This window comes from Oncorhynchus gorbuscha, linkage group LGY (genome assembly GCF_021184085.1).
Source record: "Oncorhynchus gorbuscha isolate QuinsamMale2020 ecotype Even-year linkage group LGY, OgorEven_v1.0, whole genome shotgun sequence".
NCBI lineage: Eukaryota > Metazoa > Chordata > Actinopteri > Salmoniformes > Salmonidae > Oncorhynchus > Oncorhynchus gorbuscha.
In genome coordinates this window covers 2,074,662-2,346,887 of record NC_060199.1, presented here as the reverse complement: position 1 = coordinate 2,346,887, position 272,226 = coordinate 2,074,662, and the positions used below count along the sequence as shown (strand labels likewise).

Here is a 272,226-nt window from a genome sequence, read left to right as displayed (position 1 = left end):
ACAGCAGGGAGGGGGCTGGAGAGTGGAAAGGTCAAGCTAATAGTTACTTCCAGGAGAGTGATATCAGAGCAGGGCCAAGAAGAATAAGTCTTTGTTGTCGCGCAACTCAATTTCCTTTTCAACATGACAGTGAGTGTCACTCCTGAGAAAAAAATCTAGACTATGTAAAAACATAGAAGAGAGAAATAATGGTGTAGAATAGAAAATAGAGAGCTCATGTTTTCATGTGAAACATGGCATATGTATTGATCAAACGTAAAAATGCTGAGTATAATCAACCACCCTTTGCCAAACAAAATATTGCCTCATTAGTCATTACTCATGTTCCCTTTGAGGTAACCACTTACTAAGTATCCCTAAATATAGCTTCATGGTCATTTTGCTGATTGTCAACAGGCACAGAACCTCCCGTGCCCTTTACTCCCTCTCACACACAATCATTTCTGCACACACAGCTGGGTGGCCTCTTTTCAAGAAAGACATGATTTACAGCACAGTAAGGGTGTGTACTGCACTCTGCTGGCTCATCACATTTTCACCTCAGGAGACACACAACATCGCAGAGCGGGACCTGCAACTTTTGCCCCTCAAGCCAGCAATCAGCACTGTTGTTCCCAGTCTGGTTCCACTCCTCTTCTCCCACAGTGGCTGGCTGTGGTGAGGAACAAGTCGAGCGACTGACTCCAGGGGGGTCATTACCAGGCCAGTGTTTTGCTGTCTTCTCTGTGTTGACTTTGTTGTAATAATAATGGACTGTAGCATTAGCAACACAGTGACTGTTCCATAGTAGTCTCTTACTCCTCCCAGAGCACAACTTTAAAGTGGAACTGACAGTGTTTTAATTACTTTGCAGATATGAAAAACACAATCATCATATCTTATCAGTCAAAATATCAAATTCCCAGTTTATGCTACAAAACCAAAACCAACCAATTCAACACTACATTTCTTGGTAGTCCCAAAAATATTGCAGGTTGTAAATCAAAGCTGGCCTGGTACATTGTTTGCTACCTCCACCCATTTGGAATGCACTGTTTCAGTTTCAATGACTCAATATTTTGAATAAACGGACGACTGTTACTAAGGCTGGGAATGTCAATACCAGTCCCAGCAAGCACTGACAATGAATGACCAAAAAACAAAATCTGCAACAAAACACCATGCACACGTCTTTCAGCAGTAGCCTATAGGCTGGCTGCTCAACTACAATACATTTTGAGTGCACCATACAGCAATGCAGCATTCATTATTTATTTAGCAAGCTAAAAAACACAGAGCCTAACATTAGCTATCTACTAGGAGGATGTCATGTCATTGGAGGAGTGGGTAAGTGAACGACTTGTCCCCCTCGTATCGTTTTTCAGTGGCTAAAGATACAGCTGTCATTTACTACTGACTGAAAAAACACACTCCAGTTCAAAGTGCAGGCCCATGTGGCAAATAGCTTATTTGCAAATAGGCCTAATGTAGCTCTGATTGGCTATGGCACATCGGTCTGTGTAGACTCCGGGCTTGTACAAGACAGATGTTTTATTTATGGCAGTGTCTATTAATTGTCCAAACCCACGGCATTCTTCCTACTCTATATTGGTATAGAATTTTCACAAATGCCTTACTATACAGTACCAGTCAGAAGTTTGGACACACCTACTCATTCCAGGGTTTTATTTTATTTTTACTATGTAGAATAATAGAGAAGACATTAAAACTATGAAATAACATATGGAATCATCTAGTAAGCAAAAAAGTGTTAAACAAATATATTTGAGATTCTTCAAAGTAACCACCCTTTGCCTTGATGACAACTTTGCACACTCTTGGCATTCTCTCAACCAGCTTCATGAGGTAGTCACCTGGAATGCATTTGAATTAATAGGTGTGCCTTGTTAAAAGTTAATTTGTGGAATGTCTTTCCTTCTAAATGCATTTGAGCCAGTCAGTTGTGTTCTGTATACCATGTTTGGTTAAAGATCAAGTCCATATTATGGCAAGAACAGCTCAAATAAGAAACGAGAAACAACAGTCCATCATTACTGTAAAACATGAAGGTCAGTCAATCCGGAAAATGTCAAGAACTTTGAAAGTTTCTTAAAGTGAAATCGCAAAAACCATCAAGCCCTTTGATGAAACTGGCTCTCATGAGTACTGCAACAGGAAAGGAAGTCTGAGTTACCTCTGCCACAGAGGATAAGTTCATTAGAGTTAACTGCCTCAGACATTTCAGTTCAAATAAATGCTTCACAGAGTTCATGCAACAGACACAGATCAACAGCAACAGAGAAGACTGCGTGAATCAGGCCTTCATGGTCGAATTGCTGCAAAGAAACCACTACTTAAGGACGCCAAAAATGTCAGGCTGGTATGAAGGGATCGGGAGACAGGCACAGGAATGCATAATAGGGGTTTTTATTTCCCAAATGACAGCTTGCCGTGTAAAGGCACGTGGAAGATGACCAAACAAACACGTATACAACACAGTGGAGAAACCCAAACAAAAGAGAGAGGAGTACCTTGAATAAATACACAATTGCACAATGATTATCACATGGGACGAGACCCGTAATCTGCACGATATACGTGGCACGAAAGCCAAAACAATATAGCACAGGTACTCACACGACCAATGGACATTGGACCAATAATCAACAGGACAATGGTGAACAAAGGACACACTTACACAATTACTAATCAAATGGGACCAGGTGTGCGTAATGACAGTTCCCGGAGGGATCTGTGAAAAATTCGAAGAGACTTGCCTGGGCCAAGAAACACGAGCAATGGACATTAGATCGGTGGAATTCTGTCCTTTGATCTGATGAGTCCAAATTCAAGATTTTTGGTTCCAACTGCCATGTCGATGTGAGACGCAGAGTAGGTGAATGGATGATCTCCGCATGTAAGGTTCCCATCGTGAAGCATGGAGAAGGAGGTGTTATGGTGTCGGGGTGCTTTGCTGGTGACAGTTGGTTATTTACAGTGCCTTGCGAAAGTATTCGGCCCCCTTGAACTTTGCGACCTTTTGCCACATTTCAGGCTTCAAACATAAAGATATAAAACTGTATTTTTTTGTGAAGAATCAACAACAAGTGGGACACAATCATGAAGTGGAATGACATTTTGTTATGCAGGTGAGTGAGGACCCAAAAGCGACTTAACAGAAACAGAGTTTATTCACGTCCAAACAGAAAACGACAAATCCTGAATCCTTAACAGGAAATGTCCAAACGGGGAATAACAGAAATCCTCTAGTCTGTAGAGGGGAATAACAGGAGAAGCGGCCACAGACTGCAGGTCGCTTCGGGTAGGCGCAGGCCGTAGCTGACAGAGACACCTGCTCACACGCAGCATCTGATGAAGGCAAAAACACGACAGGACGGAACAAGTACACAGGCGAACAGCAAACATCAAACAAGGATCCGACAAGGACAGAAGCAGAAACAGAGAGAGAAATAGGGACTTAATCAGAGGGCAAAATAGGGGACAGGTGTGAAAGAGTAAACGAGGTAGTTAGGAGAATGAGGAACAGCTGGGAGCAGGAACGAAACGATAGAGAGAGAGAGGGATAGAGAGAGAGGGATAGAGAGAGAGGGATAGAGAGAGAGGGATAGAGAGAGAGGGAAAGAAACCTAATAAGACCAGCAGGGGGAAACGAATAGAAGAGAAAGCACAGGGACAAGACATGACAATATATGACAAAACATGACACATTTATTGGATATTTCAAACTTTTTTAACAAATCAAAAACTGAAAAATTGGGCGTGCAAAATTATTCAGCCACTTTACTTAAGTTAATACTTTGTAGCGCCACCTTTTTCTGCGATTACAGCTGTAAGTCGCTTGGGGTATGTCTCTATCAGTTTTGCACATCGAGAGACTGACATTTTTTCCCATTCCTCCTTGCAAAACAGCTCGAGCTCAGTGAGGTTGGATGGAGAGCATTTGTGAACAGCAGTTTTCAGTTCTTTCCACAGATTCTCGATTGGATTCAGGTCTGGACTTTGACTAGGCCATTCTAACACCTGGATATATTTATTTTTGAACCATTCCATTGTAGATTTTGCTTTATGTTTTGGATCATTGTCTTGTTGGAAGACAAATCTCCGTCCCAGTCTCAGGTCTTTTGCAGACTCCATCAGGTTTTCTTCTAGAATGGTCCTGTATATGGCTCTATCCATCTTCCCATCAATTTTAACCATCTTCCCTGTCCCTGCTGAAGAAAAGCAGGCCCAAACCATGATGCTGCCACCACCATGTTTGACAGTGGGGATGGTGTGTTCAGGGTGATGGGCTGTGTTGCTTTTACGCCAAACATAACGTTTTGCATTGTTGCCAAAAGGTTCAATTTTGGTTTCATCTGACCAGAGCACCTTCTTCCACATGTTTGGTGTGTCTCCCAGGTGGCTTGTGGCAAACTTTAAACGACACTTTATGGATATCTTTAAGAAATGGCTTTCTTCTTGCCACTCTTCCATAAAGGCCAGATTTGTGCAATATACGACTGATTGTTGTCCTATGGACAGAGTCTCCCACCTCAGCTGTAGATCTCTGCAGTTCATCCAGAGTGATCATGGGCCTCTTGGCTGCATCTCTGATCAGTCTTCTCCTTGTATGAGCTGAAAGTTTAGAGGGACGGCCAGGTCTTTGTAGATTTGCAGTGGTCTGATACTCCTTCCATTTCAATATTATCACTTGCACAGTGCTCCTTGGGATGTTTAAAGCTTGGGAAATATTTTTGTATCCAAATCCGGCTTTAAACTTCTTCACAACAGTATCTCGGATCTGCCTGGTGTGTTCCTTGTTCTTCATGATGCTCTCTGCGCTTTTAACGTACCTCTGAGACTATCACAGTGCAGGTGCATTTATACGGAAACTTGATTACACACAGGTGGATTGTATTTATCATCATTAGTCATTTAGGTCAACATTGGATCATTCAGAGATCCTCACTGAACTTCTGGAGAGAGTTTGCTGCACTGAAAGTAAAGTGGCTGAATAATTTTGCATGCCCAATTTTTCAGTTTTTGATTTGTTAAAAAAGTTTGAAGTATCCAATAAATGTTGTTCCACTTAATGATTGTGTCCCACTTGTTGTTGATTCTTCACAAAAAAATACAGTTTTATATCTTTGTTTGAAGCCTGAAATGTGGCAAAAGGTCGCAAAGTTCAAGGGGGCCGAATACTTTCGCAAGGCACTGTATTTAGAATTCAAGGCACACTTAACCAGCAAGGCTACCACAGTATTCTGCAGCGATACGCCATCCCATCTGGTTTGCACTTAGTGGGACTATCATTTGTGTAAGGGCTGTGTAAGGGCTATCTGACCAAGAAGGAGTGTGATGGCGTGCTGCATCCGATGACCTGGCAATCACCCGACATCAATCAAGTTGAGATGGTTTGGGATGAGTTGGACCACAGAGTGGAGGAAAAGCAGCCAACTTGTGTTCAGCATACGTGGGAACTCCTTCAAGACTGTTGGAAAAGCATTCCAAGTGAAGCTGGTTGAGAGAATGCCAAGAGTGTGCAAAGCTGTCATCAAGGCAAAGGGGGGCTACTTTGTAGAAGCTAAAATGTAACATATATTTTGATTTGTTGAACACTTTTTTGTTTACTACATGATTCCATATGTGTTATTTCATAGTTTTGATGCATTCACTATTAGTCTACATTGTAGAACATAGTTCAAATAAAGAAAAACCCTTGAATGAGTATGTTTGTCCAAACCTTTGACTGGTACTGTACGTCATTCCCCAAAATGTCATACATTCATGAAAATGTGAAAAGCGACCATATCTAAGTGCTTGATTGTCATATATTTTTTTAAAGGTGGCATATTCTTTCTGAAGGTGTATATGATTTTAATAAGATTTCATGTTGTTAAAACGCTATCAGTTCCACTTTAATGCTCCAGGCGTCAGGTGCCGTCGGTGGAATCACGCCCCGGCATGCATCGCCCTCGTAGGGTTAGGGAGTTTTCATTTAGGTAGAGTGGGGTTGTAGAGTGACAGCACAACCTGGCCTCTCCTGTCTGGGCATGCAGGTAGGGCCTAAACACAATGAGACACAATCTTTTTCTCTAACGCACCCAACTACCCACACAACTACCTCATGAAATCTAAAATGAAGAATGAAAGTGATAGCCGCCATAGCTGGTGTCAAGGGAGGTAGAAGAGAAAATGTTGGCAGGGGGGCAACGGAAGAGGTGGTGGGTAATGGCACGAGATGGAGATTGAGACAAAACATGTCACGGTTGTTTAAATGCCCTCCATTTAAAACAAGTGATGCCCTTTCTGTCTGTCAACGCCTGTCATAATAATGCAGGTCTTAGTGTTTGGAAGCACAAACAACCACCGTCAACTCTCCCTTTAGCCTTCTCTGCTAATCCACATCAGCTGTGAACAAGTGAAGTTATGTTGCTATGCACGGCACATGACCTATGACCTATGCCTTGAATAACAAGTATGAATCCGAATACATGATTCTGAATAAAGAGTGAGGTTATGTTGCTATGCACGGCACATGACCTATGACCTATGACCTATGCCTTGAATAACAAGTATGAATCCGAATACATGATTCTGAATAAAGAGTGTTGGTTGGTTAGTTAGGTCAGTATGCAAGCACCTCTATCTCATAGTCTTTGTTCATGTTGCTGTATATGAACCATGCCATCATGGTGTCAGTTGATCTGCCATTGTGCAGACAGTTGAGCTAATCCATAGATCCCATTCAGCAACGTATGATATCAGATTCCTTTGTCAGCTCCAACCCACCAGTCAAGCTGGGCAGCATCAGACTGGGCTTTGCGCCCACTTTACTGCAGCCTCTCTCACAACAGCCAGATTATCCCGGGCCGAGGCCAGGGTCACCTCGTGCCCATAAAGCAACCAGAGAAATGCCCCCTGCAAAAGAGGATTATGGGTAGAACACAAAGATTCCAATCACACCGGTGGTCCCTGACACAAGTGTGTGTGTGTGTATGTGTGTCGCAGGATTATGCGCTTCCCTTGGCAACTGAGTAAGGAGAAAGTGCGTCGAATCCTACAGGAGGCGCTGCTTGTGTGGAGTGACGTCACGCCCCTGTGGTTCACCGAGGTCAGCAGTGGGAGAGCTGACATCATCATCGACTTCACCAGGTAATAATCATACTAGATGATAGATGTTCTAAGTTTGTATTTGTGCATTTTGGGCATTGTGGTCAGAGGCAAAAACAACTTGTAACTGCTAACACTATGAAATCCTGAGGCATCCAAAGTGCCAGGCTTGAGATCAAGATCAACTCTTTTTCAACTCACACATAGTGGTGTTTTTGCAGCAATTCGATCACAGTCTCCTCTGGACAGTTGATGTTGAGATGTGTCTGTTACTTGAACTCTGTGAAGCATTTATTTGGGCTGAAATTTCTGAGGCTGGTAACTCTAATGAACTTATCCTCTGTAGCAGAGCTATCTTTGGGTCTTCATTTCCTGGCTTATGAGAGCCAGTTTCATCCTTGTGCTTGATGGTTTTTGCGACTGCAAGTTCTTGACATTTTCCGGATTGACTGACCTTCATGTCTTACAGTAATGATGGACTATCGTTTGTCTTTGGTTATTTGAGCTGTTCTTGTCATATCTGAGCTGTATGAGCTGTTATTTTTTTCCAAATAGGGCTATCTTCTGTATACCACCCCTACCTTGTCACAACACTACTGATTGGCTCAAATGTATTAATACTGAAATATACTTTTACCAAGGCACACCTATTCATTGAAATGCATTCCAGGTGACTACCTCGTGAAGATGGTTGAGAGAATGTCAAGTGTGCAAAGCTGTCATCAAGGCAAAAGTTGGCTACTTTGAAGAATCTCAAATATAAAATATAATTTTATTTGTTTAACACTTTTTGGGTTACTACATGATTCTATATGTGTTCTCATAGTTACATTTACATTTACATTTAAGTCATTTAGCAGACGCTCTTAGTTGATGTCTTCACTATTATTCTACAATGTAGAAAATAGTCTAATTAAGATAAAGCCTGGAATGAGCCCAAACTTTTGACTGGTACTGTATGTACAGTTGAGGCCCGGATGTGTGCATACACCTTAGCCAAATACATTTAAACTCAGTTGAATTTTAGCCATTTCCTCCTGACAGCACTGGTGTAACTGAGTCAGATTTGTAGGCCTCCTTGCTCGCACACGCTTTTTCAGTTCTGCTCACAAATTTTCTATACGAATGAGGTCAGGACTTTGTGATGGCCACTCCAATACCTTGACTTTGTTGTCCTTAAACCATTTTTCCACAACTTTAGAAGTATGATTGGGGTCAATGTGCATTTGGAAGACCCAAACTTTAACTTCCTGACTGATGTCTTGAGATGTTGCTTCAATATATCCACAATTTCCTCCCTCGTGATGCCATTTATTTTGTGAAGTGCACCAGTCCCTAATGCAGCAAAGCACCCGCACATGATGCTGCCACCACCATGCTTCACGGTTGGGATGGTGTTCTTCGGCTTTGATGCATCCCCCTTTCTCCTCCAAACATAATGATGGTCATTATGGCCAAACAGTTACATTTTTGTTTCATCAGACAAGAGGACATTTCTCCAAATAGTACGATCTTTGTCCCCATGTGCAGTTGCAAACCGTAGTCTTTTTTTATGGCGGTTTTGGAGCAGTGGCTTCTTCCTTGCTGAGCGGCCTTTCAGGTTATGTCGATATAGGACACGTTTTACTGTGGATATGGAGACTTTTGTTTCCTCCAGCATCTTCACAAGGTCCTTTGCTGTTGTTCTTGGATTGATTTGCACTTTTCGCACCAAAGTACGTTAATCTCCAGGAGACTGCGTGGCCACTGCGTGGCTGTGTGGCCCCATGGTGTTTATACTTGTGTACTATTGTTTGTACAAATAAATGTGGTACCTTCAGGCATTTGGAAATTGCTCCCAAGGATGAACCAGACATGTGGAGGTCTACAATCTTTTTTTCTGAGGTCGTGACTTATTTATTTTGATTTTCCCATGACGTCAAGCAAAGAGGCACTGAGTTTGAAGGTAGGCCTTGAAATACATCCATAGGTACACCTCCAATTGACTCAAACAATGTCAATTAGCCTTATCAGAAGCTTCTAAACCATGACATAATTTTCTGGGATTTTCCAAGCTGTTTAAAAGCACAGTCAACTTAGTGTATGTGAACTTCTGACCCACTGGAATTGTGATACAGTGAATTCTAAGTGAAATAATCTGTCTGTAAACAATTGTTGGAAAAAAATACTTGTGTCATGCACAAAGTAGTTGTCCTAACCGACTTGCCAAAACTATAGTTTGTTAACAAGAAATTTGTGGATGGGTGAAAAATGAGTTTTAATGACTCCAACCTAAGTGTATATAAACTTCCTACTTCAACTGTACTTTTGTCTAGGCCTCTCTCTCTTGCAGACTGAGAATTACTGAAAAGTAGGTTTAAAATATATATAGCTAAAGTAGAGTGACTGGCTTGTCAATTTTTTAAATTTTTAATTAATTATTTTTCCGTCTCGAATGGGTCTATTTTGTTAATAACCTCTTTGATAGGGTCTAGTTTCCTGAATTTCATCCCTGCCCGTCACTCACCCATGTATACTATACAGATGTAGGATCTTAATATAATCACTGTTTTGTTCCTGAGAATTGTCCTGCACAGCCAGAAATGCAAACTTGTAGCATGTTCAATGTTTAAAAGGCTTCTAAAGTTTGTAATTTCAACTTCAAAATGTCCATTAATTATAGTCCACATATAAATTCACATATCTTGCTGTGGCAGGATTATTTTCCTGCTGTAGCAAACTGGCTCTAATTAACATCCTAGGTCTGTAAGCCATGCTTCAGGGTGGACCCCCCCCCCCCCCCACACACACACATACACACACACTCTCTTGAACCTGCACTTGAATTTTACAAAGCAGGACATGTTTGCTGCGGTTTATGTGAATGAACGTCCTCAGGGCAAACTTTTTCCACCCTCATCTGATTTTTTGATCTGGCACGAGCACGACAGAATTATATTCCCTTGCCTTAAATGACTGTAGTTTTACAGGATCCACCTACACATCAGACCTACAGTGCCTTCAGAGTATTCATGCCACTTCACCTATTCCACAGTTTGTTGTCAAATGGCAAAATGGTTTAAATAGATATTTTCTCACACCCATCTACACATAATACTCCATAATGACAACAAGGAAACAGGTTTTTAAACATTTTTGCAAATGTATTAAAAATACAAAAACTAAATACCTTATTTACATAAGTATTCAGACGCTTTGCTATGAGACTCGAAATTGAGCTCAGGTGGGTCCTGTTTCCATTTATCATCCTTGAGATGTTTCTACAACTTGGTTGGAGTCCACCTGTGGTAAATTCAATTGATTGGACATGATTTGGAAAGGCAGACACCTGTCTATATAAAGTCCCACAGTTGAAGACAAGAGTGCTTGTCAGAGCAAAAACCAAGCCATGAGGTTGACGGAATTGTCCGTAGAGCTCCGAGACAGGATTGTGTCGAGGCACAGATCTGGGAAGAGTACCAAAAAATATCTGCAGCATTGAAGGTCCCCAAGAACACAGTGGCCTCCATCATTCTGCAGCATTGAAGGTCCCCAAGAACACAGTGGCCTACATCATTCTGCAGCATTGAAGGTCCCCAAGAACACAGTGGCCTCCATCATTCTGCAGCATTGAAGGTCCCCAAGAACACAGTGGCCTCCATCATTCTGCAGCATTGAAGGTCCCCAAGAACACAGTGGCCTCCATCATTCTGCAGCATTGAAGGTCCCTAAGAACACAGTGACCTCCATCATTCTGCAGCATTGAAGGTCCCCAAGAACACAGTGGCCTCCATCATTCTTAAATGGAAAAAGTTTGGAACCATCAAGACTCTTCCTAGAGCTGGCCGCCTGAGGAAAACTGAAGGGCCTTGGTTAGGGAGGTGACCAAGAGCACGATAGTCACTCTGACAGAACTCATCTGTGGAGATGGGAGAAACTTCGAGAAGGACACCCATCTCTGCAGTACTCCACTAATCAGGCCTTTATAGTAGAGTGGCCAGACGGAAGCCACTCCTCAAGGCACATGACAGCCCGCTTGAAGTTTGCCAAGCATCACGTCTGGAGGAGACCCTCACTGCTCATCACCTGACCAATACCATCCCTACGGTAAAGCATGGTGGTGGCAGCATCATGCTGTGGGGATGTTTTTCAGCGGCAGGGACTGGGAGATTAGTCAGGATTGAGGGAAAGACGAACGGAGCAATGTACAGAGAGATCCTTGATGAAAACCTGCTCTAGAGCGCTTAGGACCTCTGGGCCGAAGGATCATATTCCAACAGGACAACAACCCTAATCACACAGCCAAGACAACGCACGAATGGCTTCAGGACAAGTCTCTGAATGTCCTTGAGTGGTCCAGCCAGAGCCCGGACTTGAACCTGATCGAACATTACTGGAGAGACCTGCAGCAACGCTCCCCGATCCAACCTGACTGAGCTTGAGAGCATCTGAAGAGAAGAATGGGAGAAACTCCCAAAATACAGGTGTGCCAAGCTTCTAGCATCACACTCAAGAAGTTCCGAGGCTGTAATCGCTGCCAAAAGTGCTTCAACAAAGTACTGAGTAAAGAGTCTGAATACTTATGTAAATGTGATATTTCAGTTTTTTATTTGTAATAAATTTGCGCACATTTCTATAACCTGTTTTTGCTTTGTCATTATGGCGTATTGTGTGTGTTTTTTTTAAATAAGGCTGTAACTTCCAAGTGAAGGGGTTTGAATACTTTTCCAAATCAACTGTAATTATTCACAATAATTATAAGTTCTAAAAATAAAAATACGTCAATACATGTTAAAATCATATTTGGCAGTGATTACAGCTGTGACTCTTTCAGTTTTTTTTCTATAAGATCTTTTCACACCTGAATTTTACAATATTTGTACATTAGTCTTTTAAAAATCCTTTGTTCCCTGTCAAGCTTGTTGTTGATCATTGCTCCACAGCCATTCTCAAGTTTTGCCATAGATTTTCAATCTGATTTAATTAAGGCAAAACTATAACTAGGCCTCTCAATGTCATCTTGTTAAGCAACTTGTGTTTCAGGTTATTGTTCTGCTGAAAGGTGATTTTGTCTCCCAGTGTCTGACTGAACCAGGTTTTCCTCTAGGATTTTGCCTGTGCTTAGCTTTATTCCATTTATTTAACCCCAAAAACTCCATAGTCCTTGCCGATGACAGGCATACCCACCACCATGCTTAAAAATATGAAGAGTGGGACTGTGATATGATATGTGATATGTTGTGTTGTGTTGGATTTTTTTTTTTACAGTTTTACTTTAGTGCCTTAATGGAAACAGGATGCATGTTTTGGAATAATTTTATTCTGTACAGTCTTACTTCTTTTCGCTCTGTCATTTAGGTTAGTATTGCGGAGTAACTACAATGTTGTTGATCCATCCTCAGTTTTCTCCTATCACAGCCAGTAAACTCTGTAACTGTTTTAAAGTCACCATTGGCCTCATGGTGAAATCCCTGAGCGGTTTCCTTCCTCTACGGCAACTGGGTTAGGAAGGACGCCTGTATCTTTGTTGTGACTGGGTATATTGATACACCATCCAAAGTGTAATTAGTAATTTCACCATGCTTAAAGGAATATTCAATTTAGTCTTTTTTTTATTTTGACCCATCTACTAATAGGTGCCCTTCTTTGTGAGACATAGGAAAACGTCCCTGGTCTTTGTGTTTGAATCTGTGTTTTAAATTAACTGCTCAACTGAGGGACCTTACAGATAATTGAATATGTGGGGTACAGAGATGGGGTAGTCTTTTAAAAATCATGTTATACACTACTATTAAGTGAGTCCATGCAACATATTATGTGACTTGTAAAGCACATTTTTATTCCTATTTAGGCTTGCCACAATAAAGAGGTTGAGTACTTATTGACTCAAGACATTTGAGATTTTCATTTTTAATTAATTTATAAACATTTCTAAAATCATAATTCTACTTTGGCATTATGAGGTATTGTGTGTAGGCCAGGGACACATTCTAAATTGAATCTATTTTAAATACTGACTGCGATGACAGCATTACTTTGATCAGTTACTGTACAAAAGGTCCATGGAGCCTACTTGAATATCTGAGCCGAGAACCCAGCAAATAGTCAATTTCCACTTCCAGTGAATCTTAATTCATCTCAAAATGGATACATCCCTGGTACGTACAGTACAAACTTAATAACAAACACGTGAATCAGATTTGTTACGGAGCCCCTAAAGTGATGTTATGACTTTTGAAGTGGTCATGAGGTGAACTTTGCTTAAACAAATGGGTGACCACCTTGCCTCGTGCCTCTGTTTGTTGTGTAGGTACTGGCATGGTGACAACCTGCCCTTTGATGGTCCTGGAGGCATTCTGGCTCATGCCTTTTTTCCCAGAACCCACCGGGCAGGCGACATCCACTTTGACTATGACGAGAGTTGGACTGTGGGCAACAGCATGGGTGAGTGAATAGCATAAATAAGCGATTTACGAGCCTATAGGTACAGATGTAGGATCTTATTTTGATCACCCTGTTGCAGGATACATTTCCTGCAATGCAGGACATTTAAAACGTGTAGTTTATTTGAGGTTTAAAAAGGCTTCTGAAGTTTGTAATTTCCACTTAGAAATATTTGACTTGATTTTACATTATGACAACACCTACAAAAATGTCCATAGTGGTTAGAGCGTTGGACTAGTAACTGGAAGGTTGCAAGTTCAAACCACCGAGCTGACAAGGTACAAATCTGTCGTTCTGCCCCTGAACAGGCAGTTAACCCACTGTTCCTAGGCCGTCATTGAAAATAAGAATTTGTTCTTAACTGACTTGCCTAGTTAAATAAAAGTAAAATAAAATAAAAAAATTATCCAAATAATAATTAACATTTCTTGTTGCTGCAGGATTATCTTCTTTCCGTTGCAAAATTGATCAAATTAGGATCTTACATCTGTAGTAGTTTATACGGGAAGATACTGAATAAACATTGCCAAAGATACTGTAAAGTTACTGCCTAAATCTTGCTCAGGAAAGTTTGGTTAAATCCCTCTGTCTCACAGTCACTGTCCCTTGTCCTATGTCCCATGGTGGTCTCTCAGGCACGGACCTCTTGCAGGTGGCGGCCCATGAGTTTGGCCATGTTCTTGGCCTCCAGCACTCCCTGGTCGACAGAGCCATCATGTCCCCCTTCTACAGCTTCTCATACCCTTTGGAGCTGAGTGACGATGACAAGCAGGGCATCCAATACCTGTACGGCCCACCGCGGAAAGCCACGCCTGTCATCACAGAGACCAATGAGATCGAGACCACTGTGGTGAGGAAAAAACATGAATAGAAGTTCAACTTATTAGTGATCACATCCACTGTTGGGAGCATATACAGAGCCTTCAGAAAGTATTCGCACCCCTTGACTTTTACCACATTTTGTTGTGTTACAAAGTGGGATTACATTTTTATTTGTATTTTTTTTATTGTCAATGATCTACACAATATACTCTGTAATGTCAAAGTGGAAGTAACATGTGAACAAAATGAAAGTCAAGGGGTGTGAATACTTTCTCAAGATACTGTAGTTAGACACTGAAACATTATTAAGCTTATACGCCCAATTCAATCTCTTGACAAAAGTTAAGATTCAAGAAAGTGTCTTGCCTTCCAATATTGCTTTTGCATGACAACCTGTGCTCACTGTGGGTCTCTCTCGCCATGACTTGGCCACAGCCAGACCCCTGCAGGACTAACTTTGATGCAGTGTCCATGATCAGAGGTGAGTTGTTCTTCTTCAAGTCCTGCTATGTGTGGCGTATCCGCGACGGCCGACTGCAGGCTGGGTACCCGGCGCTAGCAACGCGCCACTGGAGGGGGATCCCCGACAACATCGATGCGGCCTACGAAGACAAGACGGGAAACAGCTGGTTCTTCCAAGGTGGGTTCCACCATAAAAACAGAATAACCGCCATGCTCTGGGGGTCTTCACCCATTTGAGTAAGTCTATGTCTATGGACGCCACTGCTCTGGGGGTCTTCACCCATTCGAGTAAGTCTATGTCTATGGACGCCACTGCTCTGTTGGTAGTGGTTGCTTTTAAGCTCTGATATTTGGAAGGCATGGTAAGGAGTACAGAAGTAGCTCGTCCAAAAGGGCAATAAGTCCAAGTTGTCCTGATGGTGGCACTGAACTGCCATTGGGTTTGAAACAAGGCTGCTTGCAGCTATATATATATTTTTATTTTATGACCGGACCGCTTGTAGCAAATATGGTAGGGGTAAAGAAAAGAAGGGCACAGACCGGAGAGGCCCAAGGCAAGGCTTGCCCCTTTGCCAGGTGGTATGTATGGTCCAGAGTCGGGAGTTTAGACTGCTATACCAGACTCTGGCACGTTGGTAGCAGTTCTGAGTAGAACCGAAAGTGTGCACTTTGAGAGCCATTTGTATGAAATTTTAGTTAGGTCAAACTTCTAAAATGAAAGTATTGGACAGCAGATCACCAGGGGGGAAATATGCAGAAGAGCTAAGACAGTGTTAGCGTGGGTAAAAACACAGCAGTAGGTCCATTCACCAGGTGAAGGTTTCAGCCTGGTTCATGTGACCCACCATCTGCTTAGCACAAAAGTTGCCCCTACAAACTGATACAGGGTCAGATATTATTCCATCCCACAAAAAGTTGACATTACAATTGGGAGTGGACTAATTGGTTCCTAGATCTGTTTCTTAAAAGACATGGGCAATGTTTGGTGTGTTCTCATTTGTGTCCCCTGTGTGTGACATCATTAACAGGTGACAGTTACTGGGTGTTTGACGCAGAGAGGAAGATAACAGGGCCGGACTCGTTGAGTCGGCTGGGCCTCCACGTGTCGGACATCCAGGCAGCCCTCATGTGGGGCGAGGACAAGGCCCAGAATACTTACCTCTTCAAGTCGGGAACCTACTGGCGCTTCAGCCCCCTGGAGAACCGGGTGGAGACAGCCCACCCACGCAGCATGCAGGACTGGGGGGGCATCCCCATGGACATCGACGCTGCCTTCCAGGACCAATATGGTGAGAGTCGTCCATTACTGTAAGAAGAAAAGAAAAGTTAATAATGTTTTTTCAGCAAACTTAACATGTGTAAATATTTGTATGAACATGACAAGATTCAACAACTGAGACATAAACTGAATGAGTTCCACAGACATGTGACTAACAGAAGTGGAATAATGTGTCCCTGAACAAAGGGGGGGGTCAAAATCAAAAGTAAGAGTCAGTATCTGGTGTGGCCACCAGCTGCATTAAGTACTGCAGTGCATCTCCTCCTCATGGACTACACCAGATTTGCCAGTTCTTGCTGTGAGATGTTACCCCACTCTTCCACCAAGGCACCTGCACGTTCCTGGACATTTCTGGGGGGAATGGCTCTAGCACTCACCCTCCGATGAAAAAGGTCCCAGACGTGCTCAATGGGATTGAGATCTTCGCTGGCCATGGCAGAACACAGAACACTGATTTCTTGCAGGAAATTACACACAAAATGAGCAGTATGGCTGGTGGCTCTGTCATGTTGGAGGGTCACGTCAGGATGAGCCTGCAGGAAGGGTACCGCATGAGGGAGGAGGATGTCTTCCCTGTAACGCACAGCGTTGAGATTACCTGCAATGACAACATGCTCAGTCCGATGATGCTGTGACACACCGCCCCAGACCATGACGGGCCCTCCACTTCCAAATCGATCCCGCTCCAGAGTTCAGGCCTCGGTGTAAAGCTCATTCCTTTGACCATAAACACGAATCCGACCATCAACCCTGGTGAGACAAAACTACGACTCACCCCCCCCCCCTTAAGATTTAGATGCACTATTGTAAAGTGACTGTTCCACTGGATGTCATAAGGTGAATGCACCAATTTGTAAGTCGCTCTGGATAAGAGCGTCTGCTAAATGACTTAAATGATGTAAATGTAAATGAAGAGCAATTTTTCAAATCAAATCAAATTAATTTATATAGCCCTTCTAACATAATCTGATATCTCAAAGTGCTGTACAGAAACCCAGCCTAAAACCCTAAACAGCAAGCAATGCAGGTGTAGAAGCACGGTGGCTAGGAAAAACTCCCTAGAAAGGCCAGAACCTACTAAGAAACCTAGAGAGGAACCAGGCTCTGAGGTGTGGCCAGTCCTCTTCTGGCTGTGCCGGGTGGAGATTATAACAGAACATGGCCAAGATGTTCAAATGTTCATAAATGACCAGCATGGTCAAATAATAATAATCACAGTAGTTGTCGAGGGTGCAACAAGTCTGCACCTCAGGAGTAAATGTCAGTTGGCTTTTCATAGCCGATCATTAAGAGTATCTCTACCGCTCCTGCTGTCTCTAGAGAGTTGAAAACAGCAGGTCTGAGACAGGTAGCACGTCTGGTGAACAGGTCAGTGTTCCATAGCCGCAGGCAGAACAGTTGAAACTGGAGCAGCAGCACGGCCAGGTGGACTGGGGACAGCAAGGAGTCATCATGCCAGGTAGTCCTTAGGCATGGTCCTATGGCTCAGGTCCTCCGAGAGATAGAAAGAACAAAAGAGAGAAAGAGAGAATTAGAGAGAGCATACTTAAATTCACACAGGACACCGGATAAGACAGGAGAAGTACTCCAGATATAACAGACTGACCCTAGCCCCCCGACACATAAACTACTGCAGCATAAATACTGGAGGCTGAGACAGGAGGTGTCAGAAGACACTGTGCCCCCATCCGATGATACCCCTGGACAGGGCCAAACAGGCAGGATATAACCCCACCCACTTTGCCGAAGCACAGCCCCCACACCACTAGAGGGATATCTTCAACCACCAACTTACCATCCTGAGACAAGGCCAAGTATAGCCCACAAAGATCTCCTCCACGGCACAACCCAAGGGGGGGCGCCAACCCAGACAGGAAGATCACGTCAGTGACTCAACACACTCAAGTGACGCACCCCTCCTAGGGACTGCATGGAAGAGCAACAGTAAGCCAGTGACTCAGCCCATGTAATAGGATTAGAGGCAGAGAATCCCAGTGGAGAGAGAGGAACAGGCAGAGACAGCAAGGGCGGTTTGTTGCTCCAAAGCCTTTCCGTTCACCTTCACACTCCTGGGCCAGACTACACTCAATCATAGGACCTACTGAAGAGATGAGTCTTCAGTGAAGACTTAAATGCTGAGACAGAGTCTACGTCTCTCACATGGATAGGCAGACCATTCCATAAAAATGTATCTATATAGGAGAAAGCCCTGCCTCCAGCTGTTTGCTTAGAAATTCTAGGGACAATTAGGAGGCCTGAGTCTTGTGACCGTAGCGTACGTGTAGGTATGTACGGTAGGACCAAATCACAAGGATTGGTAGGCTCAAGCCCATGTAATGCTTTGTAGGTTAGCAGTAAAACCTTGAAATCAGGGAGGTAGGCTAGCACTGGAGAAATATTATCATATTTTTTGGTTCTAGTCAGGATTCTAATAGCCGTATTTAGCACTAACTGAAGTTTATTTAGTGCATTAGCCGGAAAGTAGAGCATTGCAGTAGTCTAACCTAGCAGTAACAAAAGCATGGATTCATTTTTCTGCATCATTTTGGGACAGAAAGTTTCTGATTTTTGCAATGTTATGTAGGTGGAAAAAAGCTGTCCTTGAAACAGTCTTGATATGTTCATCAAAAGAGAGATCAGGGTCCAGAGTAATGCCGAGGTCTTTCACAGTTTTATTTGAGACGACTGTACAACCATCAAGATTAATTGTCAGATTGAACAGAAGATCTCTTTGTTTCTTAGGACCTAGAACAAGCATCTCTGTTTTGTCCGAATTTAAAAGTAGAATGTTTGCAGCCATCCACTTCCTTATGTCTGAAACACAGGCTAACTAGCGAGGGCAATTTTGGACCTTCATCCCAAAAGCAGTGAAAGTTAACATTATGTTTTCGAATGACATCCCCAAGAGGTAAAATATATAGTGAAAACAATAGTGGTCCTAAAACGGAACCTTGAGGAACACCAAAATTTACAGTTGATTTGTCAGATGACAAACCATTCACAGAGAGAAACTGATATCTTTCCGACAGATAAAATCTAAACCAGGCCAGAACTTGTCCGTATAGACCAATTTGGGTTTCCAATCTCTCCAAAAGAATGTGGTGATCAATGGTATCAAAAGCAGCACTAAGGTCTAGGAGCAGGAGGACAGATGCAGAGCCTCGGTCTGAAGCCATTAAAAGGTCATTTACCACCTTCACAAGTGCAGTCTCAGTGCTATGATGGGGTCTAAAACCAGATTGAAGCATTTCATATACATTGTTTGTCTTCAGGAATGTCATGTTTTGTCATTTATTATCATGTCTTGTCCCTGTGCTTCCCATTCTATTCGTTTCCCTCTGCTGGTCTTATTAGGTTCTTTCCCTCTTTCTAGCCCTCTCTCTCCCCCTCCCTCTCTCACTCTCTCGCTCTCTCTTCTCTCTATCGTTCCGTTCCTGCTCCCAGCTGTTCCTATTCCCCTAATCATCATTTAGTCTTCCCACACCTGTTCCCGATCCTTTTCCCTGATTAGAGTCCCTATTTCTCTCCTTGTTTCCCGTACCTGCCCTGTCGGATCCTCATTTATAATTCACCGTGCTGTGTCTATGTTTTGCCCTGTCGTGTCGTGTTTCCCTCAGATGCTGCGTGGTGAGCAGGTGTCTGAGTCTGCTAGGTTCAAGTGCCTTCCCGAGGCAACCTGCAGTTCTCGATCAAGTCTCCAGTCTGTTCTCGTCTTTACGTGTAGTATTATGCTTTGTGTTTTGTAAAGTTTATTCTGGATTAAATACTCTGTTTTCGCCAAGTCGCTTTTGGGTCCTCATTCACCAGCATGACAGAAGGATCCGACCGAGGAATGGACCCAGCGACTACAGACGCTCGTTACACTGCCGTCGAGATCCAAGGAGCCATGCTCGGCAGACACGAGCAGGAATTGTCTGCTGCTCGCCATGCCGTGGAGAACCTGGCCGCTCAGGTTTCCGACCTCTCTGGACAGTTCCAGAGTCTTCGTCTCGTGCCACCTGTTACTTCCTGGCCTGCCGAGCCTCCAGAACCTAGGGTTAATAACCCACCTTGCTACTCCGGGCAGCCCACTGAGTGCCGCTCCTTTCTCACCCAGTGTGAGATTGTGTTCTCTCTCCAACCCAACACATACTCTAGAGAGAGAGCTCGGGTTGCTTACGTCATTTCACTCCTTACTGGCCGGGCCCGAGAGTGGGGCACAGCTATCTGGGAGGCAAGGGCTGATTGTTCTAACAATTACCAGAACTTTAAAGAGGAGATGATTCGGGTTTTTGACCGTTCAGTTTTTGGTGGGGAGGCTTCTAGGGTCCTGGCTTCCCTATGCCAAGGTGATCGATCCATAACGGATTACTCTATAGAGTTTCGTACTCTTGCTGCCTCTAGTGACTGGAACGAGCCGGCGCTGCTCGCTCGTTTTCTGGAGGGACTCCACACAGTGGTCAAAGATGAGATTCTCTCTCGGGAGGTTCCTTCCAGTGTGGACTCTTTGATTGCTCTCGCCATCCGCATAGAACGACGGGTAGATCTTCGTCACCAGGCTCGTGGAAGAGAGCTCGCATCAACGGTGTTTCCCTGCTCCGCATCGCAACCATCTCCCTCCTCTGGCTCTGAGACTGAGCCCATGCAGCTGGGAGGGATTCGCATCTCGACTAAGGAGAGGGAACGGAGGATCACCAACCGCCTGTGCCTCTATTGCGGATTTGATGGACATTTTGTTAATTCATGTCCAGTAAGAGGCCAGAGCCCATCAGTAAGCGGAGGGCTACTGGTGAGCGCTACTACTCAGGTCTCTTCATCTAGATCTTGTACTACTATGTCGGTCCATCTACGCTGGACCGGTTCGGGTGCTACATGCAGTGCCTTGATTGACTCTGGGGCTGAGGGTTGTTTCATGGACGAAGCATGGGTTCGGAAACATAACATTCCTTTCAGACAGTTAGACAAGCCTACGCCCATGTTTGCCTTAGATGGTAGTCATCTTCCCAGTATCAGATTTGAGACACTACCTTTAACTCTCACAGTATCTGGTAACCACAGTGAGACTATTTCTTTTTTGATTTTTCGTTCACCTTTCACACCTGTTGTTTTGGGTCATCCCTGGCTAGTATGTCATAATCCTTCTATTAATTGGTCTTGTAATTCTATCCTATCCTGGAACGTATCTTGTCATGTGAAGTGCTTAATGTCTGCCATCCCTCCCATTTCTTCTGTCCCCACTTCTCAGGAGGAACCTGGCGATTTGACAGGAGTGCCGGAGGAATATCATGATCTGCGCACGGTCTTCAGTCGGTCCCGAGCCAACTCCCTTCCTCCTCACCGGTCGTATGATTGTAGTATTGATCTCCTTCCGGGGACCACTCCTCCTCGGGGTAGACTATACTCTCTGTCGGCTCCCGAACGTAAGGCACTCGAGGATTATTTATCTGTGTCTCTTGACGCCGGTACCATAGTGCCTTCTTCCTCCCGGCCGGGGCGGGGTTCTTTTTTGTTAAGAAGAAGGACGGTACTCTGCGCCCCTGCGTGGATTATCGAGGGCTGAATGACATAACGGTTAAGAATCGTTATCCGCTTCCCCTTATGTCATCAGCCTTCGAGATTCTGCAGGGAGCCAGGTGCTTTACTAAGTTGGACCTTCGTAACGCTTACCATCTCGTGCGCATCAGAGAGGGGGACGAGTGGAAAACGGCGTTTAACACTCCGTTAGGGCATTTTGAGTACCGGGTTCTGCCGTTTGGTCTCGCCAATGCACCAGCTGTTTTTCAGGCATTAGTTAATGATGTTCTGAGAGACATGCTGAACATCTTTGTTTTTGTCTATCTTGACGATATCCTGATTTTTTCACCGTCACTCGAGATTCATGTTCAGCACGTTCGACGTGTTCTACAGCGCCTTTTAGAGAATTGTCTCTACGTAAAGGCTGAGAAGTGTTCTTTTCATGTCTCCTCCGTTACTTTTCTCGGTTCCGTTATTTCCGCTGAAGGCATTCAGATGGATTCCGCTAAGGTCCAAGCTGTCAGTGATTGGCCCGTTCCAAGGTCACGTGTCGAGTTGCAGCGCTTTTTAGGTTTCGCTAATTTCTATCGGCGTTTCATTCGTAATTTCGGTCAAGTTGCTGCCCCTCTCACAGCTCTTACTTCTGTCAAGACGTGTTTTAAGTGGTCCGGTTCCGCCCAGGGAGCTTTTGATCTTCTAAAAGAACGTTTTACGTCCGCTCCTATCCTCGTTACTCCTGATGTCACTAGACAATTCATTGTCGAGGTTGACGCTTCAGAGGTAGGCGTGGGAGCCATTCTATCCCAGCGCTTCCAGTCTGACGATAAGGTTCATCCTTGCGCTTATTTTTCTCATCGCCTGTCGCCATCTGAGCGCAACTATGATGTGGGTAACCGTGAACTGCTCGCCATCCGCTTAGCCCTAGGCGAATGGCGACAGTGGTTGGAGGGGGCGACCGTTCCTTTGTCGTTTGGACAGACCATAAGAACCTTGAGTACATCCGTTCTGCCAAACGACTTAATGCCCGTCAAGCTCGTTGGGCGTTGTTTTTCGCTCGTTTCGAGTTTGTGATTTCTTACCGTCCGGGTAGCAAGAACACCAAGCCTGATGCCTTATCCCGTCTGTTTAGTTCTTCTGTGGCTTCTACTGATCCCGAGGGGATTCTTCCTTATGGGCGTGTTGTCGGGTTGACAGTCTGGGGAATTGAAAGACAGGTTAAGCAAGCACTCACGCACACTGCGTCGCCGCGCGCTTGTCCTAGTAACCTCCTTTTCGTTCCTGTTTCCACTCGTCTGGCTGTTCTTCAGTGGGCTCACTCTGCCAAGTTAGCTGGTCATCCCGGTGTTCGAGGCACTCTTGCGTCTATTCGCCAGCGATTTTGGTGGCCGACTCAGGAGCGTGACACGCGCCGTTTCGTGGCTGCTTGTTCGGACTGCGCGCAGACTAAGTCGGGTAACTCTCCTCCTGCCGGTCGTCTCAGACCGCTCCCCATTCCTTCTCGACCATGGTCTCACATCGCCCTAGACTTCATTACCGGTCTGCCTTTGTCTGCGGGGAAGACTGTGATTCTTACGGTTGTCGATAGGTTCTCTAAGGCGGCACATTTCATTCCCCTCGCTAAACTTCCTTCCGCTAAGGAGACGGCACAAATCATTATCGAGAATGTGTTCAGAATTCATGGCCTCCCGTTAGACGCCGTTTCAGACAGAGGCCCGCAATTCACGTCACAATTTTGGAGGGAGTTCTGTCGTTTGATTGGTGCGTCCGTCAGTCTCTCTTCCGGGTTTCATCCCCAGTCTAACGGTCAAGCAGAGAGGGCCAATCAGACGATTGGTCGCATACTACGCAGCCTTTCTTTCAGAAACCCTGCGTCTTGGGCAGAACAGCTCCCCTGGGCAGAATACGCTCACAACTCGCTTCCTTCGTCTGCTACCGGGTTATCTCCGTTTCAGAGTAGTCTGGGTTACCAGCCTCCTCTATTCTCTTCCCAGCTTGCCGAGTCCAGCGTTCCCTCCGCTCAAGCGTTTGTCCAACGTTGTGAGCGCACCTGGAGGAGGGTGAGGTCTGCACTTTGCCGCTACAGGGCACAGACTGTGAGAGCCGCCAATAAACGCAGGATTAAGAGTCCTAGGTATTGTTGCGGCCAGAGAGTGTGGCTTTCCACTCGCAGATTTAATGCGGAGTTCGTAATTTGCTTTCTTATGATCATGTTCTTTTCCTCAAAGAAGTTCATGAATTTATTACTGCTGAAGTGAAAGCCATCCTCTCTTGGGGAATGTTGCTTTTTAGATAGCTTTGCGACAGTATCAAAAATACATTTTGGATTGTTTTTATTTTCCTCAATTAAGTTGGAAAAATAGGATGATCGAGCAGCAGTGAGGGCTCTTCGATACTGCACGGTACTGTCTTTCCAAGCTAGTTGGAAGACTTCCAGTTTGGTGTGGCGCCATTTCCATTCCATTTTTTTGCTGGTCCTGTCTGGTCCAGCAAATGTGGGTTTGTGCCCATAGGCGATGTTGTTCCGGTGATGTCTAGTGAGGACCTGCATTACAATAGGCCTTACATGCCCTCAGTCCAGCCTCTCTCAGCTTATTGCGGACAGTCTGAGCACTGATGGCAGTTGTTGTTGCCATCCTGTATCTGTCCCGCAGGTGTGATGTTCGGATGTACCGATCCTGTGCAAGTGTTGTTACATGTGGTCTGCCACTGCGAGGACGATCAGCTGTCCGTCCTGTCTCCCTGTAGCGCTGTCTTAGGCATCTCACAAGGTCCGTACGGACCTTGCAATTTATTGCCTTGGCCACATCTGCAGTCCTCATTTCTCCTTGCAGCATGCCTAAGGCACGTTCACGCAGATGAGCAGGGACCCGGGGCATCTTTCTTTTTTTTTTTTTTTCAGAGTCAGTAGAAAGGCCTCTTTAGTGTCCAAAGTGTTAATCCAGCCGCCATGTCAGATTTCAATTTCAGATTTTATGGCGAAACCATACCATGTGATTATCTGAGGATAGAGCCCCACGTACAAAACCATACAAACATTTTCCAGCCAAGTAGAGGAGTCAAAAAAGTCAGAAATAGCGAAAAAATGAATCACTTACCTTTGATGAGCTTCATTTGGTTGCATTCACAAGACTCCATGTTACACAATAAATGTTTGTTTTGTTCGATAAAGTCCCTCTTTATGTCCAAAAACCTCAGTTTTTTTGGCTTGTTTCGTTCAGAAAATCCATTGGCTCAAAGGCAGTCACAACAGGCAGATGAAAAATCCAAACAGGTCTGGGACTTTCCACAGTCCACTCATTCAAAGTGGTCATTCTCCTTAGTTTTTCAGAATTAAAACCTGAAACAATGTCTAAAGACTGTTCACATCTAGTGGAGGCCATAGGGAACGCAATCGGGGGCATATCCGTTTATATGGTGGATAGGCTTACAATGTAAAAACTTCCTGGATGGATTTTCCTCAGGTTTTCGCCTACCATATCAGTTCTGTTATACTCACAGACATTATTTTAACAGTTTTGGAAACGTTAGTGTTTTCTATCCAAATCTACCAATTATATGCATATCCTAGCTTCTGGGCCTGAGTAACAGGCAGTTTACTTTAGGCACGCTTTTCATCCGGGTGCCCCCTTCCCCAAACAGGTTTAATGACCGTTCCACAGGTGCATGTTCATTGATTGTTTATGGTTCATTGAACAAGCATGGGAAACAGTGTTTACACCATTTACAATGAAGATCTGTGAAGTTATTTGGATTTTTACGATTTATCTTTGAAAGACAGGGTTCTGAAACAGGGACGTTTAGTTTTTTGCTGAGTTGAGTAGTATGTACAGGATACACATGGTAGACACCGCCCAATGAAACACTTACTTGCAAGGTCTCGACAATGCAACAACAATAATATAAAATATAAGTATATGAACATAAAGGAAATGGCTCAGTAAAATATAATAAACATTTTAGCACAAGTGTAATACACGAAGGCACAATTTATAGTTAAATATTTACATGTGTTTTGGGGAAGTGTGGTTGGGGCAGGTGTGTAAATTGTACAGTATTTAGCAATAATAATAGGAGTCTGGTCGCAGCAGTTGTGATGTGTGTGTGGAATGAATGTGTGTGGATGAGTGTATGTCTCTGTGCATGAGTGAGTGAGGAGAGTCAGTGCAGGTGTTGAGTCCAGTTCAAGTGTTCAGCAGTCTGATAGCTTGTATATGGAAACCCAGTTAGCACATTTGGTTCCTTGGAAGTTGTGGAAATGTCTGTTTTTGGTTTCCCATTGGTTCTGGGAAAGAAGCCATACGTTTCCTGACTGGTAAAACGGAACGTTTTTTAAATGTTCCGAGAACGAAAGTGAAAATATCACCGGTTTTGGGAAATTACATTTTTAAGTTGCATGGAGGTTCTGAGAACATTTTATCGTGGTTCCTTGAGAGTTTTCCTGGGAGGTTTTATTAACACTCTGAGAATGGAAATTATAGGCTATTTAGATTTTTGTTTATAATTTACTTAACATGTTCACTGAATGTTCAATACGACTTTTAATAACACTGCTAGCTTATTTTGAGTTAACTTTTTTGAACTCCAAGCACAAGTCAATTAATTTCATTAGGCATTTATTATCATGCAAACCCATTTTTTTTATTGTAACAGATTTAAAACTATTATCTTCTGTTCTCTAGCCATGGAATTAGTCCACTGCACCACCAGTTGTTCATTTTAGTCTATTGAAACAGACCCCATTTAAAAGGAAACAAGCACTCACTAAGACACTGAACAAGATTGAGGACAGATAATATTTTGTTGATGTTGAGAAAGGAATGTATATGTTTTTAAAATCCCATTCTTAGAATGTTCTCTAAACGTTACTTAAGTTTTCTCAATGGTTTAAATAGAACCAAGAGGAAACATTATGCTGAAGTACTGAAATTCCTACTGAAGAACGTTGTTTCTTAATGTTCTCTGAACTATTTGAGAACATTCCCAATGTCAAACCCATTGGAAAATGTTCCCAGAACATTACCAAAATTGAAATGAATGAAAACGTTCTGTTAAAGAAATGAAATACCCCAAAAATAAAGTTGTTTGGTCAAGTTCCTTAAATGTGTTGAGAATGTTCCAAAGCGAAGCAACTATCCTGCACCATCCTCAGAAAGTTGTTGGAAGGTTTTGTAATTGAAATTACCACTATTAAATTAATAATTCTTTATTATCAGCAAGCTGGAGATGTTCCAAAAAACATAATGCACCATAGTACATGTCGGTCTGGAGCTCCCGGGGCAGTCCCGTTAGTTCTCTTATATACAACTATACAAAAAAAGCATGATTTACATTATTCATCATTAACTTTAGCTCCTTAGTGACTAACCAATACCTCACAAGGCTTCTTCTCTTCAAGCTGAGACCTTGAAACTGTCACGACTTCCACCGAAAGTGGTCCCTCTCCCTGTTCGGGCGGTGCTCGGTGGCCGGTGTCGCCGGCCTACTAGCCATCACCGATCCATGTTTCCTGTTTGTTTTGTCTTTGGTTCATTCACACCTGGTTTTCACTTGCTTTAATTTCTGTGTTTATATTTACCCCTGTTTCCCCCACTTAGGTTTGTGCGGGATTATTTGTCTCGTTGCTTGTGGAGGCTTTCCTCAGTGTATTTCGCGTGTGGTTATTATAGTAAAATGCATTGTGTCTTTGTGCCTTCCGGGAGTACTGTTAGTTCCCATTGCCTTGGATGTTGTTTTGGGGAATTGTACTGTACCGTGTTTTTTGGACTTGCCCTGATTAAATATACGCTACAATGACATTTCTGCTCTCCTGCGTTTGACTCCTCACCTACGTAAACGCAACAGAAACTGAGATGCAGTATTTCTTCATCCGCCTTAGAAAGTAGAGACGCTATTGCACCCTTTACTTTGTTTCAACATAATTTGTCAATGTATTGTGACAGAATCAACATGGAAAATACATTGGATTTGAAAAAGTAATTAACCAGCACTGATTTTATTTCATTTCAACCTACTGTAGTGAACATTGGAATTAGGGTACAACTTGAATACATTGATGTCACGCTCTGACCATAGTTCTGTTATTTTATTCTTTGTTTTTTTATAGTCAGGGCGTGAGTTTAGGTGGGCAGTCTGTTTGTTTTTCTATGTTGGTTTTTGTGTTCAGCCTAGTATGGTTCTCAATCAGAGGCAGGTGTCGTTAGTGGTCTCTGATTGAGAATCATACTCAGGTAGCCTCGGTTTCACTTTTGGTTTGTGGGTGTTTGTTTCCGTGTGAGTATTTCGGTTTTGTATATTTCAAGTTTATTATTTTGTTCCAGTGTTCAGTTGTTTTTTAAATAAATCAATATGGATACTTACTATGCCGCACTTTGGTCCTCCTCTCCTTCCCCAGACGACAAGCGTTACAATTGACTTAAACTGACTAAAAGGTTGCTACATCAATCTAATTTCAACATAATCATCAAACCAATGTATACCTTGAAATTGCATTGAAAATTCCACATAGAAGCGTACAAAATCATTGATTCAACCGGTGTGTGCCCGAAGAAGAGAAGAAGAGAAGAAGAAGAGTGGTGGTGTTGTTGGTCCACGTCAAGTCCTCTGTGATGTGGATTCCAAGGAATTTAATACTGCTGATTCTCTACTCCCAATGATGTGGATCTCGGCATGTCAATGAACAGCATTCTTACATAGGTGTTATTCTTGTCCAGATGTTGTTGGGCTGTGTGAGTAGCGATGTAAAGTGGATCCAGTGTGCCCGGCATGCTGGTCTTGATGTGGGCCATGACCAGCCTCTCTCTCGAAGCACTTCATGATGACCAGGGTGAGTGCGACGGGGCAATTAGTAATTTGGGCGTCACCTTGTTTTTATTGGGCACTGGGACGATGGTGGTCTCCTTGAAGCAGGAGGGGACTACAGCCTGGGACAGGGACAGGTTGATTATGTGCTAAAAGACGCCAACCAGCTGGTCAGCACACTGAGGATGCGGCCAGGGATGCCATCCGAGCTGGCTGCTTTGTGTGTATTCACTCTTTTCAGAGTTTTCCTCAGAGAGCGAAACCACTTGGTTGCCCGTTGCAGCAGGAGCATTACTGGATGCCTCGACGCGAGCATAGAATGTGTTAAGCTTGTCTAGGACGGAGGCTTCGGTGGGCACCACACAGCTGGATTTGCATTTGGTCCGTGATCGTCTGCATCTCGAGCCTGTGTTGCCTTCAAGTTTGAGACTGAATTGTCTTTTTTGCTTCCCTCGTGGATTTGCAGAGCTTGTACCTGCTTGCCTTGTACGTGTCGCGAGCCACCGAGTCATCAGGGTTCATTTAGCTGACATTGAATGCATTTAAAGTGACAATGACATTGAAAATGTGTGTGTGTGTGTACAAACCATGATAATTCTGTTGAACTGCAGTGGACTAAATGTTGACCCTTTGTCCTCTTGACAGGATATGCTCATTTCCTGAGTGGGATGCAGTATTGGAAGTTTGACCCGGTGGAGGTGACAGTTCTGGAAGGATACCCACGCTATATCGGCATGGACTTCTTTGGCTGCCCGCTTTCTATTATCGATAAAGCCCATGAAGAGTCCATATCTCCCGAAGAGGTGAATGGAATATCACGACCAAATTAATTAGTTTTCTCTTAAGAATGATGTCATTACAATGGGACTTTAGACTGATATAATTACATCATTGTGTAACATCAGCAGGTTGACTGTAGCTGTTGGTCTAATAGAGGTGAGGACTTGGTTGAAACTTTCATTATGAACCCAGTCTGAGGTCCGTGGCTGTCTGAAGACCACTAGAAATTGAGGTCATATTTCATTCTATCATCATCCTCAATATGATATTTTCTGGTGTAAATTCAATGCACAGGCTTTCAGAGATAATTTAAAGAGCACACGGACAGCTCTGCTGAATATATATATATATTTTTACTTGATGTATAGCCTTGATTCTTATTTATTATCAAATGTTTTTTATCCAGAGTCTCAATAATGTTTCTGTGCAGTCCCTCTTTCTTTCATGCCATTGTTTATCAGGTGTAGCCGTGTAAACCTATTTGACAGGGACCCACATTTTCTCTCCAGCCTCATTGAGCTTTCTATTTCACACACAGGTGCTCAAACAGACTCAACGAGGAAGGTGCATTTGTACCTCTAATAAAGTGCTTTGCCTTTATTACCTTAAAGATACCTTAAAAGTAGTTTCCTAGGTCGTTGATTTCAACAGAACATCTGTTTTGTACATTGATATGATGATTTTACAGTGTTGGAAGCCAAGCATCGCCTATCAGTTTTCACAGTCACACTCATCAGGTAAAACGTCCTTCATGTTCTTCTCTGACTACTCCAAGATGGTGCTGTAAACTTTACTCATGTTGTAGCGTGTAGCCATTTGTCATGCAGCTACCGTCAATGAAAAAGCCATTAGTGTTTCAGTGTATCAGTGCAGGCCACTGATACCATTTCCTCACTTTTTTATACATTGTGATCAATCAATCAATCATATTTATTTACAAATCCCTTCTTACATCAGCTGATGTCAGAAAGTGCTGTACAGAAACCCAGCCTAAAACCCCAAGCAGCAAGCAATGCAGGTGTAGAAGCATTGCGGCTAGGAAAAACTCCCTAGAAAGGCCAGAACCTAGGAAGAAACCTAGAGAGGAACCAGGCTATGAGGGTGGCCAGACCTCTTCTGGCTGTGCCGGGTGGAGGTTATAACAGAACATGGCCAAGATGTTCAAATGTTCATAGATGACCAGCAGGGTCAAATAATAATAATCACAGTGGTTATAGAGGGTGCAACAGGTCAGCACCTCAGGAGGAAATGTCAGTTGGCTTTTCATAGCCGATCATTCAGAGTATCTCTACCTCTCCTGCTGTCTCTAATAGAGGTCGACCGATTAATCGGAATGGCCGATTAATTAGGGCCGATTTCAAGTTTTCATAACAATCAGAAATTGTTATCTTTGGACGACGATTTTGATGATTTTTTAAAAATATATTTTTTTACTACTTTATTTAACGAGGCAAGTCAGTTAAGAACACATTCTTATTTTCAATGACGGCCTAGGAACGGTGGGTTAACTGCCTTGTCAGCTCAGACAGATTTTTTACCTTGTCAGCTCAGGGATTCAATCTTGCAACCTTATGGTTAACTAGTCCAACGCTCTAACCACCTGCCTCACGAGGAGCCTGCCTGTTACGCGAATGCAGTAAGAAGCAAAGGTAAGTTGCTAGCTAGCATTAAACATATCTTATAAAAAACAATCAATCAATCATAATCAGTATTTACACATGGTTGATGATATTTCTAGTTTATCTAGCGTGTCCTGCGTTGCATATAATTGATGCGGTGCGCAATCGCGAAAAAGGACTGCCGTTTCTCCAACGTGTACCTAACCATAAACATCAATGCCTTTCTTAAAATCAATGCACAGAAGTATATATTGTTAAACCTGCATATTTACCTAAAAGAAAGGTTAGCAGGCAATATTAACCAGGTGAAATAGTCACTTCTCTTTCATTCATTGAGCGCAGGGTCAGGGTAAATGCAACAGTTTGGGCCGACTCGCTCATTGCTAATTTGCCAGAATTTTACGTAATTATGACAGAACACTGAAGGTTGTGCAATGTAACAGCAATATTTAGACTCATGGATGTCACCCGTTAGATAAAAATACTTCACTGAAAGAATAAACCTTTTGTTTTCGAAATGATCGTTTCCGGATTCTACCATATTAATGACCTAAGGCTCGTATTTCTGTGTGTTATTATGTTATAATTAAGTCTATGATTTGATAGAGCAGTCTGACTGAGCGATGGTAGGCACCAGCAGGCTCGTAAGCATTCATTCAAACAGCACTTTCTTGTGTTTTGCCAGCAGCTCTTCGCAATGCTTCAAGAATTGCGCTGTTTATGACTTCAAGTCTATCAACCCCCCGAGATTAGGCTGGTGTAACCGATGTGAAGTGGCTGGTTAGCGGAGTGCGCGCTATTAACGTTTCAAACGTCACTCGCTCTGAGACATAGTTGTTCCCCTTGCTCTGCATGGGTAACGCTGCTTCCAGAGTGGCTGTTGTCGATGTGTTCCTAGTTCGAGCCCAGGTAGTGAGGGGAGAGGGATGGAAGCTATACTGTTATACTGGCAGTACTAAAGTGCCTATAAGAACATCCAATAGTCAAAGGTATATGAAATACAAATGGTATAGAGGAATAGTCCTATAATAATTACAACCTAAAACTTCCTACCTGGGAGTCTTGAAGACTCATGTTAAAAGGAAAAAACAGCTTTCATATGTTCTGAGCAATATGGCACATATTGCACTTTTACTTTCTTCTCCAACACTTTGTTTTTGCATTATTTAAAGGAAATTGAACATGTTTCATTATTTTTTAAATTTTATTTAACCAGGTAGGCTAGTTGAGAACAAGTTCTCAATTGCAACTGCTACCTGGCCAAGATAAAGCAAAGCAGTGTGACCCAGACAACAACACAGAGTTGCACATTGAGTAAACAATAAACAAGCCAATAACACAATAAACAAATCAATGACACAGTAGAAAAAAGAAAGTCTATATACAGTGTGTGCAAAAGGCATGAGGAGGTAGGCAATAAATAGGCCTTCGGAGCGAATAGTTACAATTTCGCAGATTAATACTGGAGTGATAAATGAGCAGATGATGATGTGCAAGTAGAGATACTGGTCTGCAAAAGAGCAGAAAAGTAAATCAAATATAAAAAGTATGGGGGATGAGGTAGGTAGATTGGGTGGGCTATTTACAGATGGACTATGTACAGCTGCAGCGATCGGTTAGCTGCTCAGATAGCTGATGTTTGAAGTTGGTGAGGGAAATAAAAGTCTCCAACTTCAGCGATTTTTGCAATTCCTTCCAGTCACAGGCAGCAGAGAACTGGAAGGAAAGGCGGGCAAATTAGGTGTTGGCTTTGGGGATGATCAGTGAGATATACCTGCTGGAACGTGTGCTATGGGTGGGTGTTGTTATCGTGACCGTTGAACTGAGATAAGGCGGAGCTTTACCTAGCAAAGACTTATAGATGACCTGGAGCCAATGGGTCTGGCAACGAATATGTAGCGAGGGCCAGCCGACTAGAGCATATAGGTCGTAGTGGTGGGTGGTATAAGGTGATTTTTAACTAAACGGATGGCACTGTGATAGACTGCATCCAGTTTGCTGAGTAGAGCGTTGGAAGCTATTTTGTAGATGACATCGCCGAAGTCGATGATTGGTAGGATAGTCAGTTTTACTAGGGTAAGTTTGGCGGCGTGAGTGAAGGAGACTTTGTTGCGGAATAGAAAGCCGATTCTAGATTTGATTTTTGATGGGAGATGTTTAATATGAGTCTGGAAGGAGAATTTAACGCTAAATTGATTTTATTGATGTATTATATTAAGTTAAAATAAGTGTTCATTCAGTATTGCTGTAATTGTCATTATTACAAATAAATAAATAACGGCCGATTAATCGTTATCGGCTTTTTTTGGTCCTACAATGATCGGTATCGGTGTTGAAATATCATAATTGGTCGACCTCTAGTCTCTAGAGAGTTGAAAACAGCAGGTCTGGGACAGGTAGCAAGTCCGGTGAACAGGTCAGAGTTCCATAGCCGCAGGCAGAACAGTTGAAACTGGAGCAGCAGCACGATCAGGCCAGGTTGTCCTGAGGCATGGTCCAAGGGCTCAGGTCCTCCGAGAGAGACAGAAAGAGAGAGAGACAATTCAGGACACTGGATAAGACAGGAGAAATACTCCAAATATATTAGACTGACCCAAGCCCCCAGACACAAACTATTGCAGTATAAATACTGGAGGCTGAGACAGGAGGGGTCGGGAGACACTGTGGCCCTGCAAAACAGGCAGGATATAACCCCCCCTACTTTGCCAACGCACACCCCCCATACCACTAGAGGGATATCTTCAACCACCAACTTACTATCCTGAGACAAGGCCGAGTATAGCCCACGAAGATCTCCCCACGGCACGAACCCAAGGGGTGTGCCAACCCAGAAAGGAAGATCATGTCAGTGACTCAACCCCCTCAAGTGGTGCACCCCTCCTAGGGATGGCATGGAAGAGCACCAGTAAGCCAGTAACTCAGCCCCTGTAATAGGGTTTGAGGCAGAGATTCCCAGTGGAGCGAGGGTTACCAGCCAGGCAGACACAGCAAGGGCGGTTCGTTGCTCCAGTGCCTTTCCATTCACCTTCACACTCCTGGGCCAGACTACACTCAATCATAGGACCTACTGAAGAGATGAGTCTTCAATAAAGACTTAAAGGTTGAGACCGAGTCTGCATCTCTCACATTCCACCATTCCATAAAAATGGAGCTCTATAGGAGAAAGCCCTGCCTCCAAATTCTAGGGACAGTAGGGAGGCCTGCATATTGTGATCGTAGCGTATGTGTAGGTATGTATGGTAGGCGCAAGCCCATGTAATGCTTTGTACGTTAGCAGTCACACCTTGAAATCAGCTCTAGGCTTAACAGGAAGCCAGTGTAGAGAGGCTAGCACTGGAGTAATAGTCAGGATTCTAGTAGCCGTGCTCAGCACTAACTGAAGTTTATTTAGTTCTTTATCCGGGTAGCCGGAATGGAGAGCATTGTAGTAGTCTAACCTAGAAGTGACAACAGCATGGATTCATTTTTCTGCATCCTTTTTGGACAGAAAGTTTCTGATTTCTGCAATGTTATGTAGATGGAAAAAAGCTGTCCTTGAAACAGTTATGATATTTTAATTAAAAGAGAGATCAGGGTCTAGAGTAACGCCAAGGTCCTTCAGAGTTTTAATTGATACAACAGTACAACCATCAAGATTAATTGTCAGATTCAACAGAAGATCTCTATGTTTCTTGGGACCCAGAACTAGCATCTCTGTTTTGACCGAGTTTAAAAGTAGAACATTTGCCGCCATCCACTTCCTTATGTCTGAAACACAGGCTTCCAGGGAGGGCAATTTTGGGGCTTCACCATGTTTCTTCGAAATGTACAGCTGTGTGTCGTCCTCATAGCAGTGACAATTAACATTATGTTTCCGAATGACATCACCAAGAGGTAAAATATATAGTGAAAACTATAGTGTTCCTAAAACGGAGCCTAGAGGAACACCGACATTTACAGTTGATTTGTCAGAGGATAAACCATCCACAGAGACAAACTGATATCTTTCCGACAGATAAGATCTATACCAGGCCAGAACTTGTCCGTGTAGACCAATTTGGGTTTCCAAACTCTGCAAAAGACTGTGGTGATCAAATGATGGTATCAAAAGCAGCACTAAGGTCTAGAAGCACGAGGACAGATGCAGCCTCGGTCTGACACCATTAAAAGGTAATTTACCACCTTCACAAGTGCAGTCTCAGTGCAATGATGGGGTCTAATACCAGACTGAAGGCAGTGAGTTGCTGAGCAACTTTTTCAAAAAAAATTGAGAGGAATGGGAGATTCAATACAGGCCGATTCGTTTTAATATTTTCTGGGTCAAGGTTTGTCTTTTTCAAGAGAGGCTTTATTATTGCCACTCTTAGTGAGTTTGGTACACATCCGGTGGATAGAGAGCCATTTATTATGTTCAACAAAGGAGTGCCAATCACAGGAAGCAGCTCTTTCAGTAGTTTAGTTGGAATAAAGTCCAGTATGCAACTTGAAGGTTTAGAGGCCATGATTATTTTCAGCAATGTTTCAAGAGATACAGTATTAAAACAACTTGAGTGTCTCTCTTGTTCCTAGGTCCTGGTAGTGTTGTGCAGACTCAGATTTAGAGGGGAGTCCGTAATTTGCTTTCTAATGATCATGATCTTTTCGTTAAATAAGTTCATGAGTTTATCACTGCTGAAGTGAAAGCCATCCTCTCTTGGGGAATGCTGCTTTTTAGTTCGCTTTGCAACAGTATCAAAAATAAATGTTGGATTGTTCTTATTTTCCTAAATTAAGTTGAAAAAATAGGATGATCAAGCAGCAGTGAGGGCTCTTCGATACTGCGCGGTACATTCCAAGCTAATCGGAAGACTTCCAGTTTGGTGGAGCGCCATTTCCTTTCCAATTTTCTGGAAGCTTGCTTCAGAGCTCAGGTATTTTCTGTATACCAGGGAGCTAGTTTCTTATGAGAAATGTTTTTAGGGGTGCAACTGCATCTACGGTATTACGCAAGCTTAAATTGAGTTCCTCAGTAAGGTGGTTAACTGATTTTTGTACTCTGACGCCCTTGGGTAGGTGGAGAGAGTCTGGAAGGGCATCTAGGAATCTTTGGGTTGTCCGAGATTTGGGTTGTCCGAGATTTTTTGATGGTCCTTGGTTGGGGTCTGAGCAGATTATTTGTTGCAGTTGCAAACGTAATAAAATGGTGGTCCGATAGTCCAGGATTATGAGGAAAAACATTAAGATCCATAACATTGATTCCACGGGACAAAACTAGGTTCAGAGTATGACTGTGGCACTGAGTAGGTCCAGAGACAAAACCCACTGAGTCGATGATGGCTCTGAAAGCCTTTTGGAGTGAGTTTCTGGACTTTTCCACACAGTAAATTCATCAGGCTTTAGCCATGTTTCAGTCGGGCCAATCACATCAAGATTATGATCAGTGAATTAGTTCATTGACTAACTGCCTTGGAAGTGAGGGATCTAACATTAAGTAGCCCTATTTTGAGATGTGAGATAACACAATGTCTTTCAACAATGACAGGAATGGAGGAGGTCTTTATTCCAGTGAGATTGCTAAAACAAACACTGCCATGTTTTGTTTTGCCCAACCTAGATCGAGGCACAGACACGGTCTCAATGGGGATAGCTGAGCTGACTACACTGACTGTGCTAGTGGCAGACTCCACTAAGCTGGTAGGCTGGCTAACAGCCTGCTGCCTGGCCTGCACCCTATCTCATTGTGGAGCTAGAGGAGTTAGAGCCCTGTCTATGTTTGTAAATATGATGAGAGCGCCCTTCAGGCTAGGATGGATTCCGTCACTCCTCAACAGACCAGGCTTGGTCCTGTTTTGTGGTTGAGTCCCAGAAAGAGGGCCAATTATCTACAAATTATTTTGGGAGGGGCAGAAAACAGTTTTCAACCAGCGATTGAGTTGTGAGACTCTGCTGTAGAGCTCATCACTCCCCCTAACTGGGAGGGGGCCAGAGACAATTACTCGATGCCGACACATCTTTCTAGCTGATTTACACGCAGAAGCTATGTTGCGCTTGGTGACCTCTGACTGTTTCATCCTAATATCACTGGTGCCGACGTGGACAATAATATCCCTCTACTCTCTACACTCGCCAGTTTTATCTTTAGCCAGCACCATCTTCAGATTAGCCTTAACGTCGGTAGCCCTGCCCCCTGGTAAACAGTGTATGATCGCTGGATGATTCGTTTCAAGTCTAATACTGCGGGTAATGGAGTCACCAATGACTATGGTTTTCAATTTGTCAGAGCTAATGGTGGGAGGCTTCGGTGTCTCAGACCCCGTAACGGGAGGAGTAGATCAGAGAAGGCTTGGCCTCAGACTCCAACTCGCTGCTTAATGGGGAAAACCGGTTGAACGTTTCTGTTGGCTGAATGAGCGACACCGGTTGAGCATTCCTACAGCATTTTCCTCCAGAAGCCATGAAAAAGTTGTCCGGCTACGGGGACTGTGCGAGGGGATTTATACTACTATCTGTACTTATTTGTGGCACAGACGCTGTTTCATCCTTTCCTACACTGAAATTACCCTTGCCTAACGATTGTGTCTGAAGCTGGGCTTGCAGCACAGCTATCCTCGCCGTAAGGCGATTGTTCTCCTGTATATTACGAGTACGGTGACTGCAATTAGAAGGCATCATGTTAATGTTACGACTTAGCTTTGGCTGGTGGAGGTCCTGACAAACCATGTCCAGATAAAGCTGAATGAAAAATGTAGAGCGAGGAAAAAAATGTAACTATAAAACGGTAATTAAAAAGTAAAAACCGTAAAGTTGGCAGGTAGCAACAAACCGCACAGCAGCACATAAACAAGTCTACAAGCTGTGACCGGATTTGTCACTGATTGCAAGATAACTATTTCACATAGCTGAGGTGAAAGAGCCCTCACTTGCACTGGTTGTTTTTGGCTGCAGAGCATTGTCTGTTGAAATGTCTCCCAAACATTATTTGTTATGATTATTATTTATTATTTTTCATAACACGTATTTTAACCATGTGTATGTACGTATCCCGGATATCAATCTAACAATCCACCTTTCCTTTTTTTTTACTTGAATATATTTTTACTTATGTAAATCATTTTGTATAAATGCTGTATAATACTTTGGTACCAATAAAAAATATCTTGGTTTGAATAACATTTTGAATACATTTTGGTTTTCAAATGAAATGTTTCACTAAATTCACTTAGTATTTAGTGTTTCATTGGGATCCCCAATTAGCCGCTGCCAAGGCAGCCAAGGCAGCCCAGCTCTTCCTGGGGTCCAAACCGGAAACAATACAACAAATAAAATACATGATATACACTGAATGCACAAAACATTAGGAACACCTGCTCTTTCCATGACAGACTGACCAGGTGAAAACTATGATCCCTTATTGATGTCACCTGTTAAATCCAATCAGTGTAGAGGAAGGGCAGGAGACAAGTTAAAGAAGGATTTTTAACCCTTGAGAGAATTGAGAAATGGATTGTGTATGTGTGCCACTCAGAGGGTGAATAGGCAAGACAAAATATTTAAATGCCTTTGAATGGGTTTGTAGGTGCAAGGCTCAACAGTTTCCCATGTGTATCAGGAATGGTCCACCACCCAAAGGACATCCAGCCAACTTGATACAACTGTGGGAAGCGTTGAAATCAACATGGGCCAGCGTCCCTGTGGAACACTTTCGACACCTTGTAAAGTCCATGCCTCGATGAATTAAGGCTGTTCTGAGAGCAGTGTACATAATACTACATAATCTCCTGCCTCTGCCTCATGCTTTATAAACAGGAGATGGCTCTTCACAGTCCACATTGTGCCTTAAGGTTATTTTCTGTTATTTTAAATATAGTTTTATTGCTAGCTTCAATTACCTGGGGTAGCAGAGAGTTCCATGTAGTCATGGCTTTATTTAATACTTTGTTTTCCAGCCTCTGTTCTGTACCTGGGGACTGTGAAGAGACGTCTGATTACATGTCTTATGTTGTACTGATGAGTCTCCGAACTGTGTGCAAACTGCTTGAACAGACAGTGCAGTACCTTCAACACCCCGCACAAAACCAATAGTTATGCAGTCAATCTCTCCTCGACTTTGAGCCAGGAGAGATTGACATGCATTTTACTGACATTCGCCCTCCGTGTATATCTAAGTGCGATATGTGCTGCTCTGTTCTGGACCAACTGCAATTTACCTAGGTCCCTCTTTGCCGCACATGACCACACAACTGCGCAGTAGTCCAGGTGTGACAAAACTAGGACCTGTAGAACCTGTCTGTTCGACTGAGATGTTAAGAAAGGAGAGCAACGCTTAATCATGGACAGACCTCTTCCCATTTAAGCATCCATTGAATATATGTTTTGACCATGGCAGCTTGTTACCTAGGGTTACACCTAGCAGTTTAATCTCCTCAACATGCTCAATCACCACATTATTCAATGAGTGGGTGATTTGTCCCAAAAACGATGCCTTTGGGTTTTGAGCTATTTAGCACCATGCCTGTTGCTAGTTAGCCATTCTAAACTGTCTGGAGCTGTTATGCAGGTGAATGAGGACCCAAAAGCGACTTAACAGAAACAGAGTTTATTCCAGTCTTTAACAAAAACGATAATCCTGGATACTATCACAGGTAATGTCCAAACAGGAAAACTGAAACCCTCTAGTCAGTAGAGGGGAACAACAGCAGATGCGACCACAGACTGCAGGTCGCTTCGGGAAGGCGCAGGCCGTAGCTGATAAAGACACCTGCTCACACGCAGCATCTGAAGAAGGCAAAAACACGACAGGACGGAACAAGGACACAGTACAGCAAACATCAAACAAGGATCCGACAAGGACAGACGCAGAAAGCAGAGAGAGAAATAGGGACTTAATCAGAGGGCAAAATAGGGGACAGGTGTGAAAGAGTAAACGAGGTAGTTAGGAGAATGAGGAACAGCTGGGAGCAGGAACGAAACGATAGAGAGAGAGAGGTATAGAGAGAGAGAGGGATAGAGAGAGGGATAGAGAGAGAGGGAAAGAAACCTAATAAGACCAGCAGGGGGAAACGAATAAAAGAGAAAGCACAGGGACAAGACATGACAATATATGCCAAAACATGACAGGAGCTCTATGTTAAGGGTGTCAGTTATTTATTTTACTGGCCGACGTCAGTGGAAGATCATTAGTAAAAACAAAATCGCGTATCTGACACACGATAAAGAATTACTTCTATTGAAATATTCTGACTAACATTATGGGACCCGGAGGCGTTACATCCGCCTTCACTAACATTGAATCTCTCAAAGTTGTAGAATGATTATTAGCAGAAAGACGGCATACGGGGGCCGTTTATAACATGCCATATAACATGAATACCATGCAACAAATTGCAAACATCTAAAACTGTTATCACAGTGCTGTATCAGTAATGTTATTAAATCATTGCAACATAATACATTTGGATTGCGTCAACTGCATCCTATTGAAGTGCAGGCATTATTGTAAGGATTGTTCCTATTGGACAATGTGGACTGTGCTCATGTTTTTGTTCATGAGCTGAGGGCCCAAAGCAGATCTGGTACCAATCTATCCTTCTCACTGAGGTCCAATTGTGTTGAAATAGAACCCAGGTTCTATTGTGAAAGAGGAGGAAGGGAAGCGCTACTAAGGTACACAATAGTACATTTTGGTAGACAGAAGGTGCTCTTTGGAAAAAGGGGTAAATTGGTCATCAAAAAGAAAGGAGGACCAAGGACCAATTAATTAAAATGCCTTTATTTGTATGGCATGTTCAATAGAAACAACATTTGAAAAATCCGACGCGTTTCGGCTGCATATTATTCTGCATATCATTAGCCCTAATTTGAAGAGGGAGTGGTTACAAAACACCTAGGCGTGTCCAATTAATTGTGTAACCACTCCCTCTTCCAATTAGGGCTAATTGGAAAAGCTGTGAAAAAAAGATGACATTGTATTCTTTTTTTGTACTCCCTGACAAAGGATATTCAGCCGAAACGCGTCAGATTCCTCCCGAGAGGAATTGTTATGAAAGTCAACAAGAAAGGATGGATGATGGAAGGCCTAATGCATAAATGGCATACGGAGTGTTACGGCAAGCGACCGGGAGGATTCTTTCACAAGAACAAGGCATTTCTCGTGTTGGACAGCATGAGGGCCCACATGACAGATTCTGTGAAAGAAGCCATCAAGAGGACAAACTCAATTCCAGCTGTGATTCCTGGGGGCACAACAAAGTATTTGCAGCCACTGGACATCAGTGTAAATCGTGCATTTAAGGTGTTCAGTGGGAGGCTTGGATGACAAGTGGGGAGAAATCCTTCACTAAAACGGGCCGCATGCGAAGAGCCACTTGTGGTCAAGTCTGCCAGTGGGTCCTGACAGCGTGGAGCATTGTCAAAAAATCCACTATCATCAACGGGTTTCGAAAGGCTGGACTGCTGCGTGTTGTTGAGGGCAGTTCAGCGGGGAATGAAAACGATCCAACATCGGATGAAGCAATTCTGAGGCTATTCAACTCCGACACCGAAGGAGATGACTTCAGTGGTTTCAGTGCACAGGAGGAGGAAGATAATGACCAATGACTTTATTGGTAGGCCACTGTTTAATTTTTGTAACAAGCCGTGTTTCGTTAAAGCCTATTTATTTTTGTTACAAGCCGTGTTTCGTTTAAAGGCTGTGTAAAGTTAATTTATTTCAATGTACCGGTAGGCACCTGCGGCTTATAGACATGCGTGGCTTATTTATGTACAAAATACATATTTTTTAAAAAATCCGTTGGTGCTGTTTATATTCAGGTGCGCTTAATAGTCCAGAAATTACGGTAATTCTTTATCGCCTCTCGGCTCTCCTCCTCTTACCTTTTCCAAGCCAAACCTTCATACCATATCCGCTTTTTAAATGGTTAAGAAAACATAAAGCTTACCTTGACTTGGAAAAGTTCCAGTGTTGGATGGTCATAGCTAGTTAGCTAACATAGCATCCCTCTCTGTTTGAGCCAGGTGTTTGAGTAGGCTAAACTAGCTAGCTAGCTAGGTAAGTGAAAGTAAAAGTGGAAAAAAATACAACAAAATAAAAGCTCTCTCTCTTGCTTCTTTAATTTTTAAAGAAATGAATTAGTTTAAAACTGCTCAACCATTGTCTTTCTCTCTCTTTGAGTCAACTACTCACCACATGTTATGCACTGCAGTGCTAGCTAGATGTAGCTAATGCTTTCAGTACTAGATACATTCTCTGATCCATTGATTGGGTCGACAACATGTCAGTTCATACTGCAAGGGCTCTGATAGGTTGAAGAATGACCTCCGGAAGTTGTCATAATTACTGTGTAAGTATATGGAAGGGGGTGAGAACCATGAGCCACCTAGGTTTTGTAATGAAGTCAATGGACCTAGAAGAGCAGTCACCATGGTGCTACCTCAGAGAGTGATGTTGAGGCCACTGTAGACCTTGATTGCAAAACAGTGTGTTTTATTTAATTATTTGGAGACATTAATATATTTAGTATAGTTTTATCTAAAAAGGATAACTTTCTTACTTTTTCACTTTTTATTTTTATAAAGTTCACTGAGGAGGATGCCCCTCCCCTCCCTCCTCGGAGGAGCCTCCATTGCTTTGGAAGTATTGGAATTAGGCCAAGACAGTAAAGGAAATAGCCTAATGATGGCGAATTTGATCAAATGTCTTTGGAGGTGCTGGCAGAATGTTTCATTTTGCAGTTAGATTTGCTGTATCTTACCATTTCTGAAAGAAAAACACAAATTGTTGTGGACCTCTAAACAGATCGTCTGAATGCAGTGACGTATTGCATTGACTTTTTGCAGTGCCCCCGAATTCTGAAACATTGTCTACTCTGAAAAAAAAGAAAACTACAGTTTGTCTACAGTACTTACAGTGGTAGCCAACTTACAACAATGCTAAATATCAACTGTCCATTTTTACGTGCTACGCACTTCAACACTCGGGGGTCCCGTTCTGTGAACTTATGTGGCCTACCACTTCGTGGCTGAGCCGTTCCTGCTCCTAGATGTTTTCACTTCACAATAACAAGACTTACAGTTGACCGGGGCAGCTCCAGCAGGGCAGAAATTTGACGAACTGAATTGTTGGAAAGGTGGCATCCTATGACAGTCACTGAGCTATTCAGTAAGGCCATTCTACTGCCAATGTTTGTCTATGGAGATTGCATGGCAGTGTGCTCAATTTTATACACCTGTCAGCAATGGGTATGGTTGAAATAGCCGAATCAACTAATTTGAAGGGGTGTCCACGTCATTTTGTATAATGAAAGAGTTTATTTGTCAGTGTCAGCGTGGTAGGCTACCCGTAATTTATCGTATTAAAAAAGATTCTGCTGCCTCAAGTCATATAAAGTGTAGCATAATTGCATGAAATGTGTTAATGAAAAGCCACATTTTTTCCTGTGCAAAGAAAGAAGAAAGGTAGGCTATCTCATATAGCCCGTAGCCTAGGCTCTACGCTATATGTGCTCAGCCATGCATTGCACGGTCTTCTTAGTAAACAGTGATTGAGTTATATTATTAGCCTTAAATATGACTATCCAATCTACTCATCACATTACCAATAAATAGTATGCTCTTACATAAGTCTGCAAATGCGATGATGCATGGAATGCTTTATAATAAAGGTGCATTTTTCTAGTGAAAATTTGCTTTCCTAAACTTGAAACTCACACGCTTTATCAGTCAACAACACACATATATTTTATAGTAAGAATAGGTATATAACAGAATGAAAGAGAACATATATTTTCCCCAACTAAGCTTTCTGACTGTTGCAGGTAGAACAAAGTCATATTCTGGGCTTATAAAACAAGTTTTATGAGCAAGAGCAGTGTGCAGTTCTCTCTTTTATTGACCTTATATCACAGAGGCATATTCTACGAATGCATTTCTATAGACCAGACAAAACAATTATCATAACTGGTCTGGTTGTATTATGTTAGTATTTCCACCAGTAGATTTACCCACACACCACTACTGACGTTAATGTGCTGATTTGTTTACAGAACAGAGGGGGCAGGGTCAGAGGGGGCAGGGTCTAACAACAAACAAAGCCCCTGGGCCTAAGATTTCTCAATCCGGCTCATGCGCTGTTTGTCATGGATCATCATTCTCCCAAGTCATCCTATAATTAATGTGGCCACAAATATGCTCACACATGCCCAGTTATTCAGGCAAGTTTTCCATGCACTCTGCCTTTCTCCTGAGCAGCTTCGCGCACCTAGAACCAAGAACGCAGCAATAGAACACTTTTTTACCAAATAGGGCTATCTTCTGTATACCACCCCTACCTTTTCACAACACAATTGATTGACTCAAACGCATTGAGGAAAGAAATTCGACAAATTAACTTTTAACAAGGCACACCTGTAAATTGAGAGAATGTGACGAGTGTTCAAAGCTGTCATCAAATTCTTTGAAGAATTTGAAATATAAAACATTTTGATTTATTATAATATACTTTTGGGTTATTCAGTACATGATTTCATATGTTTTATTTCATAGTTTTTGTCTTCACTATTATTATACAATGTAGAAAATAGCAAAAATTTATAAAAACCCTTGAATGAGTAGGTGTGTCCAAACTTTTGACTGGTACTGTATATGTGTATACTGTATATCACTGTGTATGTGTATACATAATTTAAAATGTCCTTGTTTTTGAAAGAAAAGCTATTTTGTTTGCTCATTAAAATAACATCAAATTGATCAGAAATATAGTGTAGACATGTTGGAAATGACTATTGTAGATGGAAATGGCAGATTTTTGATGGAATATCTACATCTACGCGTTTAGAGGCCCATTATCAGCAACCATCACTCCTGTGTTCCAATGGCATGTTGTGTTAGCTAATCCAAGCTTTTAATTTTAAAAGGCTAATTGATCATTAGAAAACCATTCTGCAATTATGTTAGCACAGCTGAAAACTTTGGTCTTGATTAAAGAAGCAATAAAACTGTCCTTCTTTAGACTAGTTGAATATGTGGAGCATCAGCATTTGTGGTTTTGATTACAGGCTCAAAATGGCCAGAAACAAAGAGCTTTCTTCTGAAACTTGCCAGTCTATTCTTGTTCTGATATAGGAACTCTATTCCATGCTAGAAATTACCAAGAAACTGAAGAAGTCGTACAACGCAGTGTACTACTCCCTTTACAAAACAGGGCAAACTGGACCTAACCAGAATAGAAAGAGGAGTGGGAGTCCCCAGTGCACAACTGAACAAGAGGACAAGTACATTAGAGTGTCTAGTTTGAGAAACAGATGCCTCACAAGTCCTCAACTGGCAGCTTTATAAAAAAGTACCCACAAAACGCCAGTCTCAATGGTTAACAGTGAAGAGTCGACTCCGGGATGCTGGCCTTCTTGGCAAGGACAGTTTTATTGCTTTTTGAATCAGGGCAACAGTTTTCAGCTGTGCTAACATAATTGCAAAAGGGTTTTCTAATGATCAATTAGCCTTTCAAAATTATTAACATGGATTAGCTAACACAACGTGCCATTGGAACACAGCAGTGTCAGTTGCTGATAATGGGCCTATGAAGATATTCCATAAAAAAAAGCAGCCGTTTCCAGCTACATTAGTCATTTACAACATTAACAATGTCTACACTGTATATCTGATCAATTTGATGTTATTTTAATGGACAAAAAAATTGATTTTCTTTCAAAAACAAGGACATTTCTAAGTAAGCCCAAACTTTTGAACGGTAGTGTATAAATATTTGTTTTTTTAATCATTGTAGTTATCGTGTTATCGTCCTTGGTGTGGACGGCCTTTAAATATATTTTTGCTCTTCTCACTAACGGTTAAGGGTTCCATCTTGTTATTCTATTGAGCCCTTTTTTATGTGAATAAAAGTGTCATCATATATTCCCCATTTGCACTAGGCTACTACTAGGCTACTTTTGCTTTCTTCCAATGTAATGCTTCAACCACTAAAAACTGCTCATACACATGGTCTAAAGTTTGGGGGAGGATGAGCATATTCTCACGCCGAGTTCAGTTTTTGAGTTTGAGTTTATTTTATTTTTACAGGGACAGTGCACATTAATTAACGTTTCAGTAAAAGTGCCGGTTTTAGCCAGCCGGCTAATTTTCAACCGCAGTCCCTGGGCATGTTATTTTCAAACTTTTGTGTGGGAACTGGCGCACGCATGTTTCTGGGCATATTTTGTCCATATGCAATGTTTATAAATGAGGCCCCTGCACTTGTCCTGATGGTGACACTGAAGAATGAGAATCATATTGGCATGTCGAGGGGGGGAACAGGCCTGTACAGGCTCAGACACAGGCATGCACATATACATATTTCATACATGCATTATTCAGGTGGCAAGAGGATGTTGCCAAGTTCAAAAAAGTTCAGCTATGTACAGTTTCAGATTTTCCAGAGTTTAATTGATACAACAGTGTTGCATTATGTGGACCAAGGCTGAAATAAGGGGGCAAAGTTATTTGTTGGCTACTTTAAGGAATAGGGAGGCCTTTCAAGCTGACATTTCTTTCAGTGGATCACTGTGTTGTCACAATCATGCCCCCTCCAAGATGTAGACTCCCCTACAATATTTGTTGTATTACTTTTATTGTAAATAACAACAGAATATGTTTCTGAACACTTCTACATTCATGTGGGTACTACCATGATTATAGATAATCATGAATGAATCGTGAATGATGATTAGCTACAGATGCCCAATAACAGGCGAGGTAAGCATTTGCGGGCCACTAGAGATCCTGGTTCGAGTCCAGGCTCTGTCACAGCGGGCCGCGACCGGGAGACCCGTGGGGCACACAATTGGCCCAGAGTCGTCCGGGTTAGGGGAGGGTTTGGCACGCAGGAATGTCCTTGTCCCATCGCGTTCTAAAGACTCCTGTGGCGGGCCGGGTGCATGCACGCTGACAAGGTCGCCAGGTGCATGGTGTTTCCTCCGACACATTGGTGAAGCTGGCTTCCGGGTGGGTTAAGTGGGCATTGTTTTAAGAAGCAGTGCGGCTTGGTTGGGTCGTGTTTCAGGGGACGCATGGCTCTCATGGCTTTGGGCAACGAGGAGACAATTGGATACCACAAAAAACGGGTAAAAGTTTTTTTTAAATGTAAAAATAAAGAAGTGCCCATTCAAGAAGGCTCAAGGTCATTGGCCACAGATAAAATGACTTCATTTAAAAAAAATATATATATTTCACCTTTATTTAACCAGGTAGGCTAGTTGAGAACAAGTTCTCATTTGCAACTGCAACCTGGCCAAGATAAAGCATAGCAGTGTGAACAGACAACATAGAATTACACATGGACATCAGAGACTGCAACGTTCTCTGCTTTACGGAGACATGGCTTACTGGGAAAACGCTATCCAGGGCGGTACAGCCAACGGGTTTCTCCACGCATCGCGCCGACAGAAACAAACATCTATCTGGTAAGAAGAGTGGAGGGGGCGTATGCCTCATGACTAACGGGACATGGTGTGATGAAGGAAACATACAGGAACTCAAATCCTTCTGTTCACCTGATTTAGAATTCCTCACAATCAAATGTAGACCGCATTATCTTCCAAGAGAATTCTCTTCGATTATAATCACAGCCGTATATATCCCCCCCCAAGCAGACACATCGATGGCTCTGAACGAACTTTATTTAACTCTTTGCAAACTGGAAAACATTTATCCGGAGGCTGCATTCATTGTAGCTGGGGATTTTAACAAAGCCAATCTGAAAACAAGACTCCCTAAATTTTATCAGCATATCGATTGCGCAACCAGGGGTGGTAAAACCTTGGATCATTGTTACTCTAACTTCCGCGACGCATATAAGGCCCTGCCCCGCCCCCCCTTTCGGAAAAGCTGACCACGACTCCATTTTGCTGATCCCTGCCTACAGACAGAAATTAAAACAAGAGGCTCCCACGCTGAGGTCTGTCCAACGCTGGTCAGACCAAGCTGACTCTACACTCCAAGACTGCTTCCATCACGTGGACTGGGACATGTTTCGTATTGCGTCAGATGGGAATATTGACGAATACGCTGATTCGGTGTGCGAGTTCATTAGAACGTGCGTCGAAGATGTCGTTCCCATAGCAACGATAAAAACATTCCCTAACCAGAAACCGTGGATTGATGGCAGCATTCGCGTGAAACTGAAAGCGCGAACCACTGCTTTTAATCAGGGCAAGGTGTCTGGCAACATGACTGAATACAAACAGTGCAGCTATTCCCTCCGTAAGGCTATCAAACAAGCTAAGCGTCAGTACAGAGACAAAGTGGAATCTCAATTCAATGGCTCAGACACAAGAGGCATGTGGCAGGGTCTACAGTCAATCACGGACTACAAGATGAAATCCAGCCCAGTCACGGACCAGGATGTCTTGCTCCCAGGCAGACTAAATAACTTTTTTGCCCGCTTTGAGGACAATACAGTGCCACTGACACGGCCTGCAACGGAAACATGCAGTCTCTCCTTCACTGCAGCCGAGGTGATTAAGACATTTAAACGTGTTAACCCTCGCAAGGCTGCAGGCCCAGACGGCATCCCCAGCCGCGCCCTCCGAGCATGCGCAGACCAGCTGGCCGGTGTGTTTACGGACATATTCAATCAATCCCTATACCAGTCTGCTGTTCCCACATGCTTCAAGAGGGCCACCATTGTTCCTGTTCCCAAGAAAGCTAAGGTAACTGAGCTAAACGACTACCGCCCCGTAGCACTCACTTCCGTCATCATGAAGTGCTTTGAGAGACTAGTCAAGGACCATATCACCTCCACCCTACCTGACACCCTAGACCCACTCCAATTTGCTTACCGCCCAAATAGGTCCACAGAAGATGCAATCTCAACCACACTGCACACTGCCCTAACCCACCTGGACAAGAGGAATACCTATGTGAGAATGCTGTTCATCGACTACAGCTCGGCATTCAACACCATAGTACCCTCCAAGCTCGTCATCAAGCTCGAGACCCTGGGTCTCGACCCCGCCCTGTGCAACTGGGTACTGGACTTCCTGACGGGCCGCCCCAGGTGGTGAGGGTAGGCAACAACATCTCCTCCCCGCTGATCCTCAACACGGGGCCCCACAAGGGTGCGTTCTGAGCCCTCTCCTGTACTCCCTGTTCACCCACGACTGCGTGGCCACGCACGCCTCCAACTCAATCATCAAGTTTGCGGACGACACAACAGTGGTAGGCTTGATTACCAACAACGACGAGACGGCCTACAGGGAGGAGGTGAGGGCCCTTGGAGTGTGGTGTCAGGAAAATAACCTCACACTCAACGTCAACAAAACTAAGGAGATGATTGTGGACTTCAGGAAACAGCAGAGGGAACACCCCTATCCACATCGATGGAACAGTAGTGGAGAGGGTAGCTAGTTTTAAGTTCCTCGGCATACACATCACAGACAAACTGAATTGGTCCACTCACACTGACAGCGTCGTGAAGAAGGCGCAGCAGCGCCTATTCAACCTCAGGAGGCTGAAGAAATTCGGCTTGTCACCAAAAGCACTCACAAACTTCTACAGATGCACAATCGAGAGCATCCTGGCGGGCTGTATCACCGCCTGGTACGGCAACTGCTCCGCCCTCAACCGTAAGGCTCTCCAGAGGGTAGTGAGGACTGCACAACGCATCACCGGGGCAAACTACCTGCCCTCCAGGACACCTACACCACCCGTTGTTACAGGAAGGCCATAAAGATCATCAAGGACATCAACCACCCGAACCACTGCCTGTTCACCCCGCTATCATCCAGAAGGCGAGGTCAGTACAGGTGCATCAAAGCTGGGACCGAGAGACTGAAAAACAGCTTCTATCTCAAGGCCATCAGACAGTTAAATAGCCACCACTAACATTGAGTGGCTGCTGCCAACACACTGTCATTGACACTGACCCAACTCCAGCCATTTTAATAATGGGAATTGATGGGAAATGATGTAAATATATCACTAGCCACTTTAAACAATGCTACCTTATATAATGTTACTTACCCTATATTATTCATCTCATATGCATATGTATATACTGTACTCTACAACATCGACTGCATCCTTATGTAACACATGTATCACTAGCCACTTTAACTATGCCACTTTGTTTACTTTGTCTACACACTCATCTCATATGTATATACTGTACTCGATACCATCTACTGTATGCTGCTCTGTACCATCACTCATTCATATATCCTTATGTACATGTTCCTTATCCCCTTACACTGTGTATAAGACAGTAGTTTTGGAATTGTTAGTTAGATTACTTGTTGGTTATCACTGCATTGTCGGAACTAGAAGCACAAGCATTTCGCTACACTCGCATTAACATCTGCTAACCATGTGTATGTGACAAATAAAATTTGATTTGATTTGATTTGATTTGAGTAAACAATTAACAAGTCAATAACACAGTAGAAAAAAAGAGAGTCTATATACATTGTGTGCAAAAGGCATGAGGAGGTAGGCAAATCATTTAAATTTTGCAGATTAACACTGGAGTGATAAATGATCAGATGGTCATGTACAGGTAGAGATATTGGTGTGCAAAAGAGCAGAAAAGTAAATAAATAAAAACAGTATGGGGATCAGGTAGGTAAAATTGGGTGGGCTATTTACCGGTAGACTATGTACAGCTGCAGCGATCGGTTAGCTGCTCAGATAGCAGATGTTTGAAGTTGGTGAGGGAGATAAAAGTCTCCAACTTCAGCGATTTTTGCAATTCGTTCCAGCCACAGGCAGCAGAGAACTGGAACGAAAGGCAGCCAATGAGGTGTTGGCTTTAGGGATGATCAGTGAGATACACCTGCTGGAGCGCGTGCTACGGATGGGTCTTGCCATCGTGACCAGTGAACTGAGATAAGGCGGAGCTTTACCTAGCATGGACTTGTAGATGACCTGGAGCCAGTGGGTCTGGCGACGAATATGTAGCGAGGGCCAACCGACTAGAGCATACAGGTCGCAGTGGTGGGTGGTATAATGATGTCCACATATTCAAGGTCAGAACCATCCAGGGTGGTGATGCTGGTCAGGCGTGCGGGTGCAGGCAGCGAACGGTTGAAAAGCATGCATTTGGTTTTACTAGCGTTTTAGGGCAGTTGGAGGCCACGGAAGGAGTGTTGTATGGCATTGAAGCTCGTTTGGAGGTTAGATAGCACAGTGTCCAAGGACGGGCCGGAAGTATATAGAATGGTGTCATCTGCGTAGAGGTGGATCAGGGAATCACCCGCAGCAAGAGCAACATCATTGATATATACAGAGAAAAGAGTCGGCCCGAGGATTGAACCCTGTGGCATGCCCTCCGATTTGACACACTGAACTCTGTCTGCAAAGTAGTTGGTGAACCAAGCAAGGCAGTCATCCGAAAAACCGAGGCTACTGAGTCTACAGATGGTGATTGACAGAGTCGAAAGCCTTGGCAAGGTCGATGAAGACGGCTGCACAGTACTGTCTTTTATCGATGGCAGTTATGATATCGTTTAGTACCTTGAGCGTGGCTGAGGTGCACCCGTGACCGGCTCGGAAACCAGATTGCACAGCGGAGAAGGTACGGTGGGATTCGAGATGGTCAGTGACCTGTTTGCTGACTTGGCTTTCGAAGACCTTAGATAGGCAGGGCAGGATGGATATAGGTCTGTAACAGTTTGGGTCCAGGGTGTCTCCCCCTTTGAAGAGGGGGATGACTGCGGCAGCTTTCCAATCCTTGGGGATCTCAGACGATATGAAAGAGAGGTTGAACAGGCTGGTAATAGGGGTTGCGACAATGGCGGCGGATAGTTTCAGAAATAGAGGGTCCAGATTGTCAAGCCCAGCTGATTTGTACGGGTCCAGGTTTTGCAGCTCTTTCAGAACATCTGCTATCTGGATTTGGGTAAAGGAGAACCTGGAGAGGCTTGGGCGGAGCTGTTGGCCAAGGTTGGAGTAGCCAGGAGGAAGGCATGGCCAGCCATTGAGAAATGCTTGTTGAAGTTTTCGATAATCATGGATTTATCGGTGGTGACCGTGTTACCTAGCCTCAGTAGCTGTGATTGCACTGATCATGTCAACATCATACTTTCAAAATCTTATCTAACAAGCTAGCAGTCATCATCATGAATCAAGTTGACAATCTACTGGCAAATCCTTTTCAATTGTTGTCATATGCAGAGAAAGCAATTATAGGTAAAACGTATCAGTGCTCATCGGCCATTGAACAAGTTGAAAATCGCAATGAGTGTTTTGGAAGGAATCCGTGGCTAACTGCAAGCATTGCAAAGCAATCACTAGCCTGCTATTCAGTGGAGAGTATGTATGGTCCAAGTCTGGCTTTAAGGTTCTCCTTTCCAAGCTCACAAGGATAACCATTCAACATTGGGCATGCTGTCAATCCAGCATGACTTCTGCCGCTTTCAAAATAACTGGAAACTCAGAGAACTCTGACTTCAGCAAGTTCAAGAACTAAAAAAATGTATGTGTTTTGAACGGCCTCTTTCTAGGGCTCCGACCTGAAGATCACTAACGACATGATTCTACCTTATTTTTTTCCAGAGTTCCCAGTTGTCACGAAAGCACCATAAATCCAGAGAATGCCAGACTTTGATGAAAGTTTGATGACAAAATCTGACCACGAAGGACCAAGTGAGCACAGCACAAGGTGAGTCCAAAAATGTATTGTATACTGCTGCATACATTTTGTAATATGCCAGGGAGATATGTATACTGTAGCTAAGAGAGTAATACTAAATGTATGTTGTATTGTAAGCTGTTAGTAGCCCATGTGCCTCACCCTAATAATTTGGTCCCTTTTCCCCTCATAATCTAGCCTACTGTTCTGACTCGGTGGTGCATATGTAGTCTATAGCCTGTTTTAGAGAAATGTCATTATCGAATATTGTAAGAGCTTTCATTGTCGGCTTATTGTCCCCTTTATTTATCCTACCTGACTTGGTGTACAGGGAGAATACTGTACGAACAGACCGTGTTTTTATGGCGCCGGAGAGGGTGGCTGCCGTTTTATTAGCAAACAGCTGGAGGCAGGGCTTTCTCCTATAGAGCTCCATTTTTATGGAATGGTCTGTCTACCCATGTGAGAGACGCCAGACTCGGTCTCAACCTTTAAGTCTTTACTGAAGACTCATCTCTTCAGTGGGTCATATGATTGAGTGTAGTCTGGCCCAGGAGTGTGAATGTGAACGGAAAGGCTCTGGAGCGACGAACCACACTTGGTGTCTCTGCCTGGCCGGTTCCCCTCTCTCTACTTGGATTCTCTGCCTCTAACCATATTACAGGGGCTGAGTCACTGGCTTACTGGTGCTCTTTCATGCCGTCCCTAGGAGGGGTGCGTCACTTGAGTGGGTTGAGTCACTGACGTGATCTTCCTGTCTGGGTTGGCGCCCCCCCTTGGGTTGTGCCGTGACGGAGATCTTTGTGGGCAATACTCGGCCTTGTCTCAGGATGGTAAATTGGTGGTTGAAGATATCCCTCTAGTGGTGTGGGGGCTGTGCGTTGGCAAAGTGGGTGGGGTTATATCCTTCCTGTTTGGCCCTGTCCTGGGGTATCATCAGATACCACAGTGTCTCCTGACCCCTCCTGTCTCAGCCTCCAGTATTTATGCTGCAGTAGTTTGTGTCGGGGGGGGCTAGGGTCAGTTTGCTATATCTGGAGTACTTCTCCTGTCTTATCCAGTGTCCTGTGTGAATTTAAGTATGCTCTCTCTAATTCTCTCTTTCTCTCTGAGGACCTGAGCCCTAGGACCATGCCTCAGGACTACCTGGCATGATGACTCCTTGCTGTCCCCAGTCCACCTGGCCGTGCTGCTGCTCCAGTTTCAACTGTTCTGCCTGCGGCTATGAAATCCTGACCTGTTCACCGGACGTTCTACCTGTCCCAGACCTGCTCTCTAGAGACAGCAGGAGTGGTAGAGATACTCTTAATGATCGGCTATGAATAGTCAACTGACATTTACTCCTGAGGTGCTGACTTGCTGCACCCTCGACAACTACTGTTATTATTATTATTTGACCATGCTGGTCATTTATGAACATTTGAACATCTTGGCCATGTTCTGTTATAATCTCCACCCGGCACAGCCAGAAGAGGACTGGCCACCCCTCATAGCCTGGTTCCTCTCTAGGTTTCTTAGTAGGTTTTGGCCTTTCTATGGAGTTTTTACTAGCCACCGTGCTTCTACACCTGCATTGCTTGCTGTTTGGGGTTTTAGGCTGGGTTTCTGTACAGCACTTTGAGATATCAGCTGATGTACGAAGGGCTATATAAATACATTTGATTTGATTGGTTCTTAACCAACCATGCTATTTTAGTAGTTTTTTTCCGCATTGTTTCTAACTTATTTTGTACATAATGTTGCTGCCGGACATCAGAACCGCGATTACTCACCTTGAATTGGAGACAGAAATGTTTTTTAATGAGTTAGACGAGAGGGATTTACTCCAGACATCCAAACTGGCCCTCAACCCCGACACGCGTAAGAGATTTCACAGAAGGAGATCTGGGTGCCGTGTGAGGATCCGGCAACGATTGGATAATCTGCCTTTGCCATCCATACTATTAGCCAACGTACAATCGCTGGAAAATAAATGGGACGAACTAAAAGCACGTATATCCTACAGACGGGACATAAAAAACTGTAATATCTTATGTTTCAACGAGTTGTAGCTGAACGACGACATGAATAACATACAGCTGGTGGGTTATATACTATCAGCAGGATAGAACAGCAGCCTCTGGTAAGACAAGGGTTGGTAGTCTATGTATATTTGTACACAACAGCTGGTACATGATATTTAAGGAAGTCTCAAGGTTCTGCTCGCCTGAGGTAGAGTATCTCATGATAAGCATTAGACCACACTATCTACCTAAAGAGTTTTCATCTGTATTTTTCGTAGCTGTCTACATATCATCACAGACTGATTCTGGTACTAAGACCACACTCAATGAGTTGGAAAATGCTCATCCGGAGGCGGTGCTCCTTATGGCTGGGGACATTAATGCAGGAAAACTTGCAACCAGAGGGAAAATAACTCTGGACCACCAATACTCCACACACAGAGATGCATACAAAGCTCTCCCTCACCCTCCATTTGGCAAATCTGACCATAATTCTATCCTCCTGATTCCTGCTTACAAGCCAAAATTAAAGCAGGAAGCACCAGTGACTCGGTCAATAAAAAAGTGGTCAGATGAAGCAGATGCTAAACTACAGGACTGTGTTGCTATCACAGACTGGAACATGTTCCGGGATTCTTCCGATGACATTGAGGAGTACACCACATCAGTCACTGGTTTCATCAATAAGTGCATCGATGATGTCATTCCCACAGTGACTGTACGTATATACCCCAACCAGAATGTCATGTTTTGTCATTGATTATCATGTCTTGTCCCTGTGCTTCCCCTTCTATTAGTTTCCCTCTGCTGGTCTTATTAGGTTCTTTCCCTCTTTCTATCCCTCTCTCTCCCCCTCCCTCTCTCACTCTCTCGCTCTCTCTTCTCTCTATCGTTCCGTTCCTGCTCCCAGCTGTTCCTATTCCCCTAATCAATCATTTAGTCTTCCCACACCTGTTCCCGATCCTTTTCCCTGATTAGAGTCCCTATTTCTCTCCTTGTTTTCCGTTCCTGCCCTGTCGGATCCTTGTCTATAATTCACCGTGCTGTGTCTATGTATTGCCCTGTCGTGTCGTGTTTCCCTCAGATGCTGCGTGGTGAGCAGGTGTCTGAGTCTGCTAGGTTCAAGTGCCTTCCCGAGGCAACCTGCAGTTCTTGATCAAGTCTCCAGTCTGTTCTCGTCTTTACGAGTAGTAATATGCCTTTTGTTTTGTAAAGTATCTTTACTGGATTAAAAACTCTGTTTTCGCCAAGTCGCTTTTGGGTCCTCATTCACCTGCATAACAGAAGGATCCGACCAAGGAATGGACCCAGCGACTACAGATGCTCGTAACACTGCCGTCGAGATCCAAGGAGCCATGCTCGGCAGACACGAGCAGGAATTGTCTGCTGCTCGCCATGCCGTGGAGAACCTGGCCGCTCAGGTTTCCGACCTCTCTGGACAGTTCCAGAGTCTTCGTCTCGTGCCACCTGTTACTTCCTGGCCTGCCGAGCCTCCGGAACCTAGGGTTAATAACCCACCTTGCTACTCCGGGCAGCCCACGGAGTGCCGCTCCTTTCTCACCCAGTGTGATATTGTGTTCTCTCTCAACCCAACACATACTCTAGCGAGAGAGCTCGGGTTGCTTACGTCATTTCACTCCTTACTGGCCGGGCTCGAGAGTGGGGCACAGCTATCTGGGAGGCAAGGGCTGATTGTTCTAACAATTACCAGAACTTTAAAGAGGAGATGATTCGGGTTTTTGACCGTTCAGTTTTTGGTGGGGAGGCTTCTAGGGCCCTGGCTTCCCTATGCCAAGGTGATCGATCCATAACGGATTACTCTATAGAGTTTCGCACTCTTGCTGCCTCTAGTGACTGGAACGAGCCGGCGCTGCTCGCTCGTTTTCTGGAGGGACTCCACGCAGTGGTCAAAGATGAGATTCTCTCTCGGGAGGTTCCTTCCAGTGTGGACTCTTTGATTGCTCTCGCCATCCGCATAGAACGACGGGTAGATCTTCGTCACCAAGCTCGTGGAAGAGAGCTCGCGTCAACGGTGTTTCCCTGCTCCGCATCGCAACCATCTCCCTCCTCTGGCTCAGAGACTGAGCCCATGCAGCTGGGAGGTATTCGCATCTCGACCAAGGAGAGGGAACGGAGGATCACCAACCGCCTGTGCCTCTATTGCGGATTTGATGGACATTTTGTCAATTCATGTCCAGTAAAGGCCAGAGCTCATCAGTAAGCGGAGGGCTACTGGTGAGCGCTACTACTCAGGTCTCTTCATCTAGATCCTGTACTACTATGTCGGTCCATCTACGCTGGACCGGTTCGGGTGCTACATGCAGTGCCTTGATTGACTCTGGGGCTGAGGGTTGTTTCATGGACGAAGCATGGGCTCGGAAACATGACATTCCTTTCAGACAGTTAGACAAGCCTACGCCCATGTTTGCCTTAGATGGTAGTCATCTTCCCAGTATCAGATTTGAGACACTACCTTTAACTCTCACAGTATCTGGTAACCACAGTGAGACTATTTCTTTTTTTTTTTCGTTCACCTTTTACACCTGTTGTTTTGGGTCATCCCTGGCTAGTATGTCATAATCCTTCTATTAATTGGTCTAGTAATTCTATCCTATCCTGGAACGTTTCTTGTCATGTGAAGTGTTTAATGTCTGCCATCCCTCCCATTTCTTCTGTCCCCACTTCTCAGGAGGAACCTGGCGATTTGACAGGAGTGCCGGAGGAATATCATGATCTGCGCACGGTCTTCAGTCGGTCCCGAGCCAACTCCCTTCCTCCTCACCGGTCGTATGATTGTAGTATTGATCTCCTTCCGGGGACCACTCCTCCTCGGGGTAGACTATACTCTCTGTCGGCTCCCGAACGTAAGGCTCTCGAGGATTATTTATCTGTGTCTCTTGACGCCGGTACCATAGTGCCTTCTTCCTCTCCGGCCGGGGCGGGGTTCTTTTTTGTTAAGAAGAAGGACGGTACTCTGCGCCCCTGCGTGGATTATCGAGGGCTGAATGACATAACGGTTAAGAATCGTTATCCGCTTCCCCTTATGTCATCAGCCTTCGAGATTCTGCAGGGAGCCAGGTGCTTTACTAAGTTGGACCTTCGTAACGCTTACCATCTCGTGCGCATCAGAGAGGGGGACGAGTGGAAAACGGCGTTTAACACTCCGTTAGGGCATTTTGAGTACCGGGTTCTGCCGTTTGGTCTCGCCAATGCGCCAGCTGTTTTTCAGGCATTAGTTAATGATGTTCTGAGAGACATGCTGAACATCTTTGTTTTTGTCTATCTTGACGATATCCTGATTTTTTCACCGTCACTCGAGATTCATGTTCAGCACGTTCGACGTGTTCTACAGCGCCTTTTAGAGAATTGTCTCTACGTAAAGGCTGAGAAGTGCTCTTTTCATGTCTCCTCCGTTACTTTTCTCGGTTCCGTTATTTCCGCTGAAGGCATTCAGATGGATTCCGCTAAGGTCCAAGCTGTCAGTGATTGGCCCGTTCCAAGGTCACGTGTCGAGTTGCAGCGCTTTTTAGGTTTCGCTAATTTCTATCGGCGTTTCATTCGTAATTTCGGTCAAGTTGCTGCCCCTCTCACAGCTCTTACTTCTGTCAAGACGTGTTTTAAGTGGTCCGGTTCCGCCCAGGGAGCTTTTGATCTTCTAAAAGAACGTTTTACGTCCGCTCCTATCCTCGTTACTCCTGACGTCACTAGACAATTCATTGTCGAGGTTGACGCTTCAGAGGTAGGCGTGGGAGCCATTCTATCCCAGCGCTTCCAGTCTGACGATAAGGTTCATCCTTGCGCTTATTTTTCTCATCGCCTGTCGCCATCTGAGCGCAACTATGATGTGGGTAACCGTGAACTGCTCGCCATCCGCTTAGCCCTAGGCGAATGGCGACAGTGGTTGGAGGGGGCGACCGTTCCTTTTGTCGTTTGGACAGACCATAAGAACCTTGAGTACATCCGTTCTGCCAAACGACTTAATGCCCGTCAAGCTCGTTGGGCGTTGTTTTTCGCTCGTTTCGAGTTTGTGATTTCTTACCGTCCGGGTAGCAAAAACACCAAGCCTGATGCCTTATCCCGTCTGTTTAGTTCTTCTGTGGCTTCTACTGATCCCGAGGGGATTCTTCCTTATGGGCGTGTTGTCGGGTTAACAGTCTGGGGAATTGAAAGACAGGTTAAGCAAGCACTCACGCACACTGCGTCGCCGCGCTTGTCCTAGTAACCTCCTTTTCGTTCCTGTTTCCACTCGTCTGGCTGTTCTTCAGTGGGCTCACTCTGCCAAGTTAGCTGGTCATCCCGGTGTTCGAGGCACTCTTGCGTCTATTCGCCAGCGCTTTGGTGGCCGACTCAGGAGCGTGACACGCGCCGTTTCGTGGCTGCTTGTTCGGACTGCGCGCAGACTAAGTCGGGTAACTCTCCTCCTGCCGGTCGTCTCAGACCGCTCCCCATTCCTTCTCGACCATGGTCTCACATCGCCCTAGACTTCATTACCGGTCTGCCTTTGTCTGCGGGGAAGACTGTGATTCTTACGGTTGTCGATAGGTTCTCTAAGGCGGCACATTTCATTCCCCTTGCTAAACTTCCTTCCGCTAAGGAGACGGCACAAATCATCATCGAGAATGTGTTCAGAATTCATGGCCTCCCGTTAGACGCCGTTTCAGACAGAGGCCCGCAATTCACGTCACAGTTTTGGAGGGAGTTCTGTCGTTTGATTGGTGCGTCCGTCAGTCTCTCTTCCGGGTTTCATCCCCAGTCTAACGGTCAAGCAGAGAGGGCCAATCAGACGATTGGTCGCATACTACGCAGCCTTTCTTTCAGAAACCCTGCGTCTTGGGCAGAACAGCTCCCCTGGGCAGAATACGCTCACAACTCGCTTCCTTCGTCTGCTACCGGGTTATCTCCGTTTCAGAGTAGTCTGGGTTACCAGCCTCCTCTGTTCTCATCCCAGCTTGCCGAGTCCAGCGTTCCCTCCGCTCAAGCGTTTGTCCAACGTTGTGAGCGCACCTGGAGGAGGGTGAGGTCTGCACTTTGCCGTTACAGGGCACAGACTGTGAGAGCCGCCAATAAACGCAGGATTAAGAGTCCAAGGTATTGTTGCGGCCAGAGAGTGTGGCTTTCCACTCGCAACCTTCCTCTTACGACAGCTTCTCGTAAGTTGACTCCGCGGTTCATTGGTCCGTTCCGTGTCTCCCAGGTCGTCAATCCTGTCGCTGTGCGACTGCTTCTTCCGCGACATCTTCGTCGCGTCCATCCTGTCTTCCATGTCTCCTGTGTCAAGCCCTTTCTTCGCACCCCGTTCGTCTTCCCTCCCCCCTCCCGTCCTTGTCGAGAGCGCACCTATTTACAAGGTACGTAAGATCATGGACATGCGTTCTCGGGGACGGGGTCACCAATACTTAGTGGATTGGGAGGGTTACGGTCCTGAGGAGAGGAGTTGGGTTCCGTCTCGGGACGTGCTGGACCGTTCGCTTATTGATGATTTCCTCCGTTGCCGCCAGGGTTCCTCCTCGAGTGCGCCAGGAGGCGCTCGGTGAGTGGGGGGTACTGTCATGTTTTGTCATTGATTATCATGTCTTGTCCCTGTGCTTCCCCTTCTATTCGTTTCCCTCTGCTGGTCTTATTAGGTTCTTTCCCTCTTTCTATCCCTCTCTCTCCCCTCCCTCTCTCACTCTCTCGCTCTCTCTTCTCTCTATCGTTCCGTTCCTGCTCCCAGCTGTTCCTATTCCCCTAATCAATCATTTAGTCTTCCCACACCTGTTCCCGATCCTTTTCCCTGATTAGAGTCCCTATTTCTCTCCTTGTTTTCCGTTCCTGCCCTGTCGGATCCTTGTCTATAATTCACCGTGCTGTGTCTATGTATTGCCCTGTCGTGTCGTGTTTCCCTCAGATGCTGCGTGGTGAGCAGGTGTCTGAGTCTGCTAGGTTCAAGTGCCTTCCCGAGGCAACCTGCAGTTCTTGATCAAGTCTCCAGTCTGTTCTCGTCTTTACGAGTAGTAATATGCCTTTTGTTTTGTAAAGTATCTTTACTGGATTAAAAACTCTGTTTTCGCCAAGTCGCTTTTGGGTCCTCATTCACCTGCATAACACAGAAGCCATGGATTACAGGCAACAGCCGCACTGAGCTAAAGGGTTGAGCTGGGACTTCAACCCGGATCCTTATAATAAATCCTGCTATGCCCTCCGACAAACCATCAAACAAGCAAAGCATTAATACAGGACTAAGATCGAATTGTACTACACCGGCTCCGACACTCATTGGATGTGGCAGTGGCAGGGCCCTGTTCACTCATGACTGTACGGCCAGGCACGACTCCTAAACCATCACTAAGTTTGCAGATGACACAACAGTGGTAGGCCTGATCACCGACAATGACGAGACAGCCTATAGTTAGGTCAGAGACCTGACCGTGTGGTGCCAGGACAACAACCTCTCCCTCAACGTGATCAAGACAAAGGAGATGATTGTGGACTACGGGAAAAGAGGACCGAGTACTCCCCCATTCTCATCGACGGGGCTGTAGTGGAGCAGGTTGAGAGATTCAAGTTCCTTGGTATCGACATCACCAACAAACTAGAATGATCCAAGCACACCAAGACAGTTGTGAATAAGGCATGACAAAACCTTTTCCCCTTCAGGAGACTGAAAAGATTTGGGTCCTCAGATCCTCAAAAGGCTCTACAGCTGCATCATCAAGAGCATCCTGACGGGTTGCATCACTGCCTGGTATGGCAACTGCTCGGCCTCCGACCGCAAGACACTACAGAGGGTAGTGCGTACGGCCCAGTACATCACCGGGGCCAAGCTTCCTGCCATCCAGGACCTACATACCAGGCGGTGTCAGAGGAAGGCCCTAAAAATTGTCAAAGACTCCAGATACCCTAGTCATAGACTGTTCTCTCTGCTACTACACGGCAAGAGGTGCCGGAGCACCAAGTCTAGATCCAAGAGGCTTCTAAACAGCTTCTACCCTCAAGCCATAAGACTCCTGAACATCTAGTCAAATTGTTACCCAGACTATTTGCATTGCCCCCTCCCCTCTCCCAGTCTTTTACACTGCTGCCACTCTCTGTTATTATCTATGCACAGTCACTTTAATATCTCTAAATTAATGTACATATTATCTCAATTACCTCGACTAACCGGTGCCCATGCACATTGACTCTATACCGGCACCCCCTGTATATAGCCTCGCTATTGTTATTTTACTGCTGCTCTTTAATTATTTGCTACTTTCAGGGGGGGGGGGGTATTTTCTTAAAACTACATTGTTTAGGGCTTGTAAGTAAGCATTTCACTGTACGGTTTAAACTTGTTGTATTCAGGGCATGTGACACATCAAATTTGATTTGATGTTCTGAATTCTGTCGCTGTACAAGTGTTGAACAAATCGGTATTTTGACTTCGTCTTTTATTCGAAATGACGGATCGCCTCTCAGCCGCTAGTCGTCCCCTTATCCAATAGTTTGTCAGTTGTCAGTAGAAACCACATTTATTTAAGCAAGTCAGTCATATCAAATATGTTTTTTTTAAAGGCAGTAAATGGCTGAATGAACTGTTTTGCTGCCAGACAAGGCTCTGCTGATAGCCAGGTGTAACAGTGTTGGCCCTAACATGCTGACCACACCGCTCGCATCGCGTTGCAAAATCAATTTACACTTAGGTTGGAGTCATTAGAACTCGTTTACATACACTTAGGTTGGAGTCATTAAACTCATTTACATACACTTAGGTTGGAGTCATTAAAACTAGTTTACATACACTTAGGTTGGAGTCATTAAACTCATTTACATACACTTAGGTTGGAGTCATTAGAACTCGTTTACATACACTTAGGTTGGAGTCATTAGAACTCATTTACATACACTTAGGTTGGAGTCATTAGAACTCGTTTACATACACTTAGGTTGGAGTCATTAGAACTCGTTTACATACACTTAGGTTGGAGTCATTAAACTCGTTTACATACACTTAGGTTGGAGTCATTAAAACTAGTTTACATACACTTAGGTTGGAGTCATTAAAACTAGTTTACATACACTTAGGTTGGAGTCATTAAACTCGTTTACATACACTTAGGTTGGAGTCATTAAAACTAGTTTACATACACTTAGGTTGGAGTCATTAAAACTAGTTTACATACACTTAGGTTGGAGTCATTAAACTCATTTACATACACTTAGGTTGGAGTCATTAGAACTCGTTTACATACACTTAGGTTGGAGTCATTAAAACTAGTTTACATACACTTAGGTTGGAGTCATTAAAACTCATTTACATACACTTAGGTTGGAGTCATTAAAACTAGTTTTCAACCACTCCACACATTTCTTGTTAACAAACTATAGTTTTGGCAAGTCTGTTAGGGCATCTACTTTCTGCATGACAAGTAATTTTTTCCAACAATTGTTTATAGACAGATTATTTCACTATATCACAATTCCAGTGGGTCAGAAATTCACATACACTAAGTTGACTGTGCCTTTAAACAGCTTGGAAAATTCCAGAAAATGATGTCATGGCTTTAGAAGCTTCTGATAGGCTAATTGACATCATTTGAGTCAATTGGAGGTGTACCTGTGGATGTATTTCAAGGCCTACCTTCAAACCCAATTGCTCGGACGACGTTTCTTATTTCTCTATGATCTTTGTCCCCATGTACAAGAATTTGTAGAGCAACATATAATATTCATTTCAAATGTCTGGTTTATGTTATTTTATTAAAAAAGGAAACTAAAAACAAAAAAATTTACTGAAAGTATCAGCATAAATACATAACTTTACATTATTCCCAAGAGTTGAGTGTGTCTATTAACAGACAGATCAAGTCCGTCAGCATTGTCTATCATGAGAGATATAAGTGCATCAAAGCAGTATTACAGGTAGAGCTCACTTAGATGGTGAGTCCGTACGATCGACAATGGCTACATTTCATACGGACAAATACACTCTACCCATGGCACCTTTTATATACCACGTCGCCTCATCTCATCAGAAATGAGTACCGGTTGAACCACTAGAGGGGCTAGAAATGGATAAGGCTCCTTGAACAGTCTCTGATCTGGGATCAGATGTATTTTTTATTTATTAATGGGAGTAGAGATGTGACATTGGTACTGGATTAGTATGACAATCAAGCATAGAGCTAGTTTAATATTATGGGGGCTGTAAGAAGGGACCAGTTGACTGTCTTTTGTCACGTTTGTTTGTGTGTGTCTCTACAGAGGGCCCATAGGAGTTGACTGTTTTGCTGACTAGAAGCAGTGGTGTGCCACAAAACCTTTCCTAATCTTGATAAAAATGTTTGAACACTCTGGAATTTTGATTTGGGAGCACCTGTGCCAGTCAGATAATAAATTAAATGGTACATTGTTACATCTGTATCGTTGTTCCAAGTCCAGTGCACTCGCATCACGAGCAAAGTCATTTTTATTATTTTACTTAGTCTGTGATAACCATTATCACTTGTAAGTTTGATTAGGCTTAGCGAGAGTAATTTATTAGCTATACCACAGCCTCTTGCCATAAAAACAAACGGAGCTTGGCTCTGTGTACGTGGTTGTACCTCTAACACAGACCGTTCAAAACTAAATTGGCGTGATACTCTTAAAGGGGTATACACAAATGAGTAAGGAACTATGAAAATACTTAAAACAAACCCTATTTAATAAACATTTGTCACAGAAAATAGATGATATGCAATATAGATCAGATGGATGTCATCACCACTAAATGAATGAATTTGGTGTGCAGGGCATAATTGTATATCCCATCAAGGTGTGCCACGGTTCAAAAAGAGGTTGGGAACCACTGGACTAGAGGCTCTGTAGTAGCTTATTGGTGCTTCTCTCTACCAGGTGGGGGCAGTGTTGGCAAGTCGTCTCATGCGCCTGAAAGGAACACACATTAAATAGGTTACTATGTGAAAGGGGGATACCTAGTCAGTTGTACAACTGAATGCATTCAACCCAACACCTCATGTGGCAGATGGGCTGGCATAAATACAACACAGTAGAAAACATTCTTAGATGGGAAATATGATGTAGGATAGAAGTTTTCATACTTTTCTGACCAAATACCCTATTCCAAAATATAACTGGTTTTATACGGATCCGTTTTCAATTGTCTGAGTGGTGCAGACTAAAATAAATGTCTGATTTTGAGGAAAAACCTGAATCTTGTTGTTTCTTCCTGGATATTTAATTAGTACAACAATCCCCCCAAAATGGTGCATGTCAGCAGTCAAGTGTTCAAGTTAGAGAACAATGCAGAGCAAAGTACTTTCTGTCCAGAGCAAAAAACTGTCATGATGACGCGTGTTCCATCTTAAAATTTGACTGATGACATGCACAATTATTTGGGATTGTATTAACAGCGGAATAATGAACAAAATACTAAAAACAGTTTGAATGTGGTATTCCTTTTCTACAACAGTGGACATAGAGATGAGGAGGAGACGAGGGCGCTAGTTGGAAAGTAAGGCTATCTCAATTGGTCTTTCTGTGATTCCATGCATCCCATCTCCTCGAGGGAAGATGGAGGAAAAACGGAAAGATGAATTGAGAAAGAACTAGGTTTTACCTGGGTCCCTGATCTTCTTCTCCATCTCTGCATCTGTCAGGGTCTCCAGCAGAGGGCACCGTGTGTCAGCGTCGCCTGTGTTGCAATCTCCACCTTTGGCAGGGGGTTCTCACTGCAGAAAATGACAGAGCGACAGGAAATGAGACGGCAAAACTAGGAAGAGAGCGCCCAGGATGAGACATGCTGCAGTCATGCTGCAGTCATGGTGTGTTAAAGAAGTGGGAGAGGAAATAAGAGGCATCTTGGAGGTGAAAAACAAAATGACCACCCTTGTCACTCTTGTGCTAGTGCCATTTTGATGAGGAATAGACATACCCTTGATCCAAACGGATAAAATCATGACTTATTCAAACTTTAAAAAAAGGTTTTGTGAAATTTCGTATTCAAATTGTGTGACGATCATGTTTTTTTTAAACGAAGATGCCATCTTGATAAGTAAAGCACAGATTCACCACTAGCACACTCAGCCAAAGCAATCAAAACAGTCATACAGCATCCATCAATCAAACCCTGCTCGGCCCACTACGGCATTTGACATACCTGTAGTCGTAATGCCTCCATTTCTGTTTGTTTTTATCCCCATGGTTTAAGGGATTCTAAACTAACACATGCCTTTTCAGTTTGACAAATGAAGAACTGGGAGAATAGATAAAGGCAACAGTGGGACCGTTTTGTCTCGTAACATCTGGATTTCTGATCCTCTCTTTACAACAATAAGCCACACAGTTTTCTGTGTTCTACTGAGCCATTTACTTTATGTTTGTATTCTTACATTATTTCTTGTTGTTGCATTGTCGAGAAAGAACCTGCAAGTAAGCATTTGGTTGGACGGTGTATTCCATGTGTACCCTGTACATACAACTAATACAACTTCAAACTTGTGTGTAGTTCAGTTTGTAGACCAACCGACAGTGAGAACTACATAGTTTCCCTGACTTGGCAGAAACAGAATATCATACAACTTCATAGGCTTTTTTTATTCATAATACAAGTAAAAATGGTTTCCTTGGGGTGGACAAGCCCTGCAAAGTCAAGTCAACATGAGATGAGAGAGAGAGATAAAGTGTAAATGTACTCAGCTTCCCAAGGCAGATCATGTCAAGAGAACGTGGGTGGTGAGGGTTTAGCTTGGGGGGAGAGGGGTAGTAAGTTCAAGTAATTCAAAAGAATATTGACCTGAAATCAGCCCTATAAAAAGACAGACAAGTGGGGGAAGAGAGTATTAAAGATCATTAATGTGCAATGCAAAACAAAAAGGCATGATAGAAAAACTCTCCAGTCCTCATTTACACACAATCAATGACTTGAAATGACTCAAAAGCATTGGCATTAGGGTTGGCAATCGATTACTAATTTCTCCATTTGCTATTTCAGTTAATTTCATGAAATGTCCATTGGTGAAATGGAATCGACCACCACTGTTTGATAAGCAGGTGACACACAATGGAACAGCCCATGTGAACAAAACATCCCAAATTAACAGAGCCAAGCTAATGCGATGAGAAACTATGCAAGGCAGAGTGGGGGAGGAACAACACACAAACAAACAGGCTGTACTTTACAGTGGTTCTGTTATGCAGGTGAATGAGGACCCAAAAGCGACTTGGCGAAAACAGAGTCTTTATTCCAGTAAAGGAAATAGGCAATACTCCTAGACAAATCGGAGCAGAAAACAAAACATAAAAAACTAATTCCACTCGTAGTGACGAGGACAGACTGGAGACTCGACCATAAACTGTAGGTTGCCTCGGGAAGGCACCGACCGTAGCAGACTCAGACACCTGCTCACACGCAGCATCTGAGGGAAACAAGACACGACAGGGCGAGACAAAGACACAGCACGGTGAACAATATACAAGGATCCGACAGGACAGAAACGGAAGACAAGGGGAGAAATAGGGACTCTAATCAGAGGGCAAGATACGGAACAGGTGTGAAAAGATTAGATGATTGATTAGGGGAATAGGAACAGCTGGGAGCAGGAACGGAACGATAGAGAGAAGAGAGAGAGGGAGGGAGAGAGAAAAAAGGGAACGAACCTAATAAGACCAGCAGGGGGAAAACAAACAGAAGGGAAAGCAAAATGACAAGACAATATAAGACAAAACATGACAGGTTCCTCCTTTAAAAGTTTCATCATACTGCGGCACATCTTGCGTGCTGCCGCAGCATTCAATGGCATGTCATTTAAATTGTCAGCCATTTTTTTTGTTACTGCAAGTTATTTCTAGTTTGACCACCAGGGGGCATATTTGAGAAGCATTTGATAGTATTCCGTGTTGGCATTACCAGAAAATTTTAAACCTTTTTTGTAATAAGATAGTATGTGGTATTTATTTTAAGAAATGTTGATTCATTAATTTGATTAATATTATGGTGTTTCTATTCAGAGAAAAACAAAAAAACGAAATCCTCAGTGTTTCCGTTAGGATGGAATGGAAAATATGGCGATGTACAACATGATGGTTGGAAGTAGGCTACAGGATTGGAGGATTCTAAATGTTTTGCCTTCATTAGACAACTTTTTTCCAATATTTCTGTAAATCATTGATATTTATTCCCATAGTAATTCATTGTGGATCCATAACTAAAAATCAACATCTACATTTTGAAAGAGTATTTTTTATCATTATTTATTAACTAAATGTGCTTATTTGTTTATTAGGCTACGGTGCAGTCTACAATACGTACTGTAGTAAACATGGGAAAGTGCCTAATTCCTTACATAAGGGAGAGCAGGTCATGTCTGTACTACAGAATACAGGGCATGCGGGGGACCGGTGTTATTTCATAGTTGTGATGTCTTCACTATTATTCTACAATGTAAAAAATAGTAAAAATAAAGACAAATCCTGGAATGAGTAGGTGTGTCCAAACCTTTGACTGGTACTTGCTTAATTAATTGATTAATATTCTATTCTATTCTATTCCATGAAATTTTAAAACCCTCAGAGTATCTGTTAGAATGGAAAGGAAAATATGGCGCTGTATAACGTGACGGTCGGCAGCACAGTACTGGGCTATTTAGCTAAAGAAGTGATGCTGGGTACCTCGCAACTTTTAAAGGAGAAACCACTGTATGTCTGTCTGGGAGAAAATCTGTACAACGTTAAGACATTTCAACATGTAAAGCGCTATTAGACGCTAAAGGGACCGTTTTAGTGTTTAGTTGGCTGGAAACTCCCTATGGATGAAGCTTTTGTTTTGGTAGAAAAACACATGGTACCCGTGCTTGTGAATAATGGATGAAGGCTAAAGGGTGTGTGTGTGTGTGTGTGTGTGTGTGTGTGTGTGTGTGTGTGTGTGTGTGTGTGTGTGTGTGTGTGTGTGTGTGTGTGTGTGTGTGTGTGTGTGTGTGTGTGTGTGTGTGTGTGTGTGTGTGTGTGTGTGTGTGTGTGTGTGTGTGTACACTCTGTGGTGTAAACAAGATGCAGGCTATCTGTGTGTTTGAAATTAAAATCCTTAACAGACCCCAACTTGGGAGTCATAGGCAGGCAGCCAACTTTTAAACCCCTCCCCACACACTCTTAAAACACCACACAACACATGCAAATGTCTCAACCTGACCTCATGTTTATGTCACTGAGATATAGTTCATCTTACAGAACACATACAGTTGAAGTCGGAGGTTTACATACACTTAGGCTGGAGTCATTAAAACTAGTTTACATACACTTAGGCTGGAGTCATTAAAACTAGTTTTTCAACCACTCCACACATTTCTTGTTAACAAACTCTAGTTTTGGCAAGTCAGTTAGGATATCTACTTTGTGCATGACACAAGTAATTTTTCCAACAATTGTTTACAGACCGATTATTTCACTTATCATTCACTGTGTCACAATTCCAGTGGGTCAGAAGTTTACAAACACTAAGTTGACTGTGCCTTTAAACAGCTTGGAAATTCCAGAAAATGATGTCATGGCATTAAAAGCTTCTGATAGGCTAATTGACATAATTTGAGTCAATTGGAGGTGTACCTGTGGATGTATTTCTAAAAACATGTCTTCACTTTGTCATTATGGGATATTGTGTGTAGATGAGTGAGAACAAAATATATTTAATCTATTTTGAATTCAGACTGTGACAACTAAATGTGGAATAAGTGAAGAGGCATATTAAAATAAATATACTGGGGGAACTAAATGTGTTCTGGCCTTATTCCAGCAAGTATCCATGATACTGACAATGTTACATCTTGAGTATTTAAAATATCTATTCTACAAAACAGTGTATGGGGAATGCTGCATTTAGGCTGAAAAATGTGTCGAGACAAAGACCTTCCGATCAAAGAGTTGCAAAATATGTGTGCGGGAATTTCTAACTCTCCAACTCTCCATTTTGTCATTACACTGGGCAATGCATAGGATGTTAAAATGCCTGACCGAGCATGTGTGTGAACTGGGAAGGTTCTGTCTGGATCCATCAGTGTCGTTAGGTGTGCTCTGTGTGTCCATACATGTGTATTCAGTGTTGTTTTTGTTTAGTGTGTGTGCGTTTGTGTCTATGTTTGTGCAAATGCATATATTGCATTTATATGTATGTTTTGAGCATCTGTGGTAGCTGAAGGCGTACGTCCTCTGGTGCCAGCTGAGCTGGCCGCGGATGCTGTGGGCAATGGTAGTAACAAACTCTCCTCCCAGGCCCAGCTCGGAGCACAGCATCAGGGCAAACGTCTCCGAAGAGTTCTCCCTCTCCGACATGTCCCACTCAAACTGGTCCACCAGGGAGAAGTTCCCCACGTGGATGTTCAGCTGAGACACACACGTTTAAGAAATACAGTATGTATAGGACTGATGTTATGACAACCCATTCATGTTATTACTGAGATGCAGCCGTTGGCCTGTGCTCCCATTGCAGCAGTGAATTGATTGTGTGTGACTGTGTATGTGCCCATCTTGATGATGACCCTCTGGTCGGTCTGTTCATCCAGGATGCTGTCTGTGGGGTAGGACTCTATCTATCTGCTGGCGGATAGCTGAGGCGATGGCCGGGACAAAGGCCAGGGGGTTCAGGTCCAGGTCGTCACACAGGATCTCAGCAAACATCTCCGGGGTCATCAGCTTCTCTGGAGGGTCAGGATAGGACGGTGAGTGGAGACAAAGAGAGAATGAACAGGGGTGAATGTCAATAGTTTGAGTGGCTTCCTATCCTCATGTTCTTTCCTATAATCACCCTGATGTGAAAGAACAAGGCTGATGAGAGCAGGATTTTTCCTTAGTAGGCATCCATCACTTTGCTTCCATCTAACCAGTGTATTTTCAGATCAGTGCAGGTGAAGCAGATGAGACTAGAATAGGAAGGAAGCCACTGTAGACTATTGAGATGTGGCTCAAAGTGCGGCTGTTGCTGGGCTATTACCTTTATAAGTAATTTTCAGAATAACATCCCAAACTAGAGTTTGTAACTCCAAAGCGGTCTTCCAGCCAAGGGGAATGGATAATGGAGCCGTACCATTCATGTTTCCTTTCTTTTCTCTCCAAAACCCTTGAACGTGCCGTCCTTGGCCAGCTCTCCCGCTATTTCTCTCTGAATGACCTTCTTGATCCAAATCAGTCAGGTTTCAAGACTAGTCATTCAACTGAGACTGCTCTCCTCTGTATCACGGAGGCGCTCCGCACTGCTAAAGCTAACTCTCTCTCCTCTGCTCTCATCCTTCTAGACCTATCGGCTGCCTTCGATACTGTGAACCATCAGATCCTCCTCTCCACCCTCTCCGAGTTGGGCATTTCCGGCGCGGCCCACGCTTGGATTGCGTCCTACCTGACAGGCCGCTCCTACCAGGTGGCGTGGCGAGAATCTGTCTCCTCACCACGCGCTCTCACCACTGGTGTCCCCCAGGGCTCTGTTCTAGGCCCTCTCCTATTCTCGCTATACACCAAGTCACTTGGCTCTGTCATAACCTCACATGGTCTCTCCTATCATTGCTATGCAGACGACACACAATTAATCTTCTCCTTTCCCCCTTCTGATGACCAGGTGGCGAATCGCATCTCTGCATGTCTGGCAGACATATCAGTGTGGATGACGGATCACCACCTCAAGCTGAACCTCGGCAAGACGGAGCTGCTCTTCCTCCCGGGGAAGGACTGCCCGTTCCATGATCTCGCCATCACGGTTGACAACTCCATTGTGTCCTCCTCCCAGACCGCTAAGAACCTTGGCGTGATCCTGGACAACACCCTGTCGTTCTCAACCAACATCAAGGCGGTGGCCCGTTCCTGTAGGTTCATACTCTACAACATCCGCAGAGTACGACCCTGCCTCACACAGGAAGCGGTGCAGGTCCTAATCCAGGCACTTGTCATCTCCCGTCTGGATTACTGCAACTCGCTGTTGGCTGGGCTCCCTGCCTGTGCCATTAAACCCCTTCAACTCATCCAGAACGCCGCAGCCCGTCTGGTGTTCAACCTTCCCAAGTTCTCTCACGTCACCCCGCTCCTCCGTTCTCTCCACTGGCTTCCAGTTGAAGCTCGCATCCACTACAAGACCATGGTGCTTGCCTACGGAGCTGTGAGGGGAACGGCACCTCAGTACCTCCAGGCTCTGATCAGGCCCTACACCCAAACAAGGGCACTGCGTTCATCCACCTCTGGCCTGCTCGCCTCCCTACCACTGAGGAAGTACAGCTCCCGCTCAGCCCAGTCAAAACTGTTCGCTGCTCTGGCCCCCAATGGTGGAACAAACTCCCTCACGACGCCAGGACAGCGGAGTCAATCACCACCTTCCGGAGACACCTGAAACCCCACCTCTTTAAGGAATACCTAGGATAGGATAAGTAATCCCTCTCACCCCCCTTTAAGATCTAGATGCACTATTGTAAAGTGACTGTTCCACTCGATGTCATAAGGTGAATGCACCAATTTGTAAGTCGCTCTGGATAAGAGCGTCTGCTAAATGACTTAAATGTAAATGTAAAGGTAATGTTCCAGGTGAAGGCATCTCAGAGCTTCTGCCCGTCAATCTCCATGTCCAGACCAATGGGAACCAACACCTTGGCCTGAGACTCATTCTCGTGGATCACCGCCGGGTCGTGGTCGCCAAAGCTTCACAGAGGGAAAAGGAGGAGAAGGTATTAGATCACGCTACAACCTACGAAAAGTAGTCAAATCATTTGTTTTGTCTCCCCATCATTGTTGCAGACATTTTAAGACACTTATCGTGAATACCAGGTGGTAACATCTACCCCTAATTTAGCTTCTACTCGTCTTCAGCTGGTCGTGAATTGATGTTTATCACATGGGAATTATGTGTCTCTCTCTCTCTCATCATTCTACTAGCCTGGTGGTCCAGGCTGTTTTTACTTTAGCCAACTGCTTTCCGTGTTCATTCATTTGTTATCTCAACATGTGTTTGGCATGACAACGGTAGAAGAGTTGGCTCCGCACATACAGAATGGGACCAGGTTGGTATCCTACACATTCTTAGTAAAGTATTTTTAGTTCTGTGTTAGACCCCAGGAAGATTGGCTGATGGCGTGACCTCCGCTAATGGGCATCCTAATAGAATTCAAATTCAACAATGGTCAATTCTATTGTCCTGCAAAATTGGGTGCACAGTGAAAGATTCAGTCATCTGTCGCTCTATAGGGTATTTTCTGGACTAAATGTCCATCAACACTAGCATTCAGAGAGCAGCATACACAACATGCACTGTTCAACAGATCACATCTGCACCAGAAAAAAGGAGAGATGTTCACGAGCGAGGCCACACAATGGATCCTCTGCTAAAACCACAGGAAAAGAGCAATGCTGTGAGCCAGACATGCTGACGTATGTGTTTTCTACAATTGGATGGGCCTTTTGGAGACAATTGCATCACAACTGTTGACTGCCTAGCAGGGAAAATGATAGAATAACATTTGTTTTGGACCTGGTGAGGAGGATTCCAACAAACAGAACAGTAGTAGACCTCAGAGGTAAACAAGTGTTGTGTATTATCCCACCCTGGTGCATTCCATCCAAGCCCTAACAAAGCCAGCATCTCGGGAACACTACACTAGTGCTGTTTCCAACAACCTGTGTTCTCTATCATTCAATCATCCTCACTAGCATGATAGCATCATAGGCTATACAAGGTGAAAAGGCATCACGGTGCATTCACCCACAGTTTGCGTCACTCTTTGTTCCTTCAAATAATTAAGTTATTTAGGCCTCCATTTTTCACAAGTCAAGGGTGTCTTATTCCTAAACGAACTAAATGATGTTAGGATCTTGTTTATGTACTTTACTTTATTATCTCAACCGTAAACCATCTAGAGAGCTTAGTTACAAACACAATCAGCAACTAAACAAAGATGCCATGAAAACAAGAGGTATGGTCAGAGACCGTGACTGTTGAAAACATGGCAACGGAGCTTAAGAGCCTCCATCTTTCAAGGTCAGCAAAAAGTGCTTGAGTAGGCGGATCTGTTTTGATATGTTCCAGCGACACAATTAAATGCTTTTGTTATCTAGACAAGTGGGCTGTGGGAAGGGGGAGAGAGGGAAGGGAGGAGAGAGGGAAGGGAGGAGAGAGGGAAGGAAGGAGAGAGGGAAGGGGGGAGAGAGGGGGAAGGAAGGAGAGAGGGAAGGGGAGAGAGGGAAGGGAGGAGAGAGGGAAGGGAGGAGAGAGGGAAGGGAGGAGAGAGGGGAAGGAAGGAGAGAGGAAGGAAGGAGAGAGGGAAGGAAGGAGAGAGGGAAGGGGAGAGAGGGAAGGGAGGAGAGAGGGAAGGGGGAGAGAGGGAAGGGAGGAGAGAGGGAAGGGAGGGAGAGAGGGAAGGAAGGAGAGAGGGAAGGGAGGAGAGAGGGAAGGAAGGAGAGAGGGAAGGAAGGAGAGAGGGAAGGGAGGAGAGAGGGAAGGAAGGAGAGAGGGAAGGAAGGAGAGAGGGAAGGGGGAGAGAGGGAAGGGAGGAGAGAGGGAAGGGGGAGAGAGGGAAGGGAGGAGAGAGGGAAGGGAGGAGAGAGGGAAGGAAGGAGAGAGGGAAGGGAGGAGAGAGGGAAGGAAGGAGAGAGGGAAGGAAGGAGAGAGGGAAGGGAGGAGAGAGGGAAGGGAGGAGAGAGGGAAGGAAGGAGAGAGGGAGGGGGAGAGAGGGAAGGGAGGAGAGAGGGAAGGAAGGAGAGAGGGAAGGGAGGGAGGAGAGAGGGAAGGAAGGAGAGAGGGAAGGAAGGAGAGAGGGAAGGGAGGAGAGAGGGAAGGGAGGAGAGAGGGGAAGGGAGGAGAGAGGGAAGGGAGGAGAGAGGGAAGGAAGGAAGGAGAGAGGGAAGGAAGGAGAGAGGGAAGGGAGGAGAGAGGGAAGGGAGAGAGGGAAGGGGGAGAGAGGGAAGGAGAGAGGGAAGGGAGGAGAGAGGGAAGGGAGGAGAGAGGGAAGGATGTTCTCATAGACGGTCATGTCAGGGGACAGTGCTTGCTTTCTGGAAGACCACAAGAAAAACACTTGATGAATGAGCAACTCTACCTCATTTAAAAACCAGAGGGAGTCTCTGTCTCAAGTTGTATCTCCTGACCCTCAAATAGCTTGAAGGGTGATACAGACTGCGACTGAACCATTCCTTCATTTTCCCCACACTAAGGATCGCCGTCATGCAGTCACTGATGAGCGACGTTATGACGAGCAGAGCTGAGACTCATCCGCTCATGTGGACATCTCAGGACTTTTCCAAAAGCTCATTTTCAACGAGAGAAATGGAGCAAGTACCTCGACGCTGTCAATGAGAAAAATAGTACAAAGACACTTTTGCACAAGTCATCAAAAGGGCCCTTCTAACCCAGCCTGAAAAGTGCAGAGATTATTCTCAATGTAGGTCTTTCTATAAATAATGGGGCCAATGTGTCACATTGCGATCAACATTTCAAAATGGTTTGAAATGAAACATATATTTTTATGCATTTCCAAATGTGAACTTATGGGCCAATTTGCATATATTCCTCTAAGTCCACTTACAACATCATAAGCCTAGGACTATACATCCTTAAACAGGGTTGATACAGACATTGGCAAGTCAAATTGAAGGACTTTCAGGGAGGAACTTTTTCCAAGTACGTAATTGTCATTTTCAAGGACCTCGATGTTCTAAAATTGTACAGCAGCGGTTAAGAGCATTGGGCCAGTAACCAAAAGGTTGCTGGTCAGAATCCTAGAGTCGACTGGGTGAAAAGTCTGTTGATGTGCCCTTGAACAAGGCACTTCAACCTAATTGCTCCTGTAAGTCGCTCTGGATAAGAGCGTCTGCCGAACGTCTAAAATGTATGGCTTAATATAGAACCCCTCCCTCCCCAAAAATATGCCAAGGGTAAAATTTAAAAAAGGGCAATTACCACTAAGAATAAATGACTTTTTTTAGGCTTTGCCAATGCACTGATTTTCAAATTATTATTATATTAAAAATATGAGCATAATATAGACTTGCCTGACTAAATAAATTGGATGCGTGGTGATTTCTCTGTAACCTGTGGCAAATTCAGGCTCACATAATAAAGCCATGAATAATAGTAGAATTAACCTCAACATCTGTTTTGATAATGAGAAAGCGAAACAAAAAAACAGATGAAAACATGAACTCATTACCTTGATGCTTTCTCTGTTAAATCTAACAAGACCCTGCTGTAAATCAAGCAGACCAAAACAGATGATCGACATCAATTCACCAGGGACATTAGATCCCACGTGGATCCAGTCACAACGGTCTTCACCGATGTACTGTAACATATGAGACACCAACATATTCTGGACAATCCTCAATAACACCTTTTTTTCAGCACTTGTTTTATGAAATCTAGTAACATGTCATAAAAAAACAATTATGTCCAATACAGAAAGTAAAAACCACTAAATAAAATACCATGCCTACCGTCATCCAATGACATCTAGGCAGTTTCTACAGCGATTTGTCTGGGAATAAAAGACAACACAAACACTTCCCTTTAGGACCCAGACACAAATTACAAACGTATTCCCTTGATAAGACCAGCATGAATACAAACATAATCCATGATTTTAAAATAATTACATTTAAAAAAGGTATCATCACAAGAGCTGTTTCTCACTTTCATTCAGAAAATCCCTTCCTGGATCAGATAACGTGTTGAATTATCACAGTGTAATTAAACAGCTCGACACCAAATGTTGGATGCAAAAGTATTACAAAATTGAAGAACCACGTTAACGAAGTAGCTATTTACAGTACCAGTCAAAAGTTTGGACACACCTACTCATTCAAGTTTTGATTTTTTTTTCTACATTGTATAATAATAGTGGAGACTTCAAAACAACACATATGTAATCATACATTCTACATTCTCTATATCTTGAAAAAATGATGCTAATATTCAAACAAATTTGGGACTGGATCAACAGTGGACGAATGAAACAAATAGCAAAAGATTGTTTTAGTGGACTTTCTGTTTTGGCAGCCATACTCCCGAAATTCGGTATGAATCATATTGTCATGCACTAGCAGCACTCGGTTCTTTCCTAACACAAAAGACTATATGGTGAGATAAGAGGGAGGCATTACCTGAGGTACGCTGGTGGCTCTGTGCTTACGGAAACCGCTTTGTACTTATCATTCCCCTCAAATATCTCTTCACATTCGGACGCCTTCAGCAGAGACACCCTTCTGGCTAAAAGTTGAGTTAATAATATCCTAGAATTCTACTTGCGGTCTGGACTTGTAGGCTAAGTGGCTGTGTGAAAAACAATAAAAAGACAGTTTTCATAAGATAATGTGTGTCTGACAAGAGTGTGTTACTCACCGTGTGATGATGCTACAATCTTCTTCCTTTCCTCTACTGAGGCTAACCTCCTCCATAGAGATGGGTACCTTTTATACAGAGAGCCCCTGAACATACGGAGGTAGTTTCCAACCTGAGGGCAAGGAAGAGATTATTTTTTTTTTGCGTTAAGAGTATAGGGCCCAGACAGTCCAGAAAAAAACCCAAGACCCTACACTTCATGTAGCTCCCTGTTCACCTACCACTGCGTGGTCGTGCACGACTCCAACACCACCATCACGTTTTCTGACGACACGACGGTGGTAGGACTGATCACCGGTGATGATGAGACAGCCCACAGCAGGGTTTCCCAAACTAGGAGTCGCAACCCCATGAGGGGGTCACCTGACGTGAAAACATGGTGAGGAGATCACGTCAGAAACCTCCGATAGCCTGGTTGTAATAAACAGACCGGTTTCTGTTTTCTTCCTACAAATGTGGCTCTGTCTTTTCAAAGGTTTAAGCTACAAAGTATTATGACCCCATCACCGAGAGACTCTCAGGAACACGTACAGAGGGGCAAAAAAAGTATTTAGTCAGCCACCAATTGTGCAAGTTCTCCTACTTAAAAAGATGAGAGGCCTGTAATGTACCACATGGCCAGGTGTCTGACCTTCTCCCTATATGCTGTCTCATCGATGTCGGTGATCAGACCTAACATTGTTGTGTCATCAACAAACTTGATGATGGTGTTGGAGTCGTGCCTGGCCATGCAGTCATGAGTGAACAGGGAGTACAGGAAGGGACTGAGCACGCACTCCTGAGGGGCCCCAGTGTTGAGGATCAGTGTGGCGGATGTGTTGTTACCTGCCCTTACCATCTGGGGGCGGCCCATCAGGAAGTCCAGGATCCAGTTGCAGAGGGAGGTGTTTAGTCCCAGGGTCCTTAGCTTAGTGATTAGCTTTGAGGACACTATGGTGTTGAACACTGAGCTGTAGTCAATTAATTGCATTCTCACGTAGGTGTTCCTTTTGTCCAGGTGGGAAAGGTTAGTGTTGAGTGCAATAGAGATTGCATCATCTGTGGATCTGTTGGGGCGGTATGCAAATTGGAGTGAGTCTAGGGTTTCTGGGATAATGGTGTTAATGTGAGCCATGACCAGCTTTTCAAAGCATGTCAATTAATACATAAATACCACTTGAATGTTGATGATGAGTTGATCATTTGAGTGAGCTGTGTAGTGCTAAGGCAAAAACAAAAATGTGCACGCCTTTGAGTCTCCAGGACCAGATCTGCGAACCACTGCTCTTCATTGGCAGACAGGCTTTCACAGCTCTCAGTATCTAAGGACAGACAACATCACATGAAAAATACCTAATTATACACAAATTAGACAGCACTGAATATTATGTTACTATTATCTCTGTCATCACTTCTAGGGACTGGAACTACACAAAAGTACCTGCCCAATCCAGAATAGCCTACTCTCTCACCTTGAGAGTTGGGGCTGCTATCCTTTCACCCTCCTCCATGGCTGTTTGCTAGCTACCTACAAATGCATTTGGAGTTAGTTTTTTACAATCATAAATACATCAAGATAGCTAGCTAATATGAAGTTAGGTAGCTGGTGATATTTAATTATCTTAGCTAGATAGCCATACAGTATGTAAAGTTGGCTATATGGGTAGCTAGCTATGTTAGCAGCACATTTGAGTTAGCCTGCACTTTAGCTAGTTAGCTGATAATATATTTTAAATGTATTTACTTACAGTACTTGAATAGCTTCTACCAGCCATGACATTTGGAAACAGGGCAGCACAGATTGTTTGTCACAGAAAGGTTTAGAGCATATTACTATTTACCTGTAAATAAATTCATGAAATGGAGAATGGATTAAACTATTTATCCATTTAATAACCAGACATTCATAAAAACTTACGTTTTCACCAACAACGAATTCAGCAGAAGTTCCGCCCTCATTCATTTTTAAGGACGCAGAGAAATGTGTGGAGGTTTGTTGGAAGGTGAGTGACGAGAACCCTGCGTTGGTGTGAAACATTGTCAAGCTGAGGCGCCACCTCTGGTCAAAACCCTACGTAATTGGGCCCGTAACTGGGCTCCAGCAGGTGGTGTTTTTCATTGATTTATTTTTGCTCACCAAGCAAGGAGTTTTTGTATAGAGGTCAATGAGAGACTATCGAATTTGGTGGTTAATAACATTTTTTATGGCCTATTTTTTACAAGTGGCTTATTTGATCGAATACAAGTTTCGTAATGCTTAGGAATACTGGTAATAAATACGTGAGAGTGAGAGGTTGTTTTCCTGACACCACACTCCTTGAGCCCTCACCTCCTCCCTGTAGGCTGTGTCGTCGTTGTTGGTAATCAAGCCTACTGCTGTTGTGTCGTCCGCAAACTTGATGATTGAGTTGGAGGCATGCATGGCCGCGCAGTCATAGGTTAACAGGGAGTACAGGAGGGGGCTGAGCACACACCCTTGTGGGGCCCCAGTATTGAGGATCAGCGAAGCGGAGATGTTGTTTCCTACCTTCACCACCTGGGGGCAGCCCGTCAGGAAGTCCAGGGCGGGGTTGCACAGGGCGGGGTTGACTCCCAGGGCCTCAAGCTTAATGATGAGCTTGGAGGGTACTATGATGTTGAATGCTGAGCTCTAGTCAATGAAAAGCATTCTTACATAGGTATTCCGCTTGTCCAGGTGGGGTATGGCAATGTGCAATGTGATGAAGATTGCATCGTCTGTGGACCTATTGGGGGGGTGAGAAAATTGAAGTAGGTCTAGGGTGACAGGTAAGGTGGAGGTGTTATGATCCTTGACTAGCCTCTCAATGCACTTCATGATGACAGAAGTGTTACAGGGCAATAGTCATTTAGTTCAGTTACCTTTGCTTTCTTGGGTACAGGAACAATGCTGGCCATCTTGAAGTTTGTGGGGACTGCAGACTGGGATAGGGAGACATTGAATATGTCCGTAAACACACCAGCCAACTGGTCGGCCACAGAGAAGTAGAGCCCACAGTCCTTGGTAGCAGGCCGCGTCTGTGTATTATCCTCAAAGCAGGAAAAGAAGGTGTTTCGTTTGTCTGAAAGCAAGACGTCGGTATCCATGACGCGGCTGGTTTTCCTTTTGTAGTCCGTGATTGACTGTAGACCTCATGTCTGAGTTGTTGAATTGCGACTCCACTTTGTCTCTATACTGACATGTTCCTTGTTAGATTGCCTTGCGGAGGGAATAACTACCCTGTTTATATTCAGCCATATTCCCAGTCACCTTTCCATGGTTAAATGTGGTGATTCGCGGTTTCAGTTTTGCGTGAATGCCGCCATCTATCCACGGTTTCTGGTTAGAGTAGGTTTTAATAGTCACAGTGGTTACAACATCTCCTATACACTTCCTTTTAAACTCAGTCACTGAATCAGCGTATACGTTGAACTTTTATCAATGTTTATTATGAGTATTTCTGCAAAATCACTGGATGTTTTGGAATCAAAACATTACTGCACGTAAGGCGCCAATGTAAACTGAGATTCTTGGATATAAATATGCACATTATCGAACAAAACATACATGTATGTCCATTCATTGTGTAATATGATGTCAACATTCAGTTAATCTATATTTCTGCTTTTTGTGACTCCTATCTTACAGTACAGTCCGACTCCCACCCTTACCAACTGGCTTACAGTACGGTCCGACTCCCACCCTTACCAACTGGCTTACAGTACGGTCCGACTCCCACCCTTACCAACTGGCTTACAGTACGGTCCGACTCCCACCCTTACAGTACGGTTCCAGCAATTTTGCACCATGTAGTCAATATTAAATGCAAAAACAATATTTAAGAAATAGGTTAAATTACCAGAGATTCTCACATGGCCATTATATTGTATTACTATAGCAGCCAATATGTGAGATAGTTTGAAGAGAGCAGAGTTGACTTGCACTTTCTCTTAAGCTATTTTTATAGCCTAACCTTTTTAGGAGTGGGAAGATTTTCAGACAGAGAAATATGTCTGATCAATATTTCTAGACAATGTAGTAAATTATAGCCTATTTAGGAAGTACATTTCATTGGAAAGATAACTGCCCCATGCTTCTCCACCAATGCCTAGGCTATAGCCTACTCTATTTAATAGAGACCATACGCACACCTGATCTCATAGGCATGGCTAATGAACTTAAAGCAGCAAGGATGACACTTATTACGCTCTGCATAGGCCTATACGATATAGCCTACCTTTTATGAGGACGATTTGCAGACAGAGACAAATGAATGGGTAATCAATACTTATTGAAAATTGAAAGGCTCAACGCTCTCTCACCAAAGTAGCCTAACCTATGTGCCTTTTCGTTTTCAATGATAACTTTTTTTGATTGCATTTCGACTCACGTTGGCTGGACACCCTCCACTTTTTTCTATTATGTATATTTATTTACAGACGCTGTAGTAAACTACAGTCTAATCATATTTAAGTTAATTTAATATTCAAGTTAACTGCCACGCCGGGCCTCCCGGTCTAAGGCGGTCTAAGGCACCTGTCTGACATGTAGCACGCTTCTGTCTATGTGTAGGTAATCCTTTCTAACGTGACTTTTTTGAAAGATATCACGTAGTAGAACTGCTTAAGTGTTGCTCTCCGCTTTCTGGAGGGCTTTCTGGAGAGTTTTGAAATCAGTGGAATTAGAGTATGATAGCTAAGGAGATGGAGACATTTCTGGCGTTTGATTGCAAATATGCAGACAGAGTCAAAAAGAGAACACACAAAAGGCTGTTGTATAAAACAGCTGTCTCCGGATTACATCTTCAAACTAAGAGCAACCATGGCATCCGTGACAGAGAGGGAGAAGAGTCCAGTCTATCCGGGTAAAAGAGTCTAGCTAGCTACGTCTTCAGATATTACACGTTTCTAATTTAGTCAAAGGACCTGCATCAGTGCTAATAGGGGTAGGAAATACATGGAGTTGTCCCATTTGAAATACTCTAGTTGTGTAAGTAAAAGTCCTGCTGCTCCGCCTCTTCATTGGTGTAAGATGTGTGGAAAGCATTTCATCTCCATGATTTCTTTAGTTAGTCACATCAAAATGCATAGTGAAAGTGACTCATTGTACTTCACTATGAGTACTAAGTTAATAATGCACATGGGAATTCACAAAGGGGAGAAATGATTAAAATGGCCAAATTTTGGGAAATGTTTCAGCAACAGCTTTAATATGATCCAACACATTAGGAGCCACACAAGGGAGAAAACCTATCAATGTCCTCATTGTGGCAAAGGTTTCAGCAATAACTCTCATCTGAAAGTTTACATCAGGAGCCACACAAGGGAGAAATCGTATCACTTTTTGTGGCAAAGGTTTCAGCAATAGCTCTCATCTGAAAGTTTACATCAGGAGCCACACAAGGGAGAAATCGTATCACTTTTGTGGCAAAGGATTAATTCAGAAAGCATACATGTTGCATATAAGGATTCACACATGTAAGAAACTTCATACTACATATTAGTAGTTTTTGTGGTAAATGTTTCCGCTTTGGCACAGATATGAAAGTGCACATGACGAGACACACAGGGGAGAAATCGACACTGGAGAAATCGCTTAAATGCAGTTTGTGTTTCACCGCTCACATTTCTCTGACAATTTACATGAGGATTCATACAGGGGAGAGATCATACTCAGTAGCCAATTTGTTAGGTACACCTCCCCGTTCAGAAAAATGGTTTGCTCCTACAGACATTGAGTCATGTGGCCATGGCATGCTATATAAAGGCAGACAGGTATTGAGACATTCAGTTGCTGTTTGATTGAACGTTAAAATGGGGAAAACGAGTGACGTAAACGACTTTGAGTGTTGTATGATTGTTGGTGCCAGGCGCGCCGGTTCCCGTATCTCCAAAACGGCCAGCCTCCTGGGCTTTTCATGCATGACCGTGTCTAAGGTTTACCGAGAAGGGTGCCACAAACAAAGAACCTCAGTCAGCGGCGGTCCTGTGGGCGAAAACAGCTCGTTGATGAGGGAGGTCAAAGGAGAACGGCAAGAATCAGGCAAGCTAAGAGACGGGCCCACAAATAGGCAAATAACGGTGCAGTACAACAATGAAGTGTAGAATGGAATTTGAGAATGACCACACCGGGTCCCACTCCTGTTAACTAAAAACAAGAAGAAGTGGCTCCAGTGGGCACACGATCACCAACAGCAGAACACACTTATTGAGGATTGGCGAGACATCGCCTGGTCTGACGAATCCCGGTTCCTGTTGCGTCATGCTGACGGCGGAACCAGGATTTGCCATAAGCGACAAGACTTCATGGCCACCATCCTATCTGGTGTCGACGGTACCGGCTGGTGGTGGTGGTGTATGTTTTTAACGCCACAGTGTACCTGAACATTGTTGCTTGTACCTGATGCATCCCTTCATGGCTACAGGGGGTTCTGACCCGGTAATAGATGGATGTACCTAATAAACTGGCTTGTTTATGTGTTCTGTATGTGGAAAAGCTTTATTTCATCAAGTGCAATAGGTGCACATAAAAAAAAAACATATTACCACATCACAATGGTCATCCAATGAAACAAGAGATAGCAGAGAAAAAAAACAGGACTTTACAACAGGTGTATTGTATTTAAAAGGAGCCCAACTCAGAGGGAATAGCCTGTGTGCCTTATGTGGGGAGAGGGTGTCATGTCTGCTCCTGCTCTTCCATTCTGGCGTACGATGTCGCCAGAATACCAACCCGCCAGCTTGATTCAATCTGTATCAAGGAATTTACATTCAATCTGTATCACAATTTACATTTAAAGGCAATGTTCTAGGGATCGCGTGACAGCATTCACGGTAAACGCTCAATCGTAATTTACCTCTACATTTCAATTGCACTATACCACAGATCTTCTGCGATAGTGATTGAATCGAGCCCTAACAAAGAGCACTAAGTAGTTTCCGAGCAACAGTAGTCACTGCTAATCTAATCTGATGTATCTGTACACAGAGCATTTGATTTGATGTTTAATTATATTTCACATCTTTTGATATCCCAGTTTTTTAAAACTATTTTGTTCCACTGTATTGAAAGCAACTTATTTTGAAAACGTCACTCCATGGGATGTTAATAAATAAAGATTTTATAAAGATTAAATAAAGATTTTATGAACCATACCGCAACTCTCCATGGTGTTATGACTGCCTATGTATACCCATTAAAGTGTTTTTCAGTGGGGTATTCTTATGTACAGTGTAGTACAGCAGAGACAAATGCAGATGATTTGACACATGGTAAGTGTTTATTAGGTGGGTTTTTCTCCATTACAAACAGCGCAATAAGGGGGAAAGCAATATCAAAACTGACCATTATCCAAAAGACAGGGTTGATGTAAAGCAACCAAAGTCAAAGGGATATGGAGACAAGTGGCAAATACAGTGGTATAACCATCGCATATATATTTACATATTCATTTGTAATTGCATGGGGAAAAGAAACAAAATGTAAAATGCTACAAAAGTATTTACAAGTTAATAAATAAAGCAAAACACACGCAAAAAATCTAAAGTACAAAGGACTTTGAGTCTTTTATAATACAAAAAGAACATAGAAAAAACATTGAACAGGTAATCGTTAGAGTTCTGAGTCTCAGACAGCGACGGAGAGCGACGGTACAAAGGTTTTAAGGAGGATCATTGTGAGAGGGCGAGGCATGAGGACATATTCCTGATCAGGCAGTGTTTCTGAGAGGGACTAACTTAGTTTGATCGGCGCAGTCGTTGGCCCTTACTTTTACCAACGACAATGCAGACACAGAAGAGAGTCTCTTTCACACACACAAACATTTGTGAAACCTGAAATGTTGACATCTTTATGACAGATCCCCCCCCCTCTGATATATAGATATTTTTTTTGCACCTGGGGAGGCACACATTCACAAAGAAAAAGAGAAACAATAAGCCCACATTCCAGGATGAACTCTCACTTACACAAAGAGTTTGAGATGTGCACAAAGGAGCCATCCCTCATTCATCGACGCATTACAGAAGTTGTCTTTAACCACAGATCTAGGTTTAGCGTTCCCAACCTCAATCCTAACCTTGGTCATAGGACGTAGGAATATAAACTGACCTTGAATCAGGGCTTAGGGGCAACTTCCATCAACACCACCGATATGAAGTCCAATGAATGACATATGGGCAGTAGACTCCCAGACCCCAATATTCACAAACATACAGCAACCATCACTGTCACCAACCAGCACAGTTGAATGCATTCATAGCGCAGTACATACATAATGTGACTAGGGAGAGGCTATACGGACACACCGGAGCTCAAGTGGATGACATTGTCATGCCCTGATCTGTTTCACCTATCCTTGTGGTTGTCTCCTCCCCCCTCCAGGTGTCGCCCATCCTCCCCATTATCCCCTGGGTACTTATACCTGTGTTTTCTGTCTGTCTGTGCCAATTCGTTTTGTTCGTTCAAACCTACCAGCGGTTTCCCTTGCTACTGTCTTCGTTATAGTCCCTGTTTTGTAGTTTCACAGTTTTGACCTTTTCTGCCTGCCCTGAGCCTGCCTGCCAGCCCTGAGCCTGCCTGCCAGCCCTGAGCCTGCCTGCCTGCCCTGAGCCGGCCTGCCCTGAGCCGGCCTGCCCTGAGCCGGCCTGCCCTGAGCCGGCCTGCCCTGAGCCTGCCTGCCCTGAGCCGGCCTGCCCTGAGCCTGCCTGCCCTGAGCCGGCCTGCCCTGAGCCTGCCTGCCCTGAGCCGGCCTGCCCTGAGCCTGCCTGCCAGCCCTGAGCCTGCCTGCCAGCCCTGAGCCGGCCTGCCCTGAGCCGGCCTGCCCTGAGCCGGCCTGCCCTGAGCCGGCCTGCCCTGAGCCGGCTTGCCGTCCTGTACCTTTGCCTCTACTCTGGATTATTGACCTCTGCCTGACCTGACCATGAGCCCGTCTGCTGCTCCGGTGCCTTACACTCTACTCTGGATTATTGACCTCTGCCTGCCTTGACCTGTCGTTTGCCTGCCTCTGTTTAAATAATACACTTTTGTTTCTTCAACACTGTCTGCACCTGGGTCATACCTTAAAAGGTGATAGACATATGTCGCGCAGCTGAGAGTTCAGTCAGCCGTCCTGATAGGCCCTTCCCAGCTGGTTTATGTTGGCTAGCTGGCAACAGCAGCGTGGTGCTAGTTAAAACTGGCAATAGAAAGGGAGAAATAACTTGTAGTATTGGTCATCTGGATTTGGTCACCATCTCCAATTTGTTCCATCCCACTTGATTTTTATTTTGAGTAGGATAGCAGCCTACATGAAAAATAACTTGTAATGTTGGTAGTCATCTAGATGGATGTCACCGTTATGCTACACAGCTCAATGGGGAGAGTCAAGCCAACGCAACACAGGGCGCCGTGTCCTTCTCTCCCGCTTGACGCAGTAAGGATAGGGAAGTAGATAGTGTAGTAATTAGTGATTTTCACCGAAAATGTACTACTACGACATAAACCTCTAACGTTACATTTTGTACAATTATTAATTAGACAAAAACTAAAGGATTCTGAACACTCCCAAGTCCCAACTTCGACCGACAAGTTTCAAGTTCTCGCTGAAGTTTTTAGCCACAAGCATTAAACGAGCTTGCTGGGAACGGCACATCAGGAAGACTGTCTGAAATGACTGAACTGGATCCGTTCGTCACCACTCGACTCTCACTGCACAAAAAACGTCAGCAATTTGGGCACCAGGAGTGTCCATATAGCCACTCCCCTATGACCACCCATCCTTATGATAATTGACATATGAAAAACTATCATTATAGCACCTGAAAACATACCCTTTCTTCACTACTGTACTGAGCTGAGCCAAGCTGTACTGCGCTGGCCTAGTTATGCATCAACCATAGTGGCTGGAACTGTGCTGGAAAGGACCATGTTAAAATACAATATCAGAGCCAGCCAGCACACTATGGTTCAGATTAGCACAATATGTAAAAAGGCTATAGAAGTAAAGTATATCCAGCCTACATATAGCCTGCCCTCTGATAGAGACCCAATCCTGAGTCCCTTTTAGAATGTTTACTGTCATGCACAGGACACAGTGTGACACGGTCACAGTCAAAAAGTCAATCATTTCAGAAATCCCTTTGAGCACGAACACAGGCTTTAACACTGTAAATCCACAATACCACTGACCTGGCTGCTGATAATTAGGGACGTTAGGTTTGATCAGAAGTGCTGTAATACTGTAAGAAATGGATAGACATGGGCTACTACAAACCAAGGACTCGTCATATCAGATTATCTTCCATCAGAGTCATAGACAAAGAATCACACATCTGTGCAAGGAATCTCTCAACAGCAAGCAAACTCACTCCCCCACTTCAATCTCTATGCTCCCCAAAAACGGTCTATGATCATATCTCATAGTCCACTCTTCTCTGCTCTTTGGCACACGCGGAGTGGACCAGTATGTTTTAATTAGAGTTCTTTATTTTCCTCTCCTTCATTTATCTCCTGAATTAACTGACACAAGGAAAACAGGCCTTAATGAAAGAGAGAACTAAAGGAGGGAGCAGACCAGAACAGTCCAGTTTCATTCTTCTTTTTTTCCTTTACACTACATAGAACAAAAAGACTAGACATTTAAAGACCACATTTCATTTCACAACATCCATCTCTGTCCATCTCTCTCTGAGTGCTTGAATACTTTACACACACACACACACACACACACACACACACACACACACACACACACACACACACACACACACACACACACACACACACACACACACACACACACACACACACACACACACACACACACACACACACACACACACACACACACACACACACACACACACACACACACACACACTGCATCGGCTGAGGGAGAGTTCTGTAGAAATGACAGGGAGTGTAACTCCTTTAGAGGGAAGGCATTTTCAGACGCACCTGGATAAAATACAGTTACCATTTTCCCTCAGTTTTCCTTCTTGAGTGCTCACTATCGATTAGGACGTCCACAGAGAGCTGAAGCTAACAGGAAGTGATTTGTGCAAGTTCATTGGCTTTCCATCCCACTCAGCTGTATTAGTCCTCTGAGGCTTTGACACTCAGACGCCGAACACAAGACCGAGCTGGCGGCTGGCCCCTCTACCATGGTACATCAAGGGTGGTACTAAAAGGTGGCACCCAGAGAGCCCAGCAGGAAGCGGGAGGTGGGCGAGGACATGGTGTAGCCCCTCAGAAGATGCCCTTGCCGATTTTCAGGCCGTTCTGCTTCATGCGCGGCAGTGTGGAGCTGGCCACATGCTTGGTCCGGCCCACCTTGGGGAAGCCACGTTTCTTCAGGACAAAGTCGTAGTTGGCCGAGGAGTTCATGGCATAGAAAACGTTGGCATTGTCTGGAATCTTCAGCTCTGTGGGGTGCAAAAGAAACACAGGTATGGTTAAAAGACACATTGAACCAACAGACAAAATGGAATGTTAAAATATGGTTGAGAAGATGGGACGGAGAGATAGTTAGACAAGGCTTATAGTGTACAGATATTTTTTTAAAGTACAGTAGGACCAGAGATAGGAACAAATTGGAAATGGGTTAGGAACACGGAAATGTTTGTAACTTTAGAATGTAGTTCAAAATGCATCAACTCTGAGGTTTGTATCTTTCAGATTCCAGTCTCGAGGTGAGCATGACAGACAGCTGACTGACCTTTCTCCTCAGAGATCTTCTGCAGCAGTTCGTAGTCCTCCGCTCTCTCCCGGTCCAGGTTGTGTTTCACCATGGCCTTCCTGATCACCGCCGGCGTCTTGTCCTGACTGGTCACCTGGAGATCACATTATGACCACATTAAGATATTGGGATTGGCTCAACCAGACGCCACAACCACCAAACACATTGGTAGGGAATTTCTCTTTCCAATCTACCATAATCATCACGAACGCAGCAGCTCACCAAGATGCTCTTGTACATGTTGCCGTTGTCCACGTCCAGGCTGACCCGGATGATGCAGCAATCGTCCACCTGCTGGTTGTAGAGGGGCAGTGACAGCGACGAGTAGTTGGACACACCCGACACGGAGCGCTTGTGCGAGCGGGAGCCGGCCCCTACCACGGGCGTGGAGGACATGGAGGAGGAGGAGGCGCTGCTGGAGCCCGAGCCAGATCCCACACCAGAGGCGTCCAAGGAGGACAGAGAAGTGGACTCCCAGAACTGGAGAGAGACCAAGAGAGAAGGGGGACTATTGAAATGCAATCAAGGAAAGCAATGCATCTTAAACAGGTACATTTCACATGTTTGGAAACTGTTGAATGAATTCCAGTGTATTTTGACAAACATTTGGGAACACTGGAATTGAGACTGGTGTTTTACATTATGAGTAATGGGATAGTATGACTTGAACATGCCACTAACATGACATGAAGAAAACACAATGAAAAATACGGAGTGATGAATGTGCGACCGGGTGAAACCCACAAATGCTACTTCTATTGAGTTGTTATGAGCAGTATGGATACAAGGTGAACTCTTCATCCCCAATTAAAGACACAACAAAAGGAAACCAGTCAAAACAAACAGGTCAAAGTGCGGTGATGATCAACGTGAGCAGACGCATAAATCAAAACTACTCAACATGCACACGCCATTCTACAGGGATGATGTAATGGTGACGTCACACAGATAGATAGAAACAGTGCAAACAGCACAGTCCTTTGATGGTAGTGTGAAATGGCCACAAGCTAGTGTAGGTGAAACATGGTACAGGAAGTAGTAAATAGTACCGTGGGTGCCAGGTCAGGCAAGGGGCCGCACTTCCCTAACGTGGAATTGGCATGTTTTACGGAAGGCGTGGAGCTCTACGGAAAAGGAATTAAGAGCTACAGTCACCAGTGGGCTTCACATGGGCTGTTTCTTGTGGGCTGGAAGAGTTATAATATGCTATGACACTGCTATAGTGATCATACTGGTATCATGGTCTTTAAAGGTAGACTCAATGGTATGACATCAACATATTACACAGTGGAGCAACTTCCTGCTTACAGACATCAACACTGACAGAATTCAATAGCACACTGTCCTCTGACATGTCTTCGTTGTAAATAGGAGTGTATTCTTAACTTACCTTCCAGTGTAAATTGATAAATAAAACATCTCTCTCACCTTTCGCTCGTGGGCATCAGGCGAGTCGGAGATGAAGCTGATATTTATCTCCTCGACGTCGGAGCTGCCGGAGCCAGCTGAGGTGACACTCAGGGAGTCTGCTCCGTCACCCCTTCCACCTCCACTTGAGCCCCCCAAGCAGGGGGCGTAGCGCAGCTGCTCAAAGGACTTGGAGTGAGAGCTGCCCGCACTGCAGTAGCCTGGCTCCAAGCTGGCCGGCTGGCGACTGAAAGAGGGTGTGAAGGAATGGGAGGGAGAGGGAGGAGGGAGAGATGGGAAAGAAAATGCAGAATGGGAGGAAGAGTAAGAGAAAGAAGAATGAGTAAAATAAATGAAACATTGACACAAATCGAGTGCACATCATTAGAAGGGAATTCCGACCCGAGTTAAGCGTAATTGGAATGTAATTCCCTTTTTATGCACTTTTCTCGATATACGTATTCTGACCTTGAATTGAACCTGTTGAAGCTATGGGGGCGCTATTTCATTATTGGATAAAAAAACGTGCCCGTTTTAAGCGCAATATTTTGTCACAAGAAGATGCTCGACTATGCATATAATTGACAGCTTTGGAAAGAAAACTCTGACGTTTCCAAAACTGCAAAGATATTATCTGTGAGTGCCCCAGAACTGATGCTACAGGCGAAACCAAGATGAAACTTCAAACAGGAAATGAGCAGAATTTTTGAGGCGCTGTTTTCCATTGTCTCCTTATATGGCTGTGAATGCGCCCTGAACGAGCCTACGCTTTCTGCGGTTTGCCCAAGGTGTCTGCAGCATTGTGACGTATTTGTAGGCATATCATTGGAAGATTGGCCATAAGAGACTACATTTACCAGGTGTCCGCCCGGTGTCCTTTGTCGAAATTGCTGCGTAATCTACAAGCTGCACGCATTCATCCATGTGATTCAGGGGAGAGAGGAGACTTATGTCATGCAATAAAATGCAAATGAATTACTTAAAAATCATACAATGTGATTTTCTGGATTTTTGTTTTAGATTCCGTCTCTCACAGTTGAAGTGTACCTATGATAAAAATTACAGACCTCAACATGCTTTGTAAATAGGAAAACCTGCAAAATCAGCAGTGTATCAAATACTTGTTCTCCCCACTGTATACTTGTGGTGGTGGAAACATGTTTCTGTCTGAATGCAGCTGTATCGATCCTTTGGTAGTAATTAAACTTGGTTAAGCTTCTCTGGTGTCCGTGAGTTATTTACTCTGCAAATTAGAACTGAAAACACTTACTTACTTTCATTTTTCTTATTTTTTTTCTTGTGGGGTTTTTCTAGTAATACATTGTTATTGATTATTGCATTTATGGGTTTTGAGTTTGCAAGAAAGGTATTTCAGTGTATTTGTGCATGTGACATTAAAACTTGGAAACTTGAAGGTGTGGCAGATGTCCACAGATACACCATATTCTGACCTTGACTAATTCCCTAATAACTCCACCACCTTTACGCGTGATGGAACCATGAATAAGGTCGAGAGAACACACTGGTGGGAAAAGCACCTCCTTCATTTTTTCAATAGAAATAACAGCATTCTCCATGCACTGCAATTTAGAAATTTATAAGAGCTATTGATCAGAGGTAAGTAAATGAGTTAACCATTTGGATAAGGGGATTGTAAATATAAATTACACTTGTTTTAGATCTGTATTATCTTATTATGATCGCTGGAGACAAATGGGAAACCAGTCATGGCAGCAAACTGAAGCATATCAGCATATCAACTTTCCCACAGTAAAGTGGGCCTCGAATGTCTTAATTATAGGCTACTCCGACCTACTCTTTTCCCTATTTCTATCATGTTAAATATTAGCCACTATAAGTATTGTACCTCACTAGGCCTAATAACCACACATATTCAACTGAAAACGTACTGTTAGTTCCCTTCAGTTGGTATAGCCTACATTATCATTGAATTACATTTCCTTTACCTTCATCTGCCTCCTCTGTAAATACATGCAGGCTAATTAAATCCATATGGAGCTCAGACCGTTGGAACCCAACGCATGGCACAATACTTGGCTGTGTCATCACACAGTTCCATGGTTAGTGCAGGCAATAGAGGAGGGTATAGTCTACTATTGTACACTATTCTCCCTATTATAATTCTTTGTACACTAATCTTCCAATATTACAATCGGTTGAAGAAATTCATGTGGCAATTTTCAGAATTAATCTTTCTTTTGTGCGTAGAGGCTCTCCAAATCTGTTTTCTATGATTCATAAATACTTTACTAAACATTTACTAAACTATATAATATGCATATATTTAGAAGGCTTTCTTTCATTGATCCCTTATATTCTGAACCCGTTCTCTCAGTATATTCTAGTAATTGTGTTGACAAAATTCTAACTAAAACGGTACAGTGTATTTAAAGGGATGGCTTAAGATACTGAAAACCCTACTGTATGAAAACTCCACGAGAAAATATTTTGGCCAACAAGTGTGAGGGTTTTCAGTTGTTTAATAAAGTATTTCAGAGAAGGATGCAGAGCACGTTACACGAATGAATACGGTAAATCTAAAAGATGTACATTTCCTAAGACTGAATCGGACCCACATTGCACCCATTGAGCGGAAATACTTTCTGCAATCATTTTGGGAGGATTTCCTTCTTTACTCACTCGCTCCAGCGTTTGATGATTCCTGTGTTCTTCTTCTTCAGAGTATTTGAGGCCGACGCCGACAGCGGCTCGATCTCACACGACTGACTGTAGCTGTGGAAAGCACACGAAGAAGAGTATGTGTGTGTTCCTGTCTTTTCAAGTGTCTGGTCCTCCCCTTCCCTCTATCCCACCCTTCCATTCTAATACATACTGTTTGTCACACCCACCATAATATATTTCTAGTGTTTATGAACATATTATTTAATGCATTTCTAACAGAATAGTCTCGGTTCCTTCTCTTACCTCTCGGCCTCAGTGAGTTTGTCCACACCGGAGAACCACTGTCGGAAACGCTTGTTGCGGGTGAAGTTATAATTGTTGCAGGCCAGCTGCAGAAGCTTGATCTGGGCAATCACCTCAAACTCCTACGAGACCAGAGGAAATATAAGGGTAAGTATGCGGTGTTCATCTTCATCATCATCACTCATTAAATACATGTTGCATTCCTTACCTTCCTCCTCTTCTCAAAATGTATCAGCCCTCCCTGTAAGCAAGTACATATGTTCTTTAGAAACAGAAATGGTTTAAGAAGGTGTGTGTTCATGCGTGCGTGCGTGTGTGTGACTCTCACGTCCAGGTAGTCCTTCATGGCAGTATCCATCATGACTAGGTCTGTCAGGAAAGTACCCAGGTAGGGAATGGTCCCCTGCATCACACTCTGAAATACACACACACAGACAGACAGAGACTGGGGTTAGTGTGTGTGTGTGTGTGTGTGTGTGTGTGTGTGTGTGTGTGTGTGTGTGTGTGTGTGTGTGTGTGTGTGTGTGTGTGTGTGTGTGTGTGTGTGTGTGTGTGTGTGTGTGTGTGTGTGTGTGTGTGTGTGTGTGTGTGTGTGTGTGTGTGTGTGTGTGTGTGTGTATATGCATGACTTTGCTAGTGATGAAATAATGCATTACAGACTTTTCCCCCGCTGAGGACACATGTAGATGAAAATAAATACAAATATTTATTAATCTCCCTCTGCGTACAATGATTAGGTTAAAGAACTATCTCCAGTTGGCTATTGTTCTCCGTTTTAATAATTGCACAACTGACCATATGACTACACTGTAATTACAGTCAAATGAAACTGTAAAGTTGCATATCACTGCTACAGTCGTGGTCAAAAGTTGAGAGGCACAAATATAAATTTCCACAAAGTCTGCTGCCTCAGTTTGTATGATGGCAATTTGCATATACTCCAGAGTGATCAGATAAATTGCAATTAATTGCAAAGTCCCTCTTAACATGCAAAATGACCAGCTGACATTGTGTCAGTGATTCTCTCGTTAACACAGGTGTGAGTGTTGACGAGGACAAGGCTGGAGATCACTCTGTCATACTGATTGAGTTCGAATAACAGACTGGAAGCTTCAAAAGGAGGGTGGTGCTTGGAATCATTGTTCTTCCTCTGTCAACCATGGTTAACTGCAAGGAAACACATGCCGTCATCATTGCTTTGCACAAAAAGAGCTTCACAGGCAAGGATATTGCTGTCAGTAAGATTGCACATAAATCAACCATTTATCGGATCATCAAGAACTTCAAGGAGAGCGGTTCAATTGTTGTGAAGAAGGCTTCAGGGCGCCCAAGAAAGTCCAGCAAGTGCCAGGACCGTTTCCTAAAGTTGATTCAGCTGCGGGATCGGGGCACCAACAGTACAGAGCTTGCTCAGGAATGACAGCAGGCAGGTGTGAGTGCATCTGCACGCACAGGGAGGCGAAGACATTTGGAGGATGGCCTGGTGTCAAGAAGGGCAGCAAAGAAGCCACTTCTCTCCAGGAAAAACATCAGGGACAGACTGATATTCTGCAAAAGGTACAGGGATTGGACTGCTGAGGACTGGGGTAAAGTAATTTTCTCTGAATGCCCTTTCTGATTGTATGGGGCATCTGGAAAAAAGCTTGTCCGGAGAAGACATGGTGAGCGCTACCATCAGTCTTGTGTCATGCCAACAGTAGAGCATCCTGAGACCATTCATGTGTGGGGTTGCTTCTCAGCCAAGGGAGTGGGTTCACTCAATTTTACCTAAGAACACATCCATGAATAAAGAATGGTACCAACACAACCTCCGAGAGCAACTTCTCCCAACCATCCAGGAACAGTTTGGTGAGGAACAATGCCAAAAGTGATAGCTAAGTGGCTCGGGGAACAAAACATCAATATTTTGGGTCCATGGCCAGGAAACTCCCCAGACCTTAATCCCATTGAGAACTTGTGGTCAATCTGTCTCTTGAAACAGGCAGTTGAAGTCGGAAGTTGACATACACCTTATCCAAATACATTTAAACTAAGTTTTTCACAATTCCTGTCATTTAATCCAAGTAAAAAGCCATAACATAATTTTCTGGAATTTTCCAAGCTGTTTAAAGACACAGTCAACTTAGTGTATGACCCACTGGAATTGTGATACAGTGAATAATAAGTTGTTAGAAAATGACTTGTGTCTTGCAAAGTAGATGTCCTAACCCGACTTGCCAAAACTATAGTTTGTTAACAAGAAATTTGTGGAGTGGTTTAAAAACAAATTTTAATGACTCCAACCTAAGTGTGTGTAAACTTCAGACTTCAACTGTATATTTCCATCTCTTTCCCTGTCTTCTCTCTCTTTTCCCTCCCCTCTATATCCCTCTCTCTCTTTTCCCTCCCCTCTATATCCCTCTCTCTTTTTTCCCTCCCCTCTATATCCCTCTCTCTCTTTTCCCTCCCCTCTATATCCCTCTCTCTTTTTCCCTCCCTCTATATCCCTCTCTCTTTTTTCCCTCCCCTCTATATCCCTCTCTCTCTTTTCCCTCCCCTCTATATCCCTCTCTCTCTTTTTCTCTCTTTTTCTCTCTTTCACTTTCATTTTTTGAGGTCCCCTTTACTCTCTTCTCCTGCCCTCTTCTCTCTTTAAATATGTCTGCCAGGTCATTTCATTTCTCTCTTCACTCCCTCCCTGCTTTTCATGTCATCCTCCATTTCCCTAAAGCCACTTTTTCTATCTTTTTAGTCCTTTATCTCTCTCTCTCTGTCCAGTCAATCTCCCCCTCCTTTGTTGCATTCCTTCTATCTTAATGTCCTTACCAGGTCTCGGGGCTGCTGCTGTCTCTTCTGGGCTCGTTTGGGGTTTATTTCCAGGGTGGCAAATTTGGACGTGCCCTCCTAGACAGAGAGAAGAACAGACAACAAAAACCCCAGTGAGATCAAATGCCTAAGCCCCTATTTCAGCGATCAAATAACACGGGTTTTTGTTTGGTTAAACATGGTTAATTAAATGGAAGAATACACACTTTTTCCTGGAATGCATCATGTCCTTTATCAATCTATGAAATGGTGAACAAACAGACTCCCACATTCTACTTCAGAGGAACAGGCAGAGTAGGCATATGCTCAACTGGGACAGCCTACCACCATGCTATGATGTCACTGGGGGATTCCCCACCCCCCCAATAACACACCTACCCATCCTTAATACACACATAATGGCTACCTCTAGATGCGCTGACATCTGTGTGTGTGTGTGCTATGGAATTTGGGGAATGTTAGGGTTTGAGGTCCACGTGTGCGTAAGTGGGCTTAGTTACTATCACTCCAAACAAACACACCCCCACGTCCAAGTGAAGACCAACCACCCATGACCTGCCCTTTATATCGTTCTGTCCTATTCTGTTACATAACCGTTGATAATGGATTAGCTAAATTAATCATGTTCCCAAGTGCAGAAAGCGCCATACATTGTTAGGTAAGAACTCTACTCATAGGGAAGATGACCAGACATTTCGCCAAGATATTACATTAAGATGGGAAACTCCTGACGACAGAATTCCATACTTTGTTTTTCAATTTCATGGTGGAGAAATTGTATTGCTGTCCATTCAACTACCTGAATAAAGTCTTGTTTTTATGTGTCACAAATTTAATTTCAGAATGCCCTTTTTGGGCACCAAGCGCGACACACGTCACACGTTAGTTACCCTATTATGCTACCTCCTGCAGGGGGTAGTGTGTCAGCCACACCCTGTCATCTGATCCTGAGTGATGATACCATCAGTGTGTGTGTAGGGGTAGTCCTAGAGGGGTGTGACCCCACACAAAGGAAATCATATCACTCAACTGTGTGTAAGTATATATCATATTTATTAATGCTTTACTGATTCTGCCCCCCAAATACATAATACACACACACACACACACATATAGGTGTGCCAGGGTTTCTGTTAGGAAAATGTGGCACCGGACAATATGACCGGGAAGATTTTAATTTACCGGCCATTTGCAAAATACACATGACCCATATGCATTGGGGTGCATAACCCACGGTGCTCAGAATGACAGAGATCACATTTAGATTATGGTAATGCATCTTAACAGGATGTTAAGGTAATGCATCTCAACAACTCGTGTAATGAAGCAGCCAATAAAAGGTAATTTTCAAACTTTTTTTCCAGAAGGCGATTCGCGGTAAAACACCATTCTAAACAGAACACCTGGGAAATACCATTCTAAACAGAACACCTGGTAAAACACCATTCATAGCTGTCTTTGCTGTCTTCGTATCTTCGTTCCAAGATAATTGTGTTGTTTAGGTTTAGAGTGTGTAGTCTTAGAGTGATTATCTTAATTTACCGAGGTTAGCTAGCCAGCTATTTGTCGTCCTTAACGTAGGAGACTCTGCTAGCTAGCCAACAGCTAGCCAACGCTAGCCAACGTCTACTGAATAGAACTCAACAACCCGGTCGCATTCACAGGTAGTATCACATTTTCATTTAATTTCATTACAGTACAACGGTTTGATTTGTTTGATCGTAGCTAGCTACATAGCTAGCTACATAGCCGTCTTTGTATCAAAGATAATTGTGTAGTCTAGAGTGATTTTCTAGGTTAGCTAGCCAGCTATTGTCGTTCTTTTAACGCAACGTAACGTAAACAACACTACTAGCTAGCCAGCTAGCCCCCCGAATAGCAGCACTGCAGAAACTATTACACTCAACGGAACGACTTGATTAGTGTAGTGTCAACAACGCACCCACTGCCAGCTAGCCTACTTCAGCAGTACTGTATCATTTTAATCATTTTAGTCAATAAGATTCTTGCTACGTAGCTTAACTTTCTGAACATTCGAGACGTGTAGTCCACTTGTCATTCCAATCTCCTTTGCATTAGCGTAGCCTCTTCTGTAGCCTGTCAACTATGTGTCTGTTTATCCCTGTTCTCTCCTCTCTGCACAGACCATACAAACGCTCCACACCGCGTGGCCGCGGCCACCCTAATCTGGTGGTCCCAGCGCGCACGACCCACGTGGAGTTCCAGGTCTCCGGTAGCCTCTGGAACTGCCGATCTGCGGTCAACAAGGCAGAGTTCATCTCAGCCTATGCCTCCCTCCAGTCCTCGACTTCTTGGCACTAACGGAAACATGGATCACCACAGACAACACTGCTACTCCTACTGCTCTCTCTTCGTCCACCCACGTGTTCTCGCACACCCCGAGAGCTTCTGGTCAGCGGGGTGGTGGCACCGGGATCCTCATCTCTCCCAAGTGGTCATTCTCTCTTTCTCCCCTTACCCATCTGTCTATCGCCTCCTTTGAATTCCATGCTGTCACAGTTACCAGCCCTTTCAAGCTTAACATCCTTATCATTTATCGCCCTCCAGGTTCCCTCGGAGAGTTCATCAATGAGCTTGATGCCTTGATAAGCTCCTTTCCTGAGGACGGCTCACCTCTCACAGTTCTGGGCGACTTTAACCTCCCCACGTCTACCTTTGACTCATTCCTCTCTGCCTCCTTCTTTCCACTCCTCTCCTCTTCTGACCTCACCCTCTCACCTTCCCCCCCTACTCACAAGGCAGGCAATACGCTCGACCTCATCTTTACTAGATGCTGTTCTTCCACTAACCTTATTGCAAATCCCCTCCAAGTCTCCGACCACTACCTTGTATCCTTTTCCCTCTTGCTCTCATCCAACACCTCCCACACTGCCCCTACTCGGATGGTATCGCGCCGTCCCAACCTTCGCTCTCTCTCCCCCGCTACTCTCTCCTCTTCCATCCTATCATCTCTTCCCTCCGCTCAAACCTTCTCCAACCTATCTCCTGATTCTGCCTCCTCAACCCTCCTCTCCACCCTCTCTGCATCCTTTGACTCTCTATGTCCCCTGTCCTCCAGGCCGGCTCGGTCCTCCCCTCTCGCTCCATGGCTCGATGACTCATTGCGAGCTCACAGAACAGGGCTCCGGGCAGCCGAGCGGAAATGGAGGAAAACTCGCCTCCCTGCGGACCTGGCATCCTTTCACTCCCTCCTCTCTACATTTTCCTCCTCTGTCTCTGCTGCTAAAGCCACTTTCTACCACGCTAAATTCCAAGCATCTGCCTCTAACCCTAGGAAGCTCTTTGCCACCTTCTCCTCCCTCCTGAATCCTCCTCCCCCTCCCCCCCCTCCTCCCTCTCTGCAGACGACTTCGTCAACCATTTTGAAAAGAAGGTCGACGACATCCGATCCTCGTTTGCTAAGTCAAACGACACCGCTGGTTCTGCTCACACTGCCCTACCCTGTGCTCTGACCTCTTTCTCCCCTCTCTCTCCAGATGAAATCTCGCGTCTTGTGACGGCCGGCCGCCCAACAACCTGCCCGCTTGACCCTATCTCCTCCCCTCTTCTCCAGACCATTTCCGGAGACCTTCTCCCTTACCTCACCTCGCTCATCAACTCATCCCTGACCGCTGGCTACGTCCCTTCCGTCTTCAAGAGAGCGAGAGTTGCACCCCTTCTAAAAAAACCTACAATCGATCCCTCCGATGTCAACAATTACAGACCAGTATCCCTTCTTTCTTTTCTCTCCAAAACTCTTGAACGTGCCGTCCTTGGCCAGCTCTCCCGCTATCTCTCTCTGAATGACCTTCTTGATCCAAATCAGTCAGGTTTCAAGACTAGTCATTCAACTGAGACTGCTCTCCTCTGTATCACGGAGGCGCTCCGCACTGCTAAAGCTAACTCTCTCTCCTCTGCTCTCATCCTTCTAGATCTATCGGCTGCCTTCGATACTGTGAACCATCAGATCCTCCTCTCCACCCTCTCCGAGTTGGGCATCTCCGGCGCGGCCCACGCTTGGATTGCGTCCTACCTGACAGGTCGCTCCTACCAGGTGGCGTGGCGAGAATCTGTCTCCTCACCACGCGCTCTCACCACTGGTGTCCCCCAGGGCTCTGTTCTAGGCCCTCTCCTATTCTCGCTATACACCAAGTCACTTGGCTCTGTCATAACCTCACATGGTCACTCCTATCATTGCTATGCAGATGACACACAATTAATCTTCTCCTTTCCCCCTTCTGATGACCAGGTGGCGAATCGCATCTCTGCATGTCTGGCAGACATATCAGTGTGGATGACGGATCACCACCTCAAGCTGAACCTCGGCAAGACGGAGCTGCTCTTCCTCCCGGGGAAGGACTGCCCGTTCCATGATCTCGCCATCACGGTTGACAACTCCATTGTGTCCTCCTCCCAGAGCGCTAAGAACCTTGGCGTGATCCTGGACAACACCCTGTCGTTCTCAACCAACATCAAGGCGGTGGCCCGTTCCTGTAGGTTCATGCTCTACAACATCCGCAGAGTACGACCCTGCCTCACACAGGAAGCGGCGCAGGTCCTAATCCAGGCACTTGTCATCTCCCGTCTGGATTACTGCAACTCGCTGTTGGCTGGGCTCCCTGCCTGTGCCATTAAACCCCTTCAACTCATCCAGAACGCCGCAGCCCGTCTGGTGTTCAACCTTCCCAAGTTCTCTCACGTCACCCTGCTCCTCCGTTCTCTCCACTGGCTTCCAGTTGAAGCTCGCATCCGCTACAAGACCATGGTGCTTGCCTACGGAGCTGTGAGGGGAACGGCACCTCAGTACCTCCAGGCTCTGATCAGGCCCTACACCCAAACAAGGGCACTGCGTTCATCCACCTCTGGCCTGCTCGCCTCCCTACCACTGAGGAAGTACAGATCCCGCTCAGCCCAGTCTAAACTGTTCGCTGCTCTGGCCCCCCAATGGTGGAACAAACTCCCTCACGACGCCAGGACAGCGGAGTCAATCACCACCTTCCGGAGACACCTGAAACCCCACCTCTTTAAGGAATACCTAGGATAGGATAAGTATTCCCTCTTAACCCCCCCTTTAAGATTTAGATGCACTATTGTAAAGTGACTGTTCCACTGGATGTCATAAGGTGAATGCACCAATTTGTACGTCGCTCTGGATAAGAGCGTCTGCTAAATGACTTAAATGTAAAATGTAAATGTAAACAGACCACCTGGGAAATACCATTCTAAACAGACCACCTGGGAAACACCATTCTAAATAGAACACCTGGGAAATACCATTCTAAATAGAACGCCTGGGAAAACACCATTCTAAACAGAACACCTGGGAAAACACCATTCTAAACAGACCACCTGGGAAAACACCATTCTAAACAGACCACCTGGGAAACACCATTCTAAACAGACCACCTGGGAAAACACCATTCTAAACAGACCACCTGGGAAAACACCATTCTAAACAGCACACCTGATAGCGGTTCCATAAGTGAAAGAGATAAAAATCTCTGTCAGAATCTTAGAAAGGGATAATATGACTGGGATTGTTCCTTTGGCTTCTGGACAACAAAATAAATATGAAAACCAATAGAACAGGAGAGAAATGTCATAGCGGTGGGTCCAATAAGGAAGTAAATGGAAATAAATGAGCCAAAATGATATAATTACTCCTGTCTATACACAGAATCGTGTCTATAAATAAAATCATTCAAAAAACTTCACCAGAAAGCATTACTTAGCCACAGAAGAATAGAGGATCAATCGCTTCTTTAAAAAAATTGCTGTGGATTGTTTCAAATCACAAGCTCGTAGGCCTGTTCGGGAAGCCCACCATTTGGGCAGCGTGTGTGACAATAGCCATAGCTGATTATTGAGTTTCGGCTATCAGTGAAAAGCATCTTTAAAATATGTGTGAAGATAAAGTGTCTTGAGTGTAATTTAAAATGTTGAGACAAGAAGAGGGGGTTGGGGGGGGGGGGGTGGCGATATAGGCGAGTCGCTCTCCAGAATGGCTCAGCTGTCTCCCTCCAATTCTTGCGCATTCATTGTTTCATTTTGTGAATTGTTTGCCCTTTGATTTAAAAAAAACTATTCCCCATTACACATGTCACCAGTAGTAAATGTACCGTTTATCCTGATCATTTGGTTACATTAATTTATGTTAATGCATGTATTAATTACAGTCTACCATTCTCATTCTTGGAGTGGAAATGTTTTTTGGAGAGTTCACAAGCTGCTACACTTGTGAGAAGTTTTGGTTTAATTTTATAACAATAATTTTCTAGATTTGAAATGAGTTAATTTGCCTTTTGTTTGGAGTGCTCCATGTGAGCAATGAGCATGTGTCTGGTTTCTCTGTTCTGATAATGTTGAGGAAGTGCGTGCCTGAGTACATATAGAAACAGTTTTTAACAGGCGATTGCATTTGAAATTGTTGGGCAATGAATGGATTGAGTTTAGTGGGACTATCATTTATTTTTCAACAGGACAATGGCTACTAGGCTATGTAAGGGCTATTTGACCAATAAGGAGAGTGATGGAGTGCTGCATCAGATGACCTGGCCTCCACAATCACTGACCTCAACCCAATTGAGATTGCTTGAGATGAGTTGGACCCCAGAGTAAAGGAAAAACAGCCAACAAGTGCTCAGCATATGTGGAAACTGCATCAAGACGGTTGGAAAAGCATTCCAGGTGAAGCTGGTTGAGAGAATGCCAAGAGTGTGCTGTCATCAAGGCAAAGGGTGGCTACTAAGAATCTCAAATATCAAATATATTTGGATTTGTTGAAAACACTTTTTTTGTCACTACATGATTCCATGTGTGCTATTTCATAGTTTTTAATTCTACAATGTGGAAAATAGTCAAAATAAAGTAAAAACCCTTGAATGAGTAGGTGTGTCCAAACTTTTTACTGGCACTGTAGACACACGCACACATCCTACCTTGATGAGCAGCTCTCTGCTGAGCGAATGGTTATTTTCGTCTGAGAAGATTTCTGACAACTCGTGGAAGATGCGAAAGTTTTCCCTGGACACCTCATCCCACGTCCTCTTCAGCCGGTGGACCGGGTTGCACTGCAGAGCCGAAAGGATGGCCCGTAGCGAAGAAAAATTCTTCAGGATTCGACACTCCTGAAGGGAAAAAAAGACTATGAATATCAAGGAGATATCAATGAACCCAACTAAGCACCGGTGGCATATCAATACAATGTATTATTAAGGAAAGGGAAGCATCAGAACTTTTTTTACTAAAAATAAATATTTTGAACATAGCATTATGGGTACTGTAGTCATCATGCTACACAACACACACTGTGCCTCTGCAGGAACTGAAGCCAAGGACACCTCAGAATCTCATGCCAACAACAACAAGAACAACCACAACAACAACAACAACTCCTGCTAACAACAGCTCCTCACCCTGGCCACTTCGATCCAGCGCTCCACCAGTTTGGCCCGCTGTGTAGGTTTGAGCAAACGCTCGCTCAAGCAGGTGGCGATGACACAGTTGGTGACGCAGTTGAACTGTGTGACAGTGGCACGGATGGTGGGTGCCAGATGCTCCTTGCCCTTCTTGTCCCGGTGCGACCAGATACTCCCCAGACAGTGGTAGGGGACCACCTTCTTAAAGAGCTCCTATGAGGAAAAAGGGGAGTAAGAACCATAAAACAAAATGGTCGCAACCAGTAATGTATTTTAGATGAGTTTAACATGCTGTCACTTTCATGGACAGAAGAGAGAGAAAAGAGAGGCAGGCAGATCCTTTAGAAGGCTTCGAGGAGGAATGATAAAAGTGTGTGCTGCACTCCAGTCTCCTAACAAAAGTCCGTAGGAAAGCCTTTGGAGTGACATTTGTTTATGATTGGTAACTCAGCAGCAGAGTGGACATAAAGCCCTCGGTGTCTTCTGTCTCTCTTCACTTCCTAAGATAACTAACACGGATTATAGTCCTGCATCAGGTCACATACCCACGGTTCCCTGCCGTTGACCCGCGGAACAATCAACTGGTGGGTGGAATGAAAACATTCTCGAAAACATTTTTAAATCAAGATAATATATTTTTTACAAACACAGGAGCTTGTTGAGATGAATTGTGTTGTCCATTAGGCTAAGTGAGCGGTGAGGCAGACAGCCACGCAGCGAGAGAGTGGAGCAGGGAACTATCCATTATTTGTGTGGTGCTGAAACATTCCTAATTTCTCCACGTGCAGGGCTCATATATTCCCTTCCACCACGCCACAATAACTATTTGTTCATTATTATGTTAATTCAGGCTTTAGGTCATTTAGACCATACACAGGCCATATAAAGTTTAAACCTGTGAGGCTGGTAAAAGTTTTGAGTAGCAAATAGCCTACTAAATAAATGTAGCCTAGGCAATTAAAAAAAATAATCTAGTTGATTCTTGGAACTGTTCGTTTAAGTTTAAATTAAACTATTTGATTATCTAAACCATATTGAATGTAAACATGTCGTTTTGTTATGTCGGCTATTAGTGTAACGGCGTTCGTTTGTCGAAGGAGAGTCGGACTAAAATGCGGCCTGGTAGTTACTCATGTTCTTTAATGAAAAAACAACGATACATGAAATAACTAAATAAATACAAAAACAACAAAACGGAACGTGAAAACCTAATACAGCCTGTCTGGTGAACACTAACACAGAGACAGGAACAATCACCCACGAAATACACAGTGAAACCCCGGCTACCTAAATACGGTTCCCAATCAGAGACAACGAGAATCACCTGACTCTGATTGAGAACCGCCTCAGGCAGCCAAACCTATGCTACACCCCTACTCAGCCGCAATCCCAATGCCTACAAAACCCCAATACGAAACACAACATTTTAAACACATGTCACACCCTGGCCTGACCAAATATATAACGAAAACACAAAATACTATGACCAAGGCGTGACAATTAGGCTTTCATTACGTAAGAAGAAGGCTAATTAGAAGGCTTTTCCCAAAGGGTTTTAAGTTGTCAATGTGGCTGCATCGCATTGTGAAAATAGGAAGACGGGCCTATTGTTCTTAATTCATGGCATGTTTTCCTTGTATCCAAATATTGACATGCAGACAAATGAATTAATGTGGGGAATGGCAATAGCCTAAAAGCCTACTACTCTGGAGTCATAAAAACAATCAAATATATTGATGTTATTTGGCGGATCAGCTCTGAACAACTCCATGCGGGTTGGAGAAAAATCTGTCCTGATGTTTATTATCCGGTGGGGCTTGGAATGTGGGGCAGGTGTGGGGCTTGGAATGTGGGGCGGGTGTGGGGCTTGGAATGTGGGGCGGGTGTGGGGCTTGGAATGTGGGGCGGGTGTGGGGCTTGGAATGTGGGGCGGGTGTGGGGCTTGGAATGTGGGGCGGGTGTGGGGCTTGGAATGTGGGGCGGGTGTGGGGCTTGGAATGTGGGGCGGGTGTGGGGCTTGGAATGTGGGGCGGGTGTGGGGCAGGTGCGGCTCCAAAAAACTGACCCGTGCAGGACTCTATCTGGGCTCCAATGCTCACAAGGACAAGGCGTTTAATTTTTCATTTTGTTTCAAATCTGGCGTGGAAAAAATACAAACTTTTTGAAAACAATGAGAAAGTAACTAAACACTATAAAGTGCAATGGTGGAAAATTATAATGTAAAATAATAGACTAAATGTAATTTAAAAATCGAACAAAGACCGAGTTAATACTGTATAAGGATATGTTGTTAGTACAAGGACATGTGCTGCTGGGAATCTGAGTTTTTGTAATGTTTTGTCATCTTACCGCGTCCATGAGGGTGAACTGCTCGGCCACCACTGCCGGGTCAAAGTTCAGAAAGTCCAGTCGGTCATCCTCGTAGCCATTCTCCTCCAATAAGGTGAAGGGATAGCTGCCATGATCCAGCACTGAGGGGTGACATCACAATTCATTAGCTTAATTTACGTCAAACACACTTTCACCACTTTTTATGAGCGGCTGGGGTTTGTAAAGTCCTTAATGTAAGTGAAGTGAGGGCGACCACCCTCAGATATAACTTTCGCTGAAGATGTAGCACGAAATGTCGTAAGCTAATACAGGTGTGTGTCATAGAGCATCTGACTGTGCTGGTCCTACTTTTACTGCATGACGATCACGTCACACAGTTTTGTCTGTAACACAAAAAAGGATTCACAAACAGCAGTGTTCTCTTATTTGGAGTACCACCCAAAACATCTCCGGCCTTCCACTAATACAAATTATATGGACTCTACATGACCAGCTGGGGTCAGGGGGTCATGGGCTGGGGTCAGGGTTCAAAGTACATACAGTAAGTTTAGTCGGGGGTTAGGTGAGTGTCTTACACTCACTCTCGGGCTCTTGGAGCTGCCGGCGGTGGAAGTGGGCCAGGAGGTTGCAGGCGCGGCGTTCCAGGTCCGATCCCGGGAAGTTGAGGTGTAGGTAGGAGATGAGACGTCGCAGGCAGCTGTACTCCGGAGGATTCCAGAAGTCCTCAGAGTACTGGTCAAGCCATGCCCCCAAGATGGAGGATATTGTGCTGTGGAGAGAGAGAGAGAGCGAGAGAGAGCGAGAGAGAGAGAGAGAGAAAGAGAGAGAAAGAGAGAGAGAGAGTGAGAGAGAGAGAGAGAGAGAGAGAGAGAGTGAGAGAGAGAGAGAGAGAGAGAGAGAGAGAGAGAGAGAGAGAGAGAGAGAGAGAGAGAGAGAGAGAAAGAGACAGAGAGAGAGAGAGAGAGAGAGAGAGAGAGAGAGAGAGAGAGAGAGAGAGAGAGAGAGTTTAATATATGTGTTTGGATGGCAAATTTCTCTACCTTTAATAAAAAATTTCAAAAGAGGAAAATGGAGTTGAGAGATAGGAAAGATAAAGTAGATAAACAGAGGGGTGTATCAAGTACAGGAAAATGATAGGAGAGTGAAAATAAAGGAGACTAGCATACATTCAATTCTGAGAAGGACAGGCAAGATATATACAGTGGGGCAAAAAAGTATTTAGTCAGCCACCAATTGTGCAAGTTCTCCCACTTAAAAAGATGAGAGAGGCCTGTCATTTTCATCATAGGTTCACTTCAACTATGACAGAAAAAATGAGGAAAAAAAATCCAGAAAATCACATTGTAGGATTTTTAAGGAATTTATTTGCAAATGATGGTGGGAAATAAGTATTCGGTCAATAACAAAAGTTTATCTCAATACTTTGTTATATATCCTTTGTTGGCAATGACAGAGGTCAAACATTTTCTGTAAGTCTTCACAAGGTTTTCACACACTGTTGCTGGTATTTTGGCCCATTCCTTCATGCAGAGCTCCTCTAGAGCAGTGATGTTTTGGAGCTGTTGCTGGGCAACACGGACTTTCAACTCCCTCCAAAGATTTTCTATGGGGTTGAGTTCTGGAGACTGGCTAGGCCACTCCAGGACCTTGAAATGCTTCTTATGAAGCCACTCCTTCGTTGCCCGGGCGGTGTGTTTGGGATCATTGTCATACTGAAAGACCTAGCCACATTTCATCTTCAATTCCCTTGCTGATGGAAAGAGGTTTTCACTCAAAATCTCACGATACATGGCCCCATTCATTCTTTCCCTTACACGAATCAGTTGTCCTGGTCCCTTTGCAGAAAAACAGCCCCAAAGCATGTTTCCACCCCCATGCTTCACAGTAGGTATGGTGTTCTTTGGATGCAACTCAGCATTCTTTGTGCTCCAAACACGACGAGTTGAGTTTTTACCAAAAAGTTATATTTTGGTTTCATCTGACCATATGATATTCTCACAATCTTCTTCTGGATCATCCAAATGCTCTCTAGAAAACTTCAGACGGGCCTGGACATGTACTGGCTTAAGCAGGGGGACACATCTGGCACTGCAGGATTTGAGTCCCTGGCGGAGTAGTGTGTTACTGATGGTAGGCTTTGTTACTTTGGTCCCAGCTCTCTGCAGGTCATTCACTAGATCCCCCCGTGTGGTTCTGGGATTTATGCTCACCGTTCTTGTTCAAACAGGTGCTATTAATACAGGTAACAAGTGGAGGACAGAGGAGCCTCTTAAAGAAGAAGTTACAGGTCTGTGAGAGCCAGAAATCTGTGACCAAATACTTATTTTCCACCATAATTTGCAAATAAATTCATTAAAAATCTTACAATGTGATTTTCTGGATTTTTTAAAATCTCATTTTGTCTGTTATATTTGAAGTGTACCTATGATGAAAATTACAGGCCTCTCTCATCTTTTTAAGTGGGAGAACTTGCACAATTGGTGGCTGACTAAATACTTTTTTGCCCCACTGTATATGAACACAATAGAAACACATCCAATGTCCATAATGGCACAACTGCTTACGTCAGCAGAATAGTGCTGGTGGAGAAAAAAAGAGGTACACAGATGTAGGATTTTAATTTGACCTGTGTTTAGTCCATAATGTTTCTTGATCAGTGGGTAGGATATTAGCTGGTCAAAATGAGGCTACATTAAAAGTGCAATACTGTTACTATAACAGTGTGTTAGTGCAGGTTTTCAGTGAATCTATGTAAATCATGAAGTTCATCGGCATTTCCTGCGGCGAAATAAAATTCTCAGCAACAAAAGAGTGATCAAATTAAGATCCTACAACTATACTAGCTTGTAGGACAGATTAAGTGGCTTCCTTTCTTATGTCTTAGAATAATGCCTTGTACGTGTAAATATTACACATTCCTGGCAACAAAATGTGAAAATTATGTAAGTTTCTCTGTTTTCTGTCACTGTACAGTATGTGTTGAAAAGGAGGCTATTTGAGAGAAGTATTGTCCACAATGTGTTTCTGAGTCAGACAGAGACTTACTTCCTCAGATCTGTGCGATCATCATGAGTCAGTCTGTGGCCCTCTGAGCCAGGCAGGTGCTGGAGCTTGGCATACCTGAACAAGGTGGGGTTGGTATACAGAAGACAGCCCTATTTGGTAAAAGACCAAGTCCATATTATGGCAAGAACAGCTCAAAGAAGCAATGAGAAATGACAGTCCATCATTACTTTAAGACATGAAGGTCAGTCAATGAGGAACATTTCAAGAACTTTGAATGCTTTTTCAAGTGCAGTCGCAAAAACCATCAAGCGCTATGATGAAACTGTCTCTCATGAGGACCGCCACAGGAAAGGAAAACCCAGAGTTACCTCTGCTGCAGAGGATAAGTTCATTAGAGTTACCAGCCTCAGAAATTGGCAATTAACTGCACCTCAGATTGCAGCCCAAATACATGCTTCACAGAGTTCAAGTAACAGACACATCTCAACATCAACTGTTCAGAGGAGATTAATCAGGCATTCATGGTCGAATTGCTGCAAAGAAACCACTACTAAAGGACACCAATAAGAAGAAGAGACTTGCTTGGGCCTTGAAACACGAGCAATGGACATTAGACCGGTGGAAATCAGTTTGTTAGTCATCTATCTATCTATCTATCTATCTATCTATCTATCTATCTATCTATCTATCTATCTATCTATCTATCTATCTATCTATCTATCTATCTATCTATCTATCTATCTATCTATCTATCTATCTATCTATCTATCTATCTATCCATTCATATATCCATCCCTGTATCAAGACAGTCATTCCTCCACCCTCTCATCCACACCCTCCATTCATCATGTCATTCATGCATCACTCCATCCACCCACCTTTTCCACCCATCTATAATTCTTCCTGCAATCAACTATTGGATCCACCCATGCATTCATCCGTAAATTCATCCATCTATCCATCCATTAATGCACCAATGTATCCCTCCCTCTCTCCCCCTCTACTCACCTGTTGAGCAGCAGGTCCAGGACCTGCTTGGTGGAGGCGAAGGAGCGGTAGGTGCAGAGGAAGATGGTAACGTAGGTGGAGTCGTTGCCCCGGAACGCCGCCACCATGTACTCCACCAGCTTCTCCAGCGTGCCTGCCTTGATGGTGCGCACCTTGCACGTCTCATACAGGCTGAGCGATGCGTCCACACCTAGCCAGCGTTGGCCCTTAACGGCCCCGCTGCCACCAACGTGGTGGCGGTGGTGGAGCATCTGCACCTTCCGCAGGGTGATGGTGTATACCACCCCGTCCTCCACCTCCTCACCAATCTCATGGGTCGCATTCTGAAAGACAGAAGGAAAAGTGAGAGACAGAGAGAGAGGTTTAGATACTCTTTCTTACTTTTTTCCGCACACGTGAAAGCAAAATGAAGCCTGGTCCATACAAATTCTGGAATTTCTCCAAATGGTAAGGGCTGGCTTTTCTTTAGTTACACATCGAACTACGCATTACATATAACCATTGATTAATAGACTACATGTTAGAGGTCGACCGATTAATCGGAATGGCCGATTAATTAGGGCCGATTTCAGGTTTTCATAACAATTGGAAATCGGTATTTTTGGACACCGATTTAAAAAAACAATTTTTACACCTTTTTTTAACGGGGCAAGTCAGTTAAGAAGTCAGTTAAACCTGCATATTTAGTTAATATTGCCTGCTAACAGGGAAATTGTGTCACTTTGTGTCACTTTTATTGCTTTCCGTGCAAGCAGTCAGGGTATATGCAACAGTTTGGGCCGCCTGGCTCGTTGCGAACTGTGTGAAGACCATTTATTCCTAACAAAGACCGTAATTAATTTGCCAGAATTGTACATAATTATGACATAACATTGAAGGTTGTACAATGTAACAGCAATATTTAGACTTAGAGATGCCACCCGTTAGATAAAATACGGAACGGTTCCGTATTGGTTGTTCCCCTTGCTCTGCAAGGGCCGCACCTTTTGTGGAGCAATGGGTAACGATGCTTCGAGGGTGGCTGTTGTCGATGTGTTCCTCATTCGAGCCCAGGCAGGGGCGAGGAGAGGGACGGAAGCTATACTGTTACACTGGCAATACTAAAGTGCCTATAAGAACATCCAATAGTCAAAGGTATATGAAATACAAATGGTATAGAGAGAGAAATAGTCCTATAATTCCTATAATAACTACAACCTAAAACTTATTACCTGGGAATATTGAAGACTCATGTTAAAAGGAACCACCAGCTTTCATATGTTCTCATGTTCTGAGCAAGGAACTGAAACGTTAGCTTTCTTACATGGCACATATTGCACTTTTACTTTCTTCTCCAACACTTTATGTTTGCATCATGTAAACCAAATTGAACATGTTTCATTATTTATTTGAGGCTAAATAGTTTTATTGATGTATTATATTAAGTTAAAATAAGTGTTCATTCAGTATTGTTGTAATTGTCATTATTACAAATAAATAATCAAAATCAGCCTATTAATCGGTATCGGAGTCGGCGTTGTAAAATCACCTCTACTACATGTATATTGCTGTGAAATACAGTATTGGAGTATTCCCCTTCACATATGATTTGTATTTTTGTGTGACAGGTTTTAGAAGGAAGGGATTTTATTTGCCTCTGGTCTAGGCTATAGTCCCATTATCCAGTGACAGACATAGCAAGCTTTTGGCCTCTCTCCTTCTGTTGATTTCAAATCAAATCAAATCAAATTGTATTTGTCACATACACATGGTTAGCAGATGTTAGTGTGAGTGTAGCTAACACCCATATCACTCTGGCCAAACAATATTCACTCCACCATCCTGTGACCCATTTGTTCTTTTATGGATGATTTTTCTCTCAGAGTCCAACTCAATACCTCCCAATTTAACTAACACCTAGCCTCGGGCCAAAACCAATTATGGCTCGACTCAATGTTTTGCCACAATCTGTTCCCTGTAGTTTTTGGTTCCCCAGCCAGCTGTTCGCCAGCACGAAACAGCACAGGGAACGACACAGCACAGGGCACAGGGCACAGCACAGGGCACAGGGCACAGCACAGGGCACAGCACAGGGCACAGCACAGGGCACAGAACAGGGCACAGAACAGGGCACAGCACAGGGAACAGCACAGGGAACAGCACAGGCCACACCACAAGGCACAGCCCAGGACACAGCACAGGCCACAGCACAGGGCATAGCACAGGCCACAGCACAGGGCACAGCACAGGGCACAGCACAAGGCACAGCACAGGGCATGCCTTCTTATAGGTTGGCATACAGGATGTGGATAAGGGCTGATAGCAGAAGTGGATGTTCTAAAACAGAGTTAGGACTGAACAGCTGTGGTGGTAGAGAATGGACATTATGGGCTCAGGTTTGCTTGCAGACACATTGGAGGATATTTTGACGGTATAAAATACATTCTTTTTTAAAAAGCCCAGTTTTTAAAGTAGCTGCTATTGCTTTTGGCTTTTTAGCATTGCACTGCATCTATCTGGGATTTGCACTGAATGATTCACAATGCAAAGTTTTGATCACAATGTCGAATGCCACTGCCAAGACTCTATTCAACTATCCAGTTAAGTTTAACCGTAGATAGGGGACACCCATGCATCAGATGGGTAAACAGTCTGACGTTGAAGGCAGACGGCGTTTCTGTGACGTGTTGAGAAAGTTTTGAGCTGGACTGAATATCGCCGGGCAAATATTTGATAATATAAAACATGTGGTATAAATATTTACTGAAGTGAGCATGTGCAGTGTATTCAGTATCAGTGTCAGTCTGTGCCAAGAAAGCTGATCTGAGAACAGTTACGCTGTGATGTCTACGACTATATAAACACTCAGTTTCACGACTGATACGTTCATTGAGCTATTATAGTTCAGGATATAATGTACATCCTACAGCAATGTTTTGTTCTGGCCAACCAGTAACGTGGTGGGTTCTACTAATAAATTAATCATAGTCTTTATTCAAGACTTTCAGTAGGAGAATCGGATGTGTTAGCGCTTGGTTGGAACAAAAGCCTGCACCTACACCCAGAACACACCTACACCCAGAACACGGATACAGTATACGAACAGTATGTTTTAGTTCACTTCAAGGAAGTAAAAGAGAGAGAGCCTCTTCCATATCAGGGGGATGAGAAGAAAACATAGAAGGGTTTGGCAGGGTTAGGGAATGTAATCGCTCAAGGAGAGCGGACACAGATACTGCATTGTTGTTGGCCTGCCTGCCTGCCTGCCTGCCTGCCTGCCTGCCTGCCTGCCTGCCTGCCTGCCTGCCTGCCTGCCTGCCTGCCTGCCTGCCTGCCTGCCTGCCTGCCTGCCTGCCTGCCTGCCTGCCTGCCTGCCTGCCTGCCTGCCTGCCTGCCTGCCTGCCTGCCTGCCTGCCTGCCTGCCTGCCTGCCTGCCTGCCTGCCTGCCTGCCTGCCTGCCTGCCTGCCTGCCTGCCTGCCTGCCTGCCTGCCTGCCTGCCTGCCTGCCTGCCTGCCTGCCTGCCTGCCTGCCTGCCTGCCTGCCTGCCTGCCTGCCTGCCTGCCTGCCTGCCTGCCTGCCTGCCTGCCTGCCTGCCTGCCTGCCTGCCTGCCTGCCTGCCTGCCTGCCTGCCTGCCTGCCTGCCTGCCTGCCTGCCTGCCTGCCTGCCTGCCTGCCTGCCTGCCTGCCTGCCTGCCTGCCTGCCTGCCTGCCTGCCTGCCTGCCTGCCTGCCTGCCTGCCTGCCTATCCACCCTTTAGTATGGCTCTGGCCCTGGCCTTGTCAGGCTGTTCTGGTATGTCATCCAACACACTCCAGATACATTTACATTACATTTACATTTAAGTCATTTAGCAGACACTCTTATCCAGAGCGACTTACAAAGCCGTGGCTCCACAGAGAGTAATGTCAGTTCCAGTTTGTTTGTACTGTGTGTGTGTGTGTGTGTGTGTGTGTGTGTGTGTGTGTGTGTGTGTGTGTGTGTGTGTGTGTGTGTGTGTGTGTGTGTGTGTGTGTGTGTGTGTGTGTGTGTGTGTGTGTGTGTGTGTACTGTGTGTGTGTGTGTGTGTGTGTGTGTGTGTGTGTGTGTGTGTGTGTGTGTGTGTGTGTGTGTGTGTGTGTGTGTGTGTGTGTGTGTGTGTGTGTGTGTGTGTGTGTGTGTGTGTGTGTGTGTGCAGTAAATCAGATCTGACCCTGTGTGTGAGTATTTGGAGAGTGTGTATGTCAACTGCTATAGAACTCTCCAAAATGTCTGCTTTTAATAATATAGTAGGATTTACTATTTGTAGTGACGATATACCTACAGCTAGGTACAGTTACGCTAAAATAGACACATGTATGGTCTGTTTATGGTTTTGCTTTGACAACGGGAGGGAGATTACACACACACACACACACACACTAGATGTGCTGAAAGGCACATTAGGAAGGGGTTGTCAATCAACAGGCTCCAATTGGTGAGTCACCAGATAGCTTGGACCACACAGTTGGCTTGGGATTGGCTTACACACACACATACTCACACACAGAACCCAGCACCCTTCACTACGACCTACTGACTTTTCTAAGTATGAATAACAAAGTGAGACCACTGAAAGCCTTTGGATTACTTTGACAATCTTAAAGTGTCAGTCCAGCCAGGTCTGGTTCAGTTTCCCCTCGAAGTGACTCAGGGTCTTAAAATCCTGTCACACACCACACACGCACAACACACACTCCTCCCTGCCCCCCCTTTCTGGCAGTCGCTATGACTACCACTAGCGTGGATTCCTTGACTTCCCCTCATCTCTTTCTTTCTCCATCTCTCCCTCTGTCACTTTTGTGTGGTTCCTCTCAATATTATAATTATTACAGACATTCCACCGGCACTCTCACCCTGCCGCCAACAATCGAGAGGGGGAAGGGGGAGGTGCAGATAGACATAGAAGATGAAAAGGAAAGAGGGGTGACAGAAAGACAGAAAGGGAGAGAGAAAAGGAGAGAAACAAAGTGAGAGGGAGAAGTAAGAAGGAGAGGGACTTTGTGCATATATGTGTTCATGTGTGTGTTTGGGTGGTACTAAGGCAAAGCTGTGCTGCATTGAGAGGGGTTATTGTGGCGCAGTGATCTAAGGCACTGCATCTCAGTGCAAGAGGCTTCACTACAGTCCCTGGTTCGATTCCAGGCTGTATTACATCCGGCTGTCATTGGGAGTCTGTTACATTCCCCAGTTTCTGTGTTGGGTTTGTATTTGTTTATGTGTATATTTCAAGAAATGGCTTCCTGAAGTCCTAAGCAGCCAATTGGTTGGCCCCATTGATGATTGATTGGAGCTCTGACCCCGCCCTTTCAGCTGTATTACCGACTCATTCTGCAGCTTTAAAAGCCAGTGTTCTTTTGTTAGGAGGAGAGCGCTTCTGGGTATGTCCTGTATTGGTTGTTGCTCAGAGAGAGCGTCTTGGTATGTCCCGGTTTAGCTGGAGTAGGCTGTCATTGTAAATAAGTATTTGTTCTTAACTGACTTGCCTAGTTAGATAAAAGTCAAATAAATAAAAATGGCAGCCTATCCTTGAAGTTCAGGCACTTCTCTGCTCTCTGTGGAGCGTAGGAAGACAAGAAGGGACCTCACACATACCCACTGCACGTACACTCCTGGCTCTAGTTATGAGGAGCACTTACATTTGCCTGCATTTGTCTACTTTGTCTGACATACACAAGGTGTAGCACTGCCAAGTGGTGTGTGTGTGGGACATTGAACGAACTACTGGTTATTCCTGGGGAGAAAAAGATAGTTTAAAGGAAAAGTACATCCTGGCAGACACATCCAAGACAACTTTGTGGGTGTGTCCCCTGTACTAGGACAAGAGAAAGGAATGACTGGATGGGTTGAGGATGGACCTGCGGTCTAAGCCAATTTCCCATATCTATGTGTGCCCTATTATTTACAAAGAGGTGGTTACGTTGATGCTAAGTAGTGCCACAATGTGCTATGGAATGAACAAGCCCACTCACATAAGCAAACCTTTTAACTCTGTGAGCTAAATTAGATATACATAAGTATGTGGACACCCCTTCAAATTAGTGGATTTGGCTATTTCAGCCACACTGGTTGCTGACAGGTGCATAAAATCAAACAAACAGCCTTGCAATCTCCATAGACAAACATTAGCAGTAGAATGGCCCGTGTCGAAAAGCTCAGTAACTTTCAATGTGGCCCCGTCATAGGATGCCACCTTTTCAACAAGTCAGTCCATCAAATAGAAACTTTGTACAGTGGTATGTAGACCTAATGTACTTTCATTCTCCAACCGATGCAGGCCTGCTTAGCGAATTTAGCTAACATCCCCTATAAAACATTGATTTGAAGTGTTTAATCCTGCTTGCTGCTTACAGACATGACAGCGTACATTGATTGATGGACCACTTCAAATTGGCTAGCTGGCTAATAGGAGATCACCTCAATATGGTAAGCTAACTTTCAGGGGATAAACTAGATGGCTTTATCCAAATATATGGCCATCTATAGTGGTGATGACAGTAGTCTGACTGACAACTTTACCAGGACTTGCCGATGTCAAGCTCTTTCCAAAAGGCTAATCTCTGATGAAGCAAGCTAAATTACAAGTTGTTTTCTTAGCTAGTAAGCTACATGCTAAATGGATAGAGTACCCTCAAGAATCTGAAATTACATGATCAACTGATGTTTCATGATCATGAAAAGCTGTCACTCCTGCTCACTCGACATTGACAGTATATTAACCACCGGCCCTGGCAACTATATTACGCACACCTGTTCCATCGTTACCCACACCTGGTCATAATTTTCTCCTTGATTACTTCCCCTTTATTTAGCCCTCAGTTGACATCAGTCATTAGGTTGTATTGGTTTCTCTCACATTCAGTACGTGGCTCTTGATTAAACTCACCTTCTGCACCTGACTCCCAGCGTATATGTTACAAAAGCGTGCAGTTACTTGCTGTGTAACTCTGATGATAGAATGTGGAATAATCTGACATTTGTTTTTCCTGCCGATGGGGTCTTTCATTGATAACGACCTATAGAATTAGAATACCGGAATGCCAGTTTGGTCAGGCAGTTGGTCAACCATGGTTTGCCAGGGCTGTGATAAGGTATTGTGTAAAATAATGAATTTGAAGATTTTATCTACACCGTATGTTTGTTAGCTAGCTAGCCATCCAGTTTCAGAGGAATGACACACACGGATCACATACCTGAGGCCATGGTATAAGGATTAGAATGGTGGCCATATGCAACTGGGTGAAATCAGCCCATGTTGAAATAAAGCAAACTTTGTTCAACTGCCAATACAAACCACGACTGTATGTTTTGTTGAGGTTTCGACTGTGATACAATCCACAGAAAGTAAATAAGGAAATGCTGTTGGAGTATTACTGGGTTAAGAATGCTATAAGGACTTGCTTTGTTGTCAAGTTCCTGTAAGGAAGTGTTTCTATAAGGATTTGTCTTGTTGCAGTTCCTGTAATTCAGGGTTAGGCAACTCCAGTCCTCAGGGCCTGATTGGTGTCACACTTCTCCATCCCAAGCAAACACAGCTGATTAATCAAATTGCATTCTAAACTGAAGATCCTGATTAGGTGATTATTGGAGTCAGGTGTGTTAGCTGGGGCTAGGGAAAATTGTGACACCAATCAGGCCCTGGAGGACTGGAATTGCCTACGCCTGCTGTAAGTCTAGAAGGCCAGACTGCTGTGTTTTGACCACCAAGCACACTCCCTCCCGCCCTATCTCTTTTCTCCTACCCTTCTCTTCCCCTCCCTACTCATTCCTTCTCTCCCTCTGTATGACACATTTGAATATAGTCTCTCTCTACTCCTCTTTCTCTACCTCCCTCCCTTTCAAGTTTTCTATTCACTCCAAGCTTGACCTGGTTCTTTTCCCTCATTGCAATTTGGAAGCATAACCACAATGGGGCTCGTGCACGTAACATGAACACTAACAGAACACACAAGTATGCGCACACAACACACACACAAAGACTGACATTAGTCTGTCTGTCTGTCTGTCTGTCTGTCTGTCTGTCTGTCTGTCTGTCTGTCTGTCTGTCTGTCTGTCTGTCTGTCTGTCTGTCTGTCTGTGTGTGCAAATGTTTGTGTGTTTCTCAAGAGTGTGTATCAGTTCAAGTACCAGTTTTCTACACACAGCCACAGTGGCACACACACCACGCACACACTCAGACCCCCTCACACACACACACCGAGAGCATTCAACACTCTGTTCGTTTATCTGACTCTTGATAAGACTACATTGGCACTGGAAAGAAAAACCCCATAAACTTCCCAAACTATACACAAAACAAAGAGCAACAATGGCCATGTGAATACTATTTGGTATTTATTAGGATCCACATAAACATCAGCTAATCCTCCTGGGGACCATATGATAAATGACATAATACATACAGTACCAGTCAAAGGTTTGGACACACCTACTCATTCAACGGTTATTCTTCTACATTATAGAATAATAGTGAAGACATCAAAACTATGAAATAACACATATGTAATCATGTATTAACCAGATTTTGGGGTAAATTGGACGCAGAGTGAAGGAAAAGCAGCCTACAAGTGCTCAGCATACGTGGGAAATTCTTCAAGACTGTTGGAAAAACATTCTTCATGGAGCTGGTTGAGAGAATGCCAAGAGTGTGCAAAGATGTCATCAAGGCAAAGGGCGGCTACTTTGAAGAATCTCAAATCTCAAATATATTTTGATATGTTTCACACTTTTTTGGTTACTTTATGATTTCCTAAGTGTTATTTCATAGTGTTGATGTCTTCACTATTATTCTACAATGTAGAAAATAGTAAATAAATAAAAACCCTTTAATGAGTAGGTGTGTTCAAACTTTTGACTGGTACTGTACGTGTTAACGACCATACTAGATTGCGTAAAGCATGGGTTGGACAGGTTTTTCATTCTAATTTTAACGGCAAAGCGTAACATCAATAGTGAGTCACAAACTTGTACGGTTTTCACCCTGACAGATCATTTCAGATCATGGAGGACGTTATACAATAGTTAGTGGCAACCTCTTCCAGATCCCTGTAGTACTTGCAAATGTTTATGCCCCCAACTGGGATGACTCTAGATTTATGACACTAGATTTGATCTCTTCTAGCCTCTCTACCTAATCTTGACACCCACTGCCTCATCTTAGGCAGGGACATAAACTGTATTATTGAACAAAGACTCGCATAGACCACTTTTTTTAGATAGAGCCCTTCTCCCTTCAGTTAAGACTACAGACATTCTGCTATAGTAATTTCAGACCATTCCTTCAACATTCTGGACGTAGCTCTTACTCCAAATGCAAACAAATCTGTTGATTTGGAGGTTTAACACGGTCCTATTGTCTAACAAAGATATTTCTGACTTTATTTCAACCAACATAGATGTATTCATTCAAACAAATAAAAAAGGATGACACCTCTCCCTCTCTTCTTTGGGAGACTTTCAAAGCTGTATTACAGGGGAAGATAATTTCTTACAATGCTCATTATGTCAAACAAAGAAAACTGAAACATCAAGGACTGGTGGACTCAATCCTGGCAATAGAAAACGCAATATTCAACTTCACCATCCCCTGAATTATACACAGAGGCTGAAACTGCAAACTCAATTTAATCTGATTTCCACTGATAAAGCAGTTTCTGTTGCAATGAACAAAGGGGACGTACTACAAATATTGTAACAAGGCCAGCTGCCTTTTGGCACACCAACTTAAACGCCAGTCAGCATCTCATCTTAACTCTACACTGTGTAGGACCTCGGCATAACACTGGACCCTGATCTCTCTTTTGACAAACATATCAAGACTGTTTCAAGGACAGCTTTTTCCCATCTACGTAACATTGCAAAAATGTGACATTTCCTGTCCAAAAATGATGCAGAAAAATTAATCCATGCTTTTGTCACTTCTAGGTTAGAATACTGCAATGCTCTACTTTCCGGAAAAAGCATTAATGCTAAATACAGCTGTTAGAATCCTGACTAGAACCACAAAATTTGATTATATTACTGCAGTAGTGCTAGCCTCCCTACACTGGCTTCCTGTTAAGGCAAGTGCTGATTTCAAGGTTTTACTGCTAACCTACAAAGCATTACATGGGCTTCCTGCCTATCTTTGCTGAAGCCTTCATCTCTCAAGAAAAATAAAGGCAGAATGTGGTAGATATCGGCCGTTTCATCAAATGGCGACAACTGTTTTCCAATATACGCCGTCTTTTGAACATTATACTCTTCTTTTGTCTTTCCAGACCCCAAAATTGTTGTTTCTCTTGATGCAGCTTTCGCCCGGGTGGAGTGGGATTATTTATTTAAGATTTTGGGAAGATTTGGTTTTGGGTCCAATTTCATCTCATGGATACGTCTGCTCTATTCTGCTCTGATGGCTAGCATAAACACCAACTCTCAACATTCAAAATACTTCCCCCTATCCAGAGGGATCCCGTCAAGGGTGCCCTATATCCCCACTCCTTTTTGCACTTGGGATAGAACCATTTTCCTTGTCCTTAAAATTATCACCATCATTCACTAGAATCCACTGAAATGGTGAAGAACACAAAGTGTCACTGTATGCAGATGATCTACTATTATGTATCACTAACCCTGTGAACTCTGTCGATAACATACTGCATATTTTAAGCACATTTGGATCATTCTCAGGTTTCAAATTGAACATTCAGAAAAGGGAATGTTTTCCGATCAACCCTGCTGCCAAGCAAATTCCCCAAAAACCCTGCCTTTCCGTCTGTCGCTTTCTGGTTATTCCTATTTAGATGTGAAAATAACCAATTCTCTGGCTACCTTCCACAAAACTAACTTTGCAAGTCCAGTCACACAAGCTAAATCAGACTTACAGCGCTGGGATAGTCTGCCTCTCTCCTTAGCTGGCAGAATCAAATCTGTTAACTTCTTATGGTATAGGGGGGACGGTTGCATCCCACTTGGGCAAAAAAACAGGGAAAATGCAGCGCGGCAAATTTTAAAAAATGATATAAAAATCAAACTTTCATTAAATCACACATGTAAGATCCTCAATTAAAGCTACACTCGTTGTGAATCCAGCCAACATGTCAGATTTTTTAAAGGCTTTTTGGCGAAAGCATAAGAAGCTATTATCTGATGATAGCACAATAGTAAACAAATAGGGTAGCATATTTCAACCCTGCAGGCACTACACAAAACGCAGAAATAAAATATAAATCATGCATTACCTTTGACGAGCTTCTTTTGTTGGCACTCCAATATGTCCCATAAACATCACAATTGGTCCTTTTGTTCGATTAATTCCGTCCATATATATCCATTTTGATCCACCAAAAAACGCAATGTCACTACAAAATATTTCAAAGGTTGCCTATAAACTTTGCCAAAATATTTCAAACGACATTTGTAATAAAACTTTAGGTATTCTTAAACGTTAATAATTGATCAAATTGTAGACGGGTCTATCTGTGTTCAATACAGGAAGACACCAAACCAACGCTACTTTTCACGTCTTGCGCACTCTCAACATTGTTACCCAGTTCCCAGATGGCCTACTTCTTCATTGCACAAATGAATAACCTCAACCAAATTCCAAAGACTGGTGACATCCAGTGGAAGCGGTAGGAACTGAAAACAGGTTCCTAAGAAATATCATTTGCTAATGAGACTCGGTGAACAGACAGAGACAAAAAAACATTCTGAACGGTTCTGCGTTTTGCCTGCTCCATAAGTTCTGTTATACTCACAGACATGATTCAAACAGTTTTAGAAACTTCAGAGTTCTTTCTATCCACATCTACTACTTATATGCATATCTTATATTCCTGGCATGAGTAGCAGGAAGGTGAAATTGGGCACGCTTTATTTATCCAAAAGTGAAAATGCTGCCCCCTATACCTTAAGAAATGAAAATGAAAATTTTCTATACTTTTTTCAATGTCTTCTGATCTTTCTGCCTAAATACATTTTTACCAAGTTGGATAGGCCCATCAGTCATTTTATTTTGGCAGGCAAATCACCTAGGATACATAGAACAATACTTTAAAAAAGGAGACAAGATGGAGGATTGGCACTTCCAAATTTACTGCTTTACTATTGTGCAGCCAATATTGAAAAGATGATGGTCTGGTGTAATGCTCTAAGTACCAACTGGAGCTCAATAGAAGCACACTCCTGCCAATCATCTTCCCTTTCTGCTCTTACCACACTGCTCTACGTACCAACTGGAGCTCAATAGAAGCACACTCCTGCCAATCATCTTCCCTTTCTGCTCTTACCTCACTGCCCTAAGTACCAACTGGAGCTCAATAGAAGCACACTCCTGCCAATCATCTTCCCTTTCTGCTCTTACTTGTGCCTCACTGCCCTTGTGTCCTTCAAAGTATACTGGAAACCTCATTGTGCTCTCTACTTTTGAAAGTAGAGAGCACATCAACATTTTCATCAACATTTTAGACTTTCTGCCCCTTCTCTTTTAAGCCCCATCTGTAACAACCACCTATTTTAACCCTCCAAACTCCACCAGGCTTTTGTTTTGTGGCGAAAGAGAGGTTTAGTATGTTTCAAATATGTATTTTTAGATGAGAAGTTTGCCTTTGATGATTTAAGTTTTAATGATCTTGCAGTTAAATGTAATCTGACTATTTCTAATATTTTCTGCTATTTTCCATCCCGTAATTTTGTTCGCTCTCATTTTCCCAACTACCTCCCAAGATGTTGCTAGAAGAGATTTTGTCCCTGCCATTCTAGATTATATGACATGCTTTCCTCTGAACTCTCTCCAATAAACAAAATCAAGTCCGCTGGGGTAGTGAACTTGAACGTGACCTTGACTGGTGGGAGGAGGCCTTTCTTAGGATTAACTCCACATCCTCATATGCTCTGTTGAGTTTAATTCACTTCAAGGTCTTGCACAGAATTCACTACACCAAAGACAAACTTAGTAAATTCCTCCCAGACACAAATGACACGTGATAGATGTTTAATCACAGCGAGGGCACAGCGAGGGCACATCGAGGGCACAGCGAGGGCACAGCGAGGGCACAGCGAGGGCACAGCGAGGGCACTGGCAGACCCCACCCATATGTTTTATTCATGTTCTAAGCTGACTGAGTATTGGTCATCCTTTTTTAATACTCTCCTTAAAGCCGACGTTGTAGCGTTTGCTTCCCTCATAGCCTGTCGGCAGATCTTGCTTAATCGGAAATACTCCAAACTTCCCACTGTATCAGCCTGGTTGAAAGATGTAATGTATTTTCTTCCGATTTTTTTAATACACTTTGAAAGGTTGTACTTTTTCTTGAGATGGCACACTTTAATTTCCTTTTTTGAACAGTAGCCTTCTGTTGTTCAGGAGTAAGAATTATGGCCAACAGTGGATATGAGAGGGTGTGCGAGGGAAGGGATAGCATGTTGTGATGTCTTTTTTTTTTTTTGTATGTACAGTACCAGCCAAAAGTTTGGTCACCTGCTCATTCAAGGTTTTCTCATTATTCTACATTGTAGAATAAGAGTGAAGACATCAAAACTATGAAATAACACATGGAATCATGTAGGAACCAAAAAAGTGTTTGTTTAGTGTGTTCCAAATCAAAATATATTTTATATTTGAGATTATTCAAAGTAGCCACCCTTTGCCTTGATGACAGCTTTGCACACTCTTGGAATTCTCTCAACCAGCTTCATGAGTTAGTCACCTGGAATGGCAGCTCCTGACTGACGGACGGCTCTGGCAGCTCCTGGCTGACGGGCGGCTCTGGCAGCTCCTGACTGACGGGCGGCTCTGGCAGCTCCTGACTGACGGGCGGCTCTGGCAGCTCCTGACTGACGGGCGGCTCTGGCAGCTCCTGACTGACGGGCGGCTCTGGCAGCTCCTGACTGACGGGCGGCTCTGGCAGCTCCTGACTGACGGGAGGCTCTGGCAGCTCCTGACTGACGGGTGGCTCTGGCAGCTCCTGACTGACGGGCGGCTCTCGCGCCAACCAAATGGAGGTTTTTGGATATAAAATGAATCTTTATGGAACAAAAGGAACATTTATTGTGTAACTGGGAGTCTCGTGAGTGTAAACATCCGAAGATCATCAAAGGTAAGCGATTTAATTTATTGCTTTTCTGACTTTCGTGACCAATCTACTTGGCTGCTAGCTGTTTGTAATATTTTGTCTACTGAGAGAGATGTCCTTACATAAACGCTTGGTAAGCTTTCGCCGAAAAGCTTTACTGAAATCTGACACGCCGGTGGATTAACAACAAGCTAAGCTGTGTTTTGCTATATTGCACTTGTGATTTCATGAAAATGTAATATTTTTTGTAATTTAATTTGAATTTGGCGCTCTGAATTCAGCGGATGTTGACGAAAATGATCTCGCTAACGGGATGGGCACGCCAAGAAGTTAACATCTCTGGCATTTTCTCACGCCTTCTTTCTCTCGCTTGCTAACTATCATGGATTAAAAAGAGAAACCAGCCGCGAGCTGCCCAGTGACGCGAGCATACAAGACAAGCTAAATGCCTTCTATGCTCAGTTTGAGGCAAGCAACACTGAACCATGCATGAAAGCACCAGCTGTTCTGGACGACTGTGTGATCACGCTCTCTGTAGCTGACGTGAGTAAGACCTTTAAACAGGTTAAAATACACAAATCCGCTGAGCAGCCGGATTACCAGGACGCATACTCAGAGCATACCCTAACCAGCCGGCAACTATCTTCACTGACATTTTCAACCTTTCCCTGACCCAGTCTCTAATACCTACATGTTTCCAGTAGACAAGGGCATGACAATGGCTCTTCCCCCTCAAGAGGCTGAAAAGATTTGGCATGGGCCCTCCGATCTTCAAAAAGGTCTACAGCACCATTGAGAGCATCCAGCAGACTGGCTGCATCACCGCTTGGTATGGCAACTTCTTGGCATCTGACCATAAGACGCTACAGAGGGTAGTGCGTATGGCCCAGTACATCACTGGTGCCAAGTTCCCTGCCATCCAGGACCTCTATACCAAACGGTGTCAAAGAAAGGCCCTAAAAATTGTCAAAGACTCCAGCCACCCAAGTCATAGACTGTTCTCTCTGCTAACGGCAAGCGGTACCAACAGGACTCTCAACAGCTTCTACCCCCAGGCCATAAGACTGCTAAATAGTTTACCAAATACCTACTCGGGCAATCTGCACTGACCTTTTTTGCTCTAACATTTTTGACTCATCACATGTGCTGCTGGTACTCTTATTTATCCTGTTGCCTTGTACCCCTGTACATCTAGTCGGTACTGGTACCTCCTGTATAAAGTTATCGTTGTGCATGTATTATTGCTTTTATTTTTAAAAATTATTTCTCTATTTTATCTCTCTCTGCATTGTTGGGAAGGGCCCGTAAGTAAGCATTTTTTCACAACGCCGCAGGGCAGCCGGATGGTTGCTATAATATGCGTCTATAATAAGGAAACTCCTTGCACTATCCATCCAGGTAGGTGTAGCATGTACAGTATTGTGTGCCCAAAGTATCATTGTTTTGGGCTGGATGTGTAAATGTGTAGTTAATTCATGCACACACAGCAGAGTGAGAGAGACAGCAATGACATGGTGCCCAATATCTGCACATCTGTGACATAGGTGCACCATTTTTGGGGACCACCTTTGGCTCGTGAGCACTACTTTCTGAACTACTAGCCAAAAGGTATACAACAGTGTCAGAGGACCTCTAAAACCAATACATTACTGGCTTTAGAGTAAGCTACAGAGGATAAACATACAGAAACATTTGGAGGAGAAGGTCAGAGACAGAGAGTAAAGACAATTGGAGGGGAAGGGCGAATGCTGGTGACGTCTACTGTGATATTCTCTAAAGTGGTCTGAACTGCCGTGAGGACGCTAGGCTAATAGCTTTAACGTCCCCCCCCCCCCCTCCTGTACTCCCTCGCGGGCAAGTGAGTCAGTCATCGATCCCCGGCTCCGTGTGCATACTCTCTAAAGGGGCTCCGTGTGCATACTCTCTGAAGGCGCTCCGTGTGCATACTCTCTGAAGGGGCTCCGTGTGCATACTCTCTAAAGGGGCTCCATGTGCATACTCTCTAAAGGGGCTCCGTGTGCATACTCTCTAAAGGGGCTCCGTGTGCATACTCTCTAAAGGGGCTCCGTGTGCATACTCTCTAAAGGGGCTCCGTGTGCATACTCTCTAAAGGGGCTCCGTGTGCATACTCTCTAAAGGGGCTCCGTGTGCATACTCTCTAAAGGGGCTCCGTGTGCATACTCTCTAAAGGGGCTCCGTGTGCATACTCTCTAAAGGGGCTCCGTGTGCATACTCTCTAAAGCGGCTCCGTGTGCATACTCTCTAAAGGGGTTCCGTGTGCATACTCTCTAAAGGGGCTCCGTGTGCATACTCTCTAAAGGGGCTCCGTGTGCCACAACCACCATGGCAGGCTGCTACTGGCTGACAGAAGCCCCACTGCCCTCTCTGGGCTGTCCCCAGGGACAAGCGTAACAGTCAGGGGCCAAGGGGAGGGAGAGGAAGGTCGCCTGGTGCCCCAGCTAAGCAGCTGGATCAGTTTCACCATGGAGTGTTATGGGTTGATTTAGCTTTCAAATATACACACACACACACACACACACACACACACACACACACACACACACACACACACACACACACACACACACACACACACACACACACACACACACACACACACACACACACACACACACACACACACACACACACACACACACACACACACACACACACACACACACACACACATCCAAATGAGACACACACATGGACACCCTGGTGTATCCTTTTGAAATGAAAGATCCCCAAATCCCATTTCCTTTTGTCCTTCAATACCACATTAAGCCTCCTGTCCTGTAAGCTTTCTACTTCCCCTAACACAATTATAAATTGTTATTTTGTGAGAGAACATACTGAGCCCCTGTGTCCTGTACTACAGTAAACAAAGGATCACAAGGTTTTCATTTTCGATCTCACACACTAGCCCTTCATCTCCTTTAGAAATGAATACCCTCCGATTAAATAAATGTGTGCTTTGGTCTGGGTTGGAGCAGGATATCTGGCACCATGCTGCGGGTTTTAACAGAGGAGCGAGAGTCAGCACATGAAACATCAGGCGGACACTTACGCAAATCAAAAGTGTGTGTGTGTGTGTGTGTGGGAGGGGGGTGCAAGCGGACTGACCACCTGGGCTTCTTCGGGTTGAGTGTGGTGTGTTGCCTTCATTTATGTCCAGCTGTGTGGTGTAGGCTACTTTAAAAGATTTGGCACCCAATACTCCAAACCAACACTTTGGCTGTCTAAATGACAGAGGGTGTTAGGTGCCCATGTGCTTACAGAGCAATGAAAAGTTGGGCTGTCTGAAGATATACTCTCAATATTTAATTCATGCCATAAAGCATTATCAGTCTTTTAGAGGTGGGAGTTAGGATTAAAAGGATTGACACTGTCAATCTGTAGCTGACCAAAGAAGTGAGTCTGTCTGAAAGACAGTTTATTAACCCTGTGTAAGCATGGAGGAGTAATGCTATCACCAGTAGTGAACTCCCTACGAAGCAACATGGATTGGTCGTAGAATATCTACCGAAGCCCAAGGTTTTGTGTTTAAACCCTCCATTGTTTGGTTCTAGTGAAGAAGGTCAAGATCTTTCATTGTTGTGGCTATGACTAGGAACGTGTAAGATACTAGGATAATACTGGTGACAACACTGGCCTTAGTCAGTGTTGTTTTGGGTCACACACAGCAAGGGGGAGAGGGGAGGGGCTGCTTTCATGCTTCTCTTACTTGTTAATTCACTGCAGACTGTTTGGTCTGTTTCTCTCAATCTGCCTCCTGTGTGCAGGAATCCGAAAGAATAACACCCTCGCGCTTTGCCATGAAAACATGGAGAGACATGAGGACTGGAAGCAACTGATTTGATCACATGGGTGAATTGAGAGACCAATCTTTATTTTAATGTTCATATTGCCAGCAAATTGTTCGTCTCTGTTCTGTAAATTCCCCCCAGACTTAACTGTTATCTTTTGCCGTCCGATAATCAGATTGAACGTAACTAAAGTAAACTAGTTTTTAAAACGATTATCTTCTCTCAGTGGCCGTATATCAATACCTAGCTCTGGCTGCCAGAGCTTTGCGGGGGTGGAAGTTTAAAATAGGGAAGATAAAGAGCTAGGCGTGATGGGGTCCAGGTGTGTAGCTGTAGTACTGTACTAATGGAAGACTGGAAGGCCCCTGTCTTCCATTAGAGAGGCATGTCGCCACAATATGGCCTCTATCCACCCCTTGGCTATTCTATGCCTCTTTCAAGCCTCCTCTCTTCTACCACAGCTCTCATTTTCACTGCCCCCCCCCCCCTCAACTCCAAATCATTGTCCCTTCTATTGTCCACCCACTTTTGTCATCCTCTGCTGTTCAGTGTTCTCTCAATCGACAATAACAACAATGGATGTGTGGGCAACAATAGGAGCTCTATCTCTGCCTCTGTGCCTTTGCTTTGGTTTATCATGACTGAACTCTTGGCTTCTGACCGGAGACTTCAACAATGAACACACACAAAGCCACATTAATGAGCCAGAGATGAGCCCACCATTTTGTAACAGAGAAAGATAGGAAGAAGGAAAAACAGAAAAAGTCATCCTTGGAGAAATGTTAGGTAGAAATGAAAGACACCCCTCTCTGTTTTCCTTCCTTTATATGACCTAGAACAATATGTAATCCTGTCAACATGTGTTGTGTTTTGTTATTTATTTATTTGTTATTGAACCTTTTTGTAACTAAGTCGGTTAAGAACAAATTCTTATTTACAATAACAGCCTACAATGATGGGCTATTTAAGGCTTAAGTATAAGGTATCAACTACCTTCAGCTGTTTGGGTTCTTATATTGTAGCATGACCTATAGAACATACTAGAACAGCATAACAACAGTGTTATTTAACACATCTGCAAGAGCAGGAGCTTCAAATGAAAAAGACCAAAACAAGACAGAAGTGACAACAAGCAGACCTGACCATAAACAAATACTATGTCAATCGAAAGCAGAACCTTGAAAGCCATTCAAAAACAATTTGAATATTTCTGAAGCTAAAGCCTTATCCTAAACTACTTCGAGGTATTCAAAACCTTTTTGAACCGTTCTAACCCAACAGCAGACTAATCTCAACCTGTGTTTGTTTTGAACAGTTAAAGGGATACTTTGGTATTTTGGCAATGAAGCCCTTTATCTACTACCCCAGAGTCAGATGAACTCCTGGATACCATTTTAATGTCTCCGCGTGCAGTTTGAAGGAAGTTGCTAAGTAGTGTTAGCACAAATGCTTGCTGCTACCATAGACTTCTAGTCATTGTGCTAAAGCTAGCATTGGCTTGCTAACTACCTCTAACTTCCTTCATACTGGATGCAGAACATAAACATGATATCCATTAGTTCATCTAACTCTGGGGAAGTAGATACAGGGTTTCATTGATCAAATTGGAGACACTCTTTTCACGCTATTTCTATTCGTCATGATGGGCGTGAGTACAATGGCTGTCCGATGCGCATCCACATTCAACCGAGAACCCTCCACCTGGGACCTCATTCACAACTTCTTCATCGAAATCACTCTGGTGGGTTTATACTTTATAGTTTACAATTGCATTTTCATAGTAGTACATAATTTGTCTTTATTTGAAATAATGACAGCTAGCTACCAGTTTTCCCAAAAGTGAACTATGTGCAATGTCAACATTTTGCTTGCTAGCCAACCAACAACGTCAATGCCGCTATTAAGCCAATCTACTAAACTTACCTGAATGAAATATATGAAACTGATCATGACAAGATTGAATCAAATTTCACTGAGATTGGTTAGTCATGCAATAATACCTGTATACTGTCAATCACTGAGATTGGTTAGTCATGCAATAATACCTGTATACTGTCAATCACTGAGATTGGTTAGTCATGCAATAATACCTGTATACTGTCAATCACTGAGATTGGTTAGTCAACATGCAATAATACCTGTATACTGTCAATCACTGAGATTGGTTAGTCATGCAATAATACCTGTATACTGACAATCACTGAGATTGGTTAGTCATGCAATAATACCTGTATACTGTCAATCACTGAGATTGGTTAGTCATGCAATAATACCTGTATACTGTCAATCACTGAGATTGGTTAGTCATGCAATAATACCTGTATACTGTCAATCACTGAGATTGGTTAGTCATGCAATAATACCTGTATACTGACAATCACTGAGATTGGTTAGTCATGCAATAATACCTGTATACTGTCAATCACTGAGATTGGTTAGTCATGCAATAATACCTGTATACTGTCAATCACTGAGATTGGTTAGTCATGCAATAATACCTGTATACTGTCAATCACTGAGATTGGTTAGTCATGCAATAATACCTGTATACTGTCAATCACTGAGATTGGTTAGTCATGCAATAATACCTGTATACTGTCAATCACTGAGATTGGTTAGTCATGCAATAATACCTGTATACTGTCAATCACTGAGATTGGTTAGTCATGCAATAATACCTGTATACTGTCAATCACTGAGATTGGTTAGTCATGCAATAATACCTGTATACTGTCAATCACTGAGATTGGTTAGTCATGCAATAATACCTGTATACTGTCAATCACTGAGATTGGTTAGTCATGCAATAATACCTGTATACTGTCAATCACTGAGATTGGTTAGTCATGCAATAATACCTGTATACTGTCAATCACTGAGATTGGTTAGTCATGCAATAATACCTGTATACTGTCAATCACTGAGATTGGTTAGTCATGCAATAATACCTGTATACTGTCAATCACTGAGATTGGTTAGTCATGCAATAATACCTGTATACTGTCAATCACTGAGATTGGTTAGTCATGCAATAATACCTGTATACTGTCAATCACTGAGATTGGTTAGTCATGCAATAATACCTGTATACTGTCAATCACTGAGATTGGTTAGTCATGCAATAATACCTGTATACTGTCAATCACTGAGATTGGTTAGTCATGCAATAATACCTGTATACTGTCAATCACTGAGATTGGTTAGTCATGCAATAATACCTGTATACTGTCAATCACTGAGATTGGTTAGTCATGCAATAATACCTGTATACTGTCAATCACTGAGATTGGTTAGTCATGCAATAATACCTGTATACTGTCAATCACTGAGATTGGTTAGTCATGCAATAATACCTGTATACTGTCAATCACTGAGATTGGTTAGTCATGCAATAATACCTGTATACTGTCAATCACTGAGATTGGTTTAGTCAACAAGCAAAAAAAAAAAATGCTAACAAATACTTCAGATCAGTATGATCAATGATCATGCCGAAATATATTGATATGCATGAGATGTGTGTGAGTTGTACAGTAGTGTGACGTTCGTCGTCCTCGTCTGAGGAGTATGAAGGAACGGAGGACCAATGCGCAGCGTGGTACGTGTTCATGATGAATTTATTCAACTCAGAACACTAAAACAAGAATAACAAAGAGAATGACACGAAACGAAACAGTCCTGTCTGGTGACAAACACACAGACAGAAAACAATCACCCATGAAACACAGGTGGGAAAAGGCTACCTAAGTATGATTCTCAATCGGAGATAACTAACGACACCTGCCTCTGATTGAGAACCATACCAGGCCAAACGCAAAACACAACATAGAAAAACGAACATAGACTACCCACCCAACACCATGCCAACCTAAAACAGAGACATAACAAAATAACTAAGATCAGAACGTGACAAGTAGTAGACCTAGCTGCGTAAACTGTATGTGTGAGCATCTCTCCCAACCCTAAACACGATATGTAGACTTCTTCAACTACCAAAGACATACTTTTATCCAGCTGAAGTAATCTATGATGTGTATTATCTGGTGTCAGTTTTACAGAAAACCTAGCTGCATAAGCTGTATGTGTGTGAGCATCTCTCTCGCGCTCTCTCTCTCTCTCTCCCAATAAGGTAACTTTTTCTTCAAAAAAATGAATTTAGTATCAGCCTTACGAGCTTCGCTTAATTGTTCGAGGGCCTATACATGAGACCAACTTTACCATATTATCCTGGAAGCATACTTACACACCCAGTCTAATTACTTTCTATGAATGATATCTTTGAACTTAACCAATGCGAAATTTGAATACAAAATAATTTGTTTAGCTGCATTACATAGCAAACATAATGTGAGTTCAGTGATGACATCACTTCATCATCGTTACTCCCTGATGAAATAGTAACATCCATACTGTATGTAGTTAGGAAGTGTGTTGAAAATAGATTCCACACTGAAATCTTCGCCAACCAGGTGAAGCAGTGTGAAAAGTATCCCTTGTCAAAATCCCAAAATGATCCCTTTAAGTTGGGCTAATGCATTCCCTGAGTCTGTTAACGACCTGGACTCTTTGGCGTCTAATAGCGTAAATGCGTTTCTCTTAGAGCTTTGACCTAGAAGAAGATGACCGTACTGTTTATGGCCCGAGGAAAACAAAGAGGTAGTGCTGGATGCATTAAGAGGTAGTGCTGGATGCATTAAGAGGTAGTGCTGGATGCATTAAGAGGTAGTGCTGGATGCATTAAGAGGTAGTGCTGGATACATTAAGAGGTAGTGCTGGATGAATTAAGAGGTAGTGCTGGATGCATTAAGAGGTAGTGCTACTGCATTAAGAGGTAGTGCTACTGCATTAAGAGGTAGTGCTGGATACATTAAGAGGTAGTTCTGGATGCATTAAGAGGTAGTGCTACTGCATTAAGAGGTAGTGCTGGATGCATTAAGAGGTAGTGCTGGATGCATTAAGAGGTAGTGCTGGATACATTAAGAGGTAGTTCTGGATGCATTAAGAGGTAGTGCTGGATGCATTAAGAGGTAGTGCTGGATGCATTAAGAGGTAGTGCTGGATGCATTAAGAGGTAGTGCTGGATGCATTAAGAGGTAGTGCTGGATGCATTAAGAGGTAGTGCTACTGCATTAAGAGGTAGTGCTACTGCATTAAGAGGTAGTGCTGGATACATTAAGAGGTAGTGCTGGATGCATTAAGAGGTAGTGCTGGATACATTAAGAGGTAGTTCTGGATGCATTAAGAGGTAGTGCTACTGCATTAAGAGGTTGTGCTGGATGCATTAAGAGGTAGTGCTGGATGCATTAAGAGGTAGTGCTGGATGCATTAAGAGGTAGTGCTGGATGCATTAAGAGGTAGTGCTGGATGCATTAAGAGGTAGTGCTGGATGCATTAAGAGGTAGTGCTGGATGCATTAAGAGGTAGTGCTGGATGCATTAAGAGGTAGTGCTGGATGCATTAAGAGGTAGTGCTGGATGCATTAAGAGGTAGTGCTGGATGCATTAAGAGGTAGTGCTACTGCATTAAGAGGTAGTGCTGGATACATTAAGAGGTAGTGCTGGATGCATTAAGAGGTAGTGCTGGATGCATTAAGAGGTAGTGCTGGATGCATTAAGAGGTAGTGCTGGATGCATTAAGAGGTAGTGCTACTGCATTAAGAGGTAGTGCTGGATACATTAAGAGGTAGTGCTGGGTACATTAAGAGGTAGTGCTACTGCATTAAGAGGTAGTGCTGGGTGCATTAAGAGGTAGTGCTGGATACATTAAGAGGTAGTGCTGGATACATTAAGAGGTAGTGCTGGATGCATTAAGAGGTAGTGCTGGATGCATTAAGAGGTAGTGCTGGATGCATTAAGAGGTAGTGCTGGATGCATTAAGAGGTAGTGCTGGATGCATTAAGAGGTAGTGCTGGATGCATTAAGAGGTAGTGCTACTGCATTAAGAGGTAGTGCTACTGCATTAAGAGGTAGTGCTGGGTGCATTAAGAGGTAGTGCTACTGCATTAAGAGGTAGTGCTACTGCATTAAGAGGTAGTGCTGGATGCATTAAGAGGTAGTGCTGGATGCATTAAGAGGTAGTGCTGGATGCATTAAGAGGTAGTGCTGGATGCATTAAGAGGTAGTGCTACTGCATTAAGAGGTAGTGCTGGATGCATTAAGAGGTAGTGCTGGATGCATTAAGAGGTAGTGTTGGATGCATTAAGAGGTAGTGCTACTGCATTAAGAGGTAGTGCTGGATACATTAAGAGGTAGTGCTACTGCATTAAGAGGTAGTGCTGGATACATTAAGAGGTAGTGCTGGGTACATTAAGAGGTAGTGCTACTGCATTAAGAGGTAGTGCTGGGTACATTAAGAGGTAGTGCTACTGCATTAAGAGGTAGTGCTGGGTGCATTAAGAGGTAGTGCTGGATACATTAAGAGGTAGTGCTGGATACATTAAGAGGTAGTGTTACTGCATTAAGAGGTAGTGCTGGATACATTAAGAGGTAGTGTTACTGCATTAAGAGGTAGTGCTGGATACATTAAGAGGTAGTGTTACTGCATTAAGAGGTAGTGCTGGATACATTAAGAGGTAGTGCTGGGTACATTAAGAGGTAGTGCTACTGCATTAAGAGGTAGTGCTGGGTGCATTAAGAGGTAGTGCTGGATACATTAAGAGGTAGTGCTGGATACATTAAGAGGTAGTGCTGGATACATTAAGAGGTAGTGCTACTGCATTAAGAGGTAGTGCTGGGTACATTAAGAGGTAGTGCTACTGCATTAAGAGGTAGTGCTGGGTGCATTAAGAGGTAGTGCTGGATACATTAAGAGGTAGTGCTGGATGCATTAAGAGGTAGTGCTGGATGCATTAAGAGGTAGTGCTGGGTGCATTAAGAGGTAGTGCTGGGTGCATTAAGAGGTAGTGCTGGATGCATTAAGAGGTAGTGCTACTGCATTAAGAGGTAGTGCTGGATGCATTACGAGGTAGTGCTACTGCATTAAGAGGTAGTGCTACTGCATTAAGAGGTAGTGCTGGATGCATTAAGAGGTAGTGCTACTTCATTAAGAGGTAGTGCTGGATGCATTAAGAGGTAGTGCTGGATACATTAAGAGGTAGTGCTGGATGCATTAAGAGGTAGTGCTGGATGCATTAAGAGGTAGTGCTGGATGCATTAAGAGGTACTGCTGGATACATTAAGAGGTACTGCTGGATGCATTAAGAGGTACTGCTGGATACATTAAGAGGTACTGCTGGATGCATTAAGAGGTAGTGCTGGATGCATTAAGAGGTAGTGCTGGATGCATTAAGAGGTAGTGCTGGATGCATTAAGAGGTAGTGCTGGATGCATTAAGAGGTAGTGCTGGATACATTAAGAGGTAGTGCTGGATGCATTAAGAGGTAGTGCTGGATGCATTAAGAGGTAGTGCTGGATGCATTAAGAGGTACTGCTGGATACATTAAGAGGTACTGCTGGATGCATTAAGAGGTACTGCTGGATACATTAAGAGGTACTGCTGGATGCATTAAGAGGTAGTGCTGGATGCATTAAGAGGTAGTGCTGGATGCATTAAGAGGTAGTGCTACTGCATTAAGAGGTAGTGCTACTGCATTAAGAGGTAGTGCTGGATGCATTAAGAGGTACTGCTGGATACATTAAGAGGTAGTGCTGGATACATTAAGAGGTAGTGCTGGATACATTAAGAGGTAGTGCTGGGTGCATTAAGAGGTAGTGCTGGGTGCATTAAGAGGTAGTGCTGGGTGCATTAAGAGGTAGTGCTGGGTGCATTAAGAGGTAGTGCTGGATGCATTAAGAGGTAGTGCTGGATGCATTAAGAGGTAGTGCTGGGTGCATTAAGAGGTAGTGCTACTGCATTAAGAGGTAGTGCTGGATGCATTAAGAGGTAGTGCTGGATGCATTAAGAGGTAGTGCTGGATGCATTAAGAGGTAGTGCTGGATGCATTAAGAGGTAGTGCTGGATGCATTAAGAGGTAGTGCTGGATACATTAAGAGGTAGTGCTGGATACATTAAGAGGTAGTGCTGGATACATTAAGAGGTAGTGCTGGATGCATTAAGAGGTAGTGCTACTGCATTAAGAGGTAGTGCTGGATACATTAAGAGGTAGTGCTGGATGCATTAAGAGGTAGTGCTGGATACATTAAGAGGTAGTGCTGGATACATTAAGAGGTAGTGCTGGATACATTAAGATGTAGTGCTGGATGCATTAAGAGGTAGTGCTACTGCATTAAGAGGTAGTGCTGGATACATTAAGAGGTAGTGCTGGATGCATTAAGAGGTAGTGCTACTGCATTAAGAGGTAGTGCTGGATGCATTAAGAGGTAGTGCTGGATGCATTAAGAGGTAGTGCTGGATGCATTAAGAGGTAGTGCTGGATGCATTAAGAGGTAGTGCTGGATGCATTAAGAGGTAGTGCTGGATGCATTAAGAGGTAGTGCTGGATGCATTAAGAGGTAGTGCTGGATGCATTAAGAGGTAGTGCTGGATGCATTAAGAGGTAGTGCTGGATGCATTAAGAGGTAGTGCTGGATGCATTAAGAGGTAGTGCTGGGTGCATTAAGAGGTAGTGCTACTGCATTAAGAGGTAGTGCTGGATGCATTAAGAGGTAGTGCTGGGTGCATTAAGAGGTAGTGCTGGGTGCATTAAGAGGTAGTGCTGGATGCATTAAGAGGTAGTGCTGGATGCATTAAGAGGTAGTGCTGGATGCATTAAGAGGTAGTGCTGGATGCATTAAGAGGTAGTGCTGGATGCATTAAGAGGTAGTGCTACTGCATTAAGAGGTAGTGCTGGATACATTAAGAGGTAGTGCTACTGCATTAAGAGGTAGTGCTGGATACATTAAGAGGTAGTGCTGGATACATTAAGAGGTAGTGCTGGATACATTAAGAGGTAGTGCTGGATGCATTAAGAGGTAGTGCTGGATGCATTAAGAGGTAGTGCTGGATGCATTAAGAGGTAGTGCTGGATACATTAAGAGGTAGTGCTGGATGCATTAAGAGGTAGTGCTACTGCATTAAGAGGTAGTGCTACTGCATTAAGAGGTAGTGCTGGATGCATTAAGAGGTAGTGCTGGATGCATTAAGAGGTAGTGCTGGATGCATTAAGAGGTAGTGCTGGATGCATTAAGAGGTAGTGCTGGATGCATTAAGAGGTAGTGCTGGGTGCATTAAGAGGTAGTGCTGGGTGCATTAAGAGGTAGTGCTGGGTGCATTAAGAGGTAGTGCTGGGTGCATTAAGAGGTAGTGCTGGATGCATTAAGAGGTAGTGCTGGATGCATTAAGAGGTAGTGCTGGATGCATTAAGAGGTAGTGCTGGATGCATTAAGAGGTAGTGCTGGATGCATTAAGAGGTAGTGCTGGATGCATTAAGAGGTAGTGCTGGATGCATTAAGAGGTAGTGCTGGATGCATTAAGAGGTAGTGCTGGATGCATTAAGAGGTAGTGCTGGATGCATTAAGAGGTAGTGCTGGATGCATTAAGAGGTAGTGCTGGATGCATTAAGAGGTAGTGTTACTGCATTAAGAGGTAGTGCTGGATGCATTAAGAGGTAGTGCTGGATGCATTAAGAGGTAGTGCTGGGTGCATTAAGAGGTAGTGCTACTGCATTAAGAGGTAGTGCTGGATGCATTAAGAGGTAGTGCTGGATGCATTAAGAGGTAGTGCTGGATGCATTAAGAGGTAGTGCTGGATGCATTAAGAGGTAGTGCTGGATGCATTAAGAGGTAGTGCTGGATGCATTAAGAGGTAGTGCTGGGTGCATTAAGAGGTAGTGCTGGATACATTAAGAGGTAGTGCTGGATACATTAAAAGGTAGTGCTGGATACATTAAGAGGTAGTGCTGGATACATTAAGAGGTAGTGCTGGATACATTAAGAGGTAGTGCTGGATACATTAAGAGGTAGTGCTACTGCATTAAGAGGTAGTGCTGGATACATTAAGAGGTAGTGCTACTGCATTAAGAGGTAGTGCTACTGCATTAAGAGGTAGTGCTGGATGCATTAAGAGGTACTGCTGGATGCATGACATCATCAACTGTAAACAAGTGGAATATATATGATAGCCTTCACTGGAAGCATTTAATGTAATTTCATAGTGGAAAGCTAAAGGAAGGGCAGAGAGAGGGAGGGAGATGGGGAAAGAGAGGAAAGAAGAGAAAGAACAGAGATAGAAGGTGAATGTTGTAAGAACGAAACTGGCTCATGGAGACAGTGTGTTTACAGGATTTTGGGGAAGCCTCTTTCAAACCCAGACCAGCTCGATATCCAACCATTACACAACCCCCCCACACACTATCAGATGGGAGAAGCCAGGTATTGAGTTTCCAGGAGACACTGGATACAGAGTCGAGGATCAATTTGTCTCCAGGGGAACTAGTTGGTCCGAATTTAAACACCATCTGCTTCTATGGCCTCAGGATAGGCATAGAGAGAGAGTGTGTGTGTGTCTGCATTTGGTAGGAAGGAACAGGAGGTCCTTCATTTTCACTGCAGGTCAAAGGTCACAGAATGGATTGATACGTCCAGTGAAAAGGCAGAGTAGGGTCTATAAAGTGGGTGTAGGGAGACATTAAATATGACAGAAATGCCATAATGTAACATTTGACACATTTTAGGGACCAAACGAAACCAAAAACAGGCATGCGTTAAGGGGAAATATATTTAAAATGTCTGCTCTATTTTACAGAAATTAGATAAACTGCCTGCAATTCTGGCCTCAAGCTCACAGTCAATTCGCATGACCAAAAAATGTAATAAAATACTAACATCAAAAAGCCACCCAGAAGAACCTGGCTCTCTTAATGGAAACTGATGGAGTTGGTTTGCAAGGGTGTGTGTATGCGGAGAGAGCCCTGGAGTGAGAAGACCGATAGCCTAACCGACAGGATTAAGTGTGAGGATTAGACAGAGACCGTACCGCCACTCTCTAGGCTCGTGAGCAGCATTGGCGATATCCACGTAGATTCACAAAACTGAGCTTTTTGGGGGAAAACGTGCCGCTCCGTGCTGTGATTAACTGGAACCATGAGACAAAAGCCATGCTTGTTCGACAGTCTCGTGGCATCCAGTGAATGTATATCAATATGTAAAGTGCATTCGGAGAGTATTCAGACCTCTTGACATTTGTTGTTGTTACGTTACAGTCTAATTCTAAAATTGATTACATTGTTTTTTCCCCCTCATCAATCTACACACAATATCCCATAATGCATTTTTTCCAAATGTATTGAAAATAAAACAACTGAAATATTACATTAACATAAGTATTCAGACCCTTTACTCAGTACTTTGTTGAAGCACCTTTGGCAGCGATTTACAGCCTTGAGTCTTCTTGGGTATGACGCAACAAGCTTGGCACACATGTATTTGGGGAGTTTCTCACATTCTTCTCTGCAAATCCTCTCAAGCTCTGTCAGGTTGGATGGGGAGCGTTGCTTCACAGCTATTTTCAGGTCTCTCCAGAGTTGTTCGATCGGGTTCAAGACCGAGCTCTAGCTGGGCCACTCAAAGACATTCAGAGACTTCTCTTGTCCTGAAGCCACTCCTGTGTTGTTTTAGCTGTGTGCTTTGGGTCGTTGTCCTGTTGGAAGGTGAATCTTCGCCCCCCAGTCTGATGTTCTGGGCGCTCTGGAGCAGGTTTTAATCAAGGATATCTCTGCATTTTACTCTGTTCATCTTAGCATCGATCCTGACTAGTCTCCCAGTCCCTGCCACTGAAAAACATCCTCACAGCATGATGCTGCCACCACCGTGCTTCACCGTAGGGATGGTACCAGGTTTCCTCCAGATGTGACGCTTGGCATTCAGGCCAAAGAAATCAATCTTGGTTTTATCAGACCAGAGAATCTTGTTACTCATGATCTCAGAGTCCTTAAGGTGCCTTTTGGCAAACTCCAAGTGGGCTGCCATGTGCCTTTTACTGAGGAGTGGTGGAGTGCTGCAGAGATGGTTGTCCTTCTGGAAGGGTCTCTCATCTCCACAGAGGAACTCTGGTGCTCTGCCAGAGCGACCAACGGGTTCTTGGTCACCACCCTGACCAAGGCCATTCTCCTCCCATTGCTCAGTTTGGCCGGGTGGACAGCTTTAGGAAGAGTCTTAGTGGTTCCAAATGTCTTCCATTTAAGAATGATGGAGGTCACTATGTTCTTGGGGACCTTCAATGCTGCAGAAATGTTTTGGTACGCTTCCCCAGATCTGTGCCTCGACACGATCCTGTCTCGGAACACTACAGATAATTCATTCGACCACACGGCATGGTTTTTGCTCTGAAATGCACTGCCAACTGTGGGACCTTATATAAACAGGTGTGTGCCTTTCCAAGTCATGTCCAATCAATTGAATTTACCACAGGTGGACTCCAATCAAGCTGTAAAACATCCCAAGGGTGATAAATGGAAACAGGATACACCTGAGCTCAATTTCGAGTCTCATAGCAAAATGTCTGAATACATGTGTAAATAAGGTATTTCTTTTTTTCGCTTTGTCATTATGGGGTATTGTGTGTGGATTGCTAAGGAAATGCTTTATTTAATCAATTTTAGAATAAGGCTGCAACGTAATAAAATGTGAAAAAGTCGAGGGGTCTGAATACTTTAATACTTTGTTAATACGTTGTTTACTGTAAGGGGGGTATGTCAGGAGCAAAGGAACCAGCTAAAATTATATTATATTTTCTCAAAATAATGTAGGCCTATTGAATACTGATGGTTATCGAGACATCAAGGGCTCAAGGACCTCTTCTATGTGTGATACAGTTGACAATGGGCAGTCCCTATACGAAGAGACCCTCAAATAATTGGAGCATTACGACTTGCGTGTTCAAAACAAGTTTAGGCAAGTTGCCACATGACACGTAATTAGCTGTTACATGGTCTTATGCAGGAACTCCAGTGAAACCAGCATCCTGCAGCAGCAGTGCTCAGTTAATGACAGGGGCAGTCAGTGCTGTTTAAGATGAGGGAGGACAACATGTTTTTAATGAGCAATGCCTTATTTCTATTACACCATATTGGATGACTGTCATTCATATTCCATTCACCCAGTTCAATGTAACATCGATAGTTTTAGGCTACTAACATGATACTCAAATTTTCCCTATAAAAATCACGAGGTTGCGACAACCTATGAATAAAAGTTTACAATGTCGATCGAGAGGTCGAGAGAAAAATGAGGGTGTAATCATTAGTCAAACAGTTGCAAACTTGTTTTTATTGGACACATTCAGGTATGTTAATCCTCGTTTTGTTATGTTTAAGAAACGTTTTTTTCAACAGAATGGGCGGAATGAATACGTTCACAACAGCCATGTTGTAGTCCTTCACGCATGTATTTCCCTTCCTTGCTTGTGGACATCAATCCAAACCACATCAGCTCTATGTGACCAGGTGAAAAATCCTTTCCAAGCCAAACCGCTACACACAGTCTACATCGTTGTCCCCATATTAGCTAAAGTAACGTCCTAGTCAACATAGCTAATAGACCTAATGCATAATGCATTAGTAAACCCGCTACAATCATGCAGTAAAGTTACAGTGTATAGTCAGTAAACAGTTAGACTGGCAGGCCCCGGTGGAAATAAATTAGTAATACCAAAAGCTTACATTGACATGGTTCCAGTGTTGTGTTGGAAAGTCATAGCCAGCTAGCTAACATAGCATCCTTCTGTTTGAGTGTTTCAGAAGGTTAAACTAGCGAGCTGCATTTGCTACTTAAGTAAGTAAAACTGAAAAAATATGATATCTATCTCTTGCCTCCTATCTCTCTTTGAGTCAACAAAAAATCCTATTTAGTCAACTACTCACCACTACTACACTTCAACTATGACAGACAAAATGAGAAAAAAAATCCAGAAAATCACATTGTAGGATTTTTAAGGAATTTATTTGCAAATTATGGTGGAAAATAAGTATTTGGTCAATAACAAAAGTTTATCTCAGTACTTTGTTATATACCCTTTGTTGGCATTGACAAACGTTTTCTATAAGTCTTCACAAGGTTTTCACACACTGTTGCTGGTATTTTGGCCCATTCCTCCATGCAGATCTCCTCTAGAGCAGTGATGTTTTGGGGCTGTTGCTGGGCAACATGGAGTTTCAACTCCCTCCAAAGATTTTCTATGGGGTTGAGATCTGGAGACTGGCTAGGCCACTCCAGGACCTTGAAATGCTTCTTACGAAGCCACTCCTTCGTTGCCCGGGCGGTGTGTTTGGGATCATTGTCATGCTGAAAGACACAGCCACGTTTCATCTTCAATGCCCTTGCTGATGGAAGGAGGTTTTCACTCAAAATCTCACGATACATGGCCCCATTCATTCTTTCCTTTACACGGATCAGTCGTCCGGGTCCCTTTTCTAGAAAAACAGCCCCAAAGCATGATGTTTCCACCCCCATGCTTCACAGTAGGTATGGTGTTCTTTGGATGCAACTCAGCATTCTTTGTCCTCCAAACATGACGAGTTGAGTTTTTACCAAAAAGTTATATTTTGGTTTCATCTGACCATATGACATTCTCCCAATCTTCTTCTGGATCATCCAAATGCTCTCTAGCAAACTTCAGACGGGCCTGGACATGTACTGGCTTAAGCAGGGGGACACGTCTGGCACTGCAGGATTTGAGTCCCTGGCGGCGTAGTGTGTTACTGATGGTAGGCTTTGTTACTTTGGTCCCAGCTCTCTGCAGGTCATTCTGCTTACCTATTGCAGATTCAGTCTTCCCAGCCTGGTGCAGGTCTACAATTTTGTTTCTGGTGTCCTTTGACAGCTCTATGGTCTTGGCCATAGTGGAGTTTGGAGTGTGACTGTTTGAGGTTGTGGACAGGTGTCTTTTATACTGATAACAAGTTCAAACAGGTGCCATTAATACAGGTAATGAGTGGAGGACAGAGGATTCATTAAAAATCCTGCAATGTGATTTTCTGGATTTTTTTTCTCTCATTTTGACTGCTATAGTTGAAGTGTACCTATGATGAAAATTACAGGCCTCTCTCATATTTTTAAGTGGGAGAACTTGCACAATTGGTGGCTGACTAAATACTTTTTTGCCCCACTGTATTTGGTGACATGTGATTTATATTAATATAGTTTTACCTAAAAAGGATAACTTTTTAAATGTTTTACAATTTCTTTTTCTGATAATCACTGAGGAGCATGGTCCTCCCCTTCCTCATCTGAGTAGTCTCCACTGATTAATGAGTAACAGAACCATGGCCATCAAGAGGTATCTTGTCAAATTCTGGCAACATGCATCTTTAACTATCTGATAATCCGCAGGGGAGCTCAATCGCTCCCTTGTTTTGGCCAAAGGGCCTAATGCAAGAGAAGTTCAGTCCCCCTCCTTCCCACAGCCTTCTAAAAAAATGAATCTTCTATGATTCTGCTGTGGAAAAACGGGAAGCAGCCTTCAAAGGATCCACCTGATCAGAGCAGATTTCCATGCTTCAGAACCTGGCTAAATAGAGTTTTCTGCAAATCTCTCTTTATTGGATGGGCTTTAAACAGCTATGCTTGTCCCGAGATTCACAAAGGGAGGCCTTGTTGGTCAGATGTTTCCACCTTGGTGTCAGGTTGGATGAGTCTGTTGGAAGTTGAGTTGGAGTCAATTCAATTTCACTGCCATTTCACTCGCCAATCCTCACAGCAAAATGTTCTTCGGCTTGTAAGCCTCCCCCTTAATCCTCCAAACATAACAATGGTTATTATGGCCAAACAGTTCTATTTTTGTTTCATCAGACCAGAGGACATTTCTCCAAAAAGTACAATCTTTGTCCCCATGTGCAGTTGCAAACTTAAGTCTTGCTTTTTATGGCGGTTTTGGAGCCATGGCTTCTTCCTTGCTGAGTGGCCTTTCAGGTTATGTCGATATAGGACTCTTTTTACTCTGGATATTGATACTTTTGTACCTGTTTCCTCCAGCATCTTCACAAGGTCCTTTGCTGTTGTTCTGGGATTGATTTGCACTTTTCGCACCAAAGTATGTTCATCGCCAGGAGACAGATGTTTATACTTGCATACGATTGTTTATACAAATGAACGTGGTACCTTTGGGCAGTTGGAAATTGCTCCCAAGGATGAACCAGACTTGTGGAGGTTTACAATTCTTTTTCTGAGGACTTGCCTGATTTATTTTGATTTTCCCATAATGTCAAGTAAAGAAGCACTGAGTTTGAAGGTAGGCCTTGAAACACATCCACAGGTACACCTCCAATTGACTCAAATGATGTCAATTAGCCTATCAGAAGCTTCTAAAGCCTTGACATCATTTTCTGGAATTTTCCAAGCTGTTTAAAGGCACAGTCAACTTAGTGTTTGTAAACTTCTGACCCACTGGAATTGTGATACAGTGAATTCTAAGTGAAATAATCTGTCTGTAAACAATTGTTGGAAAAAAATTACTTGTGTCATGCACAAAGTAGATATCCTAACTGACTTGCCAAAACTATAGTTTGTTCACAAATTTGTGGAGTGGTTGAAAAACTAGTTTTAATGACTCCAACCTAAGTGTATGTAAACTTCCGACTTCAACTGTACTTTTGTCTAGGCTTCTCTCTCTTGCAGACTGAGAGTTACTGAAAAGTAGGTTTAAAATATATATAGCTAAAGTAGAGTGACTGGCTTGTCAATTTTTGTAATTTTTAATTAATTATTTTTCCGTCTCGAATGGGTCTATTTCCGTTTATTGGAGGGAAAGTTGGCCATTGAAAGAATGTGTCAGCTGGCTGAGAGGCATATGTTCCACTAGCCAAGGTGGAAAATGTAGTTCTACCATGAAGATCTCTGTGATCTGTAATAATAATATTATACTATTATTATTTTATAGTGGAAACTACAATCAAATCCAATACAATCTCCATTAGCAATGTGTATTTAGTATCTTTGTTTACAACAGCCGCAGCACAAACACACCTGTTGTATTCTTGAGCAATTCTGAAAGGTTTGTTAGGGGAGTCCATGTCCTCAAAACCATTCTCTGAGTGTATCTGACCATGGAACTTGATGTTCATATCTACTGCTCACTCCTGCATAATTACTAATGAGTAAATACTGTACGCAAGTTACAATTGAACTCAGCCCCTTCTAGGCTTGTCCCTATCATTAAGGTCTTCGCAATGCGCATACTAATTGCAGAGCATAGTCAGCACAAGTTGCTTTAAATTCTCCTCTTTGACCAAGTTTTGCTAGTGATTTATGGCCATAAGATTTGGATAGTGTGTCAATTACCACAATACAACCTGTTTCCTTATGCCTGCACGCTATATCTATGTGCCTGGGTAGAAATGGACACCAGTTGCTCTCGCTCAAGCCTCCTCTGCTTTTGTACAGTACAGTATGGGTGAGAGAAAGCAGAGTTGCTTAATGAAACAGCAGATGTGAAATGCAGCTGAGGCCATTATTTCCACAAAGGACAAGCAGCAGTTTTGAGTTAGCCAGTAAGCCAACCCATCTCCTCCCTCCTGAACTACATGATGGAGAAGATTCAAAGATTCATGGATGGATGAAACGCTTCACAGTCACACACCACTCACAAAGGTCTTTAGTGTACGGGGGGGTTCAAAGCTGACATACGGAATTGTTTTAAGAAGGCCATGGATCATTTATCTATTTGATTTAGAACTTTAGGACCCCTTTAGGTATCGCCAAAAAATATTTAATTTGAACTTCACTATTATAGAAACACAATGAATAACAAATCCATAAATGGCAAAATAGACAATCAAAAAATAAATCATAAGGAATAAAGTTTTGAAGTGTCTGTTCTATATCTAGGAGATATAAGAAAGCTCAGGAAATATATACACTGAACAAAAATATAAACTCCACATGTAAAGTGTTGGTCCCATGTTTCATGAGCAGAAATAAAAGATCCCAGAAATGTTGCATATGCACAAATGTGTTTACATCCCTGTTAGTGAGAATTTCTCCTTTGGCAAGGTAATCCATTCACCTGACAGGTGTGGCCTACCAAGAAGCTGACTAAAAAGCTTGATCATTACACTCATGCACCCTGTGCTGGAGACAATAAAAGGCCACTCTAAAATGTGCAGTTTTGTCACAAAACACTAAGCCACAGATGGCTCAAGTTTTGAGGGAGCGTACAATTGGCATGCTGACTGCAGGAATGTCCACTAGAGCTGTTGCTCATTTTTCTACCATAAGACGCCTCAAATTGGTAGTGCATCCAACAAACCTCACAATGCAGACCATGTGTATTGTGTTATGTGGGCAAGCAGTTTGCTGATGTCTATGTTGTGAACCGAGTGCCCCATGGTGGTGGTGGTGGTGGTGGTGGGGTTATTGTACGGGCATAAGCTAAGGACAACGAAAACAATTGCATTTTATCGATGGCAATTTGAATGCACAGAAATACCGTGACAAGATCCCGAGGATTATTGATGCCTTTTTTTTAAGGTATCTGTGTTACGCCCTGGCCATAGAGAGGCTTTTATGTCTCTATTTTGGTTAGGCACGGGTGTGACTAGGGTGGGCATTCTATGTTCCTTTTTCTATGTTTTTGTATTTCTTTGTTTTTGGCCGGGTATGGTTCTCAATCAGGGACAGCTGTCTATCGTTGTCTCTGATTGAGAACGATTGACAGCTGCCTCTGATTGAGAACCATACTAGGCCGAACACAGAAATCCCAAATTATAGAAAAAACGAACATCGACAACCCACCCTACTCACGCCCTGACTATACTAAAACAAAGACATAACAAAGGAACTAAGGTCAGAACGTGACACACCCCTCACTAACTTTAAGCACCAGCTGTCAGAGCAGCTCACAGATCACTGCATCTGTACATAGCCCATCTGTAAATAGCCCATCCAACTACCTCATCCCCCATACTGTTATTTATTTGTCTCCTTTGCACCCCAGTATCTCTACTTGCACACTCATCTTCTGCACATCTATCACCCCAGTGTTTATTTGCTACATTGTAATTATCTCGCCAGTATGGCCTATTTAGTGCCTTTACCTCCCTTATCCTACCTCATTTGCAAACACTGTATATTGACCTTTTCTATTGTATTATTGACTGCATGTTTGTTTATTCCACATGTTAACTCTGTGTTGTTGTTTGTGTCTGTGCTTTGCTTTATCTAGACCAGGTCGCAGTTGTAAATGAGAACTTGTTCTCAACTAGCCTACCTGGTTAAATAAAGGTGAAATAAAATGTGATTATTATTATTATTATTTTTAAATCATGTACATAATTAAAATGTTGTACTGTAAATATGTAGCCATTGAAAAAGTCTGATGTTTCATGGTGGAAAGTTTGAAATCATGCCATGAATAAGATAATTTTATACATGGAATGAATCATTACATTTACATTTGAGTAATTTAGCAGACACTCTTATCCAGAGCGACTTACAGTTCGTGCATTCATCTTAATATGGCTAGGTGGGACAACCACATTATCACTGTCACACCTTGATCTGTTTCACCTGTCTTTGTGCTTGTCTCCACCCCCCTCCACCCCCCTCCAGGTGTCGCCCTTCTTCCCCATTATCCCCAGTGTATTTATGTTCTCTGTTTGTCTGTTGCCAGTTCGATTTGTTTCGTCAAGCCTAACAGAGTTTTTCCTGTGCTTCTGTCTTTCTCTACCTTGTCACACCACCCTGGATTACTGACCATTCTGCCTGCCCTGACCCGGAGCCTGCCGTTCTCTACCTTGTCACACCACCCTGGATTACTGACCATTCTGCCTGCCCTGACCCGGAGCCTGCCGTTCTCTACCTTGTCACACCACCCTGGATTACTGACCATTCTGCCTGCCCTGACCCGGAGCCTGCCGTTCTCTACCTTGTCACACCACCCTGGATTACTGTGAGGTGGGGTGCTGTGAGATTATTTGAATATACTCTTTGTCCTAGCTTCAGGGGAAAGCTGGTTCCACCATTGGGTTGCCAGGACACAGAAGAGCTTGGACTGGGCTGAGCGGGTGCTGCCCTCCTGTAGAGGTGGGAGGGCCAAGAGACCAGAGGTGGCACCCATGAGTGAAAAGCAGTGAAAAGCAGAAACGACAAGTATAGAACATATAAAGTATTGTCTACCCTACAGGTTATCTCTGTTACTTCACTTACTACAGTCTATCGAACAGGGGAGGAGCTCTGATATCCGGTCAGACCCCAGGCCCACCCACTTACAGTTTACAGAACATGTGCTGTTTTAATATTTCTTCAGTAGGTTTCCTCGAGGAGAAAGTCCCCACTTATATGTCAAAGATAATAAAACAAAAACACTATAGTAAATGCTACAGTCATTTCTGCAAAAACACTATAGTAAATGCTACAGTCATTTCTGCAAAAACACTACAATAAATACTATAGTATACTCCAATGTGTGCTATAACACTATTATAAATACTATAGTATACTCCAATGTGTGCTATAACACTACAATAAATACTATAGTATACTCCAATAATGTTTGCTATAACACTACAATAAATACTATAGTATACTCCAATAATGTTTGCTATAACACTACAATAAATACTATAGTATACTCCAATAATGTTTGCTATAACACTACAATAAATACTATAGTATACTCCAATAATGTTTGCTATAACACTACAATAAATACTACAGTATGCTACAGTCATGACCACAACAATACTACAGTGAATACTTTAATATATAAATATAGTAATACTACAGTATTTGTAACATATCAAACCAAATCAAATTTTATTGGTCACATACACATGGTTAGCAGATGTTAATACGAGTGTAGCGAAATGCTTGTGCTTCTAGTTCCGACCGTGCAGTAATATCTAACAAGTAATCTAACAATTTCACAACTATCTTATACACACAAGTGTAAAGGAATGAATAAGAATATGTACATATAAATATATGGATGAGCGATGGCCAAACAGCATAGGCAAGATGCAGTGGATGGTATAGAGTGCAGTATATACATATGAGATGAGTATTGTAGGGTATGTAAATATTATATAAATTGGCATTGTTTTAAGTGACTAGTGATACATTTATTACATCAAATGTTTAATTGTTAAAGTGGCTAGAGATGGGTCAGTATGTTGGCAGCAGCCACTCAATGTTAGTGATGGCTGTTTAACAGTCTGATGGCCTTGGCCCATAGCTTACTATAGTATTTTTTCATGTGGTTACCCATGGCATTCACAAACGTTCACATGCACACTACAATACACACAAGCCTAACACACTTAAACTCACACAAAATGTGTCACACACTAAAACTCTTATGCCCACACATGGCAGCAACAAACATAAATAAAAGATGAGTTGACAATGACCCAAATGTAAAAGCCAACCTGAAAATAAAGCTTGTGTCTACTAGCTGTACTAGACGAGACGGAATAAACCCTTGTCACCTTCACAAACAGAAACACAGAATCTCAGGACCAAAGAGACCCTATGACATAGCCTATGGCATCTCCAATGAGGTAGTGTGTTATTTGGTAAGTAGAACACACACTGCTTGGACAGCAATCAACACGGTGACCCATTGGAATCCAATTGAATCAATGACTTCTACTGGTTCACTGGCACAGTTTTAAAAGCTGCCTCGTGCCATTTGGATGGGAAAGTAACTAGTGACTGGTGTTTGTTCCATATAAAAATAATTGTTTTATTCAAATCAAATTGATGATGAAAATAAGAATTTGTTCTTAACTGACTTGCCAAGTTAAATAAAGGTAAAAAAATGTTGTTGTTTTTTTAAACGCATGCCACCTTGTCCTCCAATCATGGATGATTAATATGACTGATTAATGCCATTTATTAATCACAGCATTTTTTAAAAGTAATGTTGGGTAATTTGCAGAGATTATAACAGTTACAGTTGAGTGTCTATACATTATGGACTATTGTAGTTTCATCACATGACTTGTACAGCAAGTTGTTTGCAGGGTTCACTTGCAAAAGAGACCTGTGTCTCATTGTTGACTCCCTGCAAAAGTTATAAAGTAAAATACAATAATAAAAACTGCCTATATTATGAAACTGGTTTCATGTTTATTCTTCATCAATAAAGCATGTATATTTCACAAAGTGCGTTGAAACATTTCAGAAAACAAATGGGCTACTAAAACAATGTTGCGGAATATCAAAAGGACATCCGCACTTAAATGTATTGAACTTGAGTAACTGGTTCATTAACACTAAGGCAGAAAGAAACAACAAAACACAACAGAACATACCGTTTCTCCTCTAAAAACCATAAGCCATTCTTGCTTATCGATCAGATGTCGCAGATTCGACAGCAGACCCGTCACCAGACGCATGAATGAACCATGAATGCGCCCAGCGCGCAGTGAACAAATTACTGGTGATTTCCTTACCTCCAACAGCGGAAGGTCGGGGTCCAATTGGGTGAAGCTATGCAGGACAACGGGGCTCACATTCCCGGCGACCTCTAGTTTCACACCGTCCCAGATGTTGCGAATCCTCCAGGTGCTGGCATCGAACATCACATCAGGGGAATCCAGCTTGATTATGCGCCCCTCGCACTGAGCTACGGTTAGATAAACCATTGGTGTCGTCCGGCGGTGTTGCTACAACGGCAACATTGTTACGAAGCCCACGCCGCGGTAGTCTCTCATCATGTCATGCGGTTAAAACGGTGGCACGGTCCTTTTTTCTCACAAAAGCAAGCAGAAGACCCGGGTGAATGTAGGCTACAAACCAATTTGTGTGTGTACAGTATGTCTGCTGCGGGAAGCGAGGACGGGGTTAGCTTGGAAAGGTCCTCCACAGATCCTCCCCCGACGCAAGAAGCCTGCCCCCTCTTGAGAAGCTGATGTCATCGTTCTGTAGGACATAGGTAGTAAACTTTAGTGCTCTTACCACGATTCACACCCTCATGTTAACGTTTCTATATGTAGCCTTTATTTAACTGGGCACGTCAGTTAAGAACAAAATCTTATTTACAATGACGGCCAAACCTGGGCCAAATGCACTCTGCCCTATGGGACTCTCAATCACGGCTGGATGTGATACAGCCTGGATTTGAACCAGGGACTGTAGTGATGCCTCTTGCACTGAGATGCAGTGCTTCAGACCGCTGCACCACTCGGAAATACAACAGCATAGGCATAATGTGTCCACCAAAATAAATTTAAACAACTGGGCAAAATGTCTCATGACCTTCTCAGTTTTCACTTGCAAATAGCCCTTGATTTCTATGATAGATCTGTATCCTTCTATCAAGAAATGACATCCATTCCATGAGAGCAATATTAGGCTCTTTTGCCACTATGGGCAATATACCACGGCTAAGGGCTGTTCTTAGTCACGACGCAACTGGATACACCCCTTAGCCAAGGTACAGTGTATTGGCCATTTACCACAAACACCTGAGGTGCATTATTGCTATTATAAACTGGTTACCAATGCCATTAGAGCAGTGGTATATGGACTGATATATCACGGCTGTCAGCCAATTAGCATTCAGGGCTCGAACCACCCAGTTTATAATAGTGTCTATAGTTCTACTGTGCCGTATGCATGCCAGAGCATAAATTGGGATTTGTAAGGGTGGTGCTCTTCCCAAAACCATCTGTTAAACATTTCTAACAAAGTTAGCTCGTTCTTGATAGCATGAGTTGTTTTGACTGATGTCACATCTAATGCTAATATTGAAAATATTTGCAAGAGAACATGCTAACCAACAATTGTAACAATGTATTTGAGAGACAAGTGGTCATTGTGCAACTATTTGTTTTCAATAAATATTGGAGACCAAATATAGTTTACAAGTTATCAACAATCTATCCAACCCTGGCTGTTTTGCCCCACAGTTGTGCAAGAGTCAGATTTTTTGCTAAACAACCAACCGTTGTATAGCATTGAAGCATATTTACTCTGGGCTTAAAGGCAGTGTTTGAAAAACCGTATTTCACAGTGTAAAATTACACTGTGAAAGTGAAATACAAAACAGAGAAAGAAACAAACTCATTTGTGTCTCGAGTTGCCCCCACACATATCCATAGCAACATCTTGGCTGCTCCACTTTCTACATCTGTTTTGCGTTATGTGTGGACTGAGCAGGCCGACTCACTGCCAGTAAGCACAGGCTGAAAACCAGGGTTGGGTAGTAGTGAACTAAACTCAGCAAAAAAAGAAACGTCCTCTCTCTGTCAACTGCATTTATATTCAGCAAACTTAACATGTGTAAATATTTGTATGAACGTAACAAGATTCAACAACTAAGACATAAACTGAACAAGTTCCACTGACATATGACTAACAGAAATGGAATAATGTGTCCCTGAACAAACGGGGGTGTCAAAATCAAAAGTAACAGTCAGTATCTGATGTGGCCACCAGCTGCATTAAGTACTGCAGTGCATCTCCTCCTCATGGACTGCACCCGATTTGCCAGTTCTTGCTGTGAGATGTTACCCCCACTTCCACCAAGGCACCTGCAAGTTCCTGGACATTTCTGGGGGAAATGGCCCAAGCCCTCACCCTCTGATCCAACAGGTCCCAGACATGCTCAATGGGATTGAGTTGTTGTCGGTGATGTCAGGTGAGGACCTGCCTTACAACATGCCTACAAGCCCTCAGTCCAGCCTCGCTCAGCCGATTGAGGACAGTCTGAGCACTGATGGAGGGATTGTGCGTTCCTGGTGTAACTCGGGCAGTTGTTGTTGCCATCCTGTACCTGTCCTACAGGTGTGATGTTCGGATGTACCGATCCTGTGCAGGTGTTGTTACACGTGGCCTGCCACTGCGAGGACGATCAGCTGTCCGTCCTATCTCCCTGTAGCACTATCTTAGGCGTCTCACAGTACGGGCATGGCAATTTATTGCCTACAGTACTCATGTCTCCTTGCAGCATGCCTAAGGCACTTTCACACAGATGAGCAGGGACCCTGGGCATCTTTCTTTTGGTGTTTTTCAGAGACAGTGGAAAGGCCTCTTTAGTGTCCTAAGTTTTCATAACTGAGACCTTAATTGCCTACCGTCTGTAGCTGCTAGTGTCTTAACGACTGTTCCACAGGTGTGTAACCGATGTGAAATGGCTAGCTAGTTAGCGGTGGTGCGCGCTAATAGTGTTTCAAATGGTGACGGCACTCGCTTTGAGACCTTGAAGTAGTGGTTACCCTTGCTCTGCAAGGGCTGTGGCTTTTGTGGAGCGATGGGTAACGATGCTTCGAGGGTGACTGTTGATGTGTGCAGAGGGTCTCTGGTTCGAGCCCAGGTTGGGTCGAGGAGAGGGACAGAAGCTATACTGTTACAGGTGCATGTTCATTAATTTATGGTTCATTGAACAAGCATGGGAAACAGTGTTTAAACCCTTTACAATGAAGATCTGTTTAGTTATTTGGATTTTTATGAGTTATCTTTGGAAGACAGGGTCCTGAAAAAGGGACAATTTATTTTTTTGTTGATTTGTAGTTCAACTAGTAATTTAACAACATTTTGCAGAACCTTTGTGGTAATTGAACTAAATTCAAATGTAGGTAGTCTTTTCAGTAGTTAATAACCCTTTTGCCATGTAAGCAGTGTAGCAGGAAGTACATGCTCCTTTTTGCCATGTAAGCGGTGTAGCAGGAAGTACATGCTCCTTTTTGCCATGTAAGCGGTGTAGCAGGAAGTACATGCTCCTTTTTGCCATGTAAGCGGTGTAGCAGGAAGTACATGCTCCTTTTTGCCATGTAAGCGGTGTAGCAGGAAGTACATGCTCCTTTTTGCCATGTAAGCGGTGTAGCAGGAAGTACATGCTCCTTTTTGCCATGTAAGCGGTGTAGCAGGAAGTACATGCTCCTTTTGCCATGTAAGCGGTGTAGCAGGAAGTACATGCTCATTTTTGCCATGTAAGCGGTGTAGCAGGAAGTTCATGCTCCTTTTGCCATGTAAGCGGTGTAGCAGGAAGTACATGCTCCTTTTTGCCATGTAAGCGGTGTAGCAGGAAGTACATGCTCCTTTTGCCATGTAAGCGTTGTAGATGATTACAGGAAGTACATGTTCCTTTTGCCATGTAAGCGGTGTAGCAGGAAGTACATGCTCCTTTTACCATGTAAGCGGTGTAGATGATTACAGGAAGTACATGCTCCTTTTGCCATGTAAGCGGTGTAGATGATTACAGGAAGTACATGCTCCTTTTGCCATGTAAGCGGTGTAGCAGGAAGTACATGCTCCTTTTGCCATGTAAGCGGTGTAGATGATTACAGGAAGTACATGCTCCTTTTGCCATGTAAGCGGTGTAGATGATTACAGGAAGTACATGCTCCTTTTGCCATGTAAGCGGTGTAGATGATTACAGGAAGTACATGCTCCTTTTGCCATGTAAGCGGTGTAGATGATTACAGGAAGTACATGCTCCTTTTGCCATGTAAGCGGTGTAGCAGGAAGTACATGCTCCTTTTGCCATGTAAGCGGTGTAGCAGGAAGTACATGCTCCTTTTGCCATGTAAGCGGTGTAGCAGGAAGTACATGCTCCTTTTGCCATGTAAGCGGTGTAGCAGGAAGTACATGCTCCTTTTTGCCATGTAAGCGGTGTAGCAGGAAGTACATGCTCCTTTTTGCCATGTAAGCGGTGTAGCAGGAAGTACATGCTCCTTTTTGCAACAATAAAATACGGATGAAGCAATCATTTATTTTCTCTTTCGGAATCAGATCTGCCTCATTTCATTTAAAACATGTTTTTGGTGTGTTTAATAGACTAAATTACAAATTCTGTTAATTTCACACCAAAGTGATCTGTTCTTGCAATTTGTTGTCTATGACATTTCAGATTGACTTATGACAAAAGTAAAAGTAGCTGAAAGTAGCTTTAGTTAAGTAAGCTATATTTTTCATAGGGGTAGCTTTAGTTTAGCTACTTTCAGTGTGAAGAAATTGGTAGCTTGGTAAACTATCTTTTCAGAGTAGCTTCCAACACTGCTGAAAATACATTTAGAGAGGCTGAGGAATGTGATGAAAGAGAAGGGAGAGGAGAGGAGGGGGAAAGGGGGTTTGGTGACAGAGGATGTTGGGGACCTACTGTCTACAGTGAAAAACAGTCATGGGTGGGTTGCTAAGTGAGTATGAGATTGTTTTTTTATTTTACCAGGCAAGTCAGTTAAGAACAAATTCTTATTTTCAATGACAGCCTGGGAACAGTGGGTTAACTGCCTGTTCAGGGGCAGAACAACAGATTTGTACCTTGTCAGGTCGGGGGGTTTGAACTTGCAACCTTCCGGTTACTAGTCCAACGCTCTAACCACTAGGCTACGCTGCCGCCCCATTGTACTTTTGCAGAAATGTGATTGTCTTATTGTGATGAAACATGAAATAGACGTACAGTGTTTTCAGAAAGTACTCAGAGACACAATACAATTTCATCCATTTTATAAAAAGGTTGTAAAGCAGGGGCGCAACTTTCACTGGGGACGTGGGGGACATGTCCCCCTAAATTGTAAAATTGCATTTTTGCCCCCCCCCCCCCCCCACGTCTTATCATTGGAATGTGATAGAAAACGAGGCACTGGTGTGCTTTAGGACCAGATGGACACCTCCGAGCGGTCGGGTAGGCGGTTTGGAGTGTTTATATAATTATAATGATTTCCACTAAACCAAAGTTGCGCCCCTGTAGGGGTCTGAATACTTCCGATGCACTGTATGTATTTACTGTGCCCCCTGCACCCTTACATGAGAGATAAGTGAGCCCCCTGCACCCTTACATGAGAGATAAGTGGTACGATGGCACACTGCCCTTGCGATCAATTAAGTACTTTACACCACTGCTTCCCTCCCTTCATTTTCATCTCTCTGTCTGGCCTCTCTCTTCCTCTCCTAGTTTCCGGTCCGTTTGACCAAACAACAAGGAAGTCATATACTGTACACTGGGTTGTCACTTAGTGCAGTGACTGGGTTGACATGACTTAACCTCTACGAGATCAGTGTCCCTATACCGGGACGGTTGTTGCCGTGTGCTAATGTGACTAGAATGAGGTTGTAAGTAACATCCAGCTTTCCAGGAGATAGACATGTCTTATATGTGCAGAAAGCTTCAATTCTTGTTATTCTAACTGCACTGTCCAATTTACATTAGGTATTACAGTGAAACAATACCATTCTATTGCTTGAGGAGAGTGCACAACAACAGAACATTATTACGGCACTTGGTTTGATACATTCACCTCTGAAGCTAAATAATGTAATTCAGTAATCTTGCTCTGATTAGTCATCCTGAGGGTCCCAGAGAAAAAATGCAGTATTGTTTTGTTTGATAAAAATCCATTTTTATATTCAAATGTAGGAACTGGGTTCTAATGTTTGAACCACTGCTGTTGCTGGCCCCACATCCAACCGCCCGGCCATCTAGATGTGTGAAGGTTAGTGTCTATTCTATAGAGAAGCTAATTTTCCTTCATGTATGGCCTTCCTGGGAGTGTTTAAACTTGTTTTTTTTATTACCATATCATGTTTTAAGTTCTCTATAGTCATGTACTTGAAACAATCGGCACATTTGGGCAGACTCGATACAACATTTTGTGCATTATTGCAACGCTTCAGTGGATCAGTCTGAAACTTTGCACATACACTGCTGCCATCTAGTGAACAGCATCTAAATTGCGCCTAAACTCCAATATTATACTAAGGCCTTTCTCTTGCATTTCAAAGATGATTAAAAAAAATACAAAATAGAAAACGCATGTTTTTTTTCAAAGTGTTTCCTTTCAAATGTAATCAAGAATATGCATATCCTTGCTTCAAGTCCTGAGCTACAGGCAGTTAGATATGGGTCTCATTTTAGATGAAAATGTAAAAAAAAGGGTCTGATCTTAAGTAAAAATACTGTAAAGTACTACTTATTAAGACATTTTTGGGGTTTCTGTACTTTACTTTACTGTTCATATTTTTTGACAACTTTTTCCTCACTACATTCCTAATGGAAATTATGGACTTTTTTACTTTTTACTCCATACATTTTCACTGACATCCAAAAGTACTCGTTACATTTTGAATGCTTAGCAAATTCACACACTTATCAAGAGAACTTCCCTTGTCATTCCTACTGCGGCTGATCTGGTGGATTCACTAAACACATGCTTTGTTTGTAAATTATGTGAGTGTTGGAGTGTGCCCCTGGCTATCCGTAAATTTTAAAAACAAGAAAATGGTGCTTGTTTGCTTAATATAAGGAATGTGAAATGATTTATACTTTTACTTTTGATACTTAAGTATATTTAAAACCAAATACTTTTAGACTTTTACTCAAGTAGTATTTTACTGGGTGACTTTCACTTTTACTTGAGTCGTTTTCTATTAAGGTAACAATATCCCTCTCATCATCACTCAATACCTAGGTTTACCTCCACTGTATTCACATCCTACCATACCTTTGTCTGTACATTATACCGTGAAGCTATTTTATCACCCCCAGAAACATCCTTTTACTCTCTGTTCCAGACATTCTAGACAACCAATTCTCATAGCTTTTTTCCGTACCCTTATCTTACTCCTCCTCTTTTCCTCTGGTGATGTAGAGGTGTATCCAGGCACTGTAGTGCCTAGCTCCACTCCTATTCCCCAGGAGCTCTCTTTTGATGACTTCTGTAACCATAATAGCCTTGGTTTCATGCATGTTAACATTAGAACCCGCCTCTCTAAGTTTGTTTTATTCACTGCTTTAGCACACTCTGCCAACCCAGATGTTCTAGCTGTGTCTGAATCCTGGCTTAGGAAGACCACCAAAAATTCTGAAATGTTCATCCCTAACTACAACATTTTTAGACAAGATAGTACGGCCAAAGGGGGCGATGTTGCAATCTACTGCAAAGATAGCCTGCAAAGGTCTGTCCTACTATCCAGGTCTGTACCCAAACAATTTGAACTTCTACTTTTAAAAATCCACCTCTCTAAAAACAAGTCTCTCACCGTTGTCGCCTGCTATAGACCACCCTCTGCCCCCAGCTATGCTCTGGACACCATGTGTGAACTGATTGCCCCCCATCTATCTTCAGAGCTCGTTCTACTAGGTGACCTAAACTGGAACATGCTTAACACCCCAGCCATCCTACAATCTAAGCTTGATGCCCTCAATCTCACATAAATTATCAATGAACCTACCAGGTACCACACCAAAGCCGTAAACACGGGCTCCCTCATAGATATCATCCTAAACAACTTGCCCTCTAAACACACCTCTGCTGTTTTCAAACAAGATCTCAGCAATCAGGGTAGCCTAGTGGTTAGAGTGTTGGACTAGTAACTGAAAGGTTTCAAGTTCGAATGTCTGAGCTGACAAGGTACAAATCTGTCATTCTGCCCCTGAACGTGCAGTTAACCCACTGTTCCTTGGCCGTCATTGAAAATAAGAATTTGTTCTTAACTGACTTGCCTAGTTAAATAAAGGTTAAAAAAACACTTCCTCATTGCCTGCATCTGTAATGGGTCAGCGGTCAAACGACCTCCCCTCATCACTGTCAAATGCTCCCTGAAACACTTCAGCAAGCAGGCCTTTCTAATTGACCTGGCTGGGGTATACTGGAAGGATATTGATCTCATCCCATCAGTAGAGGATGCCTGGTTATTTTTTTATAAAATGCCTTCCTCACCATCTTAAATAAGCATGTCCCATTCAAGAAATTTAGAACCAGGAACAGATATTGCCCTTGGTTCTCCCCAGACCTGACTGCCCTTAACCAACACAAAAACATCCTATGGCTTTCTGCATTAGCAGCGAACAGCCCCCGTGATGTGCAACTTTTCAGGGAAGCTAGAAACCAATGTACACAGGCAGTTAGAAAAGCCAAGGCTAGCCTTTTCAATCAGAAATGTTCTTCCTGCAACACAAACCATGGGACACTGTAAAATCCATGGAGAATAAGAATACCTCCTCCCAGCTGCCCACTGCACTGAAGATAGGAAACACTGTCACCACCGATAAATCCACAATAATTGAGAATTTCAATAAGCATTTTTCTATGGCTGGCCATGCTTTCCACCTGGCTACTCCTACCCCGGGTCAACAGCACTGTACACCCCACAGCAACTCGCCCAAGCCTTCGCCATTTCTCCTTCTCCCAAATCCAGTCAGCTGATGTTCTGAAAGAGCTGCAAAATCTGGACCTCCACAAATCAGTCGGGCTAGACAATCTAGACCCTTTCTTTCTAAAAATTATCTGCCGAAATTGTAGCCATGTGATTTTCTGGATTGTTTTTCTAATTGTGTCTGTCATAGTTGAAGTGTACCTATGATAAAAATGACAGGCCTCTCTCATCTTTTTAAGTGGGAGAACTTGCACAATTGGTGGCTGACTAAATACTTTTTTGCACTTCTGGCCCTTCTTTGGACACTGTGTTAACAACCCTTCAGGCGAGCTTCAATGCCATTACAACTCTCCTTCCGTGGCCTCCAACTGCTCTTAAATACAAGTAAAACTAAATGCATGCTCTTCAACCGATCGCTGCCTGCACCTGCCCACCTGTCCAACATCACTACTCTGGACGGCTCTGACTTAGAATATGTGGACAACTACAAATACCTAGGTGTCTGGTTAGACTGTAAACTCTCCTTCCAGACCCACATCAAACACCAAAGCCCCATTTGTCACCAAAGCTCCATATACTACCCACCACTGCGACCTGTACGTTCTCGTTGGCTGGCCCTTGCTTCATACTCGTCGCCAAACCCACTGGCTCCAGGTCATCTACAAGACCCTGCTAGGTAAAGCTCCCCCTTATCTCAGCTTGCTGGTCACCATAGCAGCACCCAACTGTTGCACGCGCTCCAGCAGGTAGATCTCTCTGGTCACCCCCAAACCAATTCTTCCTTTGGCCACCTCTCCTTCCAGTTCTCTGCTGCCAATGACTGGAACGAACTACAGAAATCTCTGAAACTGGAAACACTTATCTCCCTCACTAGCTTTAAGCAGAAGCTGTCAGAGCAGCTCACAGATTACTGCACCTGTACATAGCCCATCTATATTTTAGCCCAAACAACTACCTCTTTCCCTACTGTATTTATTTATTTAGCTCCTTTGCACCCCATTATTTCTATCTCTACTTTGCACATTCTTCCACTCCAAATAAACCATTCCAGTGTTTTACTTGCTATGTTGTATTTACTTCGCCACCATGGCCTTTTTTTGCCTTTGCCTCCCTTATCTCACCTCATTTGCTCACATTGTATATAGACTCATTTTTCTACTGTATTATTGACTCTATGTTTGTTTTACTCCATGTGTAACTCTGTGTTGTTGTATGTGTCGAACTGCTTTGCTTTATCTTTGCCAGGTCGCAATTGTAAATGAGAACTTGTTCTCAAATTGCCTACCTGGTTAAATAAAGGTGAAATAAAATAAAAAAATAAGTCTGTACTTTTACTCAAGTATGAGATGTGACTTTTTCCACCACTGCTCTGTGGAAGCTTATTATTTCCTATATTTTGACTCTTCGACATTTTCGACGGTAACCTGCAGGTAAGGTTCAGAAACAAATTATGGGATGCCATTTTATTAGTTGGTCTGGCTTTTTTGTGATCCCAGAATATAAAATGATAAGTGGAGCAGAAATAGCTTGTGTGCTACTTGAGGGTAGCTTGTAACCAAAGATTCTCACTAAGTCACACAGCTGAATCCAATACAGACATCCCACTCTTTCTATTTCCCTCTATTTCTATTTCCCTCTATTTCTCTCTCTCTCTCACACACACACACGCACACACGCACGCACGCACGCACGCACGCACGCACGCACGCACGCACGCACGCACGCACGCACGCACGCACACACACACACACACACACACACACACACACACACACACACACACACACACACACACATATATCTGAACGTTCCTACAGCAGAGGTCACCATTAAAGATGTGATAGACTTCCCCCTGCACTCCCTCTCCCCCTCCAAAAAAGTAACTACTGGAAAATTTTCCAAAATAAAAACGTGATTTCCTAAAATGTTTATAAAACTTGTGTCGCGTCAAATCAGAAATAACAAGTTAAGAGTGAACGTGATAGTGGAAAAAGCTACAGATCTCTTGATCTGCCTATAAAAAGACACTCAATCATTGACACATTGCTGTATTAGAGACGTTTGTGGTCATACGCACATCCTTAAATATATAGGTGCTGGGCTAATAAAGAATACTATTATAGAACAAGATGGCCCGCACACTGTTATTACCCATGTTGACAGCTCTGGGGTATACAGGTTATTGCTGTATATGCCAGCATACTAGTAGGACTTGGGCACACATCCCATGACATGCAGAAGAGCATATGAAGTCGTTGCTAGAAAGTCATGTGACTTCTAGGATACCCAATGATGACTTAGTCATGTTATGATAGATCAGGTCACAGCACAGTGTGTGTGTGAAGGGGGTGGCAAACCATAATATGGTACGTTCTAGTACAGAAAGCCATACGGGGTCACACAAGAGAACCATGTTTTCCTTACCAATACCTACACACGAGGACACCTCGTACTTCTTATAAAAATGACAAAAAATATATATATAATAATGATAAATATTTAAATATATGAACGTTTTCAGACCTCTTCACTTTTCCCACATTTTGTTACGTTATAGCATTATAATAAATTTGATGAAATAGTTTTCATATCCCATAATGACAAACAATATTTATTTATTTTTTGCAAATGTATAAAAACAAACGGAAATATCACATTTACATGAGTATTCAGACCCTTTACTCAGTACCTTGTTGAAGCACCTTTGGCAGCGATTTCAGTCTCCAGTTTTCTTGGGTATGACGCTACAAGCTTGGCACACCTGTATTTGGGTAGTTTCTCCCATTTTTCTCTGCAGATCCTTTCAAGCTCTGTCATGTTGGATGGAGAGCATCGCTGCACAGCTATTTTCAGGTATCTCCAGAGATGTTCGATCGGGTTCAAGTCCGGACTCTGCCTGGGACACTCAAGGACATTCAGAGACTTGTCCCGCAGCCACTCCTGATTTGGCTTGGCTTCAACATTGTCTTGTTGGATGGAGAACCTTCGTCCCAGTCTGAGGTCATGGATAATCTGGAGTAGGTTTAAATCATGAATCTCTCTGTACTTTGCTCCGTTCATCTTTCCCTCGATCCTGACTAGTCTCCCAGTCTCTGCTGCTGAAAAACATCCCCACAGCCTAATGCTGCAACCACCATACTTCACCGTAGGGATGGTGCCAGGTTTCCTCCAGACATGACGCTTGGCATTCAGGCCAAAGAGTTCAATCTTGGTTTCATCATGGTCTGAGAGTCCTTTAGAAGCCTTTTGGGAAATTCCAAGCGGGCTGTCATCTTCATTATACTGAGGAATGGATTCCGTCTGGCCACTCTACCATAAAGGCATGATTGGTGGAGATCTGCAGAGATGGTTGTCCTTCTGGAAGGTTCTCTCTTCTCCACAGAGGACCTCTGGAGCTCTGTCAGAGTGAGCATTAGGTTCTTGGTCACCTCCCCTGATTGCTCAGTTTGGCCGGGCGGCCAGATCAAGGAAGAGTCTTGGTGGTTCCAAACATCTTCCATTTAAGAATGATAGAGGCCACTGTGTAATTGGGGACAGTCAATGCTGCAAAAATGTTTTGGTACCCTTCCCCAGATCTGTGCCTCGACACAATCCTGTCTCGGCACACTACAGATAATTCCTTCGACCTCATGGCTTGGTTTTTGCTCTGACATGCACTGTCAACTGTGGGACCTTATATAGACAGGTGTGTGCTTTATAAAATCATGTCCAATCAATTGAATTTACCACAGGTCGACTCCAATCAAGTTGTAGAAACATCTCAGGGATGACCAATGGAAACAGGATGCATCAGAGATCACATTTTGAGTCGCAAGAGCAAAGGGTCTGAATACTTATGTAAATAAGTTATTTCTGTTTTTCTGTTTTAGAAATTTGATTTTTTTTCTTCTAAAAACCTGTTTTTGCTACGTCTTGATCGGTTTCTGTGTGTAGATCGAGGAATAAGGTAAAGTAACAAAATGTGGAAAAAGTCAAGGGGTCTGGATACTTTCCGAATGCACTATACATGCCACACTATACCATATATATACCTATATACTATACCTATACACCAGCAGCCCCTCTTACCCCTCACTATACCATATATATACCTATATACTATACCTATACACCAGCAGCCCCTCTTACCCCTCACTATACCATATATATACCTATATACTATACCTATACACCAGCAGCCCCTCTTACCCCTCACTATACCATGTATATACCTATATACTATACCTATACACCAGCAGCCCCTCTTACCCCTCACTATACCATATATATACTATACCTATACACCAGCAGCCCCTCTTACCTGACTGTTGTGATACCAGTGCAAAAAATGTAGAGGGCCTTGCACACGAGGCTGCTATTTCTAGGTTGTGTGTGCATGCTTGAAAGCCCTCACCTTGTCCACAAACCCAAATTGAACCCTCTCTCCAATTCATTTGAGTCCAATTTAATTTCCCATTACCCATCTCTTATGCAATGGTGGGGGAGGGAGGGAAAGCACCCCATCAGACTGTGTTATTTTCAGCAGTGCTGTCCTTCATCGTAATGGAGCTAAAATTGGGTTTTAGAAACCACTCTCATCAAATACAATTTAACAAATCAAAAGCAGCTGTATTTAAAAAAAGCACCCTCCTCCATCCAAATCCACTACTTGTCCATGGGTGATCAGATCTAAGGGGGAAACAAGATGTTACAGGGACCCAGCTGTCTCATGGAATCACTCTTGGTGTAATAAATAGAGAGGAAGCCAAGGAGCTTGAAACACCTGGAGTCTGGGCGAGACACTTCCAACTATAAATCAGTCATTTACATAAGCCAGGTGTTTTTTAACTTCTCTGAAACCAAATATCTGCAGTGTGTTTGATACGATCTGGGTTTTATCACACCCTGATCTGTTTCACCTGTATTTGTGATTGTCTCCACCCCCCTCCAGATGTCGCCCATCTTCCCCATTATCCCCAGTGTATTTATACCTGTGTTCTCTGTTTGTCTGTTGCCAGTTCGCGTTGTTTCGTCAAGCCTACTAGCGTTTTACACTCTGTTCCTGTCTCTCGATTGTTGATTGATTATCTGGATTACCGGCCCCTGCCTGCATTGACCTGTCTTTAGCCTGCCCCTGTTGGATTAATAACCTGTTGTTAATTTGACGTTGTCTGCATCTGGGTCTTACCTCAAACGTGATAGTTTAATTGGTTTGCTTTCCTGTAGGAAGTCCTTCTAGGGCCACGGACATCTTTAAGATCAAGAAACACACGTGGACCAGCTGATGACGGCTGCCGCCGAAATGCGTCTGTTTGTTCTGACCTCTGCTGCTAAAAACAAATACATTAAAACTTAAAGAATATTTCAGTGAGTGCAGGTTTTTCCTTTCTTCCAGTTCCCAGAGGGTCAATAAATGGGCTGAACCATCTAAAGGTATCCCCCAGACAGACCCCACGCCATTCTCAGATTATTGGGACAGTCCAGGTGGGGCTGGGTTAAATATGAACACAGGAGATCAGAGGACAACCAAGACCATTTTGTATTGCACTCCTACCAATTCAAAGGATGTTCTAAAATACACCAAAGATGATTTTGCTAAAGAGGTCACAGGGTAGATCCATAGAGATTAGGTCCACTTACACGGCAAAAGGAGAAACAAATTCAATCAAAGTTGGGTGGCTGGTGTCCGTGGAAAGACGGGAAATTGTTCTCATTTGCCTATTTAGTGTTATGTCACTTTCAAGCACATAAACGTATCAACCGATAGCACCTTCTCTGTCTAGAACTCCCTTACATGAATCATACCATGACCCCTGACCTGTGCTATGAAAACAGAGACACATGACATGCCAGCACACACAAAACATGTCTGAAGTTGACCGTGAGAGATTCACACGACCAGAAGTTACCAAACACTGCCGACACCTCTGAATGTACTTCAAACGTTGCGACAATAACTTTCAGTGTGGTAGTACTTCATTATATAAAGTGACACTAACCACATGAAAAACTAGTATAGCATATTATGGTATAAATGGTTCTCTGTAGTGTTTTTGCTGACTTTACTGTAGTATTTAATTTGCGGACAGCAGTATGTTTAGTATTTACTGTAGTATTTACAGTTAACGATAGTATAAATACTGTAGTAAAAGAAAACTGTCGTATATACTATAGTAATTAATGTAGTGTTTTTGCAGAGTGTAGTATACTGTAGTATTTACTATCGTGTTTTAGTTGAAGTGGAGGCTTTCTCCTTGAGGAAACCTACTGGGGAAATACTAAAAGAGCAAATGTTCCATAACCTGTAGGTAGGACTGGGGTTTGAATTGATAGTTCAATAGAAAGACCTCTTTAGTGTCCTAAGTTTTCATAACTGTGACCTTAATTGCATACCATCTGTAAGCTGTTAGTGTCTTAACGACCGTTCCACAGGTGCATGTTCATTAATTGTTTATGTTTCATTGAACAAGCAGGGAACGTGTTTAACCCTTTACATTGATCTGTGAAGTTATTTGGATTTGGAAACAGTGTTTAAATCCTTTATAATGAAGACCCTTTTTTATTTTATTTTAATTTTACCCCTTTTTCTCCCCAATTTCGTGGTATCCAATTGTTTTTAGTAGCTACTATCTTGTCTCATCGCTACAACTCCCGTACGGGCTCGGGAGAGACGAAGGTTGAAAGTCATGCGTCCTTCGATACACAACCCAACCAAGCCGCACTGCTTCTTAACACAGCGCGCATCCAACCCGGAAGCCAGCCGCACCAATGTGTCGGAGGAAACACCGTGCACCTGGCAACCTTGGTTAACGCGCACTGCGCCCGGCCCGCCACAGGAGTCGCTGGTGCGTGTTGAGACAAGGATATCCCTACCGGCCAAGCCCTCCCTAACCCGGAAGACGCCAATTTTGCGTCGCCCCACGGACCTCCCGGTCGCGGCCAGTTACGACAGAGCCTGGGCGCGAACCCAGAGTCTCTGGTGGCACAGCTGGCGCTGCAATACAGCGCCCTTAACCACTGCGTCACCCGGGAGGCCCCCCTTACCCTTTCTTGTTTTAAAATGGTGAGAGAACCGCTACACCTGGTGGAGAGAGGCTGTATGACACAAAATGAGTTGCATTATGCGTGCTGTACATTACGTCATGACACGTCCCAATTTAACGTACAGCGTCGGAGGGGTCAGTTTTTTCAACTTTTCTCCAATACTATAGGTCCATTAACATGTCAAGCAATGCTTGAATAGAAACCTAGTTCACACCCCAGATTTTGATGTCAACACAGTTGCTATATCCTATTAGTTTTCATTGCAGCCTCGTTTGAATGTCACGGTTGGGCAAATTTGTACCGAATGGAGTTAGTCACCGTTACCTGGCTAAGGCTATCCAACACTGCAACTCTTCTACATTATGTTATTTTTAGCATTACATTGTTATTGACTGCATTGTTGTGTTTAGACCAGAAAGGCATTGTACTGGCATTGTACTGTGCATGTGCATGTGATATTAAAATGTAAATTGAAACTAAAGTCAAGGTTTCGGTTTTATTAATTTATTGCCACCGGGGCCTGCTGGTGTAAGTGCTAAACTGGTAGCTGTTAAATTTACTGTGTGTTTGTACACATGGTTGTGGGGTTACTAATGCGTTAATTCGATTTTGTTGACTATAACGTTAACAATGTATGCTGTGTAGCGTTTAATGGTTATGATAGGTAGGTTTGCCTTGGAAATTGTTTTTTTGCATCTGGTCACAGAGAGCTGTTGTGTTGTGCACTGAAGTCCACAAGCGAAGGGAAAAGGTGAGAGGAGGACAGCGTGTAGATACGAGAAGGAACAGTGCATTCGGAAAGTATTATTTTGTTACATTACAGCTTTGTTCTAAAATTATTCCAATTATTCTTATGCTAAAGATGTTATTTGTGTCATCAATCTACATGCAAAACGCCATAAAGTGAAAACGGTTAAACACTTTTTGAAATGTATTAAAAAGAAAAAACAGAAATACCTTCTTTACACAAGTATTCAGACCCTTTGCTATGAGACTCGAAATTGAGCTCAGGTGCATCATGTCTCCATTGATCATCCTTGAGATGTTTCTACAATTTGATTGGAGTCCACCTGTGGTAAATTCAGTTGATTGGACATGATTTCGAAAGGCACACACCTGTCTATATAAGGTCCCACAGTTGACGGTGCATGTCAGAGCCAAAACCAAGCCATGAGGTCGAAGGAATTGTCCGTAGAGCTCTGAGACAGGATTATGTCGAGGCACAGATCTGGGGACGGGTACCAAAAAATGTCTGCAGCATTGAAGCTCCCCAAGAAAACAGTGGCCTCCATCATTCTCTGTGGTGATGGGAGAACATTTGAGCCAGAGCCCGGACTTGAACCCGATCGATCAAAGATTCAAAGCTTGAGGGGATCTGTGGAGAACAATGTCAGAAACTCCCCCAATACAGGAGCGTCATAATCATCTTGTAGCGTCATACCCAAGAAGACTCCAGGCTGTAATCGCTGCCAAAGGTGCTTCAACAAAGTACTGAGTAAAGGGTCTGAATACTTATGGAAATAGTATTTGAGATTTTTATTTGTAATACATTTGCAAAAATGTTTAAAAAACTGTGCTTGCTTTGTCATTATCGGGTATTGTGTGTAGATTGATGAGGGGGGGAAATCTATTTTAGAATAAGGCTGTAATGTAACAAAATGTGGAAAAAGTCAAGGGGTCTGAATACTTTCCAAGGGCACTGTATGTGATGGGATGTATAGACAATATGGATTGTATATGGATAAAATACTGCATGTTGCATTTCTGAAGAATAGTACATGTACAGCAATAGTTAAATAGGTTAGACCTATACTAGAATACAGTATATACATATGAAGTGGGTAAAACAGTATGTAAGCATTGGGCGGCAGGGTAGCCTAGTGGTTAGAGCGTTGGACTAGTAACCGGAAAGTTGCAAGGTCAAACCCCTGAGCTGACAAATCTGTCGTTCTGCCCCTGAACAGGCAGATAACCCACTGTTCCTAGGCAATTGTGTGTTTGTGTCTATTTGCAGTGCTGCGGGCCATGGTACTGGATTACTCAATGTATGCATTCCACTGCTCATGCACAAAAATAACACGGCTGAACACAATTCTCTAGCTGTTTTTCCGATCTCATGCATCTCTCTCACATTTAAAGTTCAAATGTAATTAACTGAGCGATAAAACCGCACAACCACTGGATTCGGAAGTCACTGTTTGCAATCAAAATGGCGCTGTCATATAGATAATTATACAAGACAACATTCTTAGGAAATTCCCAAATAAGTACATGGATGCACATTTCACCAGCTATTAAAAAAAGTATATATGCTTAGATTTTTAGTGGTACAAACGCACAGCCACAACAATGAGAGATTTTGTAAAATCATCTAGGATAGAACAAAATATGCGAGTTCATCCGGGATGTTGATCCAGGACACATATTACAGAACATACTGTATGCTTTGTGCTATTCAAGCTATGTATCTCACAGAGACCACACACGCTTTCTTGTCACGCAACAAATGTCAAATTCACTCACTGGATGATAACTATCAAGTCCAATGAAAAGCTGGTTGTCAGGATTGTGCTTATTACCTTTCACCAGAGCGTAAAGTGGCAGTACGAAGCAGAGAGTCAGTGCCAAGGAGCATGGGGTCAAGGGACAGACGGCAATTATGATGGTGAGAATGAATTCAATTGATAGTTAAGGTGAAAAGGTCAAAGAATTAAGTGAATACAGTATATAGAGAGTTTATGGAGAGAAATAGTCATGGGAGGACAGAAGAGAGATAGGGAAGTGGAGATGTACAGTACCAGTCATGGGAGGACAGAAGAGAGATAGGGAAGGGGAGATGTACAGTACCAGTCATGGGAGGACAGAAGAGAGATAGGGAAGGGGAGATGTACAGTACCAGTCATGGGAGGACAGAAGAGAGATAGGGAAGGGGAGATGTACAGTACTAGTCATGGGAGGACAGAAGAGAGATAGGGAAGGGGAGATGTACAGTACTAGTCATGGGAGGACAGAAGAGAGATAGGGAAGGGGAGATGTACAGTACCAGTCATGGGAGGACAGAAGAGAGATAGGGAAGGTGAGATGTACAATACCAGTCAAAACTGTGAAAAGCTGTCATCAAGGCAAAGGCTGGCTACTTTGAAGATTCTCAATATATGAAATATATTTTTGGGGTTACTACATGATTCCATTTCATAGTTTTGACATCTTCACTATTATTCTACAATGTAAAAAAAAAGTACAAGAAAAACCCATATTAAGTTGCAGAAGCCAAACTCAGCCGATGTTGTGGAGCTTCTGTTGCTATGGAGACAACCAAGCACTCCTGCGCACTACCACTCCTGCCCGTGTGAGTTTTGTCAGCTAGTCAAGACACCAAGGCACTCATCCAAGACAGACACGGTCAAAACGGTAAATGTCTAATTATGATTTAAAACATGTTGGTTAAAGTCCAAAACCTTTCAGGCAGGTAGCCACCCCTCTTGTCTTGAACATTTTGAGCCTGACAAGGAGGGAACGCACACTGGACCAAAAGCAAATGCTCCTGGAGAGTCAAGGGAACCAAAAACAAATGTTGAGAACAGTTTTTTAGCCTCCATAACCTGTAGCACAACTAACATTCTGGTATATAATGTAAGTCTACAGTAAAACATGAGTAGCAAGGGCCATAAAGACCAATGTGTTTGGGCTCCCATGTCATGCGACAGGAAGTGTGGAGAACCTCCTAGAACCTTGAAATGAGCCCAAAAATGTGATCATATTACTCAAGTGCTAGCCTCTCTACACTTGCTTCCTGTTAAGGCTAGGGCTGATTCAAGGTTTTACTGCTAACCTACAAAGCATTACATGGGCTTCCTCCTACCTATCTCTCTGATTTCGTCCTGCCGTACATACCTATACGTACGCTACGGTCACAAGACGCAGGCCTCCTAATTGTCCCTAGAATTTCTAAGCAAACAGCTAGAGGCAGGGCTTTCTCCTACAGAGCACCATTTTTATGGATTGGTCTGCCTACCCATGTGAGAGACGCAGACTCGGTCTCAACCTTTAAGTCTTTATTGAAGACTCATCTCTTCAGTAGGTCCTATGATTGAGTGTAGTCTGGCCCAGGAATGTGAAGGTGAACAGAAAGGCACTGGAGCAACGAACCGCCCATGCTGTCTCTGCCTGGACGGTTCTCCTCTCTCCACTGGGATTCTCTGCCTCTAACCCTATTACGGGGGCTGAGTCACTGGCTTACTGGTGCTCTTCCATGCGTCACCTGAGTGGGTTGAGTCACTGATGTGATCTTCCTGTCCGGGTTGGTGCCCCCCTCGGGTTCGTGCCGTGGGGGAGATCTTGGTGGGCTATACTCGGCCTTGTCTCAGGGTAGTAGGTTGATGGTTGAAGATATCCCTCTAGTGGTGTGGGGGCTTTGCTTTGGCAATGTGGGTGGGGTTATATCCTGCCTGTTTGGCCCTGTCCATGCCACAGTGTCTCCCGACCCCTCCTGTTTCAGCTTCCAGTATTTATTCTGAAATAGTGTATGTGTCACGCCCTGGTCTAAGTATTTTGTGTTTATCTTCATTTATTTGGTCAGGCCAGGGTGTGACATGGGTTTTTGTATGTGGCGCGGGATTAATTATTGTGACCGTCTGTTTGGTGTGCACGTCTATGGGTTTTGTGTTTTCCCATTTTGTGGGTTTTCCCTGGACAGTTTAAGTCCCCCTGTTTGGGGCATTTGTTTGTTCTTTACGCCCTGTGTGTTCGTGAGGGTTGGCTTATGTTCGCCGTTTCTCTGTGCATTAAAATAGCACTCACCTGAACTCTCTGCTTCCTGCGCCTGACTCCTCACCCACTACACTCAGATCGTTACAGAATCACCCCCAACACCCGGACCAAGCAGCATGGTAACAGGCAGGAGCCGCAGGAGAAGCAACAAAGGCAGCAACAGCGGCGCAATGAGGAATGGACATGGGATGATATATTGGATGGCAAGGGTTGCTACACATGGGAGGAGATCCTGGCGGGAAGGGATCGCCTTCCATGGGAACAGGTGGAGGCAGCGAGGAGAGCAGAGGCAGCCGGAGAGAGGAGCCGACGATACGAGGGAACACGGTTGGCAAGGTAGCCCGGGAGTCAGCTCCAAAAATGTATTGTGGGGGGGCTCACAGGTAGTATGGCTATGCCAGGTAGGAGACCTGCGCAAACTCCCTGTGCTTACCGGGAGGCTAGAGAAACCGGGCAGGCACCGTGTTATGCTGTGGTGCGTACGGTGTCTCCAGTGCGGGTGCAAAGCCCGGTGCGGTATATTCCAGCTCCGCGTATCGGCCGGGCTAGATTGAGCGTCGAGCCAAATGCCATGAAGCCGGCTCTACGCATCTGGTCCCCAGTGCGTTTCTTTGGGCCGGCTTACATGGCACCAGCCTTGCGCTCGGCGTCTCCGGTTCGCCTGCATAACCCAGTGCGGGCTATTCCACCTCGCCGCACTGGCAGGGCGACCAAGAGCATTCAACCGGGTAAGGTTGGGCAGGTTCGGAGCTCAAGAGCTCCAGTGCGCCTGCACGGTCTGGTCTATCCAGTACCACCTCCACACCCCAGCCCTCCGGTAGCAGCTCCCCGCACCAGGCTTCCTGTGCGTGTTCTCGGTCCAGTCCCACCAGTGCCAGCACCACGCATCAGACCTACAGTGCGCCTCGCCTCTCCAGCGCTGCCGGAGTCTCCCGCCTGTTCAGTCTGCATGAAGCAGCCAGAGCTGCCAGTCTGCATGAAGCAGCCAGAGCTGCCAGTCTGCATGGAGCAGCCAGAATTGCCAGTCTGCATGGAGCAGCCAGAGCTGCCAGTCTGCATGAAGCAGCCAGAGCTGCCAGTCTGCATGGAGCAGCCAGAATTGCCAGTCTGCATGGAGCAGCCAGAGCTGCCAGTCTGCATGGAGCAGCCAGAGCTGCCAGTCTGCATGGAGCAGCCAGAGCTGCCAGTCTGCATGGAGCAGCCAGAGCTGCCAGTCTGCATGGAGCAGCCAGTCTGCACGACTCTTACAGATCTGCCAGTCAACCAGACTCTTCCAGATCCGCCAGTCAACCAGACTCTTCCAGATCTGCCAGTCAGCCAGACTCTTCCAGATCCGCCAGTCAACCAGACTCTTCCAGATCCGCCAGTCAACCAGACTCTTCCAGATCCGCCAGTCAACCAGACTCTTCCAGATCCGCCAGTCAACCAGACTCTTCCAGATCCGCCAGTCAACCAGTCGGCCAGGATCCACCAGCCAGCCAGGATCTGGTAGATCCATCAACCTGCCTGAGCTTCCTTTCACTCCTGAGCTTCCTCTCAGTCCCGAGCTTCCCCTCAGTCCCGAGCTGACTCAGTCCTGAGCTGCCCCTCAGTCCCGATCTGCTCCTCAGTCCAGTGGGGTTCTGGGTTAGGACTAATAGGCCATGGTCGGCGGCGAGGGTGGACTATCCAAGGACGCGAGGAGGAGGGACTAAATCAGTGTTTGAGTGGAGTCCACGTCCCGCGCCAGAGCCGCCACCGTGGACAGACGCCCACCCGGACCCTCCCTATTGTTTTGAGGTGCGTTCGGGAGTCCGCAACTTAGGGGTGGGGGGGGTTCTGTCATGCCCTGGTCGAAGTATTTTGTGCTTATCTTCATTTATTTGGTCAGGCCAGGGTGTGACATGGGTTTTTGTATGTGGTGTTAATGTATTGGGATTGTAGCTTAGTGGGGTGTTCTAGTTAAGTCTATGGCTGTCTGAAGTGGTTCTCAATCAGAGGCAGGTGTTTATCGTTGTCTCTGATTGGGAACCATATTTAGGCAGCCATATTCTTTGTGTGTTTCGTGGGTGGTTGTCCTTAGTGTCTTGATGTCCTTTTTCTGTGTGTATGTGCAACAGTATTAGGCTGTTTCGGTTTTCGTTACGTTTATTGTTTTGTAGTGTTTGTATTTAGATTCATGTTACATTAGTTGAATAAACATGGATCGCAATCTACACGCTGCATTTTGGTCCGACTCTCCTTCACACCTAGAAAACCGTTACAGTATGTGTCGGGGGGCTAGGGTCAGTCTGTTATATCTGGAGTATTTCTCCTGTCTTATCCGGTGTCTTGTGTGAATTTAAGTGTGCTCTAATTCTCTCTCTCTTTTTCTCTCTTTCTCTCACTCTTTCTCTCTGAGGACCTGAGCCATAGGACCATGCCTCAGGACTACCTGGCCTGATGACTCCTTGATGTCTCTAGTCCACCTGGTCATGCTGCTGCTCCAGTTTCAACTGTTCTGCCTGCAGCTATGGAACCCTGACCTGTTCACCGGATGTGCTAGTTTGTCCCGGACCTGGTGTTTTAGACTCTCTCTCTCTACAGCACCTGCTGTCTGTAACTCTGAATGCCCGGCTATGAAAGGCCAAATGACATTTACTCCTGAGGTGCTGACATGTTGCATCCTCTACAACCATCTGACCCTGCTGGTCATCTATGAACGGTTGAACATATTGGCCATGTTCTGTTATAATCTCCACCCAGCACAGCCAGAAGAGGTCTGGCCACCCTCATAGCCTGGTTCCTCTCTAGGTTTCTTCCTAGGTTTTGGCCTTTCTAGGGAGTTTTTCCAAACCACCATGCATTTACATCTGCATTGTTTGCTGTTTGGGGTTTTAGGCTGGGTTTCTGTACAGCACTTTGTGACATCGGCTGATGTAAAAAGGGCTTTATAAATACATTTGATTGATTGATTGATTCTTGACTCTGGTTCGTGCTCAAAGACTTGAGCCTTATTGCCAGGTCTGGCACAGTCTCACTGATCTCCGGTGCATTTTTTATGATATATCTATCAGGACGAATCTGCATGGCTGGATGTGTTTCAATTATCTCGATGTACATGTTCTTAGTCTCTCGAGACATTATGTACTATAGTGAAACAGGATGGCCTTTGGACAAGAACAGCAGATATCCTCCCTCTTTCACCTCCGCCTTCACTTCCCTCTGCTAATCCTTTCTTAGCCAACCGCTGACAGATCCATTGTCGGCTTTCACAGCAAACACAATTGGGGGAGGGGGGTCTTGGAGAGGTCTGGATAAATCCCAAATCCCATTATTATATAATAGACCCAGTGCAGTGATAGTGAATATCTTGCATAGTAGTATTAAGTGGTAGTTGGTACATGATCTGCTCAGTAAACATGTTACCTTGACTGGCGTCTCTTTGCCTCTTCCATATATCTAATAACGTAACAGTTGGTGTCAGAAGTGGGCTCCACCACTGCAGGTATAGTTACCTCAAATGAAGTACTAACTACTAACTAATTAGGCCTTTGTTAGGTCAGGTAAGCTAAAGAACGACAGAGCCAAAGTGAACAAAGGTTAGCGGCTTGAGAAAAGGAAGTCAAATTAAACACTTAGTGGGATAAAGGTTTGGGTTATTGAGAGAGAGAGAGAGAGAGAGAGAGAGAGAGAGAGAGAGAGAGAGAGAGAGAGAGAGAGAGAGAGAGAGAGAGAGAGACAGAGAGTTTAATATATGTGTTTGGATGAGCGTGTGTTCTTGATCTGTGATTGATATGAAGGTTAATCAGTGTGAGCGGTGTGTGCATAATAATGTCTGTTTGTGAGTGTATAGATATGAACAGTGACAGAACTATTCTGTACACCACGTTCAAGCCAAACCAAACCAATTAAAAACACTCAGTGTATCAGGGCATTTGTTTGCATTTGTTCATTAGCCCAATATGCCCATTATTGACTAGGCCAAATCTAGCCTTACCTCTATGGAGGGCTACAAAACAAGAACCCATTTCAGCTTTAGGCCACTCTCGCTACTAGCCTATACGGTGATGACACAACACATTCTTCCCATCACACACCAGGCACAAACAAAGCCTAGTGTGCCCTCACATTATGACAGAGTGACCTTAGGCTGGTGACCAGAGGCCAGACCCAAACTGAGAGAGAGAAACTCCATTCAACCCCTCGTATTGTCCCCTTGCCAAAATAAGTGTCATATACCTGCCCTCCTGTTCTATGTGATTACACTCCTTTGTTTGCTGATGAGGGTAATGGAGGTGGAAAAAAACATCAGCAAAGGTCTCAACAAGTTGACCATGTGTGGCTACGAGAAACCACATTTACAGCCGATTGTAACGGGCGGAATGACAACATTGTGGGAGGCCATTGGCCATTGAACTGCAAGTGTTGCTCGTGGTTTGTGGTTGCTCATCAGCTACATTGGTGGTAATTAGATCATATTCACATTGCTGTTCATTATTATGAGAGAGAGACGAGAGGAATTATGGGAAGGTGGGTGACTGGCTCTTTGTGACATCATCCCCTGTAATGGTTGGTTGGGGGAGTTGATGATCTGATTGATGAGGGCAGTGTGTCATGTGATTTCCCATAAAGCACAGCTGATTGTCAGGCCCTATTCCTAGCAGAGCTGACGCTATAAAATTACAATGAGTAAAGACTAGATATTCCAATTCAAATCCATGGCATGTGATTTGTGGGCTAGTGGTTTGGCGGCCATATTGGCTGTTCACTTTGGACTGTTTGGTTAATTGATGCTTATCACAATTGGGTGCACATTGATAAATAAGCTGCTTTCTATGCGTTAGAATTGAAAATGTGGTGTGTTTTCTGTGACCATTGAGAGGGAATGCAGAAATGTACACAATGTACAAATTATAATGAATCACTATAACATTGTTTTTACTAATACTAATACTAATTACTAAATCACCATAATATACAGGGAAAAGCACGGATGTTCATTAAACATATTCCTCATGATTAGCTTACAATTAGTCATGTATTTTCTGCTTTTATTTCACAAAGGTTTCATGTCCTATGAACACATGGCCTTGCACAAAAACAGGAATTTAACTTTTTTTCAGCCTTTATGTACAGATATGGGACCTTAATATGAGTCAGGTGCAGCAGGAAAATTATCCCGCAGCAAAAGGAAATGTGAACTATTACGTGGATTATAATTTTTGTAGGGGTTAATATACATTTTTCATAAATTATAATCAAGTCTGAAATTTCTAAATGGAAATGACAAACTTCAGAATTCCTTTTTAAACCTCAAATACACTACAAGTTTTAAATGTCCGACATTGCACGAAAGTTCTGCAACAGGGTGATCCAATTAAGAGCATACATCTGTAACTTTCCTTTCCTGTTCGTTCAACAGAACTCCCTGAATACAAGGCCCAGCGCAGAGCAAAAACATCTGGGAAAGACCAGCTTGCACTGTAAACAGCTGGGCAGGCCAACAATTCACAGGAGTGACAGAGACACCTACTGGACACGTTGGGTAACACAGCTCTCTATCACAGCTGGTTCCAATGCACTGTCCAACTCACACCAAAACCTGAAGCATCTTCTTCCTCATGTATACCAACACAATAGAAAATATGGAAATGGTTAACTTCTAGAAATTATGCTTAGGGCCTATCTATAACTTCCAAAACTAAAAATGACATCTGTGAAACCCTAAGAATGCATAAGAATGCTATATAAGAACATAATATGTTATACTGAACAGAAATATAAACTCCACATGTAAAGTGTTGGTCCCATGTTTCATGAGCTGAAATAAAATATCCTAGAAATGTTCCATACGCACAAATGTGTTTACATCCCTGTTAGTGAGAATTTCTCCTTTGCCAAGATAATCCATTCACCTGACAGGTGTGGCATATCAAGAAGCTGATTAAACAGCATGACCATTACATAGGTGCAACTTGTGCTGGGGACAATAAAAGGCCACTCTAAAATGTGCAGTTTTGTCACACAACACAATGCCACAGATGGCTCAAGTTGAGAGTGTGCAATAGGCATGCTGACTGCAGGAATGTCCACCAGAGCTGTTGCCAGATAATGTAATGTTCATTTCTCTACCATAAGCTGCCTTCAACATTGTTTTAGAGAATTTTGCAGTACACTCAACCAGCCTCACAACCCCATACCACGTGTATGGTGTCGTGTGGGCGACCTGTTTGCTGATGTCAACGTTGTGAACATAGTGCCCCATGGTGGTGAGGTTATGGTATGGGCAGGCATAAGCTACGGACAACTAACACAATTGTATTTTATCGATGGCATTTGAATGCACAGAGATAATGTGACGAGATCCTGAGGCCCGTTGTAGTGCCATTCATCCACCGCCATCACTTCATGTTTTAGCATGATAATACACAGCCCCAAGTCACAGGGATCTGTACACAAATCCTGGAAGCTAAAAATATCCCAGTTGATCCATGGCCTGCATAGTCACCAGACATGCCACCCATTGAGCATGTTTGGGATCCACTGGATCATTATGTACGACAGCGTGTTCCAGTTCCCGCCAATATCCAGCAACTCTGCACAGCCTTTGAGGTCTACCGGCCACCCTACAGTAGTTGGGGACGGTTTTTACTCTGAATTCAGGTCTTCTCCTATAAAGCACTAATATGGGCAGTGCAGCGGCAGGGAGTAGAGTTGTAGCTGAGGGAATTGGAGGACTCCCCATTTTCCCACAGTGGTCCGAGCTGGGCTGTTTGCCAATGGAGGCTTAGGTCCACAGGCTTGGCTGTCTCTAACCTATTAGCATAGCAACGCTCTCACAAGGGGGCTAAAGAGGGCAGACAGATGAGTATGATCTGTTTCACTGTGGCTAAAGTTTCTGGTCACACTATAGGGGATATGGGCCATTTTTGCTGCACATTCTTTTAGTAACAGAACCACATATATACATCATCAGGAAAGAAACTCACAAATACAAACATACTGTATCTATCTGTGAGAACAATTCTCACGGCCAAAAGTTTACAAAGGGTCACAAACATCAAGTTCATCTCCACTTCTTGTGTCAAATTACAAGAACATTATAAGTGGTGGTCCTACAGTGCTTCCCGTAACACACACACACACATGAACATGCACGCACACACACACACACACACACACACACACACACACACACACACACACACACACACACACACACACACACACACACACACACACACACACACACACACATTAACACGCACGCACACACATACACACACACGAACACGCACACACACACACATGAACACGCACGCACGCACACACATACACACACACACACACACACACACACACACACACACACACACACACACACACACACACACACACACACACACACACACACACACACACACACACACACACACACACACACACACACACACATTAACACGCACGCACACGCACACACATTAACACGCACGCACACGCACACACATTAACACGCACGCACACGCACACACATTAACACGCACACACACGCACACACACACACATTAACACGCACGCACACGCACACACACACAACAATACTTTGGCTGCACAGAGACTGATCTGTCCTCGGCAGATGTCGCACAATAAGACTGATCTCCAATCAGACAAATCATATTAAAGGTGAGATAAACAGGAAGAGCTAAAGTCTGTAAGGTTTACACTCATTTCAACTAATAAAATACACCCCTTGATTTGGAAACATGTGACTTTAAATACCTTAATAATCTGATTAGTGTGGCTGTCTTATTGTATCAAATTCAAAAAACAAAAGACCTACAGTATTACTGCGTTTAGGGGTGGCAGGGTAGCCTAGTGGTTAGAGTGTTGGACTAGTAACCTGAAAGGTCGCAAGTTCAAATCCCCGAGCTGGCAAGGTACAAATCTGTCGTTCTGCCCCTGAACAGGCAGTTAACCCACTGTTCCTAGGCCATCATTGAAAATAAGAATTTGTTCTTAACTGACTTGCCTAGTAAAATAAAGGTACATTTTTTAAAATGTTTTTGTTGTCACAGGATACTTGCAGAGTGTGGCTTTAAAGACCAAAAGAACAGTGAGAAAAAGAGATTAGAAGTGTAGCTAATCATGGACATAATGTTTTAAAAAATGTATAAAGTCTATCGATCTCTTCCGGATACATTCCAAGCCTGCATCTGTCTCTCTACTCTCTTGTCTATTATTTATTGACCTGGCTCAAGCCCAGTAAATCTTCGCAAGTCCAACTCTCTCCAGCCCATTCACTCTGATTCAGACTGCCAGAGAAAGAGACCTAAACTGAAATGGCTTCCCAGTTCCCACACTAGGTTAGCCTAGCATTAGCACCACAAGCTAAAGTTAAGGGTCTAGCTATGGAGACACATGCACTTGACCATACTGACTGAGGCCTCAGTATATACAATGTCACAGTGCTGCACCCGCTAATGTCCTGTGGCTATAAACTACAAGTCTTGCAGATTTAGGTGAACGGTAGCTCGGAGCAAAATGCCATTGAGGATCTCCAAAGTAATCGGATGAATGTTTAATGCATTAAGAATAGTAAATAAGTCAAAGGAGGGATAACTGTAACTGGGACCAAAACCTTGGTAATTAAATAGGTTAGCAGTGCAACTACATCGTAGGTACATGTTGCATATCAGCAAACTGGTCAAACTGGTGCGGTAGTACCTCTCCAGGACTGGAGTTGGAGAACTCTGCAGTAGAGGCAAGGCCCAGGGGAACAGCACAACTAACCACTCCTTCTGCAACCACCAGAGTCGAACCAACAAACCAACAAACAACGACTGTACCCCACGGCCCCCCAGTGCTCACCTCTTCTGTCCTCAAACAAACCAACAAACAACGACTGTACCCCACGGCCCCCCAGTGCTCACCTCTTCTGTCCTCAAACAAACAAACAAACAACGACTGTACCCCACGACCCCCAGTGCTCACCTCTTCTGTCCTCAAACAAACAAACAAACAACGACTGTACCCCACGACCCCCAGTGCTCACCTCTTCTGTCCTCAAACAAACCAACAAACAACGACTGTACCCCATGGCCCCCCAGTGCTCACCTCTTCTGTCCTCAAACAAACCAACAAACAACGACTGTACCCCATGGCCCCCAGTGCTCACCTCTTCTGTCCTCAAACAAACCAACAAACAACGACTGTACCCCATGGCCCCCCAGTGCTCACCTCTTCTGTCCTCAAACAAACCAACAAACAACGACTGTACCCCATGGCCCCCCAGTGCTCACCTCTTCTGTCCTCAAACAAACCAACAAACAACGACTGTACCCCATGGCCCCCAGTGCTCACCTCTTCTGTCCTCAAACAAACCAACAAACAACGACTGTACCCCATGGCCCCCAGTGCTCACCTCTTCTGTCCTCAAACAAACCAACAAACAACGACTGTACCCCACGACCCCCAGTGCTCACCTCTTCTGTCCTCAAACAAACCAACAAACCAACAAACAACGACTGTATCCCACGACCCCCAGTGCTCACCTCTTCTGTCCTCAAACAAACCAACAAACAACGACTGTACCCCATGGCCCCCAGTGCTCACCTCTTCTGTCCTCAAACAAACCAACAAACCAACAAACAACGACTGTACCCCACGGCCCCCAGTGCTCACCTCTTCTGTCCTCAAACAAACCAACAAACAACGACTGTACCCCACGACCCCCAGTGCTCACCTCTTCTGTCCTCAAACAAACCAACAAACAACGACTGTACCCCACGACCCCCAGTGCTCACCTCTTCTGTCCTCAAACAAACCAACAAACCAACAAACAACGACTGTACCCCACGGCCCCCAGTGCTCACCTCTTCTGTCCTCAAACAAACCAACAAACAACGACTGTACCCCACGACCCCCAGTGCTCACCTCTTCTGTCCTCAAACAAACCAACAAACAACGACTGTACCTCACGACCCCCAGTGCTCACCTCTTCTGTCCTCAAACACGTGCAACAAACCAACAAACAACGACTGTACCCCACGACCCCCAGTGCTCACCTCTTCTGTCCTCAAACACGTGCAACAAACCAACAAACAACGACTGTACCCCACGACCCCCCAGTGCTCACCTCTTCTGTCCTCAAACACGTGCAACAAACCAACAAACAACGACTGTACCCCACGACCCCCAGTACTCACCTCTTCTGTCCTCAAACAAACCAACAAACAACGACTGTACCCCACGACCCCCAGTGCTCACCTCGTCTGTCCTCAAACACGTGCAACAAACCAACAAACAACGACTGTACCCCACGACCCCCAGTGCTCACCTCTTCTGTCCTCAAACAAACCAACAAACAACGACTGTACCCCACGACCCCCAGTGCTCACCTCTTCTGTTCTCAAACACGTGCAACAAACCAACAAACAACGACTGTACCCCACGACCCCCCAGTGCTCACCTCTTCTGTCCTCAAACAAACCAACAAACAACGACTGTACCCCACGACCCCCCAGTGCTCACCTCTTCTGTCCTCAAACAAACCAACAAACAACGACTGTACCCCACGACCCCCAGTGCTCACCTCTTCTGTCCTCAAACAAACCAACAAACCAACAAACAACGACTGTACCCCACGACCCCCCCAGTGCTCACCTCTTCTGTCCTCAAACAAACCAACAAACAACGACTGTACCCCACGACCCCCAGTGCTCACCTCTTCTGTCCTCAAACAAACCAACAAACCAACAAACAACGACTGTATCCCACGACCCCCAGTGCTCACCTCTTCTGTCCTCAAACAAACCAACAAACAACGACTGTACCCCATGGCCCCCAGTGCTCACCTCTTCTGTCCTCAAACAAACCAACAAACCAACAAACAACGACTGTACCCCACGGCCCCCAGTGCTCACCTCTTCTGTCCTCAAACAAACCAACAAACAACGACTGTACCCCACGACCCCCAGTGCTCACCTCTTCTGTCCTCAAACAAACCAACAAACAACGACTGTACCCCACGACCCCCAGTGCTCACCTCTTCTGTCCTCAAACAAACCAACAAACCAACAAACAACGACTGTACCCCACGGCCCCCAGTGCTCACCTCTTCTGTCCTCAAACAAACCAACAAACAACGACTGTACCCCACGACCCCCAGTGCTCACCTCTTCTGTCCTCAAACAAACCAACAAACAACGACTGTACCCCACGACCCCCCAGTGCTCACCTCTTCTGTCCTCAAACACGTGCAACAAACCAACAAACAACGACTGTACCCCACGACCCCCCAGTGCTCACCTCTTCTGTCCTCAAACACGTGCAACAAACCAACAAACAACGACTGTACCCCACGACCCCCAGTGCTCACCTCTTCTGTCCTCAAACACGTGCAACAAACCAACAAACAACGACTGTACCCCACGACCCCCCAGTACTCACCTCTTCTGTCCTCAAACAAACCAACAAACAACGACTGTACCCCACGACCCCCAGTGCTCACCTCTTCTGTCCTCAAACACGTGCAACAAACCAACAAACAACGACTGTACCCCACGACCCCCAGTGCTCACCTCTTCTGTCCTCAAACAAACCAACAAACAACGACTGTACCCCACGACCCCCAGTGCTCACCTCTTCTGTTCTCAAACACGTGCAACAAACCAACAAACAACGACTGTACCCCACGACCCCCAGTGCTCACCTCTTCTGTCCTCAAACAAACCAACAAACAACGACTGTACCCCACGACCCCCAGTGCTCACCTCTTCTGTCCTCAAACAAACCAACAAACAACGACTGTACCCCACGACCCCCAGTGCTCACCTCTTCTGTCCTCAAACAAACCAACAAACCAACAAACAACGACTGTACCCCACGACCCCCCAGTGCTCACCTCTTCTGTCCTCAAACACGTGCAACAAACCAACAAACAACGACTGTACCCCACGACCCCCAGTGCTCACCTCTTCTGTCCTCAAACAAACCAACAAACAACGACTGTACCCCACGACCCCCCAGTGCTCACCTCTTCTGTCCTCAAACAAACCAACAAACCAACAAACAACGACTGTACCCCACGACCCCCAGTGCTCACCTCTTCTGTCCTCAAACACGTGCAACAAACCAACAAACAACGACTGTACCCCACGACCCCCAGTGCTCACCTCTTCTGTCCTCAAACAAACCAACAAACAACGACTGTACCCCACGACCCCCCAGTGCTCACCTCTTCTGTCCTCAAACACGTGCAACAAACCAACAAACAACGACTGTACCCCACGACCCCCAGTGCTCACCTCTTCTGTCCTCAAACAAACCAACAAACAACGACTGTACCCCACGACCCCCAGTGCTCACCTCTTCTGTCCTCAAACACGTGCAACAAACCAACAAACAACGACTGTACCCCACGACCCCCAGTGCTCACCTCTTCTGTCCTCAAACAAACCAACAAACCAACAAACAACGACTGTACCCCACGACCCCCAGTGCTCACCTCTTCTGTCCTCAAACAAACCAACAAACAACGACTGTACCCCACGACCCCCAGTGCTCACCTCTTCTGTCCTCAAACAAACCAACAAACCAACAAACAACGACTGTACCCCACGACCCCCAGTGCTCACCTCTTCTGTCCTCAAACAAACCAACAAACAACGACTGTACCCCACGACCCCCCAGTGCTCACCTCTTCTGTCCTCAAACAAACCAACAAACCAACAAACAACGACTGTACCCCACGACCCCCCCAGTGCTCACCTCTTCTGTCCTCAAACACGTGCAACAAACCAACAAACAACGACTGTACCCCACGACCCCCAGTGCTCACCTCTTCTGTCCTCAAACACGTGCAACAAACCAACAAACAACGACTGTACCCCACGACCCCCCAGTGCTCACCTCTTCTGTCCTCAAACAAACCAACAAACAACGACTGTACCCCACGACCCCCCAGTGCTCACCTCTTCTGTCCTCAAACACGTGCAACAAACCAACAAACAACGACTGTACCCCACGACCCCCAGTGCTCACCTCTTCTGTCCTCAAACAAACCAACAAACAACGACTGTACCCCACGACCCCCAGTGCTCACCTCTTCTGTCCTCAAACACGTGCAACAAACCAACAAACAACGACTGTACCCCACGACCCCCAGTGCTCACCTCTTCTGTCCTCAAACAAACCAACAAACCAACAAACAACGACTGTACCCCACGACCCCCCAGTGCTCACCTCTTCTGTCCTCAAACAAACCAACAAACAACGACTGTACCCCACGACCCCCAGTGCTCACCTCTTCTGTCCTCAAACACGTGCAACAAACCAACAAACAACGACTGTACCCCACGACCCCCCAGTGCTCACCTCTTCTGTCCTCAAACACGTGCAACAAACCAACAAACAACGACTGTACCCCACGACCCCCCAGTGCTCACCTCTTCTGTCCTCAAACACGTGCAACAAACCAACAAACAACGACTGTACCCCACGGCCCCCCAGTGCTCACCTCTTCTGTCCTCAAACACGTGCAACAAACGGAGGCTCCGAAGGCAAAATCTCAAAGGATTCTGGATGCCTTAGGGGAAATGGAACAGGGCGGCTTTGTGGCCAAGAGGTCACATGACATGGATGGAGTAAGAGACGATGAGGATGATAATGGTCCCAATGCTCTTATGTGACTTCCTCTCCTCATCTCCTACATGAGTTGCCATTGGAATGATTCATTCTTGTAAATATATATATATATACATACAGTGGGGCAAAAAAGTATTTAGTCAGCCACCAATTATGCAAGTTCTCCCACTTAAAAAGATGAGAGGCCTGTAATTTTCATCATAGGTACACTTCAACTATTACAGACAAAATGAGAAAAAAATCCAGGAAATCACATTGTAGGATTTTTTATGAATTTATTTGCAAATTATGGTGGAAAATAAGTATTTGGTCAATAACAAACGTTTATCTCAATACTTGTGTGGTAGTCCTAACTGACCTAAGACAGATCATTTTTACTATGATTAAATGTCAGGAATTGTGAAAAACTGAGTTTAAATGTATTTGGCTAAGGTGCATGTAAACTTCCGACTTCAACTATATATATATACACAAAGATTCTTTAAAGTGAACGGGGCTGCACAATAAAGTCGGGGGCTTTTTCCATTGTGGTCCGTATTTTTTACAAAAATACATACACAATTACATAGATACAGACACATTACAGAAATGCTCAATTAAAGTACAATTTTTATAATTTTTTGGGGGGGGCTACTTTCCTAAAACAATAATTGTCCACCTCATGGTTCAGCTGTCTGTCACGTCTGATCCAGCTCCCCCTCTCTGGCACTCCAGGCTGCTCATCATTACGCACATCTGTCACCATCGTTACATGCACCAGCGCCTCTGCGGACTCACCTGGACTCCATCACGTCATTGATTGCCTCCCCTATATCTGTCAGTTCCTCAGTTTCATCCCCGTGTTGATGTTGTTTTGTTTCTCTTGTTTTTGCTTGGTTTCATGTCTATTTATTATTATTATTATTATTTATTATTAAATCCCCACCCTGTACCTGTTTCCCATCTCCCAGCGTCTGTCGTCTCAAGACCTTTACACTGTCAGCAATTTGAGCACTAAACGTATTAGGAAATTGCATGCAAAGGCCTATAGGCTTAGCTGTCCACTGTATGATATTCATATTTTAATAAATATATAAAGGAAGAGAAGCCTAATCCCAGAGAGACAGAGATATGCCAGTGGCTATGAAGCATTTCTTTATGTCAGACGGCTATACAGATGTAAAAGTTCATACATTTTCGATCCTGCATTGCAGGGGCGGTTCCTCCTGCAGGCAGAGGAGGGTCGTTAGTGATTGGAGCCACCTGGGCTCATGGTATTTAAACTGCTTCACTAACCACTCTCTCTGCTCCTCCAGGTATGATCTTGTTTGGTGTGTTCCTTTGTAGTTTAACATAGTTTTCACTCAGTCATATTCACACACACAGATTCACGCATCCCTGCACTTTACATACACCCTATATTATGATACTTTCACACCTCATTCCTGTTTCTTTGTTTAAAGTTAATAGTTTTGGTTTATAATAAATAACCTTTTTGATTGGCCTATACCTGTTCGTGTACCCTCATTTTTGCCACAGGCTATGAGCCGGCCTGTGACAATATGTATAATGATACGCATTATATTGTTTGACTATAGGAGTAACTCTGGTAGGCCTGAAATAGTCTTCCTCACGTTAAGTTCAACTGTCAGAGTCAGTTGGAGCACACGGGTGCACTGCCTTCATATCATAGGCCTGCAGTACTTAAAGCTTAATAATAACCACACCTTCACAAACATTTCATAACTTTATTGGGGTAATATAAAAAGTAAGTCAAGCCATTGTTTATAGGGAAAATATGATCAGAAGAGTGATATAAACCAGGGAAAAAATGCAATTCCCTCCCCTGTGCCCTCCCCCCAAAAAACACACAACCCTCCCCACAGCACAAATAAATCTTTGACAACTTTCCCCTATTTTGGACCACCCCTCTCCCAGTAAATTTCAATCTGTCTTAGCTAGAGATGGAATGGATTCACTTTTCCAATGCTAGTTAAGGCTACTAGCATAGCAATCAGTTTCACATTGGATTTATTAACTAGAAAAAGGTAAGACGTGTTTTTAATTCTGGTGCCGGGCTGTACACACAAGCTTGTTAGCTAGCTAGCTCAAAGGACATTCAAAGTTCCTCCATAGTAGCCACTCCTCTTAGGTATAATTCTGTGGACCTAATTCAGATAATGCATGTCATTACAAGATGCCCAGCGATTCAAGCCTTCTCAAACCTCTCTCGCATCTCTCCCCACCTGCAAAATTTCAATCGTTTCTTGCGCCATAGGCTACACTCTTCTGTCAATCAGGCATGTAAACAACTAGCTTGCCTGCTCTATATTAATGAGATAAATGTAATAAAAAAGGAACAGAAAGAAAAATATACCGAGCATTCGGAAAGTATTCAGAACCCTTGACCTTTTCCACATTTTGTAACTTTACAGACTTATTCTAAAATAGATTCAATTGTCCCCCCCCTCATCATTCTACACACAATACTCCATAATGACAAAGCAAAAACAGGTTTCTATACATACGGAAAAATCACATTTACATAAGTATTCAGCCCCTTTACTCAGTACTTTGTTGAAGCATCTTTGGCAGCGATTACAGCCTCAATTCTTCTTGGGTATGATGCTACAAGCTTGGCTCACCTGTATTTGGGGAGTTCTCTGCAGATCCTCTCAAGCTCTGTCAGGTTGAATGGGGAGCCACTCAAGGACATTCATAGGCATTCAGAGACTTGTTCCGAAGCCACTCCTGCGTTGTCTTGGCTGTGTGCTTTGGGTCGTTGTCCTTCTGGAAGGTTCTCCCATCTCCACAGAGGAGCTCTGTCAGAATGACTATTGGCTTCTTGGTTATCTCCCTTACCAAGGCCCTTCTCCCCCGATTGCTCATTTTGGCCGGGCGACCAGCTCTAGGAAGAGACTTGGTGGTTCCAAACATCTTCCATTTAAGAATGATGGAGGCCACTGTGTTCTTGGGGACCGTCAATGCTTTTTTTGTACCCTTCCCCAGATCTGTGCCTCAACGCAATCCTGTCTCAGACAATTCCTTTGACCTCATGGCTTGGTTTTTGCTCTGCCATGCAGTGTCAACTGTGTGACCTTATATAGACAGGTGTGTGCCTTTCCAAATCATGTCCATTACTGTTATAATCTCCACCCGGCACAGCCAGAAGAGGATTGGCCACCCCTCATAGCCTAGTTCTTCCTCTCTAGGTTTCTTCCTAGGTTCTGGCCTTTCTAGGGAGTTTTTCCAAGCCACCGTGCTTCTACACCTGCATTGCTTGCTGTTTGGGGTTTTAGGCTGGGTTTCTGTACAGCACTTTGAGATGCCAGCTGATGTAAGAAGGGCTTTATAAATATATTTGATTTGATTAATTAGACTGAACTAGATAAAGGGATTGAAATCATACATTTTGAGTTTGCACCTTTAATCAATAGCCTAAGAAATGAACAACTATTGGACAAATATAAGACTTTTGATTGTCTTTCTTAAGACATCATCTATCAAAAATGTCAGCCAGACCGACCAGCCCGAGCCGCCCTCACGCCCGAGCCGCCCTCACGCCCAAACCGCCTGCACGCCCCCACCAGTCTAGTCAATAACTCAACTCTCTCCCACCACAATTTCCTTCCCAGTTCACACCTATCTTCTTTATTATTCCCAAGGGAAAGGTTTGGAAACAACAACAAGAAAGACATACACCTCAAATATACATTAACACACAGAAACAGCAAATCCTCCATATAATTAATCTCATAGGCCTAATAGTACTGTGGAGCTCTTTTTCCTTGCAATATAGCTGGGTCGTCCTGTCCTGTCCCTAGGAGTCCACCACCCTGCAGAGCCCCAATCCAATACACCACACTCAGCTTTAGGATCTTAATGAATCATTCATTGGTTTTGAGTGTGTTAGGCCAAGGCCAGAGGGACAACCCACAGGAAGTCAGATCCACCAGGGCCAGGACTGAGCAGCCCAGCTGCTAGACAGCCTAAATCTGTATCTCCACTGACATGGACATGTTTTCAGTACAGACTCCTTTAGTCGTACTCTATTCCTTGTAAGCCATCCAGACCTTATGAAAGTCGACCAGTATACACTTAATAGCCGCTATACATGCTTGGTTACACAGTTTCTTCAGATAACATTTCCAAGCAAACAAAAACATGGCAAAGGGAGAATCTGTAGACATACTCTTTACCAGAATTCAGCCAGCGTTCACAAGACAATAACATATTCATGTCTCCTTTTTTTGTTTTTATGCCTCCTAATCCTCCTAAAATGAGGCATGACAAAGAATTACCTTGGTGTACATTAATACATTATATTATCCCAAAATATAATCAGTGGTTGAATAATTGAAATTACCATTATTCCCAGATCCCAGACTGTAGCTTTAAGCTGCTGTCCTGTAGCTACTTTAGCTCGACCTATCTGCTCAAGGTGGAACTTTGTATCATTCACTGGTAGTGTTAATATTGGCATGAGAGTTCAGGCTTGCCTAGTATGTGTGGTCTCATTGAAATAGAGTAGGCTGCATACATGGGTGGAGAATCAAGTGGCAGTTAACTTATAATACTTATATTAACTTACTAATACCAACATGTTTCAAGCAGACCACCATAGTCCCTGTGCCCAAAAACACTAAGGTAAATTACTACCGACCCATAGCACTCACGTCTGTAGCCATAAAGTGCTTTGAAAGGCTGGTCATGGCTCACATCAACACCATTATCCCAGAAACCCTAGACCCACTCCAAATCTGCATACCACCCCAACAAATCCACAGATGATGCAATCTCTATTGCACTCAACACTGCCCTTTCCCACCTGGGCAAAAGGAACACCTACGTGAGAATGCTGTTCATTGACTACAGCTCAGCGTTCAACACCATTGTGCCCTCAAAGCTAATCACTAAGCTAAGGACCCTGGGACTAAACACCTCCTTCTGTAACTGGATCCTGGACCTCCTGACGGGCCGCCCCCAGATGGTAAGAGTAGGTAACAACACATCCGCCACACTGATCCTCAAAACTGGGGCCCTTCAGGGGTGCGTGCTCAGTCTCCTCCTGTACTCCCTGTTCACTCATGACTCCGACACCATCATCAAGTTTGTTGATGACACAACAATGGCAGGCCTGATCACCGACAACGATGAGACAGCATATAGGGAGGAGGTCAGAGACCTGGCCGTGTGGTGCCAGGACAACAACCTCTCCCTCAACGTGATCAAGACGAAGGAGATGATTGTGGACTACAGGAAAAGGAGGACTGAGCACGCTCCCATTTTTAGCGACAGGGCTGTAGTGGCGCAGGTTGAGAGCTTCAAGTTCCTTGGTGTCCACATCACCAACAAACTAGAATGGTCCAAACACACCAAGACAGTCGTGAAGAGGGCACGACAAAACCTATTCCCCATCAGGAGACTGAAAAGATTTGGCATGGGTCCTCAGATCCTCAAAAGGTTCTACAGCTGCACCATCGAGAGCATCCTGACTGGTTACATCACTACCTGGTATGGCAACTGACCGGAAGGCGCTACAGAAGGTAGAGCGTACGGCGCAGTACATCACTGGGGCCAAGCTTCCTGCCATCCTGGACCTCTATACCAGGCGGTGTCAGAGGAAGGCCCTGAAAATTGTCAAAGACCCCAGCCACCCTAGTCATAGACTGTTCTCTCTGCTACCGCATGGTAAGCGGTACCGGAGCGCCAAGTCTAGGTCCAAAATGCTTCATAACAGCTTCTACTCCCAAGCCATAAGACTCCTGAACAGCTAATCAAAGGCCTACCCAGACCCCTATTTTAAGCTGCTGCTACTCTCTGTTATTATCTATGCATAGTCACTTTAACTCTACCTACATATACATATTACTTCAATTACCGCACATTGACTCTGTCATGACGTTGGCCTGTGGGTAAGATTTATGACCCCCCCATAAATACCTTTCCCCCCTCCCCCTCTCTCTCTTGACTCTACAGAGGGAGTCTTGAATAGCCTTTGTTAAACAGAGTCTGGGAACATCAAACAAGTGGAGAGAAAGGAACCATATTTCAGTAATAGAACCAGTTGAAAATATGCGTTGGTACGTAATGAATATGATGTCAGTTCGGTTGTCATCTGAGACATTAGGACTGATGACAGGATGACATAAACTGTATCTGGGAGTCTACACATTATAGTCTACACATTATAGTTATCAGATTCACATGGAATTGTTGTGCAATTCAAATGTTTAAATATAAATGATTTGTGAAAAAGATTTAATTAAATTTTAGCTTCCAAATGAGAGATTTGGGTTTTCATAAGGTTAGGGCTCTGCTCAATCAGTGGCCTGCCCCTGTGAAGACACATGGGTTATAAACTATGAAACACACCCTTTTCTCCCTCCACTATATAAGCCCTTGACGAAAATGTAACCTCCTGTTCTGAGGACGATAGGACGACAGTCCATACATTTAAAAGGACTAACATGTCAACTACAGAACTAAGCCAACCTCAGCATGAGCTTTAGTTGCGAATGGTATGAACTTTGAACTCTTATTCACAACAGAAGTGATACCTCCTAGCCGTTGAGTTAGCAGAGGCCCCTGTAAACGTGGGCTAGGAAAGGACGGCCCGAGTATCCCTTCTACCACACAACGACGATACTACAATGTTTCCCGTTCACCACCAGAGACACTCTTCAAAGGACTCTGTTGGGCAACACAGCATTCCATCTACCACCAACCTATTGAAACGCAGCTCAGAGTAAATATTTATTGCATTTTCCTTTTCCAAATGGGCGGTAATTTAGAATGCATAAGATTCTGTATTTTATGATAGAGTAGCTGCCTACGGCCCGATAGAGACATCGCTTCTCCCTTTGTTCTTCAGCCTTCCCGCTCTTTCACTCACACCCAGCCCCCTTTTCTTTGTGTAACCAGCTGTCATATCTGTTCCGTCCGCTCAGGACGTTTTTCTTTATGACATAATTTGTAATCAAGGTATGATTCATTCTATGTATATGTAATTCTGTGTGATTAATGGGGTATTTAGTAAATAAATAATGAAACCCAATTTTGTATTGCTTATTCAACTTGTTAGCCAGGGTTCGTGAAGAATTTACAACTTTCAGATGAGACTGAAATAAGGTGACGATTAATATTGTCTGCAATTGATGTAAAATATTACCAGGTCTTTAGGAGTTTATTCGGAAGATAACTGCTCTATAAATATTATTTTGTGGTGCCCCGACTTTCTAGTTAATTACATTTACATGATTAGCTCGATCAGGTAATATTAATTACAGAGAAAGGATTCTATAGAATAGCATGTCATATCACTTAATCCGGCATAGCCAAAGACACAACAACTCTGCTGCTGCTTAATTATTTGTTACATTTATTTTCAATTTTTCACTGAACACTTCTTAAACCATTGTTGGTTAAGAGCTTGTAAGTAAGCATTTCACTGTAAGGTCTACACCCACTCTTTGTATCACTTTGCAATGATAACATTTGTGTGTGGGGGGGGGGGGGTGCGCCCCCGTCTCCAGTGAAAGTTGCTTTCCAGTGAAAATTATTATTTGGTTCCAACCCCTGGTCTTGTTGCACTACATGCAATGAGGACATGAACAAGTGGTCCATATTGTATAGCTGACCCTGATGAAGTTGACCAAATCTCTGGACACGTCTTTTAGGAATGATAGTTTTGTGACATCCCCCACGCTGGCCATGACTGGCCATAATCTGCCTTGTCTCTTTTGTAAAGTCCATACAAAGAGCATCCCCCTGCCTGGGGCGGTTATTTGAATAGTGAATTATTATGATAATCTATTCCAAAACATTCTAGCAACTACATCCAGGTTGTTTATATTCGTTTGTACTCTGAATGCTGTTTTTGCATTCATCGTGATAAAGCAAATAAATAGTGATTAAATAGCAAATCAGACCATACATTGATGTGTTTTGGTGACAAACGTTATTTTCTGTTTAATGTCTGTCCAGGTAGCCTAGATCTACAGATGAAAACACAATCACCTTTGTCATCAATAACTTAATTGCAAACTATAAAGTTTTTTGTTACCTGTGTATCCAGCATCATCATCACATTCTCGGATTCATCTCCATTTCTTGTTCTTCTTCTGTCGTGAGCCACTCCTACAATACAACTCTCCACATTTTGAGCGAAACAGACAAAAACTTGAACTTGCACTTGAATTGTGTCGAATTCCCAGTGACTCTGGTAGTGCTCCTGGCCTGTGACTCTGGTAGTGCTCCTGGCCTGTGACTCTGGTAGTGCTCCTGGCCTGTACCGTGCAATATCCCCAGAGTACAACAACAGTGTCAATTCCCAGTGACTCTGGTAGTGCTCCTGGCCTGTGACTCTGGCAGTGCTCCTGGCCTGTGACTCTGGTAGTGCTCCTGGCCTGTGACTCTGGCAGTGCTCCTGGCCTGTGACTCTGGCAGTGCTCCTGGCCTGTGACTCTGGTAGTGCTCCTGGCCTGTGACTCTGGCAGTGCTCCTGGCCTGTGACTCTGGCAGTGCTCCTGGCCTGTGACTCTGGCAGTGCTCCTGGCCTGTGACTCTGGTAGTGCTCCTGGCCTGTGACTCTGGTAGTGCTCCTGGCCTGTGACTCTGGTAGTGCTCCTGGCCTGTGACTCTGGCAGTGCTCCTGGCCTGTGACTCTGGTAGTGCTCCTGGCCTGTGACTCTGGCAGTGCTCCTGGCCTGTGACTCTGGTAGTGCTCCTGGCCTGTGACTCTGGTAGTGCTCCTGGCCTGTGACTCTGGTAGTGCTCCTGGCCTGTGACTCTGGTAGTGCTCCTGGCCTGTGACTCTGGTAGTGCTCCTGGCCTGTGACTCTGGTAGTGCTCCTGGCCTGTGACTCTGGTAGTGCTCCTGGCCTGTGACTCTGGTAGTGCTCCTGGCCTGTGACTCTGGTAGTGCTCCTGGCCTGTGACTCTGGCAGTGCTCCTGGCCTGTGACTCTGGTAGTGCTCCTGGCCTGTGACTCTGGTAGTGCTCCTGGCCTGTGACTCTGGTAGTGCTCCCGGCCTGTGACTCTGGTAGTGCTCCTGGCCTGTGACTCTGGTAGTGCTCCTGGCTTGTACCGTGCAATATCCCCAGAGGACAACAACGGTGTCAAGATATGTGTCATCAATTCCACCTCTGTTAATGTCACTCACAAAAAATCTGACTATAAGCATCAAAAAATATTTTCGCACTTGACAGTAAGACTATTGTCTGCGTTTGAAAAGCAGTTTGTTCAGCATGTTCAGCAATGGGAGAAAAAACAACACTTGTTTCAAATCAAGTGGGCCACATATGGTTTCCATTCGGGGTAATACATTTTGAATCCAGAAATTAGTGGAGGGTGTACAAATAAGATTGGGAATAGAGACCATCATTCACTTGAGCATTGGGAGGCCATTTGTTCATATGACAGCTATAGACCTACTTATTTTCTGTTTGCCATCGGATATGTCCTTGGATTATAAACATTAGCCTCAATTATATCGAGGTTGCTCCCTTTACTGTCAAATTCCAATGTCCGATATTCATTTCATTTGACACTTGGAATGGATACGCCCCCAACAGACAATAATTCAACGTTTACCTTGAAATAAATATGCAAAAGGAAGTTGTTACATTATGAAATAGGCCTACAAATCGAGGATATTTATGTACAATTTAGTTTATATTCTCCCGCAGCCACTCCACATTATAACATGAAGCTGAAGGTACTGGTGGATGACAGGGTCATCACGATTTCTGGGTCATCTTTTCCTATTGTATTTTTCCCGACAAGATGGAATCAAATGTAATGATGTTTTATTGGACATGATCCAGCCATTGTCATATAGGCCTAGTCATTGTAATCATACGACTAATAGGCCCAACATGTATTTTCACAGCTGGGTGCTCCCATGTCGATGAATGTATATTCAGAGGCTCCTGTTTCTATAATTATGCCTATCCCAGTGTCACCTTCCTCAAAATCTTCTCCAGACACAAAATGGATGGTCTCTCTAATGTCTTGCTTTTTCATATTCTTCTCTTAGCAGCCCCCTCCTTCGATGTGTGGAATCCGTGTCACATCTCTTTCATATGCCTCTGAGCTGTTGGTCTTTACGTGGAGAAGAAAATACAAATCCCATAAATAGCATGACGCGAAGCATGACGCGAATCCTGTCTCAGCCGAGACATTTAACTGCGCAACGAGAAGGGGGGAAATGTCAAAATAAACGACAAAAAATAACTGATATCCTCAATGCGCTATGGTAGAAAATGAAATTAGAATGGTTCGGTACCCACGAGCTGTTATTGACGAAGCTGGGATGCCAATTGTCTAAGCTTGAGCCTACATCAATTTCGCATTCTACCCTGAACCTACAGCGCGCACCTCCGCGAGTGGATGGTCATTTCTGACCCCGAGGCCGGCATATAATCCATTCATTCTCAAAGATGTGTTGTTCCTTGGTGTATTCCCGGTCGGGGCAGAAACCATAGTCAGTCGTTCTCACCAGCGGGTTACGGAGGAGATGAAGAACAGAGGGAAACTGCCAGACCACACGACGCGCTCTGGTTGAATTCTGCGTGCGCAGCCAGCCAGGGCAGAGTTAAACTCAATCAGAAATTGCTACATTACAGACATGAATATAATCTATATTGGGTGCCTGGTTTAGTCTACTGTAGCTGTCACCAAAAGCTCAAAGGCGGTATTAAAAACAAATGGGATCACATAGCCTAGTGATTATAAAGCATTGATAGGCTAGACTGGTAATTGTATTGTCAATAAATGTAGTCTATTTAGTAAAATACCACACTAAGCCACACATTGAACTCGAAAGACTAGCCTAATTTCACTTTCAACTCACACGGCATTACTACCATTGACATCCTCAGAGGTACATCATTAGACGAGATCAGTGGCACCCGTCATTCAGGGCACCTGTTTTGAGCCCGTAATTTTGGCCTTGCCTGTTTTGCATGTTATTTAGGCACTAATACCTGGCCCATATCAGTTTGCAAACAATGTACACATTTATATAATTGAGTTAATAAAGTTGCATACAAACATGGCCATATTGTGCTCATTGGACATTGTACATAAACATTACACAACAAGTTGAAAATCGTAAATTCAACAATGAGTGGTTTGGAAGGAATCAGTGACAGTGGCTGTGTTGTCCCAAATCTCGGATTTTAAGGGGCTATTTTCCAAATTGAAAATGATGAGCATTCAACATTGGCCATGCTGTTAATGACGCATGATTTGTGCCTCAGTTCACGACAACTGGGAAGTCGGGAATAAATGAGCACCTACTGGGAAATATGTTTTGAATGGTCATCCAACTCAGAATTGTAAATCCGGCCTCTTTATAGAGTTACAACCTCAAGATCAATGACGTCATCATGATTCAACCTTGTTTTTTTTTTGAGTTACCAGTTGTTTTGAAAGCACCATCCAGAGAATGCCAGACCATGATGACAAAATTTGCCCGCAAAGGACTGCTGCGCCAACTTCCTGTTCAAGTGAGCACAGCACAACAAGGTCAGTCCAAAAATGTATTGTATGCTGCTGCATAAATGATGTAATATGCCAGGGAGATATGTATACTGTAGCTAAGAAAGTAACACTATGTTGTGTAGTAAACTGTTAGTAGCCCATGTGCCTCACCCTAATAATTTGGTTTATTTACCCCTCTTAATTTCACCTACTGTTCTGACTTGGTGGTGCACATGTAGCCTATTACCTTTTTTAGATAAATATAATTATCAAATATTGTAAGAGCTTTCATTGTTTGATTATATGCCCCCTTTATTTATCCTACGGTTCTGACTTGGTGTACAGGGACAACACTGTAAGAACGGCCCATGTTCTGAATTCTGTCGCTGTACATTTCAAAATTGCGAAACAAAAAATTGACTATGTCCGTCGTAGCTCGCTCATTTATGTCTTTAAAACAATTATGGATTGCCTCTTATCCACTTGTCAAATCAAATCAAATTTATTTATATAGCCCTTCTTACATCAACTGATATATCACAGTGCTGTACAGAAACCCATCCTAAAACCCCAAACAGCAAGCAATGCAGGTGTAGAAGCACGGTGGCTAGGAAAAACTCACTAGAAAGGACAAAACCAAGGAAGAAACCTAGAGAGGAACCAGGCTATGAGGGGTGGCGATTATAACAGAACATGGCCAAGATGTTCAAATGTTCATAAATGACCAGCATGGTCAAATAATAGTAATCACAGTGAACAGGTCAGGGTTCCATAGCTGCAGGCAGAACAGTTGAAACTGGAGCAGCAGCACGGCCAGGTGGACTGAGGACAACAAGGAGTCATCATGCCAGGTAGTCCTGACGCATGGTCCTATGGCTCAGGTCCCTCGATAGACAGAGAGAAAGAAAGAAAGAAAGAAAGAAAGAAAGAAAGAAAGAGAGAATTAGATAGAGCATACTTAATAAATTCACACAGGACACAGGATAAGACAGGAGAAACTCTAGATATAACAGACTGACCCTGGCGCCCAGACACATAAACTACTGCAGCATAAATACTGGAGGTTGAGACAGGAGGGGTCAGGAGACACTGTGGCCCCGCCCGATGACACCCCCGGGGGTGTCATCGGACGGGGCCTGACAGGGCCAATCAGGCAGGATATAACCCCACCCACTTTGCCAAAGCACAGCCCCCACAACACTAGAGGGATATCTTCAACCACCAACTTACCATCCTGAGACAAGGCTGAGTATAGCCCACAAAGGTCTCCGCCACGGCACAACCCAAGGGGGGGCACCAACCCAGACAGGAAGACCACGTCAGTGACTCAACCCACTCAAGTGACGCAGCCCTCCTAGGGACGGCACGGAAGAAAACCAGTAAGCCAATGATTCAGCCCATGTAATAGGGTTAGAGGCAGAGAATCCCAGTGGAGAGAGGGGAAACGGCCAGGCAGAGACAGCATGGGCGGTTCGTTGCGCCAGTGCCTTTCCGTTCACCTTCACACTCCTGGGCCAGACTACACTCAATCATAGGACCCACTGAGGAGATGAGTCTTCATTAAAGACTTAAAGGTTGAGACCGAATCTGCGTCTCTCACATGGGTAGGCAGACCGTTCCATAAAAATGGAGCTCTATAGGAGAAAGCCCTGCCTCCAGCTGTTTGCTACGAAATTCTAGGGACAGTAAGGAGGCATGCGTCTTGTGACCGTAGCGTACGTGTAGGTATGTACGGCAGGACCAAATTGGAAAAATAGGTAGGAGCAAGCCCATGTAATGCTTTGAAGGTTAGCAGTAAAACCTTGAAATCAGCCCTTGCCTTAACAGGAAGCCAGTGTAGGGAGGCTAGCACTGGGGTAATATGGTCACATTTTTGTTGGTTCTAGTCAGGATTCTAGCAGCCGTATTTAGAACTAACTGAAGTTTATTTATTGCTTTATCCGGGTAGCCGGAAAGTAGAGCATTGCAGTAGTCTAACCTAGAAGTGACAAAAGCATGGATGAATTTTTCTGCATCATTTTTGGACAGAAAGTTTCTGATTTTTGCAATGTGACGTAGATGGAAAAAATCTGTCCTTGAAACGGTCTTGATATGTTCTTCAAAAGAGAGATCAGGTTCGACTGTACAACCATCAAGATTAATTGTCAGATTCAACCGAAGATCTCTTTGTTTCTTGGGACCTAGAACAAGTATCCCTGTTTTGTCTGAGTTTAAAAGTAGAACGTTTGCAGCCATCCACTTCCTTATGTCGGAAACACAGGCTTCCAGGGAGGGCAATTTTGGGGCTTCACCATGTTTCCATCATATGCCATAGTTGGTACATTTCAATTGTCACCGTTATAGTGCAATTAATGTATTGTTTAGTGTAGTGGTTTGCTGGCATGTATCCCACTTTGTTTTTTTCCCTACCAAGATTTACATGCTAAAATCACCATTGGGCTTGATATAGGTTTGTAGGTCTGGCAGGATAGTTGGTACTCTTTATACCTATACACATGGCTTGAATTCAAGAGTCCCCTGCGCTTTGGGAAAGGTGACAGATGTGTCCATTGCGCACGCAGTTCCCGTGACACCTGCTCTGGCAGATGCCACGCGATTTCTCGTAACACTCTACGACTACTGCTTGCCCAAGTCAAAACATAAGATTGCCAATTTGACAAAAATATCAAAGTCAACATGGGCCTACGCCTGAGGTGCGCTCAGTTCACTTGATCGTTTGCTACATTGTGAAACAGTTTGTAGCCTACTGAACAACAGGTTTCCCCAAAACGTTCTTGAACACGCTTTTAGGTACGTTGGTTCCCATTTGGTGGGTATGGCGAGGTGAGGCTTGAAGCAACAAGTGACATATTTAATGGGCAGTGGCCATGCTTACATTGTTCCACAACCCCGCCCCTCCCTGTTTTTCAACAGGTCATTCAGAACAGCATCGTTTCCGTTCAAATGAACGTACCAGGGCGTAAAAATGTACTGAACGCAGTCCTGGAGGAGCACTTATGGTGCTTTCAAGATAATTGGGAACTCTGAAAAAAACTGTTCAAATCATGATGTCAGTGATTTGAGGAAAGTCTAATCTCTAGAAAGTTACCAGAGTTTCAAACTTGGAATTATGAGTTGGCTGACGGTTCAAAATGATTTGTCCTGGTCTGAACTCATTTTCTTCCGAGCTGCCAGTTGTCTTGTACGCACTAAAGTCAGATATCAGAGATTTCTGAGTTCCAAGTTGTCTTGAATGCACTAAAGTCAGATATCAGAGATTTCTGAGTTCCCAGTTGTCTTGAACGCACTAAAGTCAGATATCAGAGATTTCTGAGTTGCCAGTTGTCTTGAACGCAGCATTAGGCGCTACAAGGATGATGTGAAGGACAGTGGTGGAAAAAGTTACCCATTTTCACACTTGAATAAAGGTAAAGATACCTTAAAAGAAAATGCCTCAAGTAAAAGTAAATGTCACCTAGTCACCTATTACTTGAGTAAAATTCTAAAAGTATTTGGTTTTAAATGTACTTACGTATCAAAAGTAAAATTATAAATAATTTGAAATGTCTTATATTAAGCATGATTTTCTTGTTTTTAAAATTTAAGGATAGCCAGGGACACAGTTCAACACGCAGCCATTTACAAACAAAGCATTTGTGTTTAGTGAGTCTACCAGATCAGAGGCAGTAGGGATGACCAGGTATTTTATCTTGATAAGTGTGTGAATTAGACCATTTTTCCTGTCCTGCTAAGCATTCAAAATGTAACAAGTACTTTTATGGGTGTCAGGAAAATGTAAGAAGTAAAAAGTACATTATTTTCTTTGGGAATGTAGTGGGGTAAAAGTAGAAGTTGTCAAAAATATAATTAGTAAAGTAAAGATACCCCCAAAAACGACTTAATAGTACTTTAAAGTATTTTTACACCACTGGTTAAAGATAATGAAAACCATGACAATAATCTATCATCGACTACAGAGGAACAACAATCATGGGCACATCAAGACATCCTATTGCGCTTTCAAAACAACTGGGAGCTCGGAATTCACAATTTGTACATCTCCGTTTCCGACTTCAGTGCGTTCAAGAACAACTGGGAAATCGGATTTAGTCCTCTTTCTAGAGCTCAGACTTTCCGACCTGAAGATCATTGACATTTCCCAGTTGTTTTAAACACGGCATAAAGTAACAGATTATCCATTATATTGACCAGATACTAGTGGCTTCAAATATGGAAGTAACTGGCAGTCAGGACGAGGCAAGATCAGGTGGGACCATTCTAGCCATTGAGAGGGCTAGTTATCACAGCCACAAAGTCACCATTGGCTATACAGTAAAACAATTCGCGAAAACAAAAAAGTTATGTTTTTTTAAGGTTAGGGTTAATGTTGGGTTTTAAATCCAATTGTAATAAGATAAACTGTATAAATAGGCAGGGTTTGTGACTTTGTGGCTTGCTAGTGAATACCAGGCACAACTCCGATATAAAGTATTTTTTCTCAAAGTTGCAGGGATGTCACATCATACCTATATTAGTACACTTGTAACAATCTAATAATTGCGAAACGTATATTTGATTAAATAAGCCACATGTAGAAAATAAGCCATTACACGATAACCAAATTCGACACTAATTGACCTCAATACAAAAACTCCTCACTTGATGAGCGAAAAAAACACCTGCTGGAAAAGATAGATTTTGGGCCATTTTATCCCCTCGCTTCGTCTCTTCCTCTCTGCTATGGTGCAAGTGAGGGAGGGGTTCAGTCCCGGCGGCAGAACGAATCAATTGGACAGGCGGTTGATTTCCATAGAGAGGCACGTTTTTTTTATGGACCTGCTGTGTGCATGTGCTCGCCCAGTTTGCAATATTTTTAATGGCTGTAATAATAGCCTAAAGACCATAGGCTGCTCATGAATTTAAGGAAGCTTACAATTTATCCTACCATTTCTACCATCTGCGTGCCAGTTATTGTTTTTTTTATATGCGCATTTTCGTGGAAAAGTTTCATTTAAATAATAACGTTTTGTTTCTCAAAATCCTTGTCACGTAGTTAATCATAAAATCTGATGTAAAATTATAAAAATCTAAAAGTTCAAATTCAACTTTGGCAAGAACACTAGCCTCTGCCATATGGACAAATTAATCCACTGTGATCCATTGGCAGCTAGAGAACTATGAGCATAGAACACATCAGTAGGCCTATATATTATCAACTATGTAAAATGCATTAGGCCTAAAGCCAACAAATAAAAACAGTAGAAAATATCTTTCAATCACATGCGTCTCTCTACTCCGCCTGTCTGCCTCCCTTTCTATCTGTCTCAACTTGAGCTATTGCTAGTGAAGTGCAACATTCTATCAAATGTTCTCTGCCCTCAGAATATCGATTTGAAAGGTCATCTAACTCCGAATTCCAACTCGGGAACTCAGGCCTCTTTCTAGAGGTCCAACTTCCCGACCTGAAAATGACTGATGTCATGATTTAACCCCGAGACTTTTCCCGAGTTCCCAGTTGTTTTGAATTCAGCAATAGGCCCTATGGGATCATCAGATCATATATATTACTCTTTTGATTATTGAGGTCGGGAGTGTTGGGAAAAAAAAATCAAATACTGAGGAACTATCATTCACAGTGGATGTTAAAAAACAGACTTAGTAAAACAATATTGACTTGTGTGAGACAAATAAAAAATGTAGTGATGTACGTGGTGAGTTAAGACAATCAAGAAATCAGACATTGACAAATGGACGCACCATACCTTCGCTACACCCCCCGTCCCTTTCTCGATGCAACATTTTAAATTCTACTCAAGACAAATTGTCTTCACACACACTGAACACAAATATAAACTCAACATGTAAAGTGCTGGTCCCATTTTTCATGAGCTGAATCTAAAAATCCCAGAAATGTTCCATACGGATAAAAAGCTGATTTCTCTCAGATTTGGTGCACAAATCATTTTACATCCCTGTTAGTGAGCATCTCTCATTTGCCAATATAATCCATCCATCTGACAGGTGTGGCATATCAAAAAGCTGATTAAACAGCATGATCATTTCACAGGTGCACCTTGTGCTGGGGACAATAAAAGGCCCATCTAAAATGTGCAGTTTTGTCACACAACACAATGCCACAGATGTCTCAAGTTTGAGTGAAAGTGCAATTGGCATGCTGACTGCTGGAATGTCCACCAGAGCTGTTGCCATAAACCGCTTCCAGCGTCGTTTTAGAGAATTTGAAAGTACGTCCGACCAGCCTCAAAACAGCAGACCATGTGCATGGCGTCATGTGGGCGAGCGTTTTGCTGATGTCAACAGAGTGCCCCATAGTGGCGGTAGGGATTGGTATTTTATTAGGATCCCCATTAGCTGTTGCAAAAGCAGCTGCTACTTTTCCTGGGGTCCACACAAAACATGAAACATAATACAGAATGACATAATACAGAACATCATTAGACAAGAACAGCTCAAAGACAGAACTACACACATTTTTAAAAAGGCACACGTAGCCTACATATCAATGCATACACACAAACTATCTAGGTCAAATAGAGGCGTTGTGCCGAGAGGTGTTGCGTTTATCTGTTTTTCTAAACCAGGTTTGCTGTTTGTTTGAGTAATATGAGATGGAAGGAAGTCCCATGCAATAATGGCTCTATATAATACTGTACATTTTCTTGAATTTGTTCTGGATTTGGGAACTGTGAAAAGACCCCTGGTGGCATGTCTGGTGGGATAAGTGTGTGTGTCAGAGCTGTGTGTAAGTTGACTACGCAAACAATTTGGGATTTTCAACACAATGTTTCTTATAAAAAGAAGAAGTGATGCAGTCAGTCTATCCTCAACTCTTAGCCAAGAGAGACTGGCAGCATAGTATTTATATCAGCCCTCTGATTACAATTAAGAACAAAACGCACCACTCTTTTCTGGGCCAGCTGCAGCTTAACTAGGTCTTTCCTTGCAGCACTGGACCACACGGCTGGAAAATAATCAAGATTAGACTAAACTAGAGCCTGCAGAACTTGCTTCTTGGAGTGCAGTGTCAAAAAAAGCAGAGCATCTCTTTATTACGGCTAGACCTCTCCATCTTTGCAGCCATTTCATCTATATGTTTTGAACATGAGAGTTTACAATCTAAGGTAACGCCAAGTCATTTAGTCTTCTCAACTTAAAAATGTGATCAATACATGGTCATGATCTTGTTCCTGTAGTGTTTGTAAACACCCTGGTAGGTTGATTAATAACCTGAACCAGATTACAGACACTGGTTAAAGTAAGACAGCTTGATGAAAATCAGTCAATATTCAGGTCCTCAAGAAAATAGACCTCTCGGTTTACATCACATACACTATCAAGCATTTCACACATCTTATTTAGATACTGACTGTTAACACTTGGTGGCCTATAGAATCACCCCAAAAGAAAAGGGATTAGATGTGCCAAGTGAACCTGCAACCACAACACTTCAATAACACTTGACATAAGATCTTCTCTAAGCATTACAGGGATGTGGCTCTGAATATCTACAGCAACACCACCCCATAAGCATTTCTGTCTCTATAAATGTTATATCCTTGTTTTGCTACTGATGTATCATCAAATGAATTATCTAAGGGAGTCTCAGAAATGGCTAATATATGAATGTTATCTGATGTCAGCAAGTTATTGATTTCATGAACCTTATTTCTAAGGCTACATATATTATAATGGGCTATTGTCAGCACTTTCCTGGGTAGCTTATCAGGGATAGACATCATATTGAAAAGAGCAGACAAAGCAAGAGAAAAATAGATATACATTCAGCAGTCCATTAATCAATTGGTGTGCGTGTGTGTGCTGCCGGGCTTCTGGGAGGGAGGGTGGACAATGAGCCTGTCGTAGAGGATGTAAGCAATGTCCCCACGTGTTCTGGCAGCTTTCATGGCCGGGATCAGTTCTTTCCTCTTCTGGCGCACAGCTTCAGAATAGTCCTCGTTGAGGAAGATATATGTTCCTCTCAAGTCCTTCAGTCTTTCCAGAACAGCTATTTGGGCCTTGAACCTCAGGAACTTTAGCGCTATCGGCCTGGGCCTATCACCTGGGCCTGTCACCTGGGCCTGTCACCTGGGCCTATCACCTGGGCCTGTCACCTGGGCCTATCACCTGGGCCTGTCACCTGGGCCTATCACCTGGCCCTGTCACCTGGGCCTATCACCTGGGCCTGTCACCTGGGTCTGTCACCTGGGCCTATCACCTGGGCCTGTCACCTGGGCCTGTCACCTGGGCCTGTCACCTGGGCCTATCACCTGGGCCTGTCACCTGGGCCTGTCACCTGGGCCTATCACCTGGGCCTGTCACCTGGGCCTATCACCTGGGCCTGTCACCTGGGCCTGTCACCTGGGCCTATCACCTGGGCCGGTGGTGGGTTTTCCAGTCCTGTGGGCGCGCTCCACTCCAATCCTCCTGTGGTCCATCTTCACTTTGTCCTCAGACTACATCCAGGCCTCGTGTGGAGATTCTGCAATTCCGTCCACAACCATGTTGTTCCGCCTTGATTGTCCCTCGAGATAGCAATGACAGATAGTCTGATTAATCATGGATTCACACACAGAACTGATGTCCTCTCTCAGTGACTTACAGAGTTCTGTCATCTTGTCGTTCTCCTGTTTCAACTCGTCGAGCGGACCCTGGGAGAACTGCAAACTGTTCTTCAGGTCCTGGATCTCTCTGGTCAGGTCGGCCATTCTTTTATTAGTAGAATAAAAAAGGCATTTGGACAAAACACTTGAATCTATTTTCTTGTTGTTGTAACAACTGCTTATCTCTTTTTGTTTGTTTAAAAGATCCTTCACATGTGACAGACACCGCTGTCCTCAACGGCACTCCCGCCGGCTTTGGTCTTTGTCATGGTAGCTATAGCAACGTATGTTATGCTGTTACTCCTCTCAGTTCCAGACAGGACTGGTCACAGGGAAGATGGAAAACAACAAACAGCAGGGATCTAGACAGCCACAAACCCGGAACAATCCGCGGTCCCAGTCACAATGGCTAACCTCGTCGCGGGCTGCGTTCAAGAACACCTCACTAGCTTGATGTCCAGCTAGCTAGCAGCTAGGCTAACTGCGATGCTAAATAGCTCCTCAGGATCACTGGAAAGATACAAGCAGTCCCAGCAACTGATGGCAACTGTGTCGCGGGATCCAACATAAGAAGCTAGGTTATTGTATGGGCAGGCATAAGCTACGAACAACGAACACAATGTAATTTTATCTATGGCAATTTGAAATGCACAGAGAAACCGTGATGAGATCCTGAGGCCCATTGTGAAGTCCATTCTTTTTTTAAGGTCTCTGTGACCAACAGATGCATATCTGTATTCCCAGTCATGTGAAATCCATAGATTAGGGCCCAATGAATTTATTTCAATTGACTGATTTCCTTATATGAACTGTAACAGTAAAATCTTTGAAATTGTTGCATGTTGTGTTTATATTTTTGTTCAGTGTGTTTGTGTGTGTCTATATGTGTATATACAGTTGAAGTCGGAAGTTTACATACACTTAGGTTGGAGTCATTAAAAATAGTTTGCAACCACCTCACACATTTCTTGTTAACAAACTATAATTTTGGCAAGTAGGTTAGGACATCTACTTCGGGCATGACACAAGTAATTTTTCAATTGGAGGTACACCTCCAATTGACTCAAATGATGTCAATTAGCCTACCAGAAGCTTCTAAAGCCATGACATCATTTTCTGGAATTTTCCAAACGTTTTAAAGGCACAGTCAACTTAGTGTATGGTAACTTCTGACGTACTGGAATTGTGATACAGTGAATTATAAGTGAAATAATCTGCCTGTAAACAATTGTTGGGAAAAATACTTGTGTCCTGCACAAAGTAGATATCCTAACCGACTTGCCAAAACTATAGTTTGTTAAACAAGACATTTGTGGAGTGGTTGAAAAACAAGATTTAATAACTCCAACTTAAGTGTATGTAAACCTTCGACTTCAACTTTATGCATGCATGCATGTATGTATGTCACAGTGAAAATGTCAGGTACACCTCACAAATATTTGATTTAAACCGTAAATTAAAAATGTATTCTGCATTTACAAACACTGTAAAAACATAGAATTCCCATACAAAAATGTATAATCATGCAAGAATTTTTGAGAACACAAAAACACACACACACACGCACGCACGCACGCACGCACGCACACACACACACACACACACACACACACACACACACACACACACACACACACACACACGCACACACGCACGCACGCACGCACACACACACGCACACACGCGCACACGCGCACACGCGCACACGCGCACACACACACGCACGCACGCACGCACGCACACACACACACACGCACACACACACACACACACACACACACACACACGAAAAAGAACAAACACTTGTTATCAAGGGTGGATGCTTCTGATCCCTGCTTGAAAAAGCTACTTCAGTTTACGACATCCCTTCATCCAATGATGTCCAAGGCTCATATTTATAACATGTCAACAATAAATAATAATTATTAGAAAGAGACAGAGTAAAGCTTGGCTTTAAGTAACCAGAGACGCTGGTGTTTTCCACCACACAAATACAAAACAGGTTAGACAAATAATAATTATTAGAAAGAGACAGAGTAAAGCTTGGCTTCAAGTAACCAGAGACGCTGGTGTTTTCCACCACACAAATACAAAACAGGTTAGACAAATAATAATTATTAGAAAGAGACAGAGTAAAGCTTGGCTTCAAGTAACCAGAGACGCTGGTGTTTTCCACCACACAAATACAAAACAGGTTAGACAAATAATAATTATTAGAAAGAGACAGAGTAAAGCTTGGCTTTACAATGGACAATAAATAATAGACAATTAAGAAGACAATGTATATATATACCAGAACATTCATTCCGACTCACTTTCTCACTCATCCCACCCGCCTCCCTAAAAATAAAAATAAAGAAGAAAAGACTAAAATCATTCTCATGCACTTTTTGTCCAGACACATGTGAGATGAGCAACCCCCCAAAAAAAGCAACCAAAAAGTACTGCTACAAGTTTACAAGAGCCTGCATGCGTTTTTGAATTGAGTGAATTGAAATCCGTGGTTTTGTCCTCTCAGCTCTGTGAACACAGATGAGGTAGGAGATAAGAACAGAAAGTGAATAATGCTGAACCAAACACAATGGGTGTTGACTTGCTTTGCCCTTCAATACATTCCTCTACAACAATTTGAGGGTCTTAAAACACTTCCTTTGTTCAGTTGCTTCCTTTATCTCATTTTCCTTCATGTACACTGATCTGAGGACTTATTAGAAGAAACAATATTGTGGAAACCTATCCGGTCTGTTCACCGATCAGCATAAGGAAAGAAGACATTACATGGCACGGAAGGGATTCAACTCAGCCAATCCCTCCAGTTCGCCAGGGAAGATGTAGCTGGGATTAAGTCTCCCTTAGCTAAGAGCACTTCAAGCACAAATTATCAATCTAAACCCTCTGTTCTCCAGTCTCTCCAATTTCACGAGCTATTAAACGGAAGGGGTGGGAGGAAGGAGTTTGTTTCAGAAACACTGGTTGTGCCAGGCAAGTACACATGCCACAATGCCATGCTGCTATCCACCATGGACACCAAATCTTGTTGTTGGGTGAGAGAAGTGGCCATTTTGTCTGCATCACCCAGGTAGTCAACCAATCAGAATGATCATGACTGTAAAACAAAAATAAAAGGTTTGCTACGGTTTTTCCCTGGACACCCTTTTGACTGGTAGCGCTTCTCTTATGTAAAGGATTTTAAAAGTTAGCAGGAGAGCAGCTGAACTTTCTGACTGGTCAGTTATCTGAAAATGGGCCATAATGTCATGATGCGCATTACCAAGAACCAGATGGACAAAGTTCACATGGCTTTAAAAAAAATCATTTTTATTGTTGAAAGCAAATTACTCCCAAAAACCAACTTTGAAAATGGTTGAACTACTAGTGTTCTGCTTTTCCTAACCCACTTGTCTGCTATTCCTATACTTTGTATCGACTATGCATACTCTCCCTCTCTAGCCCTGTTATTCCACAATTATAGGAGCTTTTTGCCACATATAGGCTATACTGGCTCGCATCAAATGGTTGTCAGAGATGAGAGACCAGAGGCCGCGAGCTGCCTTCTGAAACAGTCTCCATATTGCTGTAAAACAGATTTAGTTAGAAGTCCAGAAAGGCGAGAGCCATGGGAATGATGGGAATGGGAATGGGAATGATGGAAGAAGGGGGGAAAACAGAAGAAAAAAACCCACAATGGAGCAAGATAAGAATGAGAAAAAGATGGAGAACAATAAATCATTAAATCGTTTGTGAATTACAGGAAGAAGAGACTATCCTTCTTTGTCATTGGTGGAGAATATGCCACTGTTTATATACACAACACCTTCAGAAAGTCACTGTTTATATATATACACAACTCCTTCAGAAAGCCACTATTTATATATATACACAACACCTTCAGAAAGTCACTGTTTATATACACAACACCTTCAGAAAGTCACTGTTTATATACACAACACCTTCAGAAAGTCACTGTTTATACACACAACACCTTCAGAAAGTCACTGTTTATATACACAACACCTTCAGAAAGTCACTGTTTATATACACAACACCTTCAGGAAGTCACTGTTTATATATATATACACAACACCTTCAGAAAGTCACTGTTTATATACACAACACCTTCAGAAAGTCACTGTTTATACACACAACACCTTCAGAAAGTCACTGTTTATATATATATACACAACACCTTCAGAAAGCCACTGTTTATATATATACACAACACCTTCAGAAAGTCACTGTTTATATATATATATACACACAACACCTTCAGAAAGTCACTGTTTATATATATATACACAACACCTTCAGAAAGTCACTGTTTATATACACAACACCTTCAGAAAGTCACTGTTTATACACACAACTCCTTCAGAAAGCCACTGTTTATATATATACACAACACCTTCAGAAAGTCACTGTTTATATATATACACAACACCTTCAGAAAGTCACTGTTTATATACACAACACCTTCAGAAAGTCACTGTTTATACACACAACACCTTCAGGAAGTCACTGTTTATATACACAACACCTTCAGAAAGTCACTATACACACAACGCCTTCAGAAAGTCACTGTTTATATATATACACAACACCTTCAGAAAGTCACTATACACACAACGCCTTCAGAAAGTCACTGTTTATATATATACACAACACCTTCAGAAAGTCACTATACACACAACGCCTTCAGAAAGTCACTATACACACAACGCCTTCAGAAAGTGTGCACAGGCTTTTACTTTTTCAACCTCGTCTTGCTTGTCACTGATCTACACACAACACCCCATCACTGCCAAGTGGATGTGTTAATAGAACACTCAATGAAAAGCTGAAATGTCTTGAGTCAATAAGTATTCAACCCCTTTGTTACTGTTCCACTGGATGTCATAAGGTGAATGCACCAATTTGCAAGTCGCTCTGGATAAGAGCGTCTGCTAAATGACTTAAATGTAAATGTAATGTTAAATGTTACAGCCTAAATAAGACAGGAGTAAATGTGTGCTTAACAAATCACATAATAAGTGGCATGGACTCTCACTGTGTGCAATAATAGTGGTTAACATCATTTTTGAGTGACTACCTAATTTCTGTACCCCACACATACAATTAATTGTAAAGCCCCTCAAATCGAGTAGTTCATTTGAAGCACACACTCAACCGCAGAGACCGGGGGTTTTTTCAATGCCTCGCAAAAATGGTCTCCAATTGATAGAAAAAATCTAAATAAATATCCAGATGCTGAATATCCCTTTGATCATCATGGTGAAGTTATTAAGCTTTGGATGGTGTATCAATACACCCAGTCACTACAAAGATACAGGCGTCCTTCCTAGCTCAGTTGCTGGAGAGGAAGGAAACGACTCAGGGATTTCACCATGAGACCAATGGGGATTTTAAAACAGTTACAGAGTTTAATGGCTGTGATAGGAGAAAACTGAGGATGGATCAACAACATTATAGTTACTCCTCAATACTAACCTGAATGACAGAGTGAAAAGAAGGAAGCCTGTACAGAATAAAAAATATCCCAAAACATGTATCTTGTTTGCAACAAGGCACTTAAGTAATGCAGCAATAAATATGGTAAGGAAATTAACTTTTTGTTCTGAATACAAAGAGTAATGTTTGGGGAAAATCCAACACAACTCTGAAAGCCACTCTCAGCAAAGGGGAAGCCAACTCCATATTAATACCCATGATTTTGGAATGAGATGTGTCCACATACTTTTGGTCATGTAGTGTAGTATCAACTTAATACCTCACTTTAGTACAATAATGCTACATTGAATTATAGTTAGTCACAGACTGTTAATTTGTACCAATTCCTGCCTAGGGGATTTGTCAGTTGGAGGATACCATCTTGCCAATGAAATAGTGTTAGAATGTATAGTGCCTTCGGAAAGTATTCAGACCCCTTGACTTTTTCCACATCTTGTTTCGTTACAACCTTATTCTAAAATTGGATTAAATAAAAATAAATCCTCGGCAATCTACACACAATACCCCATAATGACAAAGTCGATAACAGTTTTTAGAATTTTTTGTAAATGTATTACAAATAAAAAAACAAATACATTACTTACTTAAGTATTCAGCCACTTTGCTATGAGACTTAACATCCTGTTTCTATTGATCATCCTTGAGATGTTTCTACAATTTGATTGGAGTGCACCTGTTGTAAATTCAATTGATTGGATATGATTTGAAAACGTACACACCTCTCTATATAACGTCCCACAGTTGACAGTGCACGTCAGAGCAAAGACCAAGCCATGAGGTCGGAGGAATTGTCCACAGAGCTGAGACAGGATTGTGTCGAGGCACTGATCTAGGGAAGGGTACCAAAACAATGTCTGCAGCATTGAAGGTCCGCAAGAACACAGTGGCCTCCATCATTCTTAAAACGGAAGAAATTTGACCACAAAGACTCTTTTTAGAGCCGTCCGCCCGGCCAAACTGAGCAATCGGGGGAGAAGGGACTTGGACAGGGAGATAACCAAGAACCCGATGATCACTCTGACAGAGCTCTAGAGTTCCTCCCTGGAGATGGAATAACCTTCCAAAAGGACAACCATCTCTGCAGCACTCCACCAATCAGGCCTTTATAGTAGAGCGGCCAGACGGAAGCCACTCAGTAAAAGGCACAACAGCCTGCTTGGAGTTTACCAAAAGACACCTAAAGACTCTCAGACCATGAGAAACAAGACTCTTTGGTCTGATGAAACCAAGATTGAACTCTTTGGTCTGAATGCCAAGCGTCACGTCTGGAGGAAACCTGGTACCATCCCTACGGTGAAGCATGGTGGTGGCAGCATCATGCTGTGGGGATGTTTTTCAGCAGCAGGGACAGACTAGTCAGGATCGAGGCAAAGATGAACGGAGCAAAGTACAGAGAGATTCTTGATGAAAACCTGCTCCAGAGCTCTCAGGACCTCAGACTGGGCCGAACGTTCACCTACCAACAACGACCCTAATCACACAGCCAAGACAATGCAAGAGTGGCTTCAGGACAAGTCTCTGAATGTCTTTGAGTGGCCCAGCCAGAGGCCGGACTTGAACCCGATCGAACATCTCTGGAGAGACCTGAAAATAGCTGTGCAGTGTCGTTCCCCATCCAACCTGACAGAGCTTTAGAGGATTTGCAGAGAAGAATGTCAGAAACTCCCCAAATACAAGTGTGCCAAGCTAGCATCATACCCAAGAAGACAAGGCTGTAATCGCTGCCAAAGGTGTTTCAATAAAGTACTGAGAAAAGGGGCTGAATAGTAATGTAAATGTGATTTGCAAACATTTCTAAAAACATGTTTTTGCTTTGTCATTATGGGGAGTTGTGTGTAGATTGAGAGGGAAAAAAACATTTAATAAATTTTAGAATAAGGCTGTAACGTAACAAAATGTGGAAAAGGTTAAGGGGTCTGAATACTTTCCAAATGTACTGTAGACCGAAATGGATGGCGATACTAGGGAGTGCCAAGAAATCTGAAACGCAAACAGTAAAAAGGTAACTGTTTCGTGAGCTGTATCATAATCATAATGATTAAATTATAATTACTAAGCAAGACATTCTCTGTGTACTTACCAAAGTATCACGTCCTACAGTTTGAAAAGGTACGTTTCAATGGTGTATTAACTTTGTGGTAACTGTTAGCGTTTTGATACAAAAAAAAACAATAACACATTAAATGTTAGTGATTTTCAGTTGTCAGCTCTGTTATGAGTACAGAAATGTTATCATAGCATTTTAATGTCATTAATTATACATATTTAGTTATTATCATCAATAATTTGTTCTCTCTAATTATCCAACAGTATGCAGAGCAAAATGTGTTATTCTTCACTTAACATGCCATTAATGTTCAATTTATTATGCTTTACATGTGAACCACTTTTTTAATGCGACCAGAAATTACTCAAAATATATTAAGAAATGACTCAAAATATATTAAAAACTTGAATGCCCAATTTAATCTGACTGTTTTGTTTGCTAAGTAATGCCCTTACAATAAAATAGACCATCATCATCATCACTGTATCAATTTCCCCCTAAGACTAGATTTAAGACAATCAAGGGTTAATTTGTTCGTTCATTAGCTTTTGGGCTAACATATAAGCATGCACTTTGGATTAGTGAGTAAGGTACGGGTTTCATACCCCATTCATTTGATACCAACATTTTGCAAACATACATTAATATTGGAGATTCAAGTGGCTGGCTTTAAACTGGCCAGACTGAGTTTAACCGAAAACAAACAGAGGACCTTCACGTTTCAAAGGCATATGATCCTAGTTACAATCTATACTCATTTTTTGTTGTGGTTAGACTTTACACGGTCTTATTACATTTCGTCTTTCGTACGAGCTCCACAATAAAAAATAACCATGTTCACATGTAAAAAATAACCAAACTGAAAGAAAGCGTACTATTAAAATAGGAGTGTTATAATAGCACTGACAAACGTTATAATGACGCTGTTGTATGGGTAACTGGTTTCTCTGCTTCATATATGTAGATTGTCATGTTTCTCAAGTGTTCAGTGCAAAAATAAATAGCTTGAACCCACACACCCTCTCTGAGAGAGTGGAAATACTGTCGGGCCGTGAGAGTGAGACAAGAAGACTAAGTATTGAGTTTGGTTGCTTTGAGGAAACTGTGCACCACCCCGGCACCAGGTGGCTTCCTCTCCCTCCCAGGGTGCAATTTGGGCCTTGTTGTCACCTAGGGTTACCAGTTTCAATGGTGCATCCCCCAAATCCAGGAGAGGGAGATAGGGGGAGGGGTGGCTATGAGCCACCCTGAAGCTCCTTGGCCTTGGCCAGGATGGTGTGGACATCTGAGATGGGGTAGTCCTGAAAAAGAACATGGACAATCAGTCAAATGTCAAATAAAACCTCCTTAGTTGCCCAAGCATGACCTATATTGGCCCCACTATTTGGATAGACCCTTTTAGATGGTCTTACCTGCAGCAGTCTCATGTTGACCGTGAAGTCTCCTGCCAGCAACTGATCTCGAATCAATCTGAAACCACACAGGACAAGCATGCCAATCAGGACAGAAATAACAAACATAACACATTATACGGTAAGATCAAATTCCTATCCAAATCCATCCAAATTCAAGTCAGTTCAGGAATTGCATTGAATTCCTAAAAAAAAAATCAACAGACTTAGGGAATTGGGTATGGGGTCCATCTGGAGTTATGGACACGGGTTTGTCCAGGGGGTAGTGGTTCATTGCTGGGCAGGACAGAAGGGGGAACTGTTAGGAATGTTATAAATAATGACTAAAGAATGTGTACATTTAAATAGAACTATAACTAATTAAACTCTACCCTGTTTTACAATATCTGATTAATAATGTTAGTTCCTAAGAAAGAGGTTATGTAGCATGGATAATGGTTAAGTGGAAATGATAACCATTGTGGAAGAAGGAATGTATGTGTGTGTGTCTAAAGTAAGCAAAGAGGATCATTAACCTATGTTTGAACCAACTCCCCTATAACTCTGTGGTGATTACATAAGACAGCGAGAGCTCCTCCAGGCTTTCCGTATCTGGAACTGTCTGCTAAGGGGTAATAGACTATGGTGAGACTTCAGGAGTTAATCCAGGTATAGTGTGTCAGGTATGTGCACTAGTTGGAATGAACTTTTGAAGCTGCTTTGTCCTGGTCGAGAGGAGGAGAGACATTTTATAACCTATGACGTCATATGTGATATATAAGCTGTTGTACAGGGTTCTATGAGCAGCGCTCCGAGAATAAATACTATTGGCTAATTTTGATAGACTGGTCTCTGTCCATTTTATGCAAATAAGGATCTTACAAATTCTTAGAAACAGACAGAGTGATTTAAATTGAATTGGTTAATGAACACGTTTGGGAATTGTTAAATTCCTTTAACAGGAACTCACACGAGCATGGCGCAGCAGACCAGGATGAGGAAGTTGAAGCGGTCCTGGTCGGAGAAGAGCGTGTCCCAGATGCGGATGACGTCGGGCAAGAGGAACTCCTGGGACAGCAGCAGGGTCAACCAGCGGAAGGTGAAGTACTGCGGCTTGATGTTCTGCTCCTGCTGTTAGAGAGAAGGGAGAGGAAGAGGTTGAAAAATGTAACTAGCCTCCATCATTACTACAAACAAAACATTATCCCACTAAATGAAGTCATTTAACTAAATCCAACACACTCTTTGTAATTACATGAGAAAAATAAATAAATGTGCACCTTATACAAAATCTACCCCCCTAGGGAAAGGGCCTAGGGATGGTTTTGGGACTGGGCCCAAGAGGCCTTTGCTCACCAGTTTCATATAGAGGTCCATGTCCTTCTCTTTGAGCATGGAGTAGACGCTCTCCATCTTGTAGGTGATGCCGCACTGCGAGTCGTCCAGGCTCTTGATGAACATGTCCCGGTTCTCTGACATCAGGTTGGTGAAACAAAAGAAGGTGTCTGCCTCGGCGTGCTCTGATTGGTTGGACAGGCAAATCAGTCAGTCGATCAATCATGACCTACCTAGTGTCAACTGTGTCTGTCTGTTCAACGACTGCCAGTCATTAAAATATACTATAGACAGTAACCATGTTTCCATCAACAGTTTTTTTGCAAGTAAAGTCATACCATGTAAAAACAAATCAAGACAGGAAATAGGAAGTGTCGGTACAATTTAAAACATGTCAGTCCTCCAGAGTGGCGTGGTGGTCTAAGGCTTGGCTGGGTTTTGGAGGACGCACGGCTCTCGACCTTCACCTCTCCCGAGTCCGTATGGGAGTTGTAATGATGGGACAATTGGATACCACGAAATTGGGGAGAAAAAGGGGTAAAACAAAAATAATAATAATTTTGACAGAAAATTTGTGCGTTTGACATTTTGTGGGATCTTTTTGTGTCTGTAAAATTAATTATGCAACAAACTGGGGTGAAAACAATTTCTTGTGCAATTGTTGATAGAATAACTATCAAGTCGAGGTAGATTTGCAGTCACGCGATGCTATGTTGTGTAGTGGTCCGACTACAACTTGAAAAAGCATGCCGTTTATTAGGCTACAGATGAAATAAGTTATGATGTACTTCATTGGATGGTGAATGTACACAGTGATGAGCTTGATGCTCAATTCCAATAAATATCCTGGGTCTTAATTTGTATGTTAGTGACATGATGATCGGTGATTAGCATCCAATTAACAAATAAGAATGATCTTATCCATCTCATCATACACCCTAACCTGTCCACTTTATCAGTGAACTGTTGTCTAGAGACTCGGCAAGTTTGCCGTTTAATTGCCAACAATTTGTGATAAAACCATAGATAGAGTGGAAAATGCCATGGAAACATATTGATTTTGTTTTTTATTCGTTGAGAACTTTAGAGCAAAAGTGGGTTTTATGTGCATTACGTCATCACACATAGCCTTTTTAATAATATTTGCATGCAAATCTGTCGCAGATTGGACTGAAATCTAGCTCGTAAAATAGTTCTTTAGAGGTGGCACAATAAATATCTGTAGATGAGATGGGAAGCATATGAAATGTTGGCCATCCCTCATTTGTCCTGTAGGTGGCAGTGCTGACTCAGCTTGATCCATTGCATCACAGAACATTAGAATTCTGATGCAGAAACCATGGGAATGGGACTAAAATAGGGAAGTAGATGCAGGCAGCAGCAGATTGGGCTGCTGTTTGCGTTTAATACAATAGGAATTTATTTGTTCATCTGAAAATGTGCCTTCTGCTATGCTCCAAAATACACACGCACAAACACATCCCCTCCTGCACCCACCTTTCCACTCGTTGTTGGGGTCGGTGGCAAAGGTGTAGTAGATAGGGCCCACCACCTCGTTCATGCCCTGCACGTAGGCGATGCCCGGGTTGAGCTTGGCGTAGATGAACAGGATGCGCTCCACCACCTCCCAGTGTGCCTCGCAGCCGCTGGGCAGCACCTCGTACTCGTTGGACGGGTACAGGTTAAGGGCCTTGCCCGGGGAGCTCACCTGGAGATGGGGAGTGGAAAACAGAGGAAAGAATTAGGACCCGGATGAGAAACCAGTCCTAGTTCTGAAAGCAGTTGAAGCACTACAGCTCTCGGCCATAGAAGACCATTGGAGGGGCATCCAGGCAATTGTTATGGGATAGAAATGGACACAAGTAAAATAAAAGTTATCGACCCATCATCGTCAAGCCAATACACTCACCTGGACCTTGCAGTACACACGCACCACTGAGTGCACATCATGACCGCATTGCTTAAAGCAGGAGAGGGGCATTGAACATAACACAGGGTGATAGAGTCAGCCCATCTGGATAGTGTTTCCCCTGGCATTACCGAAACAAGGTCACCCTGCTGCCTCCGGAAGTGGAGGCATTAACATTGACAGACCAATATGTCTGTTCATACACATAAAAAACCCAAAAACGCACACGACTCTCCCGCCTCTCACTCACATTGGTGACCCCGCTGCGGTTACGGTCCACAGTTTGGGCCTTGAGGGTAGTCTGTTCCACACGGCGCCTGAGTGTCTCGTAGTCGTTCTGGGGATCCAGGATCAGCTGGCAGGGGTAGTCTGTTGGCCGCTGGAAGAACGCCATGTCGGGGTACAATCGCCTGCCGTCATGAAATACATGAAATACACTAGTTAGTGTATTCCTATGTGGAACCTAAGGCTTCCACGAGAGAGCCACTGCTTCCAATCGTCTGCCTTTTTGGAGATGGTATTACATGACTGGGTACTGGAATACATGAATAGACTTTAATCATCAGTCAAGATGCTCGCCCCTGCTCTAAAGGATGAGTGACATAAAATACATGGAGATGCACCAAAGAAGTACCTAGCTGGTTGCCCAGGCAGTCAGACCTACCGAACATCTTTATCAATCTGTAGCAGCACCTCGTTGTCTCTGAAGTAGTTGTTCCATTTGCTGTCTGGGTTGGGGTTGAGAGGCTGAGAGATCGGGACAGATAGAAAGAGGGCATGTTTAATGAACGTATGGGAGATTGATCTGTGAAAAATCATATATCCATTCGCTCAGACAGTCCAGTAGTGTGCATCAGAGTAGGAAATGTTAATATGCTGAGGGCAAAAAGAGAGGAGAGGGGAAACTCACGTGGTCCTCCATAGTCACGTCCTCTCTGGAGAGGCCCAGGTTGGCCTTAGCGATGCCTGGTTGAATGATCATCTCCTTTAGGAACTGGGAGTACACCTCCCTGTGGGTCACAAATACATACAATCATCTCTATGCCTGTGGGCAACCGCAAGACACTGAAACGCCTAGTAGTTTCCTTTAATAAGGAGTTCAATTTGACTTGATTTTGACTTTGGGGTGAAAAGTCCTCAAAGATACAGCCATGATATCATGGAAACACCTACATATTTCTTATACTGACCCAATTCGCTCTGGTTTACATGAATTGACTAGGGGCTAGGCATTGTTTCTTGACAGGGCCAGTAAAGGCACTTCAGGCAGGATCAACCAAACACTATTTTAAGTATTTGAATAATGTCAGGGATGAGACAATAGAAGCAGACGACAAGCATGACTCATCATCACCATCACTGTTTCCCGGGCCGAGCAGGCCTGATATAGCTGTCCGGTGCTGGGTGTTGTGTTTTAGAGTGAGATTTTAAATCGGTCAGGTTCCATTATGCCTCAGCTGTTTGTCTAGAAACACTCAAATCTGAGCGATTCAAAAGTAAACTCCAGTAGGACAGGAGGGATATACTTGACTGAGAACTGCTTAGCTACCAAGGTATAATTCAGGCATAGATGGAAGTCTTGAGCAGTAGATGTTTTCATGCACTTTATACACAGAGTACAAAACATGTCCATGAATCTCCTCCTGTTGACAAAGAGGAGTCCACCAGCACTGTTGGAGACATTTGTACCTCTGCTTTTTGAGGAAGGACTCCCATATCATCTGGTCCAAAGGCAGGTAATTGAGCAGGACCTGGAAACATTGAAGCAAGTCATCAGAAATGTGAATCCCAACCATTCACAGAAACGGTTAGAACAACAGGCTTAAACTAATACTAAATCTAAGGCTAATGCTACATACTGTAGATCAGGTGTTAAACAAAAAAGGCTTGCAAGCTGAATCCGGCCCGTGACACATTTCCATCCAGCCCACGCAATTACTTGGGTTGTCAATTAATTTCGGCCCGCCTCCATACCACCCCGATGCACTGCATTGCAAACGTGCTGTACGCCAAAAGGCAGTGCATTGCCACAGACACTCTCCTCCTCCCAGATCCACACACAAGCCAAATCGCTGCATCATATCGTCACTAATGGCCAAAAAAGGTGACAAAATAAAGCATTCACACGTGGGTACACCTTACTACTAAAGGACAATAGGACACACACACGTGTAAATGAGTCAACAGTTGAGTCAACTACTTGAGGAAATTACAGCCCAATGCACTCGCATCCATGTATTCAATGTCAATAGAGCTACTTTTGTGTGTCCCGTTTACAGTGGGCAGCGGGGGGAAAGTGTACATAAACTGCACAGACACATGCCACAGTCCTAGGCTACTAAAATGTGGCAGTCTGGCTTCGGTTTTTAAAGCTTCACAATGACTTTCCAGAAAACTAAACTTGCAACACAACACCATGCAATGAGAAACATTACAGCAACATTTGAACAGTAGCCTAGACTCAATTACAAGAAGTCAATGTGGGGGGGTAAAGGTTAGTCAAGGTAATTTGTACATGTAGGTAGGGGTGAAGTGACTATGCATAGACAATAAACAGTGAGTAGCAGCAGTGTACATGTTGGTAGGGGTAAAGTGACTATGCATAGATAATAAACAGAGAGTACATTACATTTACATTACATTTGAGTCATTTAGCAGACGCTCTTATCCAGAGCGACTTACAAATTGGATGCAGGTAGGTAGGGGTAAAGTGACTATGCATAGATAATAAACAGTGAGTAGCAGCAGTGTACATGTAGGTAGGGGTAAAGTGACTATGCATAGATAATAAACAGTGAGTAGCAGCAGTGTACATGTAGGTAGTGGTAAAGTGACTATGCATAGATAATAAACAGCTAGTAGCAGCAAGGTAAAAACAAATGGAGGGGGAGGGTGTCAATGTAAATAGTCTGGGTGACCATCTGATTCATCGTTCAGCAGTCTTATGGCTTGGGGGTTGAAGCTGTTAAGGAGCCTTTTGGTCCTAGACTTGGCGCTCCTGTACCGCTTGCCGTGCGGTAGCAGAGAGAACAGTCTATGACAGTCTTGGGCAATTTTTTGGGCCTTTCTCTGACACCACCTGGTATAGTCCCTGGATGGCAGGAAGCTTGGCCCCAGTAATGCCCTCTGTACCGCCTTCCGGTCAGTTGCCATACCAGGCGGTAATACAACCGGTCAGGATGCTCTCGATGGAGCAGCTGTGGGACTTTGAGGAACTGGGGTCCATTGCCAAATCTTTTTCAGTCTCCCGAGGGGGAAAAGGTGTTGTCGTGCCCTCTTCACAACTGTCTTGGTGTGTTTGGACCAGGATAGTTTGTTGGTGTGTGGAATCCAAAGAACTTGAAACTCTCGACCCGTTCCACTTGAGTCCTGTAGATGTTAATGGCGGCATGTATCAGTCAGCTCCTTTGACTTGCTCACATTGAGAGAGCGGTTGTTGTCCTGGCACCACACTGCCAGGTCTCCGATCTCCTCCCTGTAGGCCCGTTCCACTTGAGGCTGTCTCATCGTTGTCGGTGATCTGGCCTATGACTGTTGTGTCGTCAGCAAACTTAATGATTCGAATTTGGCCACGCAGTCATGGGTGAACAGGGAGTACAGGTGGGGACTAAGCACGCACCCGAGGGGCCCCAGCGTGGCAGATGTGTTGTTGCCTACCCTTACCACCTGGGGGCGACCCGTCAGGAAGTCCAGGATCCAGTTTCAGAGGGAGGTGTTTAGTCCCAGGGTCCTTAGCTTATTGATGAGCTTTAAGGGCATTATGGTGTTGAACGCTGAGCTGTAGTCAACAAACAGCTTTCTCACATAGGTGTTCCTTTTGTCCAGGTGGAAAGGGCTGTGTGGAGTGCAATTGAGACATCTGTGGGTCTGTTGGGGCGGTATGCGAATTGGAGTGGGTCTAGGGTTTCTGGCATGATGGTGTTGATATGGGCCATGACAAGCCTTTCAAACCACTTCATGGCTACCGAAGTGAGTGCTACGGGGCCGTAATCATTTAGGCAGGTTACAGTCGCAATTTTGGGCACATGGGACTATGGTGGTCTGTTTGAAAAGTAGGTATTGCAGACTCGGTCAGGGAGAGGTTGAAAATGTCAATGAAGACACTTGCCAGTTGGTCCGCTTTGAGTACACATGGCTTGTTGCGAACTGTGTGAAGACCATTTCTTCCTAACAAAGACCGTAATTCATTTGCCAGAATTTTACAAAATGATGACATAACATTGAAGGTTGTGCACTGTAACAGCAATATTTAGACTTATGGATACCACCCGTTAGATAAAATACGGAACGGTTCCGCATTTCACTGAAAGAATAAATGTTTTATTTATGAAATGATAGTTTCTGGATTTGACCATATTAATGACCTAAGGCTCGTATTTCTGTGTGTTATTATGTTATAATTAAGTCTATGATTTGATATTTGATAAAGCAGTCTGACTGAGCGGAGGTAGGCAGCAGAAGGCTCGTAATTATTCATTCAAACAGCACTTCAATGCTTGAAGCACAGCGCTGTTTATGACTTCAATACTATAGTGCCTATAAGAACATCCAATAGTCAAAGGTATATGAAATACAAATGGTATTGAGAGAAATAGTCCCTTAATTGCTATAATAACTACAACCTAAAACGTCTTACCTGGGAATATTGAAGAGTCTGTCACGCCTTGGTCATTGTATCTTGTGTTTTTGTTATATGTTTGGGTAGGCCAGGGTGTGACATGGGTTTATATGTTGTTATTTCGTATTGGGTTTGTATTAATTGGGAGTGTGTATTATTAGGGGTGTGTCTAGTTATGCTTGGCTGCCTGAGGCGATTCCTAATTGGAGTCAGCTGATTCTAGTTGTCTCGGATTGGGAACCGTATTTAGGTAGCTTGAGTGCGCGTTGTATTTCGTGGGTGATTGTACCTGTCTTAGTGTTAGTCACCAGATAGGCTGTATTAGTTTCATTCGTTTGTTGTTTTCTTCTTCGTTATTTCATGTACTGTATTAGCTTCATTAAAAGTCATGAGTAACCTACACGCTGCATTTCGGTCTGACTTTCTACAAACAACAGACGAAGATCATTACAGAGTCGTGTTAAAAGGAACCACCAGCTTTCACATGTGCTCATGTTCTGAGCAACAAACTTAAACGTTAGCTTTCTTACATAGCACATATTGCACTTTTACTTTTTTCTCCAACACTTTGTTTTTGCATTATTTAAACCAAATTGAACATGTTTCATTATTTATTTGAGACTAAATTGTTTTGATGTATTATATTAAGTTAAAATAAAAGTGTTCATTCAGTATTGTTGTAATTGTCATTATTACAAATATAAAATCGGCATCGGCTTTTTTTGGTCCTCCAATAATCGGTATCGGCGTTGAAAAATCATAATCGGCCGACCTCTAATCTGTGTCATCTGACCACTTCTGTATTGAGCGAGTCACTGGTATTTCCTTCTTTAGTTTTTGCTTGCAAGCAGGAGGTTAGAATTCTGATCAGATTTGCCAAATGGAGGGCGAGGGAGAGCTTTGTATGAGTCTCTTGTGTGTGGAGTAAAGGTGGTCTAGAGTTGTATTTCTCCTCTGGTTACAGGCGACATGCTGGTAGAAATGAGGTCAAACGGAATTAAGTTTGACTGCATTAAAGTCCACGTCCACTAGGAGCGTCGCTTCTGGATGTATCTTTTTCTTGTTCGCTTATGGCCTTATACAGCTCGTTGAGTGGGGTCTTAGTGCCAGCATCGGTTTGTTGAGTGCCAGCATCGGTTTGTGGTGGTAAATAGATGCCTACGAATAATATAGATATGAACTCTCTTGGTAGATAGTGTGGTCTAGAGCTTATCATGAGGTATTCTACCTCAGGCGAGCAATACCTCGTGACTTCTTTAATATTAGACATGGGGCACCACCAGCAGTTACTGACAAATAGACACACACCCCCACCCCCGTCTTACCAGACATAACTGCTCTGTCCTGCCGAGAAAAGGAGAAGCCAGCCAGCTCTGTATTGTCCATGTTATCATTCAGCCAAGTCTCGGTGAAACAAGATACAGTTTATAATGTCCCGTTGGTAGTTGATAGTTTTAATCGTAGAGCGTCCAGTTTGTTATCCAATGATTGCACGTTGGCCAATAATACAGAGGGTAGTGGTGGTTTACTCATTCGCCAATTAATTCTCACAAGGCACCCAGACCTCCACCCCCTGTATTTCCATATTTTCTGCACACAAATTATGGGGATTTGGGCCATGTCTTGACAAAGCAGTATATCCTTCGAGTCAGACTCATTAAAGAAAAAATCTTTGTCCAGTGTGAGGTGAGTCATCGCTGTTCTGATGTCCAGAAGCTCTTTTCGGTCACAAGAGACGGTAGCAGCAACATTATGTACAAAATCAGTTACAAAAAACTGGAAAAACAAACAAAATAGCAGTTTGTTAGGAGCCTGTAAAAACAGCAGCCATCCCCTCCAGCGCCATTATCATCTACAAATTGAGCTCAGGTGCATCCTGTTTCCATTGATCATCCTTAAAATGTTTCTACAACTTGGGAGTCCTGTGGTAAATCCAATTGATTGGACATGACTTGGAAAGGCACACACCTGTCTATATAAACCTTCACAGTTTTCAGTGCATGTCAGAGTAAAAACCAAGCCATGAGGTCGAAGGAATTGTCCGTAGAGCTCCGAGACAGGATTGTGTCGAGGCACAGATCTGGGGAAGGCTACCAAAATGTTTCTGCAGAATTGAAGGTCCCCAAAAGACAGTGGCCTCCATCATTCCTACGGTGAAGCATGGTGGTGGCAGCATCCTGCCTTGGGGATGTTTTTCAGCGGCAGGGACTGCAAAGTACAGAGAGAGATCCTTGATGAAAACTTGCTCCAGAACGCTCAGGATCTCAGATTGGGGCGAAGGTTCACCTTCCAACAGGACAACGACCCTAAGCACACAGCCAAGACAACAAACAAGTGGCTTCGGGACAAGTCTCTGAATGTCCTCGAGTGACCCAGCCAGAGCCAGGGGAAACTCCCCAAATTCAGGTGTGTCAAGCTTGTAGCATCTTACCAAAGTAGACTCAAGGCTGTAATCACTTCCAAAGGTGCTTCAATAAAATACAGAGTGAAGGGTCTGAATACTTGTGCAAATTTGATATCAGATTTTTTTGCTTTGTCATTATGGGGTATTGTGTGTAGATTGATGAAATAATTTTTCATCAATTTTAGAATAAGGCTGTAGAGTAACAAAATGTGAAAAAAGTCAAGGGGTCTGAATACTTTCCGAATGCACTCTGTCTAGTAAACTCACTTTCCAGCAAAGTGCACGGATGCCTCCTTCAAACGGAATACCTGGAGAGAGATAGGAAACATGAAAATGTGTTAATAAAATATGGAAAAATACATAGTTTTTATGGTGAATGCAAAGTTCTTGCTTACCGCTGAAGCAAAGTTCCCGAAGCACCTTTAAGTCAAGCTTATCTTCACTCAAGGCCACCTTGAACTCCTGGATCCTTCATTTGCACAAGAAAGGGAAAAATAACATCTCAAAGTAGGTTGTGTTGTAAGAGGCATATTGTTTGTTGCATTCATGGTAGATCATAAAATACTGCCTCCCATCGAGAATGAGGAAGGTAACATTCCTATAATGCCTCGTTCAGATTATTACACATGCAGCAGACAGACATAAACAATATAGGACTGGGTGTTCTGATTGGGTAGACTCATGTGTTTACTGTGACAACCACAAATAAAGGAGGAGGATAGGATCCAAAAAGATTGCAAAACACATTATTTTGTGTCACAATCTACAAAGGGCTGCACGGTTCCATTTGTTTACCTTGTGCATTGACTGTGTGTGTGTGTGTGTGTGTGTGGGGGGGGGGGGGGGTCAAATCATGTGCCCAGAAAAGAAGGGGGGTGGGGGTACCTATAGCCATAGACACCCATAGCAACATCATTAAGTAGTTCAACTTCCACCCTAGACAACTGCTAAGTATACGGTCTTTGACATTCTGATTTACCAACACAACCTGCTCCAACTGTTCTTATGGTACAACATAACATACAAAATGGAGGGACTTGGTCAAAGTACCCCTTTATTGTTTTGTAACACTGCTGAATTACTCATTCAAACTGCAGTACTGCCACTAACCTATTCACTGAAACATCCTTCTTACAGCTGGACTGCATGGAGACAGTGACACCTATGTGCTCCCATGATCAATGTGGGCTGTCCTGCTGTTATGATCAGCTGACTATCCAGCCAAATCACAGGACCCATTGATGTGGTGGTTAGGCTGCATTACCACGACCAGGAAAATAAGATTCTCCCAGAGGAACTCAAAATAGATCGGGCGGACTGATTGTGATTTAGCCAAAAAAACTCAAAGGCCTAGACTATACAGCAGACAGTAGGTTATAGGCTACAGCAGGTCTTATAGAAAGAAATGTGTGTAGAACTGACAGGATTGGCTATTCAGCGATTCAACATCAGAGAGTTGTGTCCATTCTTAAATACACCATATCTGTGATATTCAGATTTTGTTCTAACCTACAGAACCAAATAAAAAGTTACTTGATTTCAATCTAGCATGCCTTTCTCCTGTAATAGCAATTTCTCTTTCCTATTCTCTTTCCTATTCTCTTTCCTATTCTCTTTCCTTGACTTCACCGGCAGCTACATCCTGTTTGTCATGGCTCTCTGGAAAACTGCAGATGATCAGCAAAGTTACTCAGCTTGGGGCTATTCAAAGGGAAGACAGTTCATCTGTTTTTTTATCAAACACCAGTGCTCACGAGACACCAGCCCTGACCTCAGATCATTAACGAACACCAGGCAAAAGTGCTTTGCTGTCACAGTTAAACCATAACCTTGATTGGCCTTCATAACATTGGATCCAGTCTTTTCCTGGAACAAGAAAGTCCAGAAGCATGAGTGAATAGTAGCCTAAACGCCAGGGAAGCTTTATAATGAGTAACCTTCGGCTTCTTGCAACTAAGCCTTGCAGCAAGGCTACTGTTTGATACTGCCAAATAACGGAAGTGTAAATATATTTAATACAAGTGCATTAGTGCGTCCTGCTTTGAACTGCCCTCGTCTCGCTAGAATTCCAAAGGATGTCCTGTTAGTATGTCCATTGCATAGGCCAAATGTTATGCCATAGGCTATATAGCAACATTGCATCTTGAGTAGACTCGTTTGTACTTCTCCCTGTATTTGGAGCTTATAATTAACATGAAGTCCAATACAACGCACAGGTTTGACTGCCTCGTTTAAAAGGGTCTCCAGTTTGTTTTGATCATTCGATCAGTGGAGAATGTGTGCATGATGTTAGAAACATTGCTTAGTTGCATAATTGCATAATTGTATATGATGAATTAGGTAGCTAGCAGCAGTTCTGCATTACTTCTTAGTCCTTTCATAATGTTTGCCACTACATCGTTCATTAACACCTCGAATTAAATTCTCATTAAGGGAGTGGACTGCTTGAGCCTATGAATGAGCCAGCTAGCTTGAGCAGATGGCTAGGAAACATGTTTTCCATTCAAGCGGATTGGAATGTAAAAAACATTGTCTGCAGTGTAGTACAGGTCAATGAAGCTGACATTTTCCTCGACGTTGCTAGCAGATGATTTCCCATTTCCTCGAGACAACGCAATGGGCAGAGGTGGCTAGTTAACGTCAACTCACAGGGCTTTCAGAGTCCACCACCTCATAATCCACGACCAATTACAGTGAACATTTACGCATGACATTTACGGTAGACAAACAGAGCTAGATCACATTTAATCGAATGTGTTATTATGGCCTACTTTCCATGTATAAATCAAATCTACAGCTCACCTGATTCTGTAAGAACTAGACATGTTGGATGAATCCAAAAGCAAGACCCGTGTGCCACAAGAAAAATACTCCGGTGGTGAAACATCCGCAACGAGACCTGGGAAAGATTAGTTTGCTTTCAGATCTCACCTGCAAATTTCATTTGAAAAAAAAAGCAGGTGTATTTCTCTTGCAATCAAACTTATAAAAGTTTGACTGAAAATATGAACATTAATATTTGAAAAACACTATTTCCGACTGTTCTCTCACTGTAAACTACATCAGCATTTGGCAGCGAGGGATGATCTTAGCGTTCAAGGACGCAAGGGGGCTTGGCTCCATGTGAACTACAATCCCGACGCTCTAACGTTTAAAAACGTTAATAATCCTCGCTTGCGATACATTTTTGGAACTTAACTTTCATACCAGCGAGAAAAAAATATTTCAAATACAAAAGATATACTTACTGTACGGAGTTTAGCAAAGTTGCACCCAGGACATATTTCAATTGGACCATTCCATATTTTCGGTCGGAAGTATGAGTTACTCAAAACACAACCTGTTGCAACGTCGCTAAACTGCATATAGGTGCAGAAAAGGGCGAGAGGGGCCCACATATATACAAGTACTCATAATGTCTCTTATGCAGAGGCTGCAAGGCAGAATGGTGAACTATTAGGCAGAATGGTGGAGACAATAGGGTTACTCCTGTAATAAGTGGAATAATAGGTTTACTCCTGGAATAAGTGGAATAATAGGGTTACTCCTGGAATAAGTGGAATAATAGGGTTACTCGCGGAATAAGTGGAATAATAGGGTTACTCCTGGAATAAGTGGAATAATAGGGTTACTCGCGGAATAAGTGGAATAATAGGGTTACTCCTGGAATAAGTGGAATAATAGGGTTACTCGCGGAATAAGTGGAATAAAAGGGTTACTCCTGTAATAAGTGGAATAATAGGGTTACTCCTGGAATAAGTGGAATAATAGGGTTACTCTTGGAATAAGTGGAATAATAGGGTTACTCCTGGAATAAGTGGAATAATAGGGTTACTCCTGGAATAAGTGGAATAATAGGGTTACTCCTGGAATAAGTGGAATAATAGGGTTACTCCTGGAATAAGTGGAATAATAGGGTTACTCCTGGAATAAGTGGAATAATAGGGTTACTCCTGGAATAAGTGGAATAATAGGGTTACTCCTGGAATAAGTGGAATAATAGGGTTACTTGCGGAATAAGTGGAATAATAGGGTTACTCCTGGAATAAGTAGAATAATAGGGTTACTCGCGGAATAAGTGGAATAATAGGGTTACTCCTGGAATAAGTGGAATAATAGGGTTATTCCTGGAATAAGTGGAATAATAGGGTTACTCCTGAAATATGTGGAATAATAGGGTTACTCCTGGAATAAGTGGAATAATAGGGTTACTCCTGGAATAAGTGGAATAATAGGGTTACTCCTGGAATAAGTGGAATGATAGGGTTACTCCTGGAATAAGTGGAATAATAGGGTTACTTGCGGAATACGTGGAATGATTGGGTTACTCCTGTAATAAGTGGAATAATAGGGTTACTCCTGTAATAAGTGGAATAATAGGGTTACTCCTGGAATAAGTGGAATAATAGGGTTACTCCTGGAATAAGTGGAATAATAGGGTTACTCCTGTAATACGTGGAATAATAGGGTTACTCCTATAATAAGTGTAATAATAGGGTTACTCCTGTAATAAGTGAAATAATAGGGTTACTCCTGGAATAAGTGGAATAATATGGTTACTCGCGAAATAAGTGGAATAATAGGGTTACTCCTGGAATAAGTGGAATAATAGGGTTACTTGCGGAATAAGTGGAATAATAGGGTTACTCCTGGAATAAGTGGAATAATAGGGTTACTCGCGGAATAAGTGGAATAATAGGGTTACTCCTGTAATAAGTGGAATAATAGGGTTACTCCTGGAATAAGTGGAATAATAGGATTACTCCTGGAATAAGTGGAATAATAGGGTTACTCCTGGAATAAGTGGAATGATAGGGTTACTCCTGGAATAAGTGGAATAATAGGGTTACTCCTGGAATAAGTGGAATATTAGGGTTACTCGTGGAATAAGTGGAATAATAGGGTTACTCCTGGAATAAGTGGAATAATAGGGTTACTTGCGGAATAAGTGGAATAATAGGGTTACTCCTGGAATAAGTGGAATAATAGGGTTACTCCTGGAATAAGTGGAATAATAGGGTTACTCGCGGAATAAGTGGAATAATAGGGTTACTCCTGGAATAAATGTAATAATAGGGTTACTCCTGGAATAAGTGGAATAATAGGGTTACTCCTGGGATAAGTGGAATAATAGGGTTACTCCTGGAATAAGTGGAACAATAGGGTTACTCCTGTAATAAGTGGAATAATAGGGTTACTCCTGGAATAAGTGGAATAATAGGGTTACTCCTGGAATAAGTGGAATAATAGGGTTACTCGCGGAATAAGTGGAATAATAGGGTTACTCCTGGAATAAGTGGAATTATAGGGTTACTCCTGGAATAAGTGGAATAATAGGGTTACTCCTGGAATAAGTGGAATAATAGGGTTACTCCTGGAATAAGTGGAATAATAGGGTTACTCGCGGAATAAGTAGGAAATGTTGCTTATGTTGGTCCAGACACATACGCAGGTGTGAGATTTTAAATGCTCACGTTAATGTGGAGTAACCCTATTATTCCACTTATTCCAGGAGTAACCCTAAGCATTACATGGGCTTGCTCCTACCTATCTCTCTGATTTGGTCCTGCCGTACATACCTCCACGTACGCTACGGTCACAAGACGCAGGCCTCCTAATTGTCCCTAGAATTTCTAAGCAAACAGCTGGAGGCAGGGCTTTCTCCTATAGAGATCCATTTTTATGGAACGGTCTGCCTACCCATGTCAGAGACGCAAACTCGGTCTCAACCTTTAAGTCTTGAACATTTACATTTAAGTCATTTAGCAGACGCTCTTATCCAGAGCGACTTACAAATTGGTGCATTCACCTTATGACATCCAGTGGAACAGTCACTTTACAATAGTGCATCTAAATCTTAAAGGGGGGGGTGAGAAGGATTACTTATCCTATCCTAGGTATTCCTTAAAGAGGTGGGGTTTCAGGTGTCTCCGGAAGGTGGTGATTGACTCCGCTGTCCTGGCGTCGTGAGGGAGTTTGTTCCACCATTGGGGGCCAGAGCAGCGAACAGTTTTGACTGGGCTGAGCGGGAACTGTACTTCCTCAGTGGTAGGGAGGCGAGCAGGCCAGAGGTGGATGAACGCAGTGCCCTTGTTTGGGTGTAGGGCCTGATCAGAGCCTGGAGGTACTGAGGTGCCGTTCTCCTCACAGCTCCGTAGGCAAGCACCATGGTCTTGTAGCGGATGCGAGCTTCAACTGGAAGCCAGTGGAGAGAGCGGAGGAGCGGGGTGATGTGAGAGAACTTGGGAAGGTTGAACACCAGACGGGCTGCGGCGTTCTGGATGAGTTGTAGGGGTTTAATGGCACAGGCAGGGAGCCCAGCCAACAGCGAGTTGCAGTAATCCAGACGGGAGATGACAAGTGCCTGGATTAGGACCTGCGCCGCTTCCTGTGTGAGGCAGGGTCGTACTCTGCGGATGTTGTAGAGCATGAACCTACAGGAACGGGCCACCGCCTTGATGTTAGTTGAGAACGACAGGGTGTTGTCCAGGATCACGCCAAGCTTCTTAGCGCTCTGGGAGGAGGACACAATGGAGTTGTCAACCGTGATGGCGAGATCATGGAACGGGCAGTCCTTCCCGGGAGGAAGAGCAGCTCCGTCTTGCCGAGGTTCAGCTTGAGGTGGTGATCCGTCATCCACACTGATATGTCTGCCAGACATGCAGAGATGCGATTCGCCACCTGGTCATCAGAAGGGGGAAAGGAGAAGATTAATTGTGTGTCGTCTGCATAGCAATGATAGGAGAGACCATGTGAGATTATGACAGAGCCAAGTGACTTGGTGTATAGCGAGAATAGGAGAGGGCCTAGAACAGAGCCCTGGAAGAGTCATCTCTTCAGTGGGTCATATGATTGAGTGTAGTCTGGCCCAGGAGTGGGAAGGTGAACGGAAAGGCGCAACGAACCGCCCTTGCTGTCTCTGCCTGGCCGGTTCCCCTCTTTCCACTGGGGTTCTCTGCCTCTAACCCTATTACAGGGGCTGAGTCACTGGCTTACTGGGGCTCTCTCATGCCGTCCCTGGAAGGCGTGCGTCACCTGAGTGGGTTGATTCACTGATGTGGTCATCCTGTCTGGGTTGGCGCCACCCCTTGGGTTGTGCCATGGCGGAGATCTTTGTGGGCTATACTCAGCCTTGTCTCAGGATGGTAAGTTGGTGGTTGAAGATATCCCTCTAGTGGTGTGGGGGCTGTGCTTTGGCAAAGTGGGTGGGGTTATATCCTTCCTGTTTGGCCCTGTCTGGGGGTGTCCTCGGATGGGGCCACAGTGTCTCCTGACCCCTCCTGTCTCAGCCTCCAGTATTTATGCTGCAGTAGTTTATGTGTCGGGGGGCTAGGTTCAGTTTGTTATATCTGGAGTACTTCTCCTGTCCTATTCGGTGTCCTATGTGAATCTAAGTGTGTGTTCTCTAATTCTCTCCTTCTCTCTTTCTTTCTCTCTCTCGGAGGACCTGAGCCCAAGGACCATGCCCCAGGGCTACCTGACATGATGACTCCTTGCTGTCCCCAGTCCACCTGGCCGTGCTGCTGCTCCAGTTTCAACTGTTCTGCCTTATTATTATTCGACCATGCTGGTCATTTATGAACATTTGAACATCTTGGCCATGTTCTGTTATAATCTCCACCCGGCACAGCCAGAAGAGGACGGGCCACCCCACATATGCTCTCTCTAATTCTCTCTTTCTTTCTCTCTCTCTCTCGGAGGACCTGAGCCCTAGGACCATGCCCCAGGACTACCTGACATGATGACTCCTTGCTGTCCCCAGTCCACCTGGCCGTGCTGCTGCTCCAGTTTCAACTGACCTGAGCCCTAGGACCATGCTCCAGGACTACCTGACATGATGACTCCTTGCTGTCCCCAGTCCACCTGACCGTGCTGCTGCTCCAGTTTCAACTGTTCTGGCTTATTATTATACGACCATGCTGGTCATTTATGAACATTTGAACATCTTGGCCATGTTCTGTTATAATCTCCACCCGGCACAGCCAGAAGAAGACTGGCCACCCCACATAGCCTGGTTCCTCTCTAGGTTTCTTCCTAGATTTTGGCCTTTCTAGGAAGTTTTTCCTAGCCACCGTGCTTCTACAGCTGCATTGCTTGCTGTTTGGGGTTTTAGGCTGGGTTTCTGTACAGCACTTTGAGATATCAGCTGATGTAAGAAGGGCTATAAAAATACATTTGATTTGATTTGATATAAGAAAGGGGACACTTGACTCTTCTTTAGATGCTGTCTTTACCATACATGAGCTGCGTTCAGCCTTAATAGGCTGTGGATATACAGCCCCAGGTCATGATCAGTTGTATAATGTAAAGCATCTACCTGATGAGGTCATACATGTTCTCCTGGGATTATTTAATACGAGTTGGAGTGAGGCGCTTAGACCTCCTGGTTGGAAACGTGTAGTAATATTCCCTTTTGTAAAGCCTGGTAAGGACCTTTCATGTGCTGATAGTTATAGACCAATTGCACTGACCTCTAACTTGTGTAAAATTATAGAAAAGATGATAGTCAATAGATTGTAATATTTCCTGGAACATAGAGGTTTATTGATTCAATGTCAAAGGGTATTCCGTAAAGGTAGATCTACTTTGGATACATTAGTAAAGGTGAGTAATGATGTTGAAAAACTCTGATCATAAAATAAGTAATGGCTACTGTCTTTTTTGACATTGAAAAGACTTCTGACACTATGCGGAGAGAAGGCCTACTGATTAAAATAGGATCCATTTTTACTGATGCCTATGGAGATGACAGTGGTATTCCTCAAGGCAGTGCTATCAGTCCTATTTTGTTCAACGTTATGATTAACGATGTGTATATGCTGATGATGGAGCAATTTGGAAGAGGGGAAGGAATGTCTCTCATGATCAAATCTATTCAACAAGTGTCATGCAGGTGAAGGAGGACCCAAACGCGACTTAACAGAAACAGAGTTTATTAATGCTCAAAACCGAATAACTGAAATCCTCTAGATAGTAGAGGGGAAAACAACTGGAGAAGCGGCCACAGACTGCAGGTCGCCGGGTAGGCGCAGGCCGTAGTCAACTGAGACACCTGCTCACACGCAGCGTCTGAAGAAGGCACAAAACACGACAGGACAGGGTGATACACAATCACGGCAAAAACACGACAGGACAGGGCGAAACGCAATTACAGCATGGAATACAAAACAAGGAACCGACGGAACAGGAACGGATCACAAAGGAATAAATAGGGAGTCTAATCAGGGGAAAGGATCGGGAACAGGTGTGGAAAGACTAAATGATGATTAGGGGAATAGGAACAGCTGGGAGCAGGAACGGAACGACAGAGAGAAGAGAGAGCGAGAGAGTGAGAGAGGGAGGGGGAGAGAGAAGGATAGAACCAAACAAGACCAGCAGAGGGAAACGAATAGCATGGGGAGCACAGGGACAAGACATGACAATGAATGACAAACATGACAGTACCCCCCACTCACCGAGCGCCTCCTGGCGCACTCGAGGAGGAATCCTGGCGGCAACGGAGGAAATCATCGATGAGCGAACGGTCCAGCACGTCCCGAGACGGAACCCAACTCCTCTCCTCAGGACCGTAACCCTCCCAATCCACTAGGTATTGGTGACCCCGTCCCCGAGAACGCATGTCCATAATCTTATGTACCTTGTAAATAGGTGCGCTCGACAAGGACGGGAGGGGGGAGGGAAGACGAACGGGGGTGCGAAGAAAGGGCTTAACACAGGAGACATGGAAGACAGGATGGACGCGACGAAGATGTCGCGGAAGAAGCAGTCGCACAGCGACAGGATTGACGACCTGGGAGACACGGAACGGACCAATGAACCGCGGAGTCAACTTACGAGAAGCTGTCGTAAGAGGAAGGTTGCGAGTGGAAAGCCACACTCTCTGGCCGCAACAATACCTTGGACTCTTAATCCTGCGTTTATTGGCGGCTCTCACCGTCTGTGCCCTGTAACGGCAAAGTGCAGACCTCACCCTCCTCCAGGTGCGCTCACAACGTTGGACAAACGCTTGAGCGGAGGGAACGCTGGACTCGGCAAGCTGGGATGAGAACAGAGGAGGCTGGTAACCCAGACTACTCTGAAACGGAGATAACCCGGTAGCAGACGAAGGAAGCGAATTGTGAGCGTATTCTGCCCAGGGGAGCTGTTCTGCCCAAGACGCAGGGTTCCTGAAAGAAAGGCTGCGTAGTATGCGACCAATCGTCTGATTGGCCCTCTCTGCTTGACCGTTAGACTGGGGATGAAACCCGGAAGAGAGACTGACGGACGCACCAATCAAACGACAGAACTCCCTCCAAAACTGTGACGTGAATTGCGGACCTCTGTCTGAAACGGCGTCTAACGGGAGGCCATGAATTCTGAATACATTCTCAATAATGATTTGTGCCGTCTCCTTAGCGGAAGGAAGTTTAGCGAGGGGAATGAAATGTGCCGCCTTAGAGAACCTATCGACAACCGTCAGAATCACAGTCTTCCCCGCAGACAAAGGCAGACCGGTAATGAAGTCTAAGGCAATGTGAGACCATGGTCGAGAAGGAATGGGGAGCGGTCTGAGACGACCGGCAGGAGGAGAGTTACCCGACTTAGTCTGCGCGCAGTCCGAACAGGCAGCCACGAAACGGCGCGTGTCACGCTCCTGAGTCGGCCACCAAAAGCGCTGGCGAATAGACGCAAGAGTGCCTCGAACACCGGGATGACCCGCTAACTTGGCAGAGTGAGCCCACTGAAGAACAGCCAGACGAGTGGAAACAGGGACGAAAAGGAGGTTACTAGGACAAGCGCGCGGCGACGCAGTGTGCGTGAGTGCTTGCTTAACCTGTCTTTCAATTCCCCAGACTGTTAACCCGACAACACGCCCATAAGGAAGAATCCCCTCGGGATCAGTAGAAGCCACAGAAGAACTAAACAGACGGGATAAGGCATCAGGCTTGGTGTTCTTGCTACCCGGACGGTAAGAAATCACAAACTCGAAACGAGCGAAAAACAACGCCCAACGAGCTTGACGGGCATTAAGTCGTTTGGCAGAACGGATGTACTCAAGGTTCTTATGGTCTGTCCAAACGACAAAAGGAACGGTCGCCCCCTCCAACCACTGTCGCCATTCGCCTAGGGCTAAGCGGATGGCGAGCAGTTCACGGTTACCCACATCATAGTTGCGCTCAGATGGCGACAGGCGATGAGAAAAATAAGCGCAAGGATGAACCTTATCGTCAGACTGGGAGCGCTGGGATAGAATGGCTCCCACGCCTACCTCTGAAGCGTCAACCTCGACAATGAATTGTCTAGTGACGTCAGGAGTAACGAGGATAGGAGCGGACGTAAAACGTTCTTTTAGAAGATCAAAAGCTCCCTGGGCGGAACCGGACCACTTAAAACACGTCTTGACAGAAGTAAGAGCTGTGAGAGGGGCAGCAACTTGACCGAAATTACGAATGAAACGCCGATAGAAATTAGCGAAACCTAAGAAGCGCTGCAACTCGACACGTGACCTTGGAACGGGCCAATCACTGACAGCTTGGACCTTAGCGGAATCCATCTGAATGCCTTCAGCGGAAATAACGGAACCGAGAAAAGTAACGGAGGAGACATGAAAAGAGCACTTCTCAGCCTTTACGTAGAGACAATTCTCTAAAAGGCGCTGTAGAACACGTCGAACGTGCTGAACATGAATCTCGAGTGACGGAGAAAAAATCAGGATATCGTCAAGATAGACAAAAACAAAAATGTTCAGCATGTCTCTCAGAACATCATTAACTAATGCCTGAAAAACAGCTGGCGCATTGGCGAGACCGAACGGCAGAACCCGGTACTCAAAATGCCCTAACGGAGTATTAAACGCCGTTTTCCACTCGTCCCCTCTCTGATGCGCACGAGATGGTAAGCGTTACGAAGGTCCAACTTAGTAAAGCACCTGGCTCCCTGCAGAATCTCGAAGGCTGATGACATAAGGGGAAGCGGATAACGATTCTTAACCGTTATGTCATTCAGCCCTCGATAATCCACGCAGGGGCGCAGAGTACCGTCCTTCTTCTTAACAAAAAGAACCCCGCCCCGGCCGGAGAGGAAGAAGGCACTATGGTACCGGCGTCAAGAGACACAGACAAATAATCCTCGAGAGCCTTACGTTCGGGAGCCGACAGAGAGTATAGTCTACCTCGAGGAGGAGTGGTCCCCGGAAGGAGATCAATACTACAATCATACGACCGGTGAGGAGGAAGGGAGTTGGCTCGGGACCGACTGAAGACCGTGCGCAGATCATGATATTCCTCCGGCACTCCTGTCAAATCGCCAGGTTCCTCCTGAGAAGTAGGGACAGAAGAAATGGGAGGGATGGCAGACATTAAACACTTCACATGACAAGAAACGTTCCAGGATAGGATAGAATTACTAGACCAATTAATAGAAGGATTATGACATACAAGCCAGGGGTGACCCAAAACAACAGGTGTAAACGGTGAACGGAAAATCAAAAAAGACATAGTCTCACTGTGGTTACCAGATACTGTGAGAGTTAAAGGTAGTGTCTCAAATTTGATACTGGGAAGATGACTACCATCTAAGGCAAACATGGGCGTAGGCCTGTCTAACGGTCTGAAAGGAATGTTATGTTTCCGAGCCCATGCTTCGTCCATGAAACAACCCTCAGCCCCAGAGTCAATCAAAGCACTGCATGTAGCACCCGAACCGGTCCAGCGTAGATGGACCGACATAGTAGTACAAGATCTAGATGAAGGGACCTGAGTAGTAGCGCTCACCAGTAGCCCTCCGCTTACTGATGGGCTCTGGCCTCTTACTGGACATGAAATAACAAAATGTCCAGCAACTCCGCAATAGAGGCACAGGCGGTTGGTGATCCTCTGTTCCCTCTCCTTATTCGAGATGCGAATCCCTCCCAGCTGCATGGGCTCAGTCTCAAAGCCAGAGGGAGATGGTTGCGATGCGGAGCAGGGAAACACCGTTGATGCGAGCTCTCTTCCACGAGCCCGGTGACGAAGATCTACCCGTCGTTCTATGCGGATGGCGAGAGCAATCAAGGAGTCCACATCTGAAGGAACCTCCCGGGAGAGAATCTCATCCTTAACCACTGCGTGGAGTCCCTCCAGAAAACGAGCGAGCAGCGCCGGCTCGTTCCACTCACTAGAGGCAGCAAGAGTGCGAAACTCAATGGAATAATCCGTTATGGACCGTTCACCTTGGCATAAGGAAGCCAGGGCCCTAGAAGCCTCCTCACCAAAAACTGAACGGTCAAAAACCCGAATCATCTCCTCTTTAAAGTTCTGGAATCTGTTAGAGCAATCAGCCCTTGCCTCCCAGATAGCTGTGCCCCATTCTCGAGCCCGGCCAGTAAGGAGTGAAATGACGAAAGCAACCCGAGCTCTCTCTCTAGAGTATGTGTGGGGTTGGAGAGAGAACACAATCTCACACTGCGTGAGAAAGGAGCGGCACTCAGTGGGCTGCCCGGAGTAGCAAGGTGGGTTATTAACCCTGGGTTCAGGAGGCTCGGCAGGCCAGGGAGTAACAGGTGGCACGAGACGTAGACTCTGGAACTGTCCAGAGAGGTCGGAAACCTGAGCGGCCAGGTTCTCCACGGCATGGCGAGCAGCAGACAATTCCTGCTCGTGTCTGCCGAGCATGGCTCCTGGATCTCGACGGCAGTGTAACGAGCGTCTGAAGTCGCTGGGTCCATTCTTGGTCGGTTCCTTCTGTCATGCAGGTGAAGGAGGACCCAAACGCGACTTAACAGAAACAGAGTTTATTAATGCTCAAAACCGAATAACTGAAATCCTCTAGATAGTAGAGGGGAAAACAACTGGAGAAGCGGCCACAGACTGCAGGTCGCTTCGGGTAGGCGCAGGCCGTAGTCAACTGAGACACCTGCTCACACGCAGCGTCTGAAGAAGGCACAAAACACGACAGGACAGGGTGATACACAATCACGGCAAAAACACGACAGGACAGGGCGAAACGCAATTACAGCATGGAATACAAAACAAGGAACCGACGGAACAGGAACGGATCACAAAGGAATAAATAGGGAGTCTAATCAGGGGAAAGGATCGGGAACAGGTGTGGAAAGACTAAATGATGATTAGGGGAATAGGAACAGCTGGGAGCAGGAACGGAACGACAGAGAGAAGAGAGAGCGAGAGAGTGAGAGAGGGAGGGGGAGAGAGAAGGATAGAACCAAACAAGACCAGCAGAGGGAAACGAATAGCATGGGGAGCACAGGGACAAGACATGACAATGAATGACAAACATGACAACAAGCTACAGTGGATGTTAAAAGATGGTTGATTGACTGGGGTTTTAAATTGTTAGTGGCAAATTCTTGTTGCATGTTCATCTTAATGAAGAAAGTTGGTGATAATATGCAGTTGTTTCTATATGGACAGCCTATGGGGGGGTTTCTAAGTACAAATAGTTGGGTCTATGGTTCAGTGAGCGATACACATGGAAAGATCATGTCATAAATGTTGAAACAAAGTGTAAGAAGATTAATCTTATGTGCTCGGTCTCTACTTATGAATGGGGTGCTGACAGACAATTGTTGATGGATATTTATAGAGCTCTGATAAGGACGACAATTGATTACGGGTGTATATTTTATGGAACAGCGGCTAAGACTTGGCTTCAGAACCTGAACAGAATCCAGTATATAGCTTTAAGGATATGTATTGGCACATTTAAATCAACATCTGGAGTTAGGTGAGATTCCTTTGGATAAACGGCGTAAAAAATTGTCATTAGCTTATTGGCCTAGGTTGAAAGGCTAATGAGGTTGAGCATCCCACTGCTACTGTTCTAGATGACTGTTGAGAATATACTACTAGACAAGGCAGTGGATTTGGTTTGACAGTTGGAAAGCTTGTCGAAGAGAGTGGTTTGAAGGATTTGGAGGTTGGCCCAGATAGTGGGCGCACAGGAGCATGCGTTTACGGTCCTGTGTGTGGAGGACATACAATCTGTTAGAATTATAGTATTCTCAGATTCTCTGTCTGGATTAAATGGTTATAATTGTCATGTTTGTCATTTATTGTCATGTCTTGTCCCTGTGCTCCCCATGCTATTCGTTTCCCTCTGCTGGTCTTGTTTGGTTCTATCCCTCTCTCTCCCCCTCCCTCTCTCACTCTCTCGCTCTCTCTTCTCTCTGTCGTTCCGTTCCTGCTCCCAGCTGTTCCTATTCCCCTAATCATCATTTAGTCTTCCCACACCTGTTCCCGATCCTTTCCCCTGATTAGATTCCCTATTTATTCCTTTGTAATCCGTTCCTGTTCCGTCGGTTCCTTATATTGTATTCACCATGCTGTGATTGCGTTTCGCCCTGTCCTGTCGTGTTTTTTGCCGTGATTGTGTATCACCCTGTTCTGTCGTGTTTTGTGCCTTCATCAGACGCTGCGTGTGAGCAGGTGTCTCAGTCGACTACGGCCTGCGCCTACCCGGCGACCTGCAGTCTGTGGCCGCTTCTCCAGTTGTTTTCCCCTCTACAGATCTAGAGGATGTCAGTTATTCCGTTTTGAACATTATTAAACTCTGCTTCTGTTAAGTCGCTTTTGGGTCCTCTTTTACCAGCATGACAGAAGGAACCGACCAAGGAATGGACCCAGCGACTTCAGACGCTCGTTACACTGCCGTCGAGTTCCAAGGAGCCATGCTCGGCAGACACGAGCAGGAATTGTCTGCTGCTCGCCATGCCGTGGAGAACCTGGCCGCTCAGGTTTCCGACCTCTCTGGACAGTTCCAGAGTCTACGTCTCGTGCCACCTGTTACTCCCTGGCCTGCCGAGCCTCCAGAACCCAGGGTTAATAACCCACCTTGCTACTCCGGGCAGCCCACTGAGTGCCGCTCCTTTCTCACGCAGTGTGAGATTGTGTTCTCTCTCCAACCCCACACATACTCTAGAGAGAGCTCGGGTTGCTTACGTCATTTCACTCCTTACTGGCCGGGCTCGAGAATGGGGCACAGCTATCTGGGAGGCAAGGGCTGATTGCTCTAACAGATTCCAGAACTTTAAAGAGGAGATGATTCGGGTTTTGACCGTTCAGTTTTTGGTGAGGAGGCTTCTAGGGCCCTGGCTTCCTTATGCCAAGGTGAACGGTCCATAACGGATTATTCCATTGAGTTTCGCACTCTTGCTGCCTCTAGTGAGTGGAACGAGCCGGCGCTGCTCGCTCGTTTTCTGGAGGGACTCCACGCAGCGGTTAAGGATGAGATTCTTTCCCGGGAGGTTCCTTCAGATGTGGACTCTTTGATTGCTCTCGCCATCCGCATAGAACGACGGGTAGATCTTCGTCACCGGGCTCGTGGAAGAGAGCTCGCATCAACGGTGTTTCCCTGCTCCGCATCGCAACCATCTCCCTCCTCTGGCTTTGAGACTGAGCCCATGCAGCTGGGAGGGATTCGCATCTCGAATAAGGAGAGGGAACAGAGGATCACCAACCGCCTGTGCCTCTATTGCGGAGTTGCTGGACATTTTGTTATTTCATGTCCAGTAAGAGGCCAGAGCCCATCAGTAAGCGGAGGGCTACTGGTGAGCGCTACTACTCAGGTCCCTTCATCTAGATCTTGTACTACTATGTCGGTCCATCTACGCTGGACCGGTTCGGGTGCTACATGCAGTGCTTTGATTGACTCTGGGGCTGAGGGTTGTTTCATGGACGAAGCATGGGCTCGAAACATAACATTCCTTTCAGACCGTTAGACAGGCCTACGCCCATGTTTGCCTTAGATGGTAGTCATCTTCCCAGTATCAAATTTGAGACACTACCTTTAACTCTCACAGTATCTGGTAACCACAGTGAGACTATGTCTTTTTGATTTTCCGTTCACCGTTTACACCTGTTGTTTTGGGTCACCCCTGGCTTGTATGTCATAATCCTTCTATTAATTGGTCTAGTAATTCTATCCTATCCTGGAACGTTTCTTGTCATGTGAAGTGTTTAATGTCTGCCATCCCTCCCATTTCTTCTGTCCCTACTTCTCAGGAGGAACCTGGCGATTTGACAGGAGTGCCGGAGGAATATCATGATCTGCGCACGGTCTTCAGTCGGTCCCGAGCCAACTCCCTTCCTCCTCACCGGTCGTATGATTGTAGTATTGATCTCCTTCCGGGGACCACTCCTCCTCGAGGTAGACTATACTCTCTGTCGGCTCCCGAACGTAAGGCTCTCGAGGATTATTTGTCTGTGTCTCTTGACGCCGGTACCATAGTGCCTTCTTCCTCTCCGGCCGGGGCGGGGTTCTTTTTGTTAAGAAGAAGGACGGTACTCTGCGCCCCTGCGTGGATTATCGAGGGCTGAATGACATAACGGTTAAGAATCGTTATCCGCTTCCCCTTATGTCATCAGCCTTCGAGATTCTGCAGGGAGCCAGGTGCTTTACTAAGTTGGACCTTCGTAACGCTTACCATCTCGTGCGCATCAGAGAGGGGGACGAGTGGAAAACGGCGTTTAATACTCCGTTAGGGCATTTTGAGTACCGGGTTCTGCCGTTCGGTCTCGCCAATGCGCCAGCTGTTTTTCAGGCATTAGTTAATGATGTTCTGAGAGACATGCTGAACATTTTTGTTTTTGTCTATCTTGACGATATCCTGATTTTTTCTCCGTCACTCGAGATTCATGTTCAGCACGTTCGACGTGTTCTACAGCGCCTTTTAGAGAATTGTCTCTACGTAAAGGCTGAGAAGTGCTCTTTTCATGTCTCCTCCGTTACTTTTCTCGGTTCTGTTATTTCCGCTGAAGGCATTCAGATGGATTCCGCTAAGGTCCAAGCTGTCAGTGATTGGCCCGTTCCAAGGTCACGTGTCGAGTTGCAGCGCTTTTTAGGTTTCGCTAATTTCTATCGGCGTTTCATTCGTAATTTCGGTCAAGTTGCTGCCCCTCTCACAGCTCTTACTTCTGTCAAGACGTGTTTTAAGTGGTCCGGTTCCGCCCAGGGAGCTTTTGATCTTCTAAAAGAACGTTTTACGTCCGCTCCTATCCTCGTTACTCCTGACGTCACTAGACAATTCATTGTCGAGGTTGACGCTTCAGAGGTAGGCGTGGGAGCCATTCTATCCCAGCGCTTCCAGTCTGACGATAAGGTTCATCCTTGCGCTTATTTTTCTCATCGCCTGTCGCCATCTGAGCGCAACTATGATGTGGGTAACCGTGAACTGCTCGCCATCCGCTTAGCCCTAGGCGAATGGCGACAGTGGTTGGAGGGGGCGACCGTTCCTTTTGTCGTTTGGACAGACCATAAGAACCTTGAGTACATCCGTTCTGCCAAACGACTTAATGCCCGTCAAGCTCGTTGGGCGTTGTTTTTCGCTCGTTTCGAGTTTGTGATTTCTTACCGTCCGGGTAGCAAGAACACCAAGCCTGATGCCTTATCCCGTCTGTTTAGTTCTTCTGTGGCTTCTACTGATCCCGAGGGGATTCTTCCTTATGGGCGTGTTGTCGGGTTAACAGTCTGGGGAATTGAAAGACAGGTTAAGCAAGCACTCACGCACACTGCGTCGCCGCGCGCTTGTCCTAGTAACCTCCTTTTCGTTCCTGTTTCCACTCGTCTGGCTGTTCTTCAGTGGGCTCACTCTGCCAAGTTAGCGGGTCATCCCGGTGTTCGAGGCACTCTTGCGTCTATTCGCCAGCGCTTTTGGTGGCCGACTCAGGAGCGTGACACGCGCCGTTTCGTGGCTGCCTGTTCGGACTGCGCGCAGACTAAGTCGGGTAACTCTCCTCCTGCCGGTCGTCTCAGACCGCTCCCCATTCCTTCTCGACCATGGTCTCACATTGCCTTAGACTTCATTACCGGTCTGCCTTTGTCTGCGGGGAAGACTGTGATTCTGACGGTTGTCGATAGGTTCTCTAAGGCGGCACATTTCATTCCCTCGCTAAACTTCCTTCCGCTAAGGAGACGGCACAAATCATTATTGAGAATGTATTCAGAATTCATGGCCTCCCGTTAGACGCCGTTTCAGACAGAGGTCCGCAATTCACGTCACAGTTTTGGAGGAGTTCTGTCGTTTGATTGGTGCGTCCGTCAGTCTCTCTTCCGGGTTTCATCCCCAGTCTAACGGTCAAGCAGAGAGGGCCAATCAGACGATTGGTCGCATACTACGCAGCCTTTCTTTCAGAAACCCTGCGTCTTGGGCAGAACAGCTCCCTGGGCAGAATACGCTCACAATTCGCTTCCTTCGTCTGCTACCGGGTTATCTCCGTTTCAGAGTAGTCTGGGTTACCAGCCTCCTCTGTTCTCATCCCAGCTTGCCGAGTCCAGCGTTCCCTCCGCTCAAGCGTTTGTCCAACGTTGTGAGCGCACCTGGAGGAGGGTGAGGTCTGCACTTTGCCGTTACAGGGCACAGACGGTGAGAGCCGCCAATAAACGCAGGATTAAGAGTCCAAGGTATTGTTGCGGCCAGAGAGTGTGGCTTTCCACTCGCAACCTTCCTCTTACGACAGCTTCTCGTAAGTTGACTCCGCGGTTCATTGGTCCGTTCCGTGTCTCCCAGGTCGTCAATCCTGTCGCTGTGCGACTGCTTCTTCCGCGACATCTTCGTCGCGTCCATCCTGTCTTCCATGTCTCCTGTGTTAAGCCCTTTCTTCGCACCCCGTTCGTCTTCCCTCCCCCCTCCCGTCCTTGTCGAGAGCGCACCTATTTACAAGGTACATAAAATTATGGACATGCGTTCTCGGGGACGGGGTCACCAATACCTAGTGGATTGGGAGGGTTACGGTCCTGAGGAGAGGAGTTGGGTTCCGTCTCGGGACGTGCTGGACCGTTCGCTCATCGATGATTTCCTCCGTTGCCGCCAGGATTCCTCCTCGAGTGCGCCAGGAGGCGCTCGGTGAGTGGGGGGTACTGTCATGTTTGTCATTTATTGTCATGTCTTGTCCCTGTGCTCCCCATGCTATTCGTTTCCCTCTGCTGGTCTTGTTTGGTTCTATCCCTCTCTCTCCCCCTCCCTCTCTCACTCTCTCGCTCTCTCTTCTCTCTGTCGTTCCGTTCCTGCTCCCAGCTGTTCCTATTCCCCTAATCATCATTTAGTCTTCCCACACCTGTTCCCGATCCTTTCCCCTGATTAGATTCCCTATTTATTCCTTTGTAATCCGTTCCTGTTCCGTCGGTTCCTTATATTGTATTCACCATGCTGTGATTGCGTTTCGCCCTGTCCTGTCGTGTTTTTTTGCCGTGATTGTGTATCACCCTGTTCTGTCGTGTTTTGTGCCTTCATCAGACGCTGCGTGTGAGCAGGTGTCTCAGTCGACTACGGCCTGCGCCTACCCGAAGCGACCTGCAGTCTGTGGCCGCTTCTCCAGTTGTTTTCCCCTCTACAGATCTAGAGGATGTCAGTTATTCCGTTTTGAACATTATTAAACTCTGCTTCTGTTAAGTCGCTTTTGGGTCCTCTTTTACCAGCATGACAATAATATAGTAAATCTAATAGGAGTGTCCTGCTATTGGAGGTATTAATGTTATGGGTGTAGTAGTGAGATTCTGCAGGGTCTCAGCACATTCGGGTGTGGAAGGGAATGAAATTGTAGACCAGTTAACCAAAAGAGCTTTGAAATGAGATATAATTGGTAGTAATGTTTCACTGGGTAGAGGTGAGGCTAAATGTAAGATCAGAGACATTTTGATAGATGCGTGGCAGAAGAGATGGGACTCTGAGCCCAAGGGCTGTCATTTATATGCTCTCCAAGTAAAGGTTGGTGGACCAAGATTCAACAGTCAAATTATGGAGGAAGAGGTGGTGTTTGTTCGATTGCGCTTAGGACATTGTACATTGAACCTGTTATTACATCTGGTTGGCAAGTATGTGAATGGTTTGTGTCTGGATAATATGGTTGATGAAACGGTGGAGCATGTGTTGTTATATTGTTGTAAGTATGTTGAAGAGAGGGAAAGATTGAAGTGTAGGGTCATTGAAGTGGGACGGGGTTGGGGGCATTTGGAAGGGATTTGGGGGATGGGGAGGGCCTATTAGAAGTTAGTTGGGCTCTTTTTGTTGAGTTGGGTAGGAGGATTTAGAAATGTTGTAAACTGTGATTGACCATACACTCCGCCAGAGTAGGTGGCGGCATGCACCTTTAACGTTGGTTTGCGGCCCACCATTATATCATAGAAAAAGAAGAAAATGCATAAAGTTAGTAAGTGTATCTTTTTTTGTATTTGAAAAATAATTTATCCTTCAAATGAAAGTTATGATCCAAACCATTGCAAAACTGTATACCGTGCAAGGCATATTTGCGTTTGGACAGAGCATTTGGGCAGTGTTGAAGTGTCGGGGCAAACCTATATCCATCCTGCCCTGCCTTTCTAAAGTCTTCGAAAGCCAAGTGAACAAACAGATCACCGACCATCTCGAATCCCACCGTACCTTCTCCGCTATGCAATCCGGTTTCCGAGCTGGTCACGGGTGCACCTCAGCCACGCTCAAGGTCCTAAACGATATCATAACCATCATCGATAAAAAACAGTACTGTGCAGCTGTATTCATTGACGTGGCCAAGGCTTTCGACTCTGTCAATCACCGTATTCTTATCGGCAGACTCAACAGCCTTGGTTCCTCTAATGACTGCCTCGCCTGGTTCACTAACTACTTCTCAGACAGAGTTCAGTGTTTCAAATCGGACAGCCTGTTGTCCACACCTCTGGCAGTCTCTATTGGGGTGCCACTGGGTTCAATTCTCGGGCTGACTCTTTTCTCTGTATATATCAATGACGTCGCTCTTGCTGCAGGTGATTCTTTGATCCACCTCTACGCAGACGACACCATTTTGTATACATCTGTCACTTCTTTGGACACTGTGATAACAAACCTCCAAACGAGCTTCAATGCCGTACAACACTCCTTCCGTGGCCTCTAACTGCTCTTAAACGCTAGTAAAACTAAATGCATGCTCTTCAACCAATTGCTGCCCGCGCCCGCCTGCCCACCTAGCATCTGGACGGTTCTGACTTAGAATATGTGGATAACTATAAATACCTAGGTGTCTGGTTAGACTGTAAACTCTTCTTCCAGACTCACATTATGAATCTCCAATCCAAAATTAAATCTAGAATCGGCTTCCTATTTCGCAACAAAGCCTCCTTCACTCATGCTGCCAAACATATCCTCGTAAAACTGACTATCCTGATGATCCTCGACTTCGGCGATGTCATTTACAAAATAGCCTTCAACACTCTACTCAGCAAATTGGATGCAGTCTATCACAGTGCCATCCGTTTTGTCACCAAAGCCCCATATATTACCTACCATTGTGACCTGTATGCTCTCGTTGGCTGGTCCTCGCTACATATTTGTCGCCAAACCCACTGGCTCCAGGTCATCTATAAGTCTTTGCTAGGTAAAGCTCTGCCTTATCTCAGCTCACTGGTCACCATAGCAACACCCACCCATAGCACGCTTCAGCAGGCATATTCCACTGGTCATTTCCAAAGCCAACCCCTGCTTTGGCCGCCTTTCCTTCCAGTTCTCTGCTGCCAATGACTGGAATGAATTTCAAAAATCACTGAAGTTGGAGACTTATATCTCCCTCACTAACTTCAAGCATCGGCTGTCAGAGCAGCTTACTGATCGCTGCAGCTGGACACAGCCCATCTATAAATAGCCCATCCAACCAACTACCTACCTCATCCCCATATTTTTTTTCTTTTTTTTTCTGCTCTTTTGCACAACAAAATTTCTACTTGCACATCTATGCCAGACCTGGCTACAAGTTCATTAAAACTCATCAGTTTGAGATAGCTAATAAAAAAACATTAAACAAATTGTATTACCATGAAATGCTTACTTAGGAGCCCTTAACCAACAATGCAGAGTTTTAAAAAAAGTAAGACAAATTTGCTAAATAAACTAAAGGCAAACTAGTAACACAATAAAAATACATTCACGTAGATATTACCTCAATTAGCCAGACTACCAGTGCCCTCCGCACATTGGCTTCCCGGACTATTTGCATTCTGTCCCCCTACCCGCCAACTCCCTCTTTTACGCTGCTGCTACTCTCTGTTTATCATCTATGTATAGTCATTTGAACTATATCTACATGTACACATTACCTCAATTAGTCCGACTAACCAGTGCCCCCGCACATTGACTCTGTACCGGTACACCCTGTATATAGCCTCCACATTGACTCTGTACCGGTACCACCTGTATATAGCCTCCATATTGACTCTGTACCGGTACCTCCTGTATATAGCCTCCACATTGACTCTGTACTGTAATACCCTGTATATAGCCTCCACATTGACTCTGTACCGGTACCACCTGTATATAGATTCCACATTGACTCTGTACCGGTACCACCTGTATATAGATTCCACATTGACTCTGTACCGGTACCACCTGTATATAGCCTCCATATTGACTCTGTACCGGTACCACCTGTATATAGATTCCACATTGACTCTGTACAGGTACCCCCTGTATATAACCTCCACATTGACTCTGTACCGGTACACCCTGTATATAACCTCCACATTGACTCTGTACCGGTACACCCTGTATATAACCCTACACCCTGCACCCTGTATATAACCCTGTATAGAACCTCCACATTGACTCCGGTACCCCCTGTGCCCTTTAATTATTTGTTATTCTTATCTCGTACTTTTTTTGTTGTTGTATTTTCTTAAAACTGCGTTGTTGGTTAAGGGCTTGTAAGTAAACATTTCACTGTAACATTGTATTCGTCGCATGTGACAAATACAATTAGATTTGATTTACACTTCAGCTATTACAGCAACTGAAATGACTGCAACACTTAACAAAGAGCATTGTATTTTTGGACAAAATACTTATTTTCCACCATAATTTGCAAATAAATTCATTAAAAATCCTACAATGTGATTTTCTGGATTTTTTTTCCTCGTGTTGTCTGTCATAGTTGAAGTGTACCTATGATGAAAATTACAGGCCTCTCTCATCTTTTTAAGTGGGAGAACTTGCACAATTGGTGGCTGACTAAATACTTTTTTGCCCCACTGTAGAAATTAAAATGCACATATACTGTATATAAACAACATATCTGAAATGCCCTAGAGGCACCAATTCCTCCAATTCTAAAGTGCATTGGCGATCATTCCGCATGTAAGGTGCAACGTCTTTTTAAGCAGATCTACCGGTGGAGATAGAAGCGATCTCCAGTTAGCCATCCCTGAGACCGGGTCTGGTATCTCATAAGTCTATAAATTAACAATGAAGTAAGGTACGGCGGAAGTTTATGCAGGAGGGCTTTATACAAAAAAATACCCCCAAAATGAGCGCAATGCATCCATCTACAAGACTTCTAAGAGGGCAGCCTACTTTCTGAATGCAGGGATGTGTACTGAACCTATCGCCCATTATAAAGCCTAGAGTGCTATTATAAACTGTGTCCAATGGCTTCAGTACAGTGGCAGCTGCATTCATATAGACAATATCCCCATAGTCTATAACCGCTATGAATGTCAACTGCATGATTTTGTTTTCTGCTATTTAATGAAAGACATGGTCTATTCCTATAAAATAAGCCTGTTTCAATTCTTAATTTCTTGACTAACTCATCAACATACATTTTTTAAACTAAGATACCTTTTTGTTAATCCAAATGTCTAGATATTAATAAGCGGGGACACGATCAATGAGGGCATAAACCATCACATACATTTTTATGTGATTTGGAGAATAACATATATGTCACGTGTGCTCCCTCTCCGGCCTCTAGGCTGCTCGTTATGGCGCACACCTGTCACCATCGTTACGCTCACCTGCACGTCATCAGACTCACCTGGACTCCATCACTTCCCTTCCCTATATATGTCACTCCCTTTGGTTCCTTCCCCAGGCATTCCCTAGATTTCCCTCTAGTGGTGTGGGGGCTGTGCTTTGGCAAAGTGGGTGGGGTTATATCCTTCCTGTTTGGCCCTGTCCGGGGGTGTCCTCGGATGGGGCCACAGTGTCTCCTGACCCCTCCTGTCTCAGCCTCCAGTATTTATGCTGCAGTAGTTTATGTGTCGGGGGGCTAGGGTCAGTTTGTTTATCTGGAGTACTTCTCCTGTCCTATTCGGTGTCCTGTGTGAATCTAAGTGTGCGTTCTCTAATTCTCTCCTTCTCTCTTTCTTTCTCTCTCTCGGAGGACCTGAGCCCTAGGACCATGCCCCAGGACTACCTGACATGATGACTCCTTGCTGTCCCCAGTCCACCTGGCCATGCTGCTGCTCCAGTTTCAACTGGCCTGGGCCCTAGGACCATGTCCCAGGACTACCTGACATGAGGACTCCTTGCTGTCCCCAGTCCACCTGGCCATGCTCCTGCTCCAGTTTCAACTGTTCTGCCTTACTATTATTCAACCATGCTGGTCATTTATGAACATTTGAACATCTTGGCCACGTTCTGTTATAATCTCCACCCGGCACAGCCAGAAGAGGAATGGCCACCCCACATATGCTCTCTCTAATTCTCTCTTTCTTTCTCTCTCTCGGAGGACCTGAGCCCTAGGACCGTGCCCCAGGACTACCTGATGGCTCCTTGCTGTCCCCAGTCCACCTGACTGTGCTGCTGCTCCAGTTTCAACTGTTCTGCCTTATTATTATTTGACCATGCTGGTCATTTATGAACATTTGAACATCTTGGTCATGTTCTGTTATAATCTCTACCCGGCACAGCCAGAAGAGGACTGGCCACCCCACATAGCCCGGTTCCTCTCTAGGTTTCTTCCTAGGTTTTGGCCTTTCTAGGGAGTTTTTCCTAGCCACCGTGCTTTTACACCTGCATTGTTTGCTGTTTGGGGTTTTAGGCTGGGTTTCTGTACAGCACTTTGAGATATCAGCTGATGTACGAAGGGCTATATAAATAAATTTGATTTGATTTGATTTGATTTGTTTCAGTTTCATGTCTGTGTGCTCTTAGTGTTTCTTGTTTTGTAATATATTCCATTTATTTTATTAAAATACTCTCTCCCTGAACATGTTTCCTGACTCTCAGTGCACAACGTTACATATACTGGGTTTTACTTACATTAAGTACCAATTTTAGTTTCTCAAAGGCTTTCTGCAAAACAATGAAGGTCGATTAAATCTCCAAAAGAGCCTGGTCAACCATGGAGGCAATAGCATGCACAACAGTGTCATCTGCATACAGCTGTATGTCAAAAACAAAACCAATGGTGTGTTTATATCAAAAAAGTACAGGACCTAAAATTGATCCCTGTGGGACACCTTTTGTAATGTCAAAACCTGACTTAACACCACCACAAAAACACATTGTGTCCTGTCTGTCAAGTCATGTTCTGATCCATACTGATTGCAGACAAACTTTGAATCAATATAGTGGTCAACAATATCAAAAGCTTTCAATAAGTCAATAAACAGGGCCGCACATTGCTTCCGCCGATCCATACCCTTTACCACATCATTGAACACCCAAGGTTGTAACATAGATGGTGCCATGACCTGTCCTGAAACTAGACTGGTTTCATAACACTTAGAGTACATATCTTGGCAAGGAAGGATCGAAGCTGACAGTTGATTAATGATGTAAAAACATTGCTAGCCAAGATCATTTTGAGGTAGGGCGATAATTATTTAGGTCGGAGGGGTCACCACCTTTGTGGAGAGGGAGGACATGGCCTGTCTGTCTGTCTGTTTGTCTGCCAGAGATCAAAATAGATTAAGTACTAGAGCCAATTCAGTGTCCGGCATGCAGCTGATAAAGGAAAGCTCAGAGTAAAAAAAATTAAAAAATCAACATTATGCGAGGAACAATGTTTTTCTGTTTGGTATCTTGAATACATACAATAGGACAGTGATCACTGATGTCATTAGCAAAGACACCACTCAATAAGTACTTGTTTGTCAAAATTAGTGAGGAGTTTGATGGGTTTCTTACATTCATCTAAGTCAGGTTAAAGCCAAGACAAACAAATATTCTTCAAATGATCAGAGGCCGGGGTAAAACAATCCAGGTTAAAATCTCCTAAAATAATGAATTCAGATGACAGAAATGTTTTAAATATTCAGAAATATTATCAACAGCATCTGTTACTGCAGCAGGGGGGTGGGAAATCCCCATTACAAACACGTGTATAACCTATAACCAAACACTCACACTTTTTGATTAAAGAGACACTTATAGATCACGATGCCACATCAAGCATCCAGACATCAAGCTTTGCATGTTTACGTTCAACAGCCCTCTACGTGATTTGAAAACCTAGCTAGTCTCCATATTTGTGAAATTCATAATAGAACTAATAGCACTTGTTGAGAGAACCACTAGCTGCTGGATTGGCAAAGGTATTCTGGATTGACAAAGGTATTCTGGATTGACAAATGTATTCTGGATTGACAAAGGTATTCTGGATTGACAAAGGTATTCTGGATTGACAAAGGTATTCTGGATTGACAAAGGTATTCTGGATTGACAGACATTCAGGGGAGTTACAGAAACATAAATGAGGGAACTTTGCTGCACCTCTGCGGGACATAACATGCTTTTCATGTCTGCTGTTGCTAATTATAATAGGGAGGACTGGAGCACGAACAGACCTGGACCATCAGTGTCTAAAACAGTTTGCAATGTTGCTGGAATTAATGCTGGAACCCCTTCGGTTAGGTGAATCCTGTCTCTTTCTCCACTGTTGTCTTTATTTGGAAGTTCAGCTACAGGTGTTAACAGGCTAATGGAGTAGTGTTTCCACTGCTTAAATTGAAAGTAGCACAACTATGAGGGGGTGCGCAGGGTCAAGGCTGAAACGTCTCGGTTCACAAACCCCTTAATAAGAGCGTCTGCTAAATGACTTAAATGTAAATGTAAATGTCCGACAGCATTAGTTCACCTGGTACTGTAAGCCTTGACTTGATAATTGATACCAAAGGGTTTTGTCTTGTACAGTACACCCCACCAGCAGAAGGGAAATTCATAACATAGTGCAACTCAAAAAGGTCATACGTAAGCCCATTTTCAAATTGCCCCTATATAATTAAACCAATCAAATTGTGGCCTTATAATTCAACCATTCTGGGCCTTTCAAATCTTCGTGAGGGATCAGGGTTATGATCCTGAAATGCCATATTTACATAAGTATTCAGACCCTTTACTTACTACTTTGTTGAAGCACCATTGGAAGCGATTTACAGCCTTGAGTCTTCTTGGGTATGATGCTACAAGCTTGGCACACCTGTATTTGGGGAGTTCCTCTCATTCTTCTCTGCAGATCCTCTCAAGCTCTGTCAGTATAGATGGGGAGTGACACTGCACAGCTATTTTCTGGTCTCTCCAGAGATGTTCGATCGGGTTCAAGTCCGGGCTCTGACTGGGCTTCTCAAGGATATTCAGAGACTTGTCCCGAAGCCACTCCTGCATTGTCTTGGCTGTGTGGTTATGGTCGTTGTCCTTTTGGAAGGAGAACCTTCACCCCAGTTTGAGGTCCTGAGCGCTCTGGAGCAGGTTTTCATCAAGGATCTCTCTGTACTTTTCTCCGTTCATCTTTGCCTCGATCCTGACTAGTCTTTCAGTCCTTGCCGCTGAAAAACAAACCCACAGCATGATGCTGCCACCACCATGCTCCACCTTAGGGATGGTTCCAAATTTCCTCCAGACATGGCGCTTGGCATTCCGGCCAAAGACTTCATCTTGGTTTCATCAGACCTTTTGTTTCTCGTTGTCTGAGAGCCTTTAGGTGCCTTTTGGCAAACTCCAAGAGGGCTTTCATGTACAGTACCACCACCAGGGCCACTCTACCACAATTCCCTGATTGGTGGAGTGCTGCAGAGTTGGTTGTCCTTCCGGAAGGTTTTCTCATCTCCACAGAGGAACTCTGGAGCTCTGTTAGTGACCATTGGGTTCTTGGTCACCTCCCTGACCATGGTCCTTCTCCCCGATTGCTCAGTTTGGCCTGGTGACCAGCTCTAGGAAGAGTCTTGGTGGTTCCAAACCTCTTCTATTTAAGAATGGGCACCTTCAGTGCTGCAGACATTTTTGGTACCATTCCTCAGATCTGTGCCTCTATACAATCCTGTCTCAGAGCTCTACGCGCAATTCCTTTGACCTCATGGCATGGTTTTTGCTGACATGCGCTGCCAACTGTGGGACTTTATATAGACATGTGTGTGCCTTTCCAAATCTTGTCCAATCAATTGAATTTACAACAGGTACCCCAATCAAATTGTAGAAACATGTCAAGGATGATCAATGGAAACAGGATGCACCCGAGCTAAATTTACAGTCTCATAGAAAAAGGGTCTGAATACTTATCTAAATAAGGTATTTCTGTTTTTATTTTAATATATTTGCAAAAAATGTCTAAACCTGTTTTCGCTTGTCATTATGGGCTATTGTGTGTAGATTGATGACACATTTTCTTTATTTAATCCATTTTAGAATAAGGCTGTAATGTAACAATGTGGAAAAAGTCAAGTGGTCTGAATACTTTCCGAACTGTATAAATAATTATACCTGCAGCCTTTTGGTAAAGTGTTACCAAAACAGGTCAATGTTGCCTTTCTACATGACCAATTCAGGAAACATAGGCTAAGCAATGAAACAGTGACATTCAACGTTTGTTTTGAACTAACACAGCCACTCTTCGCCCCAACGAGGACTTGATAGAGCTCCACCTCACCTACTGCAACAACCTATCAGCTCACAGTCTCAGGACTTTAACCAGATTCCGCCAGACCCTGGTCTCCCTCAGCCTGTTCGGCTGCAGCCGCATCTTCTATCGCAAGGGTGGTGCCCCACTGGTAGGCGATGAAGAAGAGGAGGAAGAGAGGCCGGCCTCCAGACAGGCACCGGACACAGACTTCAGCTTCCAGGGCTTCAACCGGCTGCGGCTGCTCAACCTCGGAGGTCTGCCTGAGGAGGTGGACGCTGAGGCTTTGCTCAAGCCCCTGCCGGCCCTCACCTCCCTAGACCTGTCCGGGGTGCCGCTGCCCAAGGCTGCCTTCCTGGCCCACTGGAAGGAGAGGCTGGCCTCGCTAGTGCTCTACAATGTGGACCTTTCCGAGGAGCTAATCAACACGGTAGTGGAGCTGGGACACCTGAGGTGAGCTGGGAAGAGCGAGGTAAAGGGTTTAATCTTGATAACGGCCTCAAAATTGTTTATTTTTCGGGCATGTGTAAATATTTGTATGAACAAAACAAGATTCAATAACGGAGACATAAACTGAACAAATGCCACAGACATGTGACTAACAGAAATGGAATAATGTGTCCCTGAACAAAGGGGGGGGTCAAAGTCAAAAGTAACAGTCAGTATCTGATGTGGCCACCAGCTGCATTAAGTACTGCAGTGCATCTCCTCCTCATGGACTGCACCAGATTTGGCAGTTCTTGCTGTGAGATGTTAACCCCACTTCCACCAAGGCACCTGCAACTTCCCGGACATTTCTGGGGGGAATGGTCCAAGCCCTCACCCTCCGATCCAACAGGTCCCAGACGTGCTCAATGGGATTGAGATTTGTGTTCTTCACTGGCCATGGCAGAACACTGACATTCCTGTCTTGCAGGAAATCGCACACAGAACTAGCAGTATGGCTAGTGGCATTGTCATGCTTGGGGGTCATGTCAGGATGAGCCTGCAGGAAGGGTACCACATGAGGGAGGAGGATGTCTTCCCTGTAACACACAGCGTTGAGATTGCCTGCAACAAGCTCAGTCCAATGATGCTGTGAATCACCACCCCAGACCATGACAGACCCTCGGTGTAATGCTCATTCCTTCAAAACTCGAATCCGACCTTCACCCCCGGTGGGACAAAGCCGCGACTCATCAGTGAAGAGCACTTTTTGCCAGTCCTGTCTGTTCCAGCGATGGTGGGTTTGTGTCCATAGGCAATGTTGTTGCTGGTGAAGACCTGCCTTATAACAGGTGCATGTTCATTATTTGTTTATGGTTCTTTGATAAGCATGGGAAACAGTGTTTAAACCCTTTACAATGAAGATCTGTGAAGTTATTTGGATTTTTACAAATTATCTTTGAAAGACAGGTTTCTGAAAAAGGGACCTTTTTTGTTGTTGCTGAGTTTAGATGACTCGCAAAGCATCTCCATTTGAAATCGGAAGTTGACATACACCTTAGCCAAATACATTTAAACTCTGTTTTTCACAATTCCTGACATTTAATCCGATTAAAAATTCCCTGTTTTAGGTCAGTTAGCTTTATTTTATCACCACTTTATTTAAAGGATGTGAAATGTCAGAATAGTAGAGAGAGTGATTTATTTCAGCTTTTTCTTTCTTTCATCACATTCCCAGTGGGTCAGAAGTTTACATACACTCAATTAGTATTTGGTAGTATTGCCTTTAAATGGTTGAACTTGGGTCAAACTTTTTGGGAAGCCTTCCACAAGCTTCCAACAATAAGTTGGGTGAATTTTGGCCCATTCCTCCTGACAGAGCTGGTGTAACTGAGTCAGGTTTGTAGGCCTCCTTGCTCGCACACGCTTTTTCAGTTCTGCCCACAAATGTTCTATGGGATTGAGGTCAGGGCTTTGTGATGGCCACTCTAATACCTTGACTTTGTTGTCCTTAAGCCATTTTGCCACAACTTTGGAAGTATGTTTGGGGTCATTGTCCATTTGGAAGACCCATTTGCGACCAAGCTTTACCTTTCTGACTGATGTCTTGAGATGTTGCTTCAATATATCCACATTACTTCCCACCTCATGATGCACCTAAGTACGTTTATCTCTAGGAGACAGAACGCATCTCCTTCCTGAGCGGTATGACGGCTGTGTAGTCCCATGGAGTTTACACTTGCATACTATTGTTTGTGCAGATGAACGTGGTACCTTCAGGCGTTTAGAAATTGCTCCCATGGATGAACCAGACTTGTGGAGGCCTACAATTTTTTTTCTGAAGTCTTGGCTGATTTATTTTGATTTCCCCATGTCAAGCAAAGAGGCACTGAGTTTGAAGGTAGGCCTTGAAATACATCCACAGGTACACCTCCAATTGACTCAAATTATGTCAATTAGCCTATCAGAAGCTTCTAAAGCCATGACATTATTTTCTGGAATTTTCCAAGCTGTTTAAAGGCACAGTCAACTTAGTGTATGTAAACTTCTGACACACTGGAATTGTGATACAGAGAATAATAAGTGAAATAATCTGTCTGTAAACAATTGTTGGAAAAATTACTTGTGTCATGCACAAAGTAGATGCACTAACCGACTTGCCAAAACTATAGTTTGTTAACAAGAAATTTGTGGAGTGGTTGAAAAAACAAGTTTTAATGATCCCAGCCTAAGTGTATGTAAACTTCAGACTGCGTGCGTGTATGTATGTATGAGTTTATTTATGAAGAGTTTATGTTTGCTCTATGGTTATGTGGGTTTCAGAATCATCCTTTGTCATGTAAGTAGTAGGACTGGTTGATGTATTCTCTGTACGTTTTCCATGTAAGTGTGACAGACTCATGTCTTCTTTTTCTTTTTTAGTATCGAGCCCTGCAAGAGCAGCATCTACCCTTTCCAGGAGCTAAAGAGGCCTTTGCAGTTTCTGGGGCTCTACAACACCACCCTTTGTAATGTGACACACATCCCTGCTTACAAGGTAAAGTTTGACCAACTCCGGTCCTGGAGAACTGCTGGGTGCGTAGGCTTTTGCTCCAGCTCATCACTAACACCCCTGTTACTACAGAGCTGGAACAAATGCTAGAGCAGGGTTGAACCAAAAACCTGCACATCCAGTCAGTCTCTAAGAGGCTACACCAGGGTGGTATTCAAAAAACGTTTTTTTGCTTTGTCATCATTTGGTATTGTTGATTAGGGGAAAAAACTATTGGAATCAATTTTAGAACAAGGCTGTTACGTAATCAAAATGTGGAAAAAGTCCAGGGGTCTGAATACTTTCCGAAGGCACTGTATACATTCTACATTCCCTACTGAGTATTCCCTACAAGTATTTTATTTCTGCACCCAGAATAGTTCTTGCTCTAAGCCGATATGTATTCCATATACAATGATTTTCTTTGGGGCATTTATTTGGCATTGGAGCGTGTTTTAAAACTCCTATTTAATTAAAATGTCACTTAAATATGAACAAAAATGAATCATTGTTAATTTTTTGACAATTATTTTTCAAATCATGAATGGTTGACACTTTTTTACTATTACTTGGGTAACATTTATTTGGAAAATGTCCATAATTCCATGACCCGGAAGTTATTTTTTTGTGTTGCTGAAGAGACATTGATCATGTGACGAGTTGGCAAATCAAATGACCCACTTGTGCTGCCACTGGACAGCGAAAAAACAAGTAAGTGAACTTTTATTTATTCCAATTTAAGTTAGTTTCTATTAGTTAGATTACATACTGTAGCTACTTCAATCGTTATTTCTATAATTTCGGTGACTTTACAGCAATTGCTAGCTAGCTGAAATTGAGTTAGCTAGAAGAATCAGCTATCCGGATGTTGTGACAAAGGCATTTCCTAACAGACCTGCTAACTTTCTTTGTTGTTACTTTTAAGGTTGGAACCAACATGCAGCACCTCCAGCAGGAAGAGAGGCAAGAACCGTTTGTCCGCCAGCTCAGAGACAAGCTACACTATTCACAGCCCTGTCTAATGTTCAATGTAATTAATTGCATTGCTGGACTTTTTAGAACTTCATGTATTTGTGTTGTTTAAAAATTGTGCAAATTAAAGGAAAGGTTAAACATGTATTTAACGTTTATTTGTTTTAGCTGTTAGTGATAATTCCCTAAATGTTAATGCATTTGTGTTTACATCATTAAGCATTTAGGTATGTGTTATGAACGACCAAAGGGGTCTGACTTCAAATGAAGTACAGTGTCATGCCTTAGTCTTTGTGGCTGTGTTATGAATGAATGAAGGGGTCTGACTTCAAATGAAGTACAGTGTCATGCCTTAGTCTTTGTGGCTGTGTTATGAATGAATGAAGGGGTCTGACTTCAAATGAAGTACAGTGTCACGCCTTAGTCTTTGTGGCTGTGTTATGAATGAATGAAGGTGTATCACTTCAAACTAAGTATGACATGACACTACATAATGTCAATAAATAGGTTATTAACGTTCTGCTGATTTATGAAGGTTCTCTCGTGATCCACAGGTTACTGTAGGATGTGAGAGGTTTTTAGATGGGTTGATGGACCTGCAAAGTGTGTGTGTGTGTGTGTGTGTGTGTGTGTGTGTGTGTGTGTGTGTGTGTGTGTGTGTGTGTGTGTGTGTGTGTGTGTGTGTGTGTGTGTGTGTGTGTGTGTGTGTGTGTGTGTGTGCGCGCGCGCGCGCCAAAATCAAGATGATTTGGAGTAGTCCAACCTGAGATTACCGCACCAGGTATTCATTCCTCTTCTGTTCCCATGCTGGCGACCAGGGCTTGATTACAACCTGTTACAATGGTGCCAACAATTTGTGGCTGATCTTTCAGTGGGGGAGTGGGTGATTGTGTCGAAGACCGCACATATAAGCCTGAGATATCAGAGTGACCTTACTGAGTAAATTATTTGTCATCGTCACTACTTAACAAACTACTCAAAAAGTCATAATTATGGCTAGACCATGCCCATCTCCACAATTGATCTTCTTTAAAATGTGATTTTAACCCTAACTAATGAAGACCAAGTTTGATGATGTCCACGCATTAAGGCGGAAGTGTCTGGGAAAGGGGATAGGTGTAATATGACTAACATGACTTTACTTTAGAGCATTTTCCATCCTTTAGCACAACATGTCACCCTTTATAAAGCACATGTTGATATCATATTTGATATCAAATTTGACATTGGAGATTGTCACAGTTATGCCACATTTATGAAGCATGACATATGGTTATATATGCTTTTTAACACATTTATGTAGTGCTTATGAAGGGATTGTAAAGGCTTTATAAGGTGAACGTCGTTTAAAGCAGGACCAAACATTCAACTACTTGTCTTTTCAAATAAACGATATATGAATACTTACTTCGAATTTACGTGAAATTGAGATATTTTTTAAAAAGTATCTGAACCCCGGTCTGGAGGGGTCAACTGACCCATCACGCCAACCAACATGTCACCCTAGTAGTCTCTTCCCTTCTCAAGTTAAAGCAAAGTTTATTACCTTCACAAATGTTAAAGGAATGGATTGGTATAAACTAAGGCTGAAGGAGTTTCCACCATATCCCTCAACTCAGCTCCCCCTTTCCCCCCTCCTCACCAATCCCAGGTCCAGAGGAACTGCTGCCTGACGTTGTGTAACTTCAGCATCCCCGAGGAGCTGGAGTTCCAGTACGGCCGGGTCAACCTGCTGCTGCTGAAGATCCTGGAGCCGGTCCGGCAGGACGAGTCCATCCAGCGCATCGCCGTGCACCTCTGCAACGCCCTGGTCTGCCAGGTGGACAACCACCACAAGGAGGCTGTGGGCAAGATGGGCTTCGTCAAGGTAGGGAAGACTGATGTATCCATATACTTATACACAGATTCATAGATGCTCTCTCTCAAACACAGCAGTAGGTCATTGATGCTTCGTGAAGTTGTCACGTATGATTTTCATGCTCACTTTTTTTTTCTCAGACATTTTTGTTTGTTGAATCTCATCCAGATAAAAGCCACAGGACAGGATGGTGAGTCTCATTTGGATTATTTCTTGTGAATCAAAAATCCATATTTTGTACATTCTACAAGTCCGAAATGACCTCGCAGAACCTGTAAAACTGGATTGGACCACATCACATTTGGATTGTGATGAGTCTTAGCTCATTCCAGACATAATAGTATTTCTACATGCAATCCTTAAGGAAACACTGCGTGTTAAGCCAATTCAGGTGTATTGTCTGGAATGGCATTGCCTGGCAGGCTACCTAGAGTTCACTTTGGATAAAAACAAATACCAACCACATTTTTTTGCTCTTTCTACAGTGTGACCAGGTAATGGAGTTCTCCTGGAGTGCCCTGTGGAACATCACTGACGAGACGCCAGACAACTGTCAGATGTTCCTTAACTGCAAGGGCATGAGCCTCTTCCTGGACTGCCTGAAGGTTAGCACACCTCAGGGATTTGTTTAAATCTACAACATAAACTCAATCTCTCATCTCTCTTTTTTTTCACCTGAAGGGTTCTGTTCTGTCAGGGAATGCTAGGTTTTGCCCCTCAAACAGTATTTTCCACTGAAGATTCTCGGTCTCATCATCCTGTGTGTTGCTTTTGTATGTCCTCTTTGTCCTCCCCTGGCGCTCAGGAGTTTCCAGACAAGCAGGAGCTCCACCGTAACATGCTGGGGCTGCTGGGTAATGTGGCAGAAGTGAGGGCTCTGCGACCACAACTCCTCACACCACAGTTCATCTCTGACTTCAGGTAAGAGAAGGTCCTTTGTCTATATTAAATGGTTAAATGCAGTCTTGTCTGATTCTGCTGCTATCTTGGACCAGGGGCTCTATGTATCAAGCATCTCAGAGTAGGGGTGCTGATTTAGGATCAGTTTTGCCTTTTGGATCTGTCATGTTTTGTCTTAGATTGTCTTGTCATTTTGCTTTTCCCTCTGTTCATTTTCCCCCTGCTGGTCTTTTTAGGTTCGTTCCCCTTTTTCTCTCTCCCTTCCTCTCTCTCTTCTCTCTATCGTTCCGTTCCTGCTCCCAGCTGTTCCTATTCCCCTAATCAATCATTTAGTCTTCCCACACCTGTTCCCGATCCTTTTCCCTGATTAGAGTCCCTATTTCTCTCCTTGTTTTCCGTTCCTGCCCTGTCGGATCCTTGTCTATTGTTCACCGTGCTGTGTCTATGTATCGCCCTGTCGTGTCGTGTTTCCCTCAGATGCTGCGTGGTGAGCAGGTGTCTGAGTCTGCTACGTTCAAGTGCCTTCCCGAGGCAACCTGCAGTTCTTGATCAAGTCTCCAGTCTGTTCTCGTCATTACGAGTAGAATTATGCCTTTTGATTGTAAAGTTACTTTACTGGATTAAAGACTCTGTTTTCGCCAAGTCGCTTTTGGGTCCTCATTCACCTGCATAACAGGATCACAGTGATTAAGATTACACTTTTTGTGTTTTGCCTTAGTGGTTGTTTCTTTACTAACTAGGAAAACCCAACAGTGTGTAAGTCTGAGAAACATTATTGAGCTGGTTGGTTTATTGTTGTTGAAAGCTTGAAATGTCCACACATTGAGAAGTGATATTGCAGCAACCGTTTTAAAGTGGGTAATCGTATCATATATATATATATATCCTTGCATGTTTGAATTAGAGCTCCTTTAAAGTGTTTTCATCACCGCCTGGTAAACACATTCTTGTAGATTGTCTACGTTGACATTTCTGGTTATGTCTCACATGTAACATAATAATCCTAAAGATTATGATAATAATGTTATATTATTTTTTATAATAATACATATCTGCAAACCAAATGTATTTCTGACCCATTTTTGCATCTTCGATAGTTGTAGATGTTCCAACGTTCGTAGATGATCCTCAGGGGCATATAACAACCTGGGCTGTTGTAGAGTGGGCATAAGTTCAACACTCAGGAGTCAATGTCCTAGCTTTTGTCTTTTTCATAGCCTGTGAGAGAGAATATATTCCACAGCCTTGGTTTCTAATCATACTTTCTAATCAATAAGCGGGTCAAGTAGACCCTAAGAGGGCAGAAGTTATTGTTTACAAACAGTGTGAATAAAACAACATTGTCTCATTGTATAAATAGTCTTCATTTTTAAAAACATACATGTAAATGCCTCGAATTAATACCTATGGTGATTCTGCGCAATGCACTTGGTCCACAGTTGTGCGTTGGTTGTTGGGGCATGGAATGTGTAGCGAGTGGGTGGAGGTTCCCGGGATTCACAGTGAGTTTGAAAAAAGTTCGTTTGCATTCAAGTCACCCGATGTGTCAGATGTCCATAATGAATCCTTTATCATTCTTGGCTGTATGTCGGCTGTAAATACATAAAATAGCTTTTAAAATAGTACACAATATATATATTTTTTATATATAAATATTTTTGGGTATGTGATTAATTATAAGGACTTACAGCGAAAAAATGCTGATGGCGACTGACTGTCTGGTTTTTGAGACTGTGAATCCCCCTCATGTTGTTCCAGATCCGGTAAACCGCGTAAAAGCTGCGTAAATGTTTGGGATCCTAACAAACGTTAGACAATATTACCAGTTATACGCTATATATACCCTTTTTTAACGTATATTGGCATTTGGCCTGAAATACCCAAATGGTTTAATATTACAATAATATCCCGATAATATTCAAACAAATCTTAAAATATATTTTTCATTTACTCACCTCCAGAAATATCCATTAGGAGAGATTCACTTATTCAGAATATATTTTTTTAATCTGTCCAGCTAAATATTCTAGATCTTGATGTGTTGGTTCTCTATGTATTTACATGTTTATAATCCACATAGTGTGAATATTGTTTTCCATAAAGTTAATAACTAATAACCCCCTAAACTGAAATATGAAATTACCTCTTCCCCTATCGTTAAAGCGTGAGATACATTTTTAAAACCAGTGATTTAATTCAAAATATTTAGTACCTACATTTTAACACGTTATAATTCCAAAATGTTTACTATTTCTTACAGATAAAGGGTCTGGTTAGCCCTGACCATTATCCGTTTCGAATTCACCAACTCAAAGACACTTGCCCGCTCCATCATAACTCCATAAATTTTCCCTCCATGTGTAGATCAAACGTCCTGCCTGTAAATCCTGGGTATGCCCACATCATTAATTAATAAGATGTGTAGAAAACTGTTTAGCCATAGTTAAAGGCCTTTCATAAAGAGGCTGTCATGATAAACCTGAATCTGAAATGACCTTTAGGATCTTTTCTTTGGGGTTCTAATCTCCCCAGGTGTACATGACCTGAAAATCCTTAGGCTGGAGCCATCTGGAAGCTCTGTGCCTGTACATATAAAGAGAACTAAATAGGAAACTAGGCTGAGAAACATTATTTAGATGGCTGTTTAATTGTTGTTTAAAGCCTGAAATGGACACAATGCCAAGGGACCTTGTTTCTAACACACACACACACACACACACACACACACACACACACACACACACACACACACACACACACACACACACACACACACACACACACACACACACACACACACACACACACACATTCCTTGTTTCTAACTCCCCCACACACACACACACACACACACACACACACACACACACACACACACACACACACATTCCTTGTTTCTAACACCCACACACACACACACACACCCACACACACACACACACACACATTCCTTGTTTCTAACTCCCCCACACACACACACACACACACACACACACACACACACACACACACACACACACACACACACACACACACACACACACACACACACACACACACACATTCCTTGTTTCTACCCCCCCCCCACACACACACACACACACACATTCATTTACATTTAAGTCATTTAGCAGACGCTCTTATCCAGAGCGACTTACAAATTGGTGCATTCACCTTATGACATCCAGTGGAACAGCCACTTTACAATAGTGCATCTAAATCTTTTAAAGGGGGGGGTTAGAAGGATTACTTTATCCTATCCTAGGTATTCCTTAAAGAGGTGGGGTTTCAGGTGTCTCCGGAAGGTGTTGATTGACTCCGCTGTCCTGGCGTCGTGAGGGAGTTTGTTCCACCATTGGGGGGCCAGAGCAGCGAACAGTTTTGACTGGGCTGAGCGGGAACTGTACTTCCTCAGTGGTAGGGAGGCGAGCAGGCCAGAGGTGGATGAACGCAGTGCCCTTGTTTGGGTGTAGGGCCTGATCAGAGCCTGGAGGCACTGAGGTGCCGTTCCCCTCACAGCTCCGTAGGCAAGCACCATGGTCTTGTAGCGGATGCGAGCTTCAACTGGAAGCCAGTGGAGAGAGCGGAGGAGCGGGGTGACGTGAGAGAACTTGGGAAGGTTGAACACCAGACGGGCTGCGGCGTTCTGGATGAGTTGTAGAGGTTTAATGGCACAGGCAGGGAGCCCAGCCAACAGCGAGTTGCAGTAATCCAGATGGGAGATGACAAGTGCCTGGATTAGGACCTGCGCCGCTTCCTGTGTGAGGCAGGGTCGTACTCTGCGGATGTTGTAGAGCATGAACCTACAGGAACGGGCCACCGCCTTGATGTTAGTTGAGAACGACAGGGTGTTGTCCAGGATCACGCCAAGGTTCTTAGCGCTCTGGGAGGAGGACACAATGGAGTTGTCAACCGTGATGGCGAGATCATGGAACGGGCAGTCCTTCCCCGGGAGGAAGAGCAGCTCCGTCTTGCCGAGGTTCAGCTTGAGGTGGTGATCCGTCATCCACACTGATATGTCTGCCAAACATGCAGAGATGCGATTCGCCACCTGGTCATCAGAAGAGGGAAAGGAGAAGATTAATTGTGTGTCGTCTACATAGCAATGATAGAAGAGACCATGTGAGGTTATGACAGAGCCAAGTGACTTGGTGTATAGCGAGAATAGGAGAGGGCCTAAAACAGAGCCCTGGGGGACGCCAGTGGTGAGAGCGCGTGGTGAGGAGACAGATTCTCGCCACGCCACCTGGTAGGAGCGACCTGTCAGGTAGGACGCAATCCAAGCGTGGGCCGCGACGGAGATGCCCAACTCGGAGAGGGTGGAGAGGAGGATCTGATGGTTCACAGTATCGAAGGCAGCCGATAGGTCTAGAAGGATAAGAGCAGAGGAGAGAGAGTTAGCTTTAGCAGTGCGGAGCGCCTCCGTGATACAGAGAAGAGAAGTCTCAGTTGAATGACTAGTCTTGAAACCTGACTGATTTGGATCAAGAAGGTCATTCTGAGAGAGATAGCGGGAGAGCTGGCCAAGGACGGCACGTTCAAGAGTTTTGGAGAGAAAAGAAAGAAGGGATACTGGTCTGTAGTTGTTGACATCGGAGGGATCGAGTGTAGGCTTTTTCAGAAGGGGTGCAACTCTCGCTCTCTTGAAGACGGAAGGGACGTAGCCAGCGGTCAGGGATGAGTTGATGAGCGAGGTGAGGTAAGGGAGAAGGTCTCCGGAAATGGTCTGGAGAAGAGAGGAGGGGATAGGGTCAAGCGGGCAGGTTGTTGGGCGGCCGGCCGTCACAAGACGCGAGATTTCATCTGGAGAGAGAGGGGAGAAAGAGGTCAGAGCACAGGGTAGGGCAGTGTGAGCAGAACCAGCGGTGTCGTTTGACTTAGCAAACGAGGATCGGATGTCGTCGACCTTCTTTTCAAAATGGTTGACGAAGTCATCTGCAGAGAGGGAGGAGGGGGGATGGGGATTCAGGAGGGAGGAGAAGGTGGCAAAGAGCTTCCTAGGGTTAGAGGCAGATGCTTGGAATTTAGAGTGGTAGAAAGTGGCTTTAGCAGCAGAGACAGAGGAGGAAAATGTAGAGAGGAGGGAGTGAAAGGATGCCAGGTCCGCAGGGAGGCGAGTTTTCCCCTATTTCCGCTCGGCTGCCCGGAGCCCTGTTCTGTGAGCTCGCAATGAGTCGTCGAGCCACGGAGCGGGAGGGGAGGACCGAGCCGGCCTGGAGGATAGGGGACATAGAGAGTCAAAGGATGCAGAAAGGGAGGAGAGGAGGGTTGAGGAGGCAGAATCAGGAGATAGGTTGGAGAAGGTTTGAGCAGAGGGAAGAGATGATAGGATGGAAGAGGAGAGAGTAGCGGGGGAGAGAGAGCGAAGGTTGGGACGGCGCGATACCATCCGAGTTGAGGCAGTGTGGGAAGTGTTGGATGAGAGCGAGAGGGAAAAGGATACAAGGTAGTGGTCGGAGACTTGGAGGGGAGTTGCAATGAGGTTAGTGGAAGAACAGCATCTAGTAAAGATGAGGTCGAGCGCATTGCCTGCCTTGTGAGTAGGGGGGGAAGGTGAGAGGGTGAGGTCAAAAGAGGAGAGGAGTGGAAAGAAGGAGGCAGAGAGGAATGAGTCAAAGGTAGACGTGGGGAGGTTAAAGTCGCCCAGAACTGTGAGAGGTGAGCCATCCTCAGGAAAGGAGCTTATCAAGGCATCAAGCTCATTGATGAACTCTCCGAGGGAACCTGGAGGGCGATAAATGATAAGGATGTTAAGCTTGAAAGGGCTGGTAACTGTGACAGCATGGAATTCAAAGGAGGCGATAGACAGATGGATAAGGGGAGAAAGAGAGAATGACCACTTGGGAGAGATGAGGATCCCGGTGCCACCACCCCGCTGACCAGAAGCTCTCGGGGTGTGCGAGAACATGTGGGCGGACGATGAGAGAGCTGTAGGAGTAGCAGTGTTATCTGTGGTGATCCATGTTTCCGTCAGTGCCAAGAAGTCGAGGGACTGGAGGGAGGCATAGGCTGAGATGAACTCTGCCTTGTTGGCCGCAGATCGGCAGTTCCAGAGGCTACCGGAGACCTGGAACTCCACGTGGGTCATGCGCGCTGGGACCACCAGATTAGGGTGGCCGCGGCCACGCGGTGTGGAGCGTTTGTATGGTCTGTGCAGAGAGGAGAGAACAGGGATAGACAGACACATAGTTGACAGGCTACAGAAGAGGCTACGCTAATGCAAAGGAGATTGGAATGACAAGTGGACTACACGTCTCAAATGTTTAGAAAGTTAAGCTTACGTAGCAAGAATCTTATTGACTAAAATGATTAAAATGATACAGTACTGCTGAAGTAGGCTAGCTGGCAGTGGCTGCGTTGGTGACTTTGTAGGCTAGCTGGCAGTGGCTGCGTTGTTGACACTACACTAATCAAGTCGTTCCGTTGAGTGTAATAGTTTCTACAGTGCTGCTATTCGGGGGCTAGCTGGCTAGCTAGCAGTGTTGATTACGTTACGTTGCGTTAAAAGAACGACAATAGCTGGCTAGCTAACCTAGAAAATCGCTCTAGACTACACAATTATCTTTGATACAAAGACGGCTATGTAGCTAGCTACGATCAAACAAATCAAACCGTTGTACTCTAATGAAATTAAATGAAAATGTGATACTACCTGTGGAGCGAAGCGGAATGCGACCGGGTTGTTGAGTTCTATTCAGAAGACGTTGGCTAGCTGTTGGCTAGCTAGCAGTGTCTCCTACGTTAAGGACGACAAATAGCTGGCTAGCTAACCTCGGTAAATTAAGATAATCACTCTAAGACTACACACTCTAAACTACACAATTATCTTGGATACGAAGACAGCAAAGACAACTATGTAGCTAGCTAACACTACACTAATCAAGTCGTTCAGTTGAGTGTAATAGTTTCTACAGTGCTGCTATTCGGTAGACGGTGGACGTTTGCTAGCTGGCTAGCTGCTGGGCAGATAGCAGTGTAGACTACGTTAGGACGACGAAATACGATAATTACGCAATTATCTTTGATACAAAGACAGCTATGTAGCTAGCTAAGAAGAAATTGCTAAGATTAGACAAATCAAACCGTTGTACTATAATGAAATGTAATGAAATGTAATGAAAAGTTATACTACCTGCGGACCGTAATGCGGATGCGACCGCTCGCTCCAACCCGGAAGCACAGTTAATCCTAGGGCTCAGGTCCTCCGAGAGAGAGAAAGAATTAGAGAGAGCATACTTAAATTCACACAGGACACCAGATAAGACAGGAGAAATACTCCAGATATAACAGCCTAGTCCCCCGACACATAAACTACTGCAGCATGAATACTGGAGGCTGAGACAAGAGGGGTCGGGATACACTGTGGCCCCGTCTGACGATACCCCCCGGACGATACCCCCATTCCTTGTTTCTACCACACACACACACACACACACACATTCCTGTTTCTAACACACACACACACACACACACACACATTCCTTGTTTCTACCACACACACACACACACACACACACACACACACACACACACACACACACCTTGTTTCTACCACACACACACACATTCCTTGTTTCTACCACACACACACACACACACACACACACACACACACACACACACACACACACACACACACACACACACACACACACACACACACACACACACACACACACACACACACACACACACACACACACACACACACCTTGTTTCTAACACACACGTGCACACATTCATGCTTCATAGATAACAACCATAAGGACAATAAAACTGGTCCATATTTGGACATGCACATGACGCAAGGTCATAAATCAATTACTTTGACGTGTGCCGTCTACTTTAATCTCTCTCTTCTGGGTAAACCAGCGAGTGGGTAATCTGCCTCTACCATTAGTCCTATTATCCAACAAGATCCTATAAGATACGAGGAGTATCTTAAGAAACAAAAAGTAAGATAACAGAAGTGAAACTAAAGTGATGAACTGAAATCCATCTCACAACTTTCCCAGTGAGAAAAAAATGAAAAAAGGAGGCCATAGAAAATAAACCAAAGAAACAGAAGGTTTGTAAGTCGCTCTGGATAAGAGCGTCTGCTAAATGACTTAAATGTAATGTAAATGTCAGCTGTCCAGAAATGTGTGGTTATGGAGTCATACCTGTAAAGACTCACCTGAAGTCTTACAGCTACAGAATGATGACCTAACTGCCCCTCACATGACTCTACATCTATGTTAATGTTTTGGCCCAAGCACAAACCGTGATAATTCAACAGAGGCAGGCATACCCCAACCTTCCACCTGTACAGCACCACAGTGTCATGCAGGTGAAAGAGGACCCAAAAGCGACTTAACAGAAACAGAGTTTATTTAAGTCCAAACAGGGAATAACAGAAATCCTCTAGTCTGTAGAGGGGAAATAACTGGAGAAGCGGCCACAGACTGCAGGTCGCTTCGGGTAGGCGCAGGCCGTAGTTGACAGAGACACCTGCTCACACGCAGCATCTGATGAAGGCAAAAAACACGACAGGACAGGGCGATACACAATCACAGCAAAAACACGACAGGACAGGGCGAAACGCAATCACAGCATGGTGAATACTAAACAAGGAACCGACGGGACAGGAACGGAACACAAAGGAATAAATAGGGACTCTAATCAGGGGAAAGGATCGGGAACAGGTGTGGGAAGACTAAATGATGATTAGGGGAATAGGAACAGCTGGGAGCAGGAACGGAACGATAGAGAGAAGAGAGAGCGAGAGAGTGAGAGAGGGAGGGGGAGAGAGAGGGATAGAAGGAGGGAAAGAACCAAATAAGACCAGCAGAGGGAAACGAATAGAATGGGGAGCAAAGGGACAAGACATGATAATAAATGACAAACATGACAGTACCCCCACTCACCGAGCGCCTCCTGGCGCACTCGAGGAGGAATCCTGGCGGCAACGGAGGAAATCATCGATGAGTGAACGGTCCAGCACGTCCCGAGACGGAACCCAACTCCTCTCCTCAGGACCGTAACCCTCCCAATCCACTAAGTATTGGTGACCCCGTCCCCGAGAACGCATGTCCATGATCTTATGTACCTTGTAAATAGGTGCGCTCTCGACAAGGACGGGAGGGGGAGGGAAGACGAACGGGGTGCGAAGAAAGGGCTTAACACAGGAGACATGGAAGACAGGATGGACGCGACGAAGATGTCGCGGAAGAAGCAGTCGCACAGCGACAGGATTGACGACCTGGGAGACACGGAACGGACCAATGAACCGCGGAGTCAACTTACGAGAAGCTGTCGTAAGAGGAAGGTTGCGAGTGGAAAGCCACACTCTCTGGCCGCAACAATACCTTGGACTCTTAATCCTGCGTTTATTGGCGGCTCTCACAGTCTTCCCCGCAGACAAAGGCAGACCGGTAATGAAGCCTAAGGCGATGTGAGACCATGGTCGAGAAGGAATGGGGAGCGGTCTGAGACGACCGGCAGGAGGAGAGTTACCCGACTTAGTCTGCGCGCAGTCCGAACAAGCAGCCACGAAACGGCGCGTGTCACGCTCCTGAGTCGGCCACCAAAAGCGCTGGCGAATAGACGCAAGAGTGCCTCGAACACCGGGATGACCAGCTAACTTGGCAGAGTGAGCCCACTGAAGAACAGCCAGACGAGTGGAAACAGGAACGAAAAAGGAGGTTACTAGGACAAGCGCGCGGCGACGCAGTGTGCGTGAGTGCTTGCTTAACCTGTCTTTCAATTCCCCAGACTGTTAACCCGACAACACGCCCATAAGGAAGAATCCCCTCGGGATCAGTAGAAGCCACAGAAGAACTAAACAGACGGGATAAGGCATCAGGCTTGGTGTTCTTGCTACCCGGACGGTAAGAAATCACAAACTCGAAACGAGCGAAAAACAACGCCCAACGAGCTTGACGGGCATTAAGTCGTTTGGCAGAACGGATGTACTCAAGGTTCTTATGGTCTGTCCAAACGACAAAAGGAACGGTCGCCCTCCTCCAACCACTGTCGCCATTCGCCTAGGGCTAAGCGGATGGCGAGCAGTTCACGGTTACCCACATCATAGTTGCGCTCAGATGGCGACAGGCGATGAGAAAATAAGCGCAAGGATGAACCTTATCGTCAGACTGGAAGCGCTGGGATAGAATGGCTCCCACGCCTACCTCTGAAGCGTCAACCTCGACAATGAATTGTCTAGTGACGTCAGGAGTAACGAGGATAGGAGCGGACGTAAAACGTTCTTTTAGAAGATCAAAAGCTCCCTGGGCGGAACCGGACCACTTAAAACACGTCTTGACAGAAGTAAGAGCTGTGAGAGGAGCAGCAACTTGACCGAAATTACGAATGAAACGCCGATAGAAATTAGCGAAACCTAAAAGCGCTGCAACTCGACACGTGACCTTGGAACGGGCCAATCACTGACAGCTTGGACCTTAGCGGAATCCATCTGAATGCCTTCAGCGGAAATAACGGAACCGAGAAAAGTAACGGAGGAGACATGAAAAGAGCACTTCTCAGCCTTTACGTAGAGACAATTCTCTAAAAGGCGCTGTAGAACACGTCGAACGTGCTGAACATGAATCTCGAGTGACGGAGAAAAAATCAGGATATCGTCAAGATAGACAAAAACAAAGATGTTCAGCATGTCTCTCAGAACATCATTAACTAATGCCTGAAAAACAGCTGGCGCATTGGCGAGACCGAACGGCAGAACCCGGTACTCAAAATGCCCTAACGGAGTGTTAAACGCCGTTTCCACTCGTCCCCTCTCTGATGCGCACGAGATGGTAAGCGTTACGAAGGTCCAACTTAGTAAAGCACCTGGCTCCCTGCAGAATCTCGAAGACTGATGACATAAGGGGAAGCGGATAACGATTCTTAACCGTTATGTCATTCAGCCCTCGATAATCCACGCAGGGGCGCAGAGTACCGTCCTTCTTCTTAACAAAAAGAACCCCGCCCGGCCGGAGAAGAAGAAGGCACTATGGTACCGGCGTCAAGAGACACAGACAAATAATCCTCGAGAGCCTTACGTTCGGGAGCCGACAGAGAGTATAGTCTACCTCGAGGAGGAGTGGTCCCCCGGAAGGAGATCAATACTACAATCATACAACCGGTGAGGAGGAAGGGAGTTGGCTCGGGACCGACTGAAGACCGTGCGCAGATCATGATATTCCTCCGGCACTCCTGTCAAATCGCCAGGTTCCTCCTGAGAAGTAGGGACAGAAGAAACGGGAGGATGGCAGACATTAAACACTTCACATGACAAGAAACGTTCCAGGATAAGATAGAATTACTAGACCAATTAATAGAAGGATTATGACATACTAGCCAGGGATGACCCAAAACAACAGGTGTAAACGGTGAACGGAAAATAAAAAAGAAATAGTCTCACTGTGGTTACCAGATACTGTGAGAGTTAAAGGTAGTGTCTCAAATTTGATACTGGGAAGATGACTACCATCTAAGGCAAACATGGGCGTAGGCTTGTCTAACGGTCTGAAAGGAATGTTATGTTTCCGAACCCATGCTTCGTCCATGAAACAACCCTCAGCCCCAGAGTCAATCAAGGCACTGCATGTAGCACCCGAACCGGTCCAGCGTAGATGGACCGACATAGTAGTACAAGATCTAGATGAAGAGACCTGAGTAGTAGCGCTCACCAGTAGCCCTCCGCTTACTGATGGGCTCTGGCCTCTTACTGGACATGAATTAACAAAATGTCCAGCAACTCCGCAATAGAGGCACAGGCGGTTGGTGATCCTCCGTTCCCTCTCCTTAGTCGAGATGCGAATCCCTCCCAGCTGCATGGGCTCAGTCTCAAAGCCAGAGGAGGGAGATGGTTGCGATGCGGAGCAGGGAAACACCGTTGATGCGAGCTCTCTTCCACGAGCCCGGTGACGAAGATCTACCCGTCGTTCTATGCGGATGGCGAGAGCAATCAAAGAGTCCACATCTGAAGGAACCTCCCGGGAGAGAATCTCATCCTTAACCACTGCGTGGAGTCCCTCCAGAAAACGAGCGAGCAGCGCCGGCTCGTTCCACTCACTAGAGGCAGCAAGAGTGCGAAACTCAATAGAATAATCCGTTATGGACCGTTCACCTTGGCATAAGGAAGCCAGGGCCCTAGAAGCCTCCCTACCAAAAACTGAACGGTCAAAAACCCGAATCATCTCCTCTTTAAAGTTCTGGAACTTGTTAGAGCAATCAGCCCTTGCCTCCCAGATAGCTGTGCCCCATTCTCGAGCCCGGCCAGTAAGGAGTGAAATGACGTAAGCAACCCGAGCTCTCTCTCTAGAGTATGTGTTGGGTTGGAGAGAGAACACAATCTCACACTGCGTGAGAAAGGAGCGGCACTCAGTGGGCTGCCCGGAGTAGCAAGGTGGGTTATTAACCCTAGGTTCTGGAGGCTCGGCAGGCCAGGAAGTAACAGGTGGCACGAGACGTAGACTCTGGAACTGTCCAGAGAGGTCGGAAACCTGAGCGGCCAGGTTCTCCACGGCATGGCGAGCAGCAGACAATTCCTGCTCGTGTCTGCCGAGCATGGCTCCTTGGATCTTGACGGCAGTGTAACGAGCGTCTGAAGTCGCTGGGTCCATTCCTTGGTCGGTTCCTTCTGTCATGCAGGTGAAAGAGGACCCAAAAAGCGACTTAACAGAAACAGAGTTTATTTAAGTCCAAACAGGGAATAACAGAAATCCTCTAGTCTGTAGAGGGAAATAACTGGAGAAGCGGCCACAGACTGCAGGTCGCTTCGGGTAGGCGCAGGCCGTAGTTGACAGAGACACCTGCTCACACGCAGCATCTGATGAAGGCAAAAAACACGACAGGACAGGGCGATACACAATCACAGCAAAAACACGACAGGACAGGGCGAAACGCAATCACAGCATGGTGAATACTAAACAAGGAACCGACGGGACAGGAACGGAACACAAAGGAATAAATAGGGACTCTAATCAGGGAAAGGATCGGGAACAGGTGTGGGAAGACTAAATGATGATTAGGGGAATAGGAACAGCTGGGAGCAGGAACGGAACGATAGAGAGAAGAGAGAGCGAGAGAGTGAGAGAGGGCGGGGGAGAGAGAGGGATAGAAGGAGGGAAAGAACCAAATAAGACCAGCAGAGGGAAACGAATAGAATGGGGAGCAAAGGGACAAGACATGATAATAAATGACAAACATGACACACAGCCATCTCCTAGCGCAAT

At 44.1% G+C, this 272,226-nt stretch overlaps 4 protein-coding genes, 2 long non-coding RNA genes and 1 pseudogene across 12 annotated transcripts; 3 read left to right on the top strand and 4 right to left on the bottom strand.

Annotated features, from left to right (window-relative positions):
* The first annotated feature begins 6,780 nt into the window (after window positions 1–6,780).
* Window positions 6,781–29,733, top strand: LOC124016666 (stromelysin-3-like). The gene is made up of 6 exons (XM_046332206.1): window positions 6,781–7,134; window positions 13,382–13,515; window positions 14,151–14,365; window positions 14,773–14,977; window positions 15,828–16,088; window positions 29,015–29,733. The coding sequence occupies exons 1-6, from the start codon at window positions 6,995–6,997 to the stop codon at window positions 29,197–29,199; spliced, it is 1,140 nt and encodes a 379-aa protein (XP_046188162.1). The 5' UTR covers window positions 6,781–6,994; the 3' UTR covers window positions 29,200–29,733.
* A 34,460-nt stretch (window positions 29,734–64,193) lies between these two features.
* On the bottom strand, window positions 64,194–79,741 carry LOC124016622 (annotated as a pseudogene).
* Window positions 79,742–87,194: 7,453 nt separating this feature from the next.
* LOC124016638 (ral guanine nucleotide dissociation stimulator-like) lies at window positions 87,195–194,020 on the bottom strand. 5 transcript variants are annotated; one of them, XM_046332171.1, is made up of 18 exons: window positions 191,540–191,667; window positions 149,454–149,922; window positions 109,272–109,594; window positions 108,303–108,377; window positions 105,833–106,026; window positions 105,276–105,397; window positions 102,924–103,139; window positions 102,447–102,635; window positions 95,509–95,586; window positions 93,032–93,118; window positions 92,912–92,944; window positions 92,704–92,825; window positions 92,419–92,511; window positions 89,779–90,004; window positions 89,400–89,474; window positions 88,573–88,830; window positions 88,330–88,444; window positions 87,195–88,036 (listed from the first exon to the last, which is right to left on the bottom strand). In XM_046332171.1, the coding sequence occupies exons 2-18, from the start codon at window positions 149,643–149,645 to the stop codon at window positions 87,861–87,863; spliced, it is 2,574 nt and encodes an 857-aa protein (XP_046188127.1). In that variant the 5' UTR covers window positions 149,646–149,922; window positions 191,540–191,667; the 3' UTR covers window positions 87,195–87,860. The 5 variants fall into 5 exon arrangements, with proteins under 5 accessions (XP_046188127.1, XP_046188124.1, XP_046188125.1 ...); XM_046332168.1 differs by lacking the exon at window positions 149,454–149,922 and having other exon boundaries at window positions 191,540–194,020; XM_046332169.1 differs by lacking the exon at window positions 149,454–149,922 and having other exon boundaries at window positions 105,839–106,026; window positions 191,540–194,019.
* Window positions 194,021–206,859: 12,839 nt separating this feature from the next.
* LOC124016643 lies at window positions 206,860–208,900 on the bottom strand. Of its 2 annotated transcripts, XR_006835414.1 has the most exons (3): window positions 207,865–208,900; window positions 207,742–207,784; window positions 206,860–207,409 (listed from the first exon to the last, which is right to left on the bottom strand). It is a non-coding gene; the product is annotated as an uncharacterized LOC124016643 (long non-coding RNA). The 2 variants fall into 2 exon arrangements; XR_006835413.1 differs by having other exon boundaries at window positions 207,742–208,900.
* A 2,394-nt stretch (window positions 208,901–211,294) lies between these two features.
* LOC124016667 (TBC1 domain family member 13-like) lies at window positions 211,295–226,125 on the bottom strand. Of its 2 annotated transcripts, XM_046332208.1 has the most exons (13): window positions 226,020–226,125; window positions 225,574–225,670; window positions 223,167–223,240; window positions 223,039–223,079; window positions 217,439–217,500; window positions 216,660–216,759; window positions 216,414–216,496; window positions 216,000–216,159; window positions 215,338–215,548; window positions 213,862–214,025; window positions 213,476–213,636; window positions 212,527–212,584; window positions 211,295–212,415 (listed from the first exon to the last, which is right to left on the bottom strand). In XM_046332208.1, the coding sequence occupies exons 2-13, from the start codon at window positions 225,594–225,596 to the stop codon at window positions 212,350–212,352; spliced, it is 1,203 nt and encodes a 400-aa protein (XP_046188164.1). In that variant the 5' UTR covers window positions 225,597–225,670; window positions 226,020–226,125; the 3' UTR covers window positions 211,295–212,349. The 2 variants fall into 2 exon arrangements, with proteins under 2 accessions (XP_046188164.1, XP_046188163.1); XM_046332207.1 differs by lacking the exon at window positions 226,020–226,125 and having other exon boundaries at window positions 225,574–225,845.
* A 25,207-nt stretch (window positions 226,126–251,332) lies between these two features.
* Window positions 251,333–259,207, top strand: LOC124016621 (protein zer-1 homolog). The gene is made up of 8 exons (XM_046332149.1): window positions 251,333–251,368; window positions 251,934–251,972; window positions 252,331–252,776; window positions 255,171–255,285; window positions 257,837–258,140; window positions 258,280–258,299; window positions 258,595–258,714; window positions 258,915–259,207. Exons 1-8 carry the CDS (start codon window positions 251,333–251,335, stop codon window positions 259,032–259,034), a joined length of 1,200 nt encoding a protein of 399 aa, XP_046188105.1. The 3' UTR covers window positions 259,035–259,207.
* Window positions 255,905–256,398, top strand: LOC124016662. The gene is made up of 2 exons (XR_006835419.1): window positions 255,905–255,990; window positions 256,205–256,398. It is a non-coding gene; the product is annotated as an uncharacterized LOC124016662 (long non-coding RNA).
* Window positions 259,208–272,226: the final 13,019 nt, after the last annotated feature.

Bases quoted from the DNA above. Each gene is read 5' to 3' on its own strand.
- LOC124016666 (XM_046332206.1), top strand. From the start codon at position 6,995: ATGCGCTTCCCTTGGCAACTGAGTAAGGAGAAAGTGCGTCGAATCCTA. The intron at 14,978-15,827 runs GTGGGTTCCACC...CATCATTAACAG, and splicing joins AAACAGCTGGTTCTTCCAAG to GTGACAGTTACTGGGTGTTT. The intron at 16,089-29,014 runs GTGAGAGTCGTC...TCCTCTTGACAG, and splicing joins TGCCTTCCAGGACCAATATG to GATATGCTCATTTCCTGAGT.
- LOC124016621 (XM_046332149.1), top strand. From the start codon at position 251,333: ATGGCGCTTGGCATTCCGGCCAAAGACTTCATCTTG. The intron at 252,777-255,170 runs GTGAGCTGGGAA...TTTCTTTTTTAG, and splicing joins GTGGAGCTGGGACACCTGAG to TATCGAGCCCTGCAAGAGCA. The intron at 258,141-258,279 runs TATACTTATACA...TCTCATCCAGAT, and splicing joins AGGGAAGACTGATGTATCCA to AAAAGCCACAGGACAGGATG.
- LOC124016638 (XM_046332168.1), bottom strand. From the start codon at position 192,610: ATGACACATATCTTGACACCGTTGTTGTCCTCTGGGGATATTGCACGG. The intron at 106,027-108,302 runs GTAAGTCTCTGT...CTCTCTCCACAG, and splicing joins GATCGCACAGATCTGAGGAA to CACAATATCCTCCATCTTGG. The intron at 105,398-105,832 runs GTAAGACACTCA...GTCACCCCTCAG, and splicing joins CCAAGAGCCCGAGAGTGAGT to TGCTGGATCATGGCAGCTAT.
- LOC124016667 (XM_046332208.1), bottom strand. From the start codon at position 225,596: ATGTCTAGTTCTTACAGAATCAG. The intron at 223,080-223,166 runs GTAAGCAAGAAC...ATCTCTCTCCAG, and splicing joins TCGGGAACTTTGCTTCAGCG to GTATTCCGTTTGAAGGAGGC. The intron at 214,026-215,337 runs GTGGGTGCAGGA...CCAACCAATCAG, and splicing joins CCCCAACAACGAGTGGAAAG to AGCACGCCGAGGCAGACACC.